General features: G+C 41.4%; 2 protein-coding genes, 1 long non-coding RNA gene and 1 pseudogene across 11 annotated transcripts; 1 reads left to right on the top strand and 3 right to left on the bottom strand.

Annotated features, from left to right (window-relative positions):
- Positions 1-21,004: 21,004 nt before the first annotated feature.
- On the bottom strand, positions 21,005-54,216 carry LOC139013538 (uncharacterized). 2 transcript variants are annotated; one of them, XR_011472085.1, is made up of 3 exons: positions 54,136-54,216; positions 53,946-54,036; positions 21,005-21,209 (listed from the first exon to the last, which is right to left on the bottom strand). It is a non-coding gene; the product is annotated as an uncharacterized lncRNA (long non-coding RNA). The 2 variants fall into 2 exon arrangements; XR_011472086.1 differs by lacking the exon at positions 21,005-21,209 and adding an exon at positions 34,060-34,278.
- Positions 54,217-61,018: 6,802 nt separating this feature from the next.
- LOC139002732 (small ribosomal subunit protein eS27-like) lies at positions 61,019-61,270 on the top strand. Its single transcript, XM_070403806.1, has one exon. The coding sequence runs from the start codon at positions 61,019-61,021 to the stop codon at positions 61,268-61,270; it is 252 nt and encodes an 83-aa protein (XP_070259907.1).
- A 3,306-nt stretch (positions 61,271-64,576) lies between these two features.
- DDHD1 (DDHD domain containing 1) lies at positions 64,577-144,097 on the bottom strand. Of its 8 annotated transcripts, XM_070419482.1 has the most exons (15): positions 143,140-144,097; positions 122,692-122,865; positions 122,074-122,094; positions 114,544-114,645; positions 111,723-111,851; positions 110,457-110,604; positions 99,157-99,263; positions 94,261-94,367; positions 86,931-87,193; positions 85,036-85,111; positions 78,125-78,274; positions 76,054-76,306; positions 74,878-75,069; positions 72,318-72,401; positions 64,577-67,233 (listed from the first exon to the last, which is right to left on the bottom strand). In XM_070419482.1, the coding sequence occupies exons 1-15, from the start codon at positions 144,002-144,004 to the stop codon at positions 67,052-67,054; spliced, it is 2,853 nt and encodes a 950-aa protein (XP_070275583.1). In that variant the 5' UTR covers positions 144,005-144,097; the 3' UTR covers positions 64,577-67,051. The 8 variants fall into 8 exon arrangements, with proteins under 8 accessions (XP_070275583.1, XP_070275585.1, XP_070275588.1 ...); XM_070419484.1 differs by lacking the exon at positions 72,318-72,401; XM_070419487.1 differs by lacking the exon at positions 94,261-94,367 and having other exon boundaries at positions 86,931-87,129.
- A 59,240-nt stretch (positions 144,098-203,337) lies between these two features.
- Positions 203,338-203,654, bottom strand: LOC139002721 (thioredoxin pseudogene; annotated as a pseudogene).
- Positions 203,655-263,845: the final 60,191 nt, after the last annotated feature.

Here is a 263,845-nt window from a genome sequence, read left to right as displayed (position 1 = left end):
GGACTCCCAGGAGTTTGCACGCGCCCTTAACCCATTCGGAAGCTCAACCGGAGCCGGCCAAATACGCCCTGCGGTGCTCAGTTTCAGGGAGAAAAATAAAATCAGTGCCGTGGCTTCATAAACGTTCTCCAGATCTTTCTACGTCTCTGTATTTTTCTATGCAACTCAAATCTAACAGTCTACTAGGGCGTTAGGATGGACGCACCTCGTCTACCCCACCCGCAGCCACACCTAGAAGGAATTTTAATAGCTCTGGCCCGGCGCCAGCCAGCACTGGAGGAGCTGAGGAACCTCACCTGCTGAGACTGGCGAGCGATGGAGAGCGGTCCTCCTGCTTCCCACTTGACTTTCCGCTTCCCCCAGTTACTGTTGCACTCCGGGGAGTGCGCTCTGTGCAGAAGCAGCCGGGGAAACTGCCTCCTGGCTAATGCATGGCTCAAAAAACTAAGTCAGGACGGCTCAGATAGGGTACCCCAGGTCCCAGAAAAGACCCCAGTCTTCAAAGTCTCAGAGTCGTCTTGCGCTGTGTCAAACACGTGGAAGAGGAACCCACCAGGTCAATAAGCCTCCTGTTCACCGACACAATTGGGAAACCAGTAGAGGCCTCAAGAAAGGGGTGAAAGGAAAGCAGCGGAAATTTAGTCAGATGCCAGAGGTTTGGCACAAAAAGACAGGGAAAACCGCTGCAGTAGTTTCAGCTAGTCATCATGGAGAAACTGATGCCTGCAGTCCAGTTTCTCCACTCTCCAATTATCTCTACCCACGGAGGTTTCAAGTACTTGACTTGGAACCAGAGAGGAGAGAACGTTTATGTAAATTACGGTGTTGAAAATATATAGGAAATGCTTTTAATAGGGAATTGCTTGTCGGGGTACAAAACTGTACCTGCAGCTGTAAAATCACAAGCTTATCTATTCTTAAATATTCAGAGAAAAAATCTGGAAGGAAACCCCAGAAAATACAGAAGCTGTCTGGGTGTTGAGATCATGGGAGATTGGCGGGGAGGGGGGAGGGGGACGGGGACGGGGAGTGTTTTTTATTCTTTATTTTCTAAAAATGCCAAAGCTTTGCGTTCAGAACCCTTCTATCACCAGCTCAAATTGCATTCAGCATCTCAGCGTCTCTGTGCATGTCATTACGGGCACAATGCTAGAGCAGGGTTGTCGGGATTCTTCGTGCGTTCTTTAATATCCACAAATAAAACAAGTTCTTTGAGAGCAGGGACTTCAAACTACTTGCATTGCCCACAGATTTACAAATAGCTTGGCACAAGGGAAATGGGACACATGCTGGTACCAAATCAACACAACAGCAATGTCAAGGAAACAGGAGGTTTCCCCCATGGAGAAATCTCATTATTGAGAAAATCCTGGCTTTTCACTTTTACCTGTTTATTTCCATACCGTATCCCCAAAAGATTTTTGGCACTGTTTAAGGATGCATAAACAATGAGAGAGAATACATTATCGATGGCACAAAATTAAAAAAATAATGGCCAGAGGTAAAGGGACAGAGATTTATAGGGGAAGCTGGAATGAGACCAAGAATTGTACCTTCTCAAACATGCCTTTATAGAACTAAAAAAAAAAAAAAATCTATGTCCTTTCTGAATATACTTAGACAAATTTGTCAAAGCCAACTGTCATGTCTCAGAAACCTTTTTAATGCTCAGCTTCCACAGTCTAGTTCTTTTCTCTCGTGTGACTTACTTTCTCAACTTCCCACAGTGCCCACTTGTATGAGTGCTCCCTGCATTCAGTGACAGAGGGGGGTGGATTTTAATATTGTGAGTAACAGCCCCATTTCTTAGCATTTGAAATAGCTTAATTATAGCGTTAGAAGAGACTTTACTGGCTTTAGAAAACCAGCCGTTTATGTTTGAGCAGTATAAGCACAGGAAGGCAAAGACCCTCCATTAAGTACCATTGGGAGAATAATTAGATGAGGATGGGTGCAGCTGGTCCCTCGGGGCCTTCTTTTGGAATATTTCAAGTTGTTGCTTGCTTTGAAGATTAAAGAAGAGTCAGACTTGAATCTCAAACGTCCCCCCCCCCCCCCCCCCATCAAGTGAGACCTTCAAGTGCATTTCTTAAATGTTTACGTCCACCTAAAGTTTTTCAGTGTATTCAGATGTGGAATCTTATCTGAAATCCCCTACTAGAAACTCTAAGCCTGCAATACTTGTGGTACTTACATCATACTGAAAAGTAGCCGAGAACGCCAGTGTTTGGAAGAACAGCTCAAGCATTGAAAGCAGCAATATCCAAATAAGGTGCCAAGCACTGGACTTAGATTTAGACTAAATGATACCTCACAGATCTGCCGTCAAATGCAGCCCTCTGGCTTGGTGATCTGCAGGTTGACTTCAGCTTTTTCTCTGAGCCTAAACTGTGTTTTCTATTTCTAAAAGGATAATAAAAAAAAATATAACCACGGGGTTTGAAAAAAAGAGAGATTGGGAGATATCAGAAAAAGGAGAGATCTGTGTGTGAATGTGTAAGAGTAGTTAAGAATGCTCTTAAAAAGGCCATATGAGGCCAGCAAGATGAATTGTAATGAATTAATCCTGTGAAATACCAGGTGAGCAGAATTCTCTCTCTGTCTCGGGATTGCCAAAATTGGAACAAACTGGTACAGCTACTAAAGAGGTAGAAATCAAGGGGCATGCGGTGTGAACTCAGAATGGGAGGGAAGGTTGTAGGGGCCAACATTGCTTTGATAGAAGTAGGCAGTCACTTTAAACAGCAAGGAAAGGGCCGGCAAACTGAGAAAGTAGGGAGATTTGCGAGGAGTGGAGCTGTTTCTATATAGACCTAAAGGAGGGCTCTGAGATACAATGAAATCTCTACTTCAAGGGGAAAGAAATGCACTGTTTGCATTTACTGCTCTAGATTATAGAAAGTGTTTTGTAGGAATCAATGCTGAATGATACTTAAAAATTATTTCTCTTTGCCCAGCCAGTGTGGCTCAGTGGTTGAGTGTCGACCTATGAACCAGGAGGTCACAGTTCAATTCCCAGTCAGGGAACATTCCCTGGGTTTCAGGCCCCATCCCCAGTAGGGGGCGTGCAGTAGGCAGCCTATCAATGATTTTCTCTCATCATTGATGTTTCTATCTCTCTCCATCCCTTCCTCTCTGAAATCAATAAAATTACATTTTTTAAAAAATTATTTTTCTTTGATACAAGTTTGAACATCATGTCATCTTATGAAAAGTTCTGCCCCTGACTAAAGAATGAAACATTCACACGTATGCTTACACAAACAAGGCAGCTAACTGTGTGCTTAGCACAGTGCAGGCAGGGCACCGGGACAGACGTGCCACAGACTCTTAAGGAACATCTCTATGTAATACAGGAGGTTTTTATTTAAAACATCAGGAAGGATATCCACAAACAAAAAGAATGAAATTAGACTCCTACCTTACACCTTAAACAGAAACTAACTCGAAATAAATAATAGACCTCAAGGTAAGATCTAAACTATAAAATTCTTAGAGGAACGCATGGGAGTAAACCATTGTGGCCTTGGATGAGGCAATGGCTTCCTAGGTAAGACATAAAAGCAAAAGCAACAAAAGAAAACAGAATCGATTTTATCAGAATTTAAAATGCCAATGTTTCAAAGGACAACATCAAAAATGTGAAAAAACTACAGAAAGGGAACATTTTTGAAAATCATACATCTTTTATTTAATCCTCACGTGAGCATATGTTTGTTTTGTTTTTGTTTGTTTGTTTATTTTAGAGAGAGGAAGAGAGAGAAACATTGACATGGGAGAGAAACATTGATAGGTTGCCTCCCGTATATGCCGACCAGAGATAAAACCCAAAAGCTAGGTTTGTGCCCTGGCCAAGGATAGAACCCCCACCTTTTGGGGATGACACTCCAACCAACTGAGCCACCTGGTCAGGGTGAAAATCATGTATCTTTTAAGGAATGCATATCTAGAATATATAAAGAGCTACTACAAGTATACAGTAAGAAGACTACAAACGTAAATTAAAAATGGACAAATGATCTGAATAAACCGTTCCCCAAAGATGACATATAAGTGGCCAATAAGCACATAATAAAATGCTCCAGCCCTGGGCGGTGTGGCTCAGTTGGTTGGAGCATTGTCCTGTACACCAAAAGGTAGTGGGTTCGATTCCAGGTCAGGGCACATACCCAGGTTGCAGGTTCGTGATGGCAATCAATGCAGAAGGGGTGCATGCAGAAGGCAACTGATTGGTGTTTCTCTCTCTCTCCCCCTTCCTCTCTCTCTCAAATCAATAAGCATGTCCTCAAGTGAGGATTTTTAAAAATCACAAGGGAGAAAAACTCTATTACTCTAAGGCTAAATTGTGAAGTACAGACCCACTTTGAGGACTGTGATAAACCTAGCCTCTGAAGGAGGTCACCAATAAAGTCACGGAACGTTTTACGTAGAAGATAAATGGAAATGGATCTGAAGGAGTAGGCAGAGTTAGATCTATAAAGAGTAGTATGGAAACTCATGAGGCTGAAGTGAGCTTGGCCTGCTCACCAACCAGGGAGAAGAAAGGAAGAACAGCCAAGGAGATATGCTGGGGAAGAATGAGCATAGAGAGGCCAGGCTAGGCAGGACAGAAGTTTCAATTCTGAGATAGAAAAAGGGAGCCAAAGTTGGTTGGGCCCTAGCTGGTTTGGATAGACTCTATCTGATAGAGCATTGCCCTGCGGATTAAAGAGTCCCAGGTTCGATTCCGATCAAGTACACATGCCCGGGTTGCGGGCTCGATCCCCAGTAGTGCGTGTGCAGGAGGCAGCCGATCAATCATTCTCTCTCATCATTGATGTTTTTATCTCTCTCTCCCTCTCCCTTCCTCTCTGAAATCAATAAAAACATATTTAAAAAAAAAAAAAGTTGGCTGGCCCTGGCCCATGTGGCCCAGTTGGTTGGAGCATTGGCCCTTACACCAAGGAGTGGCAGGTTCAAATCCGGTCAGGGCACATACTTAGGTTGTGGGTTCGGTCCCCAATTGGGGTGGTTGCAACAGGCAACTGATGGATGTTTCTCTCTCACATGGGTGTTTCTCTCATTCTCTTGCTCTAAAATCAATTTTTTAAAAAAGGTTGGTGCATAGTAGTAACATCATGAAAGCAATGTTCAAATAAGATTAATCTAGTAAAAATATGCATGCTGGATTGGAAGGGTTATGGAGTCAAATCCAGAAGGTTGTTTTGGAATTTGTTTATAACTTAGATGTAAAAAAAAAAAGCCTTTGATGGGTAAGATAAATAACCAGGGGGGGAGGGGGGGAGCAGAGAGAATTCCAACAGAATTATTATCAGAAGCCCTTGAGCATTATTTTTGATGTTGTGAGTGCTGTGCAGGGCACTTTAAATGTTCCTCACAGCAACCTTGAGTTTTTATTATTATCCTGATTTGATGTGAGTTAACTGATGGCCAGATTAGTCGTCTGGTTATATAACTTGCCCTAGACCACACAATTGGTCTATGAAAGAACTGGAATCAAAACCTAGGTCTGAAGAAAGGTCACAAGTGCTCCAAAGTTTTTACATTTGGCTGACCAAGAAGAACAGTGGAGTTACTGAACTGAGAAATGGAAGTTGTGAGGAGCTGATTTCAGGGAGCTAGGGAAAGATGAGGCATTTAAAAACATACATATTAAACTTGGGGTGAAAGCCATATATTCCAGTGGAAACATTTAGAGGCAATCCTATATAATAAAAGGGTAATATGCAAATAGACCGAACAGAGGAACAATCAAACAACTGAGCAACCGGTGGCTATGATGTGTGCTGACAACCAGGGGCGTGTGCAGAACATGGCGGGCGTCGCCTGCGGCGGGATGGTGGAGCAGGTGAGCAGGGGCACCAGACCAAGGCAGGGCGCCGGTCGCTGTCATCAGAGCAAGCCTCTGGTGGTTACTGAAAATTCTTTGCTCCCGGTGCACCACGTCCCACTCAGAGCTCGCACCTGCTGCCGGTGGCAGAGCCGCTGCTAGTACCCGCTGCTGGCACCGGTTCCATTTGCACCCACAGCTGGCACAGGAGCCACCACTTGCACCTGCTCCTGGCACCTGGAGCCAGTCCTGATCGCTCAGCGCCATCAGCGGGTGTGAGTGGCAGCTGCCGGCACCTATTGCCCCTCAGGAGTGATGGAGCAGCAGCCATCGCTCGCACCTGCTGCAAGAGGGCGCAGGCCACCCTGAGGCGACCTGCCCCTCAAGTACACTGGGCCTCTAGTTAGGTAAATAAGCCTGGCAATCTTGTGAGAGGATCAGATCACACAGAGAATTCATTAACATGGAAGCCAGCCATAATGGATGGGTCAACTCCCCAAATGCGACTGACCCTTGGGTAACTGCCCCAAAGGCAGAAGCCAGAAGAGTCTTCTAAGGCAACAGAGAAGAACGGATCCGAGATGGGAAAAGAATCAGGTTAGTCCAGTGTCAGGCAAGCCAAAAAAAAAAAAAAAGGAGAGAAAGAAACCACTTTCCAGAAGGAAAAGGTGGTCAGCAGTATCGGATGATGCAGAGAAGCACAGGAGAATAAAGAGTGATTGAGAGAGCCCTGGCCCAACAGCTCAGTTGGTTAGAGCATCCTCCTGATACGCAGGTTTCGGGTTTGATCTCCGTCAGGCCACATACAATGAAAGCATCAATAAATGGAGCAACATCTCATCATTGATGTTTCTAACTCTCTTTTCCTCTCCCTTCCTCTCTGAAAGTTCATATATATAAACTTGTAGAGGAGGCTTGGCCAGTATGGCTCAGTTGGCTCAGTTGGTTGAGCATCGTCCCATACACAAAGAGGTCACAGGCTCATTTCCCAGTCAGGGCACATGCCAGGGTTGTGGGCTCGATCTCTAGTAGGGGGTATGCAGGAAGTAGCTGATCCATATTTTTCTCATTGGTGTTTCTCTCTCTCTCTCATCAATAAAAACATTAGCCCCAGCCAGTTTGGCTCAGTGCATAGAGCCTCAGCCTGCAGACTGAAGGATCCTAGGTTCAATTCCGATCAAGGGCACATGCCCAGGTTACGGGCTCGATCCCCAGTAGGGGACATGCAGAAGGCAGCCGATCAATGATTCTCTCTCATCATTGATGTTTCTTTCTCTCTCTCCCTCTCTCTTTCTCTCTGAAAGCAATAAAAATATATCTTAAATTAATAGATAAATAAAAACATTAAAAAGAAAAACTTGCAGAGAATAATTTTAGAGTCAACTGAAGGCAGGTTTCAAAGAGTTAAAAAAGGGAAGTTTATCAGGGAAAGGAAAGCAAGAAATAGGATGGTAATTTGGAGGTGCTGCAGGAGCAAAGATGCTTTTCCAAGGCAAAGGAGACCTGAGCATGCATAAAGACCATGGGAAATGTAAGGGGGAAACGGTTGCTTAAAACTAAAACCAAGATCCCTCCTGGGATTATCCAGGATCATCCCAATGGTTTAGTGGGGAAAGAGAGCAGCCCTGGCCAAGGCAGAAGCAATACGCACCAGTTGGTAGGGATGGGACTGGGTTATTGGAAGGCTCTAGTTTTATAAAAGTGGGAAAGCACAGAGGATACAGCAAAGGGGCACATAAACATATTTAAATAAATACTGTTCATATTAGTCAACGAGTGGGTGGGGCTGGCTGGGTTATTGTGCCGTCCAAATGGATGTCTCCCGCGGAGGTCAGCTTGGGGCCAGGATGTAAAAAAGGAAGGATGTGATTAAGAGATTATTTCAGTGCATCTAGGACAGCCATTCAAAGACCCACAAAGGAAAACCAGTGGTGACAGCACAGATGCCAACTGGCCTGGCCCAGAGGTGCTGGGGATCAGCTGGCCAGGGGACAGTGTGGCCATCACATCAGTATGAAGTCACTGGAAGGACTCAGGGCAGGAGGCCAATCCCCACAGCTTTTAGGCCCTGGATTCCTATGACACAGCAGAACCTCCGACTAGATCAGTGTTTCCTTGTTAATGAGCACACCAGGCGCCTCCCTGATTTTCAGTGTTATTTATTGTCTGGCTGGTTCCTCCCAGTTTTTGGTAGCAGGTACGGTGCTGCCTCCCAACCCCCATTCTGAGAAATGATCGCTTTGTGTTTTGTACCACAATGTCCTCTTCAGATGCATAAACCCTCTATTCTTCCCAAATCCGAAGTTGCAGTTCCACTAAAGGAGCCAAACCAGAAAGTCACCTACAATTCCAATTGCCCCCAGGGGCCAACTCAGTCAGTCCCACGTGGAAGGACAAAAGTGCTTTTTATCGACTTGCTCCTAAGAAGGTGCCCAGGTGATAGAGGCTTGACCACAGCCGAACATCACCATCTGGTGCCTGGGAGGTGTCACTACAAATCTTTTTTTCTCCCTTGAACTACATTCAGTAAATAATTCATTAAGAACTTAGTGAGCAAATGGAAAAAGTGTCCCTGCATCAATGTAAAGACACACTCTTCACTTTTGGATCCTGTCCTCCCTTTAGGATGGACCCCCTATTTCCACATCAGCAGTTTTTCGTACTTCATCGAATTCTCTCCTGACTTGCTTCCCAGACCACTGCCATCACCATAAACAGACTCTATGCCTCCCATTTAAAGAAAGGAAAAGGTTGCTTTTGATCACATGTATCCCTCTACTACCCATTTATTGCTATAGTCCCCTACAACACAAAGCCACTCAAACAAAATACCTGCATGCATTATCCCTGCTTCCTCAAGTCTAAATTACTTTGTAAATCACCCCCAAATTGTTCTGTTTCCATGCTCCACCCAAACTGGTCTTGCATCACTAATGACCTCTGTGTTGCAAACAGTGGTGACTTTTCCATCCTCTTCTTACTCAGGTGCTCAGCACCATTAGATACATGTCTGTGCTCTTGCTAAACGCTCGCTCCCCTTGGAGTCTGGACACCACCCTGTGCTTGTTTCTCTTTTACCACTCTGTCCTCTTTTTTCAGTCTCCCTTGCTGGCTCCTTCTCCTCTAGCTGATCTTTAAAGTCAGCACGGCAGGTGTGGGCCCCTGTCTGGGACCTCTTTTCTTCTCTATGCATATTCTCTCTCTAGCTGATTTCCTTCTACTCAAAACACTGTCTCTATGCTGATGATTCCTGAACCTCCGACCTGATCTTGGGGCTCCAGACTTGGAGATCCATGTGTAATAGGCATTTCAAACTAACATGTGCAACGTGAGACTGATTTTCCTCCAACAGCTATTCCCGTGCCCCTGTTTTCCATCTCAGTAAGTGACACCACCATTCCTTCATTTGCTCAGACTAAAATGTAGGGCTCTGCCTCGATTTCCCAACATTTCTTTGACACCCCTCTCTAATCACTAGATGATGATGATGATGATGATGATGATGATGATTATTTATCTTAGAGAGAGAGAGGAAGGGAGAGAAAGAGAAACATGGATTGGTTGCCTCCTGCATGTGCCCCCACCGGAGATTGAACCCATAACCTGAGTATGTGCCCTGACTGGGAATAAAACCTGCCACCTTCTGTACCAGACAATGCTCCAACCAACTGAGGGCTCCAGTGACTAATTTAATGCTAAGTCTGTCTCCAAAATAGCTCCTAAATTGATCCACTTCTCTCCATCTCCACTGTCACCGCCCTAGTTCTAGCCACAGTCTTCTCACTTGGATTATTTATTCAGTAGCCTCCTAAGTGGTCTCTGTTCTTTCCCTACACAATAGCTAGAGTGATCCTTTAAAAATGCAAATCACAACATTTACTCTTATCTTAGGAGCATCAATGGCTTTCCAGTCAGAGTTAGAATAAAATCCAAACTCCTTAAAAAGGCTCAAAAGGTTTCACAGGATCCAGGCCAACCTACCTCATAGACCTGCTGACTGTCTCCAGTATCCCAGGACTCCTCTTCCTTTGGTCTCAGTACTTGCCATTGTCCTGATCTTGGCCTTCTCCCTGGCTCTTCCCAGGACTCTTAGCTTTCTCCATCCCAACGTCATCTCCTCAGAAGAGCTTTCCCTGACCACAGGGTTTATAGTAGCCTTTACCCCTAACCCCCAGTTATTTTCTATTTCCTCATCTGCTTCTTTCTCCCATGAAGCTCAACCCCCCCTTCCCTTTGGCAACTATCAGTTTGTTCTCTGCATCTGAGTCTGTTTCTGTTTTGTTTATTTGTTTGTTTTGTTCTTTAGATTGGTAGTTACAAAATAGTCTCGGGGATGTAAAGTTCAGCATAGGGAATACAGTCTATACTAATAGAAGGGTAATATGTTAGTTAGGGTGGACATCTTCCAGACGACCATCTGGATGTCCATCTGGACAAAGCCACAGTGGCTGCAAGGCCCGGGGCTCAGGCCGCCACCGCGGCCGGCAGTGGCAGAAGCAGCAGGGTAATGGGGACGGCGCCTTCCCCTGATCAGCCCAGTCGCCTCCTGCAGAGGGGAGCGGGCTTAAGCCATCAGTAGGAAATCCTCTGAGGGCTCCCGGACTGTGAGAGGGGGCAGGCCGGGCTGAGGGCACCCCTCTCTCCCACCCTCAGTGCATGAATTTTCATGCACCAGGCCTCTAGTATTGTAATAACTATGTATGCTGCCAGTTGGGTATTGGAAATACCGGGGGGAACATTATGTAGAGTATATGATTATCTAACCACTATGCAATACACCTGGAACTAATATATAATAATATTAAATGTCAACTGTAATTAATACAATTTTAAAAAGAATGTAAGCTCCTTGAAGGCGGAGAGTTTCCAATGGTATCATGATGCACAGCTCCATGGGCACCATTCATGGTGTAGTCGTGTGAATGAAGGACCCTGTGGCGACTTGCCATCATCATCTGCCTGTTTCTAGCCATAACCTCCAGCAACTAGCACAGTGCCTGGCACATGGCAAGTGCTCAATAAATAATTGTGGAAGGAATGAAAGAATGAAATGCAGTGTGTCCACAATCCAGACCATGCCCCCAAGCCCCTGACTGACCTGATCCTGCACACTTTGCCAGATACGTGTGTGTGTGTATATATATATATATATAGTCGGTTTCAGAGAAAAAGGGAGAGGGAGGGAGAGAGAAACATCAATGACGAGAGAGAATCATTGATCAGCTGCCTCCTGCATGCCCCACATGGGGGATCAAGCCCACAATCCGGGCATGTGCCCTGACTAGGAATCGAACTGTGACCTCCTGGTTCCTAGGTCGATGCTCAACTATTGAGCCATGCCGGCCATGCTGCCAGTCTCATCTTGTTCTATTCTCTCTCTCCCCTTTGGTTCTACCTTTCAGTTCCTCAAACACACAGACTCCCTCCAGCCTCAGGGTCTTTGGAGAGGGTTCCTCTACCTAGACAGCTCTAGTCTCCCTCTAACTCTTTGTCTACTCAATGACCATTTTCTCTCCCATATTAGTGGTGGCAGATACTGTTGATGCTCTGCCCCACAGCTGGTCTAGAGCAGAGGTTCTCAAGTGTAGTCCCCGAACCAGCAGCATCAACAGCACCTGGGAATTTGTCAGAAATGGATTCTCCAACCCCACCCCTGAATGAGAAACTCTGGAGTGGGGTTCTGAAATCTGTTTTATCAAGTCCTCCAGGTGCTTCTGGCTCTTTGCGAACCGTTGGCTTATACTGTCCACTCAAGCTTCCTATGTCCCTCTGCCTGAGGGACAAGTTGCAAGTGTGACCTTTTAACACACCTAGAGTGACCCTTAACTAAGAGGGGGTGGGATGGTGAATAAATGTCCCAACTTCATGCCCCTTGGTGAAACATTCTTAGGGGTGTTCCACAAAGTCTTTCAGAGAGTGCCCAGTAGGACTGAGCCCCAGTTAACATTAATGGATCTGCTTTTGAGAAACTCCGCTTAAGACACACAATGCAAATGCTCCACATACAGGAAGCTCCGTCTCCAACTGGATCAGTTCACTCTGTTCCATGTTCCTTTTCACCCTCTTCTCTCTGTCTCTCTCTCTCTCTCTCTTAAAAAAAAAAAAAAAAGAATATTTTTATTGATTTCAGAAGGAAGGAAGGAAGGGAGAGGGAAAGAGAGAAATATCAATGATGAGAGAGACTGAATAATCAGCTGCCTCCTGTGTGTCCCCTACTGGGGATCAAGCCCACAACCAGGGCATGTGCCCTGACTGGGAATCAAACCATTACCTCTTGGTTCATAGGTTGATGCTCAACCACTGAGCCACACCAGACAGGGCTTCCCCTCTCCTCTAGTATCACAGCACTTTTCACAGTTTATAATTAGATACGTGTGCCATTCTTTGGTTAATATATGCCATCCCCACCTTGAGGGGACAGTGTCTGTCCCACCCTTGTTTTAGTCTCAACACCTACCTGTGTCTGGCACAAAACAGACACCCAATTAATGTGTACTGAATGAATGAGAATGAATAGATAGTACCCTTTCATTCATAACTTGCTGAAGGGCTGTCAGAGAAGGTCTCAGGTTGTCGATCTACATTTAAACATTTTCCTTTTATGTTTCTTCTAGTCTTCTCCTCTTTCCTAAGTTCACTTTTTACATTTCATGTTATGGTATTCTCTACATAATAGTACTACTTTTCTTTAATTTTGTCCGAGTTTATCTTTTAAAGTATTTCCTTTCCAACCAAAACATTTGTCTTCCTAACCTAACTGTAGACAAGACTCCTTTTGTAACAAGCACAGCATTCCTTGACATCAATCCTCCAAACCTGTAAAGGCTTTTCATTGCAGGTTTCCACTGGCCTTCTCACTTCTAAAGGAGGTGAACACAGGGATACATATGAAATAATTTTGTTTTTCTGAGATTTAATCAGTCCTCATACATTATTTCTTTGTTCGAGAATATGGGGAGGAGGCTATGTCCCCCTTCTCCCGGCACCTGTAAATCTTTGCCCATCTCTGTTGCCTGCCTGCATGCCTCGAGAGAGAAGGCATTCGTTTTAATGTTCAGAGCCCAGATTAGTTGTTGGGACAGTTTTGTCAATAGGCAAGGTCAACGTTAAAGTTTGCTTTTAGAGAGAGAGAGAAGGGAGAGGGAGAGAGAGATAGAAACATCGATGAGAGAGAAAAACATTGATCAGCTGCCTCCTGCCTGCCCCCTACTGGGTATTGAGCCCAAAACCTGAGCATGTGCTCTGACCGGGAGTCAACCCAGCAACCTCTTGGTGCATGGGATGATGCTCAACCAACTGAGCCACACCAGCCTGGCTACACAGCATTTTTTTGGTGGTGGGTTTACCACACCTGCGGCAGACTCAACACCTTCCTTTCTTTCATTCTATGTGGCTTTTACTGACTCAGGCCCCTCTTAGTTGGGGTAAAGAAATAGGATCTGGCCTAGATCTTAAGCAGAACCCACATTGTCCAATCCAGCCAGAGACCCCCTCCCTCTCTGTGGGAACATGAAGTGCTTAGTCAGCTAGGAATGAAGTGGAACTTTGCTTTGCATTTAGTATTTTCTTTTCATGTGGTTGAGCCCACGGAGTGTAAGGGATGCTGGACTCTGCAGGATCTGGGCATTCTGGGTCTCCAGATTAGTACACTCAGAATAGAACCTAAACCAGACCTCCAACCTCTAATAAAACTTTGTTTCTTCAGGAATTCTGAGCAGCAATTTCAGAGCCTATTCCTGAAACTGAGTGTATGGGTTTTGCTTCTTGGCAGAATCTTTAAAATAAATAATAGAAAAGCCCCAGCAAGTCTCCCAGTCTGTCTCCCCCAAACCAGAACAGGATCACTTCCTACATTAGGCCAGTCTAATGTTTTAGCTGATTTAATTTTTAATATTTTGGATGATGACTTTCACAATTTCTCTGAGGAGACCATTTCATAATTTAATATTTATCTCTCAGAGAGGGAGTGTTTCTGGTAATCAACCCAAATTTTTAAATTTCATCTCGTTCTCTTGGAGATTACATATTTCCTCTCCATGAGAAGTTAAAAATTACAAATATGGTATTAGTATACCAACAATATCCCAGTAGACAATCTATTTCTTTAGTCTGTTTAAAAAAATGAATATCCCTAATCATTTGTTTTTATTGTTTTTCTGAACACCTATCATTTTTTTCTATCTTTTTATTATCTACTAGAGGCCCAGTGCACGAAATTCGTGTGTGTTTTGGGGGGGTGTCCCTCAACCTGGCCTGCACCCTCTCCAATCTGGGATCCCTTGGGGGATGTCCACCTGCTGGCAGTCAGACATCCCTCTCACAATTCCGAACCGCTGGCTCCTAACCGCTCGCCTGCCTGCCTGCCTGATTGCCCCTAATCGCTTCTGCATGCCAGCCTGATCACCCCCTAACGGCTCCCCTGTCGGCCTGATTGATGTCTAACTGCTCCCCTGCCGGCCTGATAGCCCCCAACTGCCCTCCCTTGCCGTGACCCGCCTCCTCTGCGCAAGGCGGCGGAGATGCCGGGACCAGTCTCCTCCACACCACGCAGAGCCACGGGACCCCCAGGCCTCACTGTGTGGAGTGGCTGCCAGGCCCCACCTCCACTGTGCATGCGGCCATTGTGTGGCGGCCATCTTGTGACTATGTCGCACGAGGGCGAGGGCGTTGCATGAGGGTGTGGTGCCACCTAGGCTTTTATTATATTGGATATGATAATAAAAGGATAGAAAATCCTTTTCTTCTCATTTTTTCTTGCCTATTTTTATAGTGACTTTTTTGTGGTAAAATATAAATAACATAAAATTCATCATTTTAACCATCTTTAAACATACAGTTTAGTAGCATTAAATTAAGCACATCTGTGTTGTACAACCACCACCATCATCCACCTACAGAACTTTTTCATTATTCCGAACTAAAACTCTATATTCATTAAACACTAAATTCCTATTCCCCCTAACCCTAGTCCCTGAAAACCAGTATTTTACTTTCTGTCTCCATGAATTTGACTATTCTAGGTATTTTATATAAGTTCATTCTTGTTTTTTTAAAGGAACTACCAACTCCGAACTCTAACATGCTGTGATTTTAAATGACAAAATAGCCCTAACCAGTTTGGCTCAGTGGATAGAACGTCAGCCTGCGGACTGAAGGGTCCCAGGTTCGATTCCGGTCAAGGGCATATACCTTGGTTGCGGGCACATCCCCAGTAGAGGGTGTGCAGGAGGCAGCTGATCGATGTTTCTAGCTCTCTATCCCACTCCCTTACTCTCTGTAAAAAAATCAATAAAATATATTTAAAAAAAATAAATAAATGATGACAAAATAACAATCACCAGCTTATTATTAACTCAGGGTGCTATTTAAACTATGTAAGGACTAGCATCCTGGCGCCCTGGGCAATCAGATCAATCTCAGCCCATTCAGAGAGGGTGACTGATGTACAGAAGAGCGAACCTGACCAGTGTCACAGCTCCCATCAGTCAGGCCTCCTCCCATGGGGCAGAAAGATGAGGGGGGAGGGGGAATAAGGGAGTTGCTGTGGAAATTAAATATATTTATCTATACATTACAAATATTAATAGATAGTACATTGCCCTGGCCGGTTTGGCTCAGAGGATAGAGCACCAGCCTGTGGACCAAAGGGTCCTGGGTTTGATTCCTATCAAGGGCATGTACCTTGGTTGCAGGCTCCTCCCAAGCCTGGGCCGGGGTGCATCCAGGAGGCAACCAATCAATGTGTTTCTCTCACATCAATATTTCTCTCTATCTTTACCTCTCATCCACTATCTCTAAAAAATAAATGGAAAGAAAATATATCCTCGGGTGAGGATTAAAAAGGAAAAAAGATAGTACATTACTTTTATATTTACTATTATATATTATCTAATTATAAAATACATTACAATAAGTCCATTATATAATAATGAATATAATGTATTAAATCATATTAAAATGAAATAAATTATGTTAATACATATAATTAAAATATTAATATAAATATATAATATTAATGCATTTACTATATTAAGTAAATGAATACTGACAAAGCACTTGACAGAGAGCTAGGCATGTAGTATTGATACATGTTGGATATTCTTTTTTATTTTGTATCCCTAATGCATAGCTCTGTGCCTGACACTTTGTAGATGTCTAGTTTATTCACTCATTCATTCAGCCTTATATCCAAGAACTTATTGACTTGTTAGAGGCATATTGCTTCTTACCCACTCCTCTGGTTTCTGTGAGGAAGAATTTTCCCCAAACACTTGGTCTCTTGCTACACTCCTTATTCTGCCCTTGGAGATGGAGTGGATTACCTGTCTGGTGAGTCTGGGAAGGCTCTTAAAGGATGGGGCGGGGGGTAGGCGGGGGGGGGGGGTGCGGGGCGTGTAGGGCATAGCCTGGAACCCTTTCTCCTCTCTTCTCTTGAATACATATTCTATTCTTCCTCTAGGATGTGAACTCTCTGAGGGGCTTGTCCCATGGGCACGGGCGTGGAGTTTCCCAGCACAGCAGAGACTAGGTAAATGAGGCTGCTTGATTTGGGTTCTGTACTGGGGATATGAATGTTATTGCACACTCAAGCCTCATTGTTCAATAACTCTATTGGTCATAACACGGATATTTTGATCTCCATCTGATTGTTTCCGCCATATCCTATCTCTTAACTGGCTCTAAACCCAGGCAGGGAAAAAATAAATCTTACTTATGAATTCCCCCTTCTAAACCCAGTATCATTTAACAGATAGTTTTGTGATGTTGGGGAAGAGACAGTCAAAATCTAAAACATGAATTAGAGTAATCTCCAAGAAGATATGGTAAAGATTCCCAGATTGAAGGACAAGGGCCCTGTGAGCTTGACAAGGGTCATGAGAGCTTGAAAGAAGGCTGGGTGGCTGGATGGAGAGAATGAGGGGGATATAGATCAAATGAGGGCTGATACAGGTAGGCAGGGCCAGATTTACCCTAAGACCAGCAGACATGCCGTTGGAGACCTTTGCATTTTGAAGTATCTCTTTGGCTGCTCTGTGGAAAGTGGAGGTAGCAGACCAAAGTGGATATGGGTAGACCAGTAGGAGTCAAATCCAGAAAATTATGATCTCTGTGTGGATTAAAGTGATGAGAGTATGACGAAAGTATGAATAATATGCAGGAGGCAAACATAAAAACTTGGTGATGGATTGGATGTGGGCAATAAAAGAGATGGAAATGTCCACGCCCTGGGTTTGCAGCGTGCATACCTGAGTGAGTTGGAAGCACCATTCACGGACATCCAGAGCAAGGAAAGATCAGATTTTGAGAGAGAGAATATGAGTTCCATTTTAACGTTTTGTTTGTGATGCCTTTGGAACATCCAAGTGCGAATGTTAAGAAGACATTGGACGTATGGATCTGGGGTACATAGGAGAGAGCTGGGCTGGAACTATGCATTTGTGAGTCACTGTGCAATAAATACACTCTCTACATATAGTAGTTAAAGTTATGTATACATAGATTAAATTGATTGCCTTACTCTCTCCCTTCCTCCTTCGGCCCTCTCTATAAAGTAATCTATATATAATTAAATTAAAATTTTATGTAGTAATTAAAGACGAGGATGTGGTGGAATTGACTAAGGAAGAAAGTATAGATGGAGAAGAGCAAGTGGCCCAAGGCTGAACCATGGAGTTCGACAAGTAGAGGTCACATGGAGGAGGAGCAACCAACCCCCAGACAGACCACGAGGAAGCAGCCAGGGAGGTGGGAAGAAAAGCAGGAGCGTGTGAAAGCCACGTGTTCAAAGAGAACGCATATTGCACTGAATCGAAAATCTAACACATGACTGTGCGTCATTCATTCTCATTTTTACCCCTTTTTGCTCACTACCTATGCTGGAAAACTTTGCCTCACGTTCTGTGTGCTCAGTGCTCACTAAATGCCAGTTCACTTATTTATTTAGCATCGCCTCCTCCACTTTGGAGAGATGGATCCTGAGGCTCACGGGCAGGGGGCTTCTTAGGGGGCAAATGTTAGATGAAAAACAAGCAAGCTACACAGCTCTGGAAACCCGTGGTCTGCACCAAACAAGTAGGCAGGAGTGGGGACAGAAAATGATGGCAAATATTTGGTTTTGCATTGAAGGGTTTGAATTTTATGAGCGGATGCTGCTCCAAGTGCTCTAATCATTGCGATACTTGAGTCCTGCCCCCTGCACAGATCCCTACCAACAGTTCATGGCCAGAGCAGCAGGGTGTCATCACTGGGAGAGGAGGGTGGGAGACAGGTAACAGGGAGGCAGTGTATGGTGTGACAGAGGCCTGGAGTGAGAGGGCAGGTGGAATGACACTCATCTCTGCTCAGTTTGTCGGGGTAGCACTTGCTGGGAATAAGAGTGAGAATTGGAATCAGCCCCCCTTTCTTTCTTTTGTTCATTTTTGGCCCAAGGCTTTTTTGGGTATGGGGTGTGGTAAAAGCATCAGCCATCAGCACTCTCTTCTGTATGTATTTGTAGTCACTAAAACAAGAATTGTAAAAATAGGTGTTCAATTAGTCACAAGATTCCTGAGACCTGGAACTTTGTTTTGGTCACTGTTATAACCACTATACCTGGTGCAGAATAGGGCCTTAATAAATATGTGTTCCATGAATGAATGAATGAATGAATGAATGAATGGGGAGATCATCTTTACTAGTTATACGAACAGGGAAGTACACTATCATCTGAAACAGAGCCACTGAAATTGGGCCCCTGCCAGGGAGACAAATGCAAAATGTCATGAAGGGCTTGTTAAAGCCGTCTGGATCCTCTCCCTTCTGCCTCCTGTTTGGCCAAGCTGTGCAAATGTCAGGGCTTGATTAACTCCTCCATCCTTGTCACTCCAGCTAATGAGAAGACAGGACATCAAACCACAGAAAGGGAAGAACCAGTACAAGCTTTGTACTCGGCAGAGGCTCAGCAAACATTTTTGACTCACTGATGAGCATTTGAACACTATCAATGTATTCAAAGCCATGGGGCCTGATGTGGGGCCTTCTGGGATACATCATGAATTAGTTAGGGTCGCCATGGCGCTGCCTTGCTCGCGGCAGCTCCGGAGGACGGAGACATTCCTGAAAACTGGAAGAAGGCCAACGTCGTGTCTTTTTGCATGAAGGATGAAAGAGATGACCTTGAAAAGTATTAAGCTTGCAGCAATACCTTGAAAAGTAGTGCAATAAATCAGCAAAATGTTAATTTAGAAATGTGGAGAAGAGAACAAAGCATAAGGCACAGGTTTCTAATAAATGATTCTTGTCTGACTCATCTAATTTCCTTCTAGGCAGACGGTTAACTCTGGTTAAAGGGCAGAGAGCAATAAATTAAGCAATTTTTTAACCTATCAAAATTTTTCATTTTGTCTTGTATAACAATTTAAAATGAGAAAAACATATTCTGGGCAGATATATTGGTAGGAGGATTAAACTCTAAGAAGGAGCATTGTCAACAGTATAATAAATGTGTTTCAAAGGGATTTCCAAGGGATCCTGTAGATACTGGCTCTACATTCATTTATGAAAGACATATTTATTGGACACTTACTAGTTTCCAGGCACTGTTCTAAATGCTGGGGATACAATACCGAACAGAACAGACGAAAATCCTTGCCCCATTGAGTGTACAATCTAGAGGTAGAAGAGAAGAGATACATGTGGTATATGAGGTAACATTAAGAGTTAAGAAAAAAATATATCAGGAAGGGGGATAAAAGGTATGCAGGAGGAGTTACAATTTTAGATAGGATGGCTATTGGAAGGCCTTATAAGAAGGTGATATTTGTGCAAAAAACCTAAGTAAGGTGAGAGAGACAGTTATGCAGATATTGGGAACGAGCATTCCAGATATGAAAAGAGCATGTGCAAAGGCCCTGAGGCAGAAACATACTTGATGTTTTGCATGGCTCCTCCAGTGGAGTGAGCAGGAGTTGAGGTCAGAGAGGTAGCAGGGGCCGGATCAGGACAATGTACTGTTTTCAGCAATGACTACTGTCTGTGCAGTGCTGGGTAGCTCACTGGAAAGAATATTCCATCGTGTAAGTCTATGTAGGAGGCAGAATACCTGAGACCCAAGCTTCGAAGTGGAAAGAACTCTTTCCCCACCTCCTAGTTAAAGGGAGAGCAAACACATGTTGACAACTGTATATTTATCAAGACATGGACCACAAGGGAAAGAATCAAAACCTCAGGCGCAGGCACAGTAGCACTGAGAGCCCTGTGTTAGCGCGTCCTGCCCAGTGTCCTTGTGTCAATTATCATGGATATGTCTTCCCACCCAGCCTTCCGTAGGTTCTGCCTCTGGCCCGAGTCTAGTTCTCAAACCTTCCTTTCTTTTGTAAACTACCTGATAAACTGAATTACTTCTTGTACTTTGCAACCGAAAATACTGAATGATACTCATGGAACTCAGGATCATAATTCAACACATCCTTTATCATCTAATGTGCTGATTCGTAAAAAGAAGACAGACATGCAGAGAGAAAAGCAACACCAGATTTATTACAAAAAGCTCAGAACTGGGATTTATAGTGGATCACCAGCTAACAGAAAACAGGGCTATACAGTGTGGTGGCTCATATTCCCAAAGACGGCTGCAATGATATCTCCTATCCCACATGCTTTGTTGCATTGTGACCTTGCCACTCCCCCAACAAGAGGTGATATTTCTCCATTGGAATCTGCACTGGCTCTGTGACCTGTTTTGCCCAATAAAACAGAGATGATGTGTAAGGAAGTCCCACCACTCTGTTGGAGAGAAACCAGAGGAGAGGCACTCCAGCCCTGGCCAAACTCACAGCTAAATGCAAACCCATGAGAGAGCCTAGCCAATGTCATATGAAGCAGAAGGACCATACAGTTAAGCCCAGCCCTGACCCACAGAATCATGAGCAAATAAACTGGCTGTTGTGTTAACCCCTAAAGTTGGGAGCTGTTTGTTACACAGCAATGGATCACTAAAACATAAAAACATTGTCACAATACAAAATTTTAATTAAGCACTTAATTGCATGAGGTTTCAGGAGATTTACGAAGACAGGTACGTGTGTGTGTGTGTGTGTGTGTGTGTTGGGAGAAGGCAAAGGAGATGTCTTGGAAAATTGAAGGAAGAGAATGGAAGAAAACAGAAAGCAGTCAACAGGAAGGGCTCACCTTTATCTCAGGTCCATATTTGAACTTAGAAGCACCAGGAAAAGGTCTGTTAAGCTGACCTATGCTCAACGATTGATCATGCAACAGCATCCATCAGCCACTCCATCCTTCGGTGTAGAAATTGGTTGGAACATGATTTTACCCGTTCTGCTCAGTGATGGATCCCAAGCGACTGGAACTGGGCCTGCCTTGTGTAAGCCTCACTGAAAACCTGTGGCAGGAAATAAACAAACATGGAAACCACAATATGATTCAATTTTTTTACCTATTAAATATCAGAAATGTAATAGAGTGGTTCATTCAATTTAGGGTTTCCAAACTGATGACTGGTGAGATGGGAAGGAGTGGAGAAGGTTCCAGAAATTCATAAAATAGATATAATACCATTACCAGAAACTGAAAGAGGGCTAGGAAGGCTAAAAGCTCCAAATAAAGCCAAGGGATTGTAAAAACTATTTATAAATTTTGATTCTTCAGCAAGTTAGTTTCTTCTCATTTAGACTTCTAATTTTACACTTCATTCTGTGGCTTGCTTTCTTCCTTCCTTCCTTCCTTCCTTCCTTCCTTCCTTCCTTCCTTCTTCCTTCCTCCCTCCCTCCCTCCCTTCCTTTCTTTCTTCCTTTCTTTTAATTGTTTTTAGAGAGAGAGGAAGGGAGAAAAAGAGAGAAAAATATCGATGTGAGAGTGATCAGTTGCTTCCCACACGCGCCCTGACCAGGAATCGAACCCAAGACCTTCCGGTGTACGGGAGGATGCTCCAACCAACTGAGCAGCACCAGCCAGGGCTGGGTTTATTTTCTTAAATCCGAGCAAGATTTCCCATTGGAAAGGATAAAATAAACACGTAAAGAGATACATGAGAGCATCTCACTGCCTTAAATCACTTTAGCTCTCCAGGCCCCGCCAACAAGGTTTGGCAGTGGCCTCCCTGAGCGTCCTCAGTTGCTTCTGCCTCCGAGGGCGCAGCTTTCCTGACGGGAGATGCATCTGGTCTTACAGGTTTGGTTGTGAGCTCAGGCGTCATTTAGACTGAGCAGCTTCTCAAGACCTCCTTTAACCCCCATTGAGGAAATGAGCCTTTTCAAGCTTTTCGTCAATTCTAGTCGAGTTTTACTGGTCACTGCCCTCCAGCAGAGGTAGCATGTGCCATGCCTGAGGCCTCTCCTCTCTAGGCAACCCTGCCAACCAGCCGCAAAGACGGGGCCAGCCGGATGCAGTTCTCCTGTAGCCAAATGGAACACCAGCCTCTGTAGCAGCAAGTATGTACAGGATAAACATGCAGAATCCCAAACATGTCTGGTCTGTACTGGGGAGCAGGCAGGGAACCCCAACTGACCTCTCCGACTCTGGAATGAGCAGAATCTTGACACCATGCACAATGCCTTCCTCAAAAGGCTGGCGGGGCTCTGCACGTGGATACACACGTGGAACCCTCCCCCTTTGTAAACCTCTGCGCATACAATGTATTAGCGTCCCAAAGATTATGAAAAGTATTTCTGATCATCACAAGTACCACAGTGATTGAGCTTTTTCCCAAGGGGGATCTGGGAATGCTGCTCCGTCCATATGACCTTGGCAGAAACTGCGAAGTTTACACATAGGCTGCCTGCTCCATTGAATGAACTCATACGCTGCTATATCGTCCAACAGTCTTATGGAGAAATGCCCAGAAATGAACTCATAAAGTTAAGTAACTTTTTCAGATCACTGATCTATGGTCTAACCTTAATTTATCCTTTAGTAAATGTCATGCGTTGATTGGCCTTCAGATTACAAATTTTTAAAAATAAAGTATGAAGTTGAAATGTTAAAAGAATTACACATTGAATCCTACAGCATTATAGCAAGATTAAGTGTGTATCATTGTAAGCATTTTTTGCAAAAAAGATTAGCAGCGACTCAAATGTCTATCAATAAAGGTTCGGTTAGAGAAATGATGATGCATCCACAGACTGGAATACTATGCAGCTGTACAAAAGAATGAGGAAGCAAGTTATAAGCAACACAGGCAAAGAAAGATTTGCAGAACATGTTAACTAAAAAAAAAATATCAAAGTTCCAAAAAGTATGGCAAGCTATGGTAAAGAAAAGAGGAACATAAGAATGTGTATTTGCAATGTACTTTTAGGTGCAGTAACAATTCTGGAACTAAGTCTATGTTAAGAAGAGTGGTTACATATGGAGGGTAAGAATTTGGTTAATAGAGACATGGGCTGGAGTAGAGGAAACATTTCACGATGGAACTTTTTATAAATTTTGGTTTTGACCCATGAACATGTATTACTATACAAAAAACTAAGTTTAAAAAAGATTGAATATATATAAGAGTAAAACTTCAGTAAGTTGGGTACTACTCATTAGGAATTTATGGTGAGTTAAAGGCAGGGGTGATGAGTTATCTTTTCACTTCGTGGGGATGGAACGATATCTCCAGCTCTCGTAGAGGAGTGAATGGGAAGGGAAGGGGGACATGCTCCCATGTTCATCCCAGCTTTACCCAGGGGGCGGTGTGTGATGTGCAGAATCAGAGTCAAGATTCTCCTGGCTTATAGGGGGCCTGAAGGGTGGCAGTGATAATGCCTGAGAGGAGATAGAGACCAGATTACAAAGGGCCTTGAATGCCAGGCTAAGGACTTGAATTCTGACCTAAAGGCTAAGGTGGGACTTACATGTCAGGTTTGGGTTGTGGAGAGAGGTGAATCTGGAGATGCCAAGAAGTTCAAGGTGTTGTAATGTATCCCGCGAATCACACAAGGACGCCTCAAGAAGTCGAATTAAGGAGTCACATGTATTGCAAATCTGGGACTACGAGGGGGCATTTCGCTCTCCCAAATCTCGCAGTAATTTCCTAGCCCCAACACCAGATTTATATAGGCAAAAATCGCAAAGGTATTGATTACATCTCAGGGTTTGGAATGAGGAACCTGGTTTGCAAAAAAGCAGTTTACAGAAGCAGAATTTGAGCAAGTTAGTTAAATTATAGTTTTGGGTCTCCGGATCACTGAATCAACGGAAACACATTGCATGGAACCATGGGTCTTGGGACCACTGAGCCAATGGAAACACGTTATCTGGAGCCAATGGGGCAATTTGGGATAATTGTGCTGTCCTGGTTCCCAGGTACAGAAGAATGTGCTTTCTAAAACCAGTATGACCACAACCAATGGGATATTCACATTACAATCAATAAGGTATTCAATTGAATGGGATGATTTATATAATTCAGAAAATCAAAATAACTTTTCTATTGTTAAACAAAGCAAATAAGTACAGAAGCCAAACAGCAGGGTTAAAGTTAAACTATAGTTTCTACCTGAGATGACTGCTACCATACTTCAAAGGTACCACTGAAGAGAGACATGTAATACTTTGCCTGTGAGTTATTGCTTGTGATTGTTGTTGATTGCCCTAAAATGTACCACCTTAACAGGTCGTGGTATTATGTACAATATTGGTTACTATTATTTTTGAGAGTGAAGACAAAGCAATATTGTCTGATTCAGAGTGTTAACAGGAAACAGATGGCACACTCAAAGGAGGATGATTCCAGGAGAGTTTGTTTACAAAGTGTGGGCGTAGAGTCACTGCAAAGAATGCTGCAACAGCCTGGGTCTCCTAGCAGCCTGGCTGACAGCACATGCCCAGGCCAGTTATGGACGGAATGTTTGCATCCTCCCAAATTCAGATGTTGAAGCCCTGATCCCAAATGTAATGGTACTAGGAGGTGGGGCCTTTGGGAGGTAATTAGGGTTAGATGAGGTCATGCAGGGTCCCCATGATGGGATCAGTGCCCTTATGAGAAGCGAGCAGAGCACACACCCTCTCTCCTGTCAATTCCCACCCCCTTTCATCTTCCCCTCCCCACTGACATGGGAAGGCATGGCAAGGCAGGCGTCTGCATGCCAGGAAGAGGGCTCTCACCAGAACCCAACCAAGCTGACACCCTAATCTTGGACTTCCCAGCCCCCAGAACTGTCATACATTTCTGTTAAGCCACCCTGTCCATAGTGTTTAGCTATCACAGCTTGAGCTGACTAAGCTGGGCTGATGAGACAAGGCCCACATAGACAAGGGCAGGGAACTGCTGCGTGAACCCGGGAGTGAGACAGTCATGTAAAACAGATTGAGAGGGGCAGTGAACTTCTGTGGGAACCTCACAGGGAGTGAACCAGCACCAGAAATATCCTGACCTTCCTCTCCCTCCCTCCCCCTTATCTCCCAGGCATTCCTCGGGCTAAGAGGCCCAAGAATGTAGGTCAGCCTGCAGGGGTTGAAAGCAGGGTACAGAGGTTGAAGCATGGCTCTAAAGGGGCAAATGATAGATGCCCGGTTCCAACACTATAATTAAATTTTCCTCAACTCGTCCTTTCTGGTGTGTCTCCTCCTTCCTCCAAAAAAGTGAAAGAGAAGAATTTTGCTAGGAAAGTATGAGTTAAAAAAGACTTACTAGTGAAACAAATTGACTCTAAAATGTAAAATAGCTCAAGAACCTTAGACTTTATTTCTTGTTTGCATCACAGTGCAGTACTAGGTAAACTCTACGGGCCAGTGGGGTGGCTCCTTGGTAGATGTTTGAGCTCTCGGAGGCTCTGCTGTCTTGCCCTGGTGTCTTCCAAGATTGTCCTGGGGGTCATCTGAATTCCAGCCAGTTGCAAGGGACAAAGAGCAACAAGGGAAGTTTTAATGGGCCAGGCCTGGCAGTTCATTCCATTGGCTATCACTTCAGTTCATTCCATTGGCTAGGACTCAGTCGCATGGCCATTACTATCTGCAAGGGAGGCTGGGACATGTAGTCTAGTCACGTGCCCAGAAAGAACAGGAGAATGTGGCAAGGAAGCAGTTGGCATTTCTGCCATTGTGAGGAAATAATGTCCTTTAGCAAAATGAGCTTTTTCTAAGTAACGAATTAAGTTCTAAATGTTTTTATGATGTTTATGTCCAGCTTCTGACAGTGAAAATTGTAAAGTGGAATGTAGTGCATGAACTGATCACTAAAGATCTGACTTAGCCAAGAATGTTACCTTAAAAAATTTTTTTTTACTGATTTCAGAGAGGAAGGGAGAGGGAGAGAGAGAGATAGAATTATCAATGATGAGAGAGAATCATTGATCAGCTGCATCCTGCATGCCCCACATGGGGGATTCAGACCACAACTCGGGCAAATGACCTGACTGGAATCAAACCAGGACCTCCTGATTCATAGGTCAATGCTCAACCACTGACCCACACTGGCCGGGCAAGAATGTTACATTTTAATTTCAAAATATTCAGCCCCTTTATTTTACTTTTCTTGCAGAAAAACCCTTCCCTGCTTCCAATTTACATCTCTATGTGTTGGTCACCATCCTCCCACAACATATGTGAGTGAGCCCCATCAAGCCTTTGGAATTTGCTAGGAGAACATCAGGAATAGACACTTCTAAGAATGACAGAAGTTGTTAACGTAAGGGGATTCTGGTTAGCTGGCCTGGTACTCTGGTTATAGTATTGCAAAATATTCCATCATGGATCTATTAACACAATTGATCATCTCTATGACTTTTACTGCATACGCCGTCTTCTCGAAGCTTCCTGACGCTCCTCTGCATGACAGGCAGTCACTCCTTTCATGTGGGCTGCTGTGTGCTATTATTGTGCCCAACCTAGTGAATCACACATGCTCGGTCACAAGTCGGCCACATCTTGAGAGCAGATTCCCTGCCTTGTAACTTTTATCCTTAGCCTCTAACACATTACAAGGCACATGCAGGCAATACATTTAAATGAAAGAAAGAATAAATGATTATCAATGAGTGCAGCTTTATTTTGGGTCTCTGAAGATACTTATTGAATGATATAATAGCCATTAACCTTAAACTTAACATTCACACATTTCCCTGTTTTACCTTTCTATTTGGGGGGAAAAATAACCAAAAAACAGCCTGTGTTCTGAAGTCACTGTCTTTTCTTTTCTTTTCTTTTCTTTTCTTTTCTTTTCTTTTCTTTTCTTTTCTTTTCTTTTCTTCTCTTTTCTTTTTTTCTTTCCTCTCCTCTCCTCTCCTCTCCTCTCCTCTCCTCTCCTCTCCTCTCCTCTTCTCTTTTCTCTTTTCTTTCTTTCTTTCTTTTTTAAGGAGAATCTAGCTGTGCCAGGCCAGGTAGCTCAGTTGGTGATTAGAGCATCATCTCAATACACCAAGGTCGTGAGTTTGATCCCTGGTCAGGTCACATACAAGAAGTAACTAGTGAGTGCCTGGATAAGTGGAACAACAAATCAATGTTTCTCTCACACACACTCTCTCTCTCAAACCAATAAATAAAATAATAAAAAAAGTGAATCTAGCCCTAGCCAGTTTGGCTCAGTGGATAGAGCGTTGGCCTGTGGACTGAAGGGACCTGGGTTTGATTCCGGTCAAGGGCATATGCCTGGGTTGTGGGCTTGATTCCTAGTAGGGGGCATACAGGAGGCAGCAGATCAATGATTCTCTCTCATCACTGATGCTTCTCTCTCTCTCCCCCTCTCCCCTCCTCTCTGAAATCAATAAAAGTATATATTTTTAAAAGTGAATCTAACTGTAACAACCATTCTGGTGTGCCCTCACTTTTATTCAACCATATTCAGGAAGGTGCCAACATAGTCTAACAATCCAAAGTTATAACAAAGACATTGAACCAGTAGAGGAAGACAAATTTGATTTGCAAACATTTTAGGCAGGATCAAAAAAAACAAAGCACCAAATCTCACAACTGTTTGCCAAACTGTTATTAGTAATATTACTGTTGTTTTTTAAAAAATATTTTAAATTGAGGTATGATTGACATACAAAAAAAGCCATACAGCCCTGGCTGGTTTGGCTCACTGGATAGAGCGTCGGCCTGGGGACTGAAGATTCCCGGGTTTGATTCCGGTCAAGGGCATGTACCTTGGTTGCGGGCACATTCCCAGTAGGGGGTGTGCAGGAGGCAGCTGATTGATGCTTCTCTCTCATCGATGTTTCTAACTCTCTATCCCTCTTCCTTCCTCTCTGTAAAAAATCAATAAAATATATATATTTTTAAAAAGCCATACATATTCAATGTCTACGTCTTGATGAGTTTGAAGGTAAGTAGACACGAAAATGTCATAAACAATGCCATAAACATTGCCTCTAAGAGTTTTCTCCCTCCCCACCCTCCTTTTTTTATAATAAGAACATTTAACACAAGATCTATTCTCTTAACAGGTTTTGAAATATATAGCACAGGCTTGTTAACTACACTTAGAATCAATGACTAGGGCTTATTCATCTTGTATAACCATGTACCCCTTTGACCAATGACACCCCCCCTCCATGTATCTCCCCCTGCCCCCTGGTAACAACCACTCTACTCTGCTTCTATCACTGCTCTTCATATGCACAAATTAATAGTTTGACAGATGTTAGATTTTGGTTAAGAAATTTTTGGCTAAAAGATACTTTTGTGTAACGCTGTGGGAGCTGCATCACGGTTTGGAAAAGCAATAGGAATGCCATTTTCTTTTTTTTCTTTGTTGTGTGTTTGCATAGATTTAAGAAAAGAAAGACACAAGACAATAGCACAAAAGGTTACATACTTCAAAATGTCTCCCTCCCACCTCTGCTCCTCCATTCTAGAATGTAGAGAGGATTATAAGTAGATATAAGAAATTTTTTCTTAAAAAGTTACACATATACTGAGCAGATTTTAATTGTTATTTGGCATGCAGGGTCATGAAAAATGATCCTAGTCTCTCATTTTTATGGAAGTCATGGAGCTGATCCTTCTTAATCGCTTAGAATCCAAGGCCCAAGGGACGGGCCTCAGAGAAGCGCTTCAATCCTGTATTCCTTTCCTAGGCCTGCCTAACAAATGGCCACACACGGGGTGGCCCGAAACGACAACAGTATGTTATCTCCAATAATGTGTTCTGGAGGCCAGAAGTCCCACATCAGGGTGCTGACAGGCCGTGCTCCCTCTGCCCGACCCAGGGGAGAATCTTTTCTCGTCCCACTCTGGTCGCCTCAGGCATTGCTTGGCTGTAACCATAAAAATAGAAGTTCTGCTTCTGTCTCCACTTGGTCTTCTTTCCTCTATATGCCCCTGTGTTTCAAATCTCCCTCTCCTCTTATAAGGACACCAGCCATTGCATCCAGGGCTCATCCTAAATCCAGGATGATCTCATATTGAGATCCTTAGCTGCTTCTGTAAGAACCTTAACTTTCTTTTCTTTTTAAAAAAATATATTTTATTGATTTTTTACAGAGAGGAAGGGAGAGGGATAGAGAGTTAGAAACATGGATGAGAGAGAAACATCGATCAGCTGCCTCCTGCACACTCCCCACTGGGGATGTGCCTGCAACCAAGGTACATGCCCTTGACCAGACTCGAACCTGGGACCCTTGAGTCCTCAGGCTGACGCTCTATCCACTGAGCCAAACCGGTCAGGGCAGGACCTTAACTTTCAAGTAAAGTCACATTCACAGGTACTGGGGATTAGGACTTGGACATATCATTTTGGGGGACACAATTCAACCAACTGCAAATCCCCATGTGTGGAGAAGCCACAGGCTCCTTCCTGGCCTGCCATGTGACACTCAGGATTCCTGTAGATACCCAAGGGGCTGGTGGATGGGTAGCTTGCTCTAGACACCAACCAGGTCTCCATCTGGTAGATACTGAAGACATGAACCCCTATGCTGGTTTCTCTTCCCCTTTCTTCCTCCTCTCTCTCTCTACAAGAATTTGTTGAGTTCTTACTATATGCCTGTCATAATTCTAGGGTACTGGGAATTTAACAGTAAGTAGAATGAAGTCCTACCTTTATCAAGCTAATATTCTAGTGGGAAGAAAAATTATCAACAAATAAAACCAGTATATCATATGATAAGGGCAAATAAATAAATAAATAAATTTTAAAAAACCCAAATCAGGAAAGAGATAGAATGATGCTGCTTTATCTTTTTATAATTTTTTTCAAAATATATTTTTATTGATTTCAGAGAGAAAGGGAGCGGGAGAGATAGAAACATCAATGAGAGAGGATCATTGATCGGCTGCCTCCTGCATGACCCTACTGGGGATCAAGCCCACAACCTAGGCATGTGCTCTGACCGGGAATCAAACCATGACTTTCTGGTTCATAGGTCAATACTCAAAAACTGAGCCACGCCAGTCTGGTAAATGGTGCTGTTTTAGACAAGGTTACAAGAAGCACCTGTGTTGAGCAGACACCTGAATGAGAGGAGCCAGCCTGTAGTGATCTGGGGCAGAGGGAACAAGTACAAAAATCTTCTATTGTTATAAGAAACACTAGAGGCCCAGTGCACAAAATCCATGCACTGGTAGGGTCCCTAGCGGCTGCTGGCCGGGTACTCCCTCCCTTCCCCTGGCTGCCTGCCACTGCCACTAGCCGGGGCCTCCCTCCCTTCTCCCGGCTGGCCCCGCCCCCTGGTAGAACTCCCAGACAACTCCCAGTCGAGGGGACAATTTTCATACTACACTTTTATTATATAGGATGTCCGTGAATGCTTGTGACTCTTCCAGAGGGGGAGGAGCTCCTGCTTGCCTGCCCTGGAGTGTGGGCTGCCTATGGCAAAGCTGATGGAGTGTCACTTCTGAGGTTCAGTTTTAAAAAGATTACAGCTTCCATTCTGGGTGCTCATTCCCTCTCAGATAACTCTCCCTGGGGGAAGCCAGCTGCCAGGAGAGCTGCTCTCTGTTTTACAGAGAGGGCCATGTGGCCAGAAACCGAGGGTGGTATCTGGCCTGCAGCCAGGGGGGAAATGAGGTCGTTGGTCCAAAAATCCATGAAGACCGGAGGCCTGCCAACAGCCTTGTGGGAGAGAGGAGGAGGAGGAGGGGGAAGAGAACCCAGCACAGTGGGCCCTCCCCCGGCCGAGCCTTCAGATGAGGCTACAGCCATGGCAGAAAGCTGGACCACAACCTCATCAGAGATGTTGACTCAGGACCACCCAGCTAAGCACTCCCAGCTTTCTGACCCTCAAAAACTGTGAGAAATAATAAAATAATACAGCTTTGTTATTTTAAGCTGTTAAGTGAGTGTTGGGATAATTTGTCATGCAGCAATATATAATGTACTTAGGCCCTGAGGCTGCAGCTTGCTTGCCAGGTTGGAGGAATAGCAAGGGGCTCAATGAGGCTGGAACAAGATGAGCAGGAGGAGTATTGGTAAGTGACAAGTTCAGAGAGCAAACGGGGGACCAGCTCACAGATTCTTGTGAGCAACAGGAAAGACCCTGGGCCCTGGCTGGTGTTCTCAGTGGTTAGAGCGTCAGCCTGCGCACTGGAGAGTCTCGGGTTCGATTCCTGGTCAAGGGCATGTACCTTGGTTGCAGGTTCATTCTCTGCCCTGAGCCAGTGTGTGTGCAGGAGGCAACCAGTCGTGTATCTCTATCACATCAATGTTTCTCTCTCTCCCCCTTCTTCCCTCCCATCTACTCTCCCTGAAAAGCAATGGAAAAAATGTCCTCAGGGAAGGATTAACAAAAACAAACAAACAAAAGAAAGAAAGACCCTGGCCTCTCATCTGAATGAGGCGAGGGATACAGATTGCAGAGAACTGAGTAGAGGGCTGACATGATAAAAGAACGGACTGGATGGGAGAGCACAGGGAGTGTTGAAAGAGGAGAGCAATTGGAAGGCTATCGTCATAGGTGACTGCTTGGCTCAGCAGAGCTTGGATTAGACAGTGCTGATGGTGCTGAGAGGTGACTGGACTCCAGATCGGTCCTGCTGGTGGAGGGAGTGACACATTTCTATAGAGGCTGCCTGGATGCGAGAATTAGGATAATTCTTTAAGAATTCAGGGGAAAAGATGAAGTCATAAAAACGGTTTCCAAAGCACCTGGCAACCCTCTTCTCTGTCCTTTGGGCTTCTCGTCCTCACACATGAATCTTCACATTGATTTTCCTCCCCCGCTTTTTCCCCCTAAATATGTTTTTATTAATTTGAGAGAGAGCACTTAAGTGGTTGCCTCCTATACACCCCGACAGGGGACCGAACCCACAACCTGGGCATGTGTCCTGACTGGGAATCAAACCAGCAACGTTTTGCTGCACAGGATGACCCTCAACCAACTGGGCCAGGGCATCCTCTCCCCCTTTCCACCTACTAACATCTCCTACCAGCGAAGAAACTATAGAACTTCGTTACCAGTAAGGTATAAATAAGCGATGAGATAAAAATCAATAGCATTCCTTTACACTAGCAATATGCAAGTAGAAAATATATAATAGAAAAGTAAAGATATTTTCTACAGTAGCAACAAAAAACTATTAACAAAGACTGTATTAGAGCTCTATAAGAAAAAATTTTAAATTATTATAGGACATAAAAGAAGGCCTGAATAAATGGAGAGGTTTTCCATGCTCATGAATAGAATGGCTTAATATTATAAAAATGCAGATTCTCTCTAAAGTAATCTATTCATTAAATCCAACCTCTATCAAAATGGCTGCTTTTTTTTTTTTAAGAAACATGATTCAGCTATCTCTACTTTGAAAAAGGAGATAAGTCATACTAAGCCATGATCATTCAAACATTATGGTTCTCGTTCAAGAACAGACAGAATGGACAATTGGAACAGAATAACAGACGGCTCAGAGAGACAGAGCCATGTTTAATTAAAACCTTGTCTCACATGTAAGTGTGGGAAAGGATGGACTATTCACTAGATGGGAAAACTTGCTTATTATATTGAGAAAAATAAAACTGAATCCCCATCTGCTGTATAAACAAATGCTAGCCCAGCCTGGCTGGCGTGGCTCAGTGGTTGAGCATGGACCTATGAACCAGGAGGTCAACGGTTTGATTCCTGGTCAGGGCACACCGGGGTTACGGGCTCATCATTGATGTTTCTATCTCTCTCCCTCCCTCTTTCTTCCTCTCTGAAATCAATAAAAAAATATTGGCTCCAAATGGGTTAAAGTCAAATGGGTTTTCAAAGTCATCATGAAGCTAACAGAAAATACATAGATTGTTGTGACCCATGCTAGGGAAGGACTTCTTAAAATGCCAAAGCACAAGCCGAGAGCTAAAACAAGATTTGCTGGACATTGTTGAGGTTGCTACAGCTGTGGGCTGCTGGGCCTCCAGGGTCACCCATTCAGACAGTTTTGTTTGGGCCATTTCAGTAGCTCTTTGGAGTGGTCCACTCTGCTGATGGGTAAATTCACCCCCAGAGAATCAGGCATCCTTACCAATCCCAAGACACGGTGCATATAGGGTCCCAGTTGTAAATGCTGCCCCTTCCCAGCTACCCAGGCTTGGGGACATACCTAATTCCATGGCCAGCCTCTATCTTATCCTTCTCTGGACTCACTTAACTCAATCCATGCTGCCCTGAAGTGAAAAATCTCTTCACTCCTCATTGGGAGAAGAATAGTAAGACCCCTCAAGTCTTAGAATGAACACATAAATTTAGCACATAAAACCCGGGTGGAACATGTCTCCCCATCATCCACCATAGTAATGGTGTTGAAAATTCAGAGAAGTCTTTACTCCATCCAGCCCCCACTTATTTATCCGGGGTGCCATTCTGACTTTGGTTTTGATACGCAGGGCACCCTAAGGGCCTTCGGAATTACTCTGCGGTTTGGAAGTGAACATTGGCGATCTTCGTGCCTGCACTTATTCTGAAGTTGCAGGTGCTACACTGAGATGTTGGGTAAGGAGAACCCAAGCTCTCCGTACCCCAGGGGTGGATGACTGCCACAGGAAGAGATTAGTAAGGCCGGTGGCAAGTGTGAGGAGGCGTGCACGGATGTGATGTCATGGGATGCCCCTGCTTCCTTGGGTATGACAATGGCTACAGGGCTGAGCTCTCCTGGGCAATGCAGTTGCTCTGTGTTGTGAGGCTAACCATCTTGACAGTTTAAAATCCCGAATGAGCTAGGAGGATTCACGAAGGTAAGTAGAACTACTGGTCCGTGGTGAATATCCTCAAAAAGAAGTGGTGGTAACCAACCCAATGTGAAAGTTACCAAAAAAGCTCAAACACTAAAAAGACAAGATGTATCTTCGACCAAACTAGGCAACCTCTTTAATTCTGTACTAATTAGGAAGTTTATGACTGCAAGTAACAGAAAGTCTGACTCAGAGTGACGTAATAGGGACACGTAGTAACTCATGTAACAGGAACTTCAGGTATGGCAGGGTCAACAACAGCATCAATCACCCAGATGTTTTCTGCCTCTCTTCGCTGTGGTCCATAGGGTTCATCTGAGGCCTGGTTCCCCTTGTGGCTGCCCACAGCGATTCCGGCTTCACAATTCTTTTTCACATCCTCTAGGTGAGAGAGCGAATGAAATTCCTGATGGGCCAGCGCAGTCCACATGCCCACCTCTGCATCAGCCACTGTCCCCAAAGGGGCTGCTACCTGCTGTGTGACCCAAACCTCAGTTACTGAACCAAACACCGGCAAAAGGAGGAAAAGAAATGACTGCAATTGGTTGAGGTCAGAGCGTCTTCCCTGAGGGGAACAGACGGACTGGAGCCATCTTTCCCTGAGTCTCCTGGCTGCATGCGGTGGGGGAGGGGGGGGTGTTGGGGGGGGTGTTCGATGCCTGAACAAAGTTCGGGTTCTGTAAAGGAGGGAAAGGAGGATGGATACGGAGGGGGCTACCAAAAGTGACAACACAAACTCTGATCTACAAACACTAAGGCGGAGGGCTGCCGGAGGCAGCGAAGATTGACAGGGGCTGGTGAAGACACCGGAGGACACCTGCAGGGGGTCTCAGGTGCCAGGAGGTGGAATTCAACACTCCCTTGTCAGAAATGATGGAGACAGGATGCTTGGAGTTTCCAGGTGGCGCCGAGGAGTGGCAGGGAAGGGGGTTTAAATAAAGGCACACACTCCTGCTATGTGTGCAGGGACCGGTCAGTCAGGGAAGTAGGGAAGGAAAAATACCGATGAATTGTGAATAGCCCCATAGTTGTTGATTGCTGCTGCCTGGGGTGCAAAAAGGGCTGAAACATTACACACAAACACACATACACATAGACACAAACACACACACACAAACACACATACACACACACACACACACGCACCCCTGTGTTACAAGGACGGGGGAGAATTTTTGCCAGCTGAGAACACCACTTTAGTTCCTTCACTCAAACCTCCTACAAATTGCTCTTCCAGGAATGCTCATCTGATGATCTCACATCTGTTTCTGCCACACACTGCCGGTGTGCTCTTGGGAAGTTGTCTAACCTCTCCGTACCTCAGTTCGCTCTTATGTAAAATAAAGATAATAGTAGTATCTACCCTCCTAGGGCTCTTGTGATATATGTAAATTTTTGCGCCAAAAATTTACATATACCAGATATACCTGAACATGCAAAGAACACTTCTGGTTAAGTACAGAAAAAACCATGGTCATTTTAAACAAACCGAGACCTGAGAAATGCTGTGGACAGTGACTCCTTGGTGCCTCCCATGTTCTTCCTTTCTAAATGGGAGTGTGTCTAGCCGCCATCCTGTGCCTGGCCACCACTGGACGTGTTAGGTGCAGAGGCAGGTGACTTGTCACAGTAGTCCCATAGGTCCCTGGGGGGGCGGGGGTGTGTGTGACTGTGCTCCAGTTGTTGGACTTCGTGAGCTCCCTGAGGAGCCTCAGCCACACTTGGCTTCAGATGACGAGATCCTGGACTTCCAATGGGATGAGACTGTTGGAGAACGCGAGAGGAGGCAGGTGCATGTTGCCTGCGGGAGGGACTTTGATCACCGAGGGCCAGGGGGTGGACAGACTCCGGGATGACTCACTCCAATGAGCCCCCACCTCCTGGTACTCACTCCCCGTGTCACCCCTTCCTCTTGACCATGACTGGGACCTGTGAGTTGCTCTGGTCGCCAGACTGTGGCACAGGTGATGGAATACTTCTTTCGTACGTTGCATAAGATGGATAAGATGGTAACTTCCATTTTGCTAGTGGACTCTGCAGACTCCCTCCCTTGCTGGCTTTGATGAAGCAAGCTGCATATGCAGGGGCCCAGGGGGCAAGGAACTTCCAGTGGCCCCAGTAGCCAGACGGCAAGGAGCTGAGCCCCCAGCCGGACAACCTACAAGAGACTGAATCCTGCCACAGGATCAGAACAGACAGTGCAGTGGAGAATGGGCAGAGAAGGCAGGTCACAGAACAGAGCGTGCCAGGGCCCGCAAACATCGATAAAGACGCTCAGTGCCACTTGCAATAAGAAAAAACCAAAGTAAAATGACAATAAGATACCATTTTTTAACCTATCAATTGACAGAGGTTGGATAACCCTGTGCTGAGGAATAGGGGAAATGGCCCCTCCCACGTATGTGAATATAAATTGGTATAGTCTCCAAGGAGGGCAATTTCATAAAATATCTACGAAAACACGACACAGCAATCCCATTTCTAGAAATTTTACCTACATATATACCTGCCATGATATATGTTCAAAGATATTCACTGAAGCACAGTTGTAATAGGAAAGACTGAAAATAACCAACATGTGTATTAACAGGGTACTGTTTAAATACCTAGTTAAAATAAATAAACGAGGAAGTCCTGTTTGTACAGATATGAAACGGTTCCCAAGGTTGTTAAAAACAAAGAATGGAACATTGTGTAACATCTGTTATTGGTACCAAAATGTACATATATCAGACATGCTTGAACACGCAAAGAACCATTCCGGAAAAATACACAAGAAGCGGGTATCAGTCCTTGCTCCTGGGATGGAGAGCCAGGTGGCCAGGTGGGCAGAAGTGAGAGAGAAACTTCTTATTCTCTAGAGTCTTTAATATTTTAGATGAAAATTATAAATGTGTCCTCTATTCGTAGTTAATAAAAAGTTAAAGAGAGGTTTTTGACATCAAATGCCCTCTCCGGGGCTTAAAGGGAGGAGCACCTCCAGGCAGCAAGAAAGAGCGACTGAATGCCCCCTCTGTTGGCATAGGAGGAGAGAACGCCCACTGCATTTTTAAAGGGCATCTTAAAATAGTGTGTTGCAAAGCTCAGTGGGCTGAGCCCTTTATGATTGTTGGTTAGAGGACGGCCAGGGATCATTTTCCGCGCGCCAACTTGCAATTCTCTATATTCCAGAAGGTGGTTTTTCCTGTGAAATTTTTAGGATTTGGAGAATGTGGCTAGAAGAGCTGACAGCCCCACACGGAGCAGGTGGGGATGGATGCCTCGGAGGAGTGGTCCCCATACAGCTCTTCTCTTATATATATTTTTTCTATCCTCATTCCAGCCAATGCCACTGCTCCTCTTCCCTGGGCCCAGCCTGCAACACAGGCCCTGCAGCTGCTGCCTCGGGCCCCTCCTTCCTCTTCCCTCTCTAAGTCTGGAACAGTCCTTGCTGGCACCTCTGCAGCTGTGACTCATTGCAAATGCTTTGCATTCCTGGATGTTCTGCAGGGTTTTGGGTCTCCCCTGTGGCTTGAAGCATTAGGCAAGTTGAAAGCAAATTGGAAAAGAGGCTCCACAGCTGCCAAAACATTGCAAGGATGAGGGGGAAATTGTTAGGGAAACTGGAAAGGTTTTGTGCTGCCAGGACCCCAGCCAGCCGCTCCCTGGGGTGGGCCTGCCTGGTAACTTGATCAGGGCTGGGGACGGTGGAGGCTGAGTCAGGGGGTTGTGCAGCCCGCGAGGCCCATTCACACATCTAGAAGCACCGTGCGCCATCTGGAGACCATCTCCATTGGTCTGGGAGGGACTGTGCTGAAGCTGCTGAAAAGCAGAAATGTGCGTCTCATTCAGAAATGTTTTCAATATTAGTTTACCTTTAATTGCTTGGAATTATTTTGTTAGCTTGTTCCTCCTCCCTGCCACCTTGGCCATACACAATTTATATTTATATTCAGATCAATTAAAACAGTAGTGGGTTTCCCCCCCCCACTTAAAGCTATGGAACCCAATGTTGAAGACTTTGTGTAAAAGAGATCAATGCCAAACTGCCCGGGTTAATGACACAGAGATGGGTAGGAGACGGGGAGGGAAAAGTCCTGCCTACTCACCTTCACCTTCTTTTCTTCCCTGTTCCACTATGCAGACTCCAATGGGGCATAATTAAAGAAGTCTTTTAAATAAGTTGTATCAGATAAATTTACATTCAGTAACATACAGTTTGATGAGTTTGGGCAAATTTATTTACTCATGTAAGGCATGATTTGACACCACTGGCTAGCTCTGGCTGGGTAGCTCAGTTGGTTAGTGTCATTCTGATATGCCACGGTTGTGGGTTCAAGCTCCAGTCAGGGCACATACAAGGATAAGCCAATGAATGCATAAATAAGTGGGACAACAAATCGATGTGTTTTTTTCTTTCTAAAAAAAATCAATCAATAATGATAATAAAAGAGAAACCACCAGCTTAGTAGATATAAACACAATGGAACAAATGTACATTTTTAAAGGGGGATCAACAGAATTTAACATTTGCCTTTGCTGTCCTACCCCCAATGGTGTGATATCATCACACTAGGCTCCTTTACTATCAAACAAATAATACTATTCAATTTAGTTTCACTTGGATTTCATAAAAGAACACACTTGGATTTTATAGAAAACAAAATTGAAGTGAAATGGAAAGAATTGCTCAATTTCCAATAATTTTTTTCTTCTTTATGAGAAATATTAACTCCTAAAAGATCTTTTCCTCCCCCACCCCCTTTTTATCTTTTCTTTTTTTGTGAGAGGAAAGAAGAGGGAGAAAGAAACATTGATCGGCTGCCTCCTGCACGCCCCCTAGTGGGGATCAAGCCCGCAATCCAGGCATGTGCCCTGATCTGGAATGGAACCAACAACCTTTTGGTGCATGGGATGACACCCAACCAACTGGCCATACTGGCCAGGGCCTAAAAGATCTTTTAGAGAGATTTTGAAAGTCATTATGTTTTGTTTGAACCAGATGTTTTAATTTCATACACTAATTGACCCCTTCTATAAATGATGGAGATAACACATTCTCCCATCTTCATTTCTTCTCTCCCCAACTTCACGTAGCTTCAAGCTACCAGGACACAGGCCCCACCAACACCCTTAATCTTCTCCTCAGCTCTTCTGCTGAAGCATTTGGCCTTCACAATGACAGGCAGCTTTGGGAACTTTCTCTTCCCCAGAACTTTGTAGTAGCCGATCTCACCACATCGATGATAGGAGCAGCTCCAGTCTTGCTTCTGGCAGCATTTATCTGTGTCTGCTCATTGACCAAGCTCCACAGTTTATCATGGTTGACAGTTGGGCAGAAGCTCTGGTTCCTCTCACCCCCCCCCCCCCCCCCACCTCCGCCCTACCATGTGCTTGCCGATGCATCTGTGGCTGCGGCTCATGTGGCCCCAAAGCTTTTGGGTCCTCCCCAGTCTGGATGGTATGTCTGTGGCCGAGCTGCAAGAGCTCGCCCCAACTTTTATACTATTATTTTATATCGGTGAGTTCGTAACGTTAACATTCTCCTTAGTGATAGTACAGCAGTTGGTACTGGTCTACATTTAAATGGATTTGGTATTCCCAAAAGCCCTTTACATGGCTTCGGTGTGCCTTCTTTTCCTCATTTTAATTCTCTTGAATGCCAGGATGTCAGCAAGTAGTTTTTCTGAGAGAGGTTCATGGGTGCTGTGGTTCATGATTTTTATGTGTTTAGGAAAATCTGTTTTGCATGCATACCAGAATGACCACTTATTTGGAGATAAGATATTCTTGGGTTACACTCCTTTAAGTCATTGCTTCTGTTTACTGCCATCCCCAGTAGATAATTTGATACTGCTTGTCTCAATGCTTGAAGGAATCTGTTATGCCCAGATTTCAAGATTCCCAAGAAGCCACCAGGGAGCCAGCCAGTCCATGCAAAAGCAAAGAGTCTTTTATTTTAAGCCCGGGCTTAGCTCCTCTACCTTCCTTACTGACGCAGCAGCAGGTGGCAAAGAGAGAGCAGTCTGTTCGAACCAGGGGTTTCATAGAGGGTTGGAGTAGGGGCGGGAGAGGGGGCTGTGCCCCCCGCCGATTGGCCAGGTGCGAGCTGGTGACCCATTACACAGGATGTGGTCATATCGATGGCGTGCACTTCCCTTGATTACCATTGGTTAGTCCAGAGAAATGGTGGGTGTGGCTAGCAGAGGCTCCTTCCGAGGGGGAAGGAGCCTTCGCTGAGCACATGGTTCCATACAAAATGGAGGTCCCTTAATGGATGGGAAGCCGGCCACTCGGCTCCCATGCAAGGCCTGCCGCCGTGGGCGTCACCGGGAGGCGGGCCGCCCACCACCCCGCCTGGCCCTTGGGTCTCCCGCTGCTCGGCCCGAAAGTGACTTGGAGGCCGAGGAGGGTGGCCCGGGTCCTTCTGGGCGTCCGCGGGCCTGCACCTATCTGGTCAGGCGCTGCCTCGGCCATGGCTGCCCGTCATCCTCCCTGCCGGATGCCTGCGGGGCCACGTGCCCCGCCGGCCCTTTCATTCCCCCCTTTGTCTTGGAACTTCCGGCTCAATCATGAGACGGCCTGCTTTTCCATTCCACCGTGGCTAGAGGTTTATCCTGGACATCTCTTAACAAATGGTCTGGTGGAAGGGAAAGAAACCATTTTAGCTTTAACAACTTCTATTGAAATAGGACTTTTCTTCTTAAAATTCCTCCATGGCTATCAAAAAGCCAAATCAAGATTAATTTATCTACTGTCCTGATGTTTGCATAGACACAACAAGAATGGTAATTGACTACCTTTGCTGGAATCTCATGGTTGAATCTTAATGTGCCCCGTAGGGCCAGGAAGCCACGCCACCCAGCTGCCATCAGGCCCGCCTGCAGTATCTGCTCCACCTGAGCCCACGCTTCAGGCTTTAAGGCCCATCTCAGTAGCCCTCCTACTTGTTGTGGCCCAGAGCGTGTGGGGGTCCCGCAGGAATGCAGAGGCATCCCTACTGCTCCCCTTTTACTCTTACCAACCGCCAGTGAGGGTAGGGCATCGGCCTGACACTCCAGCGCCAGCCATCTTCAGGGCTTCCAAGCAGGATACCAGGCTTTCTTCGTGGCATTCTTACTGGCTTCAAGTCTTTAGAGCTCAGACAGGGCTCTTTAAAACATGATACTCCAGTCAAAGTTTTCCGTTAATAAAACCACTATTAGGAACCGGTCTTATTGAATCTATGCAAAGAAATGTATTGCCATGTTAGCATTGCCAAATTTCGGAGGAATTACATAAGAAGAAAGACATACTGATCTAACTGTTGGTATAAAACCTTCTTTCTATGCATAACCATGCCTCAGACCTTCTATTCTAACATGCCAGCTTTACTACCCCTGACATGGGCATGATGACTCAGGCCTGCAAGACAGTATTGCAGGCTGCCAAGTGTTAGCTGTCTCTCAACAGAGACCGAAACCTGATGGGCACCGTTCCCTGCCCAGTTGGGCACCTGCCCTCTTGGCAGCTAGGCACCCTTTACTTTCTGGGGTTCACCCCACATAGTACCCTTCCAGGACAGCCAACATACATTCAAACCTGCAAGAGAATTAAAGGTCAATATAACACATCAATACAATGAAACATATTAGCATCATGGCCGCTTTAGGCAGCCAAATTCTACTAAAGTCTATTCTTGGCCTTTCTATAAATTGTCCTTGTCTTTTGGAGCCATGTCCATGAAGATGCAGGTATTATCTAAGTCTATTCAATGTTACCAGCATCGGGCAGGTCGAGCACGCCATAGCAGGTTGCGTTGATCTCGATCGACGCTCCATTTGGTAATGAAGTCTTTCTGGATCATGGATGGGTCCGCTGACCGGACGTGGGTTTGATGGACCCAGGTCGCACGTGCAGGGCTGCCAGGGTCTCGTCTATGGCAGACAGTTAGTCAGGCAGCAGGTCCAGGAGACAGGTGGCCAGAAACATACCCCCGGCAAAGCAGCTTACCAGGCTCAGGACTTTCTGGCAGAAGGCTGAGGCTTCCGGGCTGGCTCCCGGTCGGCGTAGCACACAGATGGGCACCAGACTGCAGATGAGTGTGAGCACCAGCAGGAGCACCAGGGCCCCCAACTTCACCTCCAGGCCCACAGGCAGTGGGGGAGCCGAGGCTACTGCCTCTGGGCGACACACCAGGAGCTCTGGTTCTCCCCAGGACCCCATGGTGGCCGGCTGCTCCAGTGACTCTCAGACCTCGTGAGGGTTTCACTCCATGGTCTTCACCAGGTTCAGCAACCAGGCCTCTTTCGAGGGAGTGCGTTAGGACCAAACCTTTTATCAGCTTTATTCCCGCTTATCTTTACAGATTTTAAGGCCCATTAAGTCTTTGCCTCGGGGAACTGTGAGCTTCATTCTTAAATGTCCCAATCAGCCTAGAATTCTAAAATTTCAATCTAGCACTGAATATTACATAGTAAATCAAAGTTTCCAGCAGACAAACAGATAGAAATGTTTACTAGTTAGGCAGGTTGATTCCACCTCTGGCAGAGAGCAAGCGCCCTTGGGGAAAGATCCCAGCGGCCGCTCAGGGTGCTTTGCTATCCGTCAGAGCACTCAGCCTTAAGAAGTCAAGTGTGTGCCTTTCTGTTCTTTTTTTTTTAGATTTCTACATGCATATGAATAAACAATCATATTCAAGCAGATATACAAATATTAAATAAATATTTATACTTATACTCTTAGTGAACAAGTTCTTGATCTAAGTTTTATCCAGATAGAAATGGCATTTATTACAAATAAATAAATAAACAAATTTAAAACCAAAACCCGAGAAAACCAAGGCTAGAAGTACCCTCTGACGTTTCAGGGGTACCAAGGGAGAAGTTAGGCCATGTTTAGTTCTTTTCACAATCCACTAGTGACCAGTCCTAGCTTACTGGTCTATCATCTATTTAACATTTCTTTCCTCCCATTACACCAAAGCCATGCTTTCCAGTTAAAACTTTTAGCCTTAATTTTTAGGTGACATGTAAATAATTAACATTCCTCAGATTAATAATACATTCAAATTTAACAACAAGGATACATATTTACAGAAACCAGTTTCTACCTGAAATAATTGTACTTTTACTTTAGAAATTGGATTCAAGCACACTTCCTGCTTCATAGGTGATTTGAACTTAAAAGTTTTAAGTTTCCAGCCAATAAGCCTGGTATAGCTGCTAAATTTTAAAATGGTCACAATTTTCCTGCTGGGGCAAACCCCATAGCTATCCACATGTAAATTTGACTATCAACTTCCTGGTGGTTTTAAAACTTTTACATTCCTAGCTGGGGCGATCTCCATGGGAAGAGGCCGGCTTGCATCCAGAGCCGCAGCCGCCCCCGGCCTCCTGGGTGTCCGGCCGCAGGCTCCGCGGGGACCTTCCCCGGACCCGACGCCGACAGGGGCCTTCGCTGCTCCCGCCTCCCGTGAGCGACGCGCCGGCCCCGCCCCCCCGAGTTCCACAAGCCCGGGGCCAACGCCGGCCAACGCCGCCGCCGCCGCCGCCGCCGCCGCCGCCGCCGCCGCCGCCGCCGCCGCCGCCGCCGCCTGGCTCCGCGAACGAGTCCGTGCCCGGCCCGAGCCCCCAGGGCCGCCCCCCGAAAGGCGCGCCGCCGCTCATGGAGCCGAGCTGCGGGGCTCGGGCTGCCCGGGCTGCCGCCGCCTCTCCCGGCCTCCGGCCTCGGCCCAGCGCCCGCCGCCGACCAGGCCGGAGGCCGAGCCCCCTATTGCAGAGCAAGCGGCTCCTGCGGCCCCAGGCAGTGATTTCCAGCTCACCCTCCCTGCCTGGGAGGCGCGCAGGCGGGGACTCCTCCCCTGCCTTTACACTCACATACTTTCATCAGACATTCATTCAGAGTTTAAACAATCCATTCAATTCCTAACAACTTCCCAATTCCCGAGGGAGCTCTAAAGCCTCCCCCAATCTCCTTGAACTGATAACATCCGTAAAACAAAAACACAGACAGACAGACAGGGCCCGAAACAGCCTTCCAATTCCATGGAAGAAACAGACGGCGGCATTACGCTAAAACCGTCTCAGATTGGGGTTTCTACAGACCTCCCGACTTCGGGAGCAAAGCTACAGATACAGATGGCGGAAACTACCCGCCTACAGATCCCCCGACCTCGTCTCAAATCCGCGAGAGAAATACACATCTCTCATGAAAGGAATACACATCTCTCATGAAAGCAATACACATCTCTCATAACCGTGAGGAGAATACACATTCCTCGTGGGGAGCAGAACGTCTTCTAACTCTCCCCGGCCTGTGGTCGTACACGGCGCGTCCGCCAGACCCCTCAGGCACTTAGATTCCAGAAACGAGCTCACACAGATCACACAACGACACAGACACACGACACAGACACCTACCGCGGTCAGTCAGACTCACGGATGGGGAGTCCCTAGATGGTCTTGGGAACCCCGGGCGAGCCCCCAAATGTTATGCCCAGATTTCAAGATTCCCAAGAAGCCACCAGGGAGCCAGCCAGTCCATGCAAAAGCAAAGAGTCTTTTATTTTAAGCCCGGGCTTAGCTCCTCTACCTTCCTTACTGACGCAGCAGCAGGTGGCAAAGAGAGAGCAGTCTGTTCGAACCAGGGGTTTCATAGAGGGTTGGAGTAGGGGCGGGAGAGGGGGCTGTGCCCCCCGCCGATTGGCCAGGTGCGAGCTGGTGACCCATTACACAGGATGTGGTCATATCGATGGCGTGCACTTCCCTTGATTACCATTGGTTAGTCCAGAGAAATGGTGGGTGTGGCTAGCAGAGGCTCCTTCCGAGGGGGAAGGAGCCTTCGCTGAGCACATGGTTCCATACAAAATGGAGGTCCCTTAATGGATGGGAAGCCGGCCACTCGGCTCCCATGCAAGGCCTGCCGCCGTGGGCGTCACCGGGAGGCGGGCCGCCCACCACCCCGCCTGGCCCTTGGGTCTCCCGCTGCTCGGCCCGAAAGTGACTTGGAGGCCGAGGAGGGTGGCCCGGGTCCTTCTGGGCGTCCGCGGGCCTGCACCTATCTGGTCAGGCGCTGCCTCGGCCATGGCTGCCCGTCATCCTCCCTGCCGGATGCCTGCGGGGCCACGTGCCCCGCCGGCCCTTTCAGAATCCTTTACTTTTGAATTTCAATAGGTAGGCCAACATGTATCTCAGTATTGGGTATTCTTCCAGGTTGAAGTTTTGTGACACACAATATGTTTTTTAACTCTGCAGACTCAGTTTTGTCTCAGGGATATTCTCTTGAATATTTTTGTTTAATTTGATGGGTTTAATATTTCAGGGACATCATTTGTGATTATATTAGATAATCTGTAGTCTCCATTACCTATCTCCTTCTTTCTACTTACTCTAGTAACCTACATTTATTGTGATTACTCAAATGCCGGGAGCCGGTCCATCCTTGCTGTTTCAAGGGACCTGGCATATATGGCATACTGTTCTTAATATGTTTGCTCACCTTCTTGGTGCTATGTGTTTTAACCAAGGTCACCTCTCTGAGAAAGGTTGTTTCCCTAGGTGGGGATTTTTCCCTGAGGATAGGGAGGGGATACAACCCCTTAATTGTCAGGCGGGTAGTTAAGCTACATAATCTTTACTCCCTGGAATGGAGATAAGAAACGCCCTAACCTTTGTAATAGAAATTGACAGGATTAAAATTGGCTGGTATAAATACAGATGTAACAAGACAATAAAGATCAGATCCTCATCAGATCCCCCTCAGCTCCTGATCAGATCCTAACCAGAACCTAGCCAGAGAACATAGCAAAAGATCCTGGACAGAACCTGGCTACAGAACTTCACTGGAGAACCTAGACAGAACCTGGATAGAACCTGGCTAAAGAACCTGGTGACTGAACCTGGCTGGAGAAGCTGGAGAACCTAGCGAGAGAACATGGCTACAGAACTTGGTTGGAGATCCTGACCAGAACTTCGCTGGAGATCCTGGAGGGAGAACCTCGCTATGCTGATGAACTGAAACCAGTTTCCATGTCATTCCTTCTTCGCCGACTCCGTCCACACCTTTGGGGATCCCTGGACCCGTTGGGGTTGGACCTCAACACTCAAACCTTTGTGCTGGAAGCCAATTCCAGCATGACAGCAGGGCTGAATCTGGGAATGGCTGATGGCATTTCCCCAAACCTGAATAGGATACATTAAATTGATTGTTTGCTGCCAGACAGCTCAGGGCATCTTAATCTACATGTTATTGTCCCCTACTGGCCAAACACCTGAACAGCCGGAGGCTAATTCTCCCCATTCTGACAATGGACTCTGTATACAAAACCCTGACCCTTTGAAGTGTATATCTCCACCTCATCTCAGGACAATTTGTGCTAATAAAAAGCATGGGGTCCTGAGGAACCTAGAAAAACTAGGCTCCTTTAACCCCCAAATGCCTTTCAAAATTATGCTTCGTCTCTGGACTCCTATTTAATCTACGCACAGCCTTCTCCAGATTTCCTGAACCCTTCTTAATGCTGGAACAAGAACTCCGGCACCTTTGCTCTATGTTAGTAACTCATGTTAGCTCTTTTTAAAAATATATTTTTATTGATTTCAGAGAGGAAGGGAGAGGGAGAGAGAGAGAAACATCAATGATGAGAGAGAATCATTGGCCGGTTGCCCCCTACTGGGCATTGAGCCCACAACCCGAGCATGTGCCCTTGACTGGAATTGAACCCGGGGACCCTTCAATCCGCAGGCCGATGCTCTATCCACTGAGCCAAACCAGCTAGGGCTAAAACCTTTCTTAATATTTGTTATTTAAATGGCAGGATGGAGGTGTGTATATAGGGTGAGTAGGCAACCAGGAGAACCATAGCTGTTTGGACAACCATTTTTTGAAGATTAATGTGTGGTTCTCAAACCAGAGGGAAGCCTGGTCACAGTGCTTACTTCTGATCCTATGCTGTGCAATCTGTTGGTTGAGTCTAGAGAAACTCAAAGGACTAGGTTAGAAAGTGTGTAACAACAGAAACTTGGGAATGAAAACTATCTAACTGGATGATAGAATGAATCATTACTTGAAATATATTATTCTCAAGTGATGAATCCAAATTAACCAAATGAAAATGTACATATAGTAGATATTTATAATGTGGGTTGCCCAGTGTCCAACACATTCGTATTTGGAAAGAACCCTAAGAGAATAATAGGAAAGCAGGTTTCATCTTGGAGGAAAAATGGGCAGTTATCTCCTTGGGAGCGTGAACCAGGATAAGACCTAAGCACAGCCTATCAAATACTGCCCCCGGGGACTTTATATCCTGAGAGGGTGACGACAAGGCTCAGGTCATTTAGGGACTCTTCGGGCTGGGTCCACAGGGAATAGAGTCTGGAAGGACAAGATGCAAAACTAAAGCACAGGGGGTAGGTATCCAGGGGTGTTGATACCAGTTAGGGGTGGTGAGTGCCTTGCTGGCCAGTGGCACGTCCTGAGCAGCCTGTTCCCATGGTAACAACTTGTCTGAGCTTTGCCTCCTTTGTCCTATCTGATCCACTTCCACCTTTCTTTGATTCTAGAAGTTACCACATACCCATCTAGTACATTCCATTTCTGCCTAAGGAACTGTAGTTGGCTTCTGTTATTTACAATCAAAGACCTTAACAAGCACAATATATTTGAGTTTAGGATCCAAAACTCAACTAAGAAGACCTGGATATTGGCCATTAGTGTGAAAAAGACCTAGACATTTTAGTGCACTGTGATGTAATGGGTGTCAGTAAAGTGGCTACGGTGGGCAGGACAAGGACGGTCAGAGTCTACTTCTTCATTCTCTTGGTCTTATTAACTACAACTAGAATATATTTAACTGGTCAAGGGTTTTATTTTAGTGCAGAAAGGGACAAATTAAAATGTGTACAGTTGGAGTTATGTTTCCACTGCAATAATTTCATGACAATGTAATGGTACCAAAGCAGATGCAAAGTGGCCTTAAAAACCAGAACAACATCCCACACACGTTCTTGGCTCTGTGTGTGTATTCCAAAAAGTGAGGGAAAGTGAGAGCTGAGACTTTCCAGATGGGACAAAGATGAGAAATGAGTGTTGTGTGGACACTAACTTCCAACCAGACTAGAAAACACTTTCCTCTCAGGAACACTTATTCATGGGATGCAGATATCTTCTTCCCCCAAAGTGTTCGTAAACTAACTACTTGTACCAGAGACTCCAGATGACTCACTGTTTCTCATCCTCAGAGAAAAAATACAAAATCTAAATTTACTGAAATGTTCCAAAGGTATACTATTGTATTCTTGCTTTGCCTTCTGGTTTCCAATGTGTTCAAAGGAGTGATAAGCCCCAAATCCTGTTCTTTCCTTGCAACATTATAATACATCGAAGGCCACGTCTATCATCAGAGGGTCTCTGAGGAGAATGTTGATTATTTCGAATTTGCTATTTCAAGTAAGAAATAATAAATGTATCTCATTTGTGCATATATTACTTGCACATTTCTTCCAACTTCTATGTGGAATGTAAGAATTAAAATAATTGAGGATATTCTGCATTTGCTAGAAATCAAAATCTCTGAAGGTAATTAAGCTATTTTGCTAGCTCTTATGTAAACTGGTCTCCTACTCCCAGAGCCCACTGGCATCAAGAATCAAAAGAAGTGGAGAAATGGAGGCCTCTCCACCTCCAACTCTCCTTGGCAGAGCAGGCAGGACCAAGGCGTCCCCTTGAGAAATACAATCCGGGATTCAATACTGGCAGGATTTAGGGAGCCAAACAAGAGCTTCATTCAGGCTCATGAGGGTTTCTACAAATGATGTTGCTGTGAGAATCTTTCTGACTACTGAGCATGCATATTAACCAGTTTAACTTTTGTTTCTTGTTTTTAGTTATGGCAAATAATCTGGGTCAAGCCTTTCCCCCTTCTCCCTGCCCTATCTTATGACACATATTTCTACAAAGTCTGATTGAGACTAGCAGAGCAATCTGTACCAATAGGACAGGCTGTGAGCTCCTTCAGGTAGAGAGCAGTGGAGAGAGGGAAGCTTGGCTTATTGAGTTTTCTTTCTCCAGCACTTTGGACAGTCACAAGTACAAAGTAAAAGGCTGTTAGATTGACTTGAATTAAAAGGAACAGAACTAACTGATTCATCATAATATCAAAGCCGCACACACAAACAAGGAATACCGGCTAGGTTGCTAAAGAATTAAATTAATAGATATAGCAACTTCTTGGCAGGGAGAGAAGCTAGAGATGTACTTTTTCTTGATCTGCAGATTATAGCTTGACCCATCTATAATAATAAAAGCGTAATATGCTAATTAGACCGGATGTACTTCTGGATGACCTCCTGGATGAAGCCAGGGCTGCGAGGGAAGGCCAGGTCCCGGGTGCCTACCGATGGCCGGAGGGAAGCCTAGGTCCCGGGTGCTAGAGGGAAGCCGGTGCTGGCAGCTGGGGGAAGGAAGGCCTACTCTTGCACAAATTTCATGCATCGGGCCTCTAGTTATATAATAATTTATTAAGATATTAGGGAACAGGAGGAGGCCATTTTAAAGAAAGTCAATAAAAAGTGTCTTTTAAAAAATTTTTTTTTTTACTTCAATTGTCATATTAGGTTTGAAGCCCTGGAGGCTCGAATCGTTGCCTTGACTGTCAAGATCCACGAAGAACACAGGCAGAAACATGGAAAGGACAAAGCTCTCAAGTGTCATTTGCTGATGAGCATTGACCAGAGGAAAAAGATGCTCAAACACCTCCTAAGACCAACTACAGTGTCTTTGAGACGATATGCATGGGGATTGAGTACACCTTTAGCCTCTGTCTGGCGAAAAGCCCACCGCTGGGTGACCTAGAGGGCTCTGTGCATTCGGGTTTACCAGGAGGTTCAAAAGCTAAAGAAGCAAAAAAGGGCCTTGAAAGCAGCACAGCCTGGAAACAAGGCCAGATGAACCCAATAAGCTCTTCCAAAGCCGGACCAGAGGCAATCAAGGAAAAGCAATAAATTTTGTTCAAGTTTTTTAAAAAAGGGGGAGAACAATGGGGGAAAACCAGCACCACAAGATAGCATGACATTATAAAACTGTATCAAAACAGTGTGCTCTGTGAATGAAGTCAGTGGCATCCATTCCAGAATCCAGAAATAGACTTACACATGATAATGTTAGCATGATAAAAGTGGCATTTTAATTAAATAGGGGAAGGATTGATTATCCATAAAAAATGTTTCAACAGTTAACTGAGTATGGGAAGAAAATACTTCACTCTGCATACTAATGTAAATTTGAAATAGATCAGCAGATTTAAATGTCAACAAACTGATTCATAAACGTACTAGGAAAAAAACATGGAAATATTTTTACGAGTAAATACTTAGGAAGTTCTTTGGAGAGAGAATTTAAGAAGTTCTTTGGAGGAAGCAAGTATTTAAAAAACATCTCAGGAAAGTCCTAAGAAGTGTAATTTCCTGACTAAGAATTGGAGAATGGGTGAGCTTATATCTCTGAACGTATACTCTTGAGAAAGGAGTGGGGAATACCAATCACTACCGTTTGCCTGCTTAATGCTGTTGATATAGAAATGTATTGCCTATTTCATAATCTCATTGTGCAGGTTTTGAGTGGAGGGGGGTGTCACCCAGATGTCAGTGAGATTACTTTCTCCCTTGAAATTCAAAGGAAATTATTTGAGCTCTTGTGTTCCTCCTCAGGGAACTCTGGGTAATTTAAGCAATTTCCAATCACCTCAGGATTTGAAGAATTACTTTGATTTATCAACTGTTTTGCTTTGCCATATGCTTTTACTATTCTACATTGCTTTGTCCCAAGTGAGGAATATCAGCCCTTTCCCCATTGTTCCCCTTAAATTTCATTCACCCAGGCATCTGTGTGTGCAGCAAACTTTACCGAGGTTGCTTGGTTTCCATTTCCCAGGCCTGTCTTTGAATATCCCAAAACTTGTTAGTGTGTTTTGCAAAAACTATGGCTCCTCTAAGGGAATGTGAACCTTGAGGCTGCAAGGTGGAGTACTGGCAAAGACTTTTTCTTTGGCTTTTATGTGAAGTTGGGGGCAGATATTCCCCCACTGGTAGTGGCTACAGTCAGTTTTTTAAAAATATATATTTTTATTGATTTTAGAGAGGATGGGAGAGAGAGAGATAGAAACATCAATGATGAGTGAGAATCATTGATCAGCTGCCTCCTGCACACCCCCTACTGGGGATCAAGCCTGCAACCTGAGCATGTGCCCTGACCAGAAATCCAACTGTGACCTAATGGTTCATAGGTTGATACTCAACCCTTAAGCCACTCCAGCCAGGCAGTTTTGATATTACATAATTTGCTTCTTCTCCATCATAGGAAGAACTGGATTTCATAGTCATCTGGATACATTTCTCCCCATTGCCTAACATTATCTATACTAATAAAAGGGTAATATGCTAATTAGACTGGGAGACCTTCCAGATAAAGCCATGGTGGCGGGGCCAAGGCAGAGGCAGGTTTGGGGTGATCAGACCAGTGGGGGTGGGAGGGCAGTTGGGGGCAAGCAGGCTGGCAGGGGGGTTAGTTAGGGGTGATAAGGCTGGTGGGGGAGGGCAGGTGGGGACGAGCAGGCCAGCGTGGGGGTGGGGGGAATTGAGGGCGAGCAGGCAGGCAGTTGGGGGTGAGCAGGCTGGCAGGGGGGGCAGTTGGGGGTGAGCAGGCCGGGGGGGGGGCAGTTGGGAGCAATCAGGCTGGCAGTGGAGGGGGCAGTTGAGGGCGAACAGGCAGGCAGTTGGGGGCGAGCAGGCTGGTAGGGGGGCAGTTGGGGGAGAGCAGGCCGGCGAGGGGGGGCAGTTGGGGGCAAGCAGGCCAATGGGAGGGCAGTTGGGGGCAAGCAGATCATCAAGGGGGGCAGTTGGGGGCAATCAGGCTGGCAGGGGTGGGGCAGTTAGGAGTGATCAGGCCAGAAGTGGGGGAAGTTGGGGGCGATCATGCAGGCCGGCAGGTGAGCAGTTAGGAGCCAGCGGTCCCAGATTGCAAGAGGGATGTCCGACTGCCCGTTTATGTCCGATCAGTTGGACATCCCCCAAGGGGTCCCAGTGTTATGCCCAGATTTCAGGATCCCCAAGAGGCCATCAGGGAGCCAGCTGAGTCTGATGCAAAAGCATAAGAGTCTTTATTCGAGCTAGCTCGGGCTCCCCATCTACCACACTCACCGACGCAGCGGCAGGGGGCAGAGAGAGGAGCTTTGTGGGTAGAGGGGTTTATAGGGGGGTTGGAGTAAGGGGAGGAGAGAGGATTGTGGGCCCTGCCGATTGGCCAGGCACAAGTCTAGGTCTTGTTACACAGGATGTGGTTGTGTCTATGGCGCGCCCTTCCCTTGATTATCATTGGTTAGTTTAAAGAAATCCTAGGTGTGGCTAGCAGAGGCTTGGGCTTCCGGGAAGAAACTCCTTGCTGAGCACATGGCTGCTGCCCAAAAATGGAGGATTCGGGGCAAGATGGAGGGCATAGCCCTCGCCCTTTCACCAGATTGGAGAGGGTGCAGGCCAGGCTGAGGGACACTGCCCCCCCCCCCCCCCCCCCCGCATGAATTCACCATATAAAAGAAATGAACAATTCAAAGGTACAAAATGACAAACTCATTATGGAGTTCCCAGGTCCATGAGAAAGTACTTGATCTAAATTCTATTGAGCATATTTAAATACAATTTTTATGTTTGGACCATTCAAAGCCTAGGGTTCATGGGCAAGTGCTATGATTTTAAAAGTTATTTAGGTTATTAGATTGACTTACAGCCATGTCTGGGCCAACTTCTGTTACTGAAGTTCTTTCAGAATGCTCAGACAGATAGTTAAATCATCTTACTTTTAAAGATCCTGATCCTTTATTTCTCTAAATGTCTGGGAAAGACACTTCTTTCCTATTTCTTACATTCTACAATCTCCCATATTGCTCAATACTCTCAAAAGAAGAAGGGTGTTTAGATGGTGGTAAGTTTATCAGGGTTGTATTGTTTGTTGTTTCTTAAAAACATACACACCCACTTTGGGATAGGTAACTCATGCATACAATTAAAAATTCAAAAGGCACAAAAGACTATATAGCTAAAAGTGGTCTCCTTCCCCACTATCCTTCAGTTATCTAGTTCTCATTTGCAGAGAAAGCCACGAGGATTAGTTTATCTTCCAGAAGTATTTTTTCTTACCCCCACTCCCCACAATAGTATACATTCTATATACTCTTCACTCTATATTCTATACATACTGTTCTGCATTTTGGTTTTCACTTAACCATGTAGCCTGAGGATTGTTTCATGCCTGTACTTATAGAACTGCCTTATCTTTAATTTTCTTAATCTTTAAGCTGCACATCATTCCACTTTATGGAGGTAACATCATTTATTTAATCATTCCCAATCAATGGCCATTTACACTGCTTATAATCTTTTGCTGTCACCAATTCTGCAATGAATTACTTTATATGTAGGTCATTTTGCTTGTGTGAGAATATCTGAAGGATAACTTTGCAAAAGCAGAATTGCTGAGTTAAAAGGGTATGGGCATTTTCAATTTTAATAGCTATCACCAAACTGCCCTCCAAAGGGGCTGTACCTGTTCACATTTCCACTAGCACACATTTGAGAGTACCTGTTTCCCACTACCTTGACCACCAGAGCATGTTATCGAGCATTTTGAACTTTGTCATTCTTATAGATGAAAAGTGGTATCTTGTCCTTTCAATTTAGATTCTTCCTCCTTAAAATGTCATCTTCCTCATATACTAAATCTGTCTATTTGATGCAGTTCTTGTTTTTCTTAGTGTATTCCCCTGGTCTCTCTTGTCTTGTCATACACCGTTACTCTCTGATCACGGCAGCTTTGTGCTATGTCTTACTCTATAGTAGGTATAAATCACCCTTATTACATTTCTTTCCCCTAAGAAGTTTCCTGGCTATCCTTGCTTTATTTTTTTCTAAATGAATTTGAGAAAGTTTTTCTGGCTTCCAAAAAAAATCCTGTTGCATTTTTATTGAGATCGCATCACCATTGATAGATTATTTAGGAATACTATGACTCACTTGTTAAAGCTTATTAAAGGCTTACCATTTCTTGTTCATATCTTCTGAGTCCTGTCTTCTTTGTGCTTATAACAACATCTTAAGGAAAATGTTTTCTTATTCATTCTTCACAGCATCTTTGAAAACAGGGAAGATAGAAGGTAAGGGATTAGCCCGATTACATTTGATAGAAAGCCCTAATCCAGTTTTATACCTAGTATTTGGTAATGCCTCACCAGTAGGTTTCATTCAAATTCAAACTCTCCTACCCATATGCAAGCACGCGTCTGCGGTGTGTTTCTTGCATTATGATCTGTGGCCCAGCATTGTTGAATGCATTTTGATCATTGAGTAACCATCTCAAAAGAATTTTGAAACCAGAATTGGCTTGAATGCTGTACAATAACACCCAGGATCCTGGCCTATTTCCCAGAATTCTCTTAGTTTCCTAGCAAGTTTGGTCATGCCTGGGAATTTGCTGAAGATGGTACTTGGACCAGTGACTTCCTGAATGTGACATTGGGATCAATGGCATTTGTCTGCCCGAGGGTTTTAGGACTATGATTTTTAGACATACTGAAGTCTTTACTGACCTGGTGCTCAGGGAGCCATGGTACAGGGTGCAGACAGGAAGGGAAGTTTGTGAATTGATTATGGAAGGCAAAGATCTTGAGGGACAACATTCTGTTGCAAATACTGAGTTACATACCTGGGCACGCTGGCATTGTAGCTGGAGGATCGTCAAGTCTTTAAATAAATAACCGAAGGATTTAAAAACTATCTTTATGCCACCCTTGCTTGACAACTGGCCGCTCACTAAAGGTCAGCCAAGACTTGATAAATAGTTGATTATGTGCAGCAACCTGGGCACTTCCTACCGTCACCCCAGTTCAGTTAATACGGGGAGGGCGCAGAAAGAGCTTGCATTCGTTGCTGAATTAGTCAGGACACACGTATGTGTTGACATATGTCTCTGAGTGTATTTTTGGATTACATTTTCACCACAAATATTGTTTTCATAATTTTGTGTTTAGTCAACACTCTTCTCTTCAGTGCCATGTGCAATTAAGAGCCTACTTAGGTAAAATATTTTTTAACATGTAGAGCAGTGTGATATAGGTAACGTCTGAGGCTTTTGCTACCACATAAATGAGAACATTCTTCAGCTGGTTCCTCTGTAACAAAAGGACTACTGTGTTCTAAGCTGGAATGTTATGCAAGAATTTGAACAGCATAGTTTACTGAAGGCTCAGCCTGTTTAGTGCCATGCCAAAAAGTAGGACAAAGGCCAACAGCAAAAATGTGGGGCAAGTTTTAAGCAATGAAATTAAAGGCATATGGACGTTGAAATATTTAATTCTCAAGGCTGAGACCAGGCTGTACGATCTAGCTATAAAAGTATACAGATGAGCCATGAATGGCGTAGCTGTTTGATTCAATGATCTCACTGCTGAGCATTAAGAGTGTTGCCAAAATCATGAAACCCCTTGGAACAGAGAATGGTGATGGTGTCATATATCACTTGCCTTTTATTCCCGCTATAATGGTAACACGTTAGGCTATAAATATTAACGATTTTAAAATGAGAAATGGGTAGCAAAAGTAAACAAGGCATATGTCAATTTCAAGTCTAGACAAATAACATAACACAAATTTTATGGCTCTGATATTAATAAGATTGTTGTATCAACCAAGTCATATGAGACATACTTCTCTACTAACATGACTGTGCTCCTGAGTCTTAAAATTTGCCTTAAGTATCATTAAGTTCTGTGGTCACAGGATTCTACAAATCCCAGATGAGTAGAAACCTGAGTCTGACAAGCCTCTCAGAGTAACTAAAACATGATTTAAACGAACGGGCGTTCTAGTTTCTCTTGGTGACAATTTTTCACTCCCCTAGGGACCCTGTACAGCTGAGAACCTGAGTGCCTTTATCTAAGTTAATCATTCGAGAGAACTGCCCGAAAGGTTTCAGGGTCTGAATTCTGTAAAAGACAGGGGATTATGACAGATTACAATACAGGCTATTTTCAGCCTTCTTAAACCTGGGGAATGTGGCCTGACCATCCCCGGGACTATTTCACTCCTGGGTAAGAATATTTAGCGGCTGTTTGTGCTGCAAGGAACACAGATAAGATTACATTCCTTGGGCAACTCACTTGTGAAGACACGGGTCCTTCTCACAGCTGACGGAGGCCAAGCAGGAAGCACTCGCTCTGGTTTATTCTTCTCAGGAAATAGGCTCCTTTCTCTCCCACTTGCTGGCACTGTGGGTGTTCTCCCCAGCAATCGAGACCACGAGCAGGAGGGTTAGCTAGGATTCGGACACAGTGTTACCATGCTCAGGCCTCGACCTAGAGGCGGGTGTGTGGGGTCTGGTCCCGAGGCCCACCTGGAACGCGCGGGAGGTGGCGGGCACAGGTTTAAGCGCTGTCTCCCACTCTCAGGTGTGAGTGCTGCCTCCCACGCGGCCACGCCACCATCATCTCGCAGCTGTGTGACCGGGGCTTTACCTGAACTTTCCCGGCCCTTGCTTGGTTTCCTTGTTGGAAAAGAAGGTCTAACTACAATAGGTACCTCATAGGGGTACTGTGCACGTGGAATGAGGAAACACACCTAAGGCGTCTAGAGCAGCAGACCCGTCCATGTTAACAGTGACTTTAATAGCCACACGATTGAAGATTTAATCAAGCTGGCAAGCTAGTCAGCCTCCACCCCTGTGTATGGAGACGTATCCTTGAATCTTTTCAGTTAAGAGGGGGAAACGTGAGCAGAGAAACCTTCGAAACAGGGAGTAGCAGCAAATCTTTATAAGCATATATCTGGTTGATAAAAGTTCCCAGGATTTGAGGTGTCCAACTTGGCGTTTCTCTGAGGAGTGGGCTCAGACAGCCCCCAAAGATGCCCTCTGCTGCCTAGGCAACGGGCCACTCGCACCACCTGTGTGAGGGCTCACTCCTGGATTCGCACTGTGCTGCGATTCTTCCCCACAGAGGTCATCTTTAGTACACCACGCGGCCAGCCAGCCAGCAGAGGCAGAGGCTTTGTGGAGGGACTTATCTTGGGGTGCACTTATATGGAGGTACAAACTGGTGATCTTTAGCCTCCAAAAAGGTTGTGATCCTAAAGTTAATGGCTATTTGACACTTAGAAGACATCCCCTTCTTTATAAATAAAACACAAAACGTGGTAGTGTCTCTCACAAAGGCAAATTAATTGACCAACTCTCACTTCCCGTGAACTCCATCTTTTCTTTGCGAGTCCTCCCTTCCATAACGTTTCAGTTGCAGAGGTTAAGCCTTAAATTACTGTCTGGTATAGAGAGCTGGAAGGAATTAGAAACACACTGAAGACCCTCCCTGCCCCCCCAGTTGTGAATGCAGTGAATACTTCAAAATAAGCAAAATTTCAATAAATGGGGGGAAACAGCAAATGCTGGGGTGAGAGGACAGCAAACACAAATGTAGAGAGCTGTGCACGTGTGTGGTTATGCTTCGGGAACAGCATATGGCAAGAAGGAAGTACTTCTTGGTCAGTAGGGAACTGTCACTGAGTCACCGTGTGGCACAGGCTGGGGAGTGCCTGTAATTCCAAACATGTAGTTAGGCGTTTTCGATTTTCACAGGACAGTCTTTGAAAGTGGTACACCCAGTTCTATTTTCAAGCTCATCCTGACGTGTCCTTCATGCTCTTCTGCTGCATCATAGAGCTATTTTAATCCCTTTCTTTAGTTGTGAGCAAAGCAAGGTCCCTTTTGTCTGATCCCAGGTAGTTTACCTTTTCTCAAGGTTTCTTTCAATTCAGCAGTTTCCATGGATTTTGGACATGTAATTTTCCTACCACAGTGTAAACTCCATGAAAGCAGGAGTGTTCATATTTTTAAACGCATATCATAGTACCAGTCCAGATGTACATAACTGAATAAACTGAAGCACCTATGAAGTGATGCCCTGTGAAGGTCCCATGGTGATTAAGGTATGCTCCCCACCTTCAAAGAACTTGCAAAGGAGTTGGAATGAGACCTGTAATCAAACCCCAAATCAAGGCAAAAGGCATGCAGTGCAGCTACTGAGGCATTGTTAATGGTGGCACTAGGTACTGAATACATCTCCCCACATTCACATGTTGAGACCGAATCCTTACTGTGATAGTTTGGAGGTGGAGCCTTTGGGAAGTGATTAGGTCATGAACGTAGAGGGTGAATGGGATTAGTGCCCTATAACAGGGACTCCAAAGAGATCCCAGTGCCTTCTGGCATGTCAGGTTGCAGGGAGAAGACGACAGCCGGGAGATGGAGGGCTCTCACAGACTCCGAATCTGCTGGTGCCATGATCTGGGACTTCCCAGCCTCCAGGACTGTGAGAAATGTTTATAAGCCATATATATATTCAGTGGCCTGAATGGACTATGACAGGAGGTTCAGAAGCGGTTATTAATTTCAGAGGATTGAAGAAAGGCTTCATGAGACGCTGCCCTCAAGGACAGAATTCCCACTAGGGATATGCAGGTGATTTTTGCTCAAATGATGACTAACTTGAACTCTTCTGGATCCAAGAGATAGAAACCCACTCAAAAGAGCTTAGGCTAATAAAGGCGTAACTGGGAAATCTAGGGCGGCATTTGCGTCAGCTCCCCAAGACCTCCTGCCCTGTCCCTGTGCATAAACTGCCTTCTCCCCCACAGCAGGTGGACATAATCTGTGTTGCAGGAAAAAGGATGGAACCTGGCCACCGATAACTCCATGCTCGTATCACACCATGTGCCACTGGATTATACTGAATAGCCGTAGAAGGCTATCCGCATTTCAGGGCCAGCAAATAAAATCTTACGGAAGGCTGCTGCTTGGTCTAGTTTGGGTCATGTGCCCATCTCTGGGCTCATGCTGGCTCATGGGGCGGGAAGTATGGTACTTCTCACCTGGTCATGTACACGGTGCTGTACCTGAGCTGTGCTAAATAGGGACTTACACAAAGCAGAGCTTAATTTAACCAGGGGTGAGGAAAGCTGCAAAGACTGTTCTAGGATTAACAGCCTATTAGACCCAGATGGTGTAAGCAGGAGATGGGGAGGAGAGGAGCCAGGAGAAATAGTTTGCTGGGCAGACAAAAACAACAGGTAAACACTACAAGATCTAAAACGCATGCACTATGAGGAGAACGGCTTGCAGTTTGCTGTGACAGAAATCTGACTGCTGAAGACAGGCAGTGGCACACCAGGCCGGAGTTGGACTGGGCTGTGGGGAACCTCCAATGGTAAAAGCAGCTGTCAGAGGGCTTCAGTCGAGGGAATGCTGTGATCAGACATATAGCACCCTATTCCCCTTTCGCAGAAACAGCTTCTGGGGTAACTTTTCTGAAATGTCTAAGTTGTCAGACCATCATGATCATGCACCAAGTCTTTTTCCTTCCCCACATTTGCCATTTCTTCCTCCCATCCTCACATTGTTCCACCTCAATTTTACGTAATCCCTACATCCTGGACATTTCCAATCTAATACCACCATTTCAGGGAATGACCTTGTCTAGCACTGTAGTTCCTGGGTTCTTACATGCATCTAAAATCCCACTGTTCAGCCAGCTGGTGTGTTTAGGAGGTTGAGCATCAACCTATGACTCAGGAGGTCACAGTTCTATTCCCAGTCAGGGCACTTGCCTGGGTTGAAGGCTGATCCCAGTGGGGGGTGTACAGGAGGCAGCTGATCAATGATTCTCTCTCATCATTGATGTTTCTATCTCTCCCTCTCCCTTCTTCTCTGAAATCAATAAAAATATAATTTAAAAAATCCCATTGTCAGTCAGTCTGGTGCCACACAAAGGGTGGGGAATGGGAAGGTAAATGGAGATGCAGCAGCAGTTGCAATCTGCATGGGTTTTTGGGCTTGATTTCCCACTAGTCAACCCACGTTCAGATTAGCCTGAGAACTACATCATCTTTTGAAGCCTGAACTGAGAAGTTGTGAATGGATTATACTCTGTAAGATCAGAATGTGTCCATCTTTTCCTATATGCATACTTTATCCTCTGATGTTCTTGAGCGAGGCAGTGTGCCACCACGGCCACCAACCCTCCTAGGAGGTTGGTGACCATAGCTCATCAGTAGGTAGATTTTAATATTCATTCTTCATAAACTTTTTGGGAGGATTACCAGGAACTGTAGTCAGGATTATATTCCCAAGAATGCTTAGATCAGCCTATTCGTGTAGGCTGTTTACTATAGGCACAATTACTTGCTTTTGGTGAATGAGGTGACAAACGGACCAATTTGGCTAGAGAAACACAGTATAATCCAGAAAATTATACTTACCTCTCACTGCCTTAAAATTATTCAGTGTTCTCCAGTAGTTAGAGTGTCAGCTCATGCACCCAAGGGTCACAGGTTCGATCCCGGACCCCAGGCAGCGTGCGTGTGGGAGGCAACCAATTGATGTCTCTCTCTCGCATCCATGTTTCTCTCTTTCTCTCCTTTCCTCCTTACCTTCCATTCTCTCTAAAAATCAATGGAAAAAATATCCTCAGATGAGGATTAACAACAACAAAAAGAAATTATTCAGTGTGCATGTACTAGTTCCAACAATTCTAAAATCAGAGTTACAGTGTGTGTGTGTGTGTTTTTCCCATCCAAACTGATCACTCCAGAGATAAAAACAGGAATAATCCTTCAGTAAAACTGAGGAGTTGAGAAAATTAACCTGCCTTGACTATTGAAAAGGAAAGGTAACAGCCCTAACCGGGTTGGCTCAGTGGATAGAGCGCCAGCCTTTGGACTCAAGGGTCCCAGGTTCGATTCTGGTCAAGGGCATGTACCCTGGTTGCGGCCACATCCCCAGTGGGGAGTGTGCAGGAGACAGCTGATCGATGTTTCTCTCTCCTTGATGTTTCTAACTCTCTATCCCTCTCCCGTCCTCTCTGTAAAAAATCAATAAAATATATTAAAAATAATAATAATAAAAAGGAAAGGTAACAAAGGAAAGGAAAAAGAAAAAGGCCACTTTCTTAGTTGGTACCACAGTCATGGACAGCGAGTAGTACTGTGAAAGGGAGTGACGGTAAGAAGAGGGCACAGAAGCTGAGAAAACAAAACACGCCTTTCAGGCGGTGACGACCTCCCCACGACAATATGCCTCTCGCTAAGGAGCTCCTCCATCCCTCTCCGGAAGAGAAGAGGAAGCACAAGCAGCAGCGCCTGGTGCAGAGCCCCAGCTCCTACTTCATGGCTGTGAAATGCCCAGGATGCTATAAAACCACCGCCATCTGTAGCCACACACGAACGGTAGTTTTGTGGGTTGGTTGCTCCACTGCTCTCTGTCTGCCAACAGGAGGAAAAGCAAGGCTTACAGAAGGATGCCCCTTCAGAAGGAAGCAGCACTAAAAGCACCTTAAATCAAGACGAGTGGGAAACCATCCCAATAAACACATTTTGGATAAAAGAAATAAATAAAAAAAGAAAACACCTTCAGGGTCTCAGGAGAGTCACAGTGCCAGCTGCTTCAGAGAAATGTACCTGCGAGCAAAGAGCAAAAGACTCCCCAGGCTCTTCCTGGCAGATCTGTATGTACTATGACAGCCACAGAACCAGAAAATGGTCACACCTTTAACAAAAAGCTCACAGGAAAGAGATCAAGCAGAGATGGTAGTGGGTGTGGGTGCAGTCACGGGAAGAGATGAATGGTGCTCATGGATATCTGATGTTGGCAGGAGAGAGCATTAAAGGTGAAGTGTTAATATACTTGTTTTCATCCGACTCCAGCAGAAGACCAGATGTGATCTTCCTAAAGAATAGCTTTCCAACACATCCTGACAACTGCAGGGTGGGGAGGAAGCAAGTTGCACCCTGTTATGTGTAAATGAAAAACCATAAGGTAACAGACAATACTAAGCACACTCCCACCCTTCTTCAAACACAAAGACAGAGGAAAAGTCTAATGATTTGCCAAGAGACTATTTTTGGGGAGAACACACACACACCCACACTACACACACACACACACACACACACACACACACACATACACACAAGTAGCAGCAAAACCTTTTCTCCCATTCTCCAAAATGTGTAGCACTTAGAACTTAAAATTCCTATTAGTTAATCTATGTTGTAACTGTTTTAAAAGGGTCCTGCTTATAATACATTGATAAAAGGCTACATATAAACATCATGAGAATAAATGGAACATTGAAGATTTTACACTATGCAACCTGTCTCCCTATCAAATTCGCGTTGGTCACCGGAGTGAAAAACACAATGTTCCCTGGGCATTTTTATTTTTTCACCCTTTTGCTTTTCTTTTTCCTGGGTACTCTGAGTCTGAAACTGAAAGGAAGGCTGTATGGACCAGGGAGGGCATCTTTCAAGAGGGTCTGGGAATAGACGGGACCCCCAGGGAACTCAAGCCTGGAGGTATTCTGAGTTTGCAGCACCTAAAGCAACAGATTAGGAAGGAGGCACAAAAACAGAGGGGCCATTTCTACCTTTAGGAATTCCCTGTCTACCAGAGGAAGGAAATAGGCAGTGTGGTCTTAGACATAGCTGGCAATTAGGACAAGGTGCTAATTCTGACTCTGTCTTTGGCTGGCCATGTGATCCTAAAAGGTAGGAGGGGCCACTTGTCAAATGAAGTATTCACACCAAGGGATGACTCTTCGTAATAAGGAAAATAAGTGTGGTCAGCAATTTTCTAAGTATATTCCAATTTTTAAAAAGTCTGGTTAAATAAGTTTAGAAAAACTTTCCTTCCCTCCTCCCTCCCTCATAGCACCAGACAGATTCACACTGCATTTAGTGTGTCAAAGGCTCCCAAAGCCTTGCTGTAAAGGAATCTTTTAAATCTGGCATTTCTCAACTTATTGTCTGAGATGACGTTAACATCTGCAGAGCATGCTTTGGAAAATGATCTCTATACCCCTTCCAGCTCCAGAATCCTGCTGTTCATGATATTCTTCCTTGGAGACTCCACCACTTCCCCCTTTCTGTTGTGTAGTCAGTCTTTCATCGAATCTTTGGGCTGAACCTAATGTACTATCCCATCACTTTCCTTTTCATGACCTCTATGTTATTTAAATGCTTGCATGGAACTAAAATAGGGTGTGCAGCGTGGTGGCTCAGTGGTTGAGCGATTCCCTATCAGGGCATATGCCCAGGTTGTGAGCTCAATCCACAGTGTGGGGCAATCAGGAGGCAGCCAATTAATGGTTCTCTCTCATCATTGATATTTCTACCTCTCTCCCTCTCCTTTCCTCTCTGAAATCAATAAAAATATATTTTAAAAAAACAACAGGGTTGGACTAGATGACCTCTAAAATTTGTTCTAACACTGAAATTTTAAGATTTTTGGAAAATGATCACAAACATCCACTCAAGTATGAAACAGGACATACATAACCCGGGCTGTTCCCATCACAGCACGAATGTTTACAAACTGAGACCTTTGAGATGAAATCCTGTATCCTGCCATTCTGTACACTAGTACTACCCTAAGCTCAACACTATAAACATTTCCTTGGTAACTTCCTTCTGCCCTTGGCTGATGCAAAAGGAGAAATGAGGGAGATGGTGTGGGAGTTCCCTAGACTCATCCTCGAGGTAACAGAGTTCAATGGGGATGCTTCCTGCCAAGTGTGCTCTCTGTTTTTCATGTAGGTAAAGGATTATAAAACGTCAGGGAACTATACATACTGCCCATACCTAACCACAAAAATATTTAATGCATGCGTTTCCAATTCAGCCAGGGCACCATCTGATTCCTGGCAGAGGCTGAGGCCTAGAGATGGCAGCAGAGCAAGATAAGAGGCAATTTGAGAATAACCGCAGAAGTCAACTATCCAATAGTCACACGGTTTAGTCAAATTCTAGTTCTCCAGTGTCTGATTGCCATATCCTCTTTGTACTTTGCCCTGACCCTTCTTTAACAGCCCCCCCCCTTTTTTTTACCCTCATTTCCATGCTAACAAAAGATTATTTAAAAAAACAACAGTAAAACATACTCAAATTAGTTTCTGCCATTGTCCCAAAGCCTTATTAGTAGCTGGAAAGACAGAAATATTAACTAATGTAATTAATCAAAGAGCAATTCACTAATTTCCCCTACTCCAGGCCTTCCAATGAAACCCCTGGGGTAGGTCCGAATCCACAGCAGTGCATGGGGGCACTGGCCGTGACACTGCACTGGCAACTTTTCTTTTCCTGTCTACTCTTCGCAGGAACACAGACCTGGGACGTGGGGTTTTGAACCATGCCTTGGAGAGCAGGATGCTTCAGCCCGCAATAGAAACACAGCAAGGAAAAGAATGAATGTTTACATGTCACTGAGGGCTTCCATAGAACATGTTTAGTGTGAGAACTTTCAAAGGCTGACAGATGCAGTTTGACAGAAATAAATAAAACGTAAGATTCCTATGGCTTGCTTCACATATAAAGGAGTAGTTATTGGAAAAGAGTACACTTTGTAATTATGTTTTAAAACACAGTGACACTGGATTGTAAGTATAATTACTATTGAAAATAAAGTTATGAACTAAGAAAAGGCTTTTGCAAAAGCTAATTTTAAAGTAAAAATAAAGCAAGATTTAATCCAAAACATTCTCATTTTAAGTTTAAATAACCCTGGGGAATCTAACTGGATTAAAATTGAATGATCTAACCAGTATTCAGAAGAATCATCATAGCATATACACAAAATAGAGAATAAATTTTTAATGGTATCAAAAACAAATTTTTGGCCAATTTAGTACTTGCTGGAATAAAGTTGTAAAATGTTACTCAGTAACTGACTTAGCTTCTAAAGCCAGAATCATACATATTCTGTATATTACTTGAGATTACACAAGTACATTACATGATAACATGCAGACATAGAAACAAGAAGAGTACCGTGAAATCAGAATTGCCATCTCTGTGGATGAAGTAATGAACTGAAAACAAAACACCTGTCCAGTAATCTGGAATATCTCATTTTAAAAAGGGAGTTTTGAATGTTGTTCCTTTCAAGGATTCAAATTCCATGTGGTTAAGTTTGATTTTGTTTTCTGACTATGAAAAAAGGGAAACAGATATATTCCTACAGTTATGGAAATATAATTTTCTTTTTACTCAATATTAAACTTAAATGTTTGATAGACTTTCTTCTCAGGTAAAAAGGGCTCTTTGCACTCTAGTGGTTAAGAATGAATTCCTTAAAGCTCTTAGGCATTTGAGTGCCATACCACCCACAGCAACGTATGCTCAAGCGCATTTAATAACAGTCATATGAGATGCGTTTAACTTTCCTGAGAACTAAGTTAGACCTAGGAAATAAGCGGGGTATGAAAATGACCTGAGTTCACAGGAATCTCTAAATTCAGAAGAGATTACCTCAGCTTTGCTAAGATCTCATCAAAAGCCTTTTAGAGCAAGGGTTTCTTAGTCACTTATTTGGTCATGGAGCCTTGGAATCTTTTTAAACATTAAAAAGGAGTGTTTTATGTTGTGCAAATTCAACGAAAGGCCAAAATAGACAAGAGGACTGATGGTGCTGAGTAAAACCTACAGGTAAGCCACAGATCCCACTGCCTTATAAAGAAAGAAGGCGAGATGTGCAATTGGCCAACTGTGCACCAGGCTAACGGTTTCTGGAAGCTAGAAAGATCCTTGTGCGGTAAGTGAAGACAGCACCTTAAGTGGAACCTAGTGGAAGCCACTCAGAAGTGAGGGATGGTTGTGGCAGAGACGGCTACTGATCCCCTCTAGGTGACTCTTCCTTTGTGTGTGAGAACCCAAGAACGTGTAAGACAAGCAGAGTAAAATATTAGCGTCAGCCATTTCTCCAAATTATGAATTGCAACTTCTGTTACTGTTTGCAAACTACTAAGAGGTAACCTGTGAATTATTAGTCACTGCTATCAAAGAATATGGTCTGGCTTCAATCTGAGCTCTTCTGATTTGCTCTGTTATCTAATTCAAGGCACTTTACATGTTTTGGTGCCTTAGTGTATTAGCATGTAACATGAGAAAAACACTCATTTACTTACCTTGAGGAGCTACTACATAGATTACTAACTCTTAAAGCACTTTGAGCTCCTCAGATGAAAAGCACTGTGGAAATGATTAAGCTGAGGAAAACTCTTCTAATGCCTTGGAATTCTGATCTATTGTGCCTTATGTCTCAATCATGTTTTCTGAAACACTTTTAAAATAGAACCTGTTAGTGGCACTCTGTCCCTTTATATATGCTGTTTGGCACATAGATGTTTATATATTTAAAATAGTTGTCATACTCTTGATTCCAAAGAAGTTTACTAAATTTTCCAATAAAGTTAATGAAATGTACTCCTTGTGGAGTACTATGTTAAGTTTAGAAGACTTTAGTTTTCTCTGAGATACATGTGACATAATAAAAAGTTGTTTTTTTTTCAAAATAATTCAACTAGTGTTATTTGTGTGAAACTACAAGTTTTTAATGAAAAAAAAAATACTCAAGGTATGCCACAGTGTCTATATATTCATCTGAAGAGTACAAAGATGACGTTCTGAAAAAAAAGGTCTTAACACTTTAGAAAATAAATGTTTTTCTTAAATTGTTCAAAGAAAACATTTAAAAAAGTAATGTTTCATACATTGAAATAAAGCAATTTGTCAGAGATAATAAATTATAAATACAGTAGTCCAAATATTGTTTCTTTTTTAGCATTAGTTTTGCTACAAGTTAAATTCAAAATATTAAATGTTATACTCTTCTTTCAAAGGAATTGTGGAAATCTAAAACAATGATACCACCTTATGATCTTTACATACAATATACTACATCATGACCATTTTAGACTTATAACATATTTTGGTTAATACATTACATTCGACCCATTAATATGCCTTTATATTTGGGAGAAATTAGATTGTGATTTATAACCTTGAAGTTCACCCAAATGTTCCTTACTTCCAAGTCTTGCTTGATTCTCTGCAGGGGGTTCTATCAGACTCATAATTAAAATGATGAAAATTGTAAATTACTTCTTTTGGACTGAAAAATGTCTTGTTTTTAAATAAAATAAAGTGCTTTTAAATTCAAATATTTCTTGCTCTAAACAAAACTGAAACATACTTAAACCTGAAATCTGTATCTTGACACACATATTTTAATAGAAAAAAATCATTATTGGGCCATTAATGTCCTTCACAAGTTCAAATTGGATCTAAATCGGGTTTTGCATTATTATCGTGCTCATGTTTGTACATGAAGGTTAAAAGAAAGAGGGCAACATCCAAGGATGACCAATAGGCAGTATGTGACGTGACAGCTGACCAATAGCGGCTCTCCACAAGTCCTTCTCTGAGTTCAAAGTCAATTCTGTGATCCAATTCCACTAAAAAAAAAATAAAATAAAATAAACAAATAAATATTACAATAAAATAGGTTCCATATAGACTTATGAGTTGAGGATAAAAATTTAGCTAATAGAAGTGATTCTTCTAATGATAAATATGTATATATATTTTAAAGTGACTTGCCACTCTAATTACATGGGAAAAACACTCAGAAGAGCCTTATTACCTCAGGATTCTATGTGGTGAGTCCTTTCTTTGTGTGCCCAGGTTAATATGGAATAATAATTGAAGAAAACAAACAAAAATTCACTGCCAGGCCGGTGTGGCTTAGTGGTTGAGCGTCAACCCATGAACAAGAAGGTCATGTTTCCATTCCTGGTCAGGGCACACGCCCGGGTTGCAGGATTGATCCCTAGTAGGGGCTGTGCAGGAGGCAGCCGATTGATGATGATTTTTCTCTCCCCCTCCCTTCTCTCTCTAAAATTAAAAATTTTTCACTTGGTATATTTAGGGTAAAACAAACTGGGCTCAAATGCTGGCTTTCCCTTGTGCCTAACCTGTAGAATAAGGAAAGCAGCCCTCCTGCAGAATTATGGGCCAGCTTACATGCAGCAATAGCTGTGGGAGTGCAACATGTCACTAATGGCCCCTCCAAGGCTCTGGGGGATACACTAGAACAGCGGTTCTCAACCTGTGGGTTGTGACCCCTTTGGCGGTCGAACAACCTTTCACAGGGGTTGCCTAAGACCATCCTGCATATCAGATATTTACATTACGATTCATAACAGTAGCAACATTACAGTTATGAAGTAGCAACGAAAATAATTTTATGGTTGGGTCACAACATGAGGAACTGTATTTAAAGGGCCAGAAGGTTGAGAACCACTGCACTAGAAGATAACCATCTTTTTACAGTGCCACAGTTTTCTTCCCCACTTGGCAGTTTAGATTTTGTCCAGTTAGCAGAGCCTAACATGGGGAACATACATTTGCTCAATAAATGTCTGCTGTGGCTGGGAACGTTAAACTGGGAGGAAGAGTGCTGATTCTTGGGAGGAAGGACTTCCTTTTTAACAATGCTGCACTCAACGATTCAGTGAATTTAATCAAATCTTTTCTAAAATCCACAGAAAGTCCTATAATACCTGTTAGAGAAAAAAATCACAACAAATCAAGATTATAGGAAAATTTCAATCAATTCATTTAATAAATCCTTAGAGAAAAGACACTTAGAAAATCGGTATTTTGATCTTCAGGAACTAACTCTTTTAAAATTGTGAGTGAGCCATACAGTCAGTATTTTGAAGGGTCCATCTTCAAAACAAAAAACACCCAAGTTACTACCACTCACATTCAAAGTCTGCTCTTTGTCCAGAGCCAGAGGATGTGAAAAGTGAAAACTGGCAAAAATTGAGGAGGAGGCTGGAGAAAAGTTGGGTTTTGTTTTATACTGGGACTTTGTTAACTGCATGTAGAAAACCACATCATTATAGAGAATAATTTCATTTAAATGTTTAGCAAATACTTATTTTAACAATATTTTGTGACAATACCTTTTGGTGACTTAAAAATGCATCTACAGTTGTTATTTTTCCTTTTTTAATTTTAATTTTAGAGAGAGAGGAAGGGAGAGAAAAACATCAATTTTTAGTTCTACTTACTTACACATTAATTGGTTGATTCTTATATGTGCCCTGACTGGGGATTGAACCTTCAACCCTGGCGTGTGGGGACAACATTCTAACAACTGAGCTATCTGGCCAGGGCTACAGTTGTTACTTTTCTATTTATTTGTTCTTTTCTGACAAGAAATGTCCATGGATCCATCTATGCATTCTCAAGTAAGGTTTACACTTCAGCAGCACAAAATACCAATTAGTTATTAAACCATTTGTAAGATATATCAACATAGGCTTTTATAAGGTTTTTTTAAACTGTTATTTTCCTCATTTTAAATTATAATAAGCTAACCCATAAATTAGAAATAGTTGAAAGCCGTATGTGGAACTGTGGAGTAGTAATGTCTGCATCTTTTATCTTCTGTATTCCATGTGACATTGTAGGTACATTCTGGCACAACAGACAGGAAGATGATAAAAGAGGAAACTGGAATTCTCAAGCATGATGAGAAAGAGTCAAGGTGAAGTTAGTTATAAAGGGAAAGGAGAAACAGAAGAAATGGGAAAGCTATGAATGAATATTGGTGAAAACCACCTAATAACTTCTAAGAATTCCCTTTAAAATGCCACTGTAGAAAATCTTACTAGTCTAACTAGTCTTAAGTTGAATTGTGTTTTAAAGTTAGAGTGTGAGACTTTTCTTGTTATAACAAGTGTTATTGGCTCCACTTTAATATTATGTACCTAAAATTTATTCTTATTATGCTATTCTTATGTGCAACACTGCCTTTCATATATTAGACACTGAAATGCCTAATTTAATTGTTACCCTATTATATGCCCTTGTTATTCTTATCACCTAGACCAGCTGTGGGCAACGGCCCACGGGCCGAATCCGGCCCGTTTGAAATGAATAAAACTAAAAAAAAAAAAAAAGACGTACCCTTTTATGTAATGATGTTTACTTTCAATTTATATTAGTTCACACAAACACTCCATCCATGCTTTTGTTCCGGCCCTCCGGTCCAGTTTAAGAACCCATTGTGGCCCTCGAGTCAAAAAGTTTGCCCACCCCTGACCTAGACTCTGGGGACTTTAATAATTGTTAACTGACTGGCCCTCCCTATCCCTTTTTATTTATCTTAGTGTGTCCCTACCAAATGGGATCTAGGTAGCCAGCTTGTACCTGATGAAACTGTTTGTCTTGCACCTTCCTTAAACAGTTTACCCCAGGCAGTCTGGCTGCTGGTGTGGTTAACACATTTGTGTTGATTCTGCAGGTGGGTGGATAGAATTAGATGGGCTTATGTCTCACCTTCTCTCTCCTGTGTATAGAGATTTCCCAAGGGACTGAGATTCTACAGGACAGCACCATTCTATACAGGGTGGGGAAAAGTAGGTTTATAGTTGTGAATATGCAAAAACAGTTTAATCTTGTATTAGTATTTATTAATTATTGCACTGTTTTCCATACAAACAACTGTACACCTACTTTTGTTCCACTCTGTATGTGCTGTGAGATGTCTTGCCCAAAGTGGGCCCAAATCTACCTGGAATTGCCATGGACCTACTTTCCTATTATCTATATAATAAAAGCCCAGCGACCGTTATGGTGGAATGACCAGAACAACTGTTCACTATGATGTGCACTGACCACCAGGGAGCAGACGCTCAATGCAGGAGCTGCCCCCTGGTGGTCAGTGTGCTCCCACAGCTGGAGCACTGCTCAGCCAGAAGCCAGGCTCACGGCTGGCAAGTGCAGCAGCAGTGGCGGGAGCCTCTCCCACCTCCACGGCAGTGAGCCGAGTGGTAATGAGCAGTGAGCAGGCGGGTGGTAAGGAGCGAGGAGTCCTAGACTGCAAGAGGGCACAGGCCAGGCTGAGGGACCACCCCCTTCCAGTGCACAGATTTCATGCACCGGGCCTCTAGTTACCATATAAAGAATAGGCAGCATAACACAGCATAGTAGTTTTTCCCTAGTTTCTCTCACTGAGTTAGGTCAAAGAGAAAAAGAACATAAAATCGTCACTTTGTCCTCCTTTCTCTTTCTTGGATGACTAAGTTCTAGAATTCTCCTATTCACAAAGAAAAGAATGAGATTCCTGAACAGCTGAAGAGAAGTAAAAATGAGAAAAAAATGTTGGCTTTTAATAATCATCAGCAGTTTGCTTATATGCTTTAAAACATGGATTATTTTCTTTCCTGGGGAGTCATGCAGATGAACACATTTCCTCCCCTACTCCCCAAAGCAAATGTCTGCAGTCCACACCAGTGTGAAGGGAAGTGCCCTCAGTGCTGTGCTTAGATTAGTGGTCTAATGGCTTATGGAGTTGGGAAGGCTTTAAGACAATGGATATAATGGCTGCTTGAATGCAGGACAAATGTATGAGTAGATTGATTTTCCTTTCTCTAAATATGCAAAAAGCACAAGTTGAATTATTTCTTTACGTAAATAACAATTACATGAGCAGAGACCAGAGTGAGCACTTTCATAAACTCATTTCTTGAGGGGAATTCACTGAGTTAGATCAACACAAACTGTGGCTAGGAAGAAACAAGCACAAACAAAATGAAATCAGCTTGTTATACTAAAACAGTTTTGAAACTTGTATCAAGTAAGAGTTGTTTTGAAAACAGAAAAAAAAGTAAGCAATTAAATACAGAAATTATAAATTTAGATATAGTTAAAACATCCAAAGAAAAACCTGTAACGTCTTTTGTTAAAGACAAAATACACTATTTAAAAAAAAATGGAAAAAGTAAGGAGTTGTGGAAAAAGGAATGAAAAGTTAATTGATAAAAATAATTTAAACTGCCAATATTAATCCTTCATGATATTTAGAATCTGCTGAAAGAGAATGAAAACATCTCTTGCATCCAATACTAATTTTTTTAAGCAAATCTACCTTTCAAAAGAATATTAAATACAGGGTGTCTTAAAAAATGTATACACACTTTGAATAATTTTAAATGCAGTGTTTATTAAAATACATTTTATTTTCAAAATTGAGCTATCAGCTATTAAAGTATGTATACATTTTTGGGGGACACCCTATATTTGTACTGAAATGAGATAACAGCTATGAAATACTTAGTATCGGCCCTAAGTGGTAGTGTTACTAATATCTGAAATAGCTAGATATAACTACATCCTTGATGCTATGAAAACCTTTTACATCTAGTGTAGTACATAAAAAGTATAGTGAAGCCTTTAGGACAACAGAGAAGGAAAAAATGGCTTATGCTTTTCTCCCTCTCTAAAAGGTTCCTTCTCTGTAGGAATATATAGGAGCATCATATATTTTAGCACATAAGGCACTAATCAACAGTTGGGTTTCAGGATCACTACCATTTAAGATTAGAAAATACATAGTAGAAAGTACACATAAAATAGTGTATAGGCTGATTTCATAGGAGAAGTAATTCAATTTTCCAATGAGCAGAACTCTCTAAGTAGATCATTTTCATAGTATTCTGAATGCTATTCCTAACGTATACCATACCGAGGGTATTATCTTTATTCTGCATTACATTTTCCGGAAAAAGAAGATGTGGGAGATTTAAGAACGACTCCTGAAGTCTGAAATCTGTGAAAAAAAAAACACAAGATGCTGTAAAGTATTGGCTGATAGCTATAAATGGCCTTCAATGATGCAGTGGCCAAAAGTTAGAACAGTCCTCCCAAATAAGCCGACTGAACCTAGCATACATAAAGAAGTACACATTTTGATGTTTGTAAAGATTTCTTTCATGGAAAATGTAAGCCTAATTAATTTTGAAATATAATGTCATAATCTGTTAACATCCAGATACCCCCAAAATGTCTAGTTCATTTAAGTTCTGATATAGAGGGAAAACAATGCTAAAAGAAACAGACCTTTCTTTTTCATGTTACAAACACGGGGGAGCATAAGAAATGAAGTAGTGAAACCACTAGGAATAAACCTAGACTTTTTAAAAAGAAATGAAGAATAGTTAGTGCCATCAACTTGATGACAACTGATAGAACTTACTTTTCAAAGAGAGAAACCCTGATTGATCTCAAAGCCTGTGTCCATCTTACCTTCAAAGAAAGAGAGAATCAAAGTTGGTAGCTTCAGAATAAAGGTTATGGAGAAGAATCGAGGCAATGAAGGTGAGCAGAAAGAAGGAAAGAAGCCAGAATTACCTAATCACAATAACCAAATTCAAAAAGGAAGACTTGAGCAAGTTTTATGATTTGCAAGAGACAGCCAAAATAGCAATTAAGACTTAAGAAATTTGTTTCAATCTGGATTACACAGAAGAATATATCTTTGAAGCAAGTCCAAGAATTAGTAAGGCAAATCTTGAGGATTTGATTTAAAAGACAGAATTCTACTATAGGAGTAGTGGTCCAATTTTAATAGTTATATCTATATCTAGAGATGAATATATGCAACTAAGATTCATGATTATCTCAGATTTAATTGTGTGTATAGTTGACAAGAAATTTACCATTAGGCCTAACAAAGAATTTATATATAAGAATAACAGCAAATGTATTTTGTTAAGCTATCAAAATAAATGATGCAGTACAGCTAAGCACCTCTATTCACGGGTGTCCTGAAAGAATAGGTTTCTCTCTTACCATTTTGAATATTACTATGTTAAAAAACAAACAAACACTAAAGAATAGTTTTCCTCCCTCAGATTCTATAGATTCTCTCTGTCTTTATCATCCTTTCTCTTGTGCTACATACGCTGCTCTTTTTGTTCCCTCATTCATCCCACTATTTACTAGCTCTTTGTTGTGCATTAACATTATGAGGAATTGTGACTTTTTACCTATGCTGTCACAAAATTTTTTTAGAAAAATTATTTTTCCTCAGGAGTTTTCTTTAAACATCTGCATGTTAAACACACTTCTGTATTTTCACAATCACAATCCTAATATTAAGTAGAAGTGAGAGCTTAAGTCACCAATATCTTGCAAGAACATACAAAATTTGTACAAATATCAAAGTATAAAATGAATTTTCTAGGCAGTATTCAAAAGGCTTGCAATTAAAGAATTTCCAGTACTTAGAATCTGACAAAGATAAGATCAAGTTAAAAAAAATGCTATTAGTCTAAATAGAAATGTCCAATGTCCAGGATAATTAATCCTGGGGTGGGGTTCAGTTGGAGAAAGATCCAGCTTCTAGGAGGCCACAACTGAGCTTCCTTCTAAGCATGTTTTACGGATGGCAATGCTGGCCATTTTGAAATTCAGAGCAGCAGACACAGTAAGAAAACAAGTCTTAAAGTATCTGAAATAAAATGTTTAAACATCTTTAGAGAAAGTTTTCCTCTTCACATAGTTACAGAAAGGAAGTAGGCTAGTTTCAGAATCTACATTTCCTTATATAACCTAATGGAAAAATAGGACTTGACTCTTTAGTCTTATTTTACTGGACACTTAAAAGTGAGGGTCAAGTTTAGACCCTTGGAAGTAAATATATACTAAGTAAGTTTTTCACAACAATTCACGATTTTAGACCTTTTAAATCCACTGGAAAAAAATTGAACATAGCTCCATTCCAATGCCATGTCCAGAATAAACTATCCATTCATTCACTCATTTCTTGAGTACCTGCTCTGCACCAGTAGTGGGGCTAGAACTGGAAGCCATGGTTTTAGCATTGGGTTGGATAAAAGAACAATGGGATAAGTAGCAGAATGGCTTTGGCATAGTGGTTTTTAAAAAGTATCCAGAGTAGACACAGCATAGGTTTAATGCAACTACATGAATTTGAGAAGACCATGTTTTTAAAAATCTACTCTATAAAAACCAGGGGGTGCTTACCTGAGAGAGATTTGTTTTATGCTTGATGCTTAAGACCCCCATGCCATAATAATGCCATTGATTATTATTAATTCACCAATGCAGAGAATAAAACTGCATTTACCTGGGAGTAGTCTTAAAAATATAAGCAGCAGAAATGGATTTTTTTCTTTAAAAGCTTTAGATTTTAGAGTTGACTGCCTGTGTTAATATCATAATCCTCTCTGCTCTCCTCAATTTGAAAAAACATACAGCATGAAAAAACAGTATGAACTAACATGCAGAATCAAGAAAGCCAGAACTGCTATGTGGAAGGGTCTGTGTTGCCACAGTGGTAGTAGGAGGTGAGGCAACTGGCTTCTTCTCGTCTTCCATTGAGTCTTTTGGTGTCTCAGATGGCTGTGCAGTAGATGAACGTCCAAACCTTGAGAACAACATTCCTCCAAGTCCCTTTCCAATGCTAGCAGCCCCTGCATTTCACAAAACAGGGCAGTCATTCTGCTGAATTACACCACATACCAAGCCAAAGAGCACCACCCATAATTATAGCCAATTGGCAGAGGCACCAAGCTCTAGTCATGTTTTTCCAGAGTGGGAACATAAAAAAGTTACAATTTATATTGTAGGTTTCTAAATAAAAATGGTGTTGAACAGAAAGAGAATGTAAAGACTAAAAATATAGCTTACAAAAGAATAAAGATTCTATTTTACTCAAGTGATCATTATTTATTAAAGTATTTGGTAAAATTAGAAATACATGACACGGGCATATATTTACTGTTGATATGCTTAATACTGAAGTTAGATGAATATGTAATAAAAAGTTATCAATAAAAAATCTGTATGATAAAGTGACATAGCAATTAAACCAGCAGGTAAAGCCTATTTAGAGTGCCATCTTGTGGCATTTTATATTAAGGCAACTTATAACCAAAAGCAATGGACAAATTCAAGTGGCACATTATTGAACTCCAGTGCTACACCAAATATTGTAGCTGTAATGGAGAGCATTCAGAGACAAATTAAATATCCTTGTTGCCCTCAGGAAGGACACAATTTAAGAGACTTTTGGGACATGGATCAGAGAACTAGATGGCAGGGGCACCCTTACAACTCAAGTACCTTCTCATTTCACAGATAAGGAAGCATTAAGATCTATGGGACTTGCCCAAGATCTCACAGGAAGTAGTAGGGCCAAGTTAAAATGAGGGACTTGATCCTCAGACCCTTGTGCATTCAGCTATTTCACATCTAAAATTATAGGATTGGATCTAATTAGAGAAGTTTAAGGTTTTTGGCCCTCAAATATGAACAGTGAGAGGGCAGTTATTTCTAAACACATGGATTAACTGTTGATTGGTTTGTAATACATAGAATAATTCCAAACACCCCAAATTTAATGCCTGAATAAAAAGTATTTATATTCATTGATAGGAATACTGAAGCGAAATTACCTAAGATGCTTGCTTTGCCTATATTTGTTATAGATTCTCCATAGTGTCGGCGAGGCAAGACAGGTGAGGTCACAGGGCTTGGTATTGTGGAAATGCCTTCGTTCTCATTAATGGAGGTAGATTCTTTGCATGGGTGGAGAAAGCAGGGCTTCATATGCTCATATGGTAAAGGATTGGAAGTATTATACCAGTGAATCTGGACAGGTGAAATGTTGCTGTAGTGTTTCAGTATTAACGGTTCTAACCTATAAGCCTTGATTAAAAAAAAACAAAAACCACAACATTAAGGCTCAGATTTTAGTAAACTCTATTTATTCTTATTCTATTGCATGCTCAAGCAGACCTTAGGGAATTTTTAAAAACCTGATATTTCTAACATGTATTTCCCATTTGTTCACTCTTAATAATATGTAGTTGGTCTAATATTTCCTTAATGATGGGACTATAAAAAAACAGAGTTAGTCTAGGATAATAGTTCCCAGAGAAAAAAATTCATTTTTACTATGCCCTGACATCATCTAACAGATTAATTTTAGTCTCACAAACAAAGCAGAAGCAGTCATGAGTAAACTGGAACACAGTAAATAAGGGCAATTATTACTAACTTAGAAGCTCTTAGTAAACCCCACTTTCAAATACATTAACATAGTAACACACAAATTAGATCCCAATAGAAGACTATTTGTCTCCTGTGAAGTGGAGGCGATACAGCAGAAATGGCAATGGATTTGGTGTCAGTATTCCCCGAGTTCCTATTCTAGCCTGTCACAAGGTCTCAGTCTGAGTTTCCTGAGCTGTAGAAAGGCGATAACACTTCCTACCTCACAAGGATGTTGGAAATAGATAATGGTGGTACAAACTGCGTAGCACGGTTATGACATAAACACTAAAAAAGCATTACTTAAAAAAAAAATCACAAAAAACTATAAAATGAATAATAAAAATAATTTATATTAACGAAATGAGTTTGGAACCCTCCTTTATAATGGAACAAACTTTAACATTATACAAAGAACACTGAAAGCTCAGAGTTCACCTATGAACTCAAGTTCACTTTCAAGTTATAAAAATAATGAGTAAAATGAATGTATATTAATGAAATACGGAACATCTAGCTAGATGTTTCCATATATATTAGTTAATCCTAACCCATAAAGTAAACATTATCATCTACATCATATAGATAAGAAACAGTCTCCGAAGTGACTTGGGCCAAGACTGTGCAGTCTGTATTTAAGCCTTATATTAGATTCCAGTTCAGTTAAATTTATTTCTTAAAGATAGCAGTTTTGATTCTTTAACATATGGGCAATTTTCTAAAATTCTAGTGTTTAGTCAGTGTTTTATTTATTTGGTATTAGCTAACAATCTTTTAAAAGACTTTACACTATTATATAAATCTATTTTTCAGAATGCTACTTAAAATAGTTTGTTTTAATTTTAGGTATATCTAGCCTAGTCCCCCAAAAGATTTAAGGAATCATTTTTTTTTTCATCTGAAAAATGATGCATCAAACTGTTTACCTGGATGCAAGACCCTTGGACTGTTTGTATTAAACAAATTATTTACAACAGAACATGTAAAAATCCAAAATTTTATAATCCCACCAGGCTAAACCAAACTCTTCCACCTTTTCATGTTTTAATACATAATATTTAAATATTTTCACTTCTAAGAGGATCTACCACATACATTTCATATTGTAGCATATTTTAGAGAAAAATAGTTAAAGTGGGATTCTCAAAATTTATGATTGCTAGGTTATTGGCCTTACAACTGGTTATGGTTTGAAAGTACAGAAGATTCTCATCCCTTGTATTAGTTATCAAGATAATATTTTTACATTACACTCTTATACTATAAGTACAACATAAACAGGTCATCTCTAAGGTATTTTACTTCCTGAGTCCCACATCATCCAAAACACAAATGTTTTAAAAATATGAACCTATGCAAATACAAAAGATAAATGAACTCTTTCTCATTAATTCAGTACCTAGCAAGATTTCTTACAGATTCTTTTAGGAACAATGTAATATTGAGAGAAAAATGTCTATATGTGCAACTCACCACTGGATCTGTTGGGTGAAAAATATTTAGTAACCGGTTACAAATCTCTCTGGGCAAAATATGGTCTTGACTTCCAGTGTTCCCTGGGCGAATGCCACGCAATGCCAAAAATACTGCTAGTGGGGATCCCATGCAGAAGAAATTCTCAACCTGAAATATTAAAGCCATTGACAATTTTAAAAATGGTGTAGTGTTTTTCAACAGAATTTGAGCACAATAAAACAAGTGGTATAATACAAATAAAATTATCTCCAAATATGTCTTTTTCTATGAGGTTTGTCTAGATGGCATCTGCATTATTTGTTAACTATATGCTAATCATTAGTTATCCTATACAATCTTCCTAGTAACAACTTCAAATATATCTTTCGATATAATAGAAAATGAAGAATGAGAATGATGAGAAGATAATTCCGTTGTGTTTCTACACACTAATCAAAGATTTATTCAACTACTATTTTGTGTGAAGTAATATACTTGGTTCTATGGAGGATATAAAGACAAATATGGCAGTGAGAGAAAAAGGGAGACATCTGTTATACTTTCAACAATAAAGATAAATTTTTAAGAAGATGAATAAGGCAGAGCTTCTGCACTCAGAGTTTATAATCTTATGTGAATGGCAGAATAAAATATATGCATAAGTTGGGGAAAGTATGCTATAAGACAGCAATTTGCAACCTTTTTCATCTCATGGCACACACAAACTAATTACTAAAATTCTGTGGTACACCAAAAATTAATTATATTTTTTTGCGGATCTGACAAAAAAAGGTATAATTTTGATTCATTCATACTGGACAGCTATTTTTCTGTTGGCTGTTGAGATTTTTTAATTTGGCATTCTAAAGGAAAAGAGGTCAGTGCCTCTGACTAAACAGTTGGGTATTACATGTTTTAAAAATTCTTATGGCACACCGGTTGGAAATTGCTGCTTTATTAAAAGAACAAAGAAAGGAATAATTAATTCCAACTCTGAGGGCTTTACAAAGGAGGAAGCATTTGCATGGGCCAAAAAGATGAAAAGCATTTTCACAGTTGGGGTTGGATCACTGGAGATTAAAAAAAGGATGTTCCAAACTGATGGTACCACATGAATTAAAGCAGAGGCAGGAAAGAACCTGGTTTAATTTAAAGAACAGAAATAGTCTGATATGGTTGAAAAATTGGGTGTGGGGAAAATGTAACTTGGAGTGAGAGAATATTATAAAACCTTGGCTGTTTGACTAAGAAAGTTGGACTTAATTTATTTTATAGGTAGTGAAGGAGAATAGGATTTGATTCATGTTTTAGGATAGTGGTTCTCAACCTTCCTAATGCCGCAACCCTTTAATACAGTTCCTCATGTTGTGGTGACCCCCAATTTCACTGTTACAAATTGAACATAATTAAAGCATAGTGATTAATCACAAAAACAATGTGTAATTATATGTGTTTTCCGATGGTCTTAGGTGATCCCTGTGAAAGGGTCGTTCAACCCCCAAAGGGGTCGTGATCCACAGGTTGAGAACCACTGTTTTAGGTTAAATTAAACAATTGAGAGGCTGGTGACTTGGAGACAAGGTAGGAAATTATTGAAAGAGTTTAGGCAAAAGATAATCTGAACCCAGGTAGGACTAGCTGTCCTGTGAGGGGCCAGGATGGAGTCAGCATGAATGGGTGGAGACATAAAAAGTTTGAGATATCTGTAACATCTCTAACAGGTAGATGAAAATTTAGGACAAGAGATATAGTCCTGTACATGTCACCATCCAAGTCTATGCGTTGCCATTATAGAAGTGATGTGTAAAACCAAAAGAATGGGAAAGATTGCTTAGGAAACCCTAACTGGTTTGGCTCGGGGGATAGTGCGTTGGCCTGCAGACTGAAGGGTCCCAGGTTCGATTCCGGTCAAGGACACATGCCTGGGTTGCAGGCTCGATCCCCAGTAGGGGGCATGCAGAAGGCAGCTGATCCATGATTCTCTCTCATCATTGATATTTCTATCCCTCTCTCCCTCTCCCTTCCTCTCTGAAATCAATAAAAATGTATTTTTAAAAAAAGAAGATTGCTTAATTGCTTAGGAAGAGCACAGAGTAAAATGGCTTTAGATAGAACTATGAGGAATGTTTTCATTTGATTAGCAGGCAAAGGAGGAAAAAACTACAAAGGGAAGAGTGAAAGGAGAAAAAGAACCAGGAAAATGGTATCATGAAGACAAGGGAGTATAGGGCTTCAAGAAAAATAGGGTGGTCAACTGCATTGGATTACATATAGAATGAAACACCTTTTCCTCCTAAATCCACCCTACCTCTCTCAGATGTTTCATATTTTGATGAGTGAGACATCCCAAATTTATCCTTCCCTCTAATCCCAAACATTGAAGAAGTCATTCCAACAGATTCTAACATTTCACCTCATTTCCTCTCATCTGGACTAGACTGTAACAGTGTCCCTTCAATTTTATACTATCTTTAATCCCTTCCCACAAAGCCTCTGGAGTGATTCTTCTTTTCTCCAGATGGAAAAAATGTATATGAATAAATATATATTTTGAAATGATACCTTTATGTTAAAGGAAATTTGAGAAAGTTTTTGTTTTTATTTGTTTCTAAGGAATTGAAGGCTGAAGAAAATTAACTTGTGTTAAGAAAAAATACATAATAAAAAGCATTTAAAATCAGAGTGACACAGATAAAAGCATCAATTTCTGAAAAAAATCAAGGTCATCTATATCCTATCTAATAAAAGAGAAACATGCAAATTGACCATACCCCCGAACGCTTCCCATTGGCTAATCAGCAGGATATGCAAATTAACTGCCAACCAAGATGGCGGCCGGCAGCCAGGCAGCTGAAGTGAACAGGAGGTTTGCTTGCTCCAGTGATGGAGGAAGCCAAGGTTCCCCGCCTGCCGCCGCCCAGCTCTGAGCTCCGGATGCAACAATGTTGCAATTATAGAAGCTAAACAAGCTCCAGAAACCTGCTTTCAGCCGGCAGCAGGCTCAGAGCTTACAGCAGCAACAGAGTTTCAATTATAGAAGCTAAACAAAGCCCAGATATCTGCTTTCAGCAGCCGAGGCCTCAAGCTGGAGCCGGCCTCAGAGCTAAAGCTGGCTCTCAGCTCCAGTGACAGCCATAGAAAGTAAATAAATCCCAGAATAAAATAAAAAAAAGAAGAAAAAAAGGAGAGGCTGGGAGCTTCAGTCACCCGCCAGCCTGAAAATGGCCCTCAGCCCCTCATCCAGACTGGCCAGGCACCCCAGTGGGGACCTCCACCCTAAAGGGGGTGCAGGCAGCCTAAAAACAGCCATCAGCCCGTCATCCAGGCTGGCCAGGCACCCAAGCGGGACACCCACCCTGATCCGGGACATCCTTCAGGGCAAACCAGCCAGCCCCCACCCGTGCACCAGGCCTCTATCCTATACTACAGGCAGGGCGGGACAGCACAAGCTGCCATCCGGGCCCCATGTGCAGCCCTGGGCAGCGGGGCATAAGCCCCGCCCCCAGCCGGGACCCTATGACTATTGGAGAGCAGGAGAGTGCCACTGAGCCCTGGGTTGCTGTGGTGATCTGGCCATCGGTAAGTAGAAAAGTGCGGCCTGTAGGCAGCCCCCAGCTGTGCCTGATCAGGGAGCAGGAAAGCCCAGCCTTTGGGCAGCCCCCAGCTGCGCCTGATCCGGGAGCAGGAAAGCCTGGCTTGAGGGCAGCCCCAAGCTGGGCCTGATCCAGGAGCAGGAAAGCCCGGCCTGTGGACAGCCCCCAGCTGGGCCTGCTCCCCGGTTGCCATGGAGACCTGGAAGCGGGAAAGCCCGGCCTGTGGGCAGCCCCCAGCTGGGCCTGCTCCCCCGTCACCATGGCGATCCTGGAGCAGGAAAGCCCGGCTTGCAAGCAGCACCCCTATCCTGGCCATAGCTCAAGGGAGAGTACAACATGCAGTGGAGGCTGGGAGCCTGAGAGATCAACACAGAGGGGCTCCTGCTCCAAGCCTCCATGGTGTGGCTGGGGCAGGCCCCCAGCAGACACACACACACACACACACACACACACACACACACACAGAGCGCCTGCTCTGAGCCTCCAATGTGGCTGGGGGCAGACCCCCAGTGGGGACACACACACACACACACACACACACACACACATGGGACGCCTGCTCCGAGCCTCTGCTGCCAGACTGTGGCCATCAGTAGGACATCCACTGAGGGCTCCCGGAATGTGAGAGGGGCAGGCTGGGCTGAGGGAACCCCCACCCCCCAGTGCACGAATTTCGTGCACTGGGCCTCTAGTACGTATATAAAAGGATAAGTGTCCGTCCATCTGACTGGTAGCTATGAGGTGCAATGACCACCAGGGGGCAGGTGCTCAATGCAGGAGCTGCCATGATGCACACTGGCCATTTAAAAATAAATGGCACCATGGACTTGGCGCCGACAAACCAACACTTTGCTTCCACCAAGTGGAACACAGGAACCAACCCGGAGCGACACCCCACCAAATAGCAGCAAATGCTGCCAAGACCCCATGGCGCAAAATGCGATCCACAGCCCAGCCCAGCCTGGAAATGGTCGCTGTGGGCACCAGGTAATGACGTCACATAGCAATGCCTGGCTTTCTCTCCCTAGCGACTAGCATCCTTGGAGTTTCTTCAGCCCAGGAACCCAACTTGCTTTATAGCCAGGTGCAAACATTTTACAGTTTAATCAAATGTTTGTGAAGCATTTTCCCATGCCTCATCTCATTTGATCCTCACAGAAGTCCTGGATTAGGTAGATAGGAGATTCGGTAGAATCCTATTTTCTTTTCATTAGCAAGACATGAATAGCGATATTAAAATATTTCTTCTAATTAATTTCTTTTCAATGTGCACGAATCTGTGCACAAGGACACTTTCTTCTATAAAGAAAGAAAAAATAAAGCATGCCTGGGTTGTGGGCTCGATTTCCCAGTAGGGGGCGTGCATGAGGCAACCGATAAATGATTCTCTCATCATTGATGTTTCTATTCCTCTCTCCCTCCCTCTCTCTGAAACCAATAAAAATATATTGAAATTTTTTTTTAAAGAGTAGAGCTAGACGAGAAAGCTATGTAAATCCTTTCTATTTGATATACACAGATGCACACATGCATACTATAGCAAAATGCTTTATGCATTGGTCAGACACATCACAAATGTTTGTAAAATGGTTCAATCCATGGAATAAATAACTTTTCTTTCTTTGTTTATGATTGGTCAGCAGTTTGACAAATAAAGGAATATTCTCAGAGAAGACTAATGACTGCTTTAGTGATATCTATATCCATCAAAGAATTTTAAAGATGAAAAAGGGCTTTAGACATTTAGTCTATCGTCCTTGCCCAGAGATGACTAAACAGATGAATTCAGAGATGTTTAATGATTTGGCTAATGTTACATTACTAGTTAGTGGCAAAGCCTCATGATCATAATCAAAGTTTCCCACTCTCCAGACCAAAGTTTGTCAATATGTTTTTCTTCTATGAAGTTCAGTGGTCACCCATAACAGATCTAACACCTGTATTCTGAAAGTAAATCTATCTGCTAATTAATAGGCACAGAAATTAGAACTTTGGAGTCCTAAATATTAATTTGCCAATTCATCAGATATTCCTTTTTAAACTTCAAATTTATTTACTTTTCCTCTATGAGTAATTAAATAGCAATTAAAAATCCATATTATTAGACTACATATGACTTTATATTAAGATACACAATTATAGTACATAATTTCTAGTAATGTGAAACTATTTTTTTTAATCCTCAGTTTACATGCAATATCATTTTGTATAAGATTAGGTATACAGCATAGTGGTTAGATAATCATATACTTTACAAAGCATTCCCTCAAATTCTTACTATTTAAAAAAATTCTGCATCTTTCCATTACTTAATCTGTATGTTAAGTTCCTATGATTTGCTTTTTTAAAAAAATATATTTTTATTGATTTTTTCTAGAGAGGAAGGGATAGGGATAGAGAATTAGAAACATCGATGAGAGAGAAACATCGATCAGCTGCCTCCTGCACACCCCCTACTGGGGATGTGCCTGCAACCAAGGTATATGCCCTTGACCGGAATGGAACCTGGGACCCTTCAGTCCACAGGCTGACGCTCTATCCACTGAGCCAAACCAGTTAGGGCTGTGATTTGCTTTTGACAGCTCCATTTTGGTGCTCAAACCCCCTAAAAAGCTTCCCATTGTACATAGCAAATATAAGTTCTTTATTTCTAGCTCTTCCACAGCCCCCTTGCCTTGAGTCCTGTCCATGACAGCCCAACTGGTTTGCTCAACCTGCTCCAAAACTAACCACGTGTGTCATCTTGTGCTTTGGTTACATACTTTTCATTGCTTGAAATGCCAGCTTTCCATCCCTAGAATCATCCACTTATTTTTCTTACCACCCACAAATGGCTGGTCACTAAGGCTTTTAATTCTAAATACTAAACATTTCCCAGATCTGCCTCTTATTTTCCCCCTACTACTTGAGATTACTTCATTTTTCTTGGAGTTACTAACGTTATATCCCTCCATATCTTTATGTTCTTTCTTTTACACAGAATAGCATTTTCCTTTCCTCCACTTGGCAACATTCCAGTTTATTGATAACAAGTATAAGTGTCATTTCCTTGTAATCCTTTATAGCCAAAATTAAAACCCTCTTTTCATACATACATCATTCTGCATACTGCCAATAACACTGTGTTACATATCCTAAGGGCTGGGGAACTGTCTTGTCCATTCTTTTCTTTGTAGAATCCAGAAACTAGCAATGTCCAACATATAACATGTGTTTAATAAATATTAATTTGAAAGAACAATAATTTAGATTTCACTGAATCATAATGTCATGCTGCAAATGCTGTTTGGAAAAATTGTGAGACAGATAATGAAAATCTCATCAGTCTTTTCTTACCTTAAATTTCAAGGCAGGTATTTGTGTCATTGATGATGCTTTCAATCCATTTAGCCTTTCTTCTATTTCTCTCAGCCTAGGAAGCAGTATAAAATTATTTACACATTTGTATTTATGGTTTCATAAATATTAAATGCTCATTAGTTCACTAAAGTATAAAGAATTAAAGACCTATTATTTAATCCCTCAAAATCAATCCCTATTGATAGTATTTAATAAATGCACCTGCTGTAGTACAGAAAGTCTATAAAATAATTAGTAAAAGTATTCCTACTCTTTATAATACCTGCTGTTAGTATTTTTTGGTGGATCCTCTAGTAAAATGTGAGGCAAATAAAAGCATACTTATAGCGTGGCTGGTGTGGCTCAGTGGTTGAGCTTCATCTCATGAACCAAGAGGTCCCTATTGGATTTCAAGTTAGGGCACATGCCTGGGTTTTGGGCTTGATCCCCAGTAGGTGGTGTGCAAGAGGCAGTCGATTGATGTTTCTATCTCTCTCCTTCCCTTCCTCTCTCTCTCAAAAAAACAAGCAAACAAAAACCAATAAAAACAGCATATATACATACATACATATATATACATATATATATGTATACCTTAAAAAATCACACTAAATGTTCATACCATATACATTGTTCTTTCTTTTTTCTATACTTAATGAATCTTAGAGATTTTTTCATTTCATTACTTCCTGATCTACTTTAATCTTTTTAACAGCTATGTAATTGTCTATTACATGAATGAACCATAGTTTTTTAAAAAAAATATATTTTATTGATTTTTTACAGAGAGGAAGGGAGAGAGATAGAGAGTTAGAAACATCGATGAGAGAGAAACATCGATCAGCTGCCTTCTGCACACCCCCTGGGGATGTGCATGCAACCCAGGTACATGCCCTTGACCGGAATCGAACCTGGGACCTTTCAGTCCACAGGCCAACGCTCTATCCAATGAGCCAAACTGGTTTCGGCCGAACCATAGTTTTTTCAACCCTTCTTTGCTAGTGAACATTTGAGTTATTTCAATTTTTCCTATTAAATGTTCCATATCTACTTACATTTAATAAACAATAGAACTAAGTTTTAAAAAAAGGGTGCAATTCATTTTATAAGCTGTTAATTTTTTTTTCTTACTGGATTTTATATCTAAAATGCTGTTCTGAGGCTTTTCAACATGAAATTTTCTTTCAAAACTATAAATTATTTTGCCACGGTAAACTTTATGTATCTATTCTGGTGCTGACTAAGATTATATAGAACCCTTAAACTTCCATAAGATTGAAACAAACCCAAGGCTTCCTGAGTAAAAATTGGGTATTATATAAATTGGTGATTTTTATATAATGCTAACTACCAAAATGAGTGATTTTTCACTGTTTTATTAAAATTGATTGGATAGTTTTTAAGAGGACAAAGAAAGAGCATGTAATTACTGATGAAGAGAGGGGTATAGCAAACTAAACGATAGTATCCAGAAAGGCCACAAGTGATCAGATAATTATAAAATCTGTCAAAAACAGATTTACCAAGGAAAAAAAAGGCTTAAAAATTATTTCTAAGATTAAGATAGGTAAGGGCACATTCTTTAAGATTAGTAAAACTAACAAAGGATTCTACATAGTGACTCAGCTTGAAATAAGTTTTAGATTTTACTCCTAAGAAATTGTGAAGGACAGGCAGAAAGAAAAAGAGGCAGATGACAAAACCATTTATTTTATGCTACAGGAAAATGCATATAATTAGCATGAAAACAGTCTCTCCTTGATTAGCCATGTTATCTAGAAATTTTTGTACCCTGAACAATGTAGTTTTTCTTTATCATGAAAATCTTAAAGTTTTCTCCTAAGAAGTCCAGCAATTCCATGAAGAGATTTTAAATACTAGAGTATTTTTACCGTCGTTTTGTTATGTAGAGTTCATCAAGAAGGTGTCGTTCTTCATAGCTCATCCATTCTTCATCAGGCAACTCGTCTTCCTTCTCCATCAACTGTTCATAGAATCGAACTGGATTCCAGCCAGTCATTATGTCATAAGTGATTACACATCCCAGTGAATGTGACACTATTGAGACTTTACCCCCTTTTTCTTCAAAGTCTGGATTCCGAGAACAGAAAAGGGAATATAATCGATTCAGCTCTTGCTGAAGGCCTTTAACTAGCTGTTTGAAATAAGAGAACATTATCATATTAGAGTAATCACAGATACTCTGAATTCTATTTCTAAACATACATTACTGGCCAAATACACCTAGGTTATTAAAATTAACACAGATGCCTTAAAACATTGCAGGAAATGAAGATATGTATTATTGTAATCTATATCATCACTAAAGAATAAAGGCAGATATTACACAGATTCATTCATAATCCTTAAGTATGCTATATGAGCCAGCAGTTCTGTACATTAAGCAAAAAAGGTTCACGAAGATTCCAGTAAGATTTTCAAAGAGCCCCTGGAAATTTCTCCTTCACTGCAAATTCCATGCAATTCTAAATTTTTGTACCTTGTAATTTTTAGGCCTTAATTGAGTTTACAATAACAGGTATACGAATGTAGTATATATATTATTACACTGTGCATTTAGATAAGAATGATGGAATAAAATGTCATTGTATGATTAAAGAAAAGCTAACATCGATCTACTTGATATTTCAAAATTCCCAAAAATTGGTAATAAAGATACGAGTAAACAGTTGTTTTACATGGCTGGAAAGCAGAGCTTTTTAAGGTTTAGGGGGTTCATAATGTGGGAAGTATTTTAGTCATTTTTCTTTGTAAAACTGTTTTCTTTGAAATTTAGCTTTAACAAACATTGCTGAAATATGCCAGGAAGTCAGAAGAAAAAGTTTTTTTTGGTTACTCAAATCCATACTGGGTCCTGACCTGTGTTTGAAGGCAGTTCTCTACTCTTCATTATCATTGCTGGGTACTATAATTAAAGGTAAATTTCCTGCTTGATATTTAATTTTTCATTTCAGTACTTATACCAGCTGTTACTCCAACATACAAATATTAGTTATGTGTGACTTCCATTTTCAAATATGACTCCATCATATTTTACTGAACATTCTCTACCTGCTCACAAACTGAAAATCATCTGAGCATTCATGCATAGCAGGATTAGCAGTGACATGAATGAAGTCATGGTGTTCTCTTTGTTGACATCTCAGAACTCTACAAGCAACAATGAGGGTTTGGTTAAAGCTACTGAAACCATGTATTGGGTCTGATGAAATATATTCAGCTAATGAAGGAAGAGAAGGATAAGATGAGCTGGTAGCATGTGGAAGGATGATAAGCTACCCTTTCTCTAAGGAGAAATGCAAACATTTTACTTTAATTGTACATTTTAATTTTTTTCTTAGGAAAGCAAAACAATTCCATGCTTTAATCAACGGTTCTCCAACTTTCAATGTGCGGCAGAATCACTTAGAAGGTTTGTTAAATACAGATTACTAGGCTCCATCCCAGAATTACTGCTTTAGTGGCAAATGCATATAAAAGCCTTCTAAGACATGGGCTGTCAGTAATTCTAGTCTAAACAGTTTCAGGAGTAGGTAGTGTGATATGAAAGTACATGCTCTGTTCAAAGTGAGCTATAATGTAATGTTTTAGTTCTGATAATATAATGGTTTGGCTTTGATAAGAACATCAACAAACTCAACGTTTTTATCATTTTCCTGATTTATAATCTAAAGGTGTAGAAAAAGTGAATGTTTAGATAAAAATTAATTCCTTTAAAAGCAACATTTGCTAATAGTTTTTACTTTTGAAGGCCTTGTTTTAAGACACCATGTAAACCTAGAAACACTAAAAGATATACTTAAGTACTCTGGCAAAAGGTACTTAATCTGTTTGTTTTTTAAAATACCAACTTCTCTAAATGCTTTAATAAATCATCCACTTAGCAGCAAAAGGAGAAATCCACCTCCCTGTTGCATCTAAAGAGTCTACTCTGATTAGGTTTTTCTAATTAGGTTTCCTTTTTCCTATCTGATCCAATTATATTCTCCAACCTTAGGATCCCTTTGTGACCAAGTATATTCATTTGGGACATCTGGACCAAGATTAATGATATATCCTATAATCTTAATTTTATTAGCTCTACAATATTATCTAATTAAGTCAACTAACCTTTTACAAAGTAGGCATTAGATGGCCTTTCAAAAGCTTAAGAGTTTTAAAATCTCATAACCATTGCCCCAAAGTTAAAATGTATGAGGAAAATCAATCCAAAAGGAAAAATCCCAGCATTTTTAAGAGAAAATCCAAACACATAAAACATGGCTGACGACTATAATTAATCCTTTGTCCTCCCTGCTTCAAAAAATTTTAATGAGAAAAAAATTATTTAGACAGTTTTAGTTATATATATCAATTAAATTTCTTTTTAAAATAAAACTATGTTTCTTAATTACAATAGAATTCAATTAAACAATTTTCAAATAACAATGACAAGATACTGTCATAACTATTTTTTTTTGTAATTCTTCATTTTTAATGCTATTTAAAAGAGAGTTCAGTTGTGTGCAAGAAGTATGGTTGTCTCTGATTTTTCACATTACTTTATTTAAGGCTGAAGTAAGGGCCGATGGCTCTCTAATGTTATTTTGGAAGTCTGATATTAGTTCTGTTTTAGAAACTGGTCCTCAGAAAGTATAACCTGCAAAGTACTGATTTATACACTACACTTTTTCTCTAACCATTTTTTTTTAGTGATTATTTGCACAGTCATGAGTTAGAATGCTCCCATGAGCACCTCAGAATCTGGAGTGAAGAGGAACCTTGGAGATGAGCTAATTTAAACTGTGATGAAGGGAGGAGTCCCTTCAGTAGCATCCCTGATAAGCTGTTCAGCATCCACCCCCATAACTATCTCTACTCTACAGTGGTCACTTCTATTTAAAAACATTTTCTCTGTTTTATTGAGATATAGTTGACATATAACATTATATAAATTTAAGGCATATAACATGATTTGAGATATGTATATATTGTTAAATGATCAACACAATAAAGTTTAGTTAAAACCCATCACTTTCACATTATATGCAATTTCTGTTTACCTTGTGATACTTTTATTTTTTAAAGGCAGCTTTAGTTATTACAAAGTCCTTCATTAGTAAACAAGTGTGTTCCTTTCCATATTTTCTTTCTTTTCTTTTTTTTTTGGTTAATACTCAGTTGAGAATATATTTTCCATTAATAAAGTAGAGAAGGGAGGGAGGGAGAGAAACATTGATGTGAGACACACACATTGATTAGCTGCCTCTCACACTTGCCCCTACCAGGGCCGGGGATCAAATCTGCAACCCAGGTACATGTCCTTAAACAGGAGTTGAACCCAAGACCCTTGGGTGTGCAGGCTGATGCTCTAACCATTAAGCAATACCGTCTAGAGCCTTTCGGTATTTTCTATAATCTGATACTAACTGCACTTATTTCTAGAGTTAAAAAACACAAGTCTAGCCCTGGCTGATTGCTCAGCTGTTAGAGCATCGGTGCACGGACCAAAGGGTTCGATTCCCAGTCAAGGGCATGTACCTCAGTTTGCAGGTTCGATCCCTGGTCCTGGTCAAGATGCATGCAGGAGGCAATCAGTTGATGTTTCTTTCTCACATCCATGTTTCTCTCTCTCTCCCTTAAGATCAATAGAAAAAATATCCTCGGGTGAAGATTAAAAAAAGAAAAGGTCCATTCCTTTTTTTTTAAAAAATGGTAGCCCTTGAAATACATATACACACTTAATCAAAGATGAAAATCTAAGGACAAAAAATTGTACTGGAAACTATATACAGGGTGGTGAAAAGTAGGTTTATAGTTGTGAGTACGTGAAGCACATAGTTTGTTCTTACATCGTTATTTATTACTAGAGGCCTGGTGCACAGATTTGTGCATTGGTAGGGTCCCTTGGCCTGGTCTGTGCCCTCTCGCAATCCCAGACCGCTTGGGAGATGTCGGATAGCTGGTTTCAGCCTAATCCCTGCAGGCCTCATCCAGACAGGAGAGAGCCCAATCCCCACAGGCCCAATCCTGTGCATTGAGCGTCTGTCTCCTGGTGGTCAATGCCTCATAGGGACTGGTCAGCTGGTCGTTAGGTTGCTTAGGCTTTCATATATATAGATCGTGTTATTTTCCTATGAACAACTGTAAACCTACTTTTGCCTCACCCTGTATATCTTTAATCCTCATGGCAACCATTATCTGGTACATATTTTATGTCCATTTTATAAGTGAGGAAGCTAAGAACATGAGAAATGGGATCTATGGTCACATAGCTAGTTAAGTGGCAGGTTTTGAATCTGTATCTATTTGATTCCAAAGGCTGAGAGGAAGGGGAAAAAGGTTTTCATATGCCTACCAATTAACCTAACAAGGTTCATTCACTAGCCTAGGCAGGAATGAATCCTAGAGAACTGCTGGCTGTTATTTATCACAACTTCCTTAAGGAAATGTAGGCTGTTGAGGAATAGTTTATTCTAAAATACTGCCTAACACCAACCTTGTACTAAGTGGACTTTGATTTGCAGAATGAGTTTTCCTTTTTAAAATTACAAACAATTTTTGCCCACTTCTCACTAAGTTTTTCTGGTTTTCTTTCGCTTTTCACACTGCTTTACAATATTTCCCAAACTTCTCTGATGCTATCACCTGGGGAACTGTTCAAAACACAAACCAAATATACAGACTCTACCTCAGATCCACTGACTCCAATCAATCGCCAGGGAAGGGACCTGGGAAACTTTTAGTCATTTTCTTAACTTTTTATTCAAAAATAATTTCAAATTTATAAGATGTTGCAAAATAAAAATAGTACAATGATCATCCATATACCTTTCACCCAATATTCACCTATTAGCATTTTTAGCCTATTTTATCACTTGTTCTGTTTATGTAACACACACACACGCACACAGGCACACGGACACAAGGACACACACACATGCACACCTTTTAAAAAAATACATCTGAGGATATATTATAGATGTCATGGTCCTTTACCCCTAAAACTCCAGTGTATATTTCCTAAGACTAGGAATATTGCAGTTATCAACTTCATAAATTGACTTTGATAAAATATTTCATCTAATCAAATATCAACATTTAAATTTTGTCAGTTGATTGAACAAATCCTTTGTAGCATTTTACCCTAACCGGTGCAGAATACAGTGCAGGATGGGATGTATTTAGCTATCAGGTCTCTTTGGCCTCCTTTAGTCTGGAACATTTTCCACAGCCATTCTTTGTCTTTTATAATAGTGACATTTGGAAAGAACACAATCCCATCCTACTTTTTAATGAGAACATCCTCCTTTTGTGTATGCCTGGTGCTTCCTCAGGACTGGTATACTACATAAATGATACTGTGTCCTGAGTGTCCCTAAGTGACACCCTATTAAAGGTGTCCCCTGGTTTCCCCACTCTATACCTTTTCTCATTTTTTAATTCATAAGCAGTCTATGAGAATACACAGTAAGACCATGCAAACATCCTGTTCTCATCAAAACTTGCCCTCAAGTTAGCATCCATGGATGATTCTTGCCCAGACCACTCTTATTTGATCCTACCATGATAGTTGTAAATTGAGGATTTTACAACTCCAGCATTCCCTCCACATTTAATAGTAAGCCTGTGGCATTCTACTGTAAGCAAAGGACCTCCCTTACCCCGTTTGTTTATCTATTTGTAATTGATATTAACTTACAAATTTCTCAATGATTTACAATTCCCTTATTATATTATCCTTATTATAATTCTATATTAAAAGTACTATTAATTCCTTACAATAAGTAATAATTACTTTATTTTGTGCTCAAGTTGTTCCAGATATGGCCAGGGGGGGGTCTGATTTTTTTAAAAAAATATAGTTTTATTGATTTCAGAGAGGAAGGGAGAGGGGGAGAGAGATAGAAACATCAATGATGAGAATCAGTGATCGGCTGCCTCCTGTACGCTCCCTGCTGGGGATCGAGCCCACAACCTTGGCATGTGTCTTTTACTGAAATCGAATCCAGGACCCTTCAGCCCATAGGCCAACGCTCTATCCACTGAGCCAAACCAGCCAGGGCAGGATCTGCTTTTTAAAATTTGACTCCTGACCTTGTGACCTGCCCCATCATTCTTCTGAACATTTTCCTACTTTTTGTCATAACAAGTTGTTTTTAGCTTTGACCTATACCTATCCTGTCCCAGCCCTAGAACCAGCCATTTTTTCCAAGTGACTCTAGTTCTTCTTGGTGGGGAATTCTAGGGGCAAAGATGTGAGTACTAGGTGTGCTCATTAGATTGGAATGTCAGCTCCTTGGCCCTTTCAGTGAACAGAAGTAGGAAATATATGCAGGTATAAACAATATACACTTAAATATATAGATAATATCTATACACACCCACTTATTTTCAAATCATAAATTCACATTAATATCCCCAATTCCAAGGTTTCCCCATGGGGTTCTTTTATGCCTGCATTTTTTTTTTTTTTAAATATATTTTATTGATTTTTCACAGAGAGGAAGGGAGAGAGATAGATAGTCAGAAACATCGATGGGAGAGAAACATCGACCAGCTGCCTCCTGCACATCTCCCACTGGGGATGTGCCCGCAACCCAGGTACACGCCCTTGACCGGAATCGAACCTGGGACCCTTCAGTCCGCAGGCCGACGCTCTATCCACTGAGCCAAGCCGGTTCCGGCATGCCTGCATTTTTATCTCTATTTTTTAATAGCCCCAAACCAGCTAGGGCCCAAGTAATTCATCTTATTAGGGATATTCAGGAAACATTGCTAAAGAATGCTAATGAATCTCAGTCACAAGTTCTGAGCGCTTTTCCATGAAATTCAACTGAATAAAAAACTAATTTAAAACACTGGGTGTTCTCTTTCCATTTCCCTCTTCCTATTAAATATCTTTTATTTAATTCCATTCTGAGGATAATTATCTTTAAAGATTATAAGAGCAAAATAGAAGTGACCACTTTCTTAGTCATTAGCCAATGGCCAGAGGTTTGAGTCTGACGCTTTTCTCTTTCTAGCTTCTGTTGCTATTAATGTCAACTTAAAAAACAAAAGCAACACTTATTATTACTTTTGGGGACACGGCTCAGTACGTTTTAGTCTGAACATTCAGGATACCTTCTTAGGAGTACTACCAATGATACGTGTGTGTGTGTGTGTGTGTGTGTGTGTTTGTAAATAAGGTAATCATTATAAGGTAATCATTATACTTACTTCATCTCTATAAAGTGGGCTAGTATAATACATTATGTCCATTGCACTGCTGTTCAACATATCCCTTAAACCTCGTACTTTATCAGGAGTAATGGAATCAACAGTGTCTACAAACAAACAAACAAAAAACAAACAAACTTACAGAAGATATCTGTCTTAGGGGAAAAATAAATTGTGAAAAAAATTACATTCCCTGAAATCACAGCTCTTTAAGTTAACATTTCAATATGCAAGACTAATTTTGGATCTAATCTTTTCCTTGCAAAATATAGCAAGAAAAAAAGACAAAAAGGGGAAGAGAAAGAACATTAAAGGATGAAGGCCATTGTCAAATCTATGAAGCCTGACCATTTTCTGTACTGGCGTTTGCATGATATTCAGGGGTCCCAGAGCAAAACCAGGCCATCTCTATTCCTGAAACAGGTGTTAAGGGACACAATCTCACTCTTTCTGTACCTCATTTTCTGTTTCCTTTCTTTTCTTTTTTTGGACTATGCACCTTGGGCCTGGCAATACCCATGTGGAATGCCTAGAGGCACTGGTGGCAAACCAGCAATAAATTAAAAAGTTTCTTTACACTTTACACTTATCGATTTTTAGTAAAATAAAGATCCTACGAGGAAGAGCTGTCAAATTAAAAATATGCACAAAGGCAAATCCGCAATGGGCAACTGCAGTAAACAAGATAAAGTTGGTGTAAGTAAGGAAAAAAAACCTGTCACATAAACTGTATTGCAAATATGTGCAGCCTCTGAGTAACAGCTAATTTATGGAAATTCTACCATGGGAAGACTATTCTATTAAACGCTTAATAAGATGATTAGAGATGCAGAAAAATTTGCATTTCTTATAGAAATACAAAGAAGTTCTATGCTCCTAATAACACTGTTTTATGTTTCCTGGTGCACACGTGTAAGATTTTCCTTAGGGTATATATATATCTAGGAGTGAAAATGTTGTGTCATAGGGCACATACACATTCGACTTTACAAGATAATGTCAAACTGTCTTCCAAAGTGATTGTACCAATTTACATTCCCAACAACAGTGAATGAAAATCCTCACTGCTACACATCCTCATTGATGCACAGCCTCACCTTAAATTTTTGCTAAACTGATGGGTGTCAATGATATTTTACTGTGGTTTTAATTTGCACTTCCTTTATTACTACACTAGTGAAATACATATTATATATAGTATATAAAATATTTTAAAATATTAACATATAAAACATATACATATTTTATATGTATATAATCTCTTCAAGTGCTTTCTTTTTTTATTCTGGATATTAAAACTTTGGTGGCCATATCTGTTGCTCTTTTGCAAGCTCTTGTCTCAGTTTGTGGTTTGTCTGTCACTCTATGTCTACTGAGATAATTTTAATCAAGTTTACCCACGTTACTTTGTAGTTGTGTTTTCCTGTCTTAAGATGATACTCTCTTATATTTTTCTAATGTCCTGGCTTTCACATATTATATTTGATCCATTTGGAATGTGAGGTAGGGATTGTTTTTACTCCCCTCTCCCCTCAAAGAATAACCAGTTACCAAATACCATTTATGGAATAGGCCATCCTTTCACCAATGATCTATAATACCAGCTCAGTCATATATCAGGTTTGTTTTCTAAGTGCAGGTTTGTTTTCCAGAGTCTCTAGTCTAGTGCACTGGCCTATCCTTGTACCAACATGACTCCCCTCCTCCCCTCTTGTTCTGTATCTTGGCTATTTTGGAACCTTTGCTCTTCTATAATAATTTTAGAATCAGCTTGCCAAGTTTCAGGAAAAACTCTATTAGGATTTTGATTAGAAGTGCATAAAATCTAGAAATCAATTTCAGAAAATTAACAACTCTAAGATACTGAGTCATGAAATCTAAGAAAATTATCTTTATATTTATTTAACTTGTATTTAATATCTTGTAACAGTTTTTTTCATTTTTAATATCAATGTACATATTTTATTAGATTTATTTCTAGGAACTTAAAAATGATGTTTGCTATACGTAAATACCTTTTATCATTATTTAAAAATTTATAAACAGTAAAAACAACTCTTAGGTTTTTGGTGTTGTTTATGTTGTTAATCCTCATCCAAGGATATTTTTCCATTGACTCCTTTTTTAGAGAGTGGAAGGAAGGGGGAGAAACAGAGAATGAAAAACATTGATTTAGGAGAGACACATTGATTGGTTGCCTCCTGCATGGATCAAGCCTGCAACAGAGGTACACGCCCTTGCCTGGAATTGAACCTGGGACCCTTCAGTCTGCTGGAGCCTAACCAAACCAAATAACTCTTAGTTTTAATGCATATATGGTTTTACATAACTATCACCATGATCAGGATACAGAACTGTTTCATCACCTTAAAAAACTCCCACATGCTGCCCTTTTTAATTCAAACCCTAGCCTTCCTGTAACCCTGGCATCCACTGATCTGTTCTCTGTCCCTATAGTTTTGCCTTTTCCAGTATGCCACATATGTGGAGCATAAGTATGCAACCTTTGAGATTGGTTTCTGTGAGACTGTGTATAATAACGAACATATATTTATAGTTTTTGTCTCCGGTTTCTGGCTCAAGATTCCTAAAATCCTTGTAATTTCCTGAGTGATAGGGGTGACAGGTATGTCTTTAATTATTCATAATAAGCCTCTTTCAATAATACTTAAGCTTATGCTAATGAGGTGACTCTTGGAAGATGGGTAGGTTGCCAGAGGAACCAACCATGTAGTTAGACAGGATTGAAGTTTCTGTCCCATCCCTTGACCTCTGGGAAGGGGAAAGGTTGGAGATTGAGTTAATCATCAACAGCCAATTAGTTAATCACTTATGTCTACATAATGGAAGCTCCATAAAACCCCTAAACAACAGGGACTGGATAACTTCCACATAGGTGAACATATATATACAGTATATATAAATATATATATATATAAATATATATAAAAAAAAATATATATATATATATATATATATATGTATGTATTTTGTTAATCCTTACCCGAGGATTTTTTCCCATTGATTTTTAGAGAGAGTGGAAGGAAGGGGGGGGGGGGGGGGAGAGAAAGAGAGAGAGAGAGAAACAGAGACAGAGACAGAGACATTGATGTGAGAGAAATACATTGATTGGTTGCCTCCTACACATTCCCCTACCAGGGGTGGAAATAGAGCCTGCAACTGATGTATGTTCCCTTGACCAGAATCAAAGCCAGGACCCTTCAGTCTGCAGGCCAATGCTCTATCCACTGAACCAAACTGACTAGGGCCATCTATATTCTCTGTAATATCCTTTAGACCAGTAAATATAAGTAAATGTTTCCTGAATTTTTTAAAGTAGATCTAGTAAATTAAACCTCAGGATGGGGTCATAGGACCCCCCAAATTATAGCAGGCATCAATCTGGGACTTGTGATTGGCATCTGAAGTGAGGGGAGTCTTGTGGAACTGTGCCTTTAATCTGTCTGCGCTATATCTGGGTAGTGTCAGAACTGAGTTAAATTGTTGGACACCCAGTTGGTGTGCACCAAGAATTAGACAATTGGTGGTAGGGGGATAATCACGGCCCCCCCCCACACACACCTTTATTTGGTGTCAGAAATATTGAGAACAGAGAGTGGTGTTTTTCCTTTAGCTTCTTTTACTCAGAATAATGGCACCTTCAAGATTCTATCCTAATAATTTAAATCTAACAAAAAATTACAAACTCTTGAGGATTTTATTAAACATGAATTCATCTATGTTGTCTACATTCCTGACTAGCCCAAGAAACTTATCTGAATGAGTGGGAAAAGCACAAAAGATAGTATTTTTATACTACAATTTTTATATATGAGCTATTGCTGCTATGAAGTCTTCTTTGATCACTAGCATTTTTGTTTTACCGTTATTGCAACTTTTGATGCCATTTTGGTCTATTAGGTGTAACTGACATTCCTGCCTATGAGACAGAATCTGACTTGAAAATCATCCAGGGAGGCAGTGTAGCAATGTGAATGAATAAGGGCTCTGGTATCAAGCAAAGCTAGACTCTGCTTACTATTCTTAGGTAAATTCACCTTTTACTGAGTTTCAGTTTCCTTAAGAGTAAAATAGAGAAAATAATGTAGTATTTCACATATTTATGAGAAAATTGAGATACTCCATGAAAAATGAATTGCAAAGTGCCAGGCACAGCAAAGGCTCCACAAAAGGCAGCTGCTATTGTATCTAGTACAATTCTCTCATTTTCCAGGTTATGTAAATAACCTAAACATTCTATTTTAATGGTTTTCATTCTGAAAGAATACATTTTGTTTAAAATATGCATATTTTGGCTAACAATTCTTCAAGGAAGGAAATAAACATGATTTACTTAAATATTACCAGCCCAGGGAATGTAAGAAAAACAACAAAAGAAAACAAAAAACCTGATATTTTACCTTCCAAATATAGGGAAGGAAAATTATTAGCAAGAGAATGTAAGCTAATAAAGAATTGTACCCTAGCTGATTTGGCTCAGTGGATAGAGTGTCCTGGGTTCGATTCCAGTCAAGGGCACATGCCCAGGTGGCGGGCTCGATCCCCAGTAGGGGGCATTAAGGAGGCAGCCGATCAATGATTCTTTCTCATCTTTGATGTTTCTATCACTGCCTTCCTCTCTGAAATCATTAATAAAAAAAAGAATTATGACAATATGTTTTAAGAGTATTGACAAGTTAGGTGGCTCCATTGTATAATGGAATAGTGCACTGGACTTCTAACTACGTGCCTGACTCGGGCCTGGGATGGACCTGCAAGCCAGGTAAATGCCCTTGACCAGGAATCGAACTTTGACCCTTTGGTGTGTGGGCCAGTGCTCTATCACCGAGCCATCCTGAACAGGGCCAAATCATGTAACTTTTCAACATAATGTACCTCCATCAAGAGTAAGTTTTGACCGCCACTCAACAGGCAGAAATTCAACATGTGTTGCATGGTTGGAAAAATGTCTTTCTTCTATTTTTCTAGCAGCCTCTCTCATCCTAAAAAAAAAAACAAAATAAAAACAAAACAAAACTTTATCAGAGTAACTTCACAAATGTAATTATATGGTATAAAATGTTTTTAATTATAACACACTTGCTTATAACCACAACCAATTCTGTTTTAATTACCCTATACTATATAATAGTTCATTTCAAAGCATATTCTGTCCATGCCAAATGTTCCTTCATATTTGATCCTGTCCAAAATGTCCATGCGTAAGACAATGCTGCTGGCCTTAAACAGTCCATAGCACTTATTTGTGCTTTTGGTTTACAGGATTAACACATAAAAGATATACCAGGTTTTATTAATTCAACTAGAGGCCTGGTGCAAAATTTTGTGCACCAGTGGGGTCCCTCGGCCTGGCCTGGGGGTTTGGGCTGAAACCAGCTCTCCGACATTGCCCCAGGGGTCCCAGATTGCGAGAGGGCACAGGCCAGGCCAAGGGACCCCACTGGTGCACGGGGCCAGGGAGGGACACAAGAGATTGGCCAGCCAGGGAGGGGCCGCGGGAGGGATCCAGGGCATGTCCGACCTGTCTCACTCAGTCCTGATCAGCTGGACCCCGCAGCAAGCTCACCTACCAGTCGGAGCATCTTCTCCCTGGTGGTCAGTGCATGTCATAGCAACTGGTTGACTGGTCAACTGTCTGCCCCCTGGTGGTCAGCACACGTCATAGCAAGTGGTTGAGCGGCCTTAGCATATCATTAGCATATTACGCTTTGACTGGCTGAACAGCCACCCAGATGACTGGACACATAGCATATTAGGCTTTTATTATATAGGATAACTAGAGGCCCGGTGCACAAAAATTTGTGCACTCAGGGGGGGGAAGGGGAGGTCCCTCAGCCCGGCCTGTGCCCTCTCGCAGTCTGGGACCCCTCGGGAGATAACGACCTGCTGGCTTAGGCCTGCTCCCGGGTGGCAGAGGGCAGGCCCAATCCCTAGGTGCAGCCCCTGGTTGGGCTCAGAGCAGGGCCGATTGGGGAGTTGGGGCGCCGCCCCCTGTCATGCACAGAGCAGGGCGGATTGGGAGGTTGTGATGCCACCCCTAGTCACGCTCAGGGTAGGGCTGATTGGTGGGTTGGGGCACCGCCCCCTATCACATTCAAGGCAGGGGCAATGGGGAGGTTGCGGCACCACCCCCTGTCACGCACAGAGCAGGGCCAATCAGGGGGTTGGGGCACTGCCCCCTGTCACGCACAGAGCAGGGCCCATCAGGGGGTTGGGGAGCTCCCCCCTCTCATGCACAGAGCAGGGCCCATCAGGGGGTTGGGGAGCTCCCCCGTCATGCACAGAGTAGGGCTGATAGGGGAGTTAGGGCACCGCCCCCTGTCACACACAGAGCAGGGCGGATCAGGGGGTTGGGGCGCCACCACTGTCACACACAGAGCAGGGCCGATCAGGGGGTTGGGATGCCACACCCTGTCACACACAGAGCCGCAGGGCAATCAGGGGGTTTGGGTGCTGCCCCCTGTCACGCTGATCCGGTGCCAGGAGGCCTCTCGGCTCCACTGATCCCGGTGCTGGGAGGCATATTACCCTTTTACTATATAGGATAGAGGCCTGGGGGCCGGCTGGTTTGCCCTGAAGGGTGTCCTGGATCAGGGTGGGGGTCCCCACTGGGGTGCCTGGCCAGCCTGGATGAGGGGATGATGGCTGTTTGCAGCTGGTCACACACCCTTCAGGGTGGGGGTCCCCCACTGGGGTGCCTGGCCAGTCTGGGTGAGGGGCTGAGGGCTGCTTTCAGGCTGGCGGTTTTGACTGAAGCTCCCAACCGCTCCTTTTTTTCTTTTTCTTTTTTTCTTCTGGGCCAGCTTTAGCTCTGGCTCTAGCTCTGAGGCTTCCGCTGCTGGTTTGTTTGCCGTTCTATAATCGAAGCAATGTATAACTTCAGCTCTGAGATCCCAGCCGGCTATATTTTTTACAAAGTTTCAAACTGCCAGCTCAGAGGCCTGCAAGGCAGGCGGGGAACGTTGGAGTCTGCAGTTACGGGAGCAAGCAAGCCTCATGTTCGCTTCCAGCTGCCTGGCTGCCGGCCGCCATCTTGCTGACAGTTAATTTGCATAAGGATATGCTGATTAGCCAATGGGAAGGGTAGCAGTCGTACGCTAATTACCATGTTTCTCTTTTATTAGTGTAGATAATAGCATGTGGCTATATGCCAACAATACCTCTCCTTGCCTAGGTAGCCTAGATGGGTTGGCATGGACCAAAAGTCTCTATGGGCATTTTGGACAGGAGCAAATATCAAGAACCTTTGGGTGTGGACCAAATGTCTGCTAATCTTGTGGATAGCACCATCACAATCAACATACAGAATAAATCTTTCGCCCCCTTCCCCATCTACTGGTAAGTGCTTGGTCCTTTGGAAGCACTAAGGCCTAGTTGGGGTGAGGCCCTCACTTCATCTGGGGACCAGCACTGCTCCTGGCTGTGCTCACCCAGCACTTGCTCGCTCCATGGCCTGGTCTCAGAGCTCGCCTGCATGTGAAGTGCCAGTAATGGAGGATAAGATCAGTGCCCTCATTAAAACAGCTGGTGTAAATGTTGAACCTTTCTGGCCAGGTTTGTTTGCAAAGGCTCTGACTAATGTCAACACTGGGAACCTCCTTTGCAGCAAGGGCTGGTGGACCTGCCCCAGCAGTAGTGCTGCACCAGGAGGTCCTACCCCCTCCACCACTGCTGCCCCACTGAAGAGAAGAAAGTGGAAGCAAAGAAAGAAGAATCTGAGGAGTCTGACATGGGCTTTGGTCTTTTTGACTAAACAAACCTCTTTTGTAACACATTCAATAAAAAGCTGAACTCTGGTGGTCAGTGTGCATCATAGTGATCAGTTCTGCTGTTTGGTTGATTTGCATATTACCCTTTTATTATATAGGATGATGCCATAAATATATTTTGAAAAAAATTTTTTTAAATGTTTTTCTTGATTTTAGAGAGGAAGGAGGGGGGGAGATAGAGAGAGTGAGTGAGGGAGATTGGTGAGAGAGAAACATCAATGATTGCCTCCTGCAGACCAGGGACTGAATACACAATCTGAGCATGTGCCCTGACTGGGGAATCTAACCAGTGACTTTTTGGTGCAAGGGACGATGTTCACCCAACCAAGCCACACTGGCCAGGACTGCTATGAATATTCTTTAACAAGTTTTTGTGTAGATGTTTCAATTCACTTGGGTATAAACCTAAGAGTGGAATTGTGATGCTAACTCTACATTTAACTTTTGAGAAAGTGTCAAACCATTTTTGAAAGCAGCAGTACTATTTTATAATCCCATCAGCAACATGAAGGTTTTAATTTTTCACAATCCTACTAACACCTGTTATTTTCTTTTTGATGAGTCATCCTAGTGAGTATGAAGTGGTGTATCTCTCTGTGATCTTGAACTACATCTCCTTATTGACTAATGATATTGAGCATCTTTTTAATGTGTTTATGGGCCATTTGTATAATTATTTGGACAAATGTTTATTCAAATCTTTTTTTTAAAAAATATATTTTATTGATTTTTACAGAGAGGACAGGAGAGGGATAGAGAATCAGAAACACCAATGAGAGAGAAACATTGATCAGCTGCCTCCTGCACACCCCCCACTGGGGATGTGCCTGCAACCAAGGTACATGCCCTTGACTGGAATCGAACCCAGGACCCTTCAGTCTGCAGGCCAACGCTCTATCCACTGAGCCAAACCGGTTAGGGCTATTCAAACCTTTTACCTATTTAAAAAATTGGGCCGTTTCTTTTACTGTTGAATTGTGAGAGTTCTTCAAATATCCTAGATGCTAGAGACCCTTATCAGATAATTTGCAAATATTTTCTCCCATTTTGTGGGTGGTCTTCATTTTTTTAATAGTGTCTGTTAAAGAACAAAAGTTTTAAATTTTGACAAATCCAATTTATGTATTTTTTTCTTTTATGGCTTCTGGTTTTGATGTCATGTACCATTTGTTAAAAGGCCATTCTTTTCTCATTAAATCATTTTGGCACTCTTGTAAAAAATCAATGGAACTCTCAATTCTACTCCATTGTTCTATCTTTATATCAGCCAGAACCACAATGTCTTGATTACTATAGCTTTGTAGCAAGTTACAAAATTGGGAAGTATAAGTTCTCCATCTTTGTTCTTTCTCAAGATAGTGTGGGCTGTTCTGGGTCCCTTGCCTTTCTATGTGGATTTAAGAATCAGCTTGTCAATTTGTGCAAAAAAGACTGGTGGGATATGGATGACATTGTAGGTCAATTTGAGAAGTACTACCATCTTAACAACACTAAATCTTCTAAGGTACAATCATGGGTTGCCATTTGCATTTATTTAGGTCTTTTTTAATTTCTTTCAATGACATATTATAGTTTTCAGTGCAAATCTTCCACTTCTTTTGTTATAATTATTCCTAAGTAATTTATTCTTGTTGATGCTATTGTAAGTGGAAATGCTTTCTTAATTTAATTTTCAGGTTGTTCATTGCTAGTATATAAATACAATTGATTTTTGTATGTTGATCTTGTATCCTGTAACTTTGCTGAGTTCATTTATGAGCCTTTATAATTGTACTAGAGGCCCGGTGCACAAAAATTTGTGCACTTGCGGGGGGGGGGAGGGGGTCCCCCAGCCCGGCCTGTGCCCTCTTGCAGTCTGGGACCCCTCGGGAGATAACGACCGGCTGGCTTAGGCCTGCTCCCGGGTGGCAGAGGGCAGGCCCAATCCCTAGGTGCAGCCCCTGGTCGGGCTCAGAGCAGGGCTGATTGGGGAGTTGGGGCGCCGCCCCCTGTCATGCACAGAGCAGGGTGGATCGGGAGGTTGCGATGCCACCCTCAGTCACGCTCAGGGTGGGGCCAATTGGGGGGTTGGGGCACCGCCCCCTGTCACACTCAAGGCAGGGTTGATGGGGAGGTTGCGGTGCCACCCCGTCACGCACAGAGCAGGGCCAATCAGGGGGTTGGGGTGCTGCCCCCTGTCACGCACAGAGCAGGACTCATCAGGGGGTTGGGGAGCTCCCCCCTGTCATGCACAGAGCAGGGCCGATCAGGGGGTTGAGGAGCTCCCCCCTGTCACGCACAGAGCAGGGCCCATCAGGGGGTTGGGGAGCTTCCCCCTGTCACGCACAGAGTAGGGCCAATAGGGGAGTTAGGGCACCGCCCCCTGTCACCCACAGAGCAGGGCCGATCAGGGGGCTGGGGCACCGCCACTGTCACACTCAGGGCAGGGCCGATGGGGAGGTTGTGGCCCCGCCCCCTGTCACACACAGAGCTGCAGGGCGATCAGGGGGTTTGGGCGCTGCCCCCTGTCACGCTGATCCCGGTGCTGGGAGGCATATTACCCTTTTACTATATAGGATAGAGGACTGGTGCATGGGTGGGGGCTGGCTGGTTTGCCCTGAAGGGTGTCCTGGATCAGGGTGGGGGTCCCCACTGGGGTGCCTGGCCAGCCTGGATGAGGGGATGATGGCTGTTTGCAGCTGGTCACACACCCTTCAGGGTGGGGGTCCCCACTGGGGTGCCTGGCCAGTCTGGGTGAGCGGCTGAGGGCTGCTTTCAGGCTGACTGAAGCTCCCAACCACTCCTTTTTTTTCTCTTTTTTTAATTTTATTCTGGGCCAGCTTTAGCTCTGGCTCTAGCTCTGAGGCTTCGTATCTGGTTTGTTTGCTGTTCTATAATCGAAACAATGTATAACTTCAGCTCTGAGATCCCGGCTGGCTGAAAGCTGGTTTCAGCTTCTTATTTGCAACATAGTACATAGTTGCTTAGAGTTGCAACTCAGAGGCCGGCAAGTTAGGCAGGGAACGTTGGAGTCTGCAGTTACGGGAGCAAGCAAGCCTCATGTTCGCTTCCAGCTGCCTGGCTGCCAGCCGCCATCTTGGCTGACAGTTAATTTGCATAAGGATATGCTGATTAGCCAATGGGAAGGGTAGCAGTCGTACGCTAATTACCATGTTTCTCTTTTATTAGTGTAGATGTGCATGTATGCGTGAATTCTTTAAGATTTCCTATATGTAAGATCATTTCATCTATAGACAGTTTTATTTCTTCCTTTCTAACCTGGATATCTTTTATTTCTTTTTCTTGCCTAATTGTCCAGGTTTAAACCTACAGTACAAGGTTGAATGGAAGTGATAGGAGGAGATACCTTTGTTTTGTTCTTGATCTTGGGAGAAAGGTTTCAGTTTTTTGTTGTTAAAGTATAATTTTAGTTGTGGGCTTATAGATGCTCTTTATCAGATCAAAGAAATTTCCTTTTACTTCTAGTTAAGCCACATGTATCTATTTTTCCTTTTGCTCTGTTAATGTGGTATAGTACTTTTAATTCTTTTAAATGTTGAACCAATCTTGCATTTCTGGGATAAATCCCATTTGGCCATCTATAATAATAAAAGCGCAATATGCAAATTGACCAAACAGCAGAACAACTATCTGGACGACCTTCCGGATGACCACGCTATGACACACACTGGCGCCAGGCCAGCCAAGGCAGGTGCGATGAGATTGGTCGGGGGGCCCCGCCATTGTCCAATTGCCCCAAAGAGGGAGGCCCCAGCCACTCTCTGCACAGCAATTGATCGCGGAGCCCCGGCCGGGTGGGTGGAGCCTCCCTTTTCGGGGCGATTGATCTGGTGGCCCCGTGATCGATCATCCCACAGAGGGAGGCCCAGGCCAGCCAAGCGATCACACTCTATTGCTGTCACCCGCAGAGGGAGGTGACTGGTGGCGGGGGTAGAGGGCAGGGCCGCAGATGGCTAGCAGTGGCAGTGGTGGGGGTGGGGCCTGCTGCCGGCCGCCAGCCAGGGGAAGGAAATCCTCGATAGGCCCTGATCACTGGCCAGGCCTAGGGACCCTACCCGAGGGGTCCCAGATTGTGAGAGGGCACAGGCCAGGCTGAGGGACACTCCCTTTACCATGCACAAATTTCGTGCACTGAGCCTCTAGTAGTGTATAATCCTCTTTACACGTTACTGGTATTTGGTTGAAAATTTGTGTGTCCATAGTGATATTTATTTTTATTCATAGGGATTATTGGTCTATAGTGTTCCTCCCTCCTTGTGATGTCTTTATCTGGTTTTGGTATTAGGATAATACTGGCTTCATAGAATGAGTTGAGAAGTCTTCTTTCTTCTAGTTTTTGGAGTGTTTTAAAGAATTGTCGCTAAGTCTTCTTTTAATGTTTTGTAGAATTCACAGTAAAGTCATCTGTCTGGTCTTGAGCTATTTTGTGTTTCTGGAAGAATTTTTTTTATTATTAATTCAAATGTTTTACTTGTTAAAGGTCAATTTGGATTTCTATTTCTTGCTACTTATTACCATATCAGTTTGTCAGCTTGTGTCTTTCTAGAAATTTGTCCACTTCATCTAGGTTATCTAATTTGTTGACACAGAACTGTGCATAGCATTCCCTTATAATCCTTTTGAATTCTGTAAAGTCCCCTCTTTCATTCCTGATTTTAGTAATTTGACTTTTCTCTTTTTATTCTTATACTGTATAGCTAGAGATTTCTCACTTTTGTGAATATTTTCAAAGAACCATAAAAATATAGATATTTTCTTCATTGTGCTTTATAAATGCATAGTTTATCATCACATATTAAATAGTTTATCAACCAGTCTCTTACTGCTGAACATTGCAATGAATTGCCTTGTGCATATATATTTTTGTATTTTTTTTAAATCCTCACCCAAGGATATTTGTCTATTGATTATTAGAGAGTAGAAGGAAGAAAGGGAAGGAAAGGGAGAAAGGGAAGCAAGAGAGAGAAACATCGATGTGAGAGAGACACATCAACTGCTTGCCTCCCACATGGGCCCTGACCCGGGGCAAGAATTGAGCCTGAAATTGAGGTACATGACCTTGACTTGGAACTGAACCTGCGACTCTCTGGTCCGTGGCTGATGCTGTAACCACTGAGCAAAACCGGCCAGATCTCTTTTTGTATTTTTGCTGATAATATCTTTGACTTATAAGTAAGTTTGCTGGGTCAGAGGACAAATGCATATATAATTTTGAAAGATATTGCCATATACTCTCTCCTTCATTGTTTTTCACTAGAAGTATGTGAATGCCTATTATTCACAGCCTGGCCAAAAGAGTATACTGTCAAATTTTGGGTTTTTGCTAATCTAATAGTTAAGAAATGGCATATTATGTAATTTTAATATACATTTTATGAGCATGGTTGACCATTTCCTTTTCTGGGAACTGGCTCATCTTTAGCTCATTTTTCTGTAAGGTGGTTAGACATTATTTCTTTTATTTTTAGAAGTTCTAGATATTAACTGTTCATCTGTGATATAAGTTGCAGATGTTTTCTCTCAGTTTGTCTATTTTTTGCCATATGGCTTTTTTGGGATGATCTAATATTTATCAATATTTTTCCTTATTGCTTCTGGATCAAGTCATAGTTAGGACAGTTTTTCTCTATTCCTAAGGTGCAGAAGCATTCAAACTCCCCTCAACCCCATCTTTTAAATTCACAATACTTTATGGCTTCATTTCTTACGTTTAAATGTGATCTAATTCAAATTTATCTTAGTGGGCAAAATGAACCCAATTTTATTTTTATCCATATTGTTATCTAGCTATCCCAATACTATTACTTAAAAATTATTTCATTCTTAATATATTTTAAAAGCATATCGACACTAATAAAAGACAAACATGCAAATTGACCGTACCTTCGCTACGCCTTAAGCCACACCCACCAACCAATCAGAATGACAATATGCAAATCAACCCAACCAAGATGACAGCTGACAGCTATGGTGCTGGAGCGAGCAGGAGGCTTGGTTGCCCAGGCGATGGAGGAAGCCAAGCTTCCTCCCCGGCCCTGAGCCGGCTGTGGCCTCCGCAAAAGGCAACAAAATTTCAATTATAGAAGGTAAATAAATCCCAGAATAAAAAGAAAAAATAGAAAAAAAGGAGAGGCTGGGAGCTTCTGTCACCAGGGGGCTTGGCCAGCCCGAAAACGGCCCTCAGCCCCTCACCCAGACTGGCCAGGCACCCCAGTGGGGACCCCCCACCCTAAAGGGGGTGTGGCCAACCTGAAAACAGCCATCAGCCCATCACCCAGGCTGGCCAAACTTCCATTGGGTGAGGGTCCCCACTGGGCGGGGGGGGAGCTTGACCAGCCTGCAGCCATCAGCTCCTCACCCAGGCTGGCCAGGCACCCCATTGGGGTCCCCCACCCTGAAGAGGGTGTGACCAGCTGCAAACAGCCATCAGCCCCTCACCCAGGCTCGCCAGGCACCCCAGTGGGGACCCCCACCCTGAAGAGGGTGTGACCAGCCTGCAAACACCCATCAGCCCCTCATCCAGGCCGGCCAGGCACCCCAGCAGGACCCCCACCCTGATCCGGGACACCCTTCAGGGCAAACCAGTCAACCCCACCCGTGCACCAGGCCTCTATCCTATATAGTAAAAGGGTAATATGCAAACTGACTCTAACAGCAGAAAGACTGGGAATGACTGGTCACTATGACACATACTGACCACCGGGGGAAGATGCTCAATGCAGGAACTGTCCCCTGGTGGAGCTCTGCTCAGCCACAAGCCAGGCTGATGGCTGCCAACACAGCGGTGGTGGCGGGAGCCTCTCCCGCCTTCTCAGCAGCACTAAGGATGTCCGACTGCAGCTTAGGTCTGCTCCCTGCTGGTAAGTGGACATCCCCCGAGGGCTGCCGGGCTGCCAGAGGGATGTCTGACTGCCAGCTTGGGCCCGATCCCCCAGGGAGCGGGCATAAGCCAGCCGGTGGATATCCTCCGAGGAGTCCCAGACTGCAAGAGGGCATAGGCCGCGCTGAGGGATGCCCCCCCGCCCCCCCCCCCCCCCCCGCCCAAGTACACAAATTTTTGTGCACTGGGCCTCTAGTTTATAACATAATACAGTTGACCCTGGAACAACACCAGTTTGAACTGCTCAATTCCACTTATATGCAATTTTTTTTCAACTGACCTACACAATTCAAAACCATGTTGTTCAAGGATCAACTGGCGGTTGGGACTCTTCCTACATGGAGGGCCAACTGTAGTTATACACAGATATTCAATGGCAAAGGACATCAGAGCCCCTAACCCTTGTGCTGCGCAAGGGTCAAGGGTCAACTGTAATATTTTTATTGATTTTATATCCCCAAAGTTGCCATTTTAAAAGATCTAAATACATTCTGGGTTACCAAAAAACAATTTCTTTCTCATCCAATCAAATGTTCCGTTTTAACAAATATGAGTATATAAAAGAAAAAATATTTTAAGATTTCTATTATTCTTCTCACGTATTCATTTTTGACCTCCCTCCACCCTGTTCCTGCCCCTCCCCAGGCCTTCACTGCACTGTTGCTTGTGTCTATGGGTTATGCATATATACATACAAGTTCTTTGATGGCTGTACAGTTTTTATGTTTTTCATTGAGAAATAATTATTAGGAAGTAGTATATTTGTTATCTGAATTTACAAAAAAAAAAAAAAAGTTCATTTAGACTAGTGGTTCTCAACCATGGACGATTTTTTCCTCCAGAGGACACTTGGCAATGTCAAGAAACATTTTTAGTTGTTACAAGTAGGGGTTCTAATTGCAACTAGTGAGTAGAGGTCAGGAATATTGCTAAATATCTTACAACTGATATGTCAGCCACCCATATTAAAAAATTATCTGGTCAAAAACATAAATAGTGATGAGTTTGAGGAACCCTCATTTTCAGTTATAAACTCAAAAACACCACATTTGTTTAAAATGCTGTCCTTTTCTACAGTAACTTACAGAATCCTACACTCCAAGCATCATTATCAATAGTTCTCAATGGTCACATAAATAGGCACTGATTAGACAAGCAGCCATGTCTACTGAATCACTTGGTTGTAATTATCTGGAGTGGCTATTTTTTTAAAAAAATATATTTTATTGATTTTTTACAGAGAGGAAGGGAGAGAGATAGTTAGAAACATCGATGAGAGAGAAACATCGATCAGCTGCCTCCTGCACATCTCCTACTGGGGATGTGCCCGCAACCAAGGTACATGCCCTTGACCGGAATCAAACCTGGGACCTTTCAGTCCGCAGGCCGACGCCCTATCCACTGAGCCAAACCGGTTTCGGCTGGAGTGGCTATTTTTAAAAAAGGAAGAAAATATGGAAGAAGATAGTGAGGAACAGAGTTTAGATTCTAAACTAGGTGGAGAATGTATTCATCAAAGAACTCACATGGCTGTATTTTTGATAATTCTTCCTTGGTCCATCTTCTGCCCGATGCCATGCACAACAAATACAATGTGGGTAGTCTGAGATGGTTTGTCTTCTAATGAGGCTTCTTCTACATAACCTCTATGAAGTCTGGTCCCACTACTTGATGCTGTAAAAAATTTATGACTCAAAATTTACTATTTATTCTAAAAACAGCATTCTCATAATATATTGAAAGAAACAAAGAAAAAAATAGAGTATTACAAAAAAATTTCACTGGGTTGAGAAGAAATAAAATTTGTAAGATGATGCATATTGACTGGCTTTGATATGAAATGTTAAACTAGACAGGACACCAAAGCCAGAAACCATAAGGAAAAATAAAAGGAAGGAAGGAAAAAAGGAAGGAAAGGAGGAAGACTTGAACACATAAAAATTTTAAACTTCTCTATAAAAAAATACCATGACACAAAAATAAAAGATGAATAACGGAAAATTTATATAAAATATGATGCATGGTAAGTTAATTGCCTAAATATACAAAGAGAGCTTACCTATAAAAAAATGAAAAGATAACCCTTCAAACAGCAAAACAGAAAAAAGATATAATGTAATTCACAAAACAAATACAACCAACTAATGAACATATAAAACAATATTCAAGCACACCTGCTATCAAAGAAATTAAAGCAAAAAATGGGATAATAAAAAAATTATGTCAGACTTGAAAAAAAATTTTTTAAATTTATTTTTTGATAATGCTCTCATATCTTCCCAGGTACCATACCCTCTTTTCCTTCTTTTTTGTCAACTGTCTTTAAAGAGTTATCTACTACCCTGCCTCCATTTCTTCACCTTGTACTTAAGCTTCAACCCATGCCACTCTGGCTTCTGCCCCATCAATCCATCTAAATCACCAATGACCTTCATTTTATTAAGTCCAATGAAAAATTTTCAGTCTTCATCTTCCTTAATACTGTGTTTCCATCTCGAGGTTTTATTTTCACACTAGTACCTTAGGTTTGACTGCTTTTATGCTTTTAGAAGTATAAAAGAATTTTTTATTAATCTTGTCAGATCATCCTAAATATATAATTATTCATTGATGAATACATGTCAAGTCAATCACCTTAATAAACTTTTCATTTAACAGGTCAGTAACTGTCATTAACTATAATGCATATTTAAAATATACTAAAAATATAATTTGAATAGCCTATTCTAAATATAAGAGAAAAACTCAGATTTCCCAAATTTTAACAAATTATAGAAATATTTAACAATTACCTTTAGAAAATCCCAGTTTTTGGGTAACTGTTCTTGCAATTTTAGATGTTGTTGCATCACTATAAATATATACTTCATCCATATTGTGCCAGTCCACATGATTTCGACTCAACTTGAAACTATGAACAGCTGTTGCAAAAAAGGAAAAACTGATTGAAGGTCTCCAAGACAAACTCCATTTGTGTGAAAAATTATAATACACAGATTTTTGAATCCATATATGAACTTAGTTCAATAAAAAAAACTATTTCATTGAAACACATATTGATGTAAAGCAAGTAATGGATAGGGACTTTATTTTGTAAATGATTAACCATGCTACAGGGAATGACAACTTATTATAACAACATGGAATAAATGGCCTAACTACCATAAATTTAACCTGTAACATGTTGTTAATGTGTTTTGATAAATAAAGTACTGCCTTCCCAGGTGATATACTATTCCAAAGTCCTCAATAACTTTGACACAGAAACTTAAGTTCCATTTCTTCTGTTGATTTTTATTTTGGGATCTGTGAAAATTTCACACAGTGCAAAATAAAACAAGTCTCATAGAGAAAAAATTATCTTTAAACTGGGAAGAAAATAATCTAATTTACTAGAGTATAAGGTATTTCTGGAATGGATATTAAAGCCAATTATCACTGGATATTGCTCACCGTAAGAAAAATTCAAAGTTGAAAGATGTTTTAGTAAGAAATCAAAATTTGGTTATTGCATTTCTGTAACTGCCGTATGGTTGGTAAAAATGAGTTAAAAAAATCAAACCTATATGCTCCAGAAATTCGTAAGTTCTGTGAGGCAGGAACTATGTCTTGATTATTTTGTATCACTAGCACCAAACACAGTGTCCTAACACAGTGCCTGACATGTATCACAAATTTAGTAATGTTTGTGGAAGCAATGAATCAAGAAAATTGTCATAAAATGTTCACTAATTCATAATTTAATAATTATTATATTTTGATGAACTCAAATGTTTCCTCTATCTCTGGTATAGAAGAAAAATCCATATACCCATCTTCAGAAAACTAGGCACCTTCAAATCATTATGCTTGATTTATTTTCTAAAAATCCTCTAAGCCAAGTATTATCTCCCATTATATACAAAGATACAAAGGTACAAAGAGATGAAGTGACTTGACACAGAATAATTACTAGCACAGTCTAATATTCTTTTGATTTGAAGATGGGCTGAAAATAACCTCAAGCTAAATATGAAAAAATATATATAGCCTTGGTCAAGATCTAAGATCCTAAGACATTTTTATGTACAGTGGAACCTCGGTTCTCAAACTTAATGTGTTCTGGAATGCTGTTCTGGAATTGATTTGTTCGAAAATGGAATCATTTTTACCCATTAGAAATAATGTAAGTTGATTAATCCGTTCCAGACCCTGAAATGATTCCTGTTTTAACCTTTCTTATATACAGTACATGTCTAAAGTACTGTTTAATCTATAAACACTTTCCTTAAATTTATTGAACCACCATCCCCTACTAGCCTTAAAGGAATCACTTTTAGCATTCGGTTCAAGGATGTCTTTCAGGTCAGTATGCAGCATCTTTGCTTGTTTATATATCACTGCCTCTGAAAGGGCTGTTACTGGCTGCTTTTCCTTTATCCAAATCAACAAGTTTCTCTACCTCTTCAGTTGTCAGTGAGCATTGCTTCTTTCACAACCTTAGCAACATTAGCACTCTTGATGGCCTCTTTTTTTTTTTTTTTAAAATATATTTTATTGATTTTTTACAGAGAGGAAGGGAGAGAGATAGAGAGCTAGAAACATCGATCAGCTGCCTCCTGCACATCTCCCACCGGGGATGTGCCCGCAACCCAGGCACATGCCCTTGACCGGAATCGAACCCGGGACCCTTCAGCCCGCAGGCCGACGCTCTATCCACCGAGCCAAACCGGTTTCGGCTTGATGGCCTCTTAATGTTTGAAAAATTGTGCTAGATTTCATCAGCAACAAAAGCATTCTGTCCTTTGTTGCCTGAGAGATGCTTTTTGTCGTGCTGATGTACCAGCTTGAAAGAGTTGTCAGTTCAAAGACTGAAGTTTGGTTGGACAACGTAGACATTTTTTCTGTGACCAACCAAATTATTCTAGATGGGAGATGTTCGAGAACCGAGATTTGACTGTAAACCTATTTCCTACCAGAATACATAGAAGAGTAAATCCATTCAAGGAAAATGTATTTATTAGCTATGTTACAAATGTAATTCAAAAATTTATCAGAAACTAATTTATATTTAACTTACCTGCCAGGACACATTACTAACATTGAACACAAGATCGAGATGCAATTAACACAACAAACATTAATAATATCTTCAGTTCCAAAGAAAACAATGTACAAATTCAGCTTTTTAAAAGAACTTTTTATAAATTAAAGAAAATACTTTACTACATTTAACAATTATTTACTTTTCTAATTCTATGTCCAATCTAGGTCACTATTTTAAGCCTTTTTGTCTGATTCTAAACCACGTTTTTGTTAAAATAGTTTTGAGCAACATATGATGAAAACAGTGAAACTTCAAGATCAAGATATTAAGAGAATAGTGTTAGGCCTACAAAATTTCATTCTTAATACTGGCGAATATCCCATTATTGGACTACACACATCATTTACAAATGTTTATACCACTTAAAATTAACACTAAAAAAATAGCACAATGTATACATTTCTATGCTTTAAATATGGATACTAATAATTTCTATATCTTAAAGACTACTGAATGCTCTAAATACAACTAAGTGCTATAAGCCAGGAATATAACTACATGGAGGAATAAAACTACAATTACTGTACCTTGGAAACGCTTTCGTTTAAGACCTGCCGCATCTGTACTCGCCTTATATCCTCTCCATTTGAACAGAGAAGGGAGGGAGAAGGGAGGGAGGTGGTAGGCAACTAAGAAAGCAAAAACACTGAGCTTCAAAGTATATTTTAAATGAGGTTTGCTATTTTGCCTTTTTATTTTATTAACTTTAAAAAATGAGTTGTATTTGACAAACATTCTAAGTGCTTTATTGATATAATTTCTAATTAAAAGTCAGTGAAGCAAAATATCAATGTTTATCAAATATATGCTCTACTTTTACTGAAAAAAGGCAAACGATATCTAAATTTCTCAGTTAAAGACAACTATGCAACCATTATTTTTAATGTCTCTGCATAGGTAGAATAAAAAAACAGAGCACAGCACTTTTGTATGTGCACGAGATTTATAATCCCCTTCTTTACAATACTAAGATTATTTACTCTCACCCAATTTGTGGCTCTGACAGCTAACAACTGATGTGCAAATTGAGAATGCAATAAAGAACATTTTAAATATCTAATTCAGCTTTCCTGAGAAGATAGCACAGTATACATTCTACTAGATGTTTTCAACTACTAGAGTATAATGGAGCCTTCCCACAGAAACACAGTATCCTTTTCACAACTGTTCAAGTTGTTAAAAGACTTTTAAAAAATGAAACAAAAACAAATCAAATTCAAAGCTCTACTTTTAACTGAGTTATTAATGATAAAAAAATGAAAGATTAGTGATAGAATAATGAAAAAAGGTCATTAGTAAAAATATATGCTGACATCTTGTAAGCATGAAACAGGCTATACAGAGCATAGTTGGACAGACTTGCTATTTGGCAAATCAGTAGATAACTTGAACCTTAAAGTCACCACTTCCCCTGTCAAATATTGCTAATTATAGATCAATATTTTTCTATACTTTAAGAAAGCAATTATTTTAAAATCCACTTTGTACTTACAAATCCATTTGTTAATAGTTCAGTTAAAATGAACTATTATGACCCACAGAACTTTTGTGATTTAGTTTAAATTTATGTTCTAATACATTTGATTTTCATCCTCACTCCCTTCTACATTAATGTGACATTCGAAGGTTAGTTACTGTGCAAATGGGTAAGTATTTAATTCCTGTTTTATGGTACTAAAAATATAAAAAAAAATCTGATGCGTACAAAGATGAAGTATAAAGATTGGTGCAATCACTGTAATTGAGAAATGCTTATAAGACGCTTTACTACATAAAAAACTATAGACTAGGATTAAAAATGGTCAGAATATCATGATTATAAAATCATTTCATTGTCACAGGGGGTGGAAAATGACAACTGAAACAATTTTCATCACTGAAAATGTTTCTTCATTCATGAGCCTTCTGGTCAGTTACTGAGGAGTAGATGTACTACTTGTACAAAACGTTTAGAAAAAAAAATCAATAGGAAAAAGCTAACATATCCAAGTAGATCAAAATGGCATAGAATTGACACTTTATTAACCAAAGAAACAAAACCTAAAATTTCTAAATCTACTAGTAAAACTAACACGAACCAATTCCATATTTACTAAAAGAGAACTAATGGGAAACATATTAACCATAATGACCACTTTAAAATTATGTAAAAGCTTTCAAAAAGCTTATCAAGATACAAAAATGAAAGGCTTTCCTTTCTAAAGGAATAGTATAAATTAGGAATTAACAAAAGGGCAAACACCCCAATGTGTTCAAAACAGAGAAGCATATTTATTTAAAACATTTTTATAAAATTAAATAGACATGGTTCTTTTTTTCAAATTTAAATCTTATTTTCACTTGGAAGTCATTTGCTCTATTTGTTACAACATCCTGTTAGCTTAGAGAGGTTAATTTTTTCAACTCAAACTATCACAAAAGTAGAGACAAAAGGGTTTATTATCAATCCAAACAGAAATCACTATTAAAAGAAATTCAAGTGCCAGAAAGCATTTCTTTTTTCTTTTTTCTAAAATAAACATTTAGTTATAAATTCTTATGTTGTGTTAGCAAAAGTATATATTAACTCAAGATACAACTGGAAGTGCTAACTTTTTAGATGCTAGCATTTAATAAAAATTTTCTTTTAAAGTCCTGCACAAAAAAAATATTTAAAGTATAAAATACAGCATTTCTAAGAAATTTCTTTACTATAATTCACCTCTTACAACTCAGTAACTTTTCCCTTTATAAAAGCTGGCAACCTGGATAAACTCAACTTCAGGGGAAGAAAGTCTGTACATCTCAAGCCTGTCAAAGGTAATGAGAAGACTTCTGGCATTCTTCTTGGACCTCAGAGAAATTAAGTTAGATAAATTTATAAAAATTAATAACTAAGAACTAGATGGTGGGAATTCTCTAAACCTTTCCCTCTCCTCTCCTGCCCGTCTTTTTGATTTCTGAAATTCTATATTGACATTTGTGATATCCCTATCCAGCAACAGTGATAGAAATGAGTACAACTTTACATGCCAAATATTAAATGTTGTAAATCCTTACAGATCCACCAACAGCTGTACTGTCATAGCACTCCAAATTAGTTTGAACAGTAAAAAGTCCACTTTTAAACTTTCAACCCATCTGCGACATTATATTGATAGTGTGACTCTTGTAGACAGCATATAGTTGGGTCCTGCATACCTAACAAATCTGTCAATCTCTGCCTTTTAATTGGATTGTTAGCTCACTTATATGCATTTACTATAGTTATTGATATGGGTAAATTAAGATCTATCATTTCCCATTTATTTTTTCTTTGTTCCATCTGTATTTTGTTCTTCCTTTCCTGTTTTTTTCTTTTTTTGTGGGAGGTTTAATTAAATGCTTTTTACTATTTTATTTTAATCCCTGTACTGTCCCCCTCCTCCTCCTCCTCCTCCTCCTCCTCCTTTTTTTTTTTTTTTTTTTGTTAATTCTCATCGGATAATATTTTTCAATTGATTTTTAGAGAGAGTTGAAGGAAGGGTGAGAAAGAGAGAGGGAAACAGTGTGAGAGAGACACGTCAATTGGTTGCCGGATCAGGGCTGATGATCAAGCCTGCAACTGAGGTATGTAGCCTTGACTGGAACTGAACCTGGGACCCTTCAGTCCGTAGGCTGATGCTCTTTCCACGGAGCCAAACTGGCTAGGGCTTTTTTAAAAAAAAATTTTAAACCTTTTTATTATGGAATAATTTTAGAAATAGAAAAGTTGCAAAAATAGTACAGCTTCCCCTAACGTTAGTGTAGCTATAGAACAATTGTGAAAACTAAGAAATTAACATTAGTATTACACTATCAACTAAAATAGAGACTTTATTCAGATGTCTTCAGTTTCTTTACTAATGTCCTTTTCTGCTTTAGGGCCCAATCCAGGCACCATGGTGTTGTCATGTTTTCTTAGTCTTCTCTAACCTGTGACAAATTCCTTAATTTTTTGTTCTTTCATGATGACTTTGACATTTTAAAAATATTTCAGTTTCAAGGTATCATTGACAAATAAAATATTTAAAGTATACATTGTGGTGAAGATATACATTGTGAAAGGATTCCCTCCATCTAGTTAATTATGACCTTGACATTTTTGAAGAGGTATTTTGCAGAATATCTCTCAATTTGAGTTTATTTTTTCAAAAATAGATTGAGGTAATGCATTTTTTGGCCACAGTGAGGTACAGGACTAATTCTTTTAGTTCGACTGGCTATTTTTTACTGATTCCTGCTTTATATAGATGAATTATAAAATGAATAAGATACTAATCTAGTACTAGGTTGCAGTATTTACAAAATTACTTATTTGAAGGCCTGATTTTATTTGTATGATTCATCCCCAGTGAAATTTAGACTTTCATTTGTTTGGCTTCTAGATTAATGTCTCCTAGCCTAGGAAGTGGTATGATAAGAATAGTTTTTATTTTAACTCAAAAAAAAAAAAAAGAAAAAGAAATTTAGATGAAAGTATCTAAATCACAAATTTTTGTGTACTAAAAGAGTTATGCACAATCTATTTCATCAATGTATTTAATTCAATGCTTACTTTGAAATTAGTAGGAAAATTAACAGGGAGAAAATACTAAACATATCCAACATACTTGTGGCAAGTTACCCTAACCGAAATATAGACAAAGTCAGAAAGAAAAAGTACTATTTTAGTTTAATGTCTTTTAAGGCAAGAATTCTGTTTAGTTTCTTAGCAATTCCCCATAGAACTTAATAAGAGTTGCTAAATATTATATTTTAAAATGCTTTCAATTATTAAATGGGATTTTTTCCCCAGAAAGCCTCACCTGATTAACTCCACTGCACTGTAATCAACAACTCTCTTTATTCCAAATCTCTTTTCAGAGTGTATAATAGTCACTATCTACTGTGTTATCTTGTACTTACTCGTTGTAACTGTTTTCATCTGTAAGCTTTTCCTTCCCAAAAGGCTTAATACCCTTGAGATTCTAGAAACCCTATTTCTTTCAGAAAAGTGCTTAGCACACAGTATTATGTGCACACGAAAGCATTCAAACTCTCCTGAAAATATGAAAAGTCAGGCTTTATCACATATACATGAGAAAATTTAGGTGGAAAAGGTATTTCCCCCCTCAAATTAATGAAATATGAAATTTCAGAAGCCTGGTGGTAAGAAGCAAAATAAAAGTTTGTAATATTTTTTTTATCTTTGTAGTTGTGGTAAATTTGAGTTATTTTTCCAACAAAGATATCTTTTTGGACAGCAAATACCTTTTCCTTAAGACCAATGATAATTTTCAAATGTACTACCAAATTTTCCATAATCTTCAAAGTCAAATGTCACATCTTAATACATAAATGTTTTACATAAAATTGAATAACCAATAAAATGGTTGGAAATTTAAGACAACAGCATATATACTGAATTAAATTTATAATCTTTGTTAATAATAAAATATGCTGATATTTTGCTGATATGCCATAGTATATTTTAAAAAAGGAAGTTTTCTTCTAATGAACTTCAAAGAATCATCACTTTGAAAGACTACAATGCAAAAGTGTTTTAACAGTTTAACAATTTCCTGTTATTACTAACTAGAATTTTACCACTCAGTGTACTTGGTATATCCTTAAAGCTAGCAAAATATCCTATATAATAAAAGCCTAATATGCTAAGTGTCAAGTCGTCCGTTCAACCAATCAAAGCGTAATATGCTAATGATATGCTAAGGTGTCTCAACTGCTCACTATGACGTGCACTGACCACCAGGGGGCAGACACTCCGACTGGTAGGTTAGCTTCCTGCTGGGGTCTGGCCAATCGGGACTGAGCAAAAAGGGCCAGACATGCCCTGGAGCCCTCCTACAGTCCCTCCCTAGGCCTGATCGTGCACCAGTGGGGTCCCTTGACCTGGCCTGGGACCCCTTGCAGGATGTTGGAGAGCTGGTTTTGGCCTGATCCCGCAGGCCAGGCCGAAGGACCCCATTGGTGCACGAATTCGTATACTGGGCCTCTAGTATTATTATTACATCCTACACTGGTACTCTAGAATCAGCATATACACGCAAAGGCATAATGAAAATCTACTCACACAAATAAACTATGTTCTTTATCAGACATATTAAATGATTGGCTCATAAGAAAGAAACTTTAATCGGTTGCCTCCTGCATGCACACCTACTGGGTTCCACAATCTGGATATGTGCCCTGACTAGGAATCAAGCTGGTGACCCTTCGGTGCAGGGAACCATGCTTAATCAACTAGGCCACACTGGCAAGGACTACATTTAACATTTTAATAGGGAGTAGAAATATAGAGGGCACATGAAATTCTAATTTTTTACTGTAATAGAAACAAGATTCCAAGTACATGAGATCTAGAGATAAAACAGAGCTGACGAACTTCCACAGGATGAATTAGCAAGTGGAATAAAAATGTTTTGAAAACAGACGAGAAAGGGAAACAATCTACTTATATTTTTATTATTCATACCATACTTTTTCTCCTCTAAGCTCTTAGGATTTGGGGATTTATTTTTCATACAGACAGTCCTCGGGTTACATCGGACGTACGCCGTTTCGTGGTTACGTTGCCATCTCCCATTTATTTATAAAAAAAAAAGTTCGGTCATTTTGACATATATACATGTTTTTTATATTTTTTATTATTTATTTACCACAAGTAAAGGTCAGGAATTGTATCTTTCTTTTAAATTTTTTTTACTGTCTCACTTCAATACTGCTGTGTATGTGCTCCATGTGAGTGACGTAGGTGCTTATGTAGGTGGGTTCTTACGGGGAAAATCGCGTTATGTTGTGCCATAGGAACAGATCTCCCATGTAACTTGAGGACCTACTGTACATTGATAGTAAAGAATTTGGGTGGATAAACTGGGTTCATTAAGGTGAACTGCCATTTTTGAGGCAAGACTTAAGGAGAATTAATAGAAAGGGAAAAATCCAGAATTCAGCCTTCTCCAATAGCAATGAAATGATATAAAATAAAGGTCAGTTCTTCAAACACTATAAAGTAGGCTTTTGTGTTTATTTTGGTAGTGGTGATGAGAGGTTACAAAATATTTCAGGCACTAATAAAAGATCACAGATATGTAAAATTTACTATTTGTGCTATAACTGGGGAAGTATTGTCTCTACAGCAATCTGCAGGAATGTACAGAGAGCTTGCTCTGTAGACACTGAACTGCTCTTTATATACTGATATGTAAAAACCTTGTTTTTGGCTCTGGCCCACATGGCTCAGTTGATTGGAGCCATTGTCCTGTACACCAAAAGGTGGTGGGTTTGATTCCTGGTCAGGGCACATCCCTGGGTTGCAAGTTCGATCTTCAGTTGGGGCACCTAAGGCAAGCAGCCAATCGATGTTTCTCTCTCAATCGATGTCTCTCTCTCTTCCCCTTCCCCTCTCTCTCAAATCAATAAAAAAATTAAAAACGTTGACCTTGGATTTTACACTGAAATGAGTACATGTTTGACTCTGCAGATTAGGAAAATGATATTTAAAATTTTTCGAGTATGTTATCTAGCACATAATAGACAACTATTATTATATACATTTGTTAGATTTAATTGCCAATTTATTCAGAAGCCACAACTTTCCTCAATTATGTACATTTTTAATCAACTAGATACAAAAGAGATTTTAATTTGGTATAAGCTAAATTATAGTTTCCATGCCTGTGTGTGTGTGTGTGTGTGTGTGTGTGTTTAGGGAGAGATAAGAGTAAAGAGTAGGACAGAGAAAAGACTTGGGATGTTTCTTATTACTTATAAGAAAAAAAATAAGCCAATTTAAAGCTTATTGTTTTGCCATTAATTATGTTATATAAACAATTATTTCCAATGACATTCATTTCTTCCAAACTGCATTCTGTGAATTACTTGGTCAATATTCTGCTTTGGAGATATTTAAGAGGGGAAGGAAAAGAATCACTCAATTTACCAGATTTAACAGGGCTTGCCAAGAAACCTCCCAAATAAAGGCAAGCATGGATGAAGAAACGCTTAAAAAAAGAGAGAGGAATCTATAAATTCTAATCCACCTATACTGTTATACTCACCAGAATAGTTGATCCCACTGCCTGCAGTAAATGGAACAATAGAAGTATTTTTAAATGTGTCACATATTTTGAATTTTACTCAAGATTAGACATAACAAAACAGTAATCTTGGCTATTATATAATTATTTTAAACTACTGCACACATATTCAAATGCTGAATAAGGAAATGTAAGGAGTAGATTGTTTAAAATTAAAAGTTGGTTATCAATATGGAGACATCTAAGAGATACAAAAAAGAAATATTAACAAAACTGCTCTTTTGATATAATGATAAGGGATCTTTTTATAAGTTTAATTTTCTTTAATAACTAAAAACTACTGAAAAGAATGAATTTAGAAAAAAAAAGAATGAATTTAGAGAGTACATTATGACAACTTGTCATTTATAGTAAATCATGTTATGCCATTGAACATACACATTAAGTAAAATAGAAATTGAGATAGTTCAGAAATTCATAGACATTTTAAATTTTAAAATAATTATAAATGTTTAAAATAATGAGAAGTTTTATAAACTTGAATACTCTTAAATTACTATGTCAAAATTAGAAACAACTCAACTTTATCAACAACTTACTTGGTTTTTATAATGTGTTAAATGTATTAATTGGTCTTACCATCTTTTCCATCTATGGATTTTGACACATCCATTTCAAAACTTTCTTGTATCCGCTGACCTCTAAAACAGCTGAGATGTTCTTGCTCAATTAAATTACTTTCTTCTTCTTCTAGAGGCTGCCAAGTACCATCAATAAACCACTGTCCACGCATTACTGGTATTTTATCAGCTTCTAAAAAGAGAAATCACAGAATTATACATGATAGGATCCTCTAACTTCCCATACAATTCCTAACAGAATTACAATTTTATGTTTTGCTACTGCTAAAACAGACTTTCATGATTAAAGTTTTAAATTTCAGATTTCCAGCCACAAAATATAATTTTTCAGCATGTAATTTTACTTTCATTAAATATTAAAAATAAAAGTTACTTTGGTATTGGAAAGGTAGGTGAGCAGTTATCTATATAACTGAGGTCCTGAGTAACCAAATTAGGAAACTAAGGGGTTTAAGAAATTCATATAAGACTGCTGAGAGTTTCAATGTGTTAGAAAATATTGCTATAAAATTCCCAGAAGTAGTCCGGCTGGTGTGGTTCAGTGGTTAAGTGTTGACCTATGAACCAGGAGGTCATGGCTTGATTCCTGAACAGGGCACCAGTATTTCAGGTTTAGTCTCCAGGATGGGGCATGCAGGAGGCAGCTGATCAATGATTCTCTCTCATCATTGATGTTTCTATCTCTCACTCCCTCTCCTTTCCTCTCTGAAAATATATTAAAACAAAACAAAAACTCCCAGAAGTAGTTTAGTAATAACGTGTGTCCACTTTCTAGAGCTACTGTGTAGGTTATAGGCTCCCATAATTACTGAATAACTGAAACCTTTAATTATAGTAAGCTCCTCAATTTTTAAAAATAATTGAGGAAAACTTTTTTTAATAACTAAATAAGTCTTTGATTAAAACACTGTTCCTGTAAGCCCAAGACTTTCACTTGCTATTTATTTAAATAAACAAATGTCAGCTAAGCTGTGCTGAATCCTTTAAAATTTTAAAAATAAAGCAAAAATAAAATGGAAATAACAAAGCCCTAAAAATAAAAAGCAAAATGAAACAAATGAACTTAATTAAGTTGCGAGTTGATGGTTTAATCACATGTATAAAATTATTTCAAATAAATTATTTGAAACAGTAATTTGTACATATATATTAGGATATTTGTCATGGATAAAAAATGCAAACATACCTTAAAACTTTTACAGTACCTACACTTTATAATTGTTAATAATTTTATAATATTGGTATTGTTAATTTAAAACTGTAGGTTGCCGAAACTGGTTTGGCTCAGTGAATAGAGTGTCGGCCTGCAGACTGAAGGGTCCCGGGTTTGATTCCGGTCAAGGGCATGTACCTGGGTTGCGGGCACATCCCCGGTGGGAGATGTGCGGGAGGCGGCTGATCGATGTTTCTCTCTCATCGATGTTTCTAACTCACTATCTCTCTCCCTTCCTCTCTGTAAAAAATCAATAAAATATTTAAAAAAAAACAAAAAAAACTGTAGGTTAAGATAACTAAATTAACTTTGTTAATATCATAGAAATCAAGATTCTTTTGCACAAGAAAAAAGATACAATATAAAAGTTAAAGAGAAAAAAACTCTATAATTTTAAATTTCAATTAGAAATGTCACCATGAACTAACGATGAATTTTCTCTCTTAAAAATATCCTAAGCTTTGCCCACTTGATAAGGCCTAGAAACAAAGACCAATCCAGGATAAGTGAGGACTTCCAACATAAAGATTGTGGTCTCTAAATATCATTTCCCACTAAAAGAAACCAAGAGTCCTTGAAGAAATGGCTAATTTCAGGTCTAGGATGGGAAATGAACTAGATGGTCCTGAAACATTTTATTGTAGCAAACTTGTACTGTGATGTAGTCAAAATCCATCATGTGTTTCTATTTCTTCTTGCACTGTGCTTATATGGTTGACCCTCAACATCGGTTTGAACTGTGAGGGCCCACTAACACATATAATTTAAAAAATATACATGTTTTATTGATTTTTAGAGAGAGAGCAAGGGAACGCGATAAATGGAAACACTGATGGGAGAGAAATGTCATCAATCGGCTGCTTCCTGCACACCCCGCACTAGGGATCCAGCCCGCAACCCAGGCCTGTGCCCTGACCGGGAATTGAACCACTGCCCTCTTAGTTGCCAGGCTGACGCTCAATCACTGAGCAACACCAGCAGGGCATAATTTTAAAAAACTTTTTCTTGAAAAAAAAATGGTGGCAGAGTAAGTGGATGCTGCACTGACATGCTCCCAGGAACAAATGGTATTACAACTAAAATACAGAAAAACTTCCTGAATAATCAACGGAAAATTCGCAGGAAAGAACCCCTACACAGGAGGACCGAAAGTGAAGACCACTAGAGACTGAAGAAACAGAAAATCAGGAAAAACACAAAAAAACAAAACAAAGAAACAAACTTTTTCTTTAGCTTTTTATTGTAAGAACACAAATATATAATATACATGAAATAGAAAATATGTGTTAATCAACTGTTTATGCTATCAGTAAGGATTCTGATCAACAGTAGACAATTACTGTTAAACTTTGGAGGAGTCAAATGTTATAGCACATGGATTTTTTTACTGTGTGGGGGTCAGCATTCCTAACCCCTGGATTGTTTAGGGATTAATTGTATTCTACTATAGCAATTCTGCTATGTTGAGGTGTTTGCTGTATTATTTGGTATATAAGGTACTCAAAAATATTACAACTTCATAATTGGCTATTAACGTTGAAAAGTATACTCTGGCCTGGCTGATGTGGCTCAGTTGGTTGGAGTGTCCTTCCTTAAACCGAAAGGTCATAGGTTTGATTCCCAGTCAGGGCACAGATTTCAGGTTTGATTCAGTCAGGGCATGTACAGGAGGCAACCAGTTGATGTTCCATTCTCATATCGATGTCTGTCTCTGTCTCTGTCTCTCTCTCATCAATAAACATAGCCTTGGGTAATGATTTTTTAAAAAGTATACTATGTTGTGTCTAATAATTTTTTGCCTAGTTTCTACTTTGACTGGAGATTGCAACCTCTGCTTTCAGACTATTTCAGTTTGCCTGCAAATTTTTTTTTTTGCACATCCCTTTATTTTTATCCTTTTAAATCACTGTGCTTTAGATGTGTCTCCTGTATACAGCATAGGACTGGGTTTTGCTTTATGAAGCCATTTGATAATTTTTTCTTTTAATAGGTGAGTTAAGCTTATTGATGATTGATATGTTTAAACTCTATAATTACCATTTTTATTATTCATATTTACCCTTTTTCTTTCTCTAGTTGCCATTTTTTGCCTTTTTTGTTTTAGTGGTTGCCTTTGCATGTGTATGAGTACATGATATGTATTTTAGAGTTTCCTAAATCTCTCTTCTGCTTACTTAACTTTTTATCATCTGGCCCCTTTAAGTGGTATCCCCTAATTCCCACTTATTACTTATGCAATAGGGAATGATTTTATTTTATTTTTCCCTTTACTTATTTTTATTCTTTCTACTTTGTTGGAACATATAACAATTATATCCATGTTTCCACCACTGTTTTAGTCTTGGATCTATAATGAAATATATTAAATTCTCATTAAATATTTCCTAAATTCTTTCATGTTCAAAATTGATACTTGAGGGACAGGCTGGCTAGCTTGAACTTTGTTTCCTTGTTTTTTAAAAAATGCTATTGTATGTAGCCTTCCTTTGTATATTGTTTTTCAGAGGTATGATACACATTCTACTTTTTAAAAATTGGCAATACAGTCTTTTTCCCCACTGGAGACCCAGAAAAAAAATTTGTCTTTAAACTTTAATAGTTTCACTAGTCTTTAAAATCTAATAATTTATCACGCAGAGTTCACTGTTCTGGATCAATCCGTTCAGGTTAGGCCCTTTTAATCTGTAGATTTCCATTTTTCTCTAATTTCTGAAAAGTTTCCCAATTGTGGTTTAAAAATTTGTTCTGTTCCATTGGTTTATTTTTCTTCTTCAGGAGCTCTGTAAGTATTTTGGGTCTTCCTTTGCCTTTACTGCATTTCACCCCCTTTCTCTCTGACACTTTTTGCTTCTCTCTATATCTCACGTTCACTCTTTTGGTTGTTTTTCTTCCTTTCATCAATGTCCCTTACATTAATATCTCTATTAGTATGTCCACAAGTTTGAGGACATTTTATTTGGTTGGAGTGTTATAATATAGTTTTTCTTTGTTTTGTGTTTGCTTTTGAGGGAAGAATTTTCATCAGTGAAAATGCATTAACTCACATTTTCTGTATTCCTCTTAAAGTAGCTTTCTATGACGTTTATTTCTATTCCTGAGCATTTTATGGATAGAGTTCAAGTGTATCTGCTTCTGCAGGTTAGTAAGAGCAGAAGCTTTAATGGATGATGTCGTGGTGGTAGTGGGTGGGTGGGGATGCAATTTGTGTGCCTTGTCTCTCTTTCATTTCCCTAAGACCCCAATTTTCTCCTTCCTTCTTTCCTCTCACTGCCACGGCTCCAAGGGACACCTTACTTTCTCGATCTTCTCCCCCAGGAGGAATGTTTTCCTAATGTTGCTACTTCTGGTCCCTCTCACTTTCACACACCTTCCTCCAGCTGCTGCTATGAATCACTTAGTCCCAAGTCTGTGTTCATATTTTGCCAGTTGTGCAGGGGAAGTTTTCTTTCTGAGGGTAATTCTGTTTGAACTTCATTTTAATCTCTGATATCCTCTCCTGTTTTTCACAGTCAATAAAGCCTTTCCTTGCCCCCCTCTCCAGACAGAAGAACACAAACTTGCTACTCTACCTGTATCCCCTTATCAGAGCGAATGATATGACTAATATTCAGCCAGTCACCCAAGAAAGTAATCTGGGAGTCATCCAAGATGCCTCTTCCTCAGATGGACACCAAGTACTGTTTATTGTATCTCCTAAATCACCCTCATCCCTTATTCATCAGGCCTACAGTCAATGCCTAAGTTCACACTCTTATCATTTCTACTTGTTTTATTTCAGAAACTTTCCATTTGAACTTATATCCTTAGCTTCATCTCTCACCACCACCAAATATCTGCTCACAAGCATATGTATGTAAAAGTACATGCACATACATAGATTCCCCTTAGTTTCTTCTCTTTAGACACATGTTCATCTTTTCTAGAGTTGTCAAAGAACCTTTCTAAAATACAACAAATCATGTTATCCTAATACTTAAATTATTTTATGGCTCCTCATTACACTCCAGATAAACTCTGATTTATAAGCTCTTTATGATTTTTCCTTGGAATACCACTGATGGTACTTTAGATATTTTTTCATCTAACTAATATCTGAATGTCTACCATGCACCAGGCACTAGAGCAGGCTCTGGGGACATATAAGATGATGCTGATGACTCCTGTGCTTTCCATGTCGAGGACAGTTCTCTGAGTTGTACTTCTGTATCCTGCATGCACTGCTCCTTCTAGCTGGGATGCTCTTCCCCATTTTCTTCACTTAGCTAACTTTTATATTTATCTTCAGGAAGCCTTTCATCATAGTGGTCCCTTCTCTGTGATTCCAATGAATTAATTATGCACATACCTACCAGTGTGTGTATTTGTGTGTGTGTGTGTGTGTGTGTGTGTTCTTTTTGTATTCTGTTTTGTCTTCTTCACTTCAGTGGATCCTTGGATATAGGTACAATGTTTGCAGAAGATAAGTACCTATCATAAAGTATGATTTCAATAAAGGGATGTTGAATGTTGCTGAACAAGATACATTTCATTGTGCCCCCAATGGTTTGGTAGACTGAGCACTTTCATTAGTGCTCCAAATTGGGCCTTCCTCAGGTTGAGTGGTGCTTGCCACCTATCTGTTTAAGTTGGTTTATGCTGCAGGGTGTGTCACATTCTATTTTCTGATAATTATCTGATTCAGAGGAAAGAATTTGACTATTTTCCAAGAATAAAAAAATGGGATTTTGAGGTGGTGAACATTTTGTTAAAGGATGACAATAAAGAAAATAACATAAACCATAAGCATATAGCTCAATGGCTTTTTACAAGTTAACTATACCCAGATCAAGAAAGAGAACATTATCAACTCCTCAGAAGACCCCTTCTCACATCTCCCTTCAACCCTCACCAAAGGTAAGCATAATCCTAACTTTAGCACCACCTATTAGTTTTACCTATTAATAAATTAATAATTTATATAATAGAACCATGCAGTATTTACTTTTTAATTTGGCTTCTTTGGCTTAGCATTATGTTCGTAAGAGTCAGTTACACAGATGGGATTATTTTTATGGTTAAGGTACTTGCCAGAGGTGAGCATCACATAGCTGTGAGCTATGTTCCTGATCTAGCTACTTCTACCATTAAAACAACTGTAATTAATAGAGACATCAGCCAGCAAATCCCTAATTATATGCTTAAATAGATATTCAATCATCAAGTCAATAACGGGTCTCCATAGGGACCAAGTTCTAATGCTGGAAAACCACCCTAACTGGGCCTATCAATCATATAAATGAAGAACTCTCTATTTTGGATTGGAGAAGATTGTCCTGCCTCTACAATAGAGATACCTTTTCATCCAGGCTCAGGCTCAGAATACCCCATGCTAGGCTGCCCTCATGCCTATACATACTTTTTACCTCAATTGAGCTCTGACATCCCACATTAAGCCATCATCCCTTGTGGCCATCCTCCTTACCCAACTAGGCCTCCAATATCCCATGCTAGGCTGCTTCTCATATAGATACCTCTTTACTCAACTCCATGCCAGACTGACCCTATTGTATGGAAAAAGGAAAAAAGAGGAAGGCTAATGTAGTGGTTCTCAACCCAGAATGATTTTTGTCTTCCAGGGGACATTTGGCAATGTTCAAAGGCATTTTTGACTGTCACAACTTGGGTGGTGGTGGTGGTGGTGGTAGTGCTACTGGCATTTGGCCACAGATGTTGGTAAACACCCTACAATGCCCAGAACAGCTCCCCCACTCCACACCACCGTGCCCAGCAACAATACATTATCCGACAACAGTGGTGAGGCTGAGAAACTCCGGATTAGAAACACCTTTAAACGGAAAACATGGGTTCTTTTTGCAGAGTGATTCTAGAAACACAGACATCTTGCAGAAATGCCTGAAGGTGTGGTGCAAAGACATATACCTTGGCATTGTTGTAACAGAAAACAAAAGAACAGCCCTAGGCAGTGGGGCTTAGTGGACAGAGCATTGGGCTGAGGACTGAAGGGTCCTGGGTTCAATTCAGGTCAAGGTATATACTCTAGAGCAGCGGTTCTCAACCTGTGGGTCACAACCCCTTTGGGGGTCAAATAACCCTTTCACAGGGGTCGCCTAAGATCATCGGAAAACACATATATAATAACATGTTTACATATTGTTTTTGTGATTAATCACTATGCTTTAATTATGTTCAATTTGTAACAGTGAAATTGGGGGTCACCACAACATGAGGAACTGTATTAAAGGGTCGCGGCAGTAGGAAGGTTAAGAACCACTGCTCTAGAGGAATTCTGGAACATTTGGACAAGAAGATGCATATAAAAATTTTTATTACAGAAATGTTTATAATAGCAAAAAAAAACAACGCAAACAACCTAAGTGTTCAAAGAGGAAAAAAAACTGTGGCACACCCAAATGGCCTCATTTAAACTTAATTATCTCTTTAAAGGCCCCATCTCCAAATACAGTCACATGGCAAGTCAGTGGCAGTAAGGCCTTTAATACATGACTTTGTTGAAGACACAATTCAGCCCACAACAGTCCTCAAGAGTTTTTATTACATAACTAGAGGCCTGGTGCATGAATTTGTGCATGGGTGGGGTCCCTAGGCCTGGCTGGCGATCAGGGCCAATTGGGCCTTCTCACCCAGTCCCCATCAGAGCCTGCTGGCCAGGGGGAGAAACAGGGGGAGGGACCACAGGAAGTTGGCTGTGGGAGCACACTGACCAACAGGGGGCAGCTCCTGCATTGAGCATCTGCCCCCTGGTGGTCAGTGCACATCATAGTGACTGGTTGACCAGTCGTTCCGGTCATTCGGCCATAATGGTCACCTAGGCTTTTATATATATATATATAGATCCTTGCAGTCATTCATATTACATTTTCATCCTTTTTTCAAATTGTAATTCACAGAAGGCAGATTTTACATGTTGTTAGCAATTTCTACATTTCAAAATGGAAAATGGGCTTAAATCAGAAGCATTTTGGTCCTTACCCTTCAGAGTTTAATATTTTGGTGGTTCTAGGCAGTGCAGAATTTTACATGCTTAGGGAAAAAGTTCTCTTTAAGTACCTGGCTAGTCAAAAAATGCTACATATATGGGAGAGAAACCTGTGCCAAAAATGGAGTATATAATCTTAACACAGATTTTTGAATTTTTTAATGTTAATTTTAGTTTAGTGGAGATATTCAATGCAATACTGACTATGAACATTCTATCAGATTGAAGTAAAAAATGAATTAACATAGTTGGAACTTTTAGAATCAGCAGTTTGTCATTCAAACCTGTCTATCTTATCTTCTCATTCTATACTCTCCATATTTTCCAGTTTTAATCTGTGGTCCTCAAGCTTATCAGAATCACTTGAATGAAATTAAAAGATGGATTTTTAAAATTCCTTGCTATACACAATAAATCAGTCTCTGAAGATAGGGTTCAGAAATGAAATTCTCCAGGTTATTATTGTAAAGCAAATGCTCAGAAGTGACTATTCAGTTTAAATCAGTAATCTCCAAAAATATTTTGAGTACATTCTCACACATATACATATAAATGATGCATATGGATTACTGTTCTAAAATGTTTTATACAGTATAAAACATACAAAAATAAAAATTTGAAAGAATGGAACAAAAAGTAAATATAAATTTAAACATTTTTCATTGTGACGCCTTCAACAGAGTGTTTGCATACTCCATTTTAGAGACCATTGGCTTAAATTATGAGGATGTTTGCATCTTTAATTTTAGCACTATTGCCTTCTGAGCTCCAGACCCATATATGAAAACACCCACTAGATCAGTGGTTCTCAACCTTCCTAATGCCGCGACCCTTTAATACAGTTCCTCATGTTGTGGTGACCCCAATTTCATTGTTAAAAATTGAACATAATTAAAGCATAGTGACTGATCACAAAAACAATATGTAAATATGTTATTATATATGTGTTTTCCAATGATCTTAAGAGACCCTTGTGAAAGGGTCGTTCGACCCCCAAAGGGGTCGCGACCCACAGGTTGAGAACCGCTGCACTAGATGCTTCTGTAGCTGGATATGTAATAGGCATCTTAAATGCAATATGTCAAAATAAACTATAATTTAGCTTTCCTCACCTTCTCTAAGGTGAACCTGGGTAGGAAACCTCCATAACCCAAGTTAAAAACATTATAGAGATAACCTGGATTACCCTTCCACTTACTCATACTGTACTGATAGTGTACATATTCTACTTCCTTAACATCTACCTCCACCCCACCAGTAACCATTCAGAGTACTGCCCTAAACCTTCACTGTTTCTCACTTGCAAGCCTGCAAAAACTGCTTAACTAGTCTCCCTGATAATATCACTTTTCCAGCTTCCCAATTATGTTCCACACTGTTGCCAAAAAATCTCAATATGTAATCTGACCAAGTAATTTCCTCATTTTATACTTTCCAATGTCTCACTCTCATAGAATAAAATTAAATTTTCAGTATGAAAATTTAAGGCCTGTTCTGATCTAGACTCTACCTATCCAGTTCCTTCCTCTACCCTTTTCTACCATATTCCCAATGCTCCTGCTAAACAGAATCTCTGGAGTCCGCTGAATGCATGAGTCGTCCTTTATGACTCTAAGCTTTTAAACATACAGTTCCCTCTGCCAATAATACCTTTCTTTAATACCCAAATCAAGCATAAATTTCTCCGGAAAGCTTTTTGTAAACTTAAGGTAGTTCACTCCCTTCTTTCTTAGTATAGATGAATATTTATGGAATAAAGTTATAGAAAAACAAATATCTTTTGTAAAAGAGAGGAACAGGGTAGTAAAAGGAGAAAAAGATTTGTGTAGTTAAAATTCAGAATGTCAGTGCCCTGGCTGGCTGGGTAGCTCAGTTAGTTAGAGTATCATTCCAATATGCCAAGATTTTGATCTCCAGTCAAGTCACATATACTAGTAAGCAGCAACTGATGAAGGCAAAATAAATGGAACAACAAATCAATGTCTCTCTTTCCCTCCCCCCCTCTCTAAAAATCTATAATAATAAAAGTGTAATGTGCTAATTAGACAGGATGACCTTCCAGACAAAGCTGGGTCCCAGGTGCCGGAGGGAAGCTGGTGCTGGCAGCCAGGGGAAGGAAGGCCTACTCTTACACAAATTTCATGCATCGGGCCTCTAGTCAATAATAAAAAATAAACATGTAGTTCAGTTGTTTATAGCTGTAGACAGGGCTAATTTTAAAAAATAAATGCAGATTGTCAGCAAGCATAAAAGCAAAAACTTGAACACATGCAAAAAGAAGCTGAGGAAAACATTTATTTCTAAGACTAAAGTCACAAGAAACTTATTTGAGGAATATACTTAGAAAATCATCAACTAGATGGAATAAGCAGTAAAAGCAGGCAGTTCTTACATAGGTTACAAAATAATTCAGGATATTAGTTATTGTTGGCATATAACCTTCACATCTGCTCAGGTGGTATAAGTTGTGAGCTCATACATGGATATAGGAGAAAGGAAAATGGCTAAGGACTCAGAAGGCATAGGCTCTAATTCCAGTTCTATCCCTTAACCTTTCTGAGCCTCAGTTTATCATCTGTAACATGAGGATATTCTATCTCACTTCAGGGTTATAATAGGAATTAGTAAAATAATGTATGTGAAAGCACTCTGTAAACTATAAGATCCTATTCTAAATTATGGTATTATTCTAATTTACATAATATCTTTTAAAGTTTCTAAAACCACACGCAAAGGTGAAATCTGGCTATATGAAAACTAGCCTTCTAGAATTCTCATCCATTCGGCTTAACTAAACTCCCTTCCCCCCTAATATCTCTTCCAAAATGAAAATTTCACACTTTAACAACAGGAGAAGCAGGCTCAGAAAATCAAAAACTAAATAAAAGCTAAAACCTGCAGGGGAGCTCACTATAGACACACTGTGACTGGCAGGTTAATGCACATTTACTTCCTGGTGGTATCAGTAAAAGGTGGGTCCTTTGATGTGAAAACAGGGATCCTTAAAGAGTCTGTTTTTTACAATGAGCTGTAAGAAACAAGAGAAAAAGAAAGGTAGAGACTAGGAAACATGAGACATTAAATGCAGCAATTGGTTTGGTACACCATGGGTATTATGCCAACAAAAAGAGGCAGCAGCAAAGAGTTTTGAGGTACAAGTTTAACAACTGCTTCTATCCTACAGGCCATTACAGCAGCAATAGACTTTAATACAAGAAATAAACCATAGACAAAGGGGACATTTTTAAATGATAAAGGCATTGTTTTATCAAAAGGATATAACAATAATCCTAAATGTGTAAGCACCTAGTAACAGAACTTCAAAATACATAAAATAAAATCCAATAGAACTAAAAGAGTAAATAAATAAACCCACAATTATAGTTGGGGGACTTCATTCTTCTCAATAACCACTAGAGTGATTTTACAGAAAATCAGTAGGGATATAGAAGTTTTAAATTGGAAGGACAGAGCAGAAATAGGTAGGTAAAAGAACGGAAGCGAAGCAGCTTTGAGACATTTAGACTGGCAGAATTAATGACAATGTTATTAATGTAAAGTCTATAAACCCGCGCAATCAGAATTACTTGGGATACCTATTAAAGAGGAAGATTCTCAGGCTTTGGGTTCAGATCACTTGAATGTAATATCCTGAGATGATCTGAGAATCTACCTTTTTAACAATATTGCACTTGACTATTAGGCTCAATGAAATCTGCAAGGTCCATAGGATGCTATTCCACAGGCAAGAGACCCCAGGAGAGATCATTCAGAGGCTGAAGAGTTTTCCACTGTCCTCATCTCACCTGGAAAGGTCTTCATTTTGTTCAACCTCAGCATCTACAAGAGTAATCAAGGTCCTTGAACTGTGAAACTCTGTGATTTCCAGAACTCTCAGGGGGTGAGATTAAGCAGGGTTAAGATTTGCATTCGCGCGCATACACACACACACACACACACACACACACACACACACACACACACACAAAGAGAAAGAAAGCAAGACAGGTAGGGGAGGTGGGGAGAATATGTATGTGCTATATGTATGCGTTATGTGTATACATGTCTCAAATTTAGGGTGAAGTAATGTTGGTACAGCCATAGATTCCCACTCTTCTTTTTTACAAATAAATTTCTAGAAGCTAGGCTTCTAGGTTAAGAGCCAATATACCAGAGCCTTGCTTAAGTAAAATAGCTAACACTTATTGAAGCAGGTACCATATTAAGTGCTCCACATATCTGTATTTCAATATTCATAATAATCCCATGAAACAGAAATTATCCCCATTTACAAAGGAGAACTGGGCCACAAAGAGATAATAATTTACCCGAAGTCACAAGGATTGGATTCAAACTAAGGGATTTGACAACAAAGATCTGTTCTCTGAGCCCATGTGGCTTTTATTGCCAATTCTGGATAAGGAATCGCTTGCTGTTTCAGGTCCTTCAGGGTAGATTGATTTTTGAAGCTTGATGTTGTACCAGGTGCCAGAACCCAACTGTCATCCTACCATAGTGCTGGTTCAACTGCAGGTCAATTAAGAGAAGTTCTCATGCTGAGGTCTCTACTGTAAGGGGAATTATGGGCCATTTCTGTCTTGCCAACATGGCAGAAAGCAAAGAACACTACTGGCTCTGCCTCCACTGAAAACTGAGTAGTCTTTTCCGAAAGCTGTAAAGTTCTCTATTGTATCAAAAGTCCTGGTAGCTGATTAGAGATGCTCTAAATGAGCTTTTGGGATGAAGTCAGTACCTCCCCATATCTGGTGATAGGATTTACATATCAAAAAAGTAGATGGTCAAGAATTTAGAATGCTTTTTATAAGGACAATTTTGTCTTTTCTCACAGGCAGATTTGTAAGAGAATCATTGGTGCACTCCTCTGTGTCCAAGCCAGGAAGAATCAAGACTAGACAGTACAGCTCTTTCTGGGGCCTGAAAGACTAGGCAAATCAGTCAGTTCTCACAAGAGCAAGCAACAGTTAGAAGGGTTCTAGGACTATGCTTAATTGACAGTCAATTACCTGGAGTCAAGGCCAAGAAAATGCTAAGTCAGTAAAGAGACAAATCCAAATACGAGACTTGAAAGCCAAGAACGTAAAGTGGGTTATAAATTTGAACAGACAGAAGAGGCAGGCAAATGGAGAAGAAATAATAGCTGTTATATAGAGCTTACTATTTATCATGGGATGTTTCAAGATCTTTAGATATTTTAACTAATGCATTACAACAATCTTAGGAGGTAGGTACTATTATCCATATTTTACAAAAGAAGAAACTGTGGCACAAAGAATTTAAATTGCCCAGTTAGCAGAGAGTGCATGCAGAGCTGGAATTTGGGCCCAGATAGTCTGCCTTCATTTACATTCATAAACGCTACACAATGCTGCCTCTCTAGAATAATAAAAATTGAAATGGAGATGGCAGAGATGAAATTGATGAGCTGAAGTAGGGTAAGAATTTATTTGAAAACAAATGTGTATCAGGTTCATCCTTGATGTGTTACCTATCATACATTTTGATGGGTTCTACATAGAAGACAGAATCCTGTCGGGCAATCAGCATTCTAAACAATCCAATATAGTATTCCAGTATTAGAAACATTCATTATATGTGAGTTACACCCTTCTCCACCAAAAAAAAAAAAAAAAAAAAAAAAAAAAAGTGTAATAATGCAGTTTACATAACAGGCTAAATAGTAAACAGGTTAAAAAACAAACTGCAACTATATAAAAAAAGATATTCTAAAATATAGAATCCTAGTTTTTTCTAACGAAAGGCAAAGAGCAGAACCATGGGTGGTGGTGGTAATCTTAAATTAGAAGAGTTAAGAGTGGTTGGTTATACAATGAAAATGTCAAGCAGACTGGCTGGTGTGGTCCAGTGGTTGAGCATTGGCCCATGAACCAGGAGGTCACAGTTCAATTCCTGGTCAAGGAATTTTCAAAGGCTGTCTGGCCCCCAACAGAACAGCCAGTCATTCAACAGATTTTATTTGAACATACAAGTGCAATGATTATAAAAATCATCTAGATATAGCTTAAAGAAGTAAGACAAAAATTAACGAGTATATAATTTATTCTTGTGTGGAAATTTGATAAAATTAGAAAGCAGTATATAAAATAATTATTTTTATATGATCATATCAATATTTTTACTGTCTTTCTTTAGTTCTCTGACAGATGATTCCTACTTTTCACAACCTTGAATTTAACTTATCCCCTAAGCCAGGGGTATCAAAAAGTATCTGTATTATGCTTCTCATCCCATTAATCCATTCATCTGTCAGTGACTCAACATCTTTTGCTGGCACAATTTCCCTTTACTAAGGCATACTTTTAAAAGCAGAATTATAGGTTATACACAATGGCTATAAAAATTATTATCCTTGTTCTACTTTTAACTGAGCTTCTAGGAATGTATTGTGGCAAAAATGAAGAGACTGTATCTACACCCTCCATCAGTGTTGAAGTTTTTCTTGATAAAAGAAAACATGCACAGGTCTTAAATCAGATTACCCCACAATCAGGGATTCTAGAATTGCCTACCTCCCCATTTCTTCTGCCAATAATTTTCATTGTAGACTTCCTGTGAAAACATCCCCCATTTCCCTATCTCTTTTCTATACCCCTACTCTCCTCATCCAATGTCCATAATTCTCAGTGGGTTTTGTGACCAGCTTTTTCTTGCTCTCTACAGATCTTAGCAAAGCAGAAATGACAGATCATGATGTGGAGATTAAAGTCCCAGGAAATAAAATTTGGAAGGTCTCTTTTATGACAAAATAGTAAAGGAGGAAAGAAAAGAGGGTGCAACAGTTGGAGGAAGGAAAACCATACTAAATACTTTGAGTATTCATTTAAAGCACTTGTATGACATGCAATATTACACTTGGGCCATATACAAACAAGGTGGATCAATAACTGACATTAGATGAGTTTTTAAACTAATGTACATTGCAAAGGAAAAGAAAAGTCCTGAATGCCTTGGTCAGGTAGTGCCAAGTCCTGTGCTCCATACATGTCACTGACTAGTCATTCATATTCTTGTGTTATTTCAGTAGATCAATGAAAAATGCTGTCTAAAGCAGGCTTAATCTGGGATGGGGTGCTCAGAAGACTTTGCCAGTTCCACAAACCTGAGCAGCCAGGATTCTAGTGCCCCCCAAAGCTTCTTTCCGGCTTGGGCTAGTAGGAGATAATATAGTTAAAAAGAATAAGATTAAAAGTCTCTAACACTTTTTCAGTTAGGCATGTCAATCCCTGGTCTCTATTCCCTATAGTTCTGCTTTATTGGAGGCAGAAACTGATCTAGAGAAAGTGTCTTCTACTAGCTTGTATTCCATTACTTTCTCATGATGCCCTGTGCCTCATAAAAAATTATTCATTAGCCCTGGCCAGTTGGAGTGTCGTCCTATACACCAAGAGGTGGCGGATTCAATTCTCAGCCAGGGCACATACCAAGGTTGGGAGTTCCATCCCTGGTCAGGGTGCATATGGGAGGCAACCAATCGATGTTTCTCTCTTTCCCTCTCAAATCAATAAAAACATACCCTTGGGTGAGGATTAAAAAATATATTAATTATTAAGGTTATTAATCCTTGAATGAAAAAGGATGGTCACAGCTAGGTCAAGCTAATAAACATCATATAATTTGGGTACTTATAGAAAAAACAATATTCTCAATAAAATAAAAACTTTTCTACCTCATTTTATTGAGAATATTATTTGCTCTTATTGAAGGGTGGGACAAAAGTAGGTTTACAACTGTTCATATGGAAAATAACACAATAATTAAGAAATAATAATATAAGAATAAATTCTGTGTCATGTACTCACAACTGTAACCTACTTTTGCCCCACCCTGTATTATGAAGACTAGTTAACTTTTTTTAAAAATATATTTTATTGATTTTTTACAGAGAGGACAGGAGAGGGATAGAGAGTTAGAAACATCAATGAGATAGAAACATCGACCAGCTGCCTCGTGCACACCTCCTACTGGGGATGTGCCCGAAACCAAGATACATGCCCTTGACCGGAATCGAACCTGGGACCTTTCAGTCCGCAGGCTGACGCTCCATCCACTGAGCCAAACCGGTTAGCGCAAGACTAGTTAACTTTTAAGATATCTGAAACTTATAGTTACTGACTGCTTCTGGAAACTACACCTTCATATAAATATTTGTCAATTAAATACCTTAACAAACTTAGTCAATGAATGGATATTACAAACTCCCTAGTGCATGCTGCACATATTACTATCAGAATTGATACTATCCTAAACTCATCAAATATCCTTATAATGTTCCATATGCCATCCCGTAGCTACTACTAAATGCTTTGGCCATGTTCTTGCTAATATATTTTACATTCTTTTGCCTGTGGTGAGGTACAATTATGTACTAGTCAGCCTTTTTAATTTTCATGTGAGTTTCTATAAGTAAGGTATAGTTTTCTGAGATCCACATAGATAAAGTTAACACTTAGTACTTTGCGCCAACTACTGTTCTAAGCACATTATACATAACTAAAGGCCTGGTGCACGAAATTCATGCACTCAGGGGGAGGGTCCCTCAGCCCAGCCTATGCCCTCTTGCTGTCTGGGAGCCCTCGGGGGATGTCTCCCCAGGAAGAGCGGGCCTAAGCCATCAGTTGGACATCCTTCGCACTGCTGCGGAGGCGGGAGAGGCTCCCACCACTGCTGCTGCTCTCGCCAGCTCCTCTTGCCTGCGGGAGCGCACTGACCACCAGGGGGCAGCTCCTGCATTGAGCATCTTCCCCCTAGTGGTTAGTGTGCATCATAGCAACTGGTCATTCTACCATTCAGTCTATTTGCATATTAGCCTTTTATTATATAGGATTATCAAAACAAGCCTATAAGGTAGCTACAAGCAGCTTAGGAAGAACACAGGGAGCAAGGGAATTCACTTAGGGATTACTCAGCAGTGATCAGTTTTTATCTAAAATGTCCACAAGCAGTCAGAAAAATATTTGAACAGACAATGAAACAAACTAATTTCCCATAATTAATACCCTTTTCATATGTAATATTTGCTTCCTATCTATAGAAGATTAATTCTGTACCCCCCTTAATTCATGCACCACCAAAGTGGCTCAAATTTTATCTGTTAGTAAGGTTCAAAAGGAAGAGTAAATATAAATTTAAGTCAACACCTTTCTTTTAGACTAGACATAGATAACTTGTTGGCCTTGACACCCAGATGCAGTGGACTCAATTAGGTCACAAAAGTCTAAATGACCACTGGAATGCTTCCACCACTCTGCAGGAAGTTGTTGGACTTATTAAAACTTTCATTACCACTATTCAGAAAATTTCTAGAAGGTTTAAAAAAAAAGTTAAATGGGATAAAGGTCAAAAGCTGCCAAATATCTAAGACTCCTTCCATTTCAAGAAAGGCTGAAGAAACCATACTGGGAATGAAACTTCTTGAGAAGGTATAAAAACATAATACACAGAGACCTGAAGAACCAATTAGATCAAAGTTACATGGGATTCTGTTAAAAGTGATAAATTATGGACCAAAAGCACTATTGTATTTTCACTGTAGCTCATATGAAGGCTTGGGACACTCACGGGATTGAATCTAACAGAAAATTATTTAGAAAATGCTAAAATGGGTGTTGCTGTTAAAGAAGGATGTTTCCTTTCAGGTTAACTTTTGTAGGCCCTCATTGTTTCTCACTTGACTTATGATATTAGCATTCTAAGATATTCTCCAACTCTCCAATTTAATCTTTGTGTTGTCACTAATCACCTAACAGAGAACCTTCAACTGTTTGATTCCGCTTTACTCACAGAATAAAGTTCAAACTTCTTAGCACTGGGTATCCACCCTTGTTCTTTTTCTGGCACTTTCCCAAATGTGCCATTCATAGGCAAGTGCTTCTTTCACAAACTCTTCCTGTCCCCAACACCTGTCTGTGTGGTGGTCAAATCCTAAACCTACCCTGTGCAGCCCTAATTTCCTCAAAATGCCATGCAGTTTCATGCTTCTGTGTCCTTGCATATGTTACCCCACCTAGTTGGAATTACTTTCCCTCTATCTCCCCATTTCTTTTCCCTGATTAAACTAATCATTTAGGACTCAGTGTTACATTATCAGGGAAGCTTTCCCTACACCTTCACCCTTTGAATATTGACTGCACTAGACTATGAACTGCTTTACCACTTTTTAGCTGCATGACCTTGGGCAAGTTAAAGAAGAGCCTACTTCTTCATATATAGAATGTTAGCATTACTTTGATATCATTATAAAAAATGATTGTGAAAAATCGCTTTGTAAATAGTAAAGCACTATGCAAGCATTAAGAATTTTATCATATGCCAAAAGAACAGAGTATTCTAGGTAAACATAGTTCAGTTGACCTAAGGGAAGATTCATTTCTTGGTTTCCAGTCCCTTCTCCAAGGATGCCTAAAATTTTATCCAACTTTCTGGCTCCACTAAGTCCTGTACTTCTACTTCAAAGGAAAAATGCCTATAGTGATGTTTAGGTCATTTGAAGAAAAGCCTAAGGGGGAAACTCCTGAAAGGTGAGGATTGTCCTTTCCCCCACCTTTCCTAATACCTTTACAAGCATACTGGGTCATGCACATACAAATACTAGTAAAATGAAAGAGCTGAATGAATGAGTGAATACAGCACACCCTGTCCTTAATAAGCTTATAGTCAAAAGGAGTAAAAAAAAAAAAAAGTGAGTGATGTGACAAATCATTACTAATCTGGCCTTGGGAAAATGGTAAATGCCTTCAATGTCATCTTAAAGTGTAGTAAGAAATTAAATCTCCTACTATGCTTATTTTACTTGGGGATTTTATATACATTGTAATTGCTATTATAGTGACTCACTTACCATATGAATGTTTTACTATTATGCAATCACTTATGCAATTCAATATCTACTTAATATTTACTGCACTAAGCCCTGTAACAGTTCAAGATAAAGGTGATGGACTCTGCTCATAGATGCTAAACATAGAAAGCTAAGTCATCAATACATATAATTAATACTAGAGGCCCGATGCACAAAATTCCTGCAAGAGTAGGCTTTTCTTTCCCCGGTTGCTGGCACCAGCTTCCCTCCGGCACCCGGGACTTGGGCTAGCCCAGACTTCGTCTGGAAGGACATCCTGTCTAATTAGCATATTACACTTTTATTAGTGTAGATAAGGCAGAATGCTGTAATATGTATGGGGCACCTAAGCCTAGTGACAGTCAATGAGGATATGTGAGTTATGGCACTGGGCTCTAAAAATTAAAACTGTATATTACGAATTATTGGTGGCCAATAGCTTCTTTTCCTATAGAATACTACCTATTCTGCTACATGCAGTGGCACATATTCCTAATAGCGTGTTCTCCTTAATATAATTATATACCTAATTGTGTTGTTGTCTAATGAATAAGGACCCACGGCTAACATATATCACAGATATGTGCCAAGCAGTTTCAAGTCCTTTAGGTGTATTATCTCATTTAATTTCCGCAACAATATGAGGTAGATATCCGTATTTTACAGACGAGGAAACCAAGGCACAGGCCTTGTAATTTTTCAAAGTGGAGATAAAAATATGCAAACAAGGGCCTAAGAGACAAAAAAAACCCCACAACATAACAAGTATTCCATAGAGTGAGCAGATGCACTTGCCAGAACTGCTTCGGGCGGTGCTTTACGCACTCGGAAGGAACGAGCTCTCTCTCTTCCTCTCCTCCAGGGATTAATTTTCTTTGCCCGATTCCATAACTGAACTGTTGATTCCCGAGCGGATCCTCCCAAACACTCCCACCCTAGAGGACAGGCTGCTATTTCAATCACAGGCAGTCCAGGGTAAATGAGACCGAATCCGATCCCCGGTGGACCAAGCTCAGGTCGAAGCACGACACGACACCTTTCGGGCCGGGCACCCGTTCCTGGGTGTCTCCGGGGGCGGCAGCAGCGCCGGCTCGCCCAGGAGATGCTGCCCCAGCATATCCTCTCCTCCTGACCCCGGGCAACGTGGATCCTGCCATCTGCTCCTTTACCCTTCACCTGCCGTCGCCGCCCGCACAGCCTCCACACTGCTTCTCCCAGACACCAGGCCTCGCGCGCCCCCTTCTCCGCGCGGGTCAAGCCCCAAGCCCACCGGCTGCGTGTCGACCCGCCCCACCCTCCGCCCCCGGCGCCCCCTGCCGAGGCAGCCCGGCCCGCTCCCTGCCCCCGGCCGGCTACTCACGGTTCCAGTACACCGGGTGGCATTCTCCTTGGGTCAGATCCACCTCGTAGAGGCCGCCCCGCACGCACACCCGCTCCACGTTCACCAGCTGCTCCCTCTCGGGCTCGTGCCTCGCGGTGCGCGGGCCGAAGCCGCAGGCGCAGTCCTCCTCGTCGTCGTCGTCACCGTCGTCCCCCCCGAAGCTGGAGGCCAGGCCCGCCGGGGAGGCCCGGCCGCACACATGGCCACGGTCCGGGTTCGCGGCCTGGGCGAGGCCGCCCGTGGCCTGCAGCAAGGTCCGGAAGGCGAGCTCGATGCGCAGCGAGTCGTAGCCGATGAAGGGCTTCCAGGTCTTCTTGTCCTCCTTGAAGAACCAGCGCACCTCCTCCGGGCCCAGCTCCGTCACCACCTCGTAGCGGTGCCGGGCGGCCGCGCCGCCGGGCCGGGGGCGCTTCCTCTCCCCGAGCCCCCCTCCCGCAGCCCCGCAGCCCCTCGAGCTCGACTGCGCCAGTGGCGGCGGCTGCGGCGGCGGCTGCAGGGACAGGGAGCTGCCGCCACCGCTCTCGCCCTCGCTGTAGTAGCGCAGCGAGGAGCCGGACTCGGCCGAGCTGAAGTCATAGTTCTCGTCACTGAGGCAGGGGTCCAGCGCCAGGTGGTGGTTGTGATCCTCCGCGCCGGGCTCCAAGTGCAGCCCGGGCTCCCCGCGCAGCAGGGCCAGGGGCACCTCGCCGTCGCCCGGGTCCCCGCTGGGCAGGTGCTCGAAGCAGCGGACGCCGCCGCGGAACGCCGGTTCCGCCTCCGAGCCCAGCTGCCAGGCGGCGGCGCCACCGCTGTCCCGGCCGTTATGCTCGGGGCTGTGCGGGGACCCGAGGCCCGGGTAATTCATGCTGAGGGGACGCCGCCGCTGGCCGGCCGCGCGGCGCTTCCGCCGCACATTCACCGCCGCCGCCCTCTCCAACGGGACTTTTTAATCTTTCAAATCCCGACCGGGGCTGCGGCGGCGGCAGCGGCGGTGGCTCCGCCCCCCCCTCCAGACCCGCGTTCCGCCGTCCGCCCCATTGTCACGCAGCCCGACGTGGGCGGAGCTTGGCCCCGGCCCCGCCCCGCCCCCGCGCGCCCCGCCCCGGAAGCCCCTACTGGGTCCGCGCCGCGGGCGAGCGGCGCCGCCTGCTCCTCCGGCGGCTGGTTCGGCGTCAGCTCGGGGTACCGGGCCGCCGGGAGGGGGGGGGGGGGGTTGGGGGGAGGGGGCGTGCACGCGACGCTCCCCGGATCCCTCAGTTCTTTTCCGCCTGCTTCCCGGCTCTGCTCCCTGCACAGCTGCCTCGGCCTCCGCCCTTCTGGGAGTCCGCCCAGATGTGGAGGGGCTCCCACCAACCCCGCGATGGCAGCGGGGACAGCAGACCAAAGGTCCAGTCAGGATACAGATCGAGAGGGCCCTGCTAGTTGCATTCTTCTGACCTTGGTTTTGTGACCTTAGACCCGCCCGCGGCCCCAGCTGGACCTTCCCGGTCACCTGGTTCTGGTCCTTCCAGAATTGTCAGCCCACAACAGGGCACTCCGCCCCACTCCTCATGCCTACCAATTCCTATGCTTGGCGTCACCACTCCCACTCAGAAACCCAGGTCTAAACCTCCCTTCACGTGCCACCTCCTATTATTGCTTATCTTTCAATCCTTATTTCCTGTTTTCTCAACCTCAGTGTAAGGCCCTCCATGGAGACAAAGTCAGTATGTCTCCACTTCTCCCACACAGTGGGTACACACTGTTTATTATAATGCCGGCAAGTCCAGCCGGTTGTGATAGAAAGATTGTGAGATTGAAAGCCAGGAAACAACTAGGTTCTAGACTGAATTTTGCTAACCAGCCACAGGCCTATCTCCTTGATCTCTTTGGGTTCTTCATCTGTAACAAAGTCATTATTGGGTTATCGCTAAAGTAATGGAATTCTGTGACCTTCAAGGTTTCTTCCTGTTCTTTACGTATCTGATTCTGTAGCTCATTTTCTGGGTTTGGGTAGAATATTATGTTATTCTATTATTATATTAAAAAAAGTTGTATAACCTTATCACCTTATGTTGAGGAAATCTCCAACCTCAGTGTTCTCAATTCAACATCAGACAATATTCACTGTTTTTTCCTCCCTCCCTTTGTGGTGGAATCAGATTAGTAGGACCATTTTTATTGCTAGGACCTAACATGTCAGAGATTAAGTAGTTATTTAAGCAGAGCAGTCTCAAGCTTGTACAGTGTCTTTGTATGAGTTGGGGGGGGGGGCATTGCTTTCCGTGGGCAGATACAGAGCCATGTTCATGGGCTGGATTTCTGTCCCATGGCTGGATAATCTTGTGCAATGAACAACCTGCCCAACTGGACACGATGACCTTGACTCAAAGCAGCTAAGATCAGAGCTCTTGTTTCCACTTATACTCCTTTCTGAGTATTTGCTTATCAATTTTCTTCTCCAGTCTTTCTGTTGACAATGTGCAGAATATAAAATCAGTTATGAGCTTTGATCTACTTACTAGTGATGAAAGCATTCATTCTAGTGTTTTGAAGTTCCCCAATATGTCAGGCATCTCTGCTAGCTTGTGATACAGAGAATGGAAGAGTTTCTTCTTTCAGGGCTTCAGAACCTAGTGAGGGATAACAGAAAAGTGAACAGATACATTATAGTGCAGGGTAAAGAGTATTATAAAGGGGATTTAAAATAAGGGATATCACAATATTTAAAATATCTCTATCTCTTTAGGTTTCTTGATGGGACATAACCTATATGTGTTGCTATCTGGTCAGATTATTTTAGCCAAATTTTACTTATTAACTATAGTACAATTCCCATTAATGAATATTATCCTCTATTTAAAAAGTTACTTCCTGCTCTGTATTGTTTAAATGTTGTTTTAGGTTATATTGAGAAGATTATCCTCTTGTGGTCCACTGCGTAAGGCTACACTCTTTTAGGTAGTTTAGTCATTCTTGAAGATGTTGATCCTCAAAGATATTTAAAAACACACACACACACACACACACACAAAAAACCCTCAAACAAACCACAGGCAGGAGAAGAGAAACCCAGATTCTCTACTGATCTATCTTGGTGTAGACCTTGGTGTGGAGAGATGCCAATCAGTGTTTGTGGGAGTTGAGATTGCTTCTGCACCTTGGATGTGAGCTGGGACTAAAAGAAGAGACCCTAGTAGTCGGTCCCATGCTGACAGTAAAAGATACTTGAAAGTATAATATATAATTTCATTTAACTGTATGTGTTAATTTCCTTGTTATTCCTTAGCCATATGAAGGCAAATGCCATAAAGCTGCTCTCAACTTTCTTTTCTACTTTATTTAAAAAAATTTATTATGAATTTCAAAGAGGAAGGTGGAGGAAGAGAGAGATAGAAACATCAAGGATGAGAGAGAATCATTGATCGGCTGCCTCCTGCACTCCCCCTACTGGGGATTGAGTCTACAACCCTGGCGTGTGCCTGGACTGGGAATCAAACCGTGATCTCTTGGTTCATAGGTCAATGCTCAACTACTGAGCCACAGCAGCTGGGCTCTTTTCTACTTGAAAGTCATTCTTTATCTGATTCTTCCTTCTATTATTCTCCTACTTTTGCTTTCTAGAACATCTTTCAGGTCACATAATCCTGACAAGAGGGGGAAGGGTTCCTCTATTACAGTCCCCAACTGTTGGAACAGATGTCAGGTGGCTTCTCACCACTACATCATTAATGTATGCAATTGACACAGCAGTATCTGAACTTCCATGGTTATATATAAAGCATCCTATTGCATTTTACTAATTCCTCAAGACCAAGCCTCCTTCAGATAAGCCAAATAAGTACAATTGTTCAGACTTCTGGCACTTGTGCATCCATGCTGCTGCAATAACCAGGTGGATGTGGAACCAAACCTGAGGGTGTTCTCATTGGTGCAGGAGAGAAAAAGAGGCCAAGTGAGCTGGTTTGTACCATAAAAGGCTGAAGCAGCTCATCCACACAGCCAGCCATCCTCCCTCCCCTATTGGGTATATGGCAGGGGCTATCTAACATCAGCCATCATCCCCTCCCCACCTCTCCAATGTTACATGGTGCAATTTTGTGCCAACTTCCCTTTTCTTCTCCCATAAGGTTTTCCCAGTTGTTCACTTTAACCCATATTTACCTGTATAAAAATGTTAGGGGTAGCCTTATGCTATGTAATTTATTCTGAGCCAATAACCCACACCACTTGAAATGGCTTTGCACAAAGTATATAATGGAATATTTAGAAGAAAGAAGGCAGTTATATAACCATACACCATCTGTTGTGTCTCTTGTTGATAAGCCAGCCACTACATTTCCAATTTTATTTTACTTTCTATTTTTAGAATTATTTATCCAGTTTCTTAAAATGAGTGTCTTAGTCTGTTCCTCTGGCTATAACAAAATACCATAAACAAATGGATTCTAAGCAACAAATACTTATTTTTCACAGTTCTGGAGCCTAGGAAATCCAAGGTCATTGTGCCAGTAGATTTGGTGTCTGGTGAGGGCTTTCTGGTTAATATATGAGCATCTTTTCACTGGGTCTTCACATGTTGGAAGGAGTTACGGAGCTCTCTGCGAGGCCTCTTTTATGATGGCCCTTATGACCCAGTCACCTTCCAAATGTCCCAACTCCTAACACCATCACCTTGGGGATTAGAATTTCAAGGGGTGAATTGTGAGGGGGACACACAGCAGAGAGTATCTTCTTTGGTGCACAGGCTAAATGGAACGATAGCCTAGACTGGAGCAGAGAACACTCATTGATGTGCATTAGATGTCTACTAAGTTTCAGGTACTATGTTACGTCCTACAGTGAAGTACTCACAGTCCAGAAGTGTCTTTACATAAACCCAGAATGCCAAATTTTTAGTTCTTATGGAGGAATATAATTGTAATGCCAGACCACAAGAGTCATTCTTTTGCTAAAGACAGATCAATAGAGGAAGCCAAATTACAATCAAAAGGTGCTGGGTGAGCAGAAACAACATAGGAATATATAATGAATAAAGCCATTGCTACTTCTACTTATTCATTCAACAAATATTGGTTAGTGCTATCTTGATGATGGGTTGTTTTAATTTTTATGTTTAACTGAAATGACTTCAATGTAAAATTATCAAATGCATTTACTTAAAAATTTGTAAGAGGTCTGCCCACAAAACTGTACTTACCAATACCCCATAATTTTTTATATTCTTTCTAGAAGTAAAGGTCAATGGTTATTGATGGTATATATTTAAATGAAAGGAAATGCAAATCAATACAATATTGATGCATACTCTATGAAGGCAGCCACAGAATCCTCATTAGCTTATTTTTATCAGAAAGAGATTTGGCTATATTCCTGAACTTTCATTGTAAAAAAGTGAGTTAGATGATAGCATAGGCTGCTGTGAGGTTTGCATTATGCATCCCTTGTAGATGCATTTGATGACTTTTTTTGTGCTCCAGGATTTTTTCCTATTTCACCCGAGAGATAAACTGAAAGTACACTTTTATTAATCATCTAACTCATATGGGCCTTCAACAAAATGTAACCATAGTATTGTGCTGAGAAAGACTTAGAAGTAGCATCTTGTATGTGTGTAGTTTATTCTGACTTTCATATAAGTGAAAAAGGAAAGGGGAAAAAAAGCTATGTTTCAATAGGTGGATTCTACTAGTCCACCTCTGGGTAATTTGCTGAGCTTTGAAAGGAGTGAATGGCAGAATCGATTTGCTCTTTTTACAACTGCTGCTTAAGAAAGTGTGATTATCTACACAGTCAGCATTTCAAATGTTTCAGCTTGAACAATATATGGCTCTGGACTCAAAAGCCCACAGCCATTTCCACAGCTCTCCCACTGGCTTTTTGAATCATACTAGATAGCCATTATGGTCATATCATCAATAAATTAAAATGGGATGGTAGGGAAACAAAGTTCTTCAGATATTTACTCTTCTGCAAGACTAAACAACCTGTATTTAAATGAGAAATGAATAACAACAGCCTTGCATCTGTAACTTATTTTTCTTAAGTTCAGAACTTCAGCTTCAAACTAATTTTTAATCATCAATACCTTATAAACAGTCCATCTGGTTATTCATATTACTTTTCTTCTTAAGTTAGAAATGATAAAACTGATCCCTCATGTTACTCTTTCCTGGTTAGAAACTAACCCATAGGTGCTCTTGAGATCATTTTAATGAAGATATAGAGCAGTGGTTCTTAACCTTCCTAATGCCGCGACCCTTTAATACAGTTCCTCATGTTGTGGTGACCCCCAACCATAAAATTATTTTCGTTGCTACTTCATAACTGTAATTTTGCTACTGTTATGAATCCTAATGTAAATATCTGATATGCAGGAAGTATTTTCATTGTTACAAATTGAACATAATGAAAGCATAGTGATTAATTACAAAAACAATATATAATTATATATGTGTTTTCTGATGGTCTTAGGCGACCGCTGTGAAAAGGTCATTTGACCCCCAAAGGGGTCGCGACCCACAGGTTGAGAACTGCTGATATAGAGGAATAGTATATTCATTTCCTAGGGCTTCTCTAACAAATTTCCACAAACTGTAGTTTAAAACAACAGAAATAATTTATTCTCTCTCAGTTTGAATTCTGGAAATCCAAAGTCAAGATATTGTCAGGGTTGGTTCCTTCTGGAGGCTCTGAGGAAGAAGTTGTTTGATGCCTCTCTCCTAACTTCTTAAAAAAAAAGTGTGTACAGTGGGGCCTTGACTGACGAGTGTCCCGACTAACAAGTTTTTCGAGATACGAGCCGTCTCTCGGCCGATTTTTTGCTTTGAGTTGCGAGCTAAAATTCGGGTTACGAGCCAACTTCAGATACCCCACCGCTAGTTGGCGCAGCAAACGTCACAGTGAACGCCACAACATCAGCCCAGCATCACGTGTCTCACTCGTTCACTTTATGATTTGACATACGAGTAATTTGAGTTACGAGCTCTGTCACGGAACGAATTAAACTCGTAAGTCAAGTCCCCACTGTGTGTATATATACACACACACATATATATATATCTCATCGATTTCAGAGAGGAAGGAAGAATGAGAGATAAAACATCAACGATGAGGGAGAATAATTGATCGGCTGTCTCCTGCATGGCCCCACCAGGGATTGAGCCCGAAACTCGGGCATGTGCATGTGCATGTTCATGTGTCCTGACTGGGAATCAAACTGTGACCTCCTGCTTTATAGGTCGATGCTCAACCACTGAGCCACACCAGCCGGGCTCTCCTAACTTCTGATGGTTGCTGGCAGTCCTTGGTGTTCACGTTCCTTGGTTTATAGCTGCATTACTTCAATCTCTGCCTATATCATCACATGGGCTTCCTTGGGTGTCTTCCTCTGTGTATTATCTGTTTGGAAAACGAAACGGTAATAACAAACAAAACAAAAAAATAATCCATAGATGGAAATATCAACATTGGAATAAAAATAGCAGAATGGTTAAATAACTTATTGTACGTCTATGCAGAGATCAGTTAAAAAGAGTGTACTGGGCCTTAGCCGGTTTGGCTCAGTGGATAGAGCATCAGCCCACACACTGAAGAGTTCCAGGTTCTATTCCAGTCAAGGGCAGGTACCTCAGTTGCAGGCTTGATCCCCAGCTCTGGTTGGGGAGCATGCAGGAGGCAGCCAATTGATGTGTCTCTCTCACACCGATGTTTCTCTCTCTCTCTCTCCCTCTCTCTCCCTTCCACTCCCTCTAAAAATCAATGGGAAAAACCCCCAGAAAGGTCTCCAGGTCATATTATTAAGAATAGCAAGTTACAGAAAAATGATCTGTGGTTTGATCTTATTTTTACATTAAAAATACAAACAAACATTCTATGTGTGCATATATATACATATCTATAGTAATAAAAGCGTAATATACTAATTAGACCGGACAACCCTCTGGACAAAGCCGGGGCTGTGAGGGAAGCCTGGGTCCCAGGTGCCTGCCAGCAGATATAGAGCAGTGGTTCTTAACCTTCCTAATGCCGCGACCCTTTAATACAGTTCCTCATGTTGTGGTGACCCCCAACCATAAAATTTGTGATTATTCTCATAAAACTGATGGTGAATCTGAGGCTCAAAGCTCACATAGCTAGTCTTTGACAGGACTGAGAATTGAGCCTAGGTCTGTCTGCCACCTATGTGTCGTTTCTATGACACCTGAGGATAGTGATTTTATTCAAATATTTGAATCAACTAGGTTGACATGGAAAAGAAAAACCTCTAACAAAGGTGAAAGTGATCAAAACTAAGTAATATTATTCTCCATTTTGTGTTCTTTGTTTTAAAAGTTATTTTTAATTACAAATAACATACAAATGTATCCCAATCATATGAAGTGCAAATAATAGAGAACTTCAAGTCCAACATCATTTCTTTCCCACAATCCAATACTTGCTCCACTTTGTTGTGATGAGGATTAATTAAGGCAAAATGAAATAAAGTGTATAAAAGCTCTTATGGAGCCTCCCACTATTGTCACCTGCCATAGCTGGCAGCAAACACACTATGCAATAGAAGTCCTTCCTAGATTCCAAAAGGTTTCCTTATTATTTTTTTGCCTTTGCTTTCTTTTTATGTATCCATAAGTCTTATGAACTAGAAGTAGTGGTATTTAGCACCTTATTTATTTACATTAAGTACATTATTTACAATAGTTACCTTATTTTTAAAAAAAATATTTTTTATTGATTTCAGAGAGGAAGGGAGAGGGGGAGAGAGAAACATCAATGATAAGAGAGAATCATTGATTGGCTGCCTCCTACATGTCCCCAACAGGGTACTGAGCCTGCAAGGCCTGTGCCCGACCAGGAATCGAACCGTGATCTCTTGGTTCGATGCTCAACCACTGGGCCACGCCGGCCGGGCCCTTATTTATTTACATTTCAACAAACCCTGTGATTCCTCAGTTACTTAGGCTTGTTCTTCTCAGAACTGTTGGCCAATCCACACAGAGGTCAAGGAAAGGGACTCTACCTCTCAGTTGTCAAAGGGCCTATAATCACTCATATTGTTTTCTCTGGAGCTGGTCATAAACTCATTTTGGCTCCTTTATCTTAGTGCAACTCCTTGGAGAGGTTGTAGGCTTAAATTGTAGGTAACATGGAGTGCTTGTTGCAACTCTGCCCTCTCCCCTATTTAATACTGCTGGCCTTCTTAATACCGGTAGCACAGCCTGTGGGGTTAAGAACTAAAATTGAACACACTACTCAATGTGCTTTGAAATCTTCTAAGGAGTCCAGGGACCCACGAGATTCTTTGGTACCTACAAACTTCTGATCTCCCCCACCGATCATAAAAACTATGAGAACCTCAGTAGAGCTAAATGAGTTTTAAGGTAAGTGAAACTTCCTTGGAGTTTTTTGAAGACTTACTAGTCTGAGTCAGAGGTGAAAACATGAAATTATTGTAATTCTCAGGGAGGAAAAAGATGCAAATAGGATTTGATTCTCAGTGGCACCTTTTGACTTCTTTAAATAATGGTGAGGCAATCTTTCCTACTTGTAAAATGAAGGGCGATTGAAATGACCTCTCTCTCCAGTGGTATCAGTTATTAGGGGAAACTGACAAAAGCTCAATTCAAGTGAACAAATATGTATCAAATAGTTATTAAGTATCAGTCAAGCGCTGTATTAGGGACAGAACTTCCACTCCAGTGGGAAGGACTGACAGTTAAACATGCAGTGGTGAGGTTGAAAGGAGCCATGAGAAGGGCCTTGATGGTGGCTGTTACAACACTTAGATGGATGCTCCACCCACCTGCGAGGGCAAGGATGGGACTTTTCAGTCCCTGAAGCTTTCCCAGACAGAGCAAGAGATGCCTTAAGCAGAACCTGAAAAAATGAATAAAAGGTAGTTGAACAAAGGAGCAGAAGTGGGGTACAGAAGAAAAGTGGTAGTCAGAAAGAACCAAGAAAGGATGCGAAGAACTAGAATAGAGAGTAGGGCAGGAGAGATGAGCAAATGCACATTATCAGAAAAGCTAAACAATATAAAACAATAATAGATACGGTCGATGTCTAAGGTATTTTGAAAAAATGGTAAATTATTTTATGTGTGCTCCTTTGAGAAGATCACATCACACTGTATTTAAATAATGGGCTTAAGTGCCCAGCAATGATCAGAGAACTGACCTTCCTTAAATCAATCCAGTTGTCAGCACTTGGATAAACTCCTGCATCATCTGGCACAGAGCCTTGCCACTCGGTCTATATTGCTCAGGGCACTTTCAGATATTTGTTTCATTTTGTGACCTGCACTGATATTATCATCATCTTCACATGCTCCGAAGTCATTGTCCTGCTTTTGATAGGAAGGGTATCGCAAAGCTCAAGCTGCTTTAGAATGTTTCCTCAATAGGTCTGCCATGGTGGGTCCTTCCCTCCTACCTGGTCTAATACACAGGGGTGGGGCAAAAGTAGGTTTACAGTTGTGAGTATGGAAAACACAGAGTTTATTCTTGTATTATTATGTATTATATTATTTTCCATTCGAATGACTGTAACCCTACTTTTGCCCCTCTGGCAAACCCTAATTTAAAGCACTTTCTTGAGTTACATAATAAAGGCAGGAGCATTGTCCTCATATGTATATCCTTAAAATGCGTGCAACTGGTTTGACTAGGCTTTTCACTAAGTATAAATGAGGCCATTTACATTTTTACTGCCCAAATGATAACGTGGGCCCCCACTGATTTAACTGCTGGTCAGATATTTCTGCTTGTTCCCAAAAGGATGGTTTATATCAATTCACAATCTGTTCTGTCCACTACAATAATCATCCCCACCCTCTAAGTTCCTTTTCTTCTGCTCTAGCAACACAGTGTCTACCCATGTGCCCTTCCTGGTCTCCAAGTAGCTTGAAGAGACCTTTCTGCTGCCTTGCTAATGGTGCCAACCCCTCCTGATATTAGTGGAGGCCTTACCAACGTGCTGTCTTCTGACTCCCCTTATGCCTCCACCGTGCAGGAGCCAGAAGAGTGTCATGCTGAGTTGGGAGGAGGGATCAGCCCTCTTCTCAGCTCTGAACCACACCTTTCACCTGGAACCTAGACACCAATGTTCTGCCTGGACGCAAAGCTTCTCCTTCAACTCAACCTTCAATTTCCAGTCCCTAGGGTCAACTCTCAGCTTCCTTTCCCCACCTCTATGTCCTCTTCCCTTCCCCAAATAAAATCACAGAAAGCTTCAGAAAGAAAGCTTGGGGTTAACTAGCATAGAAAAGCATGTGGTCAGATTGGAGCATCTAGCATCTGCTGTTAACACACTGACAAGGTGAAGCATCTTCACCCAAGAACAAAGGAATAGTCTTCAAAGGTGAAGAGTCTCTACTTCCGGGTACAAAAGGAACCTGTAACTCTTAAAATGACAACTTCCTCCCAAATATTCATTTACCCAGGTTTCAAAAATCTTAAGGCCCAGGCCCAGCTAGGGCACCCTGAACACAAAGGAAGCTCTGCCATACAGAAGGAAAAGGATAGCTCTTTTCCGTTAACCCAATAAATTCCCAATAGTTTATCAGATTGGTAGAGGCACAGAACTGTTAAGACCAGTCAATGTCACTCTGGCTGGTGTGTCTCAGTTGGTCAGAGCATTGTTCCACACACCAGAAGATTGTGGGTTCAATCCCTGGTCAGGGCACAAATGGGAGGCAACTGATAGTTCTCTCTCTCTCTCTCTCTCTCTCTCTGTCTCTCTCTCTCTCTCAAAATCAATATAAATAAATAAAATATCAAAAAAGACCAGTCACTGTCCATGTATAAAGTAACTGGAACCAGAAAACTCTGGGTAGTTCCATTTGAATCTGGTAGAAAACAAAAAAGGCAGAGTGTAAGAAGGGAATCTTCTAAAAAAGAGATTCTAGACATGAATTGTGTGGAAGACAAACTCTGGCCTGATCAATTAAGCTGCAAATATTTTGTCTTTATGAATCACCCATAAGTTAATATCATCAACAAACTGAAAAAGTTGTCATGCATATACCTGACATAAGATTACAAATCTTAATAGTAAAGAGCTCCCAGTCAGAGATTGGAAAAATTAATAACCCCCATTAGAAAACTTAGCAGAAATTATGAAGAGAAAATTAGCTAAAGAGGAAATGAAAACTTAAAAAATGGTTAAAGAATAGGATAGCCCAGCTGGCATGGCTCAGTGGTTGAGCAGTGACCTATGAACCAGGAGGTCATGGTTCGATTCCTGGTCAGGGCTCATGCCCAGGTTGTGGGCTTGATCCCCAGTGTGGGGTGTGTAGGAGGCAGCCGATCAATGATTCTCTCTCATCATTGATGTTCCTGTCTCTCTCTCTCTCTCCCTCTCCCTTTCTCTCTGAAATCATTAAAAATATACAAAAAAAGAGAGAATAGGATAAAGGTTCATTGGGCACATTAACAAAAAATATAAAATAAAACAATAATTGCATGCCACTTTGTGCCAAGTGAACTTATTTTTGTGCCAGATTGTGAGAGGACCTGGATTACCATTCTCATAAGGCTGGAATTTATCTGCACATAATAGAAAGACACTGACAAATTATTTTAGTGGGAAAGTAACATCATCTCAGCTCCCTCCCTTTTTAAAAAAGGAAGATTAATTAGTCAGTGGTGTATACAATGGATTAGAGAAGATGACATTGCCTGCCATGATTATAAAGATGAGGGAACAGTTCCAGAAACGGTCTGTGCAGGTATGTTACTGGAGATCTAGCTGTGGAAAAACCCACGAGAAAGGACTGCATTATGCACTGACTTCTTCCATCCATTATACTGTCTCTCAGGTAGACTTTGCTGCCTGATGACTGATGCTAATGTACCATGAGACTCTGTATAAATTGACATCACACAAAAACAGCCCATAACTCATTTTTCAAATTGAACAGAAGTGTCCTTTTAAAGAAACTTCGCCTTTCCACAAAGATTAGGAGGCATTAAGCATCGAGAATTAGGGGATTTCCACTTTCAGAAAGTGCTTTTTTTCCCTTTTTTCTCAATGTCTGTGACCCGGGAGGAACAGTTTTCTCAGCCTCCTTAAAATGGCTATGCCATCCATTTTTAATGGGCCTGCTTCCTGGCAGAGATAGTCTACTGTAATGAGGCGTCCTTAAGTTTGGCTTTATTCCCAAGACAAAGAGTTTTCTGATACATATTTTTAAAATATTGCAACCTTCTTAGAAGAGCCATTCTCTAAAAGAACATCCACACTCTTTCTTTCAAAGAAATAGCTGAACAACAATTCTGTTTAATTGGCAATAACATTGAGCAAACTCCCCGTTTTCCTGCCTAGATTTCTTCTGTTTATTTCCTATTCTTTAACCACGTTCCCCTAAGGACATGGTGATGCAATGATGGCTTATCCTTTCCCAACTGAGGCCTGCTGTCATCCAGGCCATCAGCTCTTTTCAAGTGCTAATTCATAGTTATTACTGCATGAAAGTATTTTTTCAGAACTTTTCCAGGCAGAACTCCAGGTATGGAAAAACAGAATGTTTGGGCTATAGTTACTCTCTTACTTTTTTTTTGTAGGTGGATACAGTAGCCCTTACTGATCCCAACTATCCTTAACAGTGTCTTTCATAGAAACGAAAGGAAAAAAAAGTTGGACTATTGACAGAAATCAGGGAAAAGTTATGTGTGTTTCAAGACATGTAAAGAAGAGCAGCCCTCGGGGATCGAGGAGTGGCATGAGTATGGGACAGGAAATTAGGAACCTGAATTATAGACTCGGTTCAGCCACTAACTAGACATGTGACCTCTGGAAACCCTTTACCCTCACAGGGTCTGACTTTTCTCACTTGTAATATGAGAAATTTGAGCTAAGGTTAATTCTAGTTATGACCTTTTATGATCGTTTACTCTATTCCCAAATTCAGCATCTATGACTCAATTTCTGTCATAGCCTATATAATACGGAGCTAATATGCAAATTCATGCCATCAGGCCATAAAGGCTCAGACACTCAAATACTGGGGAGAGAGGAATGGGGACCAGCCAGAGGCTACACCTGTGCCTGCAGCTGGGGAGAGGGACAAGCCGCCCGCCCCACGGTCCCGGGCACACAACGGCTGCAGCTGCGGCCCTGGAGAGGGACGAGCCGCCCACCCCACAGTCCCCGGCGTCTGCGGCTGTGGCCCAGGCAAAGCTGCCCACCCATAGTCTCGTGCAGCTGTGGCCGGCCCGGTCCTGGGTGCCTGCAGCAGGCCAGAGGGAGGGAAGCCCGGGTCCTGGGTGCCTGTGACCACCCGGAGGAGGGAATCCTGGGTGCCAGGTGAGGCAGAGGGGGTTAGGGGCGATCAGGCTAGCAGGGGAGCAGTTAGGGGCGATCAGGCAGGCAGGCAGAGGAGTTATGGGCGATCAGGCAGGCAGGCAGGCGAACAGTTAGAAGCCAGTGGTCCTGGATTGTGAGAGGCAGTCGGACATCCCCTGAGGGGTCCTGGATTGGAGAGGGTGCAGGCCAGGCTGAGGGGACCCCATTCCATGCATGAATTTTTGTGCACTGGGCCTCTAGTATTCAATAGTTCATCAAAGGGTCACTGTTGTGTCTCCCCTGTCCCAAACTCAAGCCCTCTTCAAGCCTGCTAGCTCTCTTAGCTGCGTGTTGAGCACTGTTCAGCTTGAGCACCACAGTGGCAAACTCTGTGAAGATGTCTCAGGCCCTTCGGGCAAGGGATGCCATTGTACAGCCATCTCTACTCTCTCACACTAGGCTGAGTGGCAGAAATGAAGGTCCCAGCAGGCTCCCTCGGCTCTCTGAGACAATGAATGAAGAAGATCCTAGCTGAGGGGCCCAGGGAAGGGCATAGGGGTACTAGGAATTACAGTCGATCCTTGAACAACATGGGTTTGAGCTGTGTGGGTCCACTTATAGTTCAATTTTTTGTGTGCAATAAATTCAGCTTATTTACAGTTAAATACAGGTTATTCAATGGCAGTTGGTTGAATTTGTGGATGTGAAGGGCCAACTGTAAACTTTTTGAGGAGTCAAAAGTTACACATGGATTTTCATTTGAGCGTGTGTGTGTGTGTGTGTGTATGTGCCCTTACCCCTACATTATTCAAGAATCAACTGTATTAAGTGGGGGGTGGGGAGAAAAGGATGGGAGGAAGGAGGAGAACTCTAGGTTAGTATTTCAAAATATTATCCCATTACATCAATAATAATGAGTATTTAATTCTTGATTTTTAGCACAAGACAGCAATAATAAACCTGTAAACTATTTTGACTTTTTCATTCCAAAAATTTAGCTAAAGTAGAATAACATTTTCAAAAGTCCAATGTTGCCCTGGCTGGTGTTTCTCAGTGGTTAGAGCATTGCCTTGCACATCGAAGTGTTTCGGGTTTGATTCCTGGTCAAGAACACACACCTGGGGTGCAGATACATATTTTTAAAATATTGCAACCTGGCCCCTGTTGGGGTATGTGGGGGTGGGGGAGGCAACCAATCGATGTGTCTCTCTCACATCAATGTTTCTCTCTCTCTCCCTCCCCCCCTTCCATTTTCTCTAAAAATCAATGGAAAAAATATCCTCAGGTGAGGATTAATAACAAAAAAAGTCAAACGTGTCCATATAAATAGTGAAACTGAAAAGTGGTAATGTTGCCTGGTACTTCTATTTCCCTTTCCTTTTCTACTCTCTTTTTCTGTCTTTTTCTGCTTTATCTTCCTGGTGTTGCTTCTGTTATCCTAGTTTCTTCTGTCCCAGGGGAAAAAAATGAGAGCAATTCATTCATGCTAAAAGTCTTTGTCCTAGAGAAGTATTTAAATTTTAAAAGAGGGCAGTAGGGATAGCTCATGTTTAACACACTTAAAGTGTAATTAAAGAAAATTGTAGGGGAGAGATTTTTACCTTTTTCTCACTACAGGAGTAACCACACCATGTTCAGGTAAAGAAATGGGCATTCTCGCCCCTCCCCTGAAATGCTGGGGCAAATCAGATATGGGAGTATCCCTCAGGCAGAGTGAGCTGATGTGTGAGAGTGTCTGCAAGGATGTGAGGGGCAGAATTGCAGAGCTGCTGTCAGAAGGAGCCACTTAGAGACAGGCATGGAACCAGGCTGGTCCACCAGACTGTTAGGACGGGTTGAGAAGCATGGAAAGGGCTGAGGTCTGTCACAGGGAACAGGAAAGGAGGTTTGCTTTATGTTCCTCTTTGTGTGTGCTATAGGCTCAAAGACACTGAGTCAGACTGGTTAGAGGTCATGACAATATGATGACGGAAGTTTCCCTCTTTAGAGTTCTTGAAAAGTTCCTACCATGCAAATATGCTATTTCTTGCATTTTGAAATACATTCAGAATTTATTTGCAAGAGTTACTATTTGGCATACTCCTTAAGTACCAAGCATAGTTCATCTTAATATAATGGCTTTCAGATGTATCTTCTTATTAACTACTAGAGGCCCGATGCATGAATTCGTGCACGGGTGGGGTCCCTCGGCCTGGCTGGCAATCGGGGCCGATGGGGGCTAGCCAGTGGGCGCAGGTGAGGTTGACTGGCTGGGGGCAGGGGCCACGGGAGGTTGGCTGGCCACCCTGATCGGGGCCATTGGGGCCAGGCCTGGGGGAGGGACCACAGGAGATTGGCTGGCTGCGGGCGGTTGGCTATGGGAGTGCACTGACCACCAGGGGGCAGCTCCTGCATTGAGCTTCTGCCCCCTGAAGGCCAGTGCATGTTATAGCAACCAGTCATTCGGTCACTTAGGCTTTTATACATATAGATAGTCTCTGTACAAAAGTCTGTCTTAGTCCATTTAGGCTGCTATAACAAAAATACCAGTGGTGTGTGTGTGTGTGTGTGTGTGTGTGTGTGTGCGTGTGTGTGTGTATGTGTGTATGTGTAGCCGGTTGGTGATTCTCTTTCATTGATGTTTCTGTCTCTCTCTCTCTCGACCTTCCTCTCTGAAATCAATAAAAAACATATTAAAAATAAATGCCATAGACTGGGTGGCTTTTAAATGACAGAAATTTATTTTCACAGTTTTGTATTCTGGGAAATTCAAGATCAAGACACTTGCAGATTCAGAGTCTCATGAGGGGCCTCTTCCTGGCTCACATATAGACATCTTTTTGCTGTGTCCTCACATGGAGAAAGGGCAAGCGAGTTCTGCTGGGCCTCTTTTATGAGGGCACTAATCCCATTCAGGAGGGTTCTACTTCCATGACCTAATCACCTACCAAAGGCTATCAGATTGGGAGTTAAGATATCAACATATGGGCTTTAGGGTGATACAAACATTCAGTCTACAACACAGCCTTACTTCCAACATCTTTCAACAGAGTTAGATCCTTTCATTTCACCTTTGGCCCAGAAAAGTGGGCCAGAGTTAGTGCAAAAGGAGTCACCGAGAATATTCTCAGGCACCCACTGTCCAGCCTGCCCTCCCCACAGCTCATTCAATGTCTCCTTCCTAGACTTAGCTTGCTCATTGCATCTGCATCTGCTTAGCCAATCCTCCAGGTGATTGGCTGGTTGTGATTCTGGACTTTGGCACCATTTCCCCTACCTTCCCGATTTCAGGTCTTTGCTCTTGGTCAGATTCTGAATGCTTATACCAACTCCTAGGACCTCCCTTTGGTTTATTATTGCCCAGACATGAGGACTTTGGTTAAGGTTATTAGGGTGATGGGGGTCAAGATTGGGATTAGAACCCAAATACAGACATTTAAGCTATAATTTAATTTCCTCTACTTGTTTTTATTTATTGAAAAAGATACTATAAAAAGACAGAAACAGACTCATAGATACATAGAATAGTTAATGGTTGCCAAAGTGGAGGGGGGTTAGGAGGCTGAGTGAAAAAGGTGACAGGATTATGAAATTCAAATTGGTAGTTTCAAAATAGTCATAGGGATGTAAAGTACAGCATAGGTAATATAGTTAATTATATGGTAATAACTACTAGTATATATGGTGCCAGGTGGATACTTGAAATATCGAGGGAAACACTTTGTAAAGTATATGATTGTCTAACTGCTATGCTGTATACCTGAAACTAATACAAAATAATCTATGTATATAAAGGCCTAAGTGACCATCCGACCGTTCAACAGTTTGACCGGTAGCTATGATGCGCACTGACCACCAGGGGGCAGACGCTCAACGCACAGGCATGGAAACATGGAACAGACTGATGAATCTCAGAGGGAAGGGGGGGAGGGTGGGAAGAGATTAACCAAAGATATTATATGCATACTAGAGGCCCAGTGCATGGATTCGTGCACTGGTGGGGTTCTTTGGCCTGGCCTGTGGGGATTGGGCCGAAACCTGCAGTCCGACATCCCCTGAGGGGTCCAGGATTGTGAGAGGGTGCAGGCCAGGGCGAGGGATCACACTGGTGCACGAATCTGTGCACCGAGCCTCCAATATTAAATATAAACTATAATTGAAAAATAAAATTTAGAAAAGAAAAGATGCTGTATTTTGGAAACTAAACATAACTCTATAAAAACTCAGGAGTTTTTATAGTTTGTTTGTAGTCCTACCATCACTGATGGTTGGTAACTGGAATAAAAGAAATAATTTTCTCTGCTTCCATTTTCCTAGGTGACAATCAGAAAGACAGTTTCACAAACACAGCCCAGTCTTGCAGAGCAGTCTTACCTTAACCAGTGTTACTCAGAGAGCAGGAGGTCAATGGGCACAATGGTTAGAGCCTGAGTTTTGGGGCCAGAAAGGCCCTCATTGGAATCCTGACCCTTCCATTTATCAACTCTGTGCTCTTGTGCGAGACGACCAAATCCTCCTCATTTTTGGTTTACTTCAACCATGAAACAGGGGTAGTAATACTCATCTGAGAGATATTGTAATGATCAAAGACAAGGCATAGAAATCTCTTGGTCATTCAATGACTGCTCTTATTATAGTGAAGGAAGATTGAATTCTAGTCACCCTCACAGCTGGCAGGCTCCTTATCATGTCATGATGGACAATATATGTATATTCCTGGATTCCAAGGCCCAGCTCAGGAGGGTCTGTGGTCGCCAGTGTGTTTCACAGAGGCCCTTCCCAGACTTCCCTTATTTTTGCCAAGTAGAGATAAATGCTGATGGAAACTGTCACTTGTCACATTCCCAGGAGTCAGGCATCTCCCTAATCTCACGGTTTCTCTCCAAACGGGGCTGCCAGGGAAGGCAAATCAAGAGTTCGGTCAACAAGGAGCTGCGGTTTTGGCATCGCTCCTTTGCCCACTCATACAGATGTGCCTGATGTTCAGAGGTAGCTTGGAGGAACAGCGGGGAGGAGCCCAGACATTTTAATAGTAAAATATACTTTTACACATTAATTTGAAGCAAAGGCTTATATGCTGGTTTGATAAATATTACGCTTTCACTTGTGACTATGGCCAGAATCAACCACAGTTCTGATCTGCAATACCGCAGAGTAACTGAACAGGAATCCTGGGAAAAGGTTCTGGCCCTTTAAAATTCACCTCAATAAAATTTGTAGAACTTCCAGGTATTATTGCTGACATGGATCCTCACTTCCTTACTATATTGCTTCTCATTTCCTTATTTCATTACCAGCTTATTTCAAAATAGGAGCTTACCTCCTGCTAGTGACCATCAGAGTGACAGTGATTTCATAAGGTCATGACTCTTCACTCCGTCCCTTCCACTGTCCTTCAGTCAGTCATGCAGAACGGTTTGTTCAGGCAGTGCCTCTACTGTCTCAAGTCAAGCCATGGAGAATATTAGAATCTCTGTCACCACAGACATTATCATCACGGAGTAGTGTTTATCATAAATTCATCACTGCACAATGCTAAGGGAAGGCAGGTAGGCAGAATAATTGCCCTGAGTAAAGACTGTCTAACACAGATAATTTCACAGAGCCCTCTGGACCCCCGTGAAATACCAAAGCAGGACCTTCATAGGATGTTAATTTGTAAGAAAGGCAAATCATATAAATAAAGGGGCAGGAGAGTTGGTAATATTCTAAAAGTTATTTAATTACTTACAAAATATATACTGCTATCTCCTTACCTTTAAGGTCTTAAAAAAAGGGAAAGTGGGAGGTAGTGTACTATAGTTCAGTGGTTTCTAAATATATGTTTTTCATGAATTAAATTTAAAAACAAAAACTGGAGGGATGAAAATAAGGTTGCCAACGTTTCTGCGAATTTTGCCAGGTGAGGAAATTAAAAAGAGATTTACTATAAACGACTGCAACAATTTCATGAAGAAAGACATTTGAATACCAAAATTAAAGGGTGGGCATAATTTCAGAATAAAGAAATGTCTTTCAAATAGAATAATAGTGGCTAACATTTATCGAACATGTGCAAGGTGCTATTCTAAGCCATTTGAATGTACTATTTTACTCATACAGCCTTAGGTAGATACTGTTATTCCCATTTTACAGATGAGGACATTAATATACAAAGAGGTAATGTATCTAATGTAACACAGTTAGTAATGGTAGCATTTGGATCCATTTCTCCAAAGTCTATGGTTTTCAAAGCTATATGATTGGCCTTACTAATGCCTTACATTTAGCTTCACTAAAAAAAAAAATGGTTATAGAACTTATTTTTAAAATTTTGAAAGCAACAGGTGAAAACCTGGTCACAGACCTGCACTAGTTTAAACATCAAGATATCTCTAGAAGAGTGGAAGTCGGAGTCTGGAGTAGGCTTGGGCCTTAGACTCATGAGGGGCCTCAAATTAATTAATTAATTTGGGGGGGCTCACATTTAGACTTTTGATGTTATCTTCAAATATTGTTATACAGATAGACACAAAGAGACAACAATTAGTTTAAAAGACAACCAAAGAAAAAGAGACATATGTACTACTCTTCGTAATACTTTAAGCAATAATACAAAATTAAAAATAAATAAATAAATAAAAAATAAAAGACAACCAAAGAAGTCATTCACTAAACTTCTTTATACTTGCGTGCTATCCGCAGACATACCACCTGTAGTGCGCTATGAATTGATATTTTTCCAAAGTAAATTTTGTAATTATCTTGTCAAAGGTATCATTCTACTGGTAGGAGAGAGAGTACTGATTTCGCATTCCTCATTGTCTCCACACAGGGGATGCACATCCATTTCCTTCTTAGAAGGGGCAGGCTTGCCAGGATCCCTTTTATCTTTTGCCCCCTCATGCTTTCCTCCTCCAGGGAAATAAAATATCTTCCCTGATTGGTGAATCTCTTTGGCTCTGAGCCTTTTGGGTTTATATTTCAGATCCAATTTGTCTCCAGGATGCCCATTTCCTTGGCTCTTCCCTGTGGTTCGCCGACGGAGGCAGCTTTACCCCTGTTAACGTAAAAAACCATTGAAACCTGTAAAGAATTTTTGTGAGTTTATTTGAGCCAAACTGTCGACATATGCCAGGAAGCAGAACCTCAACGAATTGAGATGATGCTCCGGAGATTGATGGGTTACATCTGTATTTATACATTGCAATCAAAGGAAAGGGACGTAGGTGGGTTACATGAAATCCATTGGTGATAGACTAGAAAGGCGGGAGAAAGCAAAGCAGGGGGAAACCCCTGGAATTGAATAAAAAGTAAAATGATGGACACATACTTAGGTGGGTGCAGGAACAATTAACATGATCATGAAGGAATTTGTGGTATCTGTCCTGGTGCCCAGCACATTAGGTTGTGCTCCACTGGGTCCGGAAAAAGGGAAGTTACAGGTTACCTAGACATTTCAAAGGGTATGTTATTATAGATGCAAAAAGACAGATATGCTCAGTTAAGGTAAATCTTGACCTTGTCATTGAAGATACCAGCCCAGGAGGTGACTATGCACCATAACTGCTTTTAGTTAAAGTTTAATTTCAGACCATCCTTTGTGGTTACTTTAGGTCTCTTGAGTCTGCAAGACTGCTATGCAGGCCTTCCCTGAGCCTGTCAGGTTAGCATGTGGTCCCTTTCATCCACACCCCTAAGGAGAGACCTGCTGTTTTGGAGTTGGGGTGAATTCAGTTTGGGAGGGTGTTGTTATAAGCCCCTTTGGCTTCATATCTAAAGTCACATCCAATTGGCTTTTTCTAAAGCTAACAGATTTTCTGTCTCTTGTGTTTTATTTCTCACTTGGCTATAGATTTTGGAAGGAAATAAAGGAGCTGTTATTTATTTATTCCCTAAAATCAAAAGCTGTATAGCATCTTACAATTTTAAGTTGGAGTTTGAATGGGACCTTACGAAGTCATCTGTAACCACATCCAAGCTAAAGACTTCTATAGAGTAATCATCCTTAACAGTTTTGCTCAGCACTTACTCTTGTGACAGGCACTGGGCTGCACACCAGCATGAACGATCTCATTTAATTCTTATAGCCATCCTACGAGATGGGTACTGGTGACATCACCATCTTACTAATTAGAAACTTGAAGCTTGGAGAGGTTAAACGATATGCCCAGAGTTACAGAATGATTCAGCAGTAGAGCCCCATGGAAGGGTGAGTAGGATAGATTCCATCCCAGTCCTGTACAGAAAAGAGAAACACTGAACAATTAATCAAATATATAATTGATGACAGCTGTAATGAGTGCCATGCCAGGTGCTAAGAACACATAACCTCTGGTCTGAAGGGTCAAGGAAAACATTCTTCCCTGACAAAGTAACATTCAACTGCAAACCTCAACAGTGTGTAGGAGTGAGCAAGGCAAAGGGTTGGTGCATGGATGGTCTGGGAGTAAGGACGAGGCGTGAGCATTATTCCAGGAAGAGGGTACAACAGCTGGGTTTGAAGTGAGAAGGGGTGTGGTGGTCTATTGAACTGAAAAAGGGCTTATCTTATGCAAAGAAGATGAGGGAAGAGGTAATACTAGACGAGGTTAGAAAGCCGGGTTGGGGTCTTGTTAGGCTTTGCAAACCATGCTAAGGATTTTGAATCTTATCTCAGGAGTGATGGCATGCCATTGAAAGGTGTAAATAAAGAAAGTGACAATTGTGTCCATTTCCCTCTGTAGCATCCCCTGTTTCTAATTTTTGAATTCTGACTACATCATAGAGAACTTTTCTATTGGGTCCTAATCTCTCTTTAACACCTTGAGGTTTTGATGAGCTACTCATCTCCCTCTTAATAAGGGGGAGTGTGCGTGAAGTCTGTTCAATAGTTCTCAGCCTTGGGTGCTCCTTAGAATCACCTGAAAAACTTTAAAACACTCTAATGCAAGGCCTTACTCAAGACCAATTAAGTCAGAATCTCTAAGCACGAGAGTCTAGCATCCATATTTTTGTAGATACAGCAGCTTCTGTATCAGTTTAACATTTATAAAAACCCCATTGATTCTAAATCTAGGCACTGTGTTAAATACCCTGCATACAAAGATGAGTAAGTGTAATCAGCTGTTAGCAGTTGTGAACTCTTCAGAAGTTGTAGCTTCTGCAGCTGCTACAAAAGGCAAATGAGCTTGGGGCAGCCCCAGGAGGCAATGAAAAGAGTCCTTGAGTCAAGGTCAATGAAAATAATAAAGCATGTGCTCGCATATCCACATTGTTTCACCTGGTCTTTCACTGCATCACCACTTGTAAGGAAACCCTAGAAATCAGGAACCCAAACTAGGAAAGGTGGATGCTCATTCTCCTGGTACCCAGTGTGAGAATTCAGAGCAGTGGAGGCAGATGCCTGCTTCAATTGCTCTCCCTACCATTGCCTGGGAGACGTGGCCAGAGAAAGGAGGCAACACATCCATTTATTCTCTTATCCGAACACCTATTGAGCACCTACTTTATGCCAAGCAGTGTGGTAGGCATTGGGGCCACAAAGATCATCCACATTTTCTGAACTCAACTTGCTCACAGAAGACAAGGGATCCCACCTGATTTTTAATTTATTTATTGTATCAGAATAAAAAATGCCTTCTGAATATATTTCAATGAATAAAAATGGATAATGAATATTCAAGTGCTTTGGAGGTTGATGATAGGTCAAGAGAAAAGTCTTTACCTTGAATCATGAAACCCTCAAGGTTTGCTATGTATGCTACCAAGTTTGGAACGTATTTTCAGAGGGCAGCAGTGATTTCTTTTTCAGTTGTTTTATGTGTATCTTCCAGCATTGTGTCAGGCACAAAAGGGCATTTAACAAATGCTATGTTGGTTATGATTAAGTGACTCTTTCCAAGCTTAAAAGGATACTTTTTTTTTCTGGACAAAGTTTTGTTTTGTGTTTAAAGGGCATTCCAGTCTTAAAACAGATCATGTTGAGGCCAGTAAAGTTTTGAAAATTTGAAAAGAATATAGAACCATGTCTTAATTTTAAAGCTCTGAGGGTAGTTTACATTTATGATGACCTCTAAGATTTCAACCAGAAAAAAGCTAGGCATCTTTGTTTAATAAATATACAGTTTTCATTGAACTGTTTAAGTGCTCCGCTTACTTGGCTCCACTTTGAGATAAAATGAAAGACATATTTCATAGCCTTAGAGAATTTTAGAATTGGGGGAGAATCCAGAAGACTTAGAGAGATTATTCTGAAATGTACCTGCGGGGGCCTAGATGCAGTGGTCTGGACAGGACCTAGTCACGAAGGTTTAAGAAGCTCTCCCGATGACTCTGATGCCTGTTCTAGCTTGGAGTCCCTGATTAAGTCCAATCACTATATTTTATAGATGAAGAAATTAAGACCCAGAGATCTGAAGTGAGCTACTCAAAGCCTCACAGCTAGTGACTGAACTTAATATTGTACTTTCTATTATAACACATAGATATCCATGTTTCTGCTAGTATTACCATAGCCTCAATTCCACTGATACAGTCTTTGGTCTCTAAATAATTATAAAAACATTTTTTCTTGCCCTAGTTGGTTTGGCTCAGTGGATAGAGCGTTGGCCTGCAGACTAAAGGGTCCCAGGTTCGATTCCCATCAAGGGCACATGCCTGGGTTGAGCAAACTGTTCTTATGCTCTTCTTCTCTGCTGTTTTTAAAATTGCAAATTGCACAACTAACTTAGCCCATGAATAAGCTGAAAAAGGAGCAGTGTGGATGGAGATCGGTGTGTATGAGTGTGTGTGTGTGTGTGTGTGTGTATGAGTGTGTGTGTGTATGAAGAAAGGAAAAGAGATATTGTGAGAGAAGAGAGTTCTACTGAACTACTGTGGGTAACCAGTTTATCTTACTATCACTTCCAAATTCCCATTCGACAACTAGCCCCTTACTTTTTCCTGTCCTACGCAGCTAGCTCTCTTTTTATTTCGTAGAAAGAAAAATGTTATATACTAATGTTACATTAATTATTACTAGTACCATAAAAAGCATTAAATACCAAGTGACAAAAGGCCAAATTTCTAGAAGCTCAAAACCTTAAAAAAGTTTTCATGCTATGAAGCTATCCATGATTCCCTCCTGGAAACATGACCCCTTCTAGACAATAATACAATTTTGCCTATGCTCTCCTAATGGCACGTGCCATCTTTGTACTTTCTACTTTGTACCCTTAATTCCACAATGCAATGTAAATGCGTTGTGGCCAGTACATTTAGATGTCTGCTTTTCCCAGAGCCCTAATAATCTGCGTAGTAGACACTCATTAAGTAGTACCAGAAGACTGATGAACCTAAAGGGAGGGGAGTCACTACTTGATAAAGAATGTGGCATAAAACATTAATGTAAGGCTTCAACGTACCCAGTTTCATTAAAGAACTATTCTCACATTACATAGCAATTAGACAGATGCTTCCAGAGGGAATAGGTTTCTTTCAATTGGTGTGTCATGTCATGGGGCTTTGAAAGGAGATACACTTAATGATTTAAAGAGCTCAAAGGAGAAGTTCCCTACCTCTCTAGGAACGATAAAAATAGAAGAGGTGAAGGCCACAATGAAAACCTTTATGGAGGCTCTCTTTATCTGTATTCTCTGATACAATAACATGCCAACTTGACAATCTCTCAGACACAATATAACCTGGTCCCAAGTATTGACTACTTGAGCTTCTCTACCTCCGCGGTTCTCAAAGTATGGTTCTGAACCAACAACTGATGGTTCATGTTGCTTGGGAACTAGCTAGAAATGTAAAATTTCATACTCTCTTGGGACCTACTGAGTCAGGAACTCTGGGATGGAGCCTAGCAGTCTGTTCTTATTTTATTTTTTAAATATATTTTTATTGATTTCAGAAAGGACGGGAGAGGGAGAGAGAGATAGAAACATCAGTGATGAGAGGGAATCATTGATCAGCTGCCTCCTTCATGCCCCCAAGTAGGGATCAAGCCCAAAACCCAGGCTCATGTGCCCTGACTGGGAACTGAACTGTGACCTCCTGGTTTGGTCGATGATCAACCACTGAACCACACCAGCTGGGCTAATTTTTACCCTTCTTTCCTTTCTTCTTTTTTTTTGTTAATTTTTTTCTCTTCTTTCTTCCTTCCTTCCTTCCTTCCTCTCTCTTCTCTCTCTCTCTCTCTCTCTCCCCCCCTCTCTCTTTCCAGACAGGGACAGCCCCTTCAGGCCATAAGGGCAAATCATGTCAGCCTTCTCTAGTAATATTAGAAACTGCCTGGTGTCCCTTATTTTCCAAGCTGGATGAGTTTAGGCTCTCCTTTATAAAGCAAATGGTCCTGTTCAGACCCTGGAAAGCAATTCCAATTGAAAAGTCAAAGTTAAAAAGCAGCCATACATCCCCCCACCCCCCATCCTTAGTTATCCCAATCTTATCTATAGCCTTGGGTCTCTCAGCTCTTAACCCTTAGCTCCACCTTGAAATTTGAAAAAAAAAAAGCTCAAAGAAAATCAACCTGAACTTAACTCCAGACACAAAGGAAGGAAAGGAAAGGGAAGAAAAGAACATCCTTCCAGCCAAAGGGCAAGGATCTCCCACTCTCCACTGGAACTAGTAACCTGGCAGGGAAAAGCCACTGAGAAGGGCCTTGTGTGAGTTTGCAGTGTTCCTGGGTACATGGACGCTGTCTTGCAGTTGGCGGGGTGCCTAACGCAAACTTCCCTGGTCCATAACCGACTCATCCTGTCACAGGAGTCTTTAGCAGTGAGCGCCCTAATAGCTTTTAAATGCTTCACCTGTGCCCACATAGTGCGGCAATCCACAGAGAAAGAGAACAAACCAACAAACCCATGCCCGGAGAAAAAGATGCAGGGAGGAAAGAGAACATAGTTATGTCCTTCAAACCAAGGTGGTGAGGACAACTGGCTTACCAGTGATGAAACAATTGGAGTCACAGTAAGAACAATCCGAGTCACGGCGCCATTATATTGTAGGCAGCGGGGATGGGTTCAGCACCTCGGTACTTGGGTTCTGGCTAGGAACGAATTCAGAGCCAAGATCCAATCTGTAAGAGAATATTTATTTGGTAAATCACAGAGGGAGAAGAAGTAATTCCTAGAAGAAATGGGCTTAGGAAACATGTTATAGAGGTAAAGGAAGGGCCCTTGGCGTTGGAGAGTGAGGAAGCTAATGACAACGTGCTTGGGGCAGGGAAGGGGTGGAGAAAGAAAAGGGAAAGGCATGGGTGTGCTCCTGGAGGGAGAGTGCCCTAGCAGTCTGTTTTTGTTGTTGTTGTTGTTTTTTTTAAATGATTCACCTCCAGGTGCTTCAGGCTACAGTTTGCTCCATCCTGACCATCCCAGTGGCTTAGATCACCTGGGGAAACCTCTCTTGGGCTTTGGGGAGAAAGTGAATGTTTGTGGAGAAGGGAGTAAAGTTTACTCTCCTTTTTTTTATTCCATTAAAAGAAAAAATACCCCAAAGGTCTCTGTACCAAAATAACACTTAAATTAAGAGATTTGCTAGTTCAGCTGAGAGCTGGAATAGTGCTTAGTTAGACACTGTGACTTGATCTGCGTGCATTGGGCTGAGTCAGCCTGAGTCGGCATTTATCCTTTGTGATGGCATGAAGGAGGGGTTCAATAAGATAATCGATAGTATATGAACTATTTTAAGAAGTATGTTTAATTCATGTACTTATGTTACAGAGGTCTCATAGTCAGTTAATGATAGAGCCAGGACCACAAACCAAGATGTTGCCATTCATAAAGGAGTGCTTGTTCTAGGGATTCCAATACACTGACTACAGTGCCTACAGTAAGAAATACCTTATACCACTCAGTACTTAGATTTCAACATTATCTTACATGGGATGGATGGTACACCAGTGACCAAGATGATATCCTGCCCTCAAGGAATTCAGTCTGATGGTTCACAGTCATCTTTATAGCCAAGTTCTAGTTGAAGACCCAATTGAGGCAGGATAGTGGGAACCTAGGAAAATTCCTTGGCAAGTGGCATGGGGAAACTGAGTCAGATAGCTGCTTCAAACTGGCCTCATCCAGCACCCTGACTCACCTGCTTTCTTCTCTCTTACATAACCACTACCTTAAGCATTAAGCCCGCAGGACAAGGAGATTATGATCAGCATCAAATAATCTTAGGAACAAAGCCTTGGGTCTGTGGACCACAGAGATAAAAACTTTGGTCAAATTAGAGATAACATCTAGGCCTCAGTTGTGTTTCAGCTCCACCCCCAGAAAAGCAGCAAAACCAGACAAAACAACTGAGATCCTTCCCTCTGACCTAAAACTTTTAGAAAACAGATAAAAACCCTTAAGACAAAGAACCAGTGTGCACGCATCCTTCTATTCATGCCTGCACTTTCTTTCTTCAGGCATGTATCTTCGCTTTCTTTCTACTAAGCTCTAAGGGTCCCCACAAAACTTGCAACCAGGGAAGCAGTGGGCAGCAGCAGCTCATCCTGGGCTAACCCCCTGAACCTATCTCCAAGGGTCCTTCTTTTGTCTCTGTAACTTATTTCTCCTGGCTCACTCCTTCTGCTTCTATGACTTTCTTTCTAAAGGGCCAAGGCAGCTCTCTGAGCAGTGTTATGCCCAGATTTCAAGATCCCCAAGAAACCACATCAGGGAGCCAGCCAATCCGATGCAAAAGCATAAGAATCTGTATTTCAAGCTAGCTTGAGCTCCCGTCCACCAGACTCACCGACACAACGACAAGCCAAGTGGCCGAGAGCCAGAACCCCGCGTAGAGACGGGTTTTAAAGGGGGGGTTGGAGTAAGGGGAGGAGAAAGGACTGTGCTCTGCTGATTGGCCAGGCGCAAGTCGATGTCTTGTTCCTGGGTGTGGCTAGCAGAGTCTTAGACTTCCGGGAAGAAGCTCCTTGCCAAGCACGTGGCCAAGGTAAGATGGAGGACGTAGCCCTTACCCTGGGGCAAGATGGAGGGCGTAGCCTTTACCCTGGGGCAAGGTGGAGGGCCTAGCCCTCGCCCTTTCAAGCAGTTCACTCGATTCTTCTCTTCAAGAATCTTTTGCTTTGCTTGCTAAATAAACTTTCTTTTGCACTATTGCTCTTAGTTTTGAACTCTTTCTTTGCCAAATTCAAGAACAGAGGTCCAGTATCGCCAGCAACACTAATTATACTCATTCATTTTATTATCAAAAGTTTCCAGAAAGTTATCTAAAAATCTATTGTATTGTTAATGAACACAGTTCAGCCAACTAAATTTGAAGATCTATTTGGCTTAATTAAGCTACTCATGAATCCAGGCTTATCCCATCCAGCAATTAGAAGGCTGCTCCAAGGCATTGTACAAAATGAAGGTGTTTATAGGAAGCAGGGTGGGACAAGGGAACTATTAACAAAAGAAAAGTAAGGGTTACTTTTAAATTAGGACATTTTTTAAGGGAAAGGGAATGACCAGGGTTTTTATCATGCAGATTGCATTTTATGTCTATTGGGGGTAGTGGTTAAAGGGTGAATGGAGGGGTGCTACATGACAGAGTAACTTACTAGAGTTGACCAGAAAAATTCCAGACTGGTTGATTCATATTCTATTTCTGGGCAAGGTTAAACAGCAATCAGGTCAAGCATTAAATCTAAGATTGGTAGATTTAGCACAAGCGATGCCATTTTGGGCCTGTGGTTTTCTCTTTGACAGTATTAATTAGAATTATTTTGGTTGCAAGAAAGAGAAACCTACTTGGACCAACTTAAGCAAAAAGGGGTATTGATTACAGTGGATTCAAGAAGGAATTTGATAAGCAGGTCTCAAGAGGGTAGAAACCAGGGCCTAGAGCACTGTACGGAGCCTGGGAAGTCCGCCTTCTGGGTTTCTTCCCCACATGCCTCTCTCTGCTAGCCAGGAACAGAGTGGCATTTTTGTTTCACAGGATACATGGGAGGAAAAAGCCACAAATAGTCATGAGTTTCATGTTGCATGTAGAACTACCCAGTGAAACACTTGATAATTTTCTTTTATAAATTAAAAAAAATAACAGCTTTATTGAGATATACTTTTAAAATCTGCATACTACAAAGTTCACTTTTAAAGTGTACAACTGTGTGACTTCTTGTACAGTTGATCATTCATGGGCTCGTGCAGAGTGGCGAAGAATTTGAATTGCCGGACATACACAGTGCCAGCCAATGTTGCAAGACTTTGATACTAAAGACAAGCGCCCCTTTTTGTGGTCTATTTAGTATACAGTTTTTCATTTTTGTGCTTTTTTGGGGTGATGTTGCTATTTCAAAAGGCCCCCTGTATAGTGCTAAGGTGCTATCTTGTGTTTCTAAGCAAAGAAGGCTGACGGAAAAACACGTGTTAGATAAACTCTTTTCAGGCATGAGTTATAGTGCCATTGGCGATGAGTTCAATGTTAATGAATCAACAACGCAGTACATTCAGAAAAAGGAGAGGAAATTTGCTGATCTTCCCCTGGGCTGCTCTGGAAAGCGCTAAACTAACATCCATAGCATGTGATGAAGCTACGGAGAAGATGGAAAAGCAGCTAACTTTGTTGGTCCACGAGATAGCAACCAGTTTTTAAAAGGCACAAATAGAGTTGATAGCATTGTTGTGAGGCTGAAAGCCAAAGAAATTTACTGTCACATTACCCAGGGTGAGGAAGATGTTCAACTCTTCTTAGCCAGTGTTTCGGTATAAAGAAATATTGCATACAATGAATGTTAAGAAATACATATTAAATAAGCTGTTTTTAAACAGAAACACACATAAAACAAGGGTAGGTATAATGAATTGATGAAATGTTATGACCAGAAGCTAGTGGGAATCTAATCCTGTATTTCCCAATGCTGAGCACTGGCTCAGTATTGACTAATTTAGTGTCTGTGACAACTTTATAGAATAAGACTACCATGAAAAATGAGAATGTATTGGATAGTCACAAAATTATGCTTCAATCACCACTGTCTGATTCCAGAACATTTCACCATCCCTCAAAGAAACCCCACACTCATCAGCAGTCACTCCCCATCTCCCTCTGCCCCTAGCTCCTTGTATCTACTAATCTATTTTCTGTCTCTATGGGTTTGCCTATTTGGAACATTTTATGTAAACAGAATCATGCAATATCTGGTCTTTTGTGTCTTGGTTCTTTCACTTAGCATAATGTTTCCAAGGTTTATTCACCTTATTCCAAAGTGGCTACACCATTTTAAATCCCACCAGCAATGTATGAGGGTTCCAATTTCGCCACGTTATGCCAACATCTGTTTTTGTTTTTTATTACAGCTACCCTAGTGGGTGTGCAATGGTATTTCTTTGGGGTTTTGACTTACATTTCCTTAATAACTAATGATGTTTAATATCTTTTCATGCACTTATTGGCCACTTGTGTATCTTCTTTGGAAAGATATCTATTTAAATCCTTTTTCCATCTTAAAAATTGGAATATTTGTCAAGTGTCAGAGTTCTTATTTTAAAATATATTTTCATTGATTTCAGAGAAGAAGGGAAAGGGAGAGAGAGATTGAAACACCAATGATGAGATAGAATCATTGATTGGCTGCCTCCTGCACACCCCACACTGGGGATCAAGCCCATAACCTGGGCATATTCCCTGACTGGGAATCGAACCATGACCTCCTGGTTCATAGGTTGATGTTCAACCACCGAGCCATGCCATCTGGGCCAGAGTTCTTTTTTTTTTTTTTAAATATATTTTATTGACTTTTTACAGAGAGGAAGGGAGAGAGATAGAGAGTTAGAAACATCGATGAGAGAGAAACATCGATCAGCTGCCTCCTGCACATCTCCTACTGGGGATGTGCCCGCAACCCAGGTACATGCCCTTGACCGGAATCGAACCTGGGACCTTTCAGTCCACAGGCCGACGCTCTATCCACTGAGCCAAACCGGTTTCGGCAAGGCCAGAGTTCTTTATAAATTTTGGACACAAGTCCACTATAAGATATATGATTTGAAAATAGTTTATCCCATTCTGCAGATTGTCTTCTTTATATATAAAGATTTTTTAAAATTGATTTTTGGAGAGAGGCAGAGAGAGGGAGAGATAAACTTTGATGTGAGAGCAAAGGAATGATCGGCTGTCTCCTGCACACCTCCTACCAGGGATTGAGCCCACAACCTGGGCATGTGCCCTGACCGGAATCAAACCAGCATGGTACGATGCCCAACCAACTGAGCCATACCAGCCAGGGTGGGACTGTCTTTTTATTTATTGTTTTTTTAAAATAGACTTTTGACCCAGATACCAGAGTTTCACTGGTTCAGTTTGCACAGGTGTCCACTTTTCAGGTGATGGGGCAACACTGGCAATTACTTCCTGTGTAACAATGTGAAGTAGGGGAAAAGAGAATTCCCAGAAAGGAGATTGGGCAGGAAAGGCAATCAAATAGGGAATCACTACAATTATATAGAAATTGTGTTATTTTCTTTTATTATAGGAAGGTATAGCCCAGCCGGTGTGGCTCAGTAGTTGAGGTCACAGTTCAGTTCCCAGTCAGGGCACAAAGGTATACACAACTACTCTAGAGATTATGGATCACTAATGCTTAGAGGACCAAAGATATGTTATTTACTGATAATGACTTTTTAAAAGACAATAGCCATCTTAAATAAAAAAATGATTTTAAAATGTCTGATTTCTGATGAAAGTATATAAACTGAGGACAGATTCAATATTTAAAAATTAACCATTTTCTTTATTTTTAATAGAGATAAAATAAATGACACTTTTAAAAAGCATTCTCTTCCTTAAATAATATTCCCTTCTTCAAAGTTTCAAAAGATGCTCCAATAATGTTCCTAAAAAGTAGCATTGTCTAGGTATAATGTACAATCATAGGCAAAAAACACTGAAGAAATTTCAAATTTGTTCTAAGTCTGTACTTTAAAGTTAACAACTTACAACAGAATTCAGAAGAGTCCTTTGTGGTGCCTTATCTTCCTTGTCCTATTAGCCTCATCTAAGGAGAGATATAGCTTAATTTTATCCCTTTTCAATACAAACATCCTTTTATTTTAATTTTCTTAATGTTATGAGTAGAGTTGTATTCCTCAAAAATTCATATGTTGAGGTTGTAACCCTCAGTACCTTAGTATGTGACTGTATATGGAGATAGGGTCTTTACAGACGTAATGAGGTTAAAATCAGAGTGGGCCCTAATCCAATATGACTGGTATTCTTATAAAAAATGGAAATTTGACCTGGCTGGTAGGCTCAGTGATTGAGCATCATCCCATGCACCAAGAGGTCACTGGTTCGATTCCCAATCAGAGCACATGCCTGGGCAGTGGGCTTGATCCCCAGTGTGGGGTGTGTGGGAGGCAGCCGATTGATGTTTCTCTCCCATTGATGTTTCTATCTGGCATGCGGGTTAGGGTTAGGGTTAGAGTTATGGTTGCAGGAGGCAGCTGATCAATGTTTTTTTCTCTCTCTCTTCCTCTGTAAATCAATAAAAATATTTTAAAAAAAGAAATGGAAATTTGGACACAGACATGTACAGAGGGAAGACCATGTGAAGGCACAGGGAGAAGACAGCCATTTGCAAGCCACAGCGAGAAATCTCTGAGGAAACTAACCCCAAAGACACCTTAATCAGAGACTTCTAGACTCCATAAATGTGAGAAAATAAATTCCTGTTGTTTAAGCCAACGGGTCAATTATACTTTGTTAGGGTCACCCTAGCAAACTAGTACAATTAATGTTGTTATAGAGATTATGTTTTTAGGTATCAACTTTTTCCCTGTATCTGAAAAGGGCTGTTATAAGGGCTTTGACTCAGTTCTTATTTATACACTAACTAGAGGCCAGTGCACAAATTCGTGCATGGGTGGGGTCTGGCCACCCGCCCCAATGGGGGCCGATCGGGGCCAGGCCAGTGGGGTGGGGGTGTGGGGGGTGAGGAGACATGGGAGGTTGGCCGGCCAACTCCGTCCCTGATCGGGGTGGGGGCGCTGATCGGGGGCCGGGCTGGCCAGGGAGAGGGGCCACTGGAGGTTGGGAGGGGCCGATCAGGGCCCCAATCGGGCTAGTTGGCTGCCGCAGTGCACGTCATAGCGATCGGTTGTTCTGGTCATTCAGGTTGCTTGGCTTTTATATATATAGATACCTACTAATTAAAGTATGTTATTAAGGCAGATTTAGAGGAAAAGCTGCCTTGACATGTTGTTAAAAGAGTAGCTTTTGTAAACAATAATATAAATGAAGCCACTTTAAAATGGAACTGGAGCCCTAACCAGTTTGGCTCAGTGGATGGAGCGTGGGCCTGTGGACCAAAGTATCCCAGGTTTGATTCCACTCTGGTTGGGGTGTGTGTAGGAGGCAACCAATCAATGTGTTTCCCTCATATCAATATTTCTCTCTGTCTTTCCCTCTCACTTCCACTCTCTCTAAAAATCAATGGAAACAATATCCTCGGGTGAGGATTAAAAATAAATAAATAAATAAATAAATAAATAAATAAAATAAAATGGAGCCAGACTGCCATGCCAGAGGGAGGAATTGCCTTGCACATCTCATACCTCAAATCTTAGAATGTTAAAAACAGGGCAAAATAACCTTTGGATTAGATCTAAGCAACCTAATTTCTCAAAGAACTGTTTGCAATGATAACAAGAAAGCATTTATTGTGACTGCTGGACTAATGACTAACATTGAAAATTGAAAACATTATTAAGAATTAATATCACTATATTATGTTACCTGCACCAATAGATATGCCTTCCTTCTATTGATGTAACTGTTCCCCTCCCCCTTCTCATAAATACTCACTGCCTTTGTCTCCTAGCCAAAACATTCTTTGGGCTTCTGCCTGAATCAATGATTCTCGAATAGCTATTCTTATTGATCTCAAATAAATGCCTGCTTGCCTCTCACTTTAAAAGGGTATTTTATTTTTAGGTTAACACTGTATATATGATTATAAGTTATGACAAAACTCTTTCAAATTATCATGCAAATGTAACTTTTTGCCAGCTAGTTCTCCTAAATTAAAGTGAGTTGACGAAGGTTTAATTTTGCTAATTTAACAACTCAGGGAATTTATTTTTGTTCACAATTCTTCCTTTTATTCTAGCCAGTCTTTTTGACTCTTACATAGCTCTGACTATGGGTTGCACTATAGTCTGAATGTTTGTTTCTCCTGAAATCCTAACCCCCCAAGCTTCCATGTTCCCACCCTTTGCAAGACCTCCTACCTTCATAAGAGCTGCCTCCTAAAGAAGCAGTAGGACACTCAGAAGTTCTTTAAGCTGCTGACCACTTTTAATAGAATTTCCTACTAAATTAAAAAACCTTTGTTGTATCCAAAGCATTCCAAAAACATGGACTTATACAAAATGTGTACATATTAACTCCAGGCTAACTGACCAGTACTGATAGGTGCAATGAGTTCCGCCACTGGCACAGATTTTTGCCTCTGGCAAGGGATCATAGTTTGAAGATGAAGGGAGACTGTTATAGAATATCTTGCCTGGTATTTTTCTGGTTCAGTTTTAAGGTATGATTTGTCAATAAACAAGATTAAGTATGAGTTTTATAAAGGTGTTTTAGGAAATCTGTTTGGGGACATGAATAGTTAAAAAACAGGTTGATCAGCCATGAGTTTCTTTTTCTTCAGGTAATGAAAGAATAGCATAATTTAAAGGACCACATGATGAATGGGAGAACACAATAGGATTTTATAAGTGGCAACCCTACTAGATGAGAATGTTGTATATTTTTAGTGTTTAACAAAGATTATACAAGATGATTGACCATAAGGTTTAAAGCAGACCCTAAAACAGTGGTTCTCAACCTGTGGGTCACGACCCCTTTGGGGGTCGAACGACCCTTTCACAGGGGTCGCTTAAGACCATCAGAAAACACATATATAATTACATATTGTTTTTGCTATTAATCACTATGCTTTAATTATGTTTCATTTGTAACAATGAAAATACATCCTGCATATCAGATATTTACAGTACGATTCATAACAGTAGCAAAATTACAGTTATGAAGTAGCAACAAAAATAATTTTATGGTTGGGGGTCACCACAACATGAGGAACTGTATTAAAGGGTCACAGCATTAGGAAGGTTGAGAAGCACTGCCCTAAAACAAGATCAAGAGCAACCTTTAACAGTTAAGCTGCTGCCACTAGTGCCCTTAGACAAGGCCTGTAGGCTTTGCCACTGAGTCAAGAGACTGTATTAAGTTATTGGTGTTTGATGAATTCCAAGGACTCATCTAGAATTTTCAAGTAAAAAATAATAGAAAGATTTAAAATTAGGCAAGCCCAGGCCTGTTAATGTTTAAGTTCACAGGAGAGTGGCTTGGTTACCTATGACTTAGTTAACTCATATCATGGCATGGCAATTTCAATAGCCAGTGAGATCCATAAGTCTTCTTAATTGTTTCTTATTCCTAGTCTGGGAAATTACTAAATAGTTTTATTGTCTGTCAAGAGTAAGGGATTTATCTCTGGACAAACCAGGTCCTAGCTAATGACAAAATTATAACTTCTCTTTGGAAATCTTACCTCTTTCTAAGCTAAAACAATAAGTTGATAGAAGGGTTAGTCTTTGAGCTTATCTCATCTTTGGAACACAACAAAAAGGTCATCCAAGTATTACAAGAGAATAGAATTACAGATCCTGGTTGAGGGCTTGTGAAATGCAGGAGGGAAACCTCAATTAACCCCTGGGGCCTAAGAGTTCAGGTGCAGTGTTGATTTTCCCAGGAGATGGCAAACAAGTACTATTTTGATCAAAAGGGACAGTAAAGAAAGCAGAACGCAGGTCTACAACTATAAAATATACAACCTCATAGACAACAAAGATGAAATAGTATTGGCGTTTGCTAGTACAGGGACAAACGTTCTGAGTCTTGCTTCTTAAAAATATCCAGCTCATAATAATCAATATCCCAAAAGGCATATTGTGGGGTGGCAAACTCTGCTTCCCCTCAGTCCTACCTTTGAAAACTTGAATGAGAAATTTCACATTCCAGATGCTAAGGTGATAGATTGCTCCATATTTCATGGAACCAGCTACTCAGTTCCTGCAAATGGGTCAATTCAGTTGAACTGAATTATCTCATTTCAGGAGGTGGTGATGCAGGTGGGTTCCCAAAAGTTAGGCCTCTATTGTGTAAGCAAGCAATCTGGTATTTAATAAGAGGCATTGCTATGGAAACAAAAGAAAAACAAAAGTTAATGACTGAAGCAAATTATAAACCAGTTTCTGAGCCTGGAGGGCAGTCAGTCAAGATTTCTAGCTGTCAGGCTCAAAGCATCTTTTGTAGTTTGAACTGTCTCTGATGATGTATGTCATTGGGTGTTCAGGCAAAACTTTTTAGTTGTTCTCACTACCTCAGGCATCAAAATTGCCTAAGTATGAGCTATTGTGGCCATTTCTCTGAAGTTGACATCAAGTCATCCAGCTGCAGTTTGCAGGGCTTCAGGAAAAAGGATGATTATAGTTTTCAATGACCCTAAGTTAATGCTGGGACAAAATTGGAAATGTTAGTTTGGAGAGTTGCAGCCAAATATTAGAGGAAACTAGAAGAATTCAGGATCCAATCCAGTTTATTTATGTAAGTAGAAATGAAGCTGAACATATTTTCCTATCTTTAGTCTGTGTGTACTGCCTATTCATATCTTTGCCCATTTAAAAAAAATTGTTCATTTTGGTAAGATTTGAGCTCTTTGTTTATTTAGGAAATTATTCTTTAATTAGTTGTGTGTGTTATAATGTTTTCTCACACTTTAAAAACTTTTCTTTGGGAGTTTAATATGTACATGTAGTAAATATTATTTATTGCTTCAGACTCCTTTCTTCCCCCTGTATTTTATTCATTTTTTTTGCTTCAGACTCCTTCTTTTCTGTATTTTTATAGATTCAGTTTTATACTTGAAAGTCTTTTATACTCCAAGAATACTATTTGAAAAAAACCCTCAACCATGTTCTGTTACTTTCATAATCTTTTTTTATGTTTGAATCTTTGACATATTTGAAAGTCATTTTGATGCAATATGTGAAGTAACGATCCAGTTTTATTTTTTCACGTTCTACTTGTTCAATATTGACTATATAGGGATTGATCAGTTACTTGTTTGGAATCTTTAACTTTGTTTTTCCAAGTCTTTGTTAATGAGAGTACTTCAATTTCACATTAGGGTAGTCTTTAGCAATTCATTCTGCATATTGTTTGCCCACAATTGCTGGCTGACAGCCAACGAGAAAAAAATCCTACTGAAACTAGAACAGACTACAGCTGCCTTCACATAGCAGGGGAGTGGCATGATTCACAGCAGCAAAGATGGCTCTTTGTTTTAAAAATATTGGCAGACTTTTTGGATGGGAACAGTGGAGCCCCTCTTTCTCCACCCACCTCACCCCAGGGCACAGTCTGGAAGCTGTGGGTAGGTTAGAGGTTGGCGGCTGGGAGAACTAGGGGCCGGGACAAGGATCCTGGGAGAGAGATGGGAGAAGGGGCAACAAGCCGGAGTCCAAGGGAGAATACAGTCTGCAAGAGACTGCCCACCAGGTAGAATGAGTAGTGGCTTTTCAGGTCAGTGGTTTTTCATATTCCATTTTAAAGTTGCGTGCATTTCATTATGCTATAATCTCCTTCTGTTGCCCTTTCCTCCTACAAAAGCCTGCCATACACGCCAGCTGGTATTAGTGGTGCTCTATGGGGAGGGAAGAAAGTGAGGGTGGTATTTCCCACCAGGGCAGAGAGAGATGGCAGCAGCTACCAGAATACAGGGAACTGCAGGGCTCCAAAGTGGACCCACCAAAACAGCCTCCCCCCTCCTCAACTTCTCTACTCCAAACACACATGAGAATGTATCCTTTCAGGGAAGGGATAAAACTGGAAATCAGATTTTTTTTTAACCTGTGTTTTAAAATAGAGCTTGACACACAGTAATCTCTCAATAAAAAGTTGTTGCAATGAATGAATAAAAATCCCACCAGAGGTTCTGAACTGCCCACAGTACAGTGTATTTGGATGTTAAAACAAAAGGTGAACCCAGAAGGCTGGAGACTTGGGAATCTAGCTTTAATTCATCAGCTCGGAATCCTGGCTGCTTTGGCTCTTGTCTCTCATGAGAGATGTCTGTGCACAGGTTTGGATTTAGTCTCACAGGTAAACAATCTGTGCCATTGCAGTGATGAAGAGCTCTTCCCAATCTTTAATTACTTCCTAATCGGAATCTCAGTTGAAAATGGCTCTTTCACTGCACATTATCATTACACTGTCTATGTAACTCAATCCCTCAGGGGAGTTATTTCTGCCATAAGGTGGCTTTGGGGGCTCAAAGACAGCCTCTAGCCAGAAGTTTATGCTCTCACATGGGGGAGGGGGGCATTTAATTTTTGGAGGGGAGAAGACACAGGAAGTCCTTTTGTGACCATGGTGAAGACGTATATCTCAATAAGGAATGGCCTTTGTGAGTCCAGCAAGATGAGAATTGGAACTCTGATGAAGAATCCCTTCAGAATCTTGGGTGTCTCACTACAGCTGTGGTTCAGGTGATCCTCAGTACATGATTGACACCTCTCTCCTCCTCCAATATAGGAAGCTAGGTAAGAGGCCATTTATACCTTCACCAGAGCTGAAACATGGCACAGAACAAAGGGCATGGCTGTTTTCCAATTGCTAGAAACTTGTTTTAAAGGTAGATTTACTTTCCTGGAAGTGCCTCATGAAGTAAAAGAAATAATAATGAATACTCAAGATGAAATGATAATTAGCACTTTGGGGCATGTCCTACATGCCAGGCCCTGTGCTGAGCCTCTCCTGGCATTTTCTCCCATCCAGCACTTTCTCCCAAGTATCGGCCTAAGAGATTCACGCTTTTCAGTTCTGGTCCAGGAGATACTAGATGAGCTGGATTAAGGAACTCTCTGTTTATCCTGTTAAATTCAATCTACTCAGATTTGGCCTGTTGGTGCACACATTTGTGACCTTTTCGTGATCTAATTCAGCCATTGACCATTATTTCTCTTTGCCATCTTCAAGTTGTCTGAAGATCATGGAGCCACAAATACCCTCATTCAAAGAGCCTATAAAAGCATGAATAAGTAGGGATAAAAATAAAACTCTACTGAATGCTTTTGGGAATCTCTCTCTGGGGTGACCTTAACTCATAACTCAGCATTCTTTGGGTTTGGCTCTACCTATACATTTAAGCAGTCCACATTTATCCATCTTGTCCACAAGAGTATCATGATTGCTGAAATGCAGATTTATAATATTTATAGCAGCTCTGTGATTTCTACCACACCACTAATCTTAGAAATTTTTGTTTGTCATGAGTGTTCTTGAATTCAGGTTAGTTCCTAATACTCACAATTCCTTCTTTAATATCATTTAAAAAGATATCTTTTAAATAACCTAATTATAGAATTGAATTAATGATGGGGCTTTTCTACCACCCACTTTGGTTTTATAAAATACATATTCTTCCCTTCGTTGAAAATCAGGAATAAAAAGAGGTATTCTTCATACTTCTTCTCTTTTCTGTGGGCTGTCATGGATGATGATCTTAGAAAAGTTTCAGGGAAGGGATAAAACTGGAAATCAGATTTTAAGGTGTTAACTAGAGAGGAATAAAAGCCAGATCTTTGATTCCTGATGCTTTTTAAAAATACGTTCAAAGCCTCTTTTTGTTTTGAGTTCAGCCATAAGAATAAGAACTTCAGTCCATTACAAAACTTATTTCTGGCACTTCTTCCTGTCAGGTGGTTATTTCATAACAGCACAATTTATTGAACGTGGCACCATTCTTATCCTTTCTTATATTCAAGTCATGCTTTTCAAAGATGTCTTTAACAAATAAAATTGCTTTGATATTAAGATTATCAGAAAAGGAACATCATAAGAGTTGTACATAGCCCTGGCCAGTGTGGCTCAGTTGGTTGGAGCATCATCTCATACATCAAAAGGTTGTGGGTTTGATTCCCAGTCAGGGCACATAACCAGGTTGCAGGTTTGATTCCCCATTTGGGGTGTGGAGGGGAGGCAGCTGATCTTTTGTCTCTCACATTGATGTTTCTCTCTTTCCCCTTTCCTCTCCCTAAATTTTTTTTTTTCAAAAACAGTTATACAGCCCTAGCCAGTTTGGCTCACTGGATAGAGCGTCGGCCTGGGGACTGAAGAGTCCCAGGTTCGATTCCGGTCAAGGGCATGTACCATGGTTGCGGGCACATCCCCAGTAGGGGGTGTGCAGGAGGCAGCTGATCGATGTTTCTCTCTCATTGATGTTTCTAACTCTCTATCCCTCTCCCTTCCTTTCTGTAAAAAATCAACAAAATATATTTAAAAAAGAAAATCTCAGCTCTGATTTTAAAAAACAAACAACCCCCCCCCAAAAACAAAGAAACAGTTGTACATAATGAAGAGTTTCAACTATTAGTCTTTCAAAGCTTTTCATATCAATCTTTTATTCTTAAAGAATCAGAGACCTGCAAGAGTCTCAATTCCCTGCAAGAGGCTTCGATTTGTTCAAATGCATAACTGAGCTTCCCTGTATCATTCTGAAAATCAGCTGCAGAACATTAGTATCTGGTGGGGGCAGACACTGCCCTAGCTATTGGGAAACAGGAAAGCATGAATAAGATGTGGGCCTTCCTTTCAGGAGGTTGCAAAGGAGCAGAGTGGGGTGGGGTGGAGACAGACATGGTGAGCAGACTCAGGACCAGCGCTGTGAGATGGCTGTCATATAGAGCTGTCTACAGTCTCTTGGGAGGAGAAGAGGAAGGTGAAACCCCCTCTCCATCTCATCTTCCCCCAGGGAGTATGATTTTGAGCTGGGTTTTGAGTAGTGTAGGTGTAGGGCCAATGGTTCTTAAAGTATGGTTCCTGGACCAGCAGAGTCAGCACCACCTGGGAATTTATTAGATGTCCCCATGTTTGATCCCTTCCAGACTTAGTGAATCACAAACTTGGAGGGTAGGGGCCAGCACTTTGTGTTCTAATAAGCCTTGCCTGGGATTTGATACAAGCTTAAGTTTGAGAACATTGGGTATAAGCATTTTCCAGGCAGAGGAGAGGGGAAAGAGCATTGCAGGAAAAACTGCACCCAAATCAGAATAAAGCTCATTCGCAGTGAATGAACTTTGCCATGGCTTGAACATAGTGTGTTGACTATACTGAGAAATTCCCCACAGTTTGCTCAACATTTTGTTCCATGCATCTCTATTATTCCGTGAAGCTTAGTCTTTCTCTTTTTAGGTCTTTTTTTGGTCATAAGTCATGCTATTGATCACATTTAAAAAGAGAGCTTTGTGTTTCAATGTATGGTTGTTTTTTTTTTTTTTTTTTGAAAAGTAAAAAACACTGCAGTCAAGCAAAGACTCTGTTATAATTGGAAAACATCATGATTTCTATAGAAATGCGTGGGACATAAAGATGCATAAGGACATCCTTATGTATCTTTAAATAACCTGCTTTAAATGGTCTTTCTTGGTGTGGAGCTGGACTTACATTGCCTATAACCTATAGGATAGGGTGAATCTGTAGAAACTAAAACCTCTGGGCCCAATCATCAATTCTAGTAATGCTAGTTTTTCCACTTTTATATTTTACTAGAGGCCCAGTGCATACGAAATCATGTAGGAGTAGCTTGCTTCCGCTTGCCTCAGCTGGCTGCCCCACCCATTGCCGCTTATAGCTCTCTGCTGCTAGTAGCTCATGCCCCCATCTGTCTGCCGCGAGAGTCGCTGCTCATTTGGTCATGATGGCGTTATGGCGTGACAGCCATGGGCTTTTTATATAAGAGACTAGAGGCCTGGTGCACAAAATTCGCGCAAGGAGGGAGGTCCCCTCATCCCAGCCTGCACCCTCTCCAATCGGGGACATCCCTCTCACAATCTGGGACTGCTGTCTCTTAACTGCTCACCTGCCTGCCTGCCTGATTGCCCCTACTGGCCCCCTGACAGCCTGTTCACCCCTAACCACCTCTGCCTGCCGGCATGGTCGCTCCAAACTGTCCCCCCCACCAACCTGGTCACCTGAAACTGCCCCCTCTGCTGGCCTGGTCACCCCTCACTGCCCCCCTCTGATGGCCTGGTCACCCCACGCAGCCTGGTGCTCAATTGTTTGGTTGTCCCTTACTAACCCCCCTGCTTTCCTGGTCGCCCCATGCAGCCTGCTGCTCAGTCGTTTGGTCGTCCCTCACTAACCTCCTGCCAGCCTGGTCACCCCATGCAGCCTGCTGCTCAGTTGTTTGGTCCTCCCTCACTGCCCCTCTGCCGGCCTGGTTGCCCTAAGTAGCCTGCTGTCAGTCATTTGGTCGTCCCTCATTAACCCCCCTGCTGGCCTTGTCGCCCCACTCAGCCTGTTCGGTCGTCAATTCGGTCATTTTTTCGGTTGTGATGGCCCCTGACTCTTTATATATATAGACTAGTAGCCCTGCACAGGAATCCATGCACCAATAGCTCGCCAGTAGCTTGCTGCCACCCTCCAGTAGCTCTCTGCCCACTTCCCCACCCTCCTGTAGCTTCCCCCACCCCCTTCCCCTGCTCCCCCCTCATAGCTTGCTGCCCTGCCCGCTCCTGTAGATCTCCACTGCCCGCTTGTAGCCAGTAGCTCGTTGCCACCCTCCTGTAGCTCCCTCTGCCCACTGCTTTGTCCTCCTGTAGCTCCCTCTGCCCTCCTGCCCCCCCTCATAGCTTGCTGCCCTTCCCCCTCCTGTAGCTCTCTGCCACCCACTTGTAGCTCGCTGCCCCACCCTCCTGCTGATCCGTGATCCGGTCATTATACAGTCGGTCATTACGCTTCACGGCTTAACAACCATTTGCATATTATATATTTATTATATAGGATTATAATATCCAGGAAAAAAACAAACATTTTTTTGCTTACCTTCCTCTCTCCATCTCAAGTTGAAGTGCTAATTAGGACCTTGGATGCCAAGTGGATGTCACTGAAGAGAGGAAAAAGCCTGGATAATGAACTATGAAATAGAGCTCAAAGAAAATTCCCATTCAAGAGCTAGAAGGAATCATAAATATCTAATGGTTCAGCTTTCTCACATTAGAGGCCTCTGAAAGCTTAAATGTGTGCTCAGAGGCACGCTGCTAATGGGGAAGGTGGAACCAGAAACCACATTTTCAAACTCCTTGTTTGATTCTTTGTGTCTATTACACGATGGACACACAGCAGACTGTACCCCATGGGGGAAAACAGACACTGTATGTGAGGGGTTGTAGTACATAATGATTGATTTTCCCCTTTGCAGTCTGTAAAGGGCTAGTAAATATATCAGGTCACATTCAATTTGATGGCTTTACCTATATATTTGTTGTTATTTCCCAAATACTTGTTGGGAATGAGTTACAGTGAGTAGATGATTAAAAAAAATTAAATACGAAGATAAATCAGTCCAATGCTGACTTCCCTACCAAGGCCCAGGTTTTATGTTCAATAACCTCCTGAATAGGTCCACCTGGACATTTCACATAGGCCTTAAAAAATAAACATTTCCCCAACTGTATGCATTTTCTCTCCTAAAACTTGCTTCCTGCCCACCCTTCATATCTATCATCATTCACTCAGAACCTTTAAGATCATCCTCAACTCTTTCTCTTCCTCTCACCCACACATTCACTCTGTCAATCACCAACTGTCAATTTCACCTCTTGTCAATCTTATTAAATATTTTTCAAATCCAGTGTTTCCATTGTCTTAATTCAGGCCACTCTTTTCCTTTATCTGGGCTATTGTAGCAGGCTTCATCTTGGTTTTCCTACCTCCACCCTTGTAGTTGGAAATTTCTCTTTCACACTCTTTCCAGAGTGATCTTTCTAAAGTGCAAGGTGGATCACACAACAACTTATGATTAAAAACCTACGATGACTCCCCATCACTAACAGGATAAACCTTAGCAAAGTACACACAACTTTCTATGATTTGGCCTCTGCTTACACCTTTATCCCCAACTCTGGCCACACTCTTCCCTACATTCCCATACTCCAGCAAGATCAGACCACTTGCTGCCAACCGAACACACTTATTTACCAACTTCTTTGACTGTCTGATGAAATCCTATCATTTAGCACAACTCACATATCACCTTCTTATCGACATGGTCTCTGACATCTCTCCACTCTTCTCCATAGCTAGAGTGAAATATCTTCTTCTCTGTATCTCTGAACCTTACGTATCTTCCATACGCTCATATAAATTCCTCCAACATTTTATCATGAAAATGTTTAAGCAGACAGAAAAGCTGAAAGAATTTCGCTGATTTTACAATTAACATTTTACTGTGCTTGCTTTATCATCTCTCTCTCCATCCACCAATTCATCTTTTAAAAATGCATTTCAAGTAATTTGCAAATATCAATATTCTTCCTTCTAAATAATTCATAAAACATATTATTCAGAGTTCATAGCATGTAGAGTTTTATATTTGTTTGCAGTTCTGTGTTTTTTAAATGTCAGGTCAAATTCACATACAATGAAATGTACACATCTTAAATGTCCTATGAGATCCACTACAAACTTACACATATGTGAGCAACCTAGACCCCTAACCTCACAGAATATTACCATCACCCTGGGAAGTTCACTCATGCCCCTTCTCTGGAAGTCCCTGCCTCCTCTCCCTTCAGAGGCAATGATTGGTCAGATTTTCTCCCAGTAAGTTTTGCCTATTATAGAACTTTACATGAATAGAAAAGTACAGTATGTACTCTTTTATGTAAGACTTCTTTCATTCAGCATAATGTTTTTGATTTTTGTTGTATGTATCAGAAGCTCTTTCATTTTAAAAATATATAACCGAGTAATATCCCATTATAGAGATATACCACAGTTTAAAAAAAATTGTCCAATTAATACGCATTTGGGCTGTTTCAGTTTCTGGCTGTGAATATTCTTACACAAGCCTTTTTGTGCATACATGTCTTCAACTCTTTGGGGTAAATGCTAAGATTAGAATTTCTGGGTCATATAATATTTACATTCAGTTTTATAAGAAATGGCCAGATTTCTCCCAAAGTAGTTTTACCTTTACACTCACATCAAAAACATATAGTTTCACATTTTTACCAATGTTTGGTGTTCTAAGACTTTTTAATAACTATTCTCGTGGATGTGTAATGATCTCTCATATGATTTTTTGCTTACTGGTCTGTCTCTATAGACTTTGACCTTCTTGAAATCAGGTGCTATACTCATCTCTATTATTTCCTGTGCCTAATAAAGTCTGACACAGTGTAAGGCTCAGTGAATGTTTGTTGAATTGAACTGATATGAATTGAATTCTCCTGTACACATAAAAGAAATCACCTTCTTTAATCATTTTATCTCGTTAGTCAAAGGGCAGAGTGAGATCTTTTTATATGCAGTAACATTAACATTCATATTAAGTTTAGGGTGCTATCCCCCTGAAGTGATCTGAGGGGCCAAGCATTTATTTTCCTAAATACTTGTTCCATTGCCCCTCATTTTATTTTAATAATTTCATTCCTTTGGGTCTTTTCAAATGGCTTTTCTGTTTTTATAGAGCCCTATTAAAGTGATAATCTATGCAAGAAGGATATTCATTAATGCTTTAATTACAACCAATAAAAAAGTAGAATGCAACTTGACTTTTTGACCCAAGGGATAGAAAGTGTGTTTGGAGTGAGTAGAGAGAGGGGGCAGAAACAGTTCATTATCTAAGGAAGGTGCCAAAGTCTAATAGTCTGGCAAAAGGACTTTTTTAGAGTGTTTCAGAAGACACACGATGGACCTTTAATCCAGTCTCCCAGCATGGGTACACCATGGCCATCTATCTTTCTCTTCCCCTTCTCAGCTCCTTCCCTTTCTTCTCCCTCCCATCCTTATCTCAGTTCACAGCTATATTCCTGGAACCTGAAGGGTGCCAGGCAAAATCTAAGTGTTCCATAAATATTTGTTAAATAAATGCAGGCTCTTTCCTGGTGTCTTTCAACTTTATAATGAAACTAGAGGGCCAGTGCACGAAATCGCATGAGACCCAGACCTGCCCTCTGTGAGCCGCAGGCCCCCTGACCCTCCCTGCATGAACTGTGGGCCTCCAGACCCACCCTGTGTGAGCCGTGGGTCCCCAGACCCACCCTGCACGAGCTGCGGGCCTCGCCTCTCATCGCACAAGCCGCCAGCTTCACGCTAGCCCCGCCAGCCCCGCCAGCCCCGCACAAGTCCCGTGCTGCATGAGCCTTGAGCCCTGAGCGGCTCTTGGGCCGGGGGGAGGGACCGAGAGGTGCTCCAGCACCTCCTGGTGACCGGTTGTTTGGTCATTCTGCGTTAGGTCATGACGGCCACAGGCCTTTTATAATATAGGTAATTATGATCAATTTAGGATCAATAAAATAGCTAATAGTATTTACTCTATCCTGGAGATATTTGTATGTAACGTTACAAAAAAGGCAATAGAGTTAGCCTTATCATGGTTTGAATACTGGTTCTGACTGTACAATTTTACACGTTACTTGAGAACTTTTAATCTGTTTTCTTGTGAGTAAAATGAAAATAATATCAGCTTGATTGTGCAAGATAGTTTTTTGATATTATGTGCTTTTTTTTGCTTTTCTCCCAGTATCACCTCTCATTCTCCCACCTGAATCACACAAACAAAAGGTTGGTTTTAGTTCTGTTTATTGCTTTGTTTTCTATTTTATTTCTGGTCACAGTGTGTTTTTTTTTAAAAAAATTATTTTTGAAGCATACCTAATTCTTTTTAAGTTTAAATTTTTTGAAAATTGTGGTAAAATGCAGGTAATATAAAACTTATGATCTTAGCCATGAAGCTGAGAGATGGCCTCCGCTTTTTCTAAGTGGGAGAAATGTCAACTGTTCAGAGAGAGTGTGGGAGGATGAGTAGGACGGGGGAGGTAATTTTGACAGTCCCAGTGTGAGTGGGAGAGTGAGAGGACCAGGAGCTGGGGGAAAGGTATTTCTGAGTGGCATTTCCATGGCTGCAGTGGGAGATTATGCATTTATTCTGGCAGCAATCCACCTGGCCGCCATGTGTGGGAGCATATGCAATGGATAATTGGACTGATCTTTGGGTGAAGAAAAAGGGGTCTGAGTATTCTGTCAAGAGCATAGCAGAGTTGAAGAACCATTGGGTCTATCTAGCCTGAATATGGATGTAGAGAGCTGATAAATCAGGTTAAGAGTGGGATTGTGGAATTGGAGCTCTCTGTGGGAGGTAGGAATTAATGAGGTCAGAATAAAGGAGTGAAGAATGGGAAGAACAGGAGAGAGAGAGAGAGAGAGAGAGAGAGAGAGAGAGAGGGAGAGAGATATTTTATTAGAGTTCAATAAGCAGTCTGAAATAAATCTTTTCAAAGTAATAATCAGAAATATCAGTGTTAGATTTTAAAGAATGATTGTCTCTTCTTATTTCAGCTTCTGTAGAAGAATGTTAGTTCATTTCTTTCTTCTCAGAGATTTGTGTGTTTTGACTAGACAAAATTAAGAAGTAGCAATTTATTTTCTAAGTCTGGTAATGAAAACTGGAAGATACTAAATCCTACATTACTGAATTGAAAATGTGAAATAACCCGGCTGGTGTGATCAGTGGCTGAGTGTCAACCTATGAACCAGGAGGTCACGATTCCATTCTGGGTCAGTGCAGGAGGCAGTCGGTCAATGATTCTCTCTCATCACTGATGTTTCTATTTCTCTCTCCCTTCCTTTTTGAAATCAACAAAATATATTTTAGAAAAAAAGAAAATGTGAAATAGATCTTCATATTACATTATTAGCACGGATTATAGTGAATGCTTTACTTGACATTTTAATATTAATATTTTATTCCTTGTATCCTTTATAGCATTCTGACAATTATAATGACATACCATCTATTTTCACAAACTGGACTAAAATTGGCTAATATACACGTTTCATAGAGGGGAATTTTGGCAAATATTTGACTATCACTAAATTATCTGAATTTGGTTGTTGATTTTGATCAAATGACTATTCTTGTTCTGTCCTTCCCTTCAACCTGAGTTTTATGTATTTAGGCAGAACCACATTTCTTCAGAAAAGTCATCTGGGTTAGGTCCCCTGAAACTTTTTGATAGGCAGACTTTTCATGTTTACTCCCCATCTTCTCTCCCTACCAGCAGTGAGGTGATGTTATTCCACTGGCTGCCAACCAAGGCTAGACTGACGAACCATTGAACTAGTGCAATCACTGCCACCTTTGACTCAGTCCCAAGCAATGCCATTTAATAAACACCCTCTATTTTATTAGCCATTCCTTCTCCCTTATCTAAAAAGCTCCTGAAAACAAAGCTCATCCACAAAGCCTTCCCTGATGACCATGGAAAAGATGCCCTCATTCCATTTGAATTATCCAAATATCTTGCTGTCCAGTTAAGGTTTGGCTTACTATTCCTATTCTGCCTCCTGTGAAACATTTTAAGTTCCATGATAATATGGACCAGGTCTATCCAACTTTTTAAGAAACTATAATCCTTGCCTGGCTGGTGTGGCTCAGTGGTTGAGTGTTGACCCATGCACCAGAATGTCGCTGGTTCAATTCCCAGTCAGGGTTCATGCCCAGGATGCAGGCTTGAATTCCACTAGGGGGCATGCAGAAGGCAGGCGATCTGTTTCTCTCTCATTGATGTTTCTATCTCTCTCTCCCTTTCCATTCCTCTCTCTTTAAAATCAACAAAAACACATTTAAAAAAGAAACTATAATTCTTAGTATGTTGATTTCTGCAATAAAGCACACACTTTTTCAGAAAGTTGATGATGACAATGGTGATATCGAGAAATAAAATTCTTATTTGCTTTCTACTGCTCACCTCATTCAATTATATCAGTAGACTGTTATTAAAATTAGTAATATATTTTTAGGATTTTAAAATTTGCCTTTAGGATGCAATATATGCTCCTACTATTATTCACTTTTGGAAGTGAGACTAACTTTCCCTTGAAAATGTAGAAGCTGAAGAGAAAAATAAAGGCTGTTTTTATTTCAACTGTAGTGGCTTAATTATGTATCTTTTATTTTAAGATGTCTCAAATTCGCTTTCTAAAATAAACATTTACATATAAAAAGCTTACGTAAATTCACGAAGGAAATGATAAGTTTTTCCCCCAGGTCTCTGAGATTCAAATCCCTCATGCCTCAGGTCTCAGAAATTGTATATTCTGGTTCTTTCTCTTTTCCAGAATGAGCAACAGATTAGACCAGGGGAGTAATAAATCTTGCTAACTTATTTCATTTTATTACATTTGTATATCTCGAGAGGATGATGACTGAAGGGGGAAAACATATTCCTAATCGTAGCTGATTATGCTGCACAGTTCAATTCACAGCAGGATTTTCTTTTAAAATGATAAAAATGCCCGTGATGAAATAGTAGCTTAAAAAAATTAAACAAAAAGTATCTTTTAATCAAAGTACTTAAGGCATATTTCACAAGGGATAAAAAGGAGACTAACTTACTGAAATAAAAATATTTCCTTGTTTCATAAAAGTTCTTATTTGGAAGCATTCAACAACTTCCTTTATAGTGTCCTGCACTTGTCATTACTCTCTCTTCTTTCTATGTAATTACATAGCCCCTTCCCTTTTCCTATTCCTGAAGTTCAGCTTATTCTCATTTCACTTCTACGGGCTTTGTCCTAAGAATTAAATATCTATCTATCTATATAAAAGCCTAAGCAACTGAGTGACCGAATGACCGGTCGCTATGATGTGCAGGAGCTGCCCCCAGGTGGTCAGTGCGCTCCCACAGCAGGAGCACCGCTCAGCTGACGGATGGGTGCCAGACACAGGGCTCATGGCTGGTGAGCGCGGCTGTGGCGGTACAAGCCTCTCCCGGGACTGACTGGGTGTGAGCCCATGGCAGGCGCAGTGGGGCCGGGATGAGCGCGAGCGGCAGGCAGGAGTGGCAGGTGGTGTTGGACTGCTGGTTTTGGCCCAATCCCCGCAGGCCACTGGGCCTCTGGTGTAAGAATAAGAAAATGAAAACCAAGGACTTAGTCTCTGCATATATACACATGTTGGGGATCTTCCTGATCAAAAGGGTTTAGCAGAAAGACCACTGATTTTAAACTTAGAAGAACTACATTTGGATATCACCTTACAATATAGCTTGTATGAACTTCAGCCAAATCATTTAAACTCTGAGTCTTAGTTCGTCATCTAAACTGGGCATAATATTTGTCTAAACAGCGGTTCTCAACCTGTGGGTCGCGACCCCTTTGGTGGTCGAACGGCCCTTTGACAGGGGTCGCCTAAGACCATCCTGCATATCAGATATTTACATTACGATTCAAAACAGTAGCAACATTACAGTTATGAAGTAGCAACAAAAATAATTTTATGGTTGGGTCACAACATGAGGAACTGTATTTAAAGGACCAGAAGGTTGAGAACCACTGGCTCTAACACATTTCAAAGGGTTGTTGTACCAAAGTATGTAAAAAAAAAAAAGACCTTGTAACCACGAAGTGCAGGACGAATATGTTATTATCACTACCATCATTTTACATGTGAGAAAACCAAGACTGGTCAGAAAGGTTAAGTATTTGCCCTAAGGACACTAAATTTGTTAGTAATAGAGCAGGAATTAAAAGCTGAATGTCCAAATTCTTAGTTTAAATTATTTTCTATTGACTCCTCCTGAAGAGTCAACCTGGCAGAGCTGTGTTTTTCTCTCTCATTCTGTGTGATTGGGTTTTGCTGGCCAGTAAATAGGCAAAAATTTAAATCATGTCTCTGTACTTCACAATTTTAGACTTGGATTTGAGGTGCATTAACTTCCTGAATTCAGAAGAAAGAGAGAGTTCATAGATGTCGTTTCCCTTTTGCAAGACTATTTGGTTGCAGGAGTTTGACTGCCCTTCTGAGGAGTGGGGCATGTTTTTGTGTCTGGGGAAGCCCCCTCCACTATGGCTTCTCTGCTGCAACACTTGGGGGCAGAGGATGTGTAGAAGCTTGTCATGTAGTGTGTGATTGCATATCTCCAAAATACCCAACACAATTCTAATCTGAAAGGTTATCACAGATGGAGTCTTCCAAAGCATCTCCTTGAGGTTAAGACATTGGATTGAAACCAAGTGTCCTTTATTCCAGAAAAGCGAGATAATGTCCTTACTGCAGGATGTTCTGGCCTCTCCTGGGCTTAAGTGGGAGGAGAAATTAAATGGGAGCAAGGAGGCCTGTGCCAGAGAGCCCTGTGACCAGGGGGAGGAAGTTTGTTTCATGGAGCGATAAAGTGAAGAAAAGTGAAAAATGTTACACAGATACCAAGTGGGCAGGACTGAAGATGATTTTGGCAGTACAGGCAGTATTTCAACTATGTACTTCTTGTTACCAATTTAGAGTTCTATCAAGTTGTTTCCTTTTAAAGCAAAAGCTGGAGGATATCAAGTGGGAAATAAAGGGCTGCATTGGAGAAAGTATAGTTTCAAAATCAAGGGTATATCTATCTATATAAAAAGCCAGTGACAGGAACACCGTAACGACTGGAATGACCAGTTGCTATGACGCCCACTGCAGCCAGCAAACCGGCCAGATCAGGGGGTGGGGCTGGCAGGCCAACCTCCTGCCACCCTTCCCCCCAGCGGGCCCCACCCCTGATTGCCCCCCCCACCCTAATAGGGGGTGGGGGCCGGCCGGCCAACCTCCCATGGCCCCTCCCCTGGCCGCTAACCTGCGATCGCCCGACCCCATTCGGGAAATGGGGCTGGCGGGCCCACAGCCCACAGCCCCTCCCCAAGGTTAGCTCCTCCCCGAATTGGTCCTCCACCTCAATTGGGGGCGGGGCCCATGAGCCATTCACCCACGGCCCCTCCCCCCAGCCAGCTTGGCTCTGATCAGGCCCCGATTGGGGCAGGCTGGCTGGCCAACCTCCCACCATCTCCTCCTCCCGACAGGCCCAGCCTCAATCTACCCTGATTGGGGCTGGGTCTGCCGAACCCCCCACCTGTGCACAAATTCATGCACTGGGCCTCTAGTAGTGATAGAATATGTTGAATAAAGTGAAGGCTCAAGTACAATTTATTGAATCTGACAAAACCAAGTGATTTTTATTTTTAAAAAAATATATTTCATTGATTTAAGACAGGAAGGAGGGGGAGTGAGATAGAAACATCAATAATGAAAGAGAATCATTGATTGGCTGCCTCCTGCACACCCTCCACTGGGGATTGAGCCCACAACCTGGGAATGTACCCTGACTGGGAATTGAACTGTGACTTCCTGGTTCATAGGTTGACACTCAACCACTGAGCAACACCAGCTGGGCTAAAATTGTTTTTAATTATTAGCACTTTTTCTACAATTTTTTATTTTCTTGAGGACATTTGAATATAGTTGTAATCAGTATATACTACTTTGGACCCTACTTTTATTTCATTATATTTATGGTACAAGCATTTCCCAGTGTTTCCACAGAGTCTCAATAATACCACTTTTAAATTTTAACCAAGGAGGTAAAAGACCTGTACACTGAAACTATGACATTAATGAAAGAAACTGAAGAAGACACAAATAAATGGAAATATATTTCATAACCATGGATAAGAAGAATTAATGTTGTTAAAATGTCCATATTACTCAAAACAATTTACAGATTCAATGCAATCCCTATCAAAATTCCAATGGCATTTTTCATAAAACTAGAAAAATAATTCTAAAATTTGTATGGAACCACAAAAGACCCCAAGTAGCCAAGGCAATCTGAAGAAAGAATTACAAAGTTGGAGATATCATGCTCCCTGATTTCAAACTATACTACAAAGCCACAGTACTTAAAATAGTATGGTATTGGCATAAAAACAGACACACAGGTTAATGGAACAGAAAAGAGAGCCCAGAAATAAATCAACACATACATGGGCAATCAATTGATGACAAAGGCGTCAAGAATATACAAGGGAGACAGAGCAGTCTCTTTAATGGTGTTGGGAAAACTGAACAGCCACATGCAAATGGATAAAACCTGACTATGATCTTGCACCATACACAGAAATTAAATCAAAATGGATTAAAGACTTGAACCTAAAACCTGAAACAATAAAAGTTCTAGGAGAAAACATAGGCAGTAAACTCCTTGACATTGATCTTGGCATTGAATTTTTGGATCTGACTCCAAAAGCAAAGGCAATAGAAGCAAAAAATAAAGAAGTGGAATTACAGCAAACTAAAAAGCTTCTGCCCAGTAAAGAAAACCATCAACAAAATGAAAAGGCAACCTACTAGGTGAGAGAAAATATTTGCAAATCAAATATCAAGTGATGGGTTAATACCCAAAATATATAAGAAGCTAAAACAACCCAATAGCAAAAAACCCCCAAAATCTGATTTAAGAATGTATAGATGTAGATAGGCAACAGGTATGTAAAAAGATGTTCAGCATCACTAATTATCAGGGGAATGCAGATCAAAACCACACTGAGACATCACCTCACATCTGTTAGAATGTACACTGATGCAGTCACTAAACGCCCTTGGAGAGGGGATTTATGATAGGTTTACTCCTGGTCTTTCTCCTCCTGGGAATAGACCCATCCTGAAAAGGGAATTTACAGCAGCCTCATTTCTCAAAAGTTTCTGTTTTCAGACAGATTAGTGAAGCTCTGAGAGGGCTTCTTTCTGCATTTGCTGAATCTCAAACATATTCATCTTAAAATAATCTTCATACCAATTCTGGGTTCTGAGTCATTCCCCACAGAGTCTTTATTCAGCTACGCAGACTCACAGATGCTGCTTTTGGAATCAGAAAATTTGGAAAAGCATCCTCAAATGCTGTACTACTCCCTCTTGGCTTCCTTCCCCTCTTGGATTTTGATTTTATAATCCTCACTGTCTAGAGAGGTCTCCAATGCCTTTCAGCGGATTTAAAAAAATATTTCATTTAGCTCTCCTAGTTGTTCTTTGTAGGAGGGTTGGTTTAAAAATGGCCTACTCTGTTAACAAATATATGGAAATATGCTCAACTTCACTAGCTATAAAAGGAAATGCAAATAAAAACCACAATGAGATACCACCTCGCACCTGTTAGAATGGCTATTACCAGTAAGACAAGTGTTGGAGAGGATGGGGAGAAAAAGGAACCCTCATAAGCTACTGGTGGGAATGTTAACTGGTACAGCCACTTTGGAAAACAGTATGGAGGTTCCTAAAAAAGCATTATTTACGGTGTTCAAGACATGGAAACAACCTAAGTGTCCTTCAATGGATGAATGAATAAAGAAGATATATTACATATAAACAATGAAATACTACTCAACCATATAAAAGGATGAAGAGATGTATGTTGTTTCAACAACAGTAAAGGTCATAACTGGAAAACAGTGGAAAAGGGATTAAAGGCCAGGTCTTTTCACCTCTAGAGCCTGTATATCTCTGCTATATAGCAAATTTTTAAAACTGGAACTTCACCTTTGTGTTTTTCTACCACTAGCCTCATTGTACATCCTCCCGACCCCCCAGAAAGTTGCAAATACAGTGAAGGAATCTTAACTAAAACACAGATCCAAACCAGAAGTATCACAACATCCAAGGGGCAAAGAGAACTGGCAGAAAGATTGAGACTATACCTACAATTTCAGAAAGCCCAAAGGAATCTGAGTATTTCAACAGGCTAGTGTTAACTTCAAAGGAGAAAAATTAAGTAGTTACTTTGTATACCTCAATGAAATTGGACAAAAAGAAGTACTTTCTATGAAAAATGTATAGGCCATAATCCTCAAAGACTGTTCAAAGCTTAAAAGCATAATAGAAAAATGAAAATGTCATTGAAAGCTATAAAGGGCATAACTTATTCAGAACAAAGATTAAGTTATAATAAAAATATATCTAAAGAATTATCGAGTCAGCCCTGGCTGGTTTGGCTCAGTGGATTGAATGTGGGCCTGTGGACTGAAGGGTCCCAGGTTGGATTCTGGTCAAGGGCACATGCAGTGTGAGGCATGCAGGGGGCAGCCAATCAATAATTCCCTCTCATCACTGATGTTTCAATCTCTCTCTCCCTCTCCCTTCCTCTCTGAAATCAATAAGAAAAATATATATTTTAATATATTTTATTGGTTTTTTAAAGAGAGGAAGGGAGAGGGATAGAGAGTTAGAAACATCGATGAAAGAGAAACATTGATCAGCTGCCTCCTGCACACCCCCAACTGGGGCTGTGCCCGCAACCAAGGTACATGCCCTTGACCAGAATCGAACCCGGGACCCTTGAGTCTGCAGGCTGATGCTCTATCCACTGAGCAAAACCGGTTAGGGCAATAAAATATATTTAAAAAAAGAAATATTGAGTCACAGCTAAGGCGTACAAAGATAATGCAAATAAATTGATTTGTTTATCTAATAACTCTTTATTGAGTACTTACTCTAAATCCTGGGTGTTGAGGATACTGCAGTGAACAGCACAGCTAAAGTTGTGTCCTCTTATGGAGATTATATCCTAGAGAGGGAAGATAGATGACAATAATTTAAATATACATATATCAAATGTTACTAGTAGATGATTATAAGTGATTTGGTAAAAAAAAGATTATAATGTTACTGGAAAGGGAACCTGACCCATAGTGGGTCTGGTAGTGTATGGGTTCTTGACTTCATGCAGTAAAAATTTCACAACATGAGTCCAGGTGAGTTTTAGAGGATGTTTATTGAAGCTGGGGTCAGTGAAACGAAGAAGGGCATAGGATAACAGGTGAGTGGGTAGGTGGGGAAATGAGCCTAGGTTGGGCAACTTTGGCCCACTAAGAAGTCAGAGAAAAGAGGATCTTGGGTACAGGGTCAGGGGATTTGCCTGGATGAACTGCAAACTGTAGCTGCCTATTGACTGCCCATTGCTGCCCTGGTTGCAAGCCTTGCAGGTCCTTTAGAGTTTAGGAGATGAATGACTCTGGGGGAAGAAGGTAGGGAGGGGAAAGGCACAGGCATGCTCTCCGGAGGGAGAGCACTTCCTGGGACCTTCATTTTGAGGGATTTTAAAAGGCTAGGGAGGATCTCTATAAAATATTAATCAGCTTTATGCTGATGCACCATAATGAGACTTATTCCTTTAACTTCATCTGTCTTTATGTGGTTGGCAAATGGCACTAATTGGATTTCTGCTGTATGTCTCCCCGAGTAGCGTGATTTAAGCTATTTACCCTCTGGTTGGGGAAGAGAAGTGCAAACCATTTACTCTTAAGTGTCCTTGGTTTAGGGAAGATAGGATTTACTAGATGGCCGCCAACTGCTGTTTTAACTGTCTCAGTTTCCCCATTCCACTTGCCAAGGAATTTTCCTAGCTTCTTACTTTCCTGCCTCATTGACAAAGAAAACAGCTTTGGGGTGGTGATGAGATTATATTTTACAAAATTTTTTCAACAGGTTTTTATTGACTTTTAGAGAGAGAGGAAGAGAGAGGGAGAGAGAGAAACATTGATTGGTTGCCTCTTGTACACACCCTGACTGGGGATCGAACACACCACCAGGGCATGCGCCCTGACCAGGAATTGAACCGGTGACCTTCCAGTGTATGGGATGATGCTCAACCAACCGGCCAGGGCAATCAGGTTATAGTTTACTTAGGGCATTCAGAGGCGGCCTTGTGGACAATATGGTGAAGGAAGTAAGGGAGCAAGCCATGTGGATAATGAGGGAAGAACACTTTAGCCAAGATAATCAGTAAGTGCAAAGCTCGTGAAGGGGGGAAGCATGCATGGCCTTTATCTGGAACAACAAGGGGAATTTACTCCTCTAAATGAGGGGGATGATTGCAGGAAGTGAGATCAAATACCAGCAACACATCATATAGGGCCTTGAGGGCATGGTAAGGCTTTTACTATGAAGAAGATGGGAAGCTGTCGAAGGGTGGAAGCAGAAGAATGTCACACTCTGACTTATGCTTTTACACCTTCATTCTGGCTACTATATTGAAGATAGAAAACAGAGGGCAAGGGAGGAAGCAGGAAGATCACTTGAGAGACTATTGTAAAATTTTTGAGAGATGGTGGTTTGGGAGAGATAGAAATGGTAGAAATGGTGATAAGCGGTGGGATTTCAGAAATACTAGAGAATAGCACAGATTGCTTGTGGGGTGTGAGAGCAAGAGAAGGGCAAAGGATTATTATAAAACTTAAACTAGATCAACTGAAAGAACAGATTTTCCATTTACCAAGATGGGGAAGACAATAGGAAGAGCAGGTTTTGGTATTTGACACCCAAAGAAGAGATGGCTCTGCAAGCTGGGAGCCCAAGGTAAAATTAAGAGCCTGAGGAGACGTGTGAGAATTGTCAATATGCGTATATCATGAGGTTATGGAACTATATGAGATCATTAAGGGATGAGTGTAAATAGAGAAGGAAGGAGGTCCAAGGCCTGAGTCTGGGGAATTCTAACATCTAGAGGTCAGAGAGAGGAAGTTTCCAGCCAAGGAAACTGATCCACAGCCATCAGTGAGGTAGGAAGAACTAAGAAGATGGTGTCCTAGAAACCAAGAGGAGAAAGCAGCTATCGAAGGAAGGTGCCATCAATGGGGTCTGAGAATTGACCCTTGGACTTGCAATCACTGATGGCCTTGACAATAGCAGTTGCAGAGGTGGGGAAATAATCCTGGCTGGAACGGTTTCCAGGAAAAAAGAGAGGAGAGGAGGTGGAGAGTATGAGTATAGATAACTTCTTCAAGAAGTTTTCATGTAAAGGAGAGTGGCAACAACTATAAGGGAAATTGGGGTTATTTTTGTCCCTTTTTATAATGGGAGATATAGCATATTTATAGAAATGATCCAGTAATGATATCCTTGAATAAGTGAAAGGGGATTTGACCTGGTACACAAATAGGTTTAGCTATGAGCTGAGGATCGGCTAGGTAGGAGCATGATTAATCCATCCATAGCAATAGGAGGATAGTCAGAGTACAACTATGAGGAAATGGGGTGGTGAAATCATATGGAAATTCTCACAGCGAAGTTTCTCACTGAAATAGGTAGCAAGGTCATGAGCTGATTTTGTAGGGAAGAAAATAATTTTAAGGTATTAGGATTAGGGTGTGACCGATAATAAGTAAATATATTATGGTTGCCGAGAAGCACTAATGGCCTACTTGAGGTTAGATGTCAAGAATTTAAATTGAGACTAGTTAACATATTTATGTGCTCTTTCCACCCACATTTAGATGCAGACGCAGAGTGGGTGGATAGTTAGATAAACTCACAGTTGGAGTTTAGTAGGTGTGATGGTTAATTTTATATGTCAACGTGACTGGGCTAAGGGATACATAAATAGCTGTTGAAACATTATTTCTGGATGTGTCTATGAGGGTGTTTCCAGAAATCCAGATGTTCCTATTGTTCTGGAGTCTCAAACTTGAGTGAGTATAAGAATAAATGTGAATAGGGGATTATATTCATGAAACCATGCTTACTACACTTTATGGGCAATTTAAAGATTTTTTCTCTGCTCGGCTGGCATGGCTCAGTGGTTGAGCATCGACCTATGAATCTGGAGGTTATGGGTTCAATTCCTGGTCAGGACACGTGCCTGGGTTGCAGGCTTGATCCCCAGTAGGGGGCATGCAAGAGGCAGCCAATTAATGATTCTCTCTTATCATTGATGTTTCTGTCTCTTTCTCCCTCTTCGTCCCCCTCTGTGAAATCAATCAAAAATATATTTTTAAAAAGGGTTTATCTCCTAAGGTTCATTACTTTTGCCATCCATGTTGTCTTTGCAATTTAATACTAATCTAATCTATGATTTTCTCTCTCTATTATTATTATTGCAACATCATGCATGATTAACTAAGTGATTAAAGCTTTCTAACACATTGAAATATTTCTAGTCAAACTGAAGAGTAAACTGAAGATGCATTTATTTTTAAAATTATTTTTAAAAGGGTAGAATTAATATTTTATTGTCATTTATAATCAGATGGTAGTTGAATATATAGTCTCTATACTTGATCTATCTTCTTTTTTTGTTTTTGGTGTCAGAAGTGGAATATCTTCTTTTTATTTGTAAATAAAAAAAAATTACAAGAGCCAATGGCTGGTTAACAGGATTAAACTAATTCATTGATGGCGGCTTCAAGTTTTTCCTTATTAGCTCCAGAAAACTCACCCACCTTTTGTCCTTTTTTAAGAAACTGGAAGGTTGACATGCATTTGACTTCGCACTCTGCAGCAACATCCTGACAGTCATCCACATCTACTTCAAAGACCACCACATTGAAATACTTTCAGAGAGGGAATGATAGAAGGGCTTAATCATTTTGCAAGGCCTACACCATGTGGCGGAGAAGTCAACTACTACAAGTTTACCTCCTGCACTGTTCCAGGCTTCCTGAAAAGCATACTTGCTCCTGATCTGCTTCACCATTTTGGCGTCTGAGGTCTGACCAGTGACTGTAAAAAGCAATGCAAGTGGATGAAAAGTGGCAGACCGAGCTCTGAAGATGCTTTTAATGTCAACCGTAATTGTTGAAAATTTTTCTAAAATATATGCTTTCTACTCAGTAGACTACAACAAAAATGACAGATTCTGTCTTTGATCATTTGAGATCTAAAAATGTTTTAGAATGATCATTATGGATTTCCTTGTGCATTATATTGATAAAGATTATTTACATTAATGAGTGAGTCTGTACAGATTAGGAAGTATTTCAAGGATATAGTAAGTGAGTTACCAAGGTGGAGACTGGGGATGGTGGGAGCTGTTTGCTTAGCTGAGAAGAGTCTTCTATTATTTATATCATTAGAATTGCTAGCTGAAGGGGATATTTTAAAAAAGAACATCTAGTTTGTTTTACATTTCTCTGCAGAAAATATACCCTCTTTTTGCCTGTACACATAACAGACCACTCCCACTGCCTCACCCTTGTTACACCACAGGGATACAGAATTGCAGGCAGAATAATACAACAAATACCTACCTACCATCCAGCTTTTTCAAATCTTAATATTTTATGATATTCACGTCAGATTGCTTTCATGTGAAATACAACATTACAGATAAAACTGAAGCCCCTTGGGTACTACTCTTTCCTCTGTTCTCTACCCAGAGGCAGTCACTATGTTAATTCATTCCTATGCATAGTTTAATCTTCTACTACCTATGTGTGTACCCCAAAACAATATGGTTTGTACATATCCATAAACAATACAGTTGAAAAACTTAATATAAATGGTATTATAACGTTCATATCTATCTGCCACTTGTTATTCTCCCATTCAAATTCATATTTGTGGCATTTGTCCATCCTTATAGAAATAGCTTTACTTCACTAATTTTCACTGCTATGTAATATCCCATAATTTATACACCACAAATTCTCTTGTTGAGACAGGTATGCTGCTTTTAATTTTTTTTTTTTATCACAAACAATGCTGCTATGTCCATGTGTTTTTGATATAATGAACAAGGTATACACCTAGGAAGGGAGCTGCTGTGTCAAAGGTATGGGTATATTTAATTGGAAAGACATCACTAAAATCTGAAAGAGGCTCTGTGGTGGTGGGACATCCATCTAGGCATGATGACCATGACCTGCTGTACCATGAGCATGCAATAGAGTAAATAGATGTTGATATAAAGTTGGATACCTGAAGTTTATATAATGTTATTAACCAATCATATCCCAATACATTTAATAGAAATGACAAAAAGATTTAAATATCATCTGAGACAAGACACTCATTTATAGACTTGGAAATTATAATTTACCTACCCATTCTCCTATTGTTTTCAAAGTCCATTTTTATGTCTATTACTTTTTGTTCATCTGGGTTATTTTCTCAAGATAACTTCCTGGGGGGAAATTACTAGGCCAATGGGCCAATCATGTCTATGATTTCTGAGGCTGTTTAATATTAGATGCATGCGTAGGAATGGGAGTGCTAACGAAATCAGAACTATCCAAAGACAGCAAGCATGATCTCTGTGCAGATATTTTCCTGACATTATCCATTTATTGCTTACAACAGATGGTTTGTTTGCCTAATGTCTGAACTACCTGGCGTTCTCTCTGGCTGTTCTATTCGTCAATGTGGTTGGATCTGGTGCGTGACCCCACATCCATCTGAGAGTTATGCTCCTTGAGTTGCTATAATGTTCAGTGTGCATTTAAACACTGAAAGAATCATAGGTTTGTGTATTCCTCTGGAAATCAATCACTTGCTAGGATTAAAAAAAACAACCCCAAAACTTGAGAGAACAAAATCTGTTTAAAGGGCAGAAAAATAGAACACAGAGGCATGGACAAAGGGAAGTGGCGTAGCCTGCTTGTGATTTCTGTCCCAACCCTAATGGTGCTGCTGACCACTGCACTAATCCACAAGGACCTTACAGGGGAGCACCAACCGAGGCATTCATGATCTATGGAACCGATTTCCGGGAGTTTGGATAACTTGCAACTGCATTAGCTATATAAACATGTACCAGGTTATTCAGACCTCCTCTGGTTTTAATTGGCAGGGCCTACCTACCCTTGTCATTTTTGCTACTGCTCCTTTTCTGCCTAACCAGCAGGCCTTGAACCCAGATGCAGCACCCCAACGTCAGGGCGCTCTCGGGGCTGCAGGAGCGGCCTGAGCTGAGGCCCTTCTGGTCTCACCACTGTGCCCTTGCCTCAGACCTTCATAGACATCTGGCTCCTTAGAGAAAGCATGCTGTCACTCGCTGTCACTCACCTCTCGGTGGGGGCTGAAGCCAATATCCCATTACGTATTTTACAGTTAACTTTTGAACAGCACGCGTTTGAACCGCGCAGGTCCACTGACCCAGCCCTTCCTATCTGCGGGTTTGCATCCCGGGAGTCAAGCAACCACTGCCGTAAAAAGCATTCCCATATTAGCGACAGCGGATTCCCGACCTGCCGGAAAGTACTGTTTTGCATCTGCGGTTGGTGTGAATCTCGGAGGTGGAGGCCGGCTGTAGTTAAACTTTTGGGGAATCAAAGGTTATATGCAGATTTCCTACTGTGCAGGAGTCGGAGCTTCTAACTCCACGTTGTCCAAAGGCCAGCTGTAGTTTCAGAGCTACCAAACTTCAGATGCTAATCCTCGAGTAGAAGCCTAGGGATTTGGGCCCAATGTCAGCTATTTCCTGGAGACATTCTGAGTGTGGGTGTTTGGTTGTTCCTCCATGTGGTACCACGGGAAGGTAAGTGTCACATGTTCCCCATGCTTTGCCTTAAGCCCAGAGCCCCTTTCCTTGGCTGTGTGTGGCTTCCCCAGCCTCGGCCAGCTGGGGCCCTTGCTGGACGCGACACTTACAGGCCAGTCCACCTCCGGACCTCTCAGCCCACGTTGCTCCTTTAGGATACTTGTTTGGCCCGTGGGGCGTTACGTTTGCAATGCTGGAAGGAGCTCAGAGGCCTCCACCTGCACGCCTGCAGGCTCTCTGTCTACTTGTGCAGTATCTTCCCGAGTCCTCGGGACTGTGTCTCACAGTTGCGTAACTGTGTCTGTCCTAGTTTTGCCACTCTGAGCTAGGTGCTGCCTACTGTGTGAATCTTAGCCAATCATTTAACTTCCATATTGTCAGCTTCCTAATTTTTAAACTGATAGGTAACAATGCCAACTTGATAGGACTCTTGTGAGGATTCACTGAGATAATATAGGTAAAGAATATGTTTTTGGCCTATAATAAGCATTCTATACATTCAAGCATGTATTGCTGATAAAATAATACTAATAGCAATTATTGTACCACAAAATAATATGCAGTGCATTATTTTATTCCCCTTATGTCTCCCTTTCACTTATTTCTTAAATCAGCTTTATGACATGGATGAGAAAACTGATCCCCGGAGAGTTTACTAGTAAGTTACTGGCCCAAGATAAATTGGTAACAAAAAAAGCTGAAGCTGAGGTTTGAACCAATATCAATATGATCTGAATATTTCCCCCAGTATCTAAGTATTCCACAGGATTAAGGATTGATAAAGTATTATTGATTTTAATGAATTACTTTCGGTAATTACCAAGGACATAGTTTGACTAGGTTCTCTGCACGACTGATCAAACTATGGTAGAAAAAAATATTCATATGACCACCAGGTGGCGCTTGACTAAGTATCTGCAATTACAGTATACTCACCACTTAGAATCCCTGAAGTAGCTACATTCTAAAGTGAAACAATTTGCCAGGTTCCATGTAGGTGAGATAGCAAAAGGCAGGAGTCCATAAAATAAAGTAAATCCATTTATTTTTGGAATGGAGCCTATTTTTTGTAGTCTATGTGGAAAAATATGGGAATAATTTGGACTATTTTGGGACTTCCGTCATTAGGCACACTATTTAATGAATGTAATTCGCTTTGATATGTATTAAAATAGCATATGGTTAATAATTTTGATGGTAACTTTCAGTTTAATATGATTTTCATGTACTTAGTTATAATATTGAAACTTGAGAATTTTGGTAGAAATGGCAGATAGCCATTAATTTTGGTTACAAAGTGGAACAAGGGAATCTATTTATTGCCCCTGAAGGAATAGAACAAGCATACACCTAAATTCCATAAAGACAAAGGTGAGTAAATACTTGCAGTTTACGAAGTGAGCACTTGTAGAGGGTGTTATTTTCGCTCTATCAGTCTTGGTAATTTCTATAAATTTGCAAAATCTGTTCTAGGCACTTAATGAACCTGTAACACTTGGTGTCAATTATAATGACAAGACCACGCACATCCAACCAATATTTGACACCTGTTTAGAATTTGCAATTTAAATTTGCTTATGGAGAAATTACCCTATAACAAAAAATAAATCTAAAATGAGAAGGATAAATTGTGTTAGGAAGAATTGAATTGTTCAGTTTTTAGATTATGTGAATCCGTTGGCTTCTCATTCACTCAACAACTATGAATTGGCACATAGTCTAATAAATAAATGTTGAATGGGTAAATAATAAATGAATGATTGCTTCTCACATGCAAGGCACAGATGTAGGTGCTGTGGGGAATACAAACAATAGCTTCCATGGACTCTGATCTTTTGGAAGTTTATGATATGGTTTGGAAGACCAGTGGCAAAAAACCCCCAGAACAAATAAAAAACAAACAAGAGAAATATCCTAAGAGTTAAGTAACAGTGAAAGGCATTAAGAAAGATAGATACAATTTTATTACAACTGAATGCTACATAGGATGAGTGCCATGACTTTGAAAAAAAAAAAAAGATTTCCTTGGACGTCTGTGGTCAGGGAAGGCTTTATGGAGGACGAGCGACATAAATTAGCCTTCAAAAGTGGGAAATTTGGAGGAAGAAGAGGGCACTTCTAAATGGTGAAGGAAATAGAAGAGGAAAAGATGAAGTGAACTAAAGCAGTGAAGACGGGACTATACAGCACATGGGTACAGCTGTGGTGTTAGAGATAGAAGGGATGTTAGCAAGTGTATAGGCCCATGCTTTTCGAACTAGGGCACTCCCCGCCCTGGTGAGTATAAATGGGGAGCATTTCCTTCAGTGCCAATTTTAAGTTGAAAGTGTGAAGAAGAAATGGTGAACAATTTAACTGGCAAGTAAATGAACTATTTCATATTAGAACAATGTGGAGGTATTCTAGAGGAGAGCTGAGGAGACATAGGCCAGAAAGGTTGTGGCTGGTCCAAAATCATCTAACTTGTTCAGAGGACACGTCCAGCTGGACTGGACCATGGAGCAGGTTGTTCCTAGCCTTTGGATATCATTGTCAAGTGTTTATTTTGCCTTTGTCCTACCATTATTATTTTGTATAATATCTGACTACTCTGCCAAGAGGTGGTCAAAGAAAATAATAAAAGGAATTTGAATAAACTTTTTCCTTCATGTTGATAGCTTTTGTAATAAGGATTTAGAGAAATGATATAAAAGCCAAAATGAAGTTTGGAAATCATTTGTTAATTGTAATCTTTTGTATGTTCCCTGATCCCTATTGTTATCAGAAAGAATAGAGTTGGATATAAGTAAAATGTACTGTAATGGCTACTATAGGAAGACTATATATTTGAATCTAGGACCACATTTGAATTTTGGGAGGAGCTAACTGATTCATTTGGCAGAAAGTATTGGATAAATACAGCCAATTCAAATATTCTCCTGGGCCCTGAGAAAAAGGCCCTTAATGTTTAATGATGATCTGGCTGAGAAGAGAGTCCTGAATCTCAGGTGTGTAGGCTGAATTTCTTTTGCAGTCACAGGGCACATCTCTGAAGACATTTCCAGAATGTCTCATCAGCAGAATGCTTTTAAGGGATGAACTATAATCTAGAGCAAGTGGCTGAGAAACGCTGTTATTAGAATCCAAAAGATATGTATAGGCTTTGCTCTCAGCATTTTAAATGACTTGGGAACTCATTTATGGACATACGTGGAATTCCTTGCAAGATACTCAGCACAACTTGCCTCTCAGAAGTTCTTGAAGGGTAGGGGAGAGAGTAAGGTAATGCATGCTTTGCTTTGGAATCTTAGAATGAGGCATAAAACAGATGCTGATGATTTGAAGGAAGGTTCAAGATGAGATCTAAGATAAAATGTTCTGCCAAGGTAGCCAGGAGAGTAAAGCAGACCTGTGGGTCTAGTCTACGCTACTCTAACCTTATCCCTTTACTCACACAGACAGGGGGTGAGCATGGCTCCCAAAACTTCTGGCTGCGGTGCTTCCCCTCGTTCTGTGGCCGTTTGAGCTTCCTTATCCTCACAGATGATTGTGAAATCTCTCGAAGGAGTCTATCTCCAGTGTATTATTTTCCTGCTGCTGTTGTAACAAATTACCACACACTCAGTGGCTTAAAGCCACATGCACTTATTATCTTACAGTTCTGGAGGTCAGAAGTCTAAAATGGGTTTGGCAGAGCTCCAGGAAGGAACCTGTTTCCTTGCCTTTTCCTAGTGTGTAAAGGCCACCTTCGTGCCTTGGCTTGGGGGCCCTCTTCTCCATCTTCAAAGCCACCAGTGTAGCACCTGCACATCTCTCTCTCTGACCTCTGCTTCTGTCCTCACGTCCCCTTCTCTGCCTGTGACTTCCATGTTCCTTTCGAAGGTACCCCGGTGATTACACTGGCCCACCCACATACTCCAGGGTAATCTTCCCACCTCAAGATCCTTTACTTAATCACATCTGCAGGGTCCCTTTTTCCACATAAGGTGCACTCCCAGGTTCTGGGATTTAGGACATGGACGTCTTTAGGGGTCATTATTCAGCCTACCACAGCCAGTTCTCTGAGAACTGGTTCTCTTGGTTACAACATGAAACCTGTTATTTTTTTCTGCCCACACTGGGCCAGTGGAATGTGGCCTCACTTGCTGCTGCCGCCTCTTTCCCACCAATGGCAGAAGCAGCCGTGAGAAGTGCCCAGGAGTCTCCCTGCCTCCTGAGCCTCGTGTCTCTGTGGGTACTGCCAGTTCTCAAGACTGAGGGAGGTGGTGTCAGCCCTGATGCTGCCCAAGGCCACCGCTGCCCTTACTGTTGCCACCACCACCCACGTAGCCACTACTGCGAATGGGACCAAGCAGGTCGATGCCTTTCAGGGTCTTCCCCATCCCCTTGGGAGTCAGATATGCATCTTGGAAGTGGGGGCTACAAGATAAGCTGAGTGACAGGCATTGTGCTCTGTCAACAGTCACACCTCCCGTTGTCTTGAACCTGCTCCTTTCTTTCGTCTTGGGGCCGGTCCGTCCCAGCAGGCTCCTCCGTCCCTCCTGCCAGTTTCCTTTCAGGCCCAGATATTTTGGAATCCTAGTGTAAACACAGCTGGGACTCAGGCTGCTGCATAGCACATGCCTCTCTGAGGCCACCTTCCCAAGTGTTTACATTCCATGTTTGAGGAACTCTGGCTCCTTCAAGAAACTCAGGGCAAAAATCAGTCCAGTTCTTAACTTTTCACACTTTCTACCTAGTTTAGGGCGAAGCATCTGGATCCCATTGGAAGCCATTTGTCCCAATTTAGCACTTCGCATTCACTCTGTAAGGGATTACTATTGAAATACATAGTTCAGTAACTTCGGGTTTTACAATCCATGTCAAGTGCCATACTAAACAGGGTTTGACCGGATTTATTACTGTTGAAAAGGAAATCTTTGATTTTGCTCCTCCTAACTACCATTGATTCATTTCGTACTAGAGTGTGTGAAATTGGAGCTCTAAAAAAACGTTCCCTCCCCGCTCCCCCTTTGATCTGGTTGGAATAAATGTTTTCCCTTCATGAAATAAACAGTGAAAGATGTTCGTGCATTGCTATGTATTTATAATGAGCTTTGTTTCTCATGATAGACTGCATTCATATTTCACATGTTGTCCTCTCGGGAAATTGAGGAATCTGAGGTCCTACACTAGCTTCAGTTTGTCCAACAGGGATCAACACTCATAATGTGCTGGTCGCTGGGTAACCTCAGGTTATGGAGGTTGTCCTGACAGAGGAGGCAGGCTGGGCAGAGGTTAGGAGTGGTTGCAGTGAGGAACCTCCCTGCACATCTTCCAGCTTCAGCTCAGTGATGGGCCGCGGGTCACTGGGTGACCCAGGAGTGTGTGGGCAGGTCTGTAAGGAGCAATGCAGGGAAGGGAGAGGAGGGCTGGGTGTGCTGAAAGATCTGGGCTCTCGGAAGCCACGAGAAGTACATGAACAGGGTGCAAGTCCTTGGGCTGTAGTTCTTCCATCTGCCTTTTCATCAATGGCCAAGATTCATTTTTTTAAAAAGTTGAGTTTATTGGAGTGACATTGGTTAATAAATTGTATAGGTTTCAGGTGTACAATTCTATAATACATCTGTATATTGTATTGTGTGTTCACTACCCCAAGTCAAGTCTCCTTTCATCACCATTTATCACCCCGATATCCTCATATACCTCTTTGCACCCACCCTTTCCCTCTGGTAATCACCATAATATTGTCTGTCTAAGAGGGTTCCCCCCGCCCCACTTAATCCCTTCACCTTTTTCATCCAGTGCCCCCTCTCTCCTCTGACAGCTATGAGTCTGTTTCTATTTTGTTTGTTAGTTTATTTTGTTTATCAGAGTCTGCATATAAGTGAAATCATATGGTATTTCCAAGATTCATTTTTAAATTCTTATCATTTCCTCCCTCAAAAACTGATTGGCAGCCCCACCAGTGTGGCTCAGGGACCAAGAGGTCCCTGGTTCGATTCCTAATCAGGCTGCATGCGGGGGTTGTAGGCTGGATGCCGGTGGGGGCGGGGGCGTGCAGGAGGCAGCCAACTGATGTATCTTTCTCATCGATGTTTCTATCTCTCCCTCTCCCTTCTTCTCTCTCTAAAAAAACCAATAAAAACATATTTTAAAAAATGGTTGCCAAGCGAGGTTTGGTCTAACCATGTTTGAATGTAATTTCCAATATCCTGAAAAACCTGTGTTTACATTCACATTTATAGTTATACCCAAATATACTTCCATTAATTTTGGGGATGGAACTGGAGCTGTGTCTCATGAACTGTAACAAAGAACACTCCTGCCACCTCCTGGACACTCTGAGGAACTCAAAGGCTTTTTCCACAGGGAAGGGGGAGTTTGATGAATTTCCTTTCCAATGTACTTCAGCAGTTGAGAATTTAGCCAAGTATTAAACAGATTAATTTTTGCCTTTGTGAAGGCTTGCACGCCTTTGATCATTCAGTCGTTTTAATGAACTCAACGTGGTTGTTTCCGATTTGGCCTTGAAGTCCTGGCCCATCGCCGCGGTCTGAGTGGTGGAGCCTCGCTGCCTCCAGCTTGGGTTCCTCAGTTTTGGCAGGGCTTGCCTTCCCACTGATGGAAAGTTTACAAAGAGGAAAAAACACCGTTCTATCTGAAATTCTGCCAGGACACATCAGCATATTCCAGGCTGCCATCTATGGTGTAATTCTCTGAAGACGTTAATATCTAAAAAACACACAAAACAAAACAATTGAGTGCACCTGTCCTAAGGAAACCACCTTGTAATAAGATCGCATGTTTTATTAAATCAGTGAATTCTAGATTTTATTTATTAGTTTTACAACGTGGGTTTCTTTCGTTTGGCCTCCTGATCTCTGTATTAAGTAAAATTTGCTTGCAAGGTCATTTGCCCCCTTCCCCTCCATAATCAGCACAGAGATTTACCAGGGGCTTCTGATAGCAGCTTTACCCAGCAAGCTGAGTGTGGCACTACTGGTGGTCATAGCCTAAATCAGGGGTGGGCAAACTTTTTGACTCGAGGGCCACAATGGGTTCTTAAACTGGACCGGAGGGCCAGAACTAAAGCATGGATGGAGTGTTTGTGTGAACTAATATAAATTCAAAGTAAACATCATTACATAAAAGGGTACGGTCTTTTTTTTTTTTTTTTTTTTTAGTTTTATTCATTTCAAACGGGCCGGATCCGGCCCGAGGGCCGTAGTTTGCCCACGGCTGCTAAATGATTCAGCTGCTCTGTTATCTTCAGAGTCTTGTCTCATCCCACACAAAGCTCTTTTCAGACCCTGTTTGACATGATGATATTGTACTGTGGTCCCGCAGGGTCAGAGAGTATAATGTGGTGATTCATTATCTGTCTCATAGCAGAAAAGGGCGTTCAGTGTTCGGCCAAAGGACAGGCTGACGACAAGGAGTGTGCATGGCAACCTCCAGTGGGTTCTGCCACTTTGTTTGGGTAGGAGTGAAACATCTAATCCTGAAAAAAAAAAAAAAAAAAAAAAAAAGGCTCCAGAAGCACATGAATTCTTTTCGGTTGTTTTTTTAGCTTTTTAGTATCAGGACCTCAGAGCTAAGTTGGTTGGGTAGGGGTGTAGGAGAGCCTCTCTTAGCATCCCTTCCTTGGTGGACTGTTTTCTGGCAAGGCAACTGAAGCAGGTCTGCTTAAGTTGTTGAATATTAAAATTTTGGTGGTGTACTTGGAAGCTAAAGGCTATGACAGGCTTTTCCAAATTTTATCCTTTTTTTTTTTTTTTTTTTTTTTTTTTTTTACTGGTTTCTGTACCTGGTCCAGTTTTAAAAAGTTATTTGTGGCCAGCCCAGAAATGGGAATGATAGAGCACTCAAGAAAAGTGGGATATGGGTTTGCTCCATGGAATATTTCATATCCAGAGTAGCCATTCACTTCAGAGCTGTTTTATTCTGGAATTTTACTTAGGGAGCAAACTGACAGGTAGTGAGTATGAAAAAGTAAGTTTCTGTGGATGTGATGTTCATATTAATGATTTACTTTTTAGCATAAAAAAGAAGTGGCCTCCAGAATTTGTCCCTTGCTGATGAATACACCATTTCTCACTACTATTGACAAATAGCAACAATAATAGTAACAAATCCCACCTCTTACCATGTTTCTCAGACCTGGGAAACTTGTGTTAAGTAAAACTTTCTTCCACTTTGACTGTCCCGCTCTGGACAACTGGGAGGGATGATGTCTACGTTGTCTGGTTTTACTAATTCCAAAACTGTGTTTTTTGCTTGGGCCAGATTGAGGAGTTTATCTTTGCATCATTTATGAAGATCTTGTTTGCCAAGCCATTTAATATTATCATTTAATGTTAAATGGCTGATGTGGGACTAAACTATGGAGAAATGCTTTCCTGGCTGTCAGGACATGTGAGATCTGGTTTCCTTCTGCTACCCACCCATTCATGACCCTGGCCAAGTAATCTCTCTTAAAAAAAATTTTTTTTTTAAGTATATTGTTATTGATTTCAGAGAGGAAGGGAGAGGGAGAGATAGAAACATCAATGATGAGACTCATTGATCAGCTGCCTCCTGCATGCCCCCTACTGGTATTGTGTGCCTTGACCAGGAACTGTGACCTCATGGTTCATAGGTTGGCACTCAACCATTGAGCCACACCAGCTGGGCCAAGGAATCTCTTTAGCCTAAATTCCCTCATTGGGGAAGTGGTGGGTATAATGCCTTCTGTGGCCTCTTCCAGTTTTAGAATTCTATAATCTGGCTTTGAGCAGGCTGAGTCATTTTTGAGGCACTTAGAGTCTATAGATAACATTTTAGCAAGTTAATCTTCTATCTGCATTTAAACAGGCTTTGGGCCCTAGCTGGTTTTGCTCAGTGGATAGAGCATCGGACTGAGAACTGAAGGGTCCCAGGTTCGATTCCAGTCAAGGGCGTGTACCTTGGTTGCGTATACATCCCCAGTAGGGGGTGTGCAGGAGGCAACTGATTGATGTTTCTCTCTCATCGATGTTTCTAACTCTCTATCCCTCTCCCTTCCTCTCTGTAAAAAAATCAATAAAATATATTTTAAACAAAACAAAACAAACAAACAAACAAACAGACTTTGGAATATTATATGAGCAGTTAAAATATATTCTCTATCCATTTTTGTGTCTATCCATTCTTCCACCCACCCATACACCCATATGTTGAGTTATCAAGTAGACAATGAAGCTGTTCTTGAGCAGTGGTACCAAAAGTGTTCCAGAAAGAATTTAATATTTGCTATATGAAAAAAACATTAAAATGATCATCCTGAGAAAAATCAGCTTTATTAGATTTTCTTACATTTATTTTAGGGTTTAATATTGTATATATTGGAGGTAGTGGTCCTATAACTTTTTAGTTTTTAGGGTTTCTATAAGTCTTAAGTTGGCTATTATACCTCTATCTTGATTTCTGTATCTAGATCTCTAGTTACACACGTGTTCATGTGCACACGTGCGCACCCCCCCCCCACACTTATTTGGCATTTACCTTTCGGGTACTTACTGAACTCTTTTCATATGTTGAGTCCTCAGATTAACTTTAGGATATACTATGATGGATCTGGGGATTGTAGTTATCTTCTCAATATCTGCCCTGCCCCTCTCCCGTTATATTTTGCTCTGATTCTCAGATCCATCCCTCTGGTCAAAGTGATTGGTCTCATATGAACAAAGATAGTCCAGTTAAAGAAAAGTCCAGAATTTTTGTTAGATGGCCAGGGAAGTGACACCCCTGTTTATTGAATATGAGTGAGAAAACGTCAAATCCCAGAAGCTCCTGGTGGCCACCTTGCCATCACAGTGCAGCCAGTCTTGGAATGACGGGGATGCTCCAGAGAACAGAGCAGGCAGTGGAACGAAGCTGGGTATTTCATAACACTGTTGAGCCACTTGAAGGCTTCCCTACCGCTGGACTCTTCAGTTAAGACATGAAGTTCCCTTTTCTATTTGGGTTTTAGGCATCCTAACTGATAGAACTAACCATTCTCCCCCATTTTACTGATGAGGAAGCTGAAGCTCAGAAAGGTTAAGAGTAGCTGGATATACCGATCCTTTAGAAAACATTAAGGCCACATAGCTAGCGAGGGTGAAATTGGGATTGGCACCCAGACTGTCTGATTCCAAGAAAACCATTGTATAATGCAGACATCAGCCATTGAACAATGGTTTACCCTCTAGTTGGGGACTAAATCTAGAATCTTAGAGATGAAGCCACACAATATTTGAGAAAGGATGAGACTTAGGTTGCATGGTACAGTGGCTACTGTTTCTGCTTGCCCAACATCTCTTCTTTCCCCCTATTCTGCTGACTCCCTCCCACCCTCCACTCTCACTACTCCATCCTCCCTTGGCCATTTGGCTCAGCTGCCCAGTCAGCAGGAGCTCCCAGGTGCCTATTTTTCCTGATGCCTGGTTGGTTGTGCATCTGTTCTTACAACTCTGTGAGCATCTGCCACACCCTCTGGACAAATCTCTTCTGGCATTAAGTTAGCCAAACTTGGTTCCTGTTGTGTGTAACAAAACATCCTAGGCTGTACTGATGGCAGTTTTCAAGGCTCTGTTCCTAAGACCATTTATACATTTGGTATTGGGATAATTTGTGAGCTAAAGGGCTATGCGGTTATTTCTACCCACCCACCAATAAGAAGATGGTCCCAGCCCAGCTGGCATGGCTCAGTGGGTGAGTGTCGACCTATGAATCAGAAGGTCACAGTTCGATTCTTGGTCCAGTAGGGGGCATGCAGGAGACAACCAATTAATGATTCTCTCTCATCATTGATGTTTTATTTTTTTTCTCTCTCTCTCCCACTCTCTGTCTCCGCTGCTCTCTGAAATCAAAATATTTTTTTAAAAAAGAAGATGGTCCCAGATGGTCAGTTCAGCCTATCTCAGGAGTTTTCACTTTAGCAACATTCAAAATAATTATTTTAAGAGGGATTGTGAAAAGATTCAATTTATTGAAAAAAATGCCAATTACAATGAGTAAATTATATACCTTATATTTAATGACATAAGTGAACTTATTAATTTCCTGTTCCCAGTTGCACTCAATTAGGGATTGGTAAAATCTTACTGCTATTTAAGGGCAAAGAACTCTAATCTTCGTCTTGATCTTGGACTTTTCTTCACATTGCTGTTCCCTTGAGTTTCATGGTAAAGAAATGAATGCTTTCTCTGTATTTGGCTCTCAGAATGTTTGGAGGGACCCTTTATCTTGCCCCTGGAGGTTGGGACCAAAAGAACCATTTTTGGGCAAAACATGGCTAAGTAAACTGAGCCCTTGGAAAACAGGTTTCTTTCTCTGAGATACTTTCCCATTACTTCTCTACCTTTTTTTCATGTTTCCCTCCTAGACCCCAAGTCTAGGATGGTGTCAACTTACCCTAGTCTAACTCAGATGCCCGTAATGTGACCTACTGATGCCCAGTTCTGAAGAAGCTCAGGAAATATAGCAGGAGCATTAGCTGCCCCAAGGGGGGAGGGTGAGATTTCAGGAGGAATGTGCGCTGCCACCAGGTGATATACCAGGTGAGCAGGAAGGAGCTCTGAGAACCGTTAGCCGTCTTATTCACGGCATTACTTTGCTCTCTTTGCATCTGTTTTAACCTCCTACTCTCAGAGAGGATTTTTTTTTTCCCCTGGGAGGCTCGGTGTTCTTTACTGCCATCTAGCTTCAGGAAGGGGCCATCCTGGTCCTCCAGAGAGATTTTAACCACTTTAAATCTCAGAGTGAAGGGTTTGGAGTCTCTGTTTTCTTTCTCTTTCAAAAGGTCCCGCTATTTCTACATAAATTCTTAGATGCAAACCGAAACCTAGGTGGCGCAGCTCTGTTAAACTTACCCCCACAGCATGCACACTTTAAGCTGTGCAACCTCCTTTAAGAGGTGCCAGGTGTCTCTAGTTCTTGAGCCTTCCATAGTCCAGATCCGCTTGCTTCTGGCTTTTCCCTGCTGCCAGCTTAAGTTTTATTTTTGTCAGGTCCGCTAAGTCAGTTATCACTAATCCGTTTGCTTTTCAGCTTCCAAAATTTAATTACTCTAATTTCTCCTATTGTTCTCTTCCTTATGGGCTTATGTATTTTGTCCTCTCCTTACTATAATTTTTGTGGCATTTGGCAGGCAGTGGAGGTAAATAAACACATTCAATCTGCCATGTGCAACTGAATGTCCCTGACAAGTTTTATTGACTACTTAGAATGGTGATGGTGATTTGGGGCTTTGGGTACAGAGAAATAATAGTTTTTGTGAGCTTTTATTTTTCCCCCAGAAAAATATTTTTCTGATTCTTCCACAAAGGTGGGAACTGAGTAGGTTTGATTCAGGGACCAAGCCTGGTTCTGATTTTGTTCAGAAACATTCCTGGGAGGCGTTATAATTAAGGGAACATACTAGGTGCCGCAGCTGCCTCCGTGAAATAGGCTCTTGGTTGTCAAGGAAAGAAAGGACACTCACACACACCATTATGCTTTTGCAATTGGATAAGTTCATGAAGTTTCTGGAAGAAGAAAGCAGTGTGATGAGACTTCCTAGTATCAAGATTGCTTATCATTCAGGTGTTAGCTCATTAAGGGGAAAGGGAGACATGGCATATCAGACATTTCCATAGGAAAGAAGAAAAGCCATTCTCAGTGGGAAGGGGGAAAAAGGAGAAGCAAAGTAAAATGGGATTTTTAGATCATAGAAAAAGCTTAAAACAAAAGCTCTGTCACCCGGAGAGTTCCAAGTTCTCAGGTGAAGATATGGTAACTTCTCTGGCAATATGATTTAGGGTCCTGAGAGGAAAAGAATGAATCAAGCTTTTGTTATTTAAGAAACAACAAAAGCCCGCCGGTGTGGTTCAGTGGTTGAACGTCAGTCCATGAACCAGGAGGTCACAGTTCAATTCCTGGCCTGGGCACATGCATGGGTTGTGGGCTCAATCCCCAATAGCGGGTGTGCGGGAGGCAGCCCATCAATGATTCTCTCTTATCATTGAGGTTTCTCTCTCTCTTCCTCTCTAAAATAAATAAATACACACACACACACACACACACACACACACACACACACAAAGAGAAACAGTAAAAGATCTGAAATTAGTCTCTCTCTCTCTCTCTCTCTCTCTGTCTCTCTCTCTCTAATACCCTAAAAAGAGAGACTGAGTCTTCCATTGATTTTATGTTAAAAAGTGCTTGACATTGGCTGGTTGAATTACCCCACAGTCCAAAACATTCATCAAACGAAGACATTTGCACCCCCAATTGTTTCCAATTTTCCTTTAGTTCTAACCCTAGCAAAGTGAAAGCTATCTGGCCCTTACTTGGACCAGAACAATTTTAAACCTCAGTATTAGATTTTGAAGGTGTCCTTTCTCAAGGGAGGAACAAAAGTAAAAGATTGTAAAACAAAACCTAAAAGCAGAGCTTGAGGGAAACAGTGAGTAGGAGAGATTTGTGACATCTGAGGGTTGGGGAGTGGAGTATGAAAAGCAACAGGACATTTTTGGAGAAACCTTCTTGTTGGAAGAGCTCCAAAGGCAACAAAAAGTACATTCAATGACTTGAGGCAAATTCATTAGGAAAGAGTTGGGTGTGAGGAACAGCCCCAGGGAGCTGACCTGGGGCTCTGCATCCAAGAAATGAGAGCGCTCAGTTCAGGGAGATTTTGGTGAGTTGGAGATCCAGGGATCATTAAATGGAAAGGAAGAATTAGTTTCAAAGTACAAAGGACTTTTATAGATCCTAGACAATTCCCTAACTCATAGGGAGTTCCAAGTTTTATGGTGAATAGGGAACTTCTCTGGGAATAAGATAAATAACTCAAAGAGGAAAATACTAATCAAATAACTATAGCCAAACTTAAGGAAAACAGTATGGGCATAGTGCTTTATAATATGCACTTTATGCTCATATCCTGGGGTTTTAGTCCTTGCTTCTTCCTGATTAGTCATGTGATTTGGGGCAAGTAAATTACTTTTTCTGAGCCTCAGCTTTATTATCTTTTAAAAAATATATTTTTTACTTATTTCAGAGAGGAAGAGAGAGATAGAAACATCAATGATGAAAGAGAATCATTGATCGGCTGCCTCCTGCATGCCCCCTACTAGGAATCGAGCTCGCAACCTGGGCATGGGACCTGACCGGGAATCAAATTGTGACCTCCTGGTTCATAGGTCAATGATCAACCACTGAACCACACTGGCTGTGCTCAGCTTTCTTATCATTTTTTAAAAATAATTAAATCTTTATTGTTCAGATTATTACATTTGTTCCTTTTTTTCCCCCCCATAACTCCCCTCCTCCCAGTTCCCACCCCACCCTCCGCCCTCACTCCCCACCCACTGTCCTCATCCATAGGTGCACGATTTTTGTCCAGTCTCTTCCCACATTTCCCACACCCCTTTTCCCCCCCAAGCATAGTCAGTCCATTCCCTTTCTATGTCCCTGATTCTATTATAATCACCAGTTCATTCTGTTCATCACATTATTCATTCACTTGATTCTTAGATTCACTTGTTGATAGATGCATATTTGTTGTTCATAATTTGTATCTTTACCTTTTTCTTCTTCTTCCTCTTCTTAAAGGATACCTTTCAGCATTTCATATAATACTGGTTTGGTGGTGATGAACTCCTTTAGCTTTTCCTTATCTGTGAAGCTCTTTATCTGACCTTCAATTCTGAATGATAGTTTTGCTGGATAAAGTACTCTTGGTTGTAGGTTCTTGGTATTCATCACTTTGAATATTTCTTGCCACTCCCTTCTGGCCTGCAAAGTTTCTGTTGAGAAATCAGCTGACAGTCGTATGGGTACTCCCTTGTAGGTAACTGACTGTCTTTCTCTTGCTGCTTTTAGGATTCTCTCTTTGTCTTTTGCTCTTGGCATTTTAATTATGATGTGTCTTGGTGTGGTCCTCTTTGGATTCCTTTTGTTTGGGGTTCTCTGCGCTTCTTGGACTTGTAAATCTATTTCTTTCACCAAGTAGGGGAAGTTTTCTGCCATTATTTCTTCAAATAGGTTTTCAATATCTTGCTCTCTCTCATCTTCTGGCACCCCTATTATTCTGATGTTGGTACGCTTGTAGCTGTCCCAGAGGCTTCTTACACTATCTTCACACTTTCGGATTCTTTTTTCATTTTGCTTTTCCGGTTGGGTGTTTTTTGCTTCCTCGCATTTCAAATCTTTGACTTGATTCTTGCGCTCCTCTGGTCTGCTGTTGGGAGTCTGTATAATATTCTTTATTTCAGTCAGTGTATGCTTACTTTCTAGTTGGTCCTTTATCACACCATCGAGGGTCTCATTAGATTTCCTGTACATCTCATCAAGTTTATCGACAGCCTCTAGAAGCCTCTTGAGAGACCTCAAAAGTGTGGTTTTGAATTCTATATCCAGTAGCCTGCTTTCCTCCGGTTCTGTCCTTTGTGGCCTGTTTCTTTGTCTTGGCATTTTTTTATGCTTTGCTGTGTCGATAGAGTGGCTTTCCATGTTAAGTGTCCCAATTACCTGAGGTAGACACTCTTGGTGCACCCCCTTGTGGTCTCTGTGAGCAGTCTTGTAGTCAAACCTTGATTGTTGTAGGTAATTACTACTTGACCTCCAGGCCAACTGGCTGTGAGAATCAGCTGTGTTTGCAGTGGGAGAACTTCTGTCCTCTAGGGAGGTGCTAATCTAGCCTTTGCCTGAGGCTATCCGGCAAATGGCTCTGTGCAGGGCTTGGGCGGGGCGGGTCCCACGGGATCAACAGGGCGGAGGAGGGAGCAGTTATGGCTGCTCTCAGTCCGTCCCCCGGGCTCTGCCTCTCTGTCCCAGCAACTGCTGCAAACCTCAGAGGGACCGAAGCCAGACAGTCCCGCTTCTCCCGTTTGAGTCTGGGTCCCTAGAGACTCACCCGGATCTGGAGTTCAGAGTCTGAGGCTCCCTCTGGACTAAAACAGTCAACCGCGCCCTCAGCCACCAGCCCAGACCGCGTGCACTCCGCACCTTAGTATTCTACTTCAGCACTGTGCCTCCTCTGATTCTCGGTTCCTCCTAGTTGTAGAACTTCCACTCAGCCAGCCTTCCTGTGGTTCTGGATGATGTCCGTTCCGTCTTTTAGTTGTATTTTTGAAGTGGTTGTTCGAGGCAGCAAACTCCCGCGTTAACCTATGCCGCCATCTTGGTTTCTCCTCAGCTTTCTTATCTTTAACAGTGGGCTAATAAAATGTATTTCATAGGGTTAGTCTGAGGATTCAATGAGAAACTGTTTGTTAAGCACTTAGCAGGGGCCTAGTGTAAATGGTAGCTGCTGCAACCACCACTACTATCATCTTCACTGTAGCTGAGCTGGGTTGCTTCCATAGAGAACTGTTTCTGGAAAGTGACTGCCCACACAGGAACTGCATTTCCTAGTCACCATTGCATTCAAGTGGACCATGTGACTGAGTTCTGGCCAATAGAATGCCAGGCCTGGCCATAAACACGTTCTAGAGCAGTGGTTCTCAACCTTGGCTGCACATTAGAATCACCTGGGAATCTTTTTTAAATCCTGATTTCTGGGTCTCATCCTCCGGAAATTCTGTTTCTTTGTTATGAGGTGGGGCCACAACATTAGTAACAAAAAACAGAATTTCCGGAGGATGAGGCCCAGAAATCAGGATTTTAAAAAGATTCCCAGGTGATTCTAATGTGCAGCCAAGGTTGAGAACCACTGTTCTAGGGGATCTGCCTTCACTCTTTTCTCCCTCTGCTGTCTGCCAGTGACTAGGGTGACCTTGGAAACCATGTGTTGAAGATGACAGAGCCTTTGTTAGTCTGCTTCCTGGATGATTGTGTGGAACAAAGATTTCCGGGTTTATCTGTTACAGCAGTAAGTTCTACCTTAGTAACATAAATAACATCAAAGTGGCTCAGAATCCCAGTAGGCTGGTCAAATTTTGGAGAAACCCACCAGGAAAAATAAGCCTTGGAGAAACCAGCCAGGAAGAATCTTAACTTACTGGTTACCAGGATGGCCAAGAAGGTGCTGTGGCTCAGATTGCAAGACAAACTATGGCTGATTGGTGTACTTGTAAATTACTCATCACATTCAGTGTTTCATCATGACATTTATTTACACTTTGTCCTAAACTGTTGACTGGACATTTGCCTGGTGGGTTTGTCACTACAGATAAACCCCAGCAGAGGGTAGTGAGAGGAAAGGCCATGGTCTTTGCAGGAGAAAGACCAATTTCCTCGATATTGGAGCACTCATTGCTGGTGACAAATGCCAGGGAGGCTTTGATTTTTGGATTCCTCTTTGGCTGGTTTAAGCCCAGGCACTGCAAGACTTTCTGCTACTCTGTTGAGGGTTCGGCTTCTCTCAAAAATTGAGCAACTTTTAAAAGTTGTTAAGTGTGCAGATTCCATACCTAGGATCTAGCTAGGCCAGATTATCTCAAGGAAAACTGAGTGGCTGGGAAGACCAAGCCATTCAAAGTCTTATATTGCCTTTTCCTCTTGTTATTTCTAATAGCTATTCTGTACCCATTACTTTCTGAGAAAAAGGCTTAAAACAAAACAAAACAAAACAAACAAACAAAAAGAACACAACACACACACACAAAACCTACCTAAAGTACAGGCTACTTCATAGATTCAAGTGCCTGATTATCCTCTTGCACAGTCTGATCTGTGTAGCAGAACAATCTGAAATTGTTCTCTAGGTGACAGTGGGTGGCATTCACTAGCCTTCATTTGGGGAATGGTGGCGGGATGTGGGGAGTGGGTAGTAAGACAGGGAATGCCTGAAACTGTGCCAAAGAATTGTGGCATGGCTGGAAGTCTTGGAATTTTCTCAGACTCCATTATTACTAGTTCTTCATCTTCCCATCCCTCTCCCCCAAATCCTCTCTACCTTTTGTTTTCTCCTTAGGCTCATATGATGCTGGTCTCAATGGCAAAGCCATAGAGCTGGGTGGGAGGGAAGCAATGGCATGGGAATTGTGTGCAAGGGCTCCCACTACCTGGTTCTAAACTTGGTCAATCAGAAGGGGGCAGAATGTCCCAAGAGCCGTGGTCAGGATCTTGGAAGATTGAAGAATCGAGAAGTGAGCCTGTGATGCCCTGACTCACGAGGCATGAACATCAGAAAAGCCAACTCTACCCTTTGATGTAACATGAAGGCGAGTGTGATTGTTACAGCTGCTATTCCTGCACCACAGTCTTCACCAGAACCTGAGCCTTTAAGCTGGTAGTTGAGAGGCAGTGATTTTAGCATCTGGTAGGAAAAAAACCACCTATTTTAAAATTTATTTCTCTCATTTATCATCTTTTCTCAAAGTCACTATTAATGCAGGCTTTGCTTATGAACTCTGAGCAAAGATGGTGAGGAAGAAAACACCTTTTAGTCCTTTAAGGAAATAATGATTGTCAGTTGTTTTGATTGACATGACCAGGAAGAAGGTAGAAAGGACTGGGGGCTATTTGGGAAGCAACCAGGGGTGCAAGACACTTGACTGCTGCTGTGTGTTATGGCACTGCTTCGGACTTCTCCCCTGGAGTCAGTCATATGGGCTCGTGTGAGACTCAGTCTGGCAGGTCCAACTAATCAAGGTGGCTGATTCTGTGTGAAGGCAACATTCTAATATGTCCGACGCTCAACCACTGAGCCACACTGGCCTGGCTGGGAAATCCTTTTAAGGCACAGAGAATTCTACTCTGTTAGGGGGTTGAGGCTAGGAAAAGCTATTGGGCTAAAAGGGATTGAGTTGACCATAGAGTCTTTTAAATGAGAGAAGATTAAGTTACCTTTAATGGGTAATTTAAAAGTCCCCTCTTTGCTATTGCCCCTCCATCCCCATCCCCAAGGAATCAGGGAATGGCATTGAAGGAGCCCTTTGAGATTGGTAATGGAGAATAAAGAAAGGCACATTTTAATTATTGTGTGTACATTTGGACCCCAACACATTGCTAAACAGCCCCAGACCCCAGGCCCTGCCTCGGGCAGTGAGGGCCATATGGATACCATGTTGTCCGGTGCTGGAACCACACACTTAGGCGCACCATTTGAAATTCCTTTGGCCTGGCTTTTGTTGATTCAGCAAATTACTTAGGAGAGGATGATCTATTGTCAAAGAGATGATTCTTGCAGGGAATGCATGTCTGGCAAACGCAGCCCTCAATTTGCAGATTGTTGCGGTACCTGTGGTAATGAGGATTCTCTATCTTTTTTCCAATTTAAGAAAAGTTCTTGCAGTTTTTCGTGATGATGATGTGTGGTTCTGACATCCAAATAAACTGATATAATTCTAACAGTATGCTGCATGTTCCCGTGGTGCCGGCGGGCGTTTTGTACTATATTGCTTTGCAGTTTTCAAGATGAACTTGACATCTTGGGATTACTAGTCAATCTGCTTTACATAACAGGGCATTTTCCTAATATAGGTGAAAATTCTGGTTACTTTCCGGTTGTTCCTACGATGGCAGTTTCCACGTGGAATATCGGAACCCTTCCTCCAGGGGTGATACTTCAGGTGTCCATCCATATCTTGTGGTAGGTAGTTCGTGAAGGATGCTAACTTTATCATGAGCATCTGGGTCAATTCTCTAGACATTCCCAAAGCCAGAGAGGTAGGACTTTGTGGTAATTGCTACAGAAAGTCCCTAGTACATTAGGAATGCCTACCAATAAGAAAAAGCAACGAGAGAGGTGAATATTGCCCTATACTTAAGAAAACTTACTTCTGCTGCCCTATGTCTAAACGGAAGATGTGGGAATATTATTATTATTATTTTTAAAAATATATATTTTATTGATTTTTTACAGAGAGGAAGGGAGAGAGATAGAGAGTTAGAAACATCCATGAGAGAGAAACGTCGATCAGCCGCCTCCTGCACACCCCCCACTGGGGATGTGCCCGCAACCAAGGTACATGCCCTTGACCAGAATCGAACCCGGGACCCCTCAGTCCGCAGGCCGACGCTTTATCCACTGAGCCAAACGGGTCAGGGCGATGTGGGAATATTATTATGGACTCCTTCTCTCCCAGACCTACAATAGAAGTGCTTCTTAGGAATTTGTTGTTAAATTAACCACTAAAATACTGTAGGTTTAGTCTCTTAATAAAGTAGGCACTGTTCCCAGGAGAAATATTAATAGATGCAGCACCTGAAACTTAACTTACGCTTGTGAGAATAAAAAAAAAAAGTGGTAAAGTTGTTTATTAACTTCCTGTCATCTTTGTTCCTTGGCAAGTCCAAGCCCTCTTACCAATTCAGTTTCTGTGAATATGAGCTCATGTATTTCTGACATTTTCGGTAAGGGCTTTGATTTTAATAGTTGTAATTGTCTTGAAGAAGATAAAGGGAATATTGGATAAAAAAGAAGAGGGAGGAGAACTCATCTCCTTGGAGCAGACATTGTTTTCAGAGTGTTTATGAAGGAATGATAAACACCATGGCAATAAAACAAATAATGGTTTGTACCCCAAAGGCTGTTGCATGTAGTCATGTATTAAACCATAAAAGAAAAAAAATTAAGCAATTTTTTCCTTGGAAAAGCTTAAGAGGCGAAGGGAGTAAGGTCAGAATGCATTATAGAGCTCAAAGGAAAAATACAGAAAGTATGAAAAATCCTGAATTTTACTACATCCCATTAAACCCACAGCAGTGTTACATAGAGGAGGGAGCAGAGTGCGGGCTTCCATGTGACCTGGTGCCCAGGTCTGTGAGGCAGGGATGGTATGTACTAGTCCATGACAAGGCTATGCCTATCTGGAAGGAGGCATGGCCTTGTCATGATTCATTCTGCAAGAGGGTTAGAGATTTGAAACAATGTGATCTTACAGGGCTGTGATTACTAGCTCGTCATCACTCTCCTATAGCTTCTTTCATCACAGATTTTCACTGGTGACTGAGAACAAGAATAACTACTTTTTGTTGAGTGTTTAACATTCATCAATACTGTTCTAAGTGTTTTACATGTTTTTCTTTAAAAAAATTATATGTATTTGGATTGATTTCAGAGAGGAAGGGAGAAGGAGAGAGATAGGAACATCAATGATGAGAGAGAATCATTGATCAGCTGCCTCCTGCATGCCCCCTATGGGGATCGAGCCCACAACCCTGGCATGTGCCCTGACTGGGAATCAAATCATGGCCTCCTGGTTCATAGGTCAACACTCAACCACTGAGCCACACCAGCTGGGCTACATGTTTTTCTTAAATAAGATAATAGGGCGCTCTCCCTCCCAGGAGCGTGCCTGTGCCTTTCCCTTTCCTCTCCCTCTTCCCCTGTTCCTTGTCCCCCCCGCCCCCTCACCGCCAGGTGTTACCATTAGCTTCCTCACTCCCAAGCCCCTAGTATCCTTCCTTTGCCTCCATAACTTATTTACTAAGCCCGTTTCTTCTAGGAATTGCTTATTCTACCTCTGTGATTTACCAACTAAATGTTCTCTTACAGTTTGAAAAAATATATATAAGGCTATTAAAATGTGGACATGTTGAATCATAACTGAGGACAAACTTTGAATTCATATAGGGTCTTTTCTCCATTGGTTAGCAGGTGAAGAAAATGAGGTTATCAATGAGATTTAGCTTCAGAGCTTGAATTGTTTAGATCCTAGGTTGTTTATCAATTGTATTTCCGAAGGGATCTGAACTCTAAGATCTACTACTTACTTACATGGTAGTCATTTGACAGCAAAGAAATGAAACATCTGACTGTATGGCCACAACCACTATTGGGAAGTGGGGTGGGGCAGAGATGGCGAGCTGTCCACACTTCCTAGAGCAGCTGCCCAACCAGGGAGCAGCCACATTCCCTAGGCCACTATGCAGCGGGGTGGGGCCATGTGCCCCATGAGACACGGGTGCAGGTGTCATGTGGCACTTTCGGATGGATGTGGTTAAAAAGCACACTCCTTGTCTGCCAGCTGACCATGAGGCCCAGGCTGATCTCGGAGCCCTGCGCTGAAGATGGCACAGCTTCTGAAGCTAAAGTTCCTGAGAATCTATAGAGCAGAGACCCCCTTCCCATCTCCTCCCACTTCGTACATACTCTTGCACACTGAACAGGAGCACCTAGTTTGTTTTATACATGAAACAAGCAAACTATATTAAGCTACTGAGATTTCTGGGTTTGCCTCTTACAGTAGCCAGGGCTACTCTCACTAGTAAGGAAGACCACTTTATACTGTTAAAAGGATACAGGTTTATGTTAGTTTCCTAAACAACAGAAAATTTGCTTGCAAAAGAGGCAAGTTGGAAAGATTTCCTTTTTAGATGAATAGAAAGCAAATTCTAGAAAACACAGCAAAAGTCCCAGAGTAATCTTTCTTTTTTTTTTTTCTTTTCTTGAAAAGCCCCCATTTAAATATTTAATCATTCCAAAGAAAAGCAGTCTAGTACTCAGTGGTGGAATTTGAGAGTGAAAACGAATGAGTAGAAAAATAACTTTCATTTCCATAGTGCTGTATAATTTTAAAGTATTTTTCTGGTCCTGTCATTTATTTAATCCTCACAATAATTCTGGAGAGTCATGCGACAATAATAATGCAGGTTCTTGAGTGCTATATTCCAGGCTCAGGATTAAGAGCTTCACACGTACATGTTATTAATTATGACAACATTGGCACTATAATTATTCCTATCTAAAAAAAAATGAGAGCATTGAGGCCCAGGGAAGTTAAAGAACAGTTCAGTGTCACATTCTAGTCAGTGGTAAAGTCAGGAATCAAACCCGAGGCTGACTGTGAAGCAGGTGCTCTTTACCACTATGCCACTTGGTCTTTGGTTTGGTGCCCAGCGTTGTCCCCACTGGTGGATGAAACTTCCAGGGCCCGAGGAGTTGAAGTGAGTAGCTCAGGTTCAAGCTGCCAGGATTTGTCAAAGTCAGATTTTCTGACTCTGACTTTAGTAGTCTCTCAACTTGGAATACCATAAATTAAAGCAAACACTAACTTGGTTATGGGACAGACAGTCAATATTTTTAGAGTGTTTATAGAAAGGAAGTAATTTTGGCCTGGCAAAAGAACAAACTGAAGGTAGTTTTACATTCCCATTTTAAAAGGAATTATTCAAATCGGGGAAAACTCCCATGGTGCTGGATCACTCTGTGGGATATTCTGGGAGACCAACCCCCTTCTGCTCCGGTTCCAGCCCTTTTAAAAGCAAATTTTATAGATTATCTCACTGGGCCTGTTGCCTTTTGAGTCTGAGGCACAAAATTGGTTGGTATTTGGCAAGATTTGACTGGCAAGAAAGCGTCTGTGTGGTTAGATTTTGTGTCTGACCCTTGCTGGGAAGTTAAGGCCAGTTTTTGTCAGTACCCCCACATCCACTGACTCCATTCTCCTTGGCACAGCAGGAAATGCAGCCAGGAGGAGAGGAGCCAACGTGGGCTGGGCTGCACAATGATTAGAAGAGTTCCGGGTTCAAGTGCCATCTACATCACGCTCGGGTAAGTGACCTTGGACTCTATGCTTACTTGCTTTATCTGTCAGGTGATGTCTTAGTTTGGGCTGCTGTAACAAAGTACCATAGACTGGGTAGCTTATAATCTACAGAAATTTATTTCTTATAGTTCTGGAGGCTGGAAGCCTTAAGATCAGGGTGCTAGCATGGTCAGGTACTGGTGAGGACTCTCTTTCAACTTGTAGACTGTCATCTTCTTGTTGCATCCTCACATGGTAGGAAGAGAGTGAGAGAGTTCTCAGGAGTCCCTTTCATAAAGGGCACTAATCCCGTTCATGAGGCCTCCACCTTCATGACCCAATGACTTCCCCAACCCACCAGCTCCTAATACCACCACATTGGGGGGCAGGGGTAGGATGTCAACATACAGATTTCTGGGGTACACAAACATTCAGCCTATTGCAATGGGGAGAAGGGTTTTGCTTTATGTAGACTGACAAGATAATGCACATCAGGGCATAGCCTTAGAAATGACTCACACCAAGTGCTCGGTGGGATTTAGTTATAGTTATTAAAGGAAATGTCAGAAGGGTGGAGTGTCTAAGTCAAGAAGGGCAACACAGTGTTCTTGTTTGCTGTGAATTGCCTAGTCATATTTTCACCAGTGCCTGCTAACCCTGACTTTGGCCTTGCAACAGTAGTTTGAGGAAACCAGTCAGCAAGGCTTTGAAGAAATAGGTCCAAGTTTAAGATGCAGAATTTGGCTTCAGAGTTCCAGGAAGCAGCAGGATCCTTGGATGGGACAGTTCATTAAAGTGTAGTTATAACCACCCCTCACTCTTTGTTGGAAAAAGCCAACAGGTGGTTCTCGGGCAATGTTTCATACCGGCATGGTTTTTCTTTTTTCTCTGCACTCCCATATTTTTCTGCTCAGAATTAAAAAAAAAATCCTGCTGCAATTATGTTTATGTCACCACATTTTGGGGGATGGTGTTCATTCAGTATCATTAGTGGTGAGAAGCCAGCTGCTTCTCAAGGGATGGGGAGGAAAAAACAAGGCTCAGTGTCCACCTCCCTCTCCTTCCAATTGCTAGTATGTGGTCTCTTATCCCATGACTGTCCAGGCTGCAAGAGCCTCCAGGAATCGGGGTGCTCGGGGGTGGGGGGGAGGGCTGAGAAGTTGATGGCGGGAACCAGTAGGTCAGACAAAGCTGAGAAGGCTGGTGTGAGAAGCAGAGTGGAAGGATGTGAGTGATGGGGCCACAGGGTGTTGCCTGAGAGGCGGGCGAAAGGCTAGGCTACTCATGGGGCCAGGAGAGCACTTCTTCCCAGAAAGGACTGGCGAGAGGAATGCAGGGAGGAGTCAGCACTGGAGCTTTTCAAGGCAGGAATTTGGGCGAATCTCAGCAGGTCTTCTATTATTCCCACTTCTCCTTCCCACATCTATTTCTGGAAATGCAAGGTTTTGTGCCTTCTTTCAATTTCCCCCACGGCTGATAAGTTTTAATAGCAGCTCAGAGTCCCCGAGCCCTCTCCTCTGGCTCCTTCCTAAGCTCACCATCATGATCTGACCCGATCTATTATTCTTGCCTTTCAAGTGTATAAATGATAAATAACCCTCCTGAGAAAAGAGCACTGGACTGGGAGGCAGGAGCTCCGGCGTTGTCTGCAGTTGTGTGATTTTGTCTGCACTGTGGTGGAGGCTGAGGTGTATCACCCAGATCCACTCCCCCCGCCCCCACATCAGGGCCCGTTCCCTCGCCTGTTGGCTGCTGACGGCTTGCTGCTGAATCCATTGGTAGGAACTGACTGAAAGCTTTGACTTAAGGCAGTGATTCTTTTTTTTTTTTTTACTTTTTATTTTATTTTATTTTATTTTTTTATTATTTTTTTAATTCTTTTTTAAAAAAAATATAATAAGTATTACAAAGGGTATTACATATGTGTCCTTCCCCTACCCCCCACCCTTGACAATCCACTGCCCTCCCTACCCCCCAGTGTCTTATGTCCATTAGTTATGCTTATATGCATGCATACAAGTCCTTCGGTTGATCTCTTACTCCCCTCCCTTCTGCCCCCCAACCCTCTCTGGCCTTCCCACTGCAGTTTGACAATCAGTTTGAGGCAGCTCTAAGGCAGTGATTCTTTTTTATTTTTTTATTTTTTTTATTTTTCGCTAAAAGTATTACAAAGGGTATTACATAAGTGTCCTTTTTCCCCCCCACCCTTGACAAGCCCCTGCCCTCCCTTACTCCCCAGTGTCTTATGTCCATTAGTTATGGTTATATGGATGCATACAAGTCCTTCAGTTGATCTCTTACTCCCCTCCCTAAGGCAGTGATTCTTAATGGGGGTGATTTTATCCCACAGGGGACAGTAGGCAGTGTCTGGAGACAATTTTGATTGTTGCAGCTGAGGGGTGGGCCTCTATAGGGTGGAGGCCAGGGATGCTCTTAAACATCCTGCAGTGCAAGGACAGCACCCCACAATAAAGAATCAACTAGCATAGAATGTCATTAGTGCTCAGGTTAAGAAATGCTGCTTTTAGGGAGCCACCTGAGCCAAGATTAAACCCCCTCCTCAGAGGTGACCTGCGTCCTATAACAGATCTATGGCAGAGTACAAAATTCTGGTCCCTTGCTTCAATTTAGGGCCAGTTAAAAATTGCTATTCAAGCTTCTGTCTCTATGGGATTGGCGAAGTCTCATGGCAGAGAGAGATGCTGAATTGGATGCAGCACAGTTCAACATCTCTCTGCCCAGAGCTGCTGGTTCCCTCAAGCTATACACTGAATATGTCCCTCTACCCCTTCCCCATTTATATATTGAAACCTAAAGCCCAAGGTCTGGCCACTGGGAGGTGCTTAGGTCATGAGGGTAGAGCCCTTGTGAATGTGATTAGCGCTCTTCTAAACGAGACCCCACAGAGCTCCTTGGCCCTTTTTATGGAATTCAGTGTCAGGGTTCCACTACTGTTCCCCTGTGCTGAGGCTCAAGATGTCTCAGACTGTAGCTGTGGGGGAAGAAAAAAATCATTTTCCTCTATCCTCTTAGGTTTGGTGGCTGGAGCACTGCAGGTAAAACCCACAAAAAGCAGGTTATCTGAAGAAAAAAGAGAATTTATTTACCTGTTCAGCAGGCACACATGTGGGAGAAACTCAGTCCTGAGTAATTCAGTGAGGTGGCTAGAACCAGTGTGTGTGTGTGTGTGTGTGTAGGGGTGGGGACCAGGGGGAGCTTATTTACAATTTTAACAATAAGAACAAGGAGCAATAAAATTGTGGAGAAGTGATAAGACGATAGAAAAAGGGGGTTTAGGCTCTCAGGGGTAGCACACTATGGGAAGGTAAATGTATGGGGGAAGTAAATGGACCATAGGATTTGTTTAGTAAGGTTTGTTATGTAGATTCCTCTCAGTGCTGTCTCTGGGATGGTGAGTCTACAGTCTCTGGTGATTAAGAGATGTGTGTCTGTGTGTGTGTGTGTGTCCTCAGCTCAAAATAATCCCCATGCCAAAGTGGCACATTTTGAGGTCGCATATTCTGAGTTTTCACAGCCCAGGGGGGCCAGGGTATGGGTGGGAGCCCAGCACTTTGGGTTGGTCCTTTGGGGTGAAGCCCTTTCCTTCTTCTTAACTTCATCTTGCTACTTTTTTTTTTATCACCCTACTGGATCCTTCCTTTTTCTCTGTTACACATGCATTATTATTTAGCTTTATCTCCTCTTGCTAACAGACCAAATCTTTCAGTATTTGAATAAATTCAAAATCTTAAGAGAGGAACATTGGCACATCTAACTGTGCCAGGAAAGTCAGGGAACACTCAGTAACTCCCCCATGGATTAATTGCCCTTGGGGCAGTGATCACCTGGCCATGGTGGCATTCCCTCCCCCATATTGCCTGCCATTTCCCTGGGCACAGGCCCAAGGGAGGACAGTATGAACTTAGAAGAGGAAGTTGGGCACTTCTAATGATACATATTGTTCCCACAGAAAGACATTCCCATTTTTCAGAAATCAAATTCCTTTGTGTCATGAAGAAAGCTATTTCTTAAAGAGTCTGCCTTGAAAGTATATGCAGTTCTGTGAGAGGTCTGTAAAAGTTGTTCTTTAGTGGAAGATGGTTTTTGTTGATTTGTAATGTACTTACTGACTTCAGAGGAGATTTCTATATAAATTCCAGGCCCCTGTTATGTATGAAGAAATCCTGCAAGGGAAAGCAGAGTCAGTTGACCTTTTAGTATTTTAAGAATGTGGAAAGTTAAATGGAAAAGGTATTAGCATTGAAAAATTGCACATTTTAGGGACGATAAGTATAGTTTCATGGGATTATTGTAGTGATTAAATGAAGTAATACATGTAATGCACCTGGCATTTAATAGATGATCAATGCATGGTGGTCATTATTTCTTGTGGGATCAAAAGTCTTGAAATTGTGAACACATTTATTCTTAAGTGATTTGGTTTTTCTGTTTTCATTATTTAACCTTGTCAATACCTGCCATCAAAAAGTAAATTTCTCTTAGCATTTAAACATGTTTTTATTGATTTTAGAGAGAGAAAGGATGGGGAAGAGAGAGAGAAAGATGGATATGAGAAACATGGATCGGATGACTCCCATACACACCATGACCAGGGACCGAATCCACAACCTGGGCATGTGCCCTGACTAGGAATCAGATGGGTGACCTTTCAGTGCATGGAATGATACTCAACCAGCTGTGCCCCACTGGCCAGGGCTCTCTTATCATTGAGACATGAAAATCCAGTACCCAAAGGAAAGATGAACATTCCCAAAACCTTTTAGTTGCCCTTCGGTGCTTTGCCTTTCCTGCTGGAAGTATCCACCCGATGATTAGTGATGCCTCATTAAATTACTTTAAGCATATATAGTATGTGCAAACGAATATAACAGGGGACACACACACATATGTTTTATTAAAAATACTAAAGGCCCAGTGCACAAAAATTTGTGCACTGGGGGGAGGGGTCGGGAGCGAGGGGAGGGAGGGGGGGTCCCCCAGCCCGGCCTGTGCCCTCTCGCAGTCTGGGACCCCTCGGGAGATAACGACCTGCTGGCTTAGGCCTGCTCCCGGGTGGCAGAGGGCATGCCCAGTCCCTAGGTGCAGCCCCTGGTCAGGCTCAGAGCAGGGCCGATTGGGGAGTTGGGGCGCCGCCCCCTGTCATGCACAGAGCTGGGCAGATCGGGAGGTTGCGATGCCACCCTCAGTCACGCTCAGGGTAGGGCCGATTGGGGGGTTGGGGCACCGTCCCCTGTCACACTCAAGGCAGGGTCGATGGGGAGGTTGCAGCGCCACCCCCTGTCACGCACAGAGCAGGGCCAATCAGGGAGGTTGGGGCGCTGCCCCCTGTCACTCACAGAGCAGGGCCCATCAGGGAGGTTGGGGCTCCGTACCCTGTCACACACAGAGCAGGGTCGATCAGGGGGTTGGGGAGCTCCCCCTTGTCATGCACAGAGCAGGGCCGATCAGGGGGTTGAGGAGCTCCCCCCTGTCACTCACAGAGTAGGGCCGATAGGGGAGTTGGGGCACCGCCCCCTGTCACACACAGAGCAGGGTGGATCAGGGGGTTGGGGCACTGCACCCTGTCACACTCAGGGCAGGGCCGTTGGAGAGGTTATGGCTCTACCCTGTCACACACAGAGCAGGGCCGATCAGGGGGTTGGTGCGCCACACCCTGTCAAACACAGAGCCGCAGGGCAATCAGGGGGTTGGGGAGCTCCCCCCTATCAGGCACAGAGCAGAACTGATCAGGGGGTTGGGGCGCCTTCCCCCATCACGAACAGAGCAGGGCGGATAGGGAGGTTGTGGCCCCGCCCCCTGTCACACACAGAGCCGCAGGGCGATCAGGGGGTTTGGGCGCTGATCCTGGTGCCGGGAGGCCTCACTGCTCCGCTGATCCCGGTGCCGGGAAGCATATTACCCTTTTACTATATAGAATAGAGGCCTGGTGCATGGGTGGGGGCCGGCTGGTTTGCCCTGAAGGGTGTCCTGGATCAGGGTGGGGGTCCCTACTGGGGTGCCTGGCCAGCCCGGCTGAGGGGCTGAGGGTCGTTTTCAGGCTGGCGGGTGACTGAAGCTCCCAACTGCTCCTTTTTTTCTTTTTTTTTTTCTATTCTGGGCCAGCTTTAGCTCTGAGGCCTCACTGCTGAAAGCAGGTTTCTGGCCTTTACCTTCTGTATTTGATACAATGTTGCGGTCCGGCTGGCTGAAGCCCGGCTGACTGAAAGCCGGTTTCTGGGGTTTTGTTTAGCTTCTATATTTGCAACATAGTTGCTTAGAGTTGCAGCTGAGAGGCCGGCAAGTGAGGCGGGGAACGTTGGAGTCTGCCATCACTGGAACAAGCAAGCCTCCCTGTTCGCTTCAGTGCATGGCTGCCGGCCGCCATCTTGGCTGGCAGTTAATTTGCATAAGGATATGCTGATTAGCCAATGGGAAGGGTAGCGGTCGTACGCTAATTACCATGTTTCTCTTTTATTAATGTAGATAAATGGGCATAAATCAACCTTGTCTTCTACTTTGAAATTGCAAAATGCATAATATCATGTGGCCATGTAAAGGGATGAAGTTGTAGGGGAAGAAAACAATCTTTTCCTCTACCTTCTTAGGTTCAATAACAGAGGTCTGCAAATTAAACTGACAAAAGACAGATTAACAGAAGAAAAATTACACAAAGATTTAAAATATTTTTACATGCACAGGGTCTCCACAGAAACGAACTGAAACCCAAAGAGGCAGTTCAACGCAAGGGTTTATTTTAACAAAGAAAAATAATACACTGTGGAGAAGTGACTAGACCAGTGATGGCGAACCTTTTGAGCTTGGCGTGCCAGCATTTTGAAAAACCCTAACTTAACTCTGGTGCCGTGTCACATATAGAAATTTTTTGATATTTTCAACCATAGTAAAACAAAGACTTATATTTTTGATATTTATTTTAAATATTTAAATGCCATTTAACAAAGAAAAATCAACCAAAAAAATGAGTTCGCGTGTATAGGTTCGCCATCACTGGACTAGACAAAGCAAAAGGAGTTAGGTGCCTAGGGGCAGTGCATTGTGGAAAGGTAAATATATGAGGGGAACTAATGGTAGATGAGAATTCTTTAGTAATGTTTGTTTATACAGACTCATCTCAGTGCATCTCCATCATTTTTGGTATGGGAGAAGGGGAAACCTTTGCAAGGAAATTTATGTCACCTTTACAAAACGAAATTTATGCCCTACTTTTAGGCAGATAGAGGGATTGCAGAAAGCTCCTCCTTTGCCTGTTATTTTTTAATTGCCTTCAGCTCAAAATGATCTTTATTCTAAAGTGGCATATTTTAGGGTGGCATATTGTGATTTTTTTTTCAAGGTGTAACTACTACGTGTTGACATGGAAAGATGTCCATGAAATATTGTTAAGTTAAAAAGAAAATTATATAACAGTTTTATAGTATGTTCCCATTTTTATGAAACTGCAAGTATAACAAAATACATTGTTTGTACACTACAATCAGAAATCACACAAACTTTATAGTGGTTTTCTCTGAGGGCATTACGGGGCATCTTCACTTCATATCAAAATATTTGAGTATGATTGAATTTTTACAATGAAAAGATATTATTTTTGAAATTATAAAAATGACAAATATTAAAAACATGCAAAGCTATATATTTGAAGCAAATCTCCTAAAATATATAAGGTGATTTAGCACAAATAGGGTGTTTTTGTTACTGACTTAAGTTTAAGTTATCTCTTCTACCACTTGGTTTAGTGTTTCTAATATTTTGGCTTCCTCAGACAATTTTCATTGTTTATTACCAGCTTTTCTGTTTCAGTTTATCCTTAGCTTCTAGAATACAAGTGTTAAATACCACACTATTGCTCTTCTGGCTACTCACTTTCCACATGAGTGCTCTCAAGTTAGCGGTTAACTTTCCTATCTTCCGTCATCTGCTTCCCAGTTGCTGGACTCTCCTCTCCTTAGGGTTGGTTTTGGGAGGACTTTGAACAGTTTTAAGGACTCCCTTTCTCATGAAACTATGGTTAATTCTTTGGTTCTAGATTGCTGTTCTCTGTTACAAATGGTCTCCCCAGAGCTCAGGGCAGTATTGTAACCCTCAAACTTTAGTGTACAAAAGTTAGGGACAGGGTTCTTTTAAAGAGGCACAATACACTGACCACTGGCAATTAAGGCATGCTATTCCCCCAACCTCTGTGGATATCTGTTTCCTCACCTTAAAAGGACGAGTTTGGGTCATATCAATGGTTTTCAAACCTAGTGGCATATTAGAATCACCTGCAGGACTTAACATTCTCTGATGTCCAGGCCCTACACTACACTAAATGGATCAGAATCTACCCAAACCAGAAAAGGACACTACTAGAAAACTACAGGCAAATAACCCCGATGACTATAGATACAAACATTCTCAATAAAATACTAGCAAACTGAATTGAGTAGCACATGAAAAGAATCATTCACCATGATCAAGTGGGACCTCACTTCATACCTGTTAGAATGGTTATTATCAAAAAGACAAGAGAGCCCAGCTGGTTTAGCTCAGTGGTTGAGTGCCAGCCCATGAACCAAGAGGGCCAGTGTCCAAAATGTCTGTTTCATGGGTGGAGTTGGGGCCAGTGTAGCATCAGACTAATTAAAATCCATTAGTCCATTGTGTGGGTCTCATATAGCTGTGAGCCACGTGGGAGAATTCAGAGGAGCTCTCCCTACAGAGCCAGGAGTCCAGTGTGGAAGAGAGAAAGAGAGAGAGAGAGAGGAGAGGAGAGGAGAGAGAGAGAGAGAGAGAGAGAGAGAGAGAGAGAGAGAAAGAGAGAGAGAGACTGACTTCTTTGTCCAGGAGTTTAAATATTCAGGTTTCTGCCCTTACAGTGGCCATACCTATTCTGGCCACTTACTTGTTCCCAGGTGTTGACTCACAGGTAAATATTTTCCCACATCACCCAGACCTTACTGGACATGTGTCCAAACTGCCTTTGTCCAGTACCTTTCCCCATCAATCAGGGGGGAACAGACATGTAGGGTGTTCAATTGCAACTTTCTACAAATCTGTATAAACCTGCCTATATTATCTAGTCTTCCCTTTACTCCTTTCCTGTTAAATAATAACCAGATTATTATAACAGTATGAAGGATCCTTAAATTTGTATCAGTGCAAATTTCCAGTCACAAGATAAGTAAGCACTAGGGATGTAATGTACAACCTGATGACTATAGCCGACGCTGCTGTATGATATATAGGAAAGTTAAGAGAGTAAATCTTAAGTGTTCTCACCACAAGGAGAAAATTCTATTCCTTTTTTGCTTTCTTTATTCTTTTCTTCTTATTGTGTTGATATGGGAATATGGATGTTAGCTGAACCTGCTGTAATCATTTAAAATTATGCTAAGAGAAATAAGCCAGTTGGAGAAAGATAAATATCACATGATCTCACTCATTTGTGGAATATAATAAACAACATACTAGTAAACTGATGAACATAAGTAGATCCAGAGACAGAGAAGCATAGAACAGACTGTCAAGCTTCAGAGAGAAGGCAGGGAAGGGTGGGGGGTAAGAGATCAACCAAAGGACTTGTATGCTTGCATATAAGCATAACCAATGGACATAGACACTAGGGCGGTGAGGGCATGTGCTGGGGAGGTGGGGGTGGCCGGGGAGAGGTCAATGGGGGGAAAAGGAGACATATGTAATAAACAATAAAGAATTAAAAAAAGAATAAAGAGAATAAGATAAAAAAATTTCATGTAACTTGAACCATTAGGAAAACCCCAAACAATAGTTGTCCTTGTCACTATGACCTCCTCTATGGGTTGCTCCGTTTCTTTGCCTCCTTCATAGAAAAACATCTCAATTGAGATTTCTGCCCTCCCCACTTTCCACTCACTGTTTCACTCACTGTGATTTGGCTTTTTCCCACCATAAGATGGAAACTGCACTTGCAAGGCCATTACCAATGACCTCCAAACCAGTGGATACTCTTAGTCAGTTCATCTGACCTTTCAGCAGCTTCTCACTTTCCCTAACACGCTTCTCTCTTCTGGTTTTCTTCCCACCACTGGCTGCTCCCCTAAGTCTATTTATTGGCTTCTCCTTCTCAACCCCATGACTAAGTGTTGAAGGATTTTGTTCTCTGAATTTTTGTTAGAAATAGAAGTTGAATATCCTGACTTGCCCTCCCACACAACAGTTAAGTGGCTTAGCGGTGGCATAGTTTTATTGCAATTTTTCAAATTATAATTGAAATTTTTCTGAACAAGAAGGAACATCTTCAACTACTATTATTGAACACTACCTGGCTTTGAGAATTTTGTTGCAGACACAATAATGTTTGTTAATCAACTCAATCTACAAAGGATAGACCTTTGTTGCGTACAGGTGTGGTGTGAAGACTAGCATATTGGCATCCTCAGGGAGCTTGCTAGAAAGGCAGAATCTTGGACGCTACTCCAGACCTATTCAATCAGAACCTGCTATTTAATAAGAACCCCAGGTGAATTTGTCATATTCAGGCCTGGATGCTGACTGTAGTTGCTGTTGACATCACCTCTGAGGATCCTCCAGAGATCTCTGTCCATGCACATAGCTGACTCCTGATGGTGACCAGATGGAAATATGGGAGAGCACCAAACACCTTCCAAGTCATGCCATGAGTGGGACGCAGCTCAGTAGAGTCAATATGGTAACCGTTAGAAAAAACCTGCTGATTTGGGAATATTCGAATATCATAGAACCTTACTGCCCCTCTATCGTCACCTGGGATGGCCGAACACCTATCTCTGGAGCAGTTCCAGGCAGCTCCCTGCCCCAGCATCCTGATCAAACCAATTCCTGGATGTAGGGAGAGAAGAGCTTCTCTGCTTTCATCCTTAGGACTGCTTGTCAAATTCTCATCTCCTGACCCAGTACTGACCCTTTTCCAGGATTATTGACTGTGGGAATATCCAGTCCCTTTAGGGGAAATGCCACCCCCACCCACAGGGGTGTGGTCTGACATATAATAGTTTGACATAAGCGCATTCCCTAAAATCCAGGTTATTTGGTCTTAAATAACACCACATGGGGGATATCAGCAGCCCTGGAAACTTTCTTTTCAGTTTCTTCTCATCGAGTTTCTGAAGTCTGGGAGTTTCTAGCCTCATCCCGAGTTACCTGGTTATATAAGGATTCACTTGATACATGTAAGCTTATTGAGAACAGTTTCTGCACTTACATAAGGACCTACGGAGGAAAAGTTGAGATTAAGGAGAACTGGCTGTGATATGAACAACAGTAAGTGTGCTGAAATTTTCGCCTGATCTCTCTAGACAAGAGCCTACCTGCCACTTTTGAATTACATATATCCTGACTCTAGAGCAAGGGTCCTCAAACTACAGCCCGCGGGCCACATGCAAATACAAATATTGTATTTGTTCCCGTTTTTTTTTACTTCAAAATAAGATATGTGCAGTGTGCATAGGAATTTGTTCATAGTTTTTTTTTTTAAACTATAGTCCGGCCCTCCAACGGTCTGAGGGACAGTGAACTGGCCCCCTGTTTAAGAAGTTTGAGGACCCCTGCTCTAGAGAGATTGGTTATTGTTGGTATGTATGAATAGACCTTCTGGAATGACTTTGGATTGCTGAATGCTGTCTTGGAAATCCTACCGAATGGCAATTTTTAGCTTTTCTTTCCAATTTTACAGCTTTGGTATGAGCTTTAAAAATAACCCAGTTAGGCTGGTGGGGAGGCAGTCTTTCTGTGAAAGACTTTTTAGGGGTTGGAAAGCAGAAAGAACAATGAATGAGAAACATTTGGTGTTTACTGAATTGAATAAAAATGCCTTATATTTGGATCTAAGCTAAAAGACATTTTCATATACATCATCTCATTTTATCGCCTTATCAGCTTGAGGATTAGACAGAGCAGCGTTATTACTCCCCTTCTAAGGATTTGGAAAACGGGAGCCCAGAGAAGTTAAGTGCCTAGAAAGCAGTGAAGTCAGGCCTCAAACCTGACTTTTTAAATTGAATCCTCTATGTCTGGTTAAAAAAAACACTCCGAGTTCAAAGTAAGGCTATAGGTGAATCAAGATCAGGAAATGTGCCTGAGCTGGGGCCCTGGAACCATCCGTTTATTATAACAGATCATGTCTGATGCCATCTTCCCTTTAAGACGCTGAGGAAAGTAGCTAGACCGGCACTCCCACCCAAACCCCTTTTTTCTCCCACTCGCTCTTTCTCTTCTTTCTTCCCTCCCTTTCATTTACTCAAATAATTGCTTTCATTCCACTTCACTCCCTTTGGCTTAACGTGATTTTTAAAGGACTTTACTATTAACATCCCGGAATGACTCAGTGTGAAGGAAACCACAGCAGATGCAGAGAAGGAAGCGGAGGAGGGGTGTGGAGGGAAGGGGGGGCCAAGGGCCATGGCAGGTGTGGAGAGCAGCTCAGCACAGATACATGAAGCTCTGCGTCCAGACTGGTATTCTGAGATGTTCCCCGCTGCTCTGGAATCTCTGTAAACACGGAGATTGGTCTGGAATGACTTTACAGCTCAGCAGGAAGCTTGCTGAGCGCCAGGACTCTCAAACTGTGAGTGTGGCTCAGAAATCCAGGGAGGAGGCGCTCTCTGCCTGGCAGGCACCCCCGCCCTAGGCCTGCCAGTGCCCATCTGAGCTGGGAGGGAGCCTCTGATGCTGTGTGTGCTCCCGGTCTGCCATGGCACCCGCCCCACTAGCAGGGAGGTAGGGCCGAAATGAACCTTGCAAAGACATCAACTACATCTTTGTGCTGTTCTGGTGAGCCACACCTAAAAATGTCCCAGAAAGCCATTAAAAAAACAGCCCTGTTCCTACAATTTTTTTTTTTTTTTTTTTTTAGGGTCGGAACGATTTTATTCAGCAGTCCTTTTTCTTCTCAAAACTTTTATGAGAAGAATTTAGAATCTTTCCTGCTGCAGTTTCATTCTCTTTCCTCTTTTTTTCCAGAATGGCACATGTTTTCCGAGAGCTGCGGGTAGTGTGCCTGTGTCACTGCTGTGACTGAGACCTAGGGCTTTGGAGCCAGAGCAGCCATGGAGAGGGCAAGAGGAGGAAAGTGTGGAGGACCGTGTCTGTGGGATACGGCATGCAGAGAGTTCCACTTAGTCTGTATTTATTGTTAAAAAGGGCACTGGAAAGTGACTAGGAACCCAGGGGAGAACCACAAGGAAGCAAGGTTGTGCTGAGGGAAGCACAGGGAGAGCCCTGCGGAGCTTTCTGCTGTTCCACAAGGCCCAGGGCACGCAGGCCTGGCCTCTTCCGCCAGATGGCCACTCTGTAGAGGAGCGCTTAGGTCAGTGATGGCGAACCTATGACACGCGTGTCAGAGGTGACACTCGAACTCATTTTTTTGGTTGATTTTTCTTTGTTAAATGGCATTTAAATATATAAAATAAATATCAAAAATATAAATCTTTGTTTTACTATGGTTGCAAATATCAAAAAATTTCTATATGTGACACGGCACCAGAGTTAAGTTAGGGTTTTTCAAAATGCTGACACGCCGAGCTCAAAAGGTTCGCCATCACTGGCTTAGATGCAACTGGGTAATTTGTCCTATTTTTGTAATGGGTATGAGCAGTGGCTCTACGAGATTCAAATCCTGATAACACTAATCACTAGCTGTATTCGAGTTTTTTAGAGAGACTGAACCAGTAGGTTATCTCTGTCTCCATCTCTATACCTAATTAGAATATCATCTCTGTATTGATTGATTGATCAATCAATTTGTTGTAAGAATTTAACTTGTGGAATTGTGGGGGCTGTTTAAAATCTGTAGGACAAGCTGGCAGGCTGGAGATGCAGGTAAGAGCTGATGCTGCTTACCTGAGTCAGAAGGCAGGAAACTCAGATAGAACTTGTATGTTTTAGCCTAGAAGCAGAATTCTTTCTTCTTCAGAAAACTTCCATCTTTGCTCTTAAGGCCTTCAACTGATTGGGTGAGGCCCACTCATATTATGGGGGGGGGGGGGGTGGTTAAGTCTGCTTTACTTAAAGCCAACTGATTATAAATGTTAGTCACATTTAAAAAAAACCTTTACAGCAACATCTAGACTAGTGTTTGACTAAACAACTGGTCCCCATGGTCTAGCCAATTTGGCACACAAAATTAACCATCATTAGCTTTTAACTTACCAGCAAGTTTACTTAACCCCTTTACATGGACTTTTTTTTCTTTTGTGAAATGGAGATAAAGATAAAGCTAAAATCAAATGATAAGATAAATAAAGTAATAAGATAGAGTGGTCAATACATGTTGGCTATATTATTAAGATTATTGCAAGTTCTTAAGTAAATTTACACATTAAGTCTCATGGGAGTTCTATGTATTGGAAATCAAATAGAGCAATCAACTCCATTTATTATGTTTATTGATGTGCCATCAATAAACTGCCCAATGTGAATTATCACAACAATAGTGTGATACCAATAAAGGTAAAATAACAAAATGATAGAAAATTATTTATAATCTATCACTCTGACAGAGAACTGTTCATTTTTCTGTTATCTCTGCCAGTCCTATCCCGTTCAAAATAAACATATTATTTACAGAGCTATAGTTAGGGTGGATTAATTTTTGCATCTTGCTTTTTTACAATGAATACAATAGATATTAAAGCAGCCAAATAAATTATATGCTGGTGGAAAAATAGTTATCCTCTCACCCATTCAAGGAGCATGAGCCCGCGTGTTTTCTCTTGATGTGCCAGCTTGGCAGATAAGCTGTCTAGATGTTTTGCATCCCATTGTTTTCCTACAAAAGGCAGTCGAAGGACAAAAGCTCATTAATAGATTGTAGGTGTGATGTATTAAACTGAGGAAAAGTTAATTCAGCTCTGTGTTATTATGGTTTTTATTTTTGTCCTTCTTCCATCCATTGAAAATGTACAGAATTCCTTCAGTGTGCTGTGTGCCAGATATTGGAGATTTTTCCAAGCACAAAGCAGACCACAGATCTGCTTTCTCAGAGTTGCAGACTGGAAGGCAAGACAGGTGATAAGGAGACATGGAAGGGCCATAACAGAGGGAAACATCTAAGTCAGGCCTGGTGCTGGGGACGGGGGTAGTTAGGAGAAGGCATTCTGGAGGATGTTCTAAGATGAGCTCTGCAGGATGAATAGGAGGTAACCAGGTAAAAAGGGGAGAAGAAGGCGGTTAATGTCATTTCTTTAAAATATTTGATTTTGCTGGAAAATCCAGTCCAGATGTTTTTCTAGTCATTTAGGCAAACCTGTGAACCTCAGATAAAGCTGTGGGAACAGCATGTGCAAACATATCTGTACACTATGGTTTGGGGAACTGAATGTACTCTATTCTGGCTGTAGGAAGAGTTTGAAGGTGAAATGGGTTCATATTTAGGAGATGAACTGCACTCTGTGCTCAGTGGGGAGCCTCTGAAATGTTTTAAAGAGGGGGGGTGACATGACATGATTCATACTTTAGGTACAGCCACTTAGGTACAGCATAGAGAACCAATGGTTAGGGCAACACTGGGAGCATGGAGACTATTGTCTCACCATTGGGGTAGTTCGGGTAAGAGATAATGGGTAACAGCAGTGCAGAAATGGATGGAATCAATAGGAAGTTAGAAGATAGAAAGAAGATCTGGAATTTGATTGTTAGTTAGGTGTGTGGGGGAGAGAGAGAGCAGTTAAGGATGAAGCCCAGGGTTCTATTCTGTATTTACATGTTCTTGGCAATGAAGTGTTATTGTTTTTTTAAAATCTGAAACTACTTTGCCTTTAAGAGCAATTGCTGTCAAGTCCTCTAGTCAAATATTCTGTCATGACGCAGAAGGCACTGTGCATGGGGAAAGAGCACTCACCTGGAGGCCAGGTACAGGTCTGCCACAAATCCCAAGCGTGATCCTGGCCAATCATCTCCTTACAGAGCGTGTGAACAGCTACAATACAGGAGAATATGATTACAGACAGGGATGGGGCTTTGAGTTATGGCATGTGTACAAAATAAACACATTTACATGGTACTTAGAGTAAGCCACTGATGCTACTTGTGTCTTGAAGAAATTGGCCTGAGGTTTTGCCTGCTCTTGGTCTTGCCTGATATTGTCAGAGGGTGAGAAGAATCCCTGTTTTATTATATTTCCAACAAATTCAGTATGCAGAAGAACCCCTTTCGGGAAGCTCTGGCATAATGGTTAAACTCTTGAGTCGGATAGTCTGAACTAGTGTCTTCATTTCATCATTTACTAGCTGTGTGACTCTGAGAGAATGACTTATGATTCTAAGCCTGTTTTCTCATCTGTAAAATGGCAATAATAGTACCTATCCAACAGGGTTGTTGTGAAGATTAAATAAGAGAATGTATATATAAATACTTCTTTACAGGTCTTAGTAAATGCTCAATACATGTTAGCATTATTGTTTTATATAATTTTTAAAGCACACAATTAAGTGGTTTTAAAAATAAACTTACAGAATTGAGCAAGCATCATCACAACCCAAATTTGGAACATTTTCATCACTTTAAAAAGATGTGTCCATATGTAGTCATATCCTTGGTCCCACTGAATCCTAGGCAACTATGAATCTACTTTCTGTTTCTACAGATTTGTTTTTTCTGAATCTATATAATAAAGAGGTAATATGCTAATTGGTCCTAACGGTGTCCCAGTCATGACCGGTCAACAGGCTACGCGTGCACTGGAGGCGCGCGCAGGCCTGCCCAGCGCTAATGTCATGCTGCCTTGGAGGCAGAGGCCGCACCTGGTGGAGGTGCTCGCAGGCCGAGGGCGTCAGGATGGGGGTGGGGCCTCGGCGGAGAGCTCTCAGCACTCTTGCACCGAGGTCTGCAGGTGTCGAGAGGAAGGGAGAGCAGATGGCAGTTAGGGGGTTTAGGCCAGGAGGGGAGAGCAGATAGGCAGTTAGGGGGATCAGGCCAGGAGAGGAGAGCAGATAGGCAGTTAGGGGGATCAGGCTGGCAGGGGAGAGCAGTTAGACAGTTAGGGGGATCAGGCCAGGAGGGAAGAGCAGTTAGGGCCATCAGGCCGGCAGGGGAGCAGTTAGGGGCATCGGGCATCAGGCAGGCAGGCAGGTGAGCACTTAGGAGCCAGTGGTTCTGCATTGCGAGAGGGATCCCAGATTGGAGAGGGTGTAGACCAGGCTGAAAGACACCCCCACCCCATGCACGAATTTCATGCACCAAGCCTCTAGTATTTTATATAAATATGGTAATACAGAATACAGTCTTTTGTGTCTAGCCTTTTTCACTGAGTATGTTTTTGAGGTTAATCCATGTTGTAGCAAAGATCAGTACTTTTGTTCTTTTCATTGTTGAATAATACTCCATTATATGGGCACATTTTGTCTCTCCATCCACCAGTTGGTGAACATTTGGATTGTCTCCACTTGGTGGCTATTATGAATAATGTGACTATGAACATTGGTGTGTAAGTCTTTGTGTGAGCATACCTATACTAATAAAAGGGTAATATGCTAATTAGACCGGGAGACTGGACATCTTCTGACCATCTGACTTCCTTCCAGACAAAGCCACAGTGGTGGGGGCTGAGGCAGAGGTGGTTAGGGGCCATGAGGCCGGCAGGGGAGGGCAGTTGGAGGCCATGAGGCTGGCAGGGGAGGGCAGTTGGGGGCCATGAGGCTGGCAGGGGAGGGCAGTTGGGGGTCATGAGGCTGCCAGGGGAGCGGTTAGGTGGTGATGAAGCTGGGAGGCAGGCAAGTGATTAGGAGCCAGTGGTCCCGGATTGTGAGAGGGAAGTCGGACATTCCCCGAGGGGTCCCGGATTGGAGAGGGTGCATGCCGGGCTGAGGGACCCCCTCGCCCCTGTGCATGAATTTTGTGCACCGGGCCTCTAGTAATATATAATCTTCAGTTCTGAAAGCAGAATTCTAAGAAACATTGAACTTGTGAGGAGGATGACTATTAAAACAGTCATCCTCCTCACAAGTTCTTAACCTTAGGCAATAACTATATTTATTGCCAGGATGTTTTGAAGAAGCACAATTATTGATATCCATCATAGAAATTTAACTTTTTAGTAAACCAAGAAAAAAAGAAAAATGTTAATTTTAATAAAATATGTAGTCAAAGGCTCATAGGTTTGCTATTCTTGAACTTTAATTAAAATTTCAAGAAGAGTTAGACTAGAATGCAAGGGTTACAAGGCTGCATAACTACAGTGGACATCCTTTCATTGGAGTTGTGTCTAGGTGTGCCAGTCACATGGGGTATGAGGTGCTGTCCTGAGCTCTGTTGGAACAAAAGGCCATTCTGTTAGTTCTCTTGAGTGAGTCCTCTGCACTCTGCCCCTGGAGGTGGGGCCTGCTCTGCTGGAGGGCAGTGCCAAGTCATCCATGGAGCTGAGGCCCAGGAAGTCACTCTGCAGACTGCTGTAGCTCCAGACTCTAGGGAGTCCTGGGAAGGGGGCTTATTTGAAGCCTAATAAATCTCAGATTAGAATTGCCTGTGGTACCCTCAAATTGCTAATGGGAGAACTAAAAGCTCTGACACCCATGGCTGAAGCAGTATCCTGCACCCTCCTGTCTGGAGAGATCTTGAGCTAGATCAGGGGTGGGCAACCGTTTTGTGAGTGCGTGCCAAAACCAGCAAAATCTCTGACTCAAAATTCTTCTGTGTGCCAACCCTAATTTTTTGAGAACATGTTATGCCTACTTGATATCTCTTAAGGTGTGCGTATGTGAAGAACCTTGAAGCAATAATAAGATTCATTCGAGCGACAAAAACACAGTATATGATGATGAAAAATACATTTATTTTTTAATGTATACATGTTATGTAAAATTATTTATTTATCTAAGATGCACCTACACTGAATTTATTTGAAAAATAAAAAAGTCGATATTAAGAAAAAAATTGTAAATGGAAGGTTATAAGAGAGGGTTTTGCGTGCCAGCAAAAGTTACTGGCTTGCCATGTTTGGCATGTGTGCCTGGGGTTGCCCACCCCTGAGCTAGATGCTCTCAGGTTAATTGAGACCTAAACGGTTTGTTCTAGAATGAGTTTGACCTGTGGATAAAGTTTGGGAGTAAAGGAAGTCAAATGGGACATATGTCTTACTGGGACATGTGCTTAGTCTTATACTTCCCCTGAAAGTACTGGGCTGAACCCTTGTAGCAGAGAGTTGTGGAAAATTAGAGACGTTCTGTGGAAAGACCAAGTTAACGTTCAAGTCTCAGAATCTCATCTTAGGTCAAATATCTCTTGCTTTTGCCAGTAAAAAGAGCCCAGATGTTTTTCTATTTACTTAGGCAAACCCTTGAAACACAAGTTAGTGATATAAAACTTTACATTTGCAATGTGAAGAACCCATATTTAGAAAGTCACAAGCATAAAATATATGCTGTGAAATGGGAGGTCAGGATGGTGAACTCATTTTAGAACCATAGTTTTGACTCAAGAATTTTGATGGGGTCTTCACGTTGGTTGAGCTTCTTGGTCCCAATATCATTGAGAGAATTAAATCATGATATTAAAACATTGAAACACTAATGCTTTGTTTTTATTGGCAAGAACCAAAATGATCTAATACTAATGCCATGAAACATCAGTCACTTTTTTCCTGATGAATAAGATGAACTTTGGCTGCTTATGATAGTAAATTTAATAATGTCAGTGATTTGAACTGTTTCAATTCTAAATGTGCAGAAATGTGTTTTATTGCATATCTCTCTCCCCCTACCTCTTCTTTCTTTCTCATACTACTATCGTCAGGGACTTTTGTGGCAAAATAAGCCCAAATACATAGATTAGAGCATATCATTCACATGTGCCACGTGTGTGCCAAAGTATGAGTACCCACGAACAGGCTTCCTCTCACAGGTGGTCTGAATTTGCTTTCAGCTGGTTCTGTAAGCAGATTCAATATTTCATAAGCACTGCTCCATCTCATGCCTCCATTATTGACACCACATGGAAGTCAGGAAATTGGTTCTTTCTGGGAACAGTTTGCAGAAATATGCAGCCTGTCAGCCCCTTTCTCATGGGTGCATTAACGGAGCAGCTCACGATTACAAGTAACGAACCTTCTCCAGATGTGTGTAGCAACTCAGCTCCAACTTTATCTTCAGTCCCGAAGATGGACTTGACAAGATGGATTATTTGTGGCTGTATTGTAATAACTTTGTGAAATTGGAATTCCCAACGATTGTAATGAAGGGTGAGGAATCGGCAGCAGAGGACCAGAGAAAATTTCTGCTCGCAGTAAACAATGCAAAAGGACAACAACAATAAAAAGAGCAAATCAGCTGTGGCATTTTCCTGCCTTGGACACTGACTCTTCCAGACTGTTCTAATTCTTTCCCTTTTATGATTCTGTTTACGCTACACACATTAAAGTTAAGTCATGTCTTTAATAAGATGGAAACTGGAAGTGAGATTTGGAAATGACTGAATCAGGCTTCTTAACTTTTTTTTCTTCTCTTAGAGAGCTCAAAAACAACTGACAGAAAGGGATATACCAAAGAAAACAATTTTAATTGTCGGCTTCCATGGAAAATTCAATCCAGTCTTTCATTCATTCCCTTCTCGCTGTGGTGCCAGCACACTTCTTTCTGTATGGTTAGGGATTTAATTTAGCTGACAAATTTCTGAAGATATAACTAAATTTCCAAGAGAAACGTTCTTACTACAAATCATGAATACACTCTTTTCAGTCTCCAAAGACAGAGGATTTTTCTAGGATAAAGTAATTGGGGGTGGATTTCTCTTGCATTTTATTGGTAGTGATGATTTCAAGTGAGTATTTTCTTAAAACAAGGTTTACTTAAATCTTTCTTTTAAGACACATATCCCCTGAGTGGATAGTTATACAACTGGGTTCCTTTGGGGGTTATTTATCCATCTTCAAGGTTGGCATTCTTAATTGTTTGATGTAGATGTTGTAGATAAAATTCCTCAAGTCCAGCTGTTATGATTTAGCCTAATGTTTGTACAGAGGGATTTCCTTTGTCATCGAAGAGATGGAATCAAAACAGAATTAGTCATTCTTGCATCTTCTATTTATAGCCCATCCATTAGTCAGATGCATTGTAGAAGAATGATGTGAACAAGATTTTTTTCCTCTCTCTTTTTGTAAACAAAACTTTTTTTTTTTTTTTACCCTGTGGATTTAACTTCAGTTCCTAACTTAGACAGACAACACTTAACAAACATATTACTACTTAAATGAAAAATTACCTGAGTCATCCCATCTCCATTTGCAAATTAAATGTTTGTAGTGTAAAGTATGTGAAATGACAAGAACTCAGGGATGACTTACGTGGAAATGGCCAGTGTAGGGAAGGTCAATATGAAAAGTTGTTTGTATGGATTGCTCATGACTAACAGCCCAAAGCATGAGAGTATTGAAACAAATGCTACTCTATTTAATTTAATGTCAACATTAAAGGTAGCCCCCACATTTAGTGAGAATAATGATTTAAGGCATTTTTATTTGGGGGAAATTTTAATATATTAATTTGTTTTGAGGTGATGGGATGGGGGCAGAAGCCTTAGGGGCTGTATTGAGACAAATGGAGCAATTAGATAAATTGGTTATAGAAACTGATTGTCAGAACTCTCTGGACCACTCAGTTTTCTTATTTCCAGTCCCCCCCCTTTTCTTATTTTGGATAGAAAGATGAATTGAGAAGGATCTAGAATAGCTTGTGGGTTGCTAGGTAGAAGGAGGTAAGAAGCAAGACTACTAGCTTTCTTCTGGTCTGATCTATAAAGTAATTAAGTATATATAATTAAATACGCATCAGAAAAAATGCTTTGTAAATTTTCAAATCCTCCTGTTATAGATTACTGCAGCATCTGAAGCAGCCTCTGTTATATAATAGCCCCAAGTCAGTGTTTACAGAGTGATATTAAGTGAAATCAGAGAATAGTTGGATAATAGTATTAAGTACAAGTAGAAGGTTTGAGGAGGCTGACAACTAGTGTTCTCCATCTTAAACTTTTCTTATAGAAGTGATGGGTCAGCAGATGTCTTATTTTCATTGGCAACAGCATGGAAAAAAATTTGCCAGATACAAGAACAGTGTATTCTAGCAACATGGTCTTGAAGTTTTATTCTTTTGAGGATGTTGGCAGTCAGTCAAATTAACGAACAGTTGCCAGGTGTTGAAGTTGAATGTCCCCGTTGGTGATTATAGGCTGAGTGTGTCTTTGTTTCCTATGTGTGCTAAACTTGCACTAGGAGTTCCTTTATTTTGAGGAGCCATTGAAGCTTTCTCCAGTGCAATCTGAAAATTATACAAATCCAGTGTATAAACATGAGACGTTTGAGCTGAAGATAAAAACTGCCCTCCCTACGACTGTTCAGAAATCTGTCCCAACTGTAGTCAGTGGAGCTTCTTGATGGTCATTGCTGGGTATTCAATATTAGGTTCCCAGAGGGTGAATGGAAGTTTCAGGGCAAGAATTCTCAGGTTTGGAGATACCCCAAGAAGGCAGAAAAAACATTTCTCTCTCTACCACAACCTAATTCTTGCAATTATTTTGAAGCTAATTGGGAGGAGAATAGGTCCTCAGGGAGCCCTATAACACCTTGATCAGAGAATTAGAGTCTGGGCAGGAGGAAGCTCTCAAGAAGAGCTTGCCTTCTGTGACTGGTGTGGTATGTTTCATTCCTCATGCTGTGATAGGTAGGCTAGAACTACAGGAGATGGGTTAGTGATAATTAAGGCCCAAAGTCATGTAACCCATGGGAAGAACCTATGGCAACCAGTAGTAGCACTAGTGAGGCCTTTCTCAACTCCGTGCAGAGGGAGACCCGAGAGGACGCAGGGCCAGGAGATGCCGTGGGAAGTGAGTCGATGGAAGCCGTCCAGGCCTTGGAGTCTTGGAAAGATGATGTCATGTGGACCACTATTATTAGGCACTGTGATGTGGCCCCGAGGCTTCTCGAATCATTACATTCAAGGAGTCCTCAGAAATGCTGGGTAGGTTCTAATTTGGCGAGTAGAGGTCAATAGCAGGGATCCCTGGGAAGCAGCTATGCTCACAGTTAGAAGCTAGCATCATTTTCAAGGGTGGCCTGTCTGGAGGCCTGGAGGAATAGTGACAGCATCCAGGCCCTTGTGGAGAGGTGTCTGGTGAGGGCCAGGTCAGCTGTAGACACTCAATCAAATGTGGCTCAGAGCAGGAAGAACTAGAATGCAAACTTAAAACTGGGGAAGAAAGCAAAGTCATATAGATTGGGCAGAGTGTCAGTGGGTCCTGGTAAGAAGACTGCAGTAAACAGACTTAAGGGTCCCAGTAGCTCCCTTCAGGGATATAGGATATCATGTTTGCAACAGCAAATCTAATCCTAGGTGGGAGTGGGACTGTTGATAGACCACCATGATGAGGGGTTAGAACTAATTCAGGGTCTAGCTGGGACTGTATGTGCAGATTAAACATTTAACACATTTAGCTGGATGGATTTGAAGCAGGTGCTCTTTTCTTGGAGGTAATAAAAGGTCTTTGTGACAGGATAGCTAGTGCTGATATGAAAAGCCTTAGATTATTATCAAGGGTATATTTGTGATATTTCTGGGTGGTTCTTATAGTAAGAGAAGTATGATAATGTCCCAGAATAACTCATGGGTGTCCCAGAAAAAACATTTTATCTTGCATACTATGTTTGAATAGGAGTGATTGCTTGGAATTCTGTATCGAGATAAACTGGAAAGCCATATCCACTGGGTGAGAGAATCATGATTAGCAATGTCTGCCATAGGTACAGCAGGCATTGAGTAGGATACACATGTCTGTGTTTACCATTCCTGCCATGAGCCTTTGCCAGGATGGCTAGGGCATGAGATCCTTTGGGTGGAAACCAAAGCCTGGAGAAAGGAGAAAGGTATTGAGGAGGTGCTAAGGTGTGGGAAAGTATCTCACAGTTTTTCCTAGGGCCTACCATGTTGGCTTCTAATACACATTCCTGATACTTGACACCAACAAGAATATCCACACCATGGCAAAGTATAGGAAATGTAAGAAACCTTGGGGTTTAGGAAAAGATAGGAAAACCCTGCTATTGCTCATTAGAAATGTGAGAAATTGTATAGTAAGGATCTGCTGTTCTCTTCTGGAATCGAGTTCTGGCCTTTTGTTTTGTCTGCTGCACAGACATAGCATCCAAATGAGATGGTGGCCAGGAATAATAGTAACTGTTCTCCTGCAAGTCCTCTGGGCTCCCCAAGACACGGCAGAGCAGCTTTGTACCCAGGAAGCTTAGTGTATTCATCCACTTACATAAACAGTTGAATTGGCTCATGGAGTGGTCTTTCTTCATAGACAGCCTGTTATCCTACTTACCATCCTAGTCAGGGAAGTTAAGTATAGTTATTTTACATACTTTTATTTGCCCTATGGTAGAATAGTGACCATTTTAAAGCAAAAATGTTAGAGGATATCATGAAGAGTAATTAACTCTGACACCTGGCATAAAGAAGAACAAAATAATGTTATGTAAAGCATAAGATTTAGGCTTCTTTTGAGTTGGATGTGAACAAATGTTTTTCCAATTTAAACTTAAAAAAATCTGAGTCAGTGACAAGTTTTTGGGTTTCTATGGAAGATCATCCACTCAACTGGCGACATAAATAATGAACCTGGGACATAGCTGGAAGAGTAGGGGGTTGGGGGACAGGAAAAGTGTGTTTTATTTTTGGCTTTAGTACTACTTCTGTGTTACTGGACTAGTCTTTTAACCTTTCTTGGTCTCAGTATCTGGATCTGGAAAATAAAGGATTGAACAAAGTATTCTATATGGTCTCCAGATATTAGCTGTATATCTGGGCTTGTCATTTACTTGACCTGAACATATTACTGTCCTGCACTCATTTGTTTGAGTAATCTTGCTGCTGACTCTACTTTAAAAAATATATATATATTTCAGAGAGAGGAAGGGAGATGGAGAGAGAGATAGAAACATCAATGATGAGAGAGACTCACTGCCTACACATGTCCCCTACTGGGGATGGAGCCCTCAACCAGGGCATGTGCCTTGGGGGAATCGAACCGTGACCTCCTGGTTCATAGGTTGACGTTCAACCACTGAGCCACACCAGCTAGGCTCTACTTTGTTTTTTGGCGAGAGAATGTTTATTCTTTAGGTCCAGCTATCTGGGCCAATGTCTTATCCCCTAGTCTCTTAAACACTGCTCTGTGATACCCTACCTGTGGGGGAGCAAAGAAAGTCTTTGTGGTATAATTAAAATTAAATTTAAAAGTCCCACTCATTTCAAAAGGTCATCCAGAATCCCTGAAATTCTATTATTTATTCCTTTGGCTTAAGGCATTCAAATCTTGTCTGTACATTAATTTGCATTACTTGAGGCCAGATTATATGAAATGCATTGTGCTAGGAAGCCCAGACCCAATCTCTGCTCTTAGGGGCTTACAATCTAACAAATACTTCATCTGAAAGGAGTACCATGGTGATAACACCTCTAGAGTTATTTGTGAGCAAAGGAATGACCACTGAAGGCAAAATGCTAAATGAAGGTAAAATAGTATAGTAAGAGCTGGATTCCATTCTGGGATCCTGGCTTTGCATCTGTTGTTGGAACTTAAAGAAATGACACACATATAATTTTTCCAATGCTATAGGAAATAAAGAACAATCTGAATTCCACCTGAAAAGAGATAGTCTTCTCTATTTTGTAGGTAACTCAAATTAATTTTTAACACATCCTTTCAAGCAGAGATGCTACAAGCCTACTTTAATGAACATGTAAGACACATTCATGGGGAAAACCCCCCAATAATTTGTGTATTGCAGTTCTCAGGCACCTTGGTTCCTTTGAGGTGCCCAATGTACCCACCCTGCCCAAGCAGTATTTATTTGTTAGGGAATCTTCATCCATAGGGCAAAGATAAACATTAGCCTACATTCTCAATTAGTGGAATTCAAATGAAGATGTCAGTATATTTTGCTCATAAAAAATCAGTGGATAGGAACCAGTGTAAAATGCTCAGTCATCAATAGTCTTGAGAGGATGAATGTGTGGATTTTATATCCTGTGTTAGTACTAGAATATACTGTGTACCAGTACTTCCTTGGACTAGTGCTTACATATCATTGGAATCCAAGAACTATTGAATCATTTAGAGAGCAGCATTCTAAAAATTAGATAGAGACTTGCACTTTTAGCTGGATTATTTTAAGCATACAAAACAATCAGATTTTGTGCCTGTGAATCTGCTGGGCCATTGAGAGGCATATGAAGGTATAGATTTGCCCCAGGGATTCAGAAATAGCCAGAGTACACTAGCAGGACTCTGAAAGAACTTGTGCACTTGTAAACTTGGCAGGCCTGAGCTGGGAATAGTTTAGCCAGACTAGATGAACTGCTGGGACTATTGAGAGAGCCAGGGAAAGAACTTGCTTATTTCTGCTGCCCAAAAGAGGGAAAAATAATCCAATTGACAGACATCCAACAGGATGGTGGTTCAGTACTTGGAAAGCAGTGAGACTGAAAACCACCTGTGGTTGGTAATGGAAAGCAAACGTCTTTATTTTTATTTTTAAGTACTGTTTTGGGCTCCATAGGTCAAATAAAATGCTAGGGGCACAGAGGTAGACAGTTGCTTATGTGACATCAAGAATAAGTCCTTATTTCTCATACCCAGTTCAGGGTCCCCATGAATTAGAAAGAGTAAATTTACTGGATTATATTCAAAGAACAGAAATTCAAAAGTATAATAGCTGGCTTAAGAAGACAGATTAAGAAGCCTAAATATGTTTGACTTGGACGAAAAGTGTAAAAAGGGGGTATAATAGCCTTCCACAGGTCCTTGAGGAGCTAAAACTCAAACTAAATAAGGAGAGGAGTTGTTTGGGGTGGTGTACAGAGGCACAGCTATGCCTGACATGATGAAATTGAGAAAAGGAAAACTCAGCCTGAATGTCAGGAAAATATTTCTTATTCAAGTTCCATAAATCTGCCAAGGGCAGTGGTAGAAGTCTTGTTATTTGAAATCACTTAAACCTAGATTGGAGAAACCACTCATTTTTTAGTTCTCTCCCACCTCATCTGTCTATCTAAAAACCTATGATTTTTTTGTTCTCACTGGTATTTGTTAGTTCTCTAAATCTAGTGTTCCCTGTGAAAATCTTAAAGGTATTATGTATATATTTAAAAAAATTCATTTAATTATTTTTTGTATATTTTATTTTTTCCATTACCATATATCCCTTTTATGCCTTCTTCTACCCCCACCCACCTCCTTCTCCCATCCACAATCACCATACTGTTGTCCATGTCCATGAGTTCCCTCTCTTTTCCTCAATCCCTCCACCCACCTCTATTAGAGCTGTCAGCCTGCTCTCTCAGTCTGTCTCTATTTTCCTTAGTAGTTCAGTTTGTTCATTAAATTCCACACATGAGTGAAATCATATGGTTCTTGTCTTTCTCTGACTGGCTTATTTCAGTTAGCATAATGTTCTCCAGGTCCATCCATGTTAGACTAGAAACCATAAAAGTCTTAGAAGAAAACATAGATAGTAAAATCTCGGACATTTCTCGTAGCAATATCTTTTCTGATATATGTCCTTGGGTAAGGGAAACAAAAGAAAAAATAAACAAATGGGACTATATCAAACAAAAGTTTTTTCACAGCAAAGGAAACCATCAGCAAAATGAAAAGATAACCCACTGAATGGGAGAACATATTTGCCAATGAGACATCTATTTTTTTAATATATGTTTTTATTGATTTTAGAGAGGAAGGGAGAGGGAGAGAAAGAGAAACATCAATGATGAGAGTGAATCATTGATAGGCTGCCTCCTGCACATCCCCTACTGAGGATTGAACCCGCAACCTGAGCATGTGCCCTTGACCAGAATCGAATCTGGGATCCTTCAGTCCACAAGCCGACGTTCCATCCACTGAGCAAAACTGGCCAGGGCAATGAGATTTCTATTTTTAAATTTTAAAATAAGTAATAAGAGTTAGAGTTACTGGAAAAAAGTCACCAGGATGCTTATTACATTTTTCTTCCTTCCAGAGTTTGTTCCTTAAATTGCTTTGTTTAAGCTTATTTGTATACAGGTTTTAGTTGTTTGTTTTTACATTTAGAATGAAATTGCAACAAGTGTAATTTTGATTGGATACTCCAAGGTACTTAAAAAAAACCTCTTATGAAATTAAATCAGGAATCAATAACAGAAGGGAACTTGAAAAACTCACCAATATGTGGAAACTAAACAACAGACTCCCAAACAATGGGCTCAAAAAGAAATTTCAAGAGAAATTAGAAAATACTTTGAGATAAATGAAAATAAAAACAACACAGCAAAACTTATCAGATGCAGCTAATGTAGTGCCCAGGGAAATTTTATACCTGTAAATGCCTATATTAAAAAAAAAGAACATTTCAAGTCAATAACCTGACTAAACTGAAAGCAAGTGAAAGGAAGAAAATAAAGACTTGAGTGAAAAAAGGCAAAACAGAAAAAAGAAAAAAACAATAGAAAAATCATTGAAACCAAAAGTTGGATCTTCAAAAAGTTCCACAAAGTTGATAAACCTTTAGATAGTTGGGCTAAGGGAAAAACAGAGATGACTAAAATTATTAAAACTGGGAATAAAAGAGGGAAATCACTACTGACCTTTTAGAATGAAGAGGATTAAGGGGGATACTGTGAACAACTGAATAACAACAAATTAGATCATTTAGAGAAAATGGACAAATTCCCTGAAAGACACAAGCTAAGAAGGAATCCATATATATAAAAGCCTAAGCGACCGTTGCAACCAAAACAAAGAACTGAATGACCGAATAGGCTGTGTGGGACGACCAGGCTGGCAAGGGGGTTAGTGAGGGCCGACCAAATGACTGAGCAGCAGGCTGCGTGGTGCGACCAGGCTGGCAGGGAGGTTAGTGAGGGCCGACCAAATGACTGAACAAGCAGGCTGTGTGGGGTGACCAGGCTAGCAGGGAGGGCAGTGAGGGGCGACCAAATGACCGAACAGCAGGCTGCGTGGGGCGACCAGGACGGCAGGGGTGGGCAGTTGGGGGTTACCAAGCCAGCAGAGGGGGGCAGTGAGGGGTGACCAGGCTGGTGGGGGGGCAATTGAGGGGGACCAGGCCAGCAGGGTGGGCAGTAAGAGGCAACCAGGCTGGCGAGGGAGGCAGTTAGGGGTGACAGGCAGGCGGCGGGGGGGTGGGGGGTGCAGTTGGGGGTGACCAGGCCAGCAGTGGGGGCAGTTAGGTGCGATCAGGCAGGCAAGCAGTTAAAAGCCAGTGGTCCCGAATTGTGAGAGGCATGTCTGACTGCTGGTTTAGGCCCGATCCCCAGGATCGGGCCTAAACCAGCAGTCAGACATCCCCCAAGTGGTCCTGGATTGGAGAGGGTACAGGCTGGGCTGAGGGGACCCCCTGCCCCCCGTGCATGAATTTCGTGCACTGGACCTCTAGTATAAATATAAAAAACCTATAAGTAAAGTGATTGAATTAGTAGAAAACAAAAACAAAATAAAAAACCTTCCCATAAGGAAGAACTCAGAGCTAAATGGCTTTACTGGTGAATTTTACCAAACATTTAAAGAATAATTAACACCAATCTTTCAGAAACACTTCAAAAAAAAGAAAAAGAGAGAGTACTTTCTAACTCATTCTAAGAGACAGGCATTCCAGACCAAACAAGGCAAAGATGCCACAAGAAAAGAATACTGTGTATCAATATAGATGCAAAAATCCTTCCCCCTAAGATTAGGAACAGAACAGAGATGTTCATTCTCATCACTTTAAAAGTAATTGAAGTATAACTGGCAATAATATCCTATTTGTTTCAGATATGCATCATAGTGATTTGATACTTAGATACCTTATGAAATGATCACCACAATAAGTCTAGTACCATCTATCACCACACACAGCTCTTATAATATTATTGATTATATTCTCTATGCTATACATTACATCCCATTACATCCTTATGAAATTTATTTTTCTCAATTTAACATTCATTAGAGGGCAATTAGGCAAGAACGAGAAACAAAGGGTATTCAAATTAATGAAGAAAAAGATAAAACTATTTGTATTTGTAAACAATATGGTCTTGTATATGTACAGTTCTAAGGAATCCACTGCAAAAAAAGACTATTAGAAATACTAAGCAAGTTTAACAAGGTTGCAGGATATAAGATCAATATGCAAAACAAAATCAATTGTATTTCTATGTGCTAGAAATAAATATTCCAAAAATGAGATTAAGAAAACAATCTCATTTAGAACACCATAAAAGAGTAAAATAGTTAGGTATAGAATTTAAAAAGTGTAAAATTTATACACTGATAATTGTAAAACATGTTAATAGAAATGAAAGAAGATCTAATAAATAGAAAGGCATCCCATAATCATGGATTAGAATACCTGATATTGTCAAGACAAAAATCCTTCCCCAGTTGGTCCAGAGACTCAATGCAATCAATGTCAAAATTGCAGTTCACTCTTTTTGAGGGCAGGGGGACAAATTGATAAGCTAATCCTAAATTACATATGGAAATGAAGACACCCAATATAGTCAAAACAACTGAGAAAGAAGAGCAAAGCTGGAGAACTCGCACTTCCCAATTTCAAAGCTTATTACAAAGTACAGTAATCTAGATAATATAGTACTGGTATAAGGGTAGGCAGATAAGATGAATGATATAGAATGAAGAGACCAGAAATATACCCTTACATTTATAGTCAATTGACATTTGACAAGGTGCTAAGGCAATTTGATGGGGAAAGAAGAGTCATTCCAACAAATGGTACAGGGACATCTGGATATCTAAATGCAAATGAATGAAGTTGGATACCTACCTCACAACATGTACAAAAATTAACTCAAAATGCATCACAGATATACAGGTAAGAGCTAAAACTATAAAACTATTAAAAGTAAATCTTCATAGATAAATTAGGCTACATTAAGATTAAAAACCTGTGTTACAAACAATCCTATCAATAAATTAAAAAAAAACCCACACAGAATGGGAGAAAATATTAGTAAGTCATATATCTGATAATGGACTTATATCCAGAATATTAAAAGCATTCTTGCAACTCAATGGTAAAAAGACAAATAACCCAATTTAAAAAAAATGAACCAAGAATCCAAATAGACCTTTCTCCGAAGAAGATATACAGATGGTCAGTAAGCACATGAGAAGATTATCAACATCATGCGTCATCAAGGAAATGAAAATCAAAGACACAATGAGATACAACTCACTTGGAGGCTATAATAAAAAAAACAGATAATAACTGTTGGTGAGGGGATGGCAAATTGAAACCCTCACACATTTAGTGGGAATGTAAAATAGTGCAGCTGCGGTGGAAACAGCTTTGCACTTCCTTTAATGTTAAATATATAGCTAGCATATGACTCAGCAACTCCACTCCTAGATACATGCTCTAGAGAATTCACAGCATACATCCATGCAAAAACTTATATAAAAATAGTCATAGCAGCAGAGTTTATAATAGCTAAAAGTGCAAACACCTGAATGCCCACGAATAGATAAACAAAATGTGGTATATGCATTCAGTGAAATATTATTTAGCAATAAAAAGAAATGAAATATTGATACATGCTATATATAATGTGAAATGAAAGAAACCACTCATTCAAGACTATTATATAATTATATTTATATGAAATGTCCCAAATAGGCAAATCTATAGAGACAAAAGTTGATTAGTGGTTGCTTAGGGGATAGGGGGTTAGGGGTAGGATAGTGTTCTACAGTTAGATTGTGGGTGCACAACCCTGTGAATATACTACAAACGATTGAATTATACACTTTAAATGGTGAAATGAATGGTATGTGAATTATATCCCAATAAAACTATTAAAAAAGAGAAAAAATGACTATGATAATGGGCATCACTAAAGCTAATTATGGGAATTTTTCCTAATCTTAAAAGAGCTCTCTGTCTCTCAATCTCTCTCTGTCTCTATTATGACTTATTATGACTTAAAAGATATAATTTATGACTCATAAATAATGATGACTTTTAGATGACTGACTTGATGAAACTGAGAAAAGGAAAACTCAACCTAGAAGTCAGGAAAAATATTTCTTACACAAGTTCCATAAATCTACCAAGAGAAGTGGCAGAAGTCATGATACCTGAATTCATTTGAAACTGTATTAGATAAACCACTCACCTGCTCTGGTGAGTGGGACGGGGAGGAGGACTGATAGCATGATCCATCACCTCGATAAGGGGTGGGAGGCTCAGATTGGAGCATTGGTCCAGAGATTGGGGACGAGACATTGCCACCCCTATCAAGAATACATTCTGAGCTCCTGTCTTTGAGGCAGGGGGTTTGGAGGGAATTTAGTATAGTGGCAGTCCACTCCCCGGTATTGCCAGGAAACATTCCAAGTGATATCCAGTGTTCCAGAAATGGGGGGAAACATTTTTGTAACTACCTGAAATATAACAGAGTGTAAGAACTGATGCAAAGCACACACACCAACTCTGTAAATTATGAAATGCAAAATAACATGAGGGGCAGGATAAAGACTAAACACAAATGTCCCCTCTTACTGCCATGGCTCAGATTGTGCCTCGCTAGGCAGTTTTTATACCACATGTGAGGTCACAAAAATCTTTCCAACCAACTTTGCCGATGCCTGACATTCCCTTGATAAAAAGGATAGGGTCTTTCACTTTATAACTAAAGCTAATAAACTTAAATGAGTGATATAATTGGGAGTTAATTACTCAAGAGTAAATGTTTACATCAATGGCTACAAGATGTGATAGTTATTGCTTCCCTGAATGGTTGAGAAAGCATGAAGACCCCAGGGCTGAGGTTGGCAGAGCTGGGAAAGAAGATGGTGGCAAGTCTCGAGTGATAGGACAAGATATTTAGTCACAGATAAGAAAAGAGGAGTATTCTTGAGCAGGATGGTAACATGTTGTAATCAATGGCTGAGGTCATTTTGCTAGCGTATTGAACAGATGAGATTGGGCAAGGTGACAAGGCAACCACTTTGAAAGATGCTGCCATATTCTAGACATGAGGGAATTAGGAATATTGGAAAAGGGTTGTGTTTGCAGAAGTGGAAAGAGGGACAAATTTAGGGTAGATGGTGGAAAAAGAATCTCCACCTAGAAGGTAGTTCTTTCTGAGTAGCACAGACCCACTGTAATTGGGAGAAGGAATTACTCTGCTCACTTAATTTTCTCCCCTGCCTTCTTTAAACATCCTTCAATAGTTCTTCAGTGCCTTCCAGATAAGGTCCAAATTTCACAATAATGTTATAAGGGTCTGGTTTCTGACCATCTCTCCAACCGATCTATCCTTAACTACTCACCATGAACTCAATGCTCCAGCCACTCTAAATTATGATTTCCACTTTGGGGTCTTGTAAGGAATGCCTCTTCCTGTGTATTTCTTCTTTTTTGGTGTATACTTTCCATCTTTACCCCCCAAAATCGGGGGAGATCTTTTGCATACTTGAGATATCAATTTAGACATAACTTTCTGTAGGAAATCTCTCCTGACAATCCTCTCATCCATCCATCCATCCAGAGTAATTGTTTCTCCCCTGTGATAACTTCCTCCTTTAGCACAAACTACTCTGTACTGAATGGCTCTCCACATTTTGGTGGGCACAGAAATCACCTTCAGTGCTTATTAAATGTAGACTTCTAAGCCCCAGACCAAAGGCTCTGACTTACTAAAGCTTAGTTGAGTCCACACCTTTAGAAATACTGCTGGATTGTAATTTATTGTTTACACTAGAGGCCTGGTGCACGAATTTGTGCACGGGTGGGGTCTCTCGGCGTGGCCTGCAGGGATTGGGCCGAAACGGGCAGTCCAATGCTGCCTGCCACTCTGACTCATCCTGGCCCTGCTGAACCTGCCGTGGGCTCACGCCCAGTCAGTTCTGATTGGGAGAGGCTCACACTGCAGCATCTGGTGCCTGTCCTAAAGGGGGTGGGGTGGGGGCTGGGACACGATTGGTCCTCCAGGTGGGCAGTGGGATGCCCTTGCTGGCCCAGGATCCAGATCTGTCCTGCTGATGTTCGTG

This window comes from Myotis yumanensis, unplaced genomic scaffold (assembly GCF_028538775.1).
Source record: "Myotis yumanensis isolate MYYU_CA2020_CCGP unplaced genomic scaffold, mMyoYum1.0.hap1 SCAF_1, whole genome shotgun sequence".
Taxonomy (NCBI): Eukaryota; Metazoa; Chordata; class Mammalia; order Chiroptera; family Vespertilionidae; genus Myotis; species Myotis yumanensis.
Note: the sequence above shows the minus strand (reverse complement) of the source record. Positions and strands in the feature narration are given on the sequence as shown.

What these genes read in the sequence shown, in the direction of transcription:
- DDHD1 (XM_070419482.1), bottom strand. Translation starts at nt 144,004, where the DNA reads ATGAATTACCCGGGCCTCGGGTCCCCGCACAGCCCCGAGCATAACGGC. An exon ending in AAAACTGGGATTTTCTAAAG is followed by an intron (nt 110,605 to 111,722) that starts GTAATTGTTAAA and finishes AATTTTTTACAG; the next exon opens with CATCAAGTAGTGGGACCAGA. An exon ending in AAAACTTACTCTTGATGGAG is followed by an intron (nt 94,368 to 99,156) that starts GTACATTATGTT and finishes GTTTGTTTGTAG; the next exon opens with ACACTGTTGATTCCATTACT.
- LOC139002732 (XM_070403806.1), top strand. Translation starts at nt 61,019, where the DNA reads ATGCCTCTCGCTAAGGAGCTCCTCCATCCCTCTCCGGAAGAGAAGAGG.